This window comes from Sinohyriopsis cumingii, chromosome 13 (genome assembly GCF_028554795.1).
Source record: "Sinohyriopsis cumingii isolate HCF-2022 chromosome 13, ASM2855479v2, whole genome shotgun sequence".
In the NCBI taxonomy this organism is placed as follows: domain Eukaryota; kingdom Metazoa; phylum Mollusca; class Bivalvia; order Unionida; family Unionidae; genus Sinohyriopsis; species Sinohyriopsis cumingii.
The window spans coordinates 64,012,246-64,262,343 of record NC_142973.1 but is presented as its reverse complement, the minus strand read 5'-3'; the positions used below and the strand labels follow the sequence as shown (position 1 = coordinate 64,262,343).

Here is a 250,098-nt window from a genome sequence, read left to right as displayed (position 1 = left end):
TTCAGAATGTACACAAAAATATTGCTGTCCATTTTGTAAACTATGGTTACGCTAAATTTGGAATCAGGCCTGTTTATGGCATACCTATAGAGGGCAGAGGAAACATAAGTAGCATACTAACAGTGGAGGGGGGGGGGGGCCCTGGGTGCCAGAGGTCTTCAGGTGCCAAAATCCCATAAGGCCATCAGTATCACCCTGGGTGCCATTTACCCTAGTAAGCCACTGGAAACGTGCATCCACTTCTGAGTTCTCATTTTTCTCTCTTGCAAAGTCCCAAGGGCCTTACTGCAGGATGACTAGCTCTTCAGGTCACACGAGCATTCCCCAGCCACTCTGGCAAGAAGGACTCATTGTTTGAGGATTGTGTTGTTTCCCCGTTCGAAGGAGAATGGAACAGCAGAGTGCTTCTTACGTTCAGAGGGTGTATTGCACCCTCCAGTGACCAGTCATAGACTTGTAACCGATGAATGGTCATTGTTAAGTCATTGGTCAATGTATGGTGACTGGTTATCCAATACCAGTAGCTGATCAATTTTCACCAGTGATCAATGGGGTCCTCTTGCTATAGCAATAGGGTTCAGACTAGCCCCCCACTCTGCAGTCACATTATATGGATGAGAGACTGTCAATGTTTCCCCCTTTTCTATGATTCCCATGAATCCCAAGGGGATGTGTAACCTACAGGTCCATGTATTTACTACAAACCTACTGCAAACCACCTTTAAAATGCATTATAATGCTAATTCATCGGTGAAAAGGTGTTGTAAATAAACAAAATGTGAAAACTTCTCGTAATAATATGTGAAGAAACTTTGAAATTAGAGTGTTATTTTCACAGTGTCCATTTCAGCCGTAAAATGTTGTTACGATATGTGCATTTCATTTTCATAATCATTAAAGCATCCAAGACAGTGATTAGATAATTGAAATAAATAACTTTATTTGACTATATTTAAGTGCACTTTAGTATATATTGACAACTAAGTCATCTTTCTTAAAAAATGACTGGGTAGTTAAATGTTAAAAATTACTGGGTTGTTCATAATCAGCTTGAAATAAGTTCTTTGGATTTTTCTCCATGCAGGTAATTATGAAAAAGTAAAGCATTATTTCCATTGTTGGAGTGGTAACGTTAGTGGCAGTATGGAAGTGTGATTCATATTGTTGTCATTTATCAATAGTAATGCCAAGATTTTTGACATGATAACAATTGTGTAACCATTGGTTGCTTGACATTCATTCACAGCATTGCAGATGCAGAAAGATTTTCATTTCTCAGAAAAATTCAACAAGATCTTCGAGAAAGTATGAACAACAGCTGTCTGTCGTCCCGTTTCCAATGAGTACAAAGGTGAATATAAAACTTATATCACCTTCATACCCTTAACAGTTGAGCCGCAAAGTCTGCCTCAACCAGTACTGTTCTCAACAGTCCAACAAACTGTGACAATTGAAAGTAATTCATAAATGGAAGAAAGTAAACAATAACATAATTATTGTATTATGTGAACTGATTCCAAGAGTAAGTGGTTAGAGTGCCCACCTCGGATGAGGGAGGTTGCAAGTTTGAAACCTGGCCAAGTCATACCAAAGACTTATTCAAATGGTACTAGCTACTGCCTCACTTGGTCAGAATAATGTGACAGGGTGGGGCATGATGCCTCAGTACTAGACATCACTATAAACTGCCGCACTACAGACATCGTAGTGATATGACTGCAGAATAGTTTAAACTACATTAAAATCCAAATCACATACACACACAGATTCTGAGAGAAGACTGCAATGAATGGGAGATAAATGAATCTATCTGCCACTTGGCAAGACAATGGAAGTGCAAGGTTCAACTAAAATGATTACTTCATAGACGATGGTTATCTCGACAAGAAACGTTATGTCCAAAATTCCATGGTCCATTTATCATATGAAGGTACTGAAATACTTGTGAGGGACATTCAGGTAAGTGGTCAGCATTGTCAGAAGTTACAGTGACGTAGAATTTAGAAGAAATGTCCTACTGTTCATAGCAGAAAAAATGGGCAACATGAATATTTGAAGTGACAGGCAAAATACAGCACAGGATGCAATACCGGTGGTGAAATAAATAATAATAATAATAATGACCTTATTTAAAGAGGGTAACACAATTAGCTAAAAACTAATCTACCTTGAGGCCCTCATACAAAGGAATTCATTTATTTAAGCTGCATCTCTGAAGCCACTGGATATATTGGGTTTGGAAGAAGGAAATAGAGTGGGCATTTCTAATCTCGGCTGGAATACTATTCCAGAGCAGAGTTCCAGAGTATTGGAAACTTTTTTTAAATAACTCCTTATTTGGTTTGGGAATTTTATACTGTTTGCTTGACATGGATCGCAGGTGGGGAGTATTACCAGGTAGCCTATACTGGAATAGTGATTGTAAATATTCAGGAGCACTATTCTGAGATATCCTGTACATTAATTTGGCTTTTCTCAAACAGATTCGACCATTCTAGCTGCCGGTGTCACCCTTATGGATAGGTCATAAGGCAAAAATCCATTATACTTGAACTTCAGGATGAATACAAAAGGTATTAATGTAGGAAATATAAATATATAAGGAATTGGGGGCAAAATAGATCAAGTAAGACTTATGCTTACATCATCAGTAAATAATATATATGTTTTTTTTGGAATTTCTGAAATGTTAAAGGAGAATCATTTAGACAACTTTTGCTAGTAAATAATTATTATATTCCTTTCCATAAAGACCGGAAAATAGGAGGCGATGGACTCTTACTTTATGTCAGAAATGGTATTATAGCAAAATGACATGAAGATCTAGAACAGAGTCTGTTTGGATACAGATTAATTTCTCCACACAATTCCAAACCCTTTCTTTTTGACTTCCTATACAGGCCACCTACATCCCCTGTAAATTGGAATACATATTTTGAATTGAAAAAGAAAAAGTTAACATTCTTGGTGATAAAACAAAGATTTATCAAATGAACAGATATGTAAAAACGGGACTGATTTTATGGAACCTTTTTTAGAATGATGGGTCAGAAGGAAGCCACTAGAATAACAGCAAATTCAAAACCCTTATTGATCATATCTATACAAACACTCCAGAAAATGATTGGATTGAGTGACCACTATGCCATTTGTCTTCCATGAAAATGAAGCAAAGAAAAAAAACTGGAAAAGCAATATCTTTCTGATGGATTTGGAACAGATTCCATGGAATAGTGTGGTAATATTTCAAGACAGAGGTGATATCTTAGATATATGGACAGACTTGTTTTCGAATGTATTCAATTAACATGCACCATTAAAAAGGTAAAGAATAAAAGACGATCATCAACCAGGCTGGAATACTCAAAGATATTGAATGCTATTAAAACAAACGTCTGAAAGCTTCATTTAGTAAAGAGTTTGCAATCTGGAGAAATAAAGCAACTGCCATGATTAGGACTGCAAAAAGATACTTTATCAAAAACATATTGATGAAAATAGGAAGAAAAAAAAACATTTTTTAGACCATTTAATGAATTAGGTGTTGGAAAATACAAGAACAAGATAATCCATCTCCGAACATCGACAGTGTATGCAAAAACGACCATTTACAAATTGCAAATTTGTTTAATGACTTTTGTGAATGTGACCTCAAACTTTGATGAACCTAAAGTTTTATCAGATCACTCACATCTCAGAAGATATTGTGCTAGCATACTCTGACCATTTTTGTTTGTTATTATGTGCTAGCATCTATACTCTGACCACTTTTGTTTGTTATTATGTGCTAGCATCTATACTCTGACCACTTTTGTTTTGTTATTATGTGCTAGCATCTATACTCTGACCACTTTTGTTTTGTTATTATGTGCTAGCATCTCTACTCTGACCACTTTTGTTTTGTTATTACGTGCTAGCATCTGTATTCTGACCACTTTTGTTTGTTATTATGTGCTAGCATCTATACTCTGACCACTTTTGTTTGTTATTATGTGCTAGCATCTACACTCTGACCACTTTTGTTATTTTCATCAATGACATTCCTGTGCAGACTGGAAACACAACTGCAAAAATGAATTAGAAAATGATCTTAAAAATGGCAACAAGCTTAAAGGAGCACTACTGCATAATATAAAAAAGATAATACTGCAGGAAAGTCAAAAGGAGTGTTGTCCTTGTAAAAACATAACTTTCTGCCCCCATGAAGTACATATTAAACATTTGGACCGATATAGGTAATCTAAGTCAAACTTCAAGATTTCAAAACCGGTGATGTTGGTTTTAAGGGCTGTAAATAGTGGGCAGGAATAATGTTTGCTTACTTTAACAACTGTGGCTGTTATTGTAGAAGCTCATGATTCTGTGTAGACATCGACATCTTGTATAAGGTAAAAGGTTTCTTATGTCATTAGTATTGCTTAATTTAATGAACTATTGCTGTTAAACCACAATTTATATGCTTTACTCAGCATTTCTACACTTCACTGTATGGATTGCAGATGCATTCAGCAGGATATCTTAATGAATTTGTTTTAGTTTATATTCCTTATTCTCTTTTTCAGGTATCAAATCATAAAAAGGACCTTTAAAACCACTGTTTAACAGAAGTATTCAGGCCAGCATAGCAGAGGCCTAAAAGTGATTCTTCTGTATCAAAATCTAAAACCATTTTGTCTGATTAGATCTGTTGTTGTTGTTGTTGTTGATGTTATAGAGTTTAACACCATTTTTCAGCACAAGATAGGCTATACATGGCAGCCAGTATAAATGGTGGAAGAAGAACCAGGGAAAAGCCCAGAAAGAACCACCGATTCAAAATATGCTACTGGCAAGCTTTCTCACCTACCAACATTGGCTGAGCCCGAGACTCGAACCCATGCAGAAAGAGGTGAGATGGCAGTGGTCAATATGGTGAGTGCTTTAGACAACTCGGCCATTCAGGGCCCCCTGTTTAGATCTGTTGTGCACATAGCTTACATTGATAAAAGTGTAATGGTAAAAGATTCTATGCAAATGTTTATCCTGATCAGTTACCTACAGTGAGTTTAGTTTCTGTTTACAAAATACGTTTGAATTTGTGTTCGTGGAAAGTGATTTTTGTATGAATATTTGCACATAACAATTTTTTGCTGTCCAGTACCATAATATAGATAATTCGGTATGTTAAAATTGACATCTGAACAGAATAAATCAAATTCTTTTGCTCACCTACATCTGTTTAATTTGAATACCTATTAATCCAATGAACTCGGCTATCATAAATACCATGAAATCACCTAGTTTCATACAAAAACCACAAACTTTAAATGTTTTATCTACTTTCTCAATTAAAAAAATGGAGGAAATAATAATAATAATAACAACATCAACAATAATTATAATAATAACAATAATAATATTAAATTTTGACTGCAATGTGCATAAGTTGTTATATATTGTTTACCATTTCCCATTCACTATTTGTATGTATCTCACAGCCATTCCTTCATCAGTCATGACAGTTACATGGAAAATGTGCATTTTATGAACATTTGGAAGAAAATTAGAATATTGTATTAATAGGGTGGATAGAAAATAATTTTAGCTACAGCTTATCTTGTTTTTAGTTGTCATAAGTATACTTAGTGTTGAAATTTTTTAAAAGCCTTGTTGATGTCGTAATATGCTGTGTGCTTTTAGCTATGTCATTATATTCATGCTTTGTGGCTTTTAGCTATGTCATTATATTCATGCTGTGTGCTTTTAGCTATGTCATTATATTCATGCTGTGTGCTTTTAGGTATGTCATTATATTCATGCTGTGTGGCTTTTAGCTATGTCATTATATTCATGCTGTGTGCTTTTAGATACATCATATTCATGCTGTATGCTTTTAGCTATGTCATTATATTCATGCTGTGTGCTTTTAGCTGTCATTATATTCATGCTGTGTGCTTTTAGCTATGTCATTATATTCATGCTTTGTGGCTTTTAGCTATGTCATTATATTCATGCTGTGTGCTTTTAGCTATGTCATTATATTCATGCTGTGTGGTGTTTAGCTATGTCATTATATTCATGCTGTGTGGTTTTTAACTATGTCATTATATTCATGCTGTGTGCTTTTAGCTACATCATATTCATGCTGTGTGCTTTTAGCTATGTCATTATATTCATGCTGTGTGCTTTTAGCTGTCTTTATATTCATGCTGTGTGGCTTTTAGCTATGTCATTATATTCATGCTGTCTGGCTTTTAGCTATGTCATTATATTCATGCTGTGTGGTTTTTAGCTATGTCATTATATTCATGCTGTGTGCTTTTATCTATGTCATTATATTCATGCTGTGTGACTTTTAGCTATGTCATTATATTCATGCTGTGTGCTTTTAACTATGTCATTATATTCATGCTTTGTGGCTTTTAGCTATGTCATTATATTCATGCTGTGTGGCTTTTAGTTTGTTATTATATTCATGCTGTGTGGCTTTTAGCTATGTTATTATATTCATGCTGTGTGGCTTTTAGCTATGTCATTATATTCATGATGTGTGGCTTTTAGCTATGTCATTATATTCATGCTGTCTGGCTTTTAGCTATGTCATTATATTCATGCTGTGTGCTTTTAGCTGTGTCATTATATTCATGCTGTGTGCTTTTAGCTATGTCATTATATTCATGCTGTGTGGCTTTTAACTATGTCATTATATTCATGCTGTGTGGCTTTTAGCTACGTCATTATATTCATGCTGTCTGGCTTTTAGCTATGTCATTATGTTCATGCTGTCTGGCTTTTAGCTATGTCATTATATTCATGCTGTCTGGCTTTTAGCTATGTCATTATGTTCATGCTGTCTGGCTTTTAGCTATGTCATTATATTCATGCTGTCTGGCTTTTAGCTATGTCATTATATTCATGCTCTCTGGCTTTTAGCTATGTCATTATATTCATGCTGTCTGGCTTTTAGCTATGCCATTATATTCATGCTGTCTGGCTTTTAGCTATGCCATTATATTCATATATAAATGTATGTGAATTTTGTTTCGTGTTTCTCATTTCATGCAGTGCTGTTTCCTAAAAGATGTACTTCATCAACCAATGAATTTTTTAAAATAGTTTTGATATTGTTTTAAATCTTTTTATAATTATTATAGAGAATCGTATTTTAGAGTGTTAGAAAGATGAGGATTATGTTGTCCTGCCTGTCTGTCTATATGTCCCTCCTTTAGTAATGTGGTATATCTCCTACAACATTAATGACAGACTTGAAACTTTCGAATATGATTGGGGTCAGTCTTTAGATGTACACTGTGGTTTCAAATGGGTGGTTTATATTTCTACAAAAGTCTAAATATTTGTAGTATTTTAGGTGGAAATCTGAAAGTTGGTTTGTGTCATCTTCAATGCCAGACATATGCTTTGGGCTCTTGGTTTACACTTTCTGATCTTGCCCAGGGATGGTCCCTGTGGGTATGCTTCCCCTGGGTCACAACTTGAAAACTGCTGAGATTCCCAATCAACATCCATAGATGGGTCTGAAGAGCACAAGATGGAACAAGACATACAGCCATATCCAATACAGATCATGGGTCCTGGCACTTAGGTTGTGGATTTGTCCCTGAGTAATAACTTGGAAACAGTTGAGAGTCACACCTTTTAACCATACATTGGTTGAAGGACATGAGAAGAAATCAGACACAGTTCCAGTACAGACCCTGAGGAAGGAGACTTGCTCTTGGGTCATCACCTGGGAATTGTTGAGATCCCCAGCCTATAACTATATATAGGTTTGAAGGGAAAGAGGAAATTAGACATAGCTATGTCCAAGACAGACCCTAGGTTGTGCCTCTGTGGGTGGGAACTTGACCCTAGTTTATAACATGGAAATTGTTAAAGATCTCCATCCTCTGTGTGTGTGTGTCTCTCTCTCTCTCTCTCTCTCTCTCTCTCTCTCTCTCTATATATATATATATAAACTGACCTGCATGACCTTATGAACTGAATTTTTTTAGTTTCCATAGTAATCAGATCAAAAATGCACCGAGACATCTAAAGACATAACAATATTTCGTTAACATTCAAAGAGTATTTTTAGGTAAATAATACTTTTAACAGCTTCCATAGTAACCATTAAAACTCAATAGCAACCAGGTAGAAAATAAAGGTTTTCACATCCCCTCCAACTAGACTAGTAACATTTACAGTAATGGATGAAATATTTATTATTATATAATCTGCAAACCAATGTGCATGTCTTGATACACTTGAGAGACAGGTTACATCTTCAAAACCCACTTCATTTAATGTTGTCAAACTGTCGAGAAATTATCAAATGTGACATGATTTAGTTGATTTTGTTTTGTATGCCTTCATAGCAACCAAGCAATTTAAATCAAACTTTAGAAATAAAATAAATATCGTTTACATTTTCTACAATTGTTGTATGCATTGAGGAAAAAATACTGTGTGCTAAGGGACAAACCAATTATTTTGGCTAAGGGGAAATGGGACCTTGGATTTGTGTGTATGTGTGATTTGGATTTTTAACATAGCTTTAGAAAAATTTCAGTCGCATCACTACGATGTCTGTAGTGTGACAGTTTATAGTGATGCCTAGCACTGGGGCATCATGCTGCAGACATGTAGCATGATGTCCCACCCAGTCACATTATCCTGACACCAGGCTGACCAGTCCTAACACTAACCTCCTAATGCTGAGCACCAAGCAAGGCAGCTGTTAGTACTGTTTTTGTAAGTCTTTGGTATGACTCAGCTGGGGATCGAACCCATGACCTCCTGCATCCAAGGCAGACACTCTAACCACTAGGCCACTGGAGCAGTCCCTTGGATTTGTTTTCAAACTTGAAATATTTTTATTTGATTTTTGGAAAATGAATGCAGTAGAGCCCCTTTAAAATATGGTGTTAGGAAAATGGCATAATTGTAAGTATAGATAAAACAGGTTTCATTAATAACAACTCCGCAAAAACAGAGCAAAATTAAAGACAGATGACTTGAGCCTTTTCTGTAATAATGAAAAACTGAAAGTGGTTTCCAAGGACAACATTTTTTGTATTCTTGTTGACAGTAATGGCCTTAGCAAACATGGGGCCCAATTGGATCATTTTGGCTGGTCACCCTGGATTTATGCATGGGGGTCCCCTGTGAGCATGCCATTTGGAAATCAACTTTTATACCAGTTTTATATGATAATGAACTTAAAATTTTCTTTCATTGCTTTAAAATTACTTTCTCTCAAAAGATATATTTTTAAAAATTACTAACGTGCAGGCCCCCTGTGAGTGTGGAGCCTGAATCATTCCAATCGGCTTAAGGCAGGCCCTGCATGTTGACAATAATTTGCATTTGGTCTAATCATATAACCCTCATTACAATGGGAAAAAAATCCTATCTTTGGCTATTAAAATTATATATATATATATATATATATATATATTTTTATTTCAAAAACAGTACCGTGTCACTTTTTACAAGAGCTTCATTCAGCCTCATTATGACTTTTGTAATGTGATGTGGTGAAATACTTCTGATGTTACTATTAAGAAAATGTTGTGACTGCAAAAATGAACTTGTACAATAATACTAGAGAGGCAAACTGGAGACATGATTAAGACGATGGATAGTTTAAACATTCTATCTTTTCAAGAACAACTTCACCTATGGAAAACCAAACCGATGTATAAAGTTTCTGTTAAGTCTGCCCCAGTTTACTTGAGAAATAATTTTAAATGCAGAAAAACCAGCAGCATCTCCAAACCTTAGATTAATGACTGCCAAAATCTTTCTTATTCCAAAACCAAAGAAAGAATGATTTAAAAACAGTTTTCAATACTCTGGGAACATTATATGGAATATTTCAAAGAAGTCTAAGAATCTTCCAGAATGTCAGCTTTTCACTATGGGTATATTAAATGGATGAAATCTAAATCTTAATTAATACCACATGGCCTATTTACCTCCTCTAGTTATATTTTTGTATATAAGTATATATCGCTATATGTTATGCAAAAGTTTAACTTTGACTGGTGAACACTGATAGTAACTTTAGTCTATTAGTGTGTTTACAGTTTACATGTGTAATTAACTAACCTGGGTCTGTAATTTCAATGCATACGGTTAATGTATGTGAACATGTATGTGTGAGATTGATAGTGATCGATTGCACACTGTATATATCTGTACAAATATATTTGAGGACCTCAAGGTAAATTAGATCTGTTTGTAACTAACTGAGTTACCCTCATTCAATAAAGTCTTCATTATTATCATTACTGACAACTGATTTTAATAACAGAAACTTTGGGTATGTTTTGTAGTTGTTGTTGTTGTAGGGTTTAATGCCATTTTTCAGCACACGATAGGCTATACATGGCAGCCAGTATTAATGGTGGAGGAAGAACCCTGGAAAACCCCGGAAAGAATCACCGACCCATGAGAAGCTACTGGCAAGCTTTCTCACATACCCACGTTAACTGAATCCGAGACTCGAACCCACGCAGGCAGAGGTGATGGAGAGCGCTCAGCCACTCGGGACCCCAGTATGTTTTGTACCCCACCATGACAGTTGAAGGGACATATAGCATTACCCATATCACGGAAGATCTGGTTAAGTTTTGTCTTAAGAGGAGTTTCTTAGCACTGATGAAGCAGGCACTTGTGTTCCCCAAAAATATTTTTGGTTACAAACTATGCTTGATTAACTAATCAATAATCAGCATGAAGTATTAAGTATCATATAAAACTTTTGAAGCTCACAGAGGAAAAGATTTGAAACTACTCAAAATAAATTTTATTTCTGCACTTTTATTTGCAATTGATTTGAAATTTCCCCATAAAATGATGGGCCCAGATTCCAATACTTGTAATTCATTCTTCACTAGACAAATTTATACGTTATGATGTTTAGAGAAGTTCAATCCATTTGAAGAAATGAATAAAATCTGAAGCCAAAATATCAAGACCTCCACTTTAATAAATGAAATGAATATAAAAAGAAAATGAACAACATACACATTAGTATCTATTCATAGATCACATTTCTGTCATCACTTGTTGCTTTGGCAACCATATAAATAAACTCCATAACACAAATTGGGTCCACCTTTCATTCAGCTCAAGACACTCACAATCTCTCATTTTTAAAACACATATTCTTGAAATGAAACATGTACCATAGCATCACGGTAAATATCATCTGTTTCGAAAATCATTTTCACACTTTTTAATCCAACCATACACATCTTTTAGTCTTTGTGAAAAATAAGTTATGAATAGACTATATGTTGAATCCTTTGGTATTTTGTCCAATAATGGTTCATGAAATTTGGCAAAATTTTCTAGCACAGTATGGGGGTTATCGCTGTGATAAAGTTTGCTGATTGATTTCACTAGTCGTTTTTGAAAAATGCACATGGTATGTAGCATTTGGTCATGGAATTTAATAAATCTCACTCCCGACGGGTCATTATATAACAACTCATAGGCATCTAAGAGTCCACTTTCATTGTCGATAAGCCAGAGTTTTCTGGTTGTAACAGTTTTACGCAGATTTCGAATGTTGTCTTGAAGAATATCAGGTTTATTTTGGCTGTCTGCGGCATCCTGCATGCTAGCCATCCTGTAAGAAAATTCAAAATCTGGATATTAGCCTGAGAGACGATGAAACTACATTCAGGTCGGAACCCTTAATCAGGAAACTGAGCAACCAAACGATGCTGAGTTCATAATATTCAGATTCCACAAATCTGGACCATCTATAAGTGTCCTCCGAGCAGGACAGATTGCGAATATTGAAGTATTTTTTTTTATTATTGTATCCCACATACATGGCTAATATCAATGATCATGCTATGGATTCATTTTTTCTGCTGTATTCTGAAAAATTATCAGGTTCAGTGTTCGTTGCAGCTTAAAGCTTTGCCAGATTTCACTAAGAAATCAATGAATTTTCATTAAAGTTTTCATAACTTTGATGGAAATTTCCATCTTGTAGAATTTTTTTTACATATGGATGAACAGAAGGGTTAATTTTTTACAACAGAGAGCAAATTTTTAGCATTTGTGAATCTTGGCATTAAGGGAATTTTATTGATTACAAAATTTTCTAATCCACTTTTAAATATGTCTAGTATTACTAAAACTAGAAAACTTTTATGTGGAATACTCTCGGCAACTGCTTAACAGAATTTGACCAGATTTGTACAGAAATGACATGCGGCTTTTACTGCTGATTCACATCCAAATATGGCATCCATTAATAAAAACAGAAAAACCTTGAAATAATTTCTTTCCCAAAAGCTATTTATCAGAAGAACTTAAACAATACACTGTATTAACATAAATCACACTGGCATGAAGGCCTTTCAAATTGGTATAAATGATGTCAATCCATAACAAAATATATTGTTATTAATATAAAAGGAGAAAGAGTTTCTTGAAGAAGAAAAAAAACAGCCAGGCAGAGTTTGACCCAAATTTGACAGAAAGTATTCTATTATTGAGAACATTTAACTCTCTACCAATGATGTCATTCGACTGCCAGATATGGTTGCCATTATTAGACATAGAACAGTTAAAGAACTGTATATGAACGAAAAAATGCAGAAAAAAATAAAACAAACTTTGTCCACATCCTGGCATAGAAGTATTTCAATACTGGATGAATAATGCAGATGTTTCATTATGGAAGAAAACAAAAACCTTGAAACAATTATTTCCATTACATAACATTCAACAGCATTTATGAAATTTCTACAGAAAACATCCAACTGACCCTTCTAGGCTTTTCTGTAGATGTCAGTCTGGTCAGCAATGTCAGTCCCACATGGGTGTCTTGTTGATTGAGGGGCTTTTTGTTATTTCAAACAAAGGGGTATTTTAGTGACCAGATAACTTACTGACAATGATGACATTTCAAGATGTGATCTTTTGTATGCCACCCAAAAGAAAATTTGTTTTAAATACCATTGGGGGGGACAGTCTTAATTTTCTTGGATGTCTTTGTAATGGGGGAAAGTCATCATTTTTTTAAAGACAATTGAAGTTACTTCAGAGGCACCTAATGGATGAAAAGCAAATTCAGGCTTCAAAAAATATAACCTCTCACATGCCTTGATTTTCCTTATGTCAGTAGCCATAATCATTTTTATTACTTCTCATAAGATATTCATATGATCAAAGAAATGATCATTTTAAGTATAATAATAATTGTTTTATGTTGTTTTGAAATATGCAAGTATTTTCCTTTAACTATGTGCTTTTTGAGTCAGTGCCATTTTGACTGTGTCAAAGTAGTATAGCAACCACCCAACAACCCAGTCTCAGAGAGGGCCCAAAACTCTCATCAAACAACTTTTTTTATTGGATGGGTCCCAGAATTAAGGGGGGGGGGGGGGGCACAATTTCTTGTTGCACTCCTGATGTGTCAATGTCTGTATCAACTGATTTACTTTGAAACCATCAGAAATTTTGTTCACATTTTTTATATAAAGACAAACTATATACTTAAAAGAAGACTACACTCCGGAGTATCGCTTTGAGAAATAAACTTGGAATTTGTAAATTTGTATTAAGGAATTTCACCTTCAGAAAGAAGATAAACAAGAAGCTGTAAGTTTTAAAATATTTCCTTTCAGACGAATCACAGTTTTAATTTTAGTATTTTGAAAATCAGATATATTTGATCAATGTTTACAAAAGCAGATTTGTGAAAATGTTCTTCAATATAGGTAGAGAAATATATTTTAAAAGCTGTTGTCACAAATTTAACAGGGTGAGGGGAGCATTTCATGTGCAGTATTAACAATCAGCCATTTTTATTGGTTAGTATCAGTCTGCCTGGTTGCCTGGCAAACAAAGTTCACTTTATCTTTGCCTTGCAATTTCTCATGCAAGCGAAAGCCATCTTTAGAAATGAAAATGTTCCAAAGTTTGGGGATGTCCCTAAAAATGCACTGAATATGTCTTATATATACATCAAACAAATATAAAGTTTGTAGACAAAAAAGACAAAGTAATTAAGGCTTTATCCAAAGAGGGCACAAGGGGAGATATCTGAGAGAAGAGGGAGGGCCTATTTCTTATCTAGATGGAGCACTGTTACAGTAAGAGATCACTGTAAAGACATAGGATCTCACCTATCATAGTTGGCTGTCAGGTAATCAAAGACTATCATGGTGCCCCACTGTATCAGATCTGGTACGTCTACAGGTCCAGAGATGTGGCGATGACTGAGTGTAGTGCCATTTATGGGAATCTTTTCAATGAATGCATCTAGTAGGACTGGAGGAATTTTCTCCAAGGAACTGAAAAAATAAATAAAAACAATTGTAGATACCGTAACAAATGGGACAAAAATCTTAGTGTGTTTGAGACAGTGCATACTGAATTTTGTTTGGAAACTGTGATAGATGTGAGCATTGTACATTGTTTGGAGAGAAAAAACTTATATTGGAGAATAGGTATCAAATTACTGATACAAACCAGAAATATCGAAATTTATGCAAGGTAAAAAACCCAAGCCATCCAAAGTGGAATACTGAGTAGCTTCCTAATTGCTGTAACAACACCTGACTTTAACTGCAAAACATGTAGACCAAAAAGTGAAACCAACCTTTAAAATTGTGCAGTGATAAATTTTAACCAATTACAGTTAATAAACATTTGAGTCACTAAATTAATATGAACTGCAAAAAAAAGAATTTTATAAAACCCATTATATATATATATATATATATATATATATATATATATATATATATATATATATATATATATATATATATATATATATATATATATGCATCTATGTAAAGTACATTGTTTGGATTGTTTAATTTACCAAATATATGTACATGTGGTGACTGTTTACAGCACTGATAGTGCATGCACATCTAAGTTATAATATTTATGTGCAGCACTGGCAGTATATGCACATTTAAGATACAATATGTATGTGCATGTTCACAGTGTCTGTATACATAAGCTACCATATTGATATAGTGTCTGTGTTCATAAAATACCATATTTTATACAGTGTTTGTGTATGTAACCTACCATGTTTATATACAAAGTATCTGTGTTTGTAAGCTACCATATTTATATGCATGGCTGTCTGTGTTTATAAGCTACCATATTTATATACATGGTTGTCTGTTTCATATTTATATGCATGGCTGTCTGTGTTTATAAGCTACCATATTTATATACATGGTTGTCTGTTTCATATTTATATGCATGGCTGTCTGTGTTCATAAGCTACCATATTTATATGCATGGTTGTCTGTTTCATATTTATATGCATGGTTGTCTGTTTCATATTTATATGCATGGCTGTCTGTGTTTATAAGCTACCATATTTATATACATGGCTGTCTGTGTTTGTAAGCTACCATATTTATATGCATGGCTGTCTGTGTTCATAAGCTACCATATTTATATGCATGGCTGTCTGTGTTCATAAGCTACCATATTTATATGCATGGCTGTCTGTGTTCATAAGCTACCATATTTATATGCATGGCTGTCTGTGTTCATAAGCTACCATATTTATATGCATGGTTGTCTGTTTCATATTTATATGCATGGCTGTCTGTGTTTATAGGCTACCATATTTATATCCATGGTTGTCTGTTTCATATTTATATGCATGGGTGTCTGTGTTCAGAAGCTACCATATTTATATGCATGGTTGTCTGTGTTCATAAGCTACCATATTTATGTGCATGGTTGTCTGTCTTCATAAGCTACCATATTTATATGCATGGTGTCTGTGTTCATAAGGTACCATATTTATATGCATGGTGTCTGTATGTAAGCTACCATATTTATATACACAGTGAGTGTAAATTATTTTGTACTCATTGCAAAATATAGAAATTCTCATATCTGTCTTTTCAGCCATGAAACAATCTTATTAGCACAATGCTGCAGTTTTAACAAATTGCCATGAAATATAAATATTATGGTCATCACCTGCAGGCATGTCCTGTGACAAATAACTCTACTCCTGTGATTTTTATAAGAGTACAGCCCTTTTTCACTTTTACCTGACACGTAGTGTGACAAATCACTTTGCTCCTATGATTTTGTTAAGAGTGACAGCCCTTTTTAACTTACAGTTAAGTGGAAAATCAAGTTAATGCAACTAGCCTAGCACATGCCAGTAGATTAAAATGGTAAATGCTATGAAGATACTCATCTTTAAAAATCACACAACTGCTCCTAAGATTTCTATTAGAGATTTTCCCCATTTTGACTTGCAGATGGATCTAGTGCATGACAAAATCTTGTGAATGCAAATAGTCACACAGATTTCAATGGATAGCCAAAAGAACTTCATATACATTGTAATCATCATTTAAAGATGTGCATATTGTCAACTTGCTGTACTCATGCAATTTGTTTTAGAGTTATTGCCCTTTTGGACTTGGAGCCTGTTTTACTATATGACAGAATCTTGTGAATGCAGCTTGTCATCCAATTTCTTTAATGGATTGATGCTGATATTGTCAAATCTTTTTGTTTCTGTGATTTTTGCAAGAGAATTTACCCTTTTGACCTAACAAATGGTTGTAATATATGAGAGAATTTTAGTGAAAGTTTGTACAGACAGTATTAAATCATCAGAAGATATCCAGTCAAAGTACTCATACTATTTTTTTGAATTATTCGTCTTTTTTTTGTACAAAAGACTCATCTTCATCAGGGAAGTTTGTTTGTAGGATGCAGGAGATGTGGGATATATTTATATGAGCCAATTACTCACAACTCCTCTGGTTTCATCCCATTCTTCCTATCTTTTTCCCATCCATTCTTCCTTCTCGCTTTTCATTTCTTTTTTTCAAACTTTTAAATGTAAAACAACAGAAACTGGAGACCCTTATGTAAAAATCTTAACTTATAAAGTGGTCAACTAAACCCCATACAAACTGGAGTGACTTTCATTTTTGAAAGATTACAGCCTATAATAAATCAATCAGCTTTTATATTAAATAAATTCTTTAAAAATAATTTTTCTGTTGTGTAACATAGAAATGTTTTGAACACTAAATGTCTATTGGACACTACTAAAACAAAGTTGCACACTTGTCTCATAAAACATGGCTACATTTAAAAAATGTATTGTCTTTGTGTCTGTTAGAAAACTGTAAATACTTTTGTATCATCCTTTGCAATGTTTTTATCAAATTTATTTTCATCAACAACAAGTATATAAACAAATAAAATAATTATTAAACACTGATTGACTGAACGTCTAAATTAAATACATGTTAATATCATTTTAAATAAAAGGAGAATGGCACATGTTTATATTAATTATGTCAAATTTCTGGTAGAGTTTATATCTGAAAAGAGATAAATATCATTTTCAGAGATAATACAAAAAATCCTTAACAAATAGTTATTGGCTTTTTTTTAAAGAAATTTACTTCAGAATTTCTGAAAGTGAAAATATTTGTACCAAGGTAGAATTTTTTTTACAAGACACACATCATCAGAAGTACAAATTAAGCTCTGTACTCTCAACCCAAAATTGATTCCCATCATTCAGATATCACAAGAACAGAAGTTGTATATTCTTTAAATGCCCCCAGTGGGGAAAGTAAGGAAAATAACATTTCTTTACAATCTGGACCCTGCCAAAAAATGCAAAAATTATGGAGTGGAACCTCATGCGTATTGGTAGAGTTAGCAATTGTTGTCTCCCTTGCATTACCAGATAACAAGAACATCAACAGTGACTCTTAAAGGAGACCAGAAACCAATGGAAATATAGAATAATAATAAAAGTACTATAGCAGAAAACCTTATTCTGAAGTATCATCTGCGACTGTAATGCCAATATTTAAATATTGGCCTTTCTTCTAGGAGCTGAATTTCCGTGACCTCGTATGCAAAATTTCCGCGCCTATTCGGTTACTTTCGGGATGTGACGTCATAGTAGCGACTCCAGCAACCCAAGTGGGAGTTGCCAGAGTAAAAGACAATACCGTTTTGCGTTGCTTACGGGTGTAATAGAACATTAAGAAAAGCCTCTGAACATATTTTTTTTTCTTTTCCGAAAGATAAAGGCATCATGAAAGAATGGGTACATTATTACAAACGAGTCGATTTCAAAGCAACACCATACAGCACTATGTGCACGTTACATTTCTCAAAGGAATGTTACGAGAGGGATCATGAAAAAATAGCAGCTCAAAGATACGCAAATGCTAGGCCTAGACTAAAAGTTGGCGCTGTTCCAGACATACCTTTGAACATTTTAAATCCTGGGAAAAGCGTTAAACGTGTGAGTTACGAAAATGGGCAGAAGGACGAGTAAGTGACCACAAAATGCAACAATCAATCCACATATCTTTTATCTAAAACAGCAGCGCTAAAAACAAATCTGATAGCCCGACACCCTGGGCCCCTTCTGGTTTTAGTTCCGGCCCATCCTGTATTCAAAGTGAGGTGCCCGTCAGGCTTGTCGAAACAAAAAGTGTTTGCCTGAGGAAACTTTGATCGCGCTGGTGAAATGAGTAAATGTATTTTCAAGATGTTGACATACATGCCTTAACACGGCACAATCTAAATCAAATCACCACTGTCGTAGGTGAAATTTAGATGTGATTTTAATCAAATCGAAGCTTTGCTAAAAATAAGATTCTAAACCTGTCGTGTTTCAAGAAAACACAATTTTCAGTAATCTTATAAAAATTAAATTTAAAAAAAAATGCATTGTATACATGTAGTATGCATAAACGGTAATCTGTATTAATTGGAACTGATATAAAACTATTCCTTGGGCAGTTTAAAAAGGAGCGATTAAAAAAAAAAGATCAAAGTTTCACATTAACTGTCTGACAATAGAACGGGGGAGGGACTATTGACACCCCCCCCCCTTGCCCCAATGTGTGACCGCCCATTTGACGTACCTTTTCTCGCTGTGATACGCCTTATTATTCCCCCATGACAAGCCCCTTTTGCATACTCTGGTCAGTTCTGGCTAAATTGCAAAATAGCTAAAGTTTTGATTTAAGTACGCAAACAATAAAGCCTGTGTGACTAATGAACAGAATCCTTATCCTTACATTGATCTTGTGAAAAGGACTGCCCTTCGGACATACTTCCAAGACACCATGTTCGACAGTGTGTGTACGTATAAGCACCAGCAATTGATTACCAAATAAACGATGCCTATTTTGTTGTTACTTACGATGCCATGGACTTCATTTTAACAGTTCAAATCTGCAGTCACAAGTTACCGTACATCTGGCAACTGTTTTTCTCAAGTTTTATGCCCCACCTTATTTTCTTAGGTTTAAGTCTTAATGCATGTAACACTGTTTGCTGATTAAAATATTTATTCAGAATTAGTTCTTTAGGGCCACATATACTGCATGGTATATTTTGTTTTATTCCTTGTAATTTAATCATGGTAATTAAACTTTTCATATACGGTAGAGGAATGTCAGGTGTTAACTGGCCGAGTTTCTTTGGCGGAAATAGAGATGCGATTTTGTTTGCAGAGAAAATTTCAACGTAATCATTTAAGCTAATTGGTGACAATTTTATTCTTTTAATTATTTTTTTTTACTATAGTACTGTTGTAGTTGTTTAAAAAATCTGAAATTTACTTGAATACTGTTTAATCTTCACGTTCTATTTACTGAAGAAGAAAAAAAAAAGAAAAAAACTGTTGTATGATATTAATTATTTCGTCCAGTGCCGGGTTTAGACGTGCGTGCGTGTGATTTGAATTTTTAACGTAGCTTTAACAATTTTTCAGTCATATCGCTACGATGTCAGCAGTGTGGCAGTTTAGACTGTGGATTGCATACGTTATATTTAAAAATGGTTTGGGGTTGGGTTTTTTCTTCTGACAAATGAAAATTGACAGACATAATATAATAATCGGGACTTCGCTGCGCAAAATTGAGAGATATTACGAGATCGGGATGTAGATGAGGAAATACCCCCAAAATCGGGAGGTTTTTCTCCCGGCTTGAGAGTTGACAGGTATGAACTGTCCGGGCTTGTGGAATTTCATTCAGGACTTTAGTTTATTTAAGTCACCAGCCCGGGGCCTGTGCCTAACACATTTCTTTTAGTACTTATCAGTACAGTACATAAACTATTATATCAGACTGCAGATTCAACTTTTGAATGTGCAACCCAAATGTGGTCTCCTGTCTGCCTCGCTCGCCAATGTTTATGTTTGTATTCGAGGACTCGCTAGTATAGCGTCACGGTACCACGTGATCTTTCGTCTCATTAAAACTCGGAAAAACTCGGCAATTTACGGAATCTTGGTATCTTCCACGTAATATAATCACTACCCGCTTACGATATTTCATTTATAAACATTGCAGTCGAATTAAAATCTGTAGAGAATTACATACGTAAAAGGAAAATTTTGATTTCTAGTCTCCTTTAAGATTGAGTTGAAATTTTTTAACATACTATATTTTCTGTAATTATTTATACATTCTAATTTTGTTAATTCCACCAATCCATTAAATAATAATTGTTATTGTTGTCCTCTAATTTTTTTAAGAATTTTTTAGATAAAAAAACATCAATTTTGTAAGCACTTATTAAGGTCCTAATTCTACAAATAATTAATTATATGTGCCATCATAAAGTATTTATAAAAGGTAAGAAAAACTGCAGATGATACACAGAATAAATAAACAGAATAGCTTGCAGGCAAGATAGGTCCCTATTCTGCAGAACCCTTGGCCCAACAAAGGTGTGCCCACAAATAAAATGGCCATTCCATTAATTTCTAATGTTTAAAGATCATGTGTGTTATGTAATTTCTAAATGAGTTTAATTAAATTTTTAATTTGAAGTAAATGAGTGCAATTTTTAATTTTTGGATCTTGTGTGTACTAACATAGATACTATCAAGACACAACAGTGTACACTATGTTTTGAACATGTCAGTACTAGTTTTCTCTAATGGTAGCAGGTTGTAATAGTCTGTTACAATAATGTGAAATAGCATTTTCCTGACGCAGCTGAAAGAGAATTGAAGTTCATATTAAAATATGCCTTCGTTAATTTGTTTGGCAAAAGAAGTTGTTGGAGGCATTTTATTTTAGGTGGCGCTCTACAGTTTCATATTTTGCATAGGTTAGAATTTTAAAGAAAAAGAATTTCCTGGCTTTCCTCACTGGTTATACTGGCTGTTTAAAAAACACCTTGTATATCTTAGGTATAATTCAAAGAACCTTTAATTCCCTTTATTTTGGTATATGATTGATGGGTGTAATATGGGTTATAGAGTATACAGCTTGGCCTTAATCCAGATGTGCACCTTTCAAAAAAATGCTATCTCCACTTGGTCATTTTCACTACCTGAACTTCAGAGGTAAATTATATAAAAAGGAGTCAATAACTTTTTTAACATTTTATATATTTGGTAATTCATTCATTGCGCTTTCAGAAGCTGGTATTGTCTAGTCTGGCAAAATTCATTTTCCCTATTTTAATAACTGCTACGGATAATGTACTTTAGACTAATTCAGGCTGATTTTTTTAGCACAAGGGAGCAATCATTTTAATTAGCAGTGTGCTTAGATCATGTACAATTTCCAAAAGTACAATATAAAAAAAAATATCATCCACATTATATTACTGTAGCATAGAGTTATGCCAACATTCTCTCCACTGTGCATGTTTTAAAAGCAAACAACTTCACCTTACATACGTCACTCTTTCAAAAGTACATAATAACTGGTGAGTGCCCCCTTAATGTGTGGGACAGTCATTGCAAGGGAAAGAACTCCAGATGGCTTATATGACTATATGAAGGGAACTAACCCTGTGAAGATTGTCTTGCTCCAGGGACTTCATTGGTGAAGGACTGTTCGTAAACGGTGGGTGACATGGATACATGTACTTGCTTGCATGTGATATTTGGAGGGTGTAGATCAAAGATTACTTCATTTGTTATATGTAATATTTAAATTGGACCAAAAACAATTTGCTTTTCCATCATAATATTATTTCCAATATATGTACAGTGAAGCATCTCAAACGTAATGCCTCAGTATACCAGAATCCCCTCATGACCAACATTTTTGTGGAGTCTCAAATTTTTTCTTCATTAATGTCATCAGTTTTTTTCCTCAGGAAACCAAAGCTCGTTATCTCTAAAAGCTTAAATAAACTTCAGTTTTGCTCAAAAAAACTCCATAAACTGAAACTCATTTCAAACTTGGAAATGTATTTCAGCTGCTAAATCCCTAACACAGGATGGAATAGATTAATTATGGTTAGCAATACTGAAGTAGGTTTATCAGTGAGACAAAAACCCATAAAATGTATAAGGGCATGTTAATTTAAAGCAATACCCCCACCCCACCCGATATGCCCACCAATGCAGATTAGGACTGATGAAGCAAAGAGCCAGCTTTAAGGCAAATTATTATTAATTACATGCTTGTGAGGTAAGTTATTTAAGAAAATTTAGGTCTATCTGCTTATTATGTAATTGTGATTGATGCTATCCATTTGTATACTTGATCATTAAAATATTGTTTGCTTGTTTCTTTAATTAAATATCAGGGCTTCATTAACCAGGCATGTGGCATTCATTACTTTTGATGCTTTGCCAATGGAGGCAGACTAAACAGTATTTGGAAAGTTAGATTCACTCAAATGATTTTCGAAAACTTTACAGCTGCTAACCCTGAGCATAATTTGGCTTTGGCTGAAAAAATGGAATAATTAACACAAGCCACATTAGCTAAGGCATGATCTAAGTAAAAGCAGAAAATGCTCCATGTGTTCCTCAAGCCAGGCCCTTGGACTGTTAACATAATAAACTAGACCCAATATTTAAACATTGGTGAGTATCATTCATAATTTCAATGGACTTGCAATTAAGTTTTATAAATGTATTTCAACTGTTTCTTATGATGAGGACTGTATTTCTGCATTGAACAACTGTACTTATTCATGTGACAGTATGTGATTTTAGGAAGAAATGTATGTAATTCAAACAAGTTTTCATTAAATATTTGTAAAACAGAGTTTTCTTAATTTCATCATCTTATACACAGAAAATATCTTTCAAAAATTACATTATCTCTCTTTATATATATTCTTGTTACCACATTTTTAAGTGGATTGTTTTGTGAAAATCTTTAAAAATTGGTTAAAATATTTGTTACATTTTTAATTGGTTTCTGAAATTGTTTTTTTTTTATATGCATACATTTTACAGTAGTCCTTGCTTTTTTGATATCATGTAATTTGACAACTGGCTGGTGTAATACATACTGTCAAAAACTGATTAGTGTAATTCATACTGTCAGAAACTGATTGGTGTATGGTGTAATTCATACTGTCAGAAACTGATTGGTGTAATTCATGTTGTCAGAAACTGATTGGTGTAATTCATACTATTAGCACAAGCATATCAAGTGTAATTTACCAAGAACCACCTTGCATACCAATTAAAAACAATCCACTATTTCTTCTTCAGATATGCTACCCAATTATAATACCTTAGCAGAACTACTACTACCTTGCAATCCAGCCCTCCAAGGCTAAAACTTTCTTGCTAAAAAGCTAAAAGTTACCTGCCTACCTCGGTGGCAGTTAGAATGATCTCAGGGCTAAAATATTGTATGAAATTTATAATGTCATTAGCATAACAAATTTCATTTTTAATCTATCTCTGTCTCCATCTCTGTCTCTCTCTCTCTCTCTCTCTCTCTCTCTATATATATATATATATATATATATATATATATATATATATATATATATTTTTTGGTAAATTTGCATACATAGTTTCCATATTAATGCTTTCTTTTATCTGCAGGCAGAAGGAACTAATACTAAGGGATGAAGACATCTCTTTTTAGTACTGACAGCAAGAAGTTCAGCCACAAGAGAAAGAGTAGTTACACACTGTATTTGCATCTGATCCTAAGAATGGATCAGTTTCACCTTGCAATGTGTATACAAAAATTGTAATATATTTTTTTATGTTTTATACCTTGCAGAATCCATATCTGATATCCACTGTATGAGGGCAACCATCTTTCCATCCTCCCATCCAAGTGAGTGGACATTGGTAGCTCTCCAGTACTTGGAGGTAGAATTGACTACAGAAAGTACCACAGGAGGGACATTGTCCATTCCAAGTAGAAGGGACAGGTAAAATGACAGGATTTCACCTGCATAAAGAAAGTGAAAGGCGAATCATAATTTAATTTTGATGTTGTAACTAGTTTAGCCTCACCATGACAAGTAAGAAGATACAGTGATCCTTGTGTCATCATTTTTGTCATTCGTGTCCTCATATCCTAATACTCAGTTTTGGGGTTAACCTCTTTTAACTAAGTTTTGTTTTCTCAATTTCTAACTCTGGTTTTATCATTTAATAATCTAATTAACTGACCAATATGTTACAAATTACATCATACACAGTATATACTTAAATACTAATTAGAAAAGTATGTCCATTATAGGCAAACTATACAATAAAACACATAAATACAAATTTCTGAAAAATAAAATGCTATCTCAGTGTTCAGCCAAAACATATTCTTCCACTTGCAAAACCCATGGTAGCCATAGAAATACTTTATTTAAAAGGGAAAACAAAACTTAATCTGTGTCCAGACAGTGGAAGTGATCCCAAATTCATACTTATTGAGAGCATGTATCCTAAATCCATTATACATGCAGATTCACTCATTATAACACTCTGTGTGGGACCCATGGCATATATTACCTTATAGTGGGACAGTCTTATAATGAAGTACATTATGCATATAATTTCACTATTATATAATAAAATGGAATCTATGATTATACATGCCTTTTAACAGGGATGGTATTATAACCATTGACTATACCTGCCTTGTAACAGGAATGGTGTTAGAACCATTGACTATACCTGCCTTGTAACAGGAATGGTGTTATAACTATGACCATACCTGCCTTGTAATAGGAATGATGTTAGAACCATTGACTATACCTGCCTTGTAACAGGAATGGTGTTATAACTATGACCATACCTGCCTTGTACCAGGAATGGTGTTAGAACCATTGACTATACCTGCCTTGTAACAGGAATGGTGTTATAATTATGACCATACCTGCCTTGTAACAGGAATGGTGTTATAACCATTGACTATACCTGCCTTGTATCAGGAATGGTGTTATAACCATTGACTATATCTGCCTTGTAACAGGAATGGTGTTATAATTATGACCATACCTGCCTTATAACAGGAATGGTGTTATAATTATGACCATACCTGCCTTGTAACAGGAATGGTGTTAGAACCATTGACTATACCTGCCTTGTATCAGGAATGGTGTTATAACCATTGACTATACCTGCCTTGTATCAGGAATGGTATTATAACCATTGACCATGCCTGCCTTGTAACAGGAATGGTGTTATAATTATGACCATACCTGCCTTGTAACAGGAATGGTGTTATAACCATTGACTATACCTGCCTTGTAACAGGAATGGTGTTAGAACCATTGACTATACCTGCCTTGTAACAGGAATGGTGTTATAATTATGACCATACCTGCCTTATAACAGGAATGGTATTATAACCATTGACTATACCTGTCTTGTAATAGGAATGGTGTTATAACCATTGACTGTACCTGCCTTGTAACAGGAATGGTATTATAACCATTGACTATACCTGCCTTGTAACAGGAATGGTGTTAGAACCATTGACTATACCTGCCTTGTAACAGGAATGGTGTTATAATTATGACCATACCTGCCTTATAACAGGAATGGTATTATAACCATTGACTGTACCTGCCTTGTAACAGGAATGGTATTATAACCATTGACTGTACCTGCCTTGTAACAGGAATGGTATTATAACCATTGACTATACCTGTCTTGTAATAGGAATGGTGTTATAACCATTGACTGTACGTGCCTTGTAACAGGAATGGTATTATAACCATTGACTATACCTGTCTTGTAATAGGAATGGTGTTATAACCATTGACTGTACGTGCCTTGTAACAGGAATGGTATTATAACCATTGACTATACCTGTCTTGTAATAGGAATGGTGTTATAACCATTGACTGTACCTGTCTTGTAACAGGAATGGTATTATAACCATTGACTGTACCTGCCTTGTAACAGGAATGGCATTATAACCATGACCATATCTGCCTTGTAACAGGAATGGTGTTACAACAATGACCAAACCTGACTTGTAACATGAATAGTGTTATAATTATGGATCACTGCCATCTCACCTCTAAGAGTATGCAAATTACTGATGGTCAGGAATTATCCAGAGGAAAGGAATCAACCTTTTCAGCTGGGACCTTTGTTGTTTGCAGTTTGAGATGACTTATAAGTGAGTATATATGGTACATACCAAAGTTTTCACCCAGACATGCCAATATGGGCGGAAAAGGTCTATAATTTAAATGATGATTTCACCCAGTAGCTAGAAGGCTGTAGAGTTACTAACAGATGGGCAGATAGATGACTGGATGGCTGGACAGATGGATGACTGGACATATAAACAGATGGATGATGCATATATGGATGGATGTACATGTGGAGGGTTTCATAATATTCCTTCACTAAAGCATGGTGATTTTTTTAAAACAGAATTGCATACATCATATGGCTACTCACAAGTAAGACTTGTTGTTTTTAGGCTGATTTATTTGGGCATGGAGTGTGTGCACTGACAAGAATAATGGGATTGAAATTTTACCTAAAAAGACAACAAAATAAAAGACTTACCAAAAACTAGTTTGTTGTGTGGATCCCTATACCTGGCACACATGTATGTACCATCTTCAAGAACAACAAATCCATTCTTTGGTCTGCCACAGAAGTTCCAAGATGGAGGACGTAGATACTGTACTCTTTTCTGACATAATGACTTGATGAGTCGTGATGTATTCTCATAGCTTAACCCTAAAAATAAGAAAGAAAAAAAGCTTTATGATTAATAATGCTTGTTGCAAGGTTTTTCTATTTTGCATGATTTTCATATGTGTAATTTAAGGCTATTTTACTTTTTTTCCAAGTACAGAACTCTCACACTTTAAGAATCATCATCAGAACAAAGTTCATATAATATGGACTTACTTCATTTCATTAAGTGGTACTACAATTATATGTCTACTATATTTCATTATAAGGTGATCTCACTATAAGGCAGTATACTCTATAACTCACATGGATAGCATTATAATGAGGGAGCACTGTGTATGTATCATGTACTTCATTATAAGGTGTCTTACTAGAAGGCAGCAAACTGTGTCTCCCACAGAGAGCATTACAGTGAGGGAGTCGTGTATTATAAGTTTCAGGAATTAAGGGCCAAATTTCTTTGAAGCAATCATCTGCCATAGATGGCCTTTATTTGAGGAATTAAAGGCCTAATTTCTATCAGGTAATTATCTGTGGTAGATGGCTTTTATTTGAGGAATTAAAGGCCTGCTTTCTATCAGGCAATCATCTAGCATAGATTGCCTTTATTTGAGAAATTTAAGGCCTGCTTTCTATCAGGCAGTCATCTGCCATATATTGCCTTTATTTGAGGAATTAAAGGCCTGCTTTCTATCAGGCAATCATCTGCCATAGATGGCTTTTATTTGAGGAATTAAAGGCCTAATTTCTATCAGGCAATCATCTGCCATTGATTGCCTTTATTTGAGAAATGTAAGGCCTACTTTCTATCAGGCAATCCTCTGCCATAGATTGCCTTGATCTGAGGAATTAAATGACTACTTCCTACCAGGTAATCATCTATGGTAGGTTACTTTCTTTGACATGTTGGTGAATGCTGATAAATTCACTCAATTTAGAGCATAAAACAATAAAACAACAAAAATAGCTGAAATGGTGTATTAAGTTATCAGTATTCGACTATTTAATAAATGGTTTTCTGATGATATAAACTTTTTAGCATATTACTGTGAACACTGCACTCAGCATGAATCTTTGGTTGTGTTTCAACTATTATATCCAGGATGAATCTCAATAAATAAATTATAGTACACACACACAAGAAATAAATCTGTTGATTTTATGAGAAAACTTATCTGGACAACAGTTTTTCACCCTTCAGCCTGATATATCCAATCATTCTTAGCAGGTGCTTATCACAAGATAACTATGGCATTGGCTGGTACTGGTTTCATGAAATTTACTATGTAATTAGGTTTGCTGTTAGATTGTTTATGTAACCCTAGGTTTCAACTGTGAAGTGCTGAAATCTATGAGGAAGGGCCAAATGCCAGACAACTGTTATAATTTGTTAAAATAAAGTTGGTACTAGACTTGAAACTGATATATGCCAGTCAGGGCCAAGATCTAAACTTCTCAGAGATATAATTACTTTAACACATTTGTGGCATGTGTGAATTAAACCTGTTAGCCAAAGTGTTGAATTCCTATATCCAGACTGCTGTATTTGAAAGTCAAATTCAAAATTGCTGTCTCCACCCTTTTGCTTTGAATGCAACGCTGAAATGATGTATAAAATTACAGTATTTAATCTCTGTAGTGAGAGTCCTGATTCCTGGACCCTGCTTCTGGTCCAGCATTAGGCAGCATTTCCAGTTTTTGAAACATTAACCCTGGTCTTCCATGTTTAAAATCTTGCAGAGGCTCAGAGAATCTACCTATCAATGTCATTAGTTCATAGTTTCATTATAACATACTGTATTTACCATATCCAAAACATGTGGACTTCACAAATTTTACATGGACATATTTCATAGTAATCATAACAAGCCCACACCTATGATGTATGAAGAATTAGCTACATTTGTCTGTATTAGGAACTCTCCACTTTAGAGGTGATTTCTCTGTCCTAGTATGTCAATCAGAAAGATCATCCTTGCCCTTTTTTATTAAGTCAAGATTTGATTGGACTTAACAAACAAAGACCCAGATCTGCAGGCATATTATGTAACAGAAGCTCTGGGTCTATGTTGTTTGTTCTACATTGTTATTCTTAACAAGCAGTAGAGATTGACAGAAGATCAGGGTCCGTATTTTCCCCCTGATGATTAGTCCTAACAATAGGCATGTGACTAGGGCATTAAAAAATTCAGAAATTGGAGGTGGCAGTGGGTTCTTCTCTAGTCCTACCTGTAAGACCTGATGCTGATATTTATGTTGTGGGCACCTAAACAAAATCAAAATGTGCTATGTCTTACATGTAGGACTAGGTTCTTCCCTTGCTGGGGTATGGGGAAGCAGCATCTCCTTCCCCCATTGAGGGGCACAGCCTCCCAGCTGAAAATTATTTCCGAAAATAAAAAAAATAATCTAAATTGGATCTTCTGGCACCTTTTTTGTTCTTTTTTCAGTTAATTTTGTGTGCAAATAGTTAATACTTTGGTCTTGTTTTTCCTTCAGTCCCAACCATGCAAACTGATTAGGAAGACAAATTGAAAAATACAAGGATTTTAACTGGAGTATTATCAAACATACCCTTAATATGAAATTTCTTGTTTAATGCAACTTTGCATTCAACCAGTTCATTTTCTTTTCTCAGTTATATAAACTTTAATTTAGCTCTACTGCTTAAAACAATGATGAATTAAAATAACTGTCAGTGTAATATTGCACCTGGCAGACACATGTCAGCAGTTCAAAGTAAAATATATACTATTAGGAAATACTGTTCTAACATTTGACCATTAATTTCCTGTTCAATCCATTCCTACTTCTACACAACTGTAAAATCCCAGGCAATACCTAGGACATTTTCTTTATCCCCATTTAAGAAAACCGTCTGCCACCATATTGATGATGTTTGTATGTATGAAAGGGAAGAATGTACAGTAGAACTTTGATAATAGAATACGTACAGTAAAAATATTATACAATAGACAGGGTCATCAAACAAATCATAATACCTACGTAAATGTACTGTTTTAATATTTTGACATACAATGTCCTGATGGTTAACAGAGATGGACGGTAAATAGGGTGATGGATAATCAAAGTAACTAATTGTGACTACCTGCAGGTGCAGACTGGTTCTACACTAGATTTAGATGACATCTCAGCCATTTCCAGGCTGTACTCTAATGGTGGCCTGTCACTGCATACTGGCAGATCTCCAAACCCCACCGCCACTACAGATTTTCTCAGCAAATTTATGCAAATTTTGTAATCAGAAAAAATGTAGAAAACCAGCCAAAAATAAAAGTTTTATACCTTTAAAAAACAACACAGACCCAGATCTGCTCACATATACAACATAATATCTGGGTCTATGCTCTGTGTTCTACTGATTAATTCAAGCAAACAACATAAGCCCAGATCTGCCAATGCATTATGTTGCAGCAAATCAGGATCTATCTTATTTGTTCTACTTATTAGGCCTAAACAAACAACACTGACCAAGCTCCGCTGGCATAGCATGTAACAAAAGATCAGGGTCTATGTTCTTTGTTCTACTGATTGGTAGTAACAGACTTCATAGACCTAGATCTGTTAATGCATTATGTGATGGCAGATCTGTGTCCCAATGCTGTTTGCAGGTAGAGCGTATGTACTTATTGAGGGTATATGCTGAATAAACATCCAACTAGAACAGATATACCGAGATCTGCCCTTATGTCATTGTAGATTGGGGTTTACACTATTTGGTTGAAATCTAGTACTTTGCAGTGGCAGATTTCAATATACTGTGCTCAGCTGGATACATGGACATAGATAAGAAAATATTGCTAAAGCACATTGGTGAGGGCTTTTCACAGGATTTAAGTCCTGAAAGTGTTACAAATAGTCCCAGTGCTATTTTAAACAATACTTTTGAAGTGGATGGGGTGCCAGGCCTAATCTGATATTTTGCACATTTGTAAAAGTCAGACACTATCCCCTTTAGGGGTCAAAAGGAAACACTGTTTAGAGTTTGAATGTTGCTTGGACAGATGGTAGTTAGCTACTGTTATAATAAAAGGCCAATTAAACAAACCCATGGGAGACATGGATTTTATCCTTAATTGACAAATCTCCAAACTCCACCAACAATTTACCACCAGCTGCTGACCTTTTTTTTTTTTGTTGCAATTTATTCAAAATTATAATGGACACCTAACCAACCATATTTACTTGCTTATAAGTCTGATCCCACTGCAAACTGTGTAGAACCCAGATTGGCTGTCACATATCATACCAGCAGATATCAGTTAATGTAGTTTGTTAGGATCAATAAGTAGAACAAACAGCTGAGACCCTGATCTGCTCGCACATTATGTGACTGCAGATCAGAGTCATTTTATTGTCAGCTGGATCTGACTTATAATTGAGTATATTCAACATCTTGCCAAGGGGCAGGGTGGGGGTGGTCCTTAGGAATCTCTGCCACAGTTGTATAACCATCTTATTCCAAATTCAACTCACTAAAACGTCTCCATATAAATGAAGAAGCCTGATGTAATACCAGCGACGTCCAGACAGACTCAGACAGACTTTTTCCATCTGGACATAGATTCAAGAACCAATTATTCCATTACAGAGAATCCCGCTGTTTGTTGGCAGAAAACGCTCGATTCAACTGTAAATTGATCTATCGCGCTATGCGGCAATTTTGCCCACAGGTCATTCCATGAAGATGGGTCCAAAGCAAAATTTTCCCAGTGGTATACACTGAAATCCATTCTTGAGGAAAATAATACACAACTGAATGCATTTAACATACTAAGACCTATCACATGTATATACGTTCTACGAATGTAAACAATTTGACTCAACCAAAATAGGAATCTAATGAATATGCAATACTACATAACGTATACATAACAATTAGAAGTACAAAGTACTATGGTACATCAATCAAAACTTAATACATCTCAACTCCCTGTTTGACAAAGGGGAAGGGAGAATTACCCCGAATTAAGATATACTCACTAAAATGTGCCAAGGTTTTGAACTATAAAAAAAACCTCACCCTTTAAAAAATCCAATAATTTACAGTATGCTATGGCATACTATAAAACTCCCTACACCACATACAAACATACAAACATATATACACACTTATTATTCTTATATACTTACTTAAGAAAAGACTGGAACCATTTGATATAGATAAGCCAATATAAAAAATACATACGTGGAAAAAATTTTAAAAAATTTTTTAAAAAATTTTAAAAAAAAAGGAGAAAGGAGAACAAGATAATAAAATAATAATAAATGGGACTAAATGACTCTGGCAAAGTCAACTAAATAAAAAACATAATAAAAGGAAAAAGGGGGAGGAAATTGGCCCTTGACATTAACATGTCGCTGGGACAATAGTACGACCCTAAATCGGAAGTCCAAACTTATAGAACTCGGACCTTTAAAAGTCCTAATGGAGGTCGGAAAGTACATAAGATTTTGGCTTCATGGGATTTAAAAAAACTTACAAATATGATGATAAAAAAGAAATTAACCCTGCAAAATTTATAATTGACATTATTGTTTTATACAATGAACATATACAGATGTATTATGGGAGGACAGGGTCAACCCACACTAAATACACTTTTAGATATAATCAGGGTGTCACTTCTAAGTTCTAACCAGCTCTATGTGCTGGGATGGGGCTAAGATGTGTCAACAATAGGTAATTGAGGGAGTCCTTATGTAAATTGCACCTGTTATTCTCATTTCTTCTGCCTAGGAGGTCATATTTGCTGCCCTGAGGAATTATGTGTTTTAACTGAGATTATTTTTCATCTAATAAATTGATAACATTTTCCAAATAAACTTGGGTTTTACACAGAAAACACTATGCAAATTAGCAAGTGGAGGTTATATGCAATCCAGCACATGGTTGACCCCATAAGTAACTTCAGACAGAATAAATTGTGTCCAGTGGACATTGCAGACTCCATTAGTCTGCAGTTGTATGATCCATAAATCTGGTTAGTGGGCATTTGGATTACCAGTCTTTTACAGTGGTATAAGTTTTGAGAGGCTTAGGGTGATTTGCAAATGTGGTTACCATATTTATCCAATAATAAGACCTTGCTAGATTATAAGCCCATTTGCTACATCTATAAACTTTGTACAAATACTAACTGAAGGTATTGTTGACTAATAATAAGTTCACCCCATATGTTTTCACAATTAGTAGCCCCTGAGCTTATCATGGAAGAAAATACTGTACTAATATCAGAGTGCATGCACTGTATGACAACAGATAACTAAACATATGATTTACTTGTACTAGCATATGTGAGATCAACAGGATTGTTACTTATAAGAGAGGAAGTACTATATTGCTTTAAGAGAATAGCAGGGCCCATGAAATCTATAACATTAAGAGGGTAACAGTATACATGCTAAGACATAACAGTGACTGGAAAATGGGAATTTAAGGTTATCCACCAGTATTGGCTTTCCTAAAAAGCTTGCTTCATTCTTTTATCTAAACCATTTGGGTGCCATTTCCAGATCCACTGATGTATGGGCTAATACCTGGATGTGCTACTGAGGACTGGTTTGAATAATCTACATATTGTCAAGATGGCAGCATGGCAGATGTTCAATGAATAGATATGTTATGGGGAACTACAATGTTGCACATAGGGTTCTAATGAGCAGGGGATATTGTGTGCCCCCCCCCCTCCAAATTTGGTGAACAAACAAAATTTCAAAGGGACAGAGAAAAATACTAGACATAATGTGTTGCATAATGCTCTAGTAGTAATAATTTTTTTTAAATAATCTTACTTGCAGACTATAAAAACTTATTAGTCAAGTCAAACTGCAAACCACAAAGATCCTGATCTGCCATATCATAATGTACCTGCAGATCAGGATCAATGTTTTTTGTTCAAATGATTACTTCTAACAAACTACAGACCCAGATCTGTGGGCACATTATGTGAAGGCAGATCCAGGTCTGTGCAGTTTGCAGTTTGACTCATTTTATAAGTGAGCATATATGGTAAACAGTTTTGCCACTTTGTTATTTGCTGTCTGCAGTACACTATTTCTTTTCCTTGGACACATGTTGTTGTTGCAAGCATATATCAAGTGCTCAAGTAACCCATAAAAACATTTACTTGTTAGAATATATGAGTTACTTGAAAAGAGCCGTACAATGGAATTATCCATTTCAGATCTTACTCTGGTTTAACTTTAGTACTCACTCATTATCCAGCAGCAATAACGATAATAATTTCCATGTTTTCTCAGTTATTTTTCTTTTGAAACTAGTAATTCAGTGAATAAATGACTAACTGCATTTCTGCAAGGTTTTCACCCCAGAAATTGAGCCCCTTTGGTCATAAATTCTTGTTGTGTATGAGTAAAGACATTTACTTCCATTTCATTGGCATATAATGGCCAATATTGTGTTAGGAGACTACTAGTGGATAGGGAATGTTGCTTTTAACGGGAAATTAATTGCCTTCTTAAAGTTATGTTGATTTTAGTGACTTTCTTGGTCACTTTGGTCATTGCTTGAGCCAACATAGATGTGGGCAGACTTGCAATAAAGAAAAACAGTAAGTCTTTTACTTTTCCTTCACAAAAATTTGTGCCAGGGGATGCACAAGAGGCAAACTCTATGGGGACATTGCAGGAAAAATGGAGCCATGGTATAGTGTCTCAAGTATGCATTTAAAAATATTATAGCATTCGATGGATATACACTGCCACCTAGTCCTATAAATAAGACTAACATTTTTCTTATATAATGACAGGGTCAGTGTAAAAAAAAGTGCTCAGTCTTTTTTTAGGACTAATTGCCACCCTTTCAGTGTAGTTGCAAGACACAGCAAGGGTCCCTCGATGGGACTGGTGCACTACTGGGCAAAAAGAATTTCCAGGTATTCAAGATAAGACCATTTCTTCCTTTTAATTTTCAAGTGTTGAGACTATATTTGTTATGCTTCAGTGGTAACAACCTTTTCAAAATTTTCTGCTGTGGTGCAGATATTGGATGTCAATTTGCATTTAGCACAAAGTAGGCATAACCAGAAATGTTTTGGTGAAAACCTCATGTCATACTGATCATTCATTCAGGGAGAGTTATGACTATGGGATTTTTAAGATAGTTATTTGGCAGCCATATTGGATGTACAAGTGGTACCATTTCATTTAGGACCAACTATGTGTCACAAGAAAGCTATTGATGAAAATCCCATGTTGATATAGCTATCTATTTAGGAGGAGAAGAGATAACAATATTTTCAAAATATGACTTTCCATTCAGGAGTATTAATAACAAGGTTATCAAGATGGCTGCTGTGGTGGCCATATTAGGCATCAGATCAGCACTGTTTTCACTTAAGACCAACTAAACATCATAAAAAGTCTTTTAGTGAAAACTCATATTAATACAACCATCCAGTCAGAAAAAAAATGATAATAAGATTTTCAAGATGGCCATTGTGTGATGGCCATGATTGGATGTCAGATTGGCAGCATTTTCATTTATAACCAACTGGACATGATAAGCACTCTTAGATGAAAACCCCATATCAATGACTTTCTATTCAGGTTGTATCGTAGAGTTGTGATATCAAGACTTTTAAGATGGCTGTCATGGTGGCCATATTGAGGTCAGATTGGTGCAATTTTCATTCGGGACCTACCACATATTGTAAGAAGTCTTTTAGTGAAAATCCCATGCTGATATGACCATCCGTGTAGGAGGAACAGCAGTAACAAGATGACTTCCATGGTGGCGATATTGGATCTCACATCAGTACCACTTCCATTAAAAATGAACTAGAAGTCTTTAAGTGATAACTCTATATTGATATAACTCTCCTTTAAGGAGTGTAAACAATAACGATTTTCAAGATGGATGCCATGGTGGTCATCTTGGATGTCAGATTTGATTGATTTTCATTTAGGACCAACTAGACATCATTAGAAAAATATTTTTGTGAAAACACCATGTCAATATGACCATATTGTATGTCTAAGTAGCACTGTTGTCATTTAGGATGAAACAGACCATGGGATGAATGTGTGTGTACAGTTTCATTTCTCTCCTCCAAATAGTTTAGGAGTAGCAATAACAAACTTTGATAACAGACAGACGGACAACAGACAATAGAACATCCCATAATCTGTTCATGTCTATGACCAGAAGTAAAAATGAATAGAAAATTTAAAGCAGCGTAAGTGCAAAAAATGTCACATTAAGTAAATTAACTACTTAAGCATTTTATTCAGTTATTGTGAAAATCTATTATTTCATTTTGATCTTTGAATCTAATTAGCATGAACTTTTGTCTCCTCTTTCAAAACAATTTGCTAACATATGGGAAGACAAACAAGGCTTATTCATCTGTGTCAGCTGTTAGTGATTCACCAATCAAATGTGTCACCTCATATTAATAGACTGGTTATCTAACACCTGTGTCTTTCAGTCTGTGTGGTTGAACTGCCACATAATTAAATGCTAGTCAGTACTGTCTCACACTTCTGGTGATAGAAGGCCTTCATCAACTGCCATCTTTGAACAGAGTACAAAAATTATGTACCTTGTACCTATCATGCACTGGGCTAATGTAAAACTACCAACCAATAACTGCAGATCAGAGGGATGTTTCCACAGAAGCCACTTTACCAGTGTTTGAATGATGACACTGATGTAACCAACTGGGAGAATCCATTTTTACAATTTACTGACCATGATATTGGCTTGCCTGTCTAAGCCAGGTTCCAGCAAATAAATGGACTTCCTTGTTTTAAAGGTCAGGTAGGGGAGGCTGAAATTATTTTGCAAAAGTAATCCAGCTTTCAAATAGGCTAAATAAAAATTTCTTACTCATAATTTATTGGTTAAAAAATATCCAATTCATTGTCAGAATAAACGAATGTATTGAGTTAAAATAAGCCAAAAAATAAAAAATATGTATTCCTTTTCAAAACAAACTCCCAGCCCAAGTCCACCCAAAGATTAAAACATCTCTTGGTTTATGTGATAGATACATTTAGAATGAGTGTATTTTAGGGTGTTGGTGTAACACGGAATATTTTTAATTGTTTATGCATGTAATATCACTGATTATTTGTTCAGTGTAATTTTTGAATGTATACAATGCATTACAGTATGGTAATTACAATAGGAGGAAATATGTCTACATCCTTGGACACTATGCAAAGTATTAGTATGCTGCACACAACAGGGTGGGGGGGGGGTGACAGCTGGCAGTGTTGCTGAAGCTGGTAAACAACAAAGATCCTGGTCTGCCATAACACAGTGCACCTGCAGATCAGGGTCTATCTCATTTGTTTTACTGATTAGTCCTAACAACTGCACAGACCCAGATCTGCTGGCACATTATTCAGTGGCAGGTCTGGGTCTGTGCAGTTTGCAGTTTACTTATTTTATAAGGGGGTATATACAGTAACTCCATTACCAGATAGGCCCACATCAAATGCAAAGGTTCAGGCCATTCATTGGACTTGACAATATCTGCCATGTGTCTTGTATTGCTTTTGATATGTAGGGCCTAGTAAGCAGGTGGTTATAGAATCCCCTTTAGTACAGATTGAAAAGAGAATAATTCTACAAGTACTTCACACATATATATATATATATATATATATATATATATATATATATATATGCTGGTCCATAGCTGTCATGTGTCTATATTTGTTCACAAAATATCTATAAATTTTTTTATATTTAATATACTTTTATATTTATATTTTAATTTCTATTCTATATTTTATGAAAGTGAGAGTTGTGACAGAGGAAGAGTGAGAGTGCTTAGTTTTCAATGTGTATTAGAATATTTTAATTTATAGGCAGCATTGGCATCTGCATGAATTTTCATGGGGGTCAGGGAGGGCACAAAGTCACAATCAAAGGGATATATTTATACATTACTCAATGGAGTTTAAAAAATATTAAACGCTCCCCCAATCCTCATGAAAGACAAGTGTTTGATGAGTGTCAAAATTACCTCATTTCCTCCCACTTTAATAATGCTGACATACTGTAGAATCAGAAAAATAAGTATTTACATTTATTTTTAATTTGGTTATAGTTTATATGTGCTAATTATTTTATATCTGCTAATTATGTTCTATATGTGCTAATTATGTTCTATATATGCTAATTATATTTTATATCTGCTAATTATGTTTTATATGTGCTAATTATGTTATATATGTGCTAATTATATTTTATATGTGCTAATTATGTTTCATATGTGCTAATTGATACTGAAATGGCGACAAGACCACTTGTTTTGTACAGTTTAAATTTCAATGCATATTAACTGGATTAAATGGTTAGGTGTTTTACGGCACATCAAAACATGTTTAGTGGCAAGGTCTTGTCCAATGACACATCATAGTAGCCTTAACCAAGACTGATAGAGTTTGACCAACAACTGGCACACTAACTACTGTACCAAATCTTTTGAAAATTAATTGTATAACATATTAAATAAATATGTTTAATTAACAAAAGGAACAATGACAAGATTGAATAGACTTAACTAGTACATATTTTGTGGAATAGGCATAACTAGTACATATTATTCTGAATAGGCATAAATAGTATATATTATTTTGAATAGGCATAAATAGTACATATTATTTTGAATAGGCATAACTAGTACATATTTTTTGGAATAGGCAAAACTATTACATATTATTCTGAATAGGCATAACTAGTACATATTATTTTGAATAGGCATAACTAGTGCATATTATTTTAAATAGGCATACCTATTACATATTTTTGGAATAGTCATAACTAGTTCATATTATTTTGAATAGGCATGACTAGTACATATTATTCTGAATAGGCATAACTAGTATTATTTTGAATAGGCATAACTAGTACATATTATTTTGAATAGGCATAACTAGTGCATATTATTTTGAATAGGCATAACTAGTGCATATTATTTTCATAAACAGTAGCATTTATTACTTATTAGGAACATAGAGACTGTCAGAAGTGCCAATGTAAGATCTTAGACTTTTTTTCATACCAGTGCCTGTATGTGGTTTATTTTCTTCATAAATACATTGGGGACTCAAGTGGCCGAGTGGTCTAAAGCGCTCTCCATTATGGATCACTGCCATCTCACCTGTCTGTGTAGGTTCAAGTGTCAGATATGGCCAATGTGGGTATGTGAGAAAGCTTGCCAGTAGCTTCTTGAGGGTTGGTGGTTCTTTCTGGGGATTTCCCAGGTTCTTCCTCCACCATTAATACTGGCCGCCATGTATAGCCTATCGTGTGCTGAAAAATGACGTTAAACCCCACAACAACAACAACAACAAAATATAAATACATTAAGGCCTCTTATCACTGTCCACTTATTTTCCCATTTTTTTTTGTACTAAATTGCTACAAGTGGAGTCCAAACCACATACTGCACAGATCCAGATCTACTGTCGCATAATGTGCCAGCTGATCTAGGTCTATGCAGCATTTTAGGAATAATCAGTAGAACAAACAACACTGACCCTGATATGCCAACGCATTGAGCATTGGCAGATCAGTGTTTATGTTATCTGCAGTTGGACTATACCTATTAGCAAGTACACAGAAGATTGCATTCTCTATCCAGATTGCACAATACCTATAGCTGTGTACTTGTTGCTAGAGAGAGATAGAGGTTTGTACTTGATACAAGCCAAATTATGTATGTACATTACCCTGGGAACAGACAAAGGCTCCTAGGACAGAAAGCCACTCAAGGGGAAGGACAAAAGCTCCCTCCTCCCAGTTTACAATAATTGTATCATGGTTGTCATTGTTTAAATTATTTGCTATGAATTACAGCAATTTTTACATTCAATCTCTATGAGTGATTAAAATAAGAAACTATACATTTTTATAAGTAATATAATTGTAAAAAGAGAATCTTTTATTAGATGCTTGATATTTTTAATAACAAAATTCTACACCGAGACATGTTTATACAGTTAACTGTTTACAACTGCAGTTATCCAAGCAGTAGTGGGTAATTGTCTTTGTTTGAGATTAAGTATAATGAACCAGAACTGTGCAATGTACTGCAATTTATTGTTCCAATAACAACTGTAACTACATTTGTTGAAACCAGTAGTTCTTTTTAATAAATGAAATGCACTTCAAAACTGTTTTTATATTAAAGAATGCAATGATCACATCAGTGAGAAGTTATTTCCATATAAAATTACAACGACTCTGTGAAGTAATGATTTGTAGCCTAGTGTGAGATATACAGGTGTGTTTAACAAATTTGATTATTTTGTTTGATATTTATGAAAATATGTCTGTATTGTAGAGGAAAAAATATATAAAATACTTGTATTAAATTGTTTTGTAGTCATTACACAAGATAAACATTACGTAGTAAATATAGTTACAATAAATAAAAATCTCAATTAAATACGTAAATAGTTGTATAAAAATGAAAATTCTGCAAATATCACATATCAAGGGGCTTTTGTCTTACCCCAAGGTGGCATTTATCCTACCCTTGTCAGAAGGCTTCTGTCTTAGGGGGCTTTTGTCCGAGGGGCTTATGTTCTGGAATCGTACCAGCCTGTTCCAGGACTTGTTCAGGGGATAGTACAAGTCTCTGGACAAAATTTTGTCTTAAGACTCCTTACTGTGTAATAAATGTGTGTGTAATATATGCATATAATGAAATTAAACATGTAGAGGGTTAAAAGGTGTAAATGAGTGGCTTTTCAAAATGTTTTTGCTGGCATTTGAACTGTTGCTGAAAACATGGTTGTTGACAGAAAGCTCAGCTTTAAATATATCAGCATGTGATTGACACATGATGGGATAGGAGTAAGGTTATCCCCCTATTATCTCTCTCTCTCTCTGTCTCTCTCTCTCTCTCTCTCTCTCTCTCTCTCTCTCTCTCTCTCTCTCTCTCTCTTTTAGCAAGTCAGAACCAATTATATTCGTAAGTTGATTTTTTATATCTTTAGTTAAAAAACAATCCTTCCCGAGTATCCCAGCTCAGAATAAAATCAGTCCCACCCCCATCCACCCCACCCCTAAAATTAAATAGTCAATCCCTATTATGAGTGAGATTCACTTCACTGTAGAGTTTTAGTATACATGAATTCAGAATTTTACAATTCAGGTGCTATAATTCTGCTCAAAATATTGCCAAGCAGTACTTATTTTCTTTTTTGTATCTAGGCTTTGGTAGTCTCTTTCACTTCCTTTAGCACTTATAAAAAAATTTGTAGCAGTTCTGAACAGCTTTAAATGTGTTAATATTAACCTTGATATAATGTTATCTTTCTCACAGACGGCTTTTAGAGAGCTAATGTTTGAGTGATTGTTGCACCATCATATATAAATTTGTTTTAGATTTATTGTTGGGTGTTTGTATATTTGTACAGGCGGCTTATGAACACTCAGACATTGATAACATTAGGTGCAATAATGGCATTTGGCACTACTGTCTGCTAAATTTCTGTGGTCTGGGCACCAAATTGTAGTTATTACCAGATAAATGATTGTTCTCCACTTAGTGAGTCAAGTATTCTCTCATCTGTACCTTATGCACCTGCTTAGAAACTGACCAGCCTCTATTCTGCCTGCAGTGATTTCTCACATAAGCCATAGCAGTGTACATGCAGGATGTACTTACTCTAGAACTGGAACATTTTTAGGAAAATTGCCTGTTCCATTTGTAAACAAAAGTTTTTTCTAAAGATAGGAGGTATTTAATTTGGGATTCAGTTGGGACATATTGATAGGAATTAAAAACATTATGTGTGCTTTCTACACATTTGGTTGATTTTTGTGTACTAATATTGATAACAATCTGTATATACTCACTTATAAAATGAGTCCTACTGCAAACTGCACAGATCTAGATCTGCCATTGCATTAAGGCCATCAGATCTGGGTTTGTTCATTTTGTTAGGATTATTCAGCAGAACAAACAACATAAACCCTAATATGCATGTATATTATGCTATGAAAGATCAGGATCTTTGTTGTTTGCAATTGGACTCAACTTATAAGGACAGAAAGTCACAGGACAATTGTGCAACAGATTAAACATTAAACTTGGTGCTTTCACAAACGATTTCTTCCTCATCAAAAGTGAAATATGTCCAAGCTATAAAGTTTGTCAGAAAATTCATTTTCAATTATAAATCTCATCTCTCTCACACTCAAACACACACCACACACACACACACACACACACACACACACACACAAACATGGCCATATAGCCTTTGAAGTTCTCGGTTAACATTGAACTGTAGTTTGTAATGTACCTAACCAATCCAGACAACACAAGTTTGGAACTTCATTCCTCACACTCAAGAATTTAATACTGGTAGAGTTTATAGAAATGGCTGATGTCCAAAGAAGCCAAAAGAATCAGTTCATTGTTCATTCTGAAATCTCTGTCAACCTAACCAATTCTGACTGACAGCCCCCCACCCCCAATCTTGAAAACAGCTCTGTCTTTAAAAATGAATGCTTGAATAAAAAGAAATGTTTGATTTATCAGTATAACATATTTTTGCTGAGGCAGCATTGCACCTTTTAAAATCAACACACTTAGGACAGATGAAAGATTCTGCTCAAGATAGATACTGTACCAGTGTATAATGTATATACTGTTCTCACTTATAAGTCAAGTCAAACTGCAAACAACAAAGATCCTGATCTGCCATAGTATAATGCCCCTGCAGATCAGGGTCTGTGTCATTTGTTCTACTGATTACTCCAAACAAACTGCACAGACCCAGATCTGCCAGCGCATTATGCAATGGCAGATCTGGGTCTGTGCAGTTTTTGTAGTTGGACATGTCTTATAAGCGAGTATAGAAAGTAATGTTGCATAACGTCAAGATAGCTATTTCACTGGCAGTTTTCCTGTTAAATCAGGTTTAATGATGAAAATAAGAGGGCATAAAAATGAAGTAAGTATTAAGATTTATGATAAGAAATGTAATGTATCACCATTAGATAAATCCAGCCTGTTATGATGTTTTCAGGTGAGAATAAAAGAAGATAACTCTGCACAGATCCTATCTAGGTTTTATTGCATGCCCTTATTGGTGCATGTATTTGATGCATTAGTAACTGAAAAGAAGATAAATTACTGTCATCCATGTGTGGAGCTGAGTTATGAATGTGATCTTGTTACTGATTTTAATTTAGAAGGCAAAATCAGACATTACTGAGGGAATTTATCTTCCACTTCCACAATTCATGTGTAGTTAGTTTAGCTTGCCTGTAAAAAGTATTTTATTTACAGTCTGCAGTATGGCTAATGCCATAACAAAAATAAATTCTATTATACTTGGCCTGGACATATTGTGCAAGCCATGATCTGCTAGATAATATCGCATTTGTCATGTGTGTTTTTGGTTAATGTTGAATAATATTGATCACATTAGGTTAGCTGGGTCCATAAATCACATAAATGAGTTGTCTCATGAAGGTGTAATATTTTCAATTACTTAGCCAACCTTGATAAAGATGGCAAGAAAATCAATTTCTGGCAGATAGCCTGATGTGAAATTTAGCAGAGATAACATAATCAATACTAAAATGTAATATAGGAACATCACTTCATATAATGTGTTCTTAGAGATAACACAATCAACACTAAGATACAATGCAGGGATATCACTTCATATAATGCATCCTTGGAGATAACACAATCGACACTAAAATGTAATAGTGATATCACTTCATCCTTAGAGGTAACATAATCAAAACTAAAATGGAATTTGTTGATATCATTTAATATATTGCATCCTTGGAGATAACATGATCAGCATTAAAAGTTTAGATACTGATATCACTATCCTAAGTAATAAAATAACCAACAATGTATTTTATTGATATCATCTAATATAATCCAACTAATGATAGAAATTTCAGTTGACAGAGGAATGAGGGGCAAATTTCAATTGACAGAGGAAAGAGAGGCAAATTTCAGTCACAGAGGAAAGCGGAAAATAAAAAACGTAAAAAAAACACGTTTTTTTCTCAATAAATAAAAAAACGATAAAAAATGTTCCAGTAGTTTTTAGGCAACACAAAAATCAATATTTTGCTTATTTACATGCTACATACCAGTTTTAAAGTTCCAAAAAAGGGACTGCAAAAGGTCAAACACAGCGTCATCTTCCAATGTATACATGCCTGGCCTACACTACCAGATATCAGCACTATGTTGTAGCATGTTTACGTAAAGTATCGTAGGCTAGCATCATAGATTCATTATTGATCGATATTTGTCATCTGGAGTATGACAGAGGACCGCCTGTATGGCCGATGATAAAAAAAAATGGAAGTACCAAATATAAAAAACGTAAAAAAACGCATTTTTCGAGGTAAAATAAAAAAAATTTTTTTTTATCATCTATGCAAATTTCCAATGATTGGAAAGAGGACCAAATTTTAGCGACAGATAAATGAGGGCCAATTTTCAATTGACAGAGGAAAGAGGGACAAATTTCAATTGATGGGGAAAAAAATGAGGGGTAAATTTCAGTTGACAGGAAAAAGGGGTCCAAAATACCATTTTTTGATTATCATAAAATATATATGGTGGAAAGATACATATCGGAAGTGAATAACTTGAATAATTTCTTGATTTCAATACCATTAGTCAGATAATTAATACTTATACTTATTCACTCTAAGTCGAGTCAAACTGCAAAACAACAAAGATCTTGATCTGCCATAGCATAATGTGCCTTTAATAGATCAGGGTCTAAGCTGTATATTCAACTGATTACTCCTAACAAACTGCACAGACCCAGATCTGCCAGTGTGTTATGCAAAAATTAGATCTGTATCTATGCAGTTTGCAGTTGGACTGGCAGTCTTATAAATGAGTATATATGGTACTTGGGAGGGTGAACAAAAGTGGAAAGGTATACAAATATGGTATTCAGTATTTGCAATTGATGGTTCAAAATTTGAATTGTTATGTTTATGTGGTTATTTTAGAACCAGCATTCTGGTTGCCCTGTAGTAGCCAAAAACCAGCATTCTGGTAGCCCTGTAGTAGCCAAAAACCAGCATTCTGGTAGCCTCTTGGGTCCAAAACATTAGATATGTCTAACTGTGCCATGATCTGTAAACCAGCATTCTGGTAGCCTTTTGGGTCCAAAACATAGATAAGTCTAACTGTGCCATGATCTGTGAACCAGCATTCTGGCAGTCCCTTGGTAGCCAAGAACCAGCATTTTGGTTGCCCTGTAGTAGCCAAGAACCAGCATTTTGGTGGCCCTTTGGCTGCAGACATTAGATTTGCCTAATTGTGCCATAAGACAAGTATGAATTTCAAAACATGGTGAGATGTTTTCTCTTTATTAAATGATTTAGGCAATTCTGCTGTGCTGATTTAAAATTTTGCAACCAATTTTACATATCATGTCGGGTCTTTTTACAAAAATAAGTCAGATACATTTTCTTGACAAAATGTTTGATCTTTCTGTTTTTGTTTTTGTACCACAAAACTACCACAAATGTAGCAGAATATTTCATGGTTATTTATTGTGGGGGTTGTTATGTTTGGGATGGGGTGCTCACAATATTTTATTTCAGTTATTATAGACGTCCCACCCAGGCACGATTTTGGTTGAAAGTTAAATTAGTGACAGATGTACAGCTCTAGCCCCCAGTCAGCAGTGAGGACAGTTAAATGATAGAATATACAAAAATGAGTGAAATTCAAAGAAATAACAATTTAATAACAATTCATTAGTCAAATGATTCAAATTTCCCAAGTACTCTCATTCCGCTCGACTCTGTAATAGCCCATTGCATCACTTGATTACATGTAGTAGTGTGAGATAGATTTCCACCAGTCCTTGTATTCTTCTCATCTGCATTCTTCATTCTTCTCTCCTATTCCTCTCAATTATTACTCCTCTTCCTCCCAACTTTCTCCAAATCCTTTCTTCTCCTCAACTTCTCTATACTCCTCTTCCTCCTTCTCCACTGTCTCTACCGACTAGACTTTGGTCGACTCTGACTGCTCTGCTAGTCTCACTTCTGTCTCCACCTCTTGGAGACTCAGGACTCAACTGAACCAGACGTTCTGTCCCTTAAAAAGCTTCCTGTGAAAACACAAGGACAGTTCAATATTTTTCCTTAACATCTCATCTCACACTACCCCCAACCTATCATCAGATAACAGCTATTAAATTTCTTTGGTCACATATTCATTCACAATGAAATACACATATGTTCTTGTATGATAAAACAATGCTGTAATAAAAGCACAGTAACAATTACTTCTCATATATACATCAATAAATTGCATCACATCAGTACATATTCCTAATCCCATTATATTAAACAATATCACAATAATCAGACGCATTTCTTTACATTACAACTCATACAAAGTACACAAGTATTCAGATATCCATGCTCTGATATATCCATACATCCATTTTAACTAATCTTACAAACTTCAACCATTTTCCATATTTACAATTCAAGCATGTGTAAATTCTAACATAGCACATGAATAAATGCACTAGTTTACTATGAAGTAACCTAATAGCAAATTACAAACTTAATTTTGACCACAAGCTAACAATCTACATAATTCTCCAAATAATACTCAAGCCATTTCTCAAATATGCATGTAAATGAAATACTATAAAGGTAATTCTACATACTAAATGGTCATAGTAGTTAATTATACATACTCCAATATTATAATTACAATGTCGTAATATTCTGCAAAAGTCAAGCAAATAACTTACTGGCCTTTTTGAAGCTTTGTCTTTCCTTAAAATCTTCTCTCTAAATTTGACTGCCAAATTACGAGTTGCTTCTTCAGAGTAACCCTATATTGCTCAGCAATCTGTCTAGGCATAACAAAAATTTTCCCCAAGTTCTGAAAAATATAATTCGGATCTAATTTGTAATCACACCCTCTCTGTCAATTCCGATTGGATATCCCAGTGTGAACTAATCCAATTTAACTTAGTGGACAATGTCCTTCTCGTTGTCTGTCCATGTGGGGATGGATGAGAACTTGCCCCATTCACCCTGCAGGTTTCCTCTGATCTTTGAACAAACCGTTAACATGTAGGTGTGATACGGCAAGCCTTTGTCCAGTTGGCATGATCATTCGCCTGTGTTGATTCAAGAATACGCTCTTTGGCAGGTCATGGTAACCTTGCATAAGAGATTGACTCTAGCCCGTGGCAATGTTTAGACATCAAACACATGGCCAGGGCAAGTACACGTGTTTTAATACCTGGGCTTAGCAAACGTGACATTTATACAGCTTTCTTGTTGCCATGCTGAACAAGTCTACCAAAAAGATATATGTTTGCATTGCTGATAAAACCACCAGTGTGGCTGTTCAGAAAAGTTAATTATTTAAATATATTCATATACATATATGTCGTATGTAATGAATATACCATTTTATGTATATGTACACATATATTGCATAATTGTGTGCATGTCAATATACCACCCGCACAAAAAGGATGATAGTAGTTTTTTAGAAAACTATACGTGATGAGAAAAACTGGATTTCACTTTTTACTTTTATTCACATGAATTGATTAAAAAAAAGGTTATGTACCATGAAATTCGGATATTTTGCATGCTGGTGTAATTGGTGAAATATGAAAATTTTATTTTTATGGACCAATGGTAAATATGTAAATCATAATATAGTCTGTTTCAATGAATTTTTGTGACTAGCACTATTTTATAATTTTTAAATAGAATTTTCCAGGTAATCAACATTACATTTACTGCATATATGCTTGATTATGAGTCCAACTGAAAAATGCACAGACAAATAATGTAGAATCAGATCTGGGTCAGTGGAGTTTGTTAAGAGTAAAACAAACAAGACAGACTTTGTTTGCAGTTTGAATCGACTTATTAGTGAGTATATATGGTAGGTGAAAAATATTTCTTTGAATGTATGCCTCTAGAAAATGATGTTAAACTATTGTGCTTAATTAAACATTGTTGTTTACAGCATGAAAACTGTAGGCACATATTAGAAAATCAAATTGTATTTGGGTAGCATTTGAAAAATGAACAGTTTCTGGCAGTTGCCATTCTTTTATTGACCATTATATATATATATATATATATATATATATATATATATATATATATATATATATATATATATATATATATATATATATATATATATATATATATATATAGTTGGCATATTCTATGAATCCAAGTAGGCATTTATTTATTTAGATGTGTGTATGTGTTTATAAGGCATCGTTCTACTATGGCAATACAGTTTATGGATTCACATTCTTTTTTTGGAGTTTTGGTTGCTTTACTGAAGTTCTCTTTAATATGAAATAAATTAATAGTTCTCTGTCCCATCCAAATGGGTTGGAATTTTTTTTTGGTTTATGTATTTTGCAGATCACCAGTCATCCATAGAAAGATGAACATACCAGGTATATATATCAGATTGGTCTCTTTCTCATTATTCAATGTTCCTTTTGGACCTGCCATGTATGATAATACAGGACCATATATAATAATACAGGACCATATATAATAATATAGGATGGTGTCTTAAAGTTTGTTTATATAACAGAGTACACATAATCTGGATATATGAATCAAGGCAAATGACACCTAATACTGGAGATAAAATCTAGAATTTTACAAAGTCACTGATCAAATTTAATACCTCAGTTACTTCTTTAGAGCTGTAAAACTCTATGTGTTGGTATCAGTCATTTGATCTTTGAGGGAACACAATGGGGTTCAAAGAAATTGACAATATGGCTTAGGAAAAGGGCACGTTTAACCTTTACCCCCTAGGTCATGACCTTTTCTTAGGTAACATCAGATAAAAACATTCCTCAGGAGTCGGCTACACCATTTTGAATATCAAGATGGAATATCAAACTTTCTGTGATTTCTACCCAGCTATAATCACCAGAAAAATAACTTTATGGGAAAACCATAGCCAGGTGCTCCCCCCTCCCCAAGCATCCATTACAGATGATGTCTCGTTTCATTTACTATATTTGTAAGATGTGGAGCAAAAATTCAGAAGAAACCAAAAATTGATTGATATTTTAGTCACAATTATGACTACATCACAATGATTGATATTTGGTCAGAATTAAGACTAATAATTATTGATATTCTGATCACATTTATAACTATGTAACAATTATTGTTATTTTGGTCACAATTATAACTATGTAACAGTGATTGAAATTTTGGTTACAATTATGACTATGTAATGCTAATTGTTATTTTGGTCACAATTATAACTATGTAACAATAATTGTTATTTTGGTCACAATTATAACTTAGTAACAATGAAATTTTGGTTACAATTATGACAATGTAACAGTGATTGAAATTTTGGTTACAATTAATGACTATGTAACGATAATTGTTATTTTGGTCACAATTATAATTACGTAACAAGAATTGTTATTTTGGTCACAATTATGACCATGTCTGTTTGCAATTTTAATAGTGCATAATGAAATAGCTTTCACTGGGAATGAATTTTACTGATGATAATCATAAGATTGATTATTGGAATTAATAAGAGATGGAATTTCATGACCATTTGGAGTGGAAATGAAAAGTAGCAGCCATAATGTACTGGGATTATGGTCAAATGAGGCAAATTGAAAAGATGGATGTGCCTTTACCCATGATGATGAAAAATAGTAGTATTAGCAGTAGTTAAACAGTCCCTGACTATGAATCCCCTCAGTTTATAGTTGACCTTATAACATGGAAATTAACCATAATAAATTGGGTAAAGTTTTGTCTTGTCATTGTTACTTCATTTATTTCACATAATTTAGTTCATGGCTAATGAAAACTAATTATAATGTGATTATAAATCATTCAGTACACATTTTGTGGTGTTAAGTAAAAATTGTATTAATATATGTAATGGTGCAAAACTTTGTAGATATTTTTGCAGTACATTCTTGGCATGGTCAGCATGACATGTAACCATTAACATTGACATATGGCCTAGGCTCCCAATAAATTGGTATCTGCAAAGGATGGAAGGTGCTCTGTTTTGGGACATGAATGTATTTCAATTAGGACCCACTACCATAATAGTCCAACAGAGTTCTTAACATATAAGGTCAGGCAGTAGAGGATAACAAAGTTGAGACAAGTCGGAGAGAGATTTTGGGAAATCTTGGGCCATTTTAAATAAGTGTCATAAAATGATATTTTCCAGTGTAGTCATTAATAAAGGCAGACCAGAGGGAATTATTCTGACTTCAATGGGCATGTTAAAATTTTGGTGGTGAAAGTTGATCATGGTTAGCTAACTAACTGATGGTGTGTGTTTCTCAAACAAAATTCGAGGTTTTAAGTAATTTCCTTGCAAAATTTGGCACTTTTTCTGTGGAATGGGAAGGTGAAATAGTAAAAAGTACTTTTCTCATTAAATTGTCGAGAGGACAGTTGTCTGGAAGTAGTTGAGCGACATTGAAAGAAAGGTCTGGCTTCATAGAAAAGGAAACAAGTCTTGGAAAAGCACAAGGAAAAAAATAGCTCCATACCTGTGCACCTACTAGCAGGAAAAGACTGCATCCAGGTTAGGGTTGAGGCCTGAAAAGGTTGGGCAGAATGACAGAGAGAAAAAAAAGAAATGCAGCAATACCTGTCACCGACAGTAATTTGAAAAGGACTGGAAGCAATCAGGTTATGCTGACATGCCAGCAATTTGAGTAAAGTCATTCACTCAATTACTGTATATGATGAAATTTGTTTTATCAGTAGAACATGACGGCTAATTGCATTTTGCATAAATTTTGTTATTCTATTCTAAGAGAAAGTGTATCATTCAAATTTTGTCTAAATAATAGATTGTTATATTTTACTTACCGGGGTCGGGGGCATGTTCTATTCTATATCTTTGCTCAGATCTCTGTAACTCCATCCATTAATTTCATGTCTTATTTTATTGTTTGCTCAATCCAGGCAATAATATCATCTAGATAACAATAACCAAAACACCACTGAAGTGGGGGATCATATTACATATCACACCCCTCCCTAACAATATATTACTATATATAATGTAATAATGTTACATTTACCTAAGGCAGTGCTGTCCAGCCTTTTTGACACCATGGGCCACTGAAAAATGTTTTTCTTGAAGCCGAGGGACGCAGCAGAAAGCTGAAAAGCAATGACTATATAGCTGCTCAAACTCTGGCAGGCCATTTAAAATCAGCCCACGTGCCGCATGTGGCCTGCGAGCCATGGGTTGGACAGCACTGACCTAAGGGAATACAGAATGCTACAACTGAGTAAATATATAACTTTTTAGGTAAGGAATTTTTGTTGTGTGGCATGAGGAGTAACCAGACAGAGAAGCAGCACTTTGCAATAATGGGATGCATATATTTCTTCTTCTTTTGTACCCATTATTACAGTGATAAAGTAACATGTGGAGAAAGTTCAATTGCTGTAAGAAGAAAAAAAGTCATCAAACAAATTTAAGTCCTTGAAAAGTTCTTGAAATACAGCTTTCTGATGCTGTTTGAACAATGGTCTAGTTATTTTATGTTGTTGTTGTTGTTGAAGGGTTTAATGCCATTTTTCAGCACAAGATAGGCTATACATGGCGGCCAGTATCAATGGTGGAGGAAGAACCCAAGAAAACCCCAGAAAGAACCACCAATCCATGAGAAGCTACTGGCAAGCTTTCTCACATAACCACTTTGGCTGAATCCAAGTTTCGGACACATTTTGTCCAGGTTAATGCCAGCATAATCTATGCTGATTTTTGGACATGTTGTGTCCAGGTTAATGCCAACATAATCTATGCTGAGTTTTGGACATGTTGTGTCCAGGTTAATGCCAACATAATCAATGCTGATTTTTGGACATGTGTCCAGGTTAATGCCGACACAACATATGCTGATTTTTGGACATATGTCCAGGTTAATTTCTAACATAAGTAAAATGGTTTTGGTGCATCTGAACTTATTGCTAATGCAATTGACTTCATTAGAAATGTTGAAAAAATTATGGAAATAAATAAGAAATGTAATTAGCATTTGGATACTTTTGTGTTTTGTTATGACATAATTTGGCTCTCATACTTGCCAGTTTTGTGGCTACCATAAACATCATTACAAAGAGGGAACACTGTAGTGGAGGTTGTGGTACTAGAGGTGGGTATGGACAGGGTGTTTCAATGATAGAAGCAGTGCTTGGCATGGACAGGGTGTTTCAGTGATAGAAGTAATACTGGGCATGGGCAGGGTGTTTCACTGATAGAATACTGGGCATGGGCAGGGTGCTTCACTGATGGAAGTAATGCTTTTGATAATTTATTTGTGAACCATTCAAATGTCCAAACTCAATTGAATGAGCAGATTAGCCATAAACTGTATGCTAATCTCTAGTTTAACTAATTAGCAATCAGATTAAAATCAATATCACCTACATAATGGAGATTTGGTAGGTGCTTTGATGTTCTGGTGACCATTGGAATTCCTTGGTCACATATTTGAGTAGCCTTTCTGATAAAAGCGTTGCTGTTCATGTTAGGTACAGTTATGGTAGTAAGGACAAGTTATTCCTAACTACCATATATTTTCACTTATAAGTTGAGTCAAACTGCAAGCATCAAAGATCCTGTTCTGCTGTAGCATAATACACCTGCAGATCAGGGTCTATTTTGTTTGCTCTACTGATTACTCCTTGCACACTACTCAGACCCAGATATGACTGAAAAATTGTTAAAGCTATGTTAAAAAACCAAATCACACACACACCCATAAGGATGTATGTATGTGTGTGTGTGTATATATATATATATATATATATATATATATATATATATATATATATATATATATATATATATATATATATATATACATATATATATATATATACATACATACATATATACATATATATATATATATATATATATATATATATATATATATATATATATATATATATATATATATATATATATATATATATATATATATATATATAAAATGGTATTCAAGATGAGAGGTGTTTGGAATTGGTGGCTTGGATAAGTCATTCAAGACACTCCATGAAAGGGGACTATGTTTTAATCAAGACTGCCATGGATACTGAAATCTGCTTACACCATCTGTGACACTCTTATACAAGACCAGAATCTTTAATCTTCACAGCTGGATGTGCTACCATGTCAGTTCAAGTGTTTATTATTTTCAGAGTTTCTTGAAACTTGATGGGATGAACAATAAAGATTGACACTCACTTGAAGGCAGGAAGACAGCAAGGGACAGGGCGTATTGTGTAAGAAGATGAATGATTAACATTTATTCCAGAAGATTTAGAGTCTCAGATCACCAGGTAAATAAACCTGCAAGGTCTTGTTATGTATTTCCAGGATTTCAAAGTCTGCAGTATTAAAAGGACTTGAATCTTCCAAATAATTATGATAACATGGCTCAGTGATTAGAATGTGAGATTCATGTCTCAGATGGTGCTGGATTCAAATCCTACCATCAGAATAGACTAGGTCCCTTACCATGAAATGTCCTTGGGGAATTCAGTCTACTGCAATTGCCTTGGCACTAAATAGCCTTCATGTGTCCCTGTACTGATAAACACATAACACAATGATCAGAACGTTTGAAATTTCTTTGGAAAGCAATAAGTGCCTTGTTAGAAGTGTCAGATACAATTTCCTTTGATTTGAATGAATATCTTTCATTTATAATTGATTTTTATATTTCAGAAAGTCATTTTTGTATAGAATCAGATACAGGAAAACTATCGATAGAAAACTGATGTATTTTAATATACTTAGGAGATCAGAAAACTACAGGGGATGAATATTCTTTTCTTATTTCATCAGATCAAGACACAAGTCATAAATTATCTCAGGTCCAGCGAAAATAGCATGGACACCCATTGTTAACAAGTGAATAAGAAATTTAAAAAATAATTAGTAAAGCATAATTTAAATTAATTTTCACTAGTCTTTGATAGGTTGAATTCCCAATTACATTTCATTGCTTCAGTGACAATTTTAAACCTGTGTAGACTTTTTGGACCTTTTGAAATACTCTGATTTCATTTATTTTTGTGGGTCTCATTATTGTGGGGGGTTTTTTTCTTTCAAAAAGAAGATATTTTCCTGGGTACTTAAGGTCTTTGATTTGCTTGTCAAAGTTTGCACATTTTAAGGCATCTAATTTCAAGAATGAACCTTTTCAAAATACATGTGCCTCATAAAAAAAACTCTGCTGACAACAAATGGTAGTCATTAGAGTTGTTAAAACAATACTACTCTCTGGTAGTCGCTAGAGTTGTTAAAACAATACTATTCTCTGACTGAGCCCAAATCAAACATCAAGATCAGTCACTTACAAAGTGGTTTCATCCAAATGCACGGTTGCTGATGTATCCCACAACCTTTAGCCAATCGGTTATTTAAGAACATACATTTTACTTAAATCACTGCCCATAAAGTTGCAAGATCCTTACTTTCTGATGATGACATTGGTTTAAGAGTGGTACAATTCAACTTGGGTCACCTTTATTTTTGGACTATGTCATTATTCCACATGTGAATCAAACATCTGACAAGCTGCCCCTTGCTGAATACATTTAGTAGTCAGTGGCAATATTTAATGTGTTCAGAGCCCACTAGATGCAAAATAGATTTTGATGTTTCCATTTACCCTCATTAGTCCATCAGAGATCCCAATTTTTTTTAATTTGATCCCCATTTTTCTCACCAAGGTTTGTTTTTTTATTCAGTATGACCCTTAGTTCTGACCTGGATGGGATGGGTGGGGTTGATTCTTGATCTTGCACCCAAGGGGATACACTGATAGATGTTAGCACTAGACGCTAACTAAATTAAAAAAATAGTGGAATCACTCCTTTGTGCTTGCCTTGTGTATGTACTTCAACCACTAGACTTGAAAATAAATAAAGACTACAATGAAGAATTTAAACCACACTTCCACAGCAGGCCAGACAGATCATAAAGGAGAAGAAAGATGTCTCTCACGAAGATCAGTGTACAGCACTGGTGGACTTGAAAACATAATCAATCAAGCCCATTTATGCAGAATGGATACTTCAGGCTGACAAAGAAATGTGTGGAAGATCAGACCTAATTATCCATGGCTTTGAGAGAGCTGGACTTGTTAATTCCACAATTTCAAGTTTATTTGCTTCACAATCATTTAGGTTACCAGCACCTTATTTGCATGATGTTGATTCAGTGATTTTGTCTGAAAATCAGTGAAATGTGAGCTTCAGTACTTAGCTGTAATTAGTGAATGTGCACAGTGTTTCATTAGTAATCTACCATATATACTTGCCCGTAAGATCATTCCAACTGCAAACTGGCAGATCTGGATGTTTGTCATCTGCAATTTGACTCACCTTATAAGTGAGTATATATGGTATTCCAGGCAATTGTTTAGTGTTGTTCAGTCTCCTTCAGTTTAATTAAATTGTCATGTATATAGTGAGACATGCTTTTATGGGGATTGACATTTTAAAGGACAGTTGCACCTGAATGAAGGGTTAATTTGAATAAGTGTTGTAGCTGTCCTGGGTGGGTTACTTTGGGAATTAGCAGGTAGATCAAAGAAACAACTTTTTCAGGCTACATATTTAATGGTTTCTTGTGCTACATGAATTCAAATTCAAAAGCTCTCTTGATTAGCTATTCCTGCCTCTCTGTATATATATATATATATATATATATATATATATATATATATATATATATATATATATATATATATATATATACACACACAGTAGAGCCTCATTTATCCGGACACATTCGTTCCCAGCAAATATGTCCGGATTAACGAGTTTTCCGGATAATTGAATCATGCACATTTTTTATTTTACGATATCATCACACCTTATATATGTACATGTATATGCTAGCTTTAAATGTAATGTACTGTATATTCAATAATGGTTGAAATAAATTAATGAATACATCTATTGTGTTTATTTCACATTATTATAACATGTGCTTGTACGTACATATACAGTAAATAGAAGTTTAGACAATTAACACATTGAACACATCACACTATGTTCATGTACATGTATGTACTGTACATACATTTATTATGTCAATTTCCTGAAGAAGTCTGTAACCTTTGTTTGCGTGGATTCTTTGAAGCCCTATACTGTCCACAGCTTAAAAATGTCAACTGTATTTGCACAGCAAACAATAAACTGTGATTGTTACATACAATTGGTAAACAACAAAGAGGCTTAATGACACTTTTAATTTATTTACCGTATGTTATGTCAAAAAGCATGAACGATTTGATCCCAGTGTGTTTATTTAATTATTAACACCCCCGTCAGCGACTAGCTAAAACAGACATTGTTTATACAATCGCTGGTTACAATATGGTCACACTACTTAGTTATTGATAGTGGCGATAGATTCACAAAGGCTTCACTACTGTGTTTTATGTATTATTCTTCTGATTGTATTTTCACATACGATTTTTCGAATTTTCTTATTTTTGGACAGATTATTTCCGGATTATCGAGACAAGTTTTAATGTAATTTTACACTTTGGTCCCCGATTTTGATTTCCGGATCCAGAACGCGGATTTCTTGATTAACGGAGCAAATTAACGTTTAGGAATTCCGTTCCCGTTGAATTATGTCCGGATAGCGAGGTTTCTGGATAAACGGAGTCCGGATTAACGAGGCTCCACTGTATATATATATATATATATATATATATATATATATATATATATATATATATATATATATATATATATATATATATATTATATCATCCTATCGGACTTCAATGGAGACATCCTGATATCATATTTCTCTAACTGGCTTGATTGTTTCTATAAACAACTCAGTGTTTCTTATGTAAAAGTAAACTTCTGATATCTTAATAATGAGTTGTCCAGAAGTTGATTTGAAAACATGTAAATGATTACTACATATCTGATCAGACTCACACTGACTTTCAACCTCTGCCACAAAAGATAAAATGTTAAATAAAGGTGTAAGGGCTGGCAAAAGTTTTCAGAGTTCAAGTGTAAAAAATCTTTTAAACTATATACAAGTTACTATTGTGAATTTCAGTTCAGGTTTTGCCTGTCACTCCTGCCAGGGTATAGACTGCACACAAAAGATCACCAGAGGCTTCTGTCCTGTGCCATCCCCTTGAGCTGACTCCAGGTGTGACCTATCTTGGTGATGTCCGCCTCAAGGTCGCATCGCCAGGTGTTTCTTGGTTATCCCCTTCTCCGCTTGCCTTGAGGGTTCCACCTCAATGCCTGTCTGGTAATGTTGGTTGGTGACTTACATAGGGTGTGTCCTATCCAACTTCTTTTCTTGATCTCATCCACTACCAGAAGCTGGGAGGTTCTCTGCCACAGATTGGTGTTGCTGATGGTGTCTGGCCAGCAGATCTGGAGAATTCTTCATAGGCAGCTGTTTATGAAGGTCTGAACTCTCTTTACGGTTGACTTGGTGGTTCTCCAGGTCTCTGCCCCATACAGTAGGACTGACTTCATGTTGGAGTTTAACAGTCTGATCTTGGTAGTCATGGAAATTTCTTGGAGCTCCAGATGTTCCTGAGCTGTATTAGAGCTGCTCTCCCTGTTCCGATCCTTGCCTTGACGTCTGCATCTGTGCCACCCTGCTGGTTGATAATGCTGCCCAGGTATGTGAAGGACTCCACCGCTTCCATGGGACTTCCATGCAGTGTGACTGGGTTGTTACTGACATAACTGATCTTGAGGATCTTGGTCTTGTCTTTGTGGATGTTGTGGCCAACCTATGCTGATGTGGCTGCCAGTATGTTGGTCTTGTCATGCATTTGCTGCTGACTGTGGGACAAGAGCACTAGGTCATCAAGTTGACTCCACAATATCCACTGGATTCCATTTTCTCAGCCCATTGGTGGACATCTTCATAATCCAGTTGATGGCAAGAAGGAAGAGAAATGGCAACATCAGGTAGCCTTGCCTCATGCCAGTCCACACTAGGAAACTGTCTATGTGCTGCCCTGCATGAATGACTCTGCAGGACATTCCATTGAAAGTGTTCTTGATCATGTTCACTAGCTTGGTTGGGATGTCGTAGTGGCAAAGAAATTTCCAGAGTGTCTTTTGGTCCACGCTGTCGAATGCCTTCTCATGATCAACAAAGTTGATGTAGAGTGAAGATTTCCACTCCAACAATTGCATGACTATGATGCAAAGAGTAGCTATTTGGTCCGTACATGATCTGTTATGCTGGAAGCCTGCTTACTCATCTCGTAACTGTGGAACGATGGCCTCCTTCATCCTCTCCAAGAGGACCTGGTTGAAGACTTTCCCTGGTACTGACAAGAGTGTTATTCCTCTGTAGTTGGAGCAGTTGCTGAGGTTGCCTTTTTTGGGATCTTGATGAGGTGTCCCTCCTTCCAGTCCGTCGGTATTTCTTCTTCCTCCCTGATCTTCTCAAAGAGGGGGTATAGCATTTCCACTGAAGCCTCTGGGTCTGCTCTGAGGGCTTCTGCTGTGATGTCATCAGGTCCAGCTGCCTTGCAGTTCTTCAGCTGGGTGATGGCTTTCCTGATGGTCTCTGGTGGGATTCTCACAGCTTATGGGGATATTTGCGTAGGGTGGTGGATTTCTGGACGATTTAGTCGTGCTGGCCTGTTCAACATTTCTTCAAAATGTTCTGCCCATCTATTCATTTGGTGTTCTGTACTTGCTGATTGCAAATTTGGACCACTTAATCAACTATTTTGTCTCTAGTATTTTAAAAATCTAAAACTAATTACAGGTCCTGTAGATAATTATTTAATTAATTTACACAAACACGAATGCCTGTTCTCACTTACTGCATAGACCATAGAGCTAGACCTCTTAAACCAAATGATTAATGTCCATAAGGTTTTGGGTGAGTACTGTAAAGACTCTGCTTGTATTTTATTTTTAGACTGCAAAATCAGAACACTTAATTGAAGTGTGGATTCTTTCAACATGACTTATGTACAAAACTAGTAAATCTGAAACAGTCAAATCATATCAACTGTCCCTACTACATAAGTATTAAATCTAATCTTCAAATACTTGTATCATGTGTTATTCTTTCTTTCATTTCAGTTATACTGTTCTTCATGCTTTTTTCGCTCCTCTCCATCCCTACTGATCTCACAGTATGTAGATTTAAGGCACTGAGTGGAACAGTGACCATATGCTGCATGAATGCATAAGCATTAAAACAAATGTTCTTGTTGTTGTAGCATTTAACACCATTTTGCAGCACAAGATAGGCTATACATGGCGGCAAGTATAATTGGTGGAGGAAGAACCCTGGAAAACCCTGGGAAGAAACACTGACCCACGAGAAGTTACTTGCAGGCTAAATTCTCACATACCAACATTAAAACAATGTAAAATGCTCTATAATTCTTTTTGTTTTTTCAAAGGGGTCATATTAAACAAGCATCTGTCAAAGCTAATATTTTATCACAAGATTGTCCTCATGAAGATGAATTAATAGATAGTTTTGTTGAATGCTAGGAATGTTGTCAAAAAGAAAACTGGGTGAGTATCAATTTCATCATATGTGGCAAATTTATTGTTGGGTGTTTAAATTCATCGTTCAGGGCGACAATGAAATTCACACAACAAATTTTACCCAACAAAAATTTGTGAAAATAAAGTAGTTTCACTCTTTTTCTGCTTTTTTCTTGTCTTGCGTAAATGTTAATTTATGAGCAGGGCTCGTTGAACATGTAAAATAAGTCATCTTGTAGATTTAATGGGTTGGGGACCAAGGGGATGATGAATTTTCATCTATTTGAAAATAATTTGTTAATTTTCTCCTGCTTTTCACAAAATTATGCAGAAAGACAAATCCTCCCAAAATTGACAAAACCAATAAAATTTTAATCACTTGTGGAAACAAGATCTGCATATGTCAGATCACCAGCAACATTTTAATCCACAGAAACGTGTGTAGAGTAGAAATCCTGACTTTTTTATGCAGGTCATACAATAATAAGAGTTATGTGGAATGCCTCACCATTTTAGAGTTATGCTCTTGGACAGAAACTATAACCCTGTGTTCACGTTGCTACCATTGCCATGCGGTGCAGTTTTCTCTAACAGATAAGAAACAATGATTTAAACCATGATATTGTAGTAGTCATTCAAAAAGGTCATGTCAGTCTCCTAATGGTACTTTAGTAAAGTATGTTATTCCCTACAGTTAATACACATTTTGTAACTGACCAACATTTCAAACCCCAATCAATTTCCACTAATTACCATATGAACTTGTTTATAAGTCAGGTTCAGTTGCAAACTGCATACACCCAGATGTGCTGGCAAATCTGGGTCTATGCAGTTTGGAAGGACTTATCAGTAGAACAAACAACATAAACCCAGATTGACTGGTGCATTATGCAACAACAGATCAGGGTCTATGTTTGCAGTTGGGTATGACTTATAAGCAAGCACAGATGGTAACATGTTCTAACTTTCCTTTGTCATAGTTACTGCATTATGTCAGTGTTCAGTTAGCTCTGCAGTCAGTGTCAAAGTGCATTAAGTCACTGTACAGTTAGCTAGCTCTGCAGTCTGTGCTTTGTCAAAACCTGTTAAGCCAGTATACAGTGACCTCTACATTCTCTGCTTTGTCAAAGTGCATTAAGTCACTATGGTGAGATCAGCAGTGGTGCTTTATCATAATTCATTTAGTCAGTACACTACACTCTACAGTCAGTGCTTTGTCATAGTGCACTTATTCAGTATACAGTAAACTCCACAGTGAGTGCTTTGTCATAATTCATTTAGTACACAGTGAGCTCTGCAGCGAGTGCTTTGTCATAATTCATAGAGTCAGTACACAGTGAGCTCTGCTGTCAGTGCTTTGTCATAATTCATAGAGTTAGTACACAGTGAGCTCTGCTGTCAGTGCTTTGTCATAATGCTTATTTATTTGGTTGATTTCTTCATTCAATTGGAATATGTGGCCTTGGCAAGTTTGCCGTAATGTGCAGTAACAGATGCTTCACCCACATTTCTATTATACTTACTTTAAGTTTGCAATCATCTGGCCCCAATTTCCCCGTCGTTTTCAAACATGATTACGATTATAATGAGTTCAGATCACTACTTAAACAACTGTATTACTTAATTGAGTTTTTCCCTAAATGCTTCTACCATTTTAGAAATTAGTAGGCTAGTTTGATATGCATGTAAATTGTAAACACATTAAGAGAGTAAATTAAAATCAAGTATTCAACAGTCAAAGTTAAATGACACTGAATATCAAATAGAAACAGGTCAAGGAAATTCAGTCACTGACAATCTGCAGGATTGGTGTGGAAAACTCCTTTCAAGAAAGTTAATACAAGAAGCCTACTTTTAGTTGCTCGGAGTTAATTTTTAGGCCTTTTTGAATGGCACCTCCTCATTGATTACATAAATGTATACTGGTTTTGGCATAATTTCCAATCTGTACATCCTGATGGAGACAGAGAGGGTGAAAAAAGAAGAACAAGAAAAAGAAGGCAGGGAGAGAGAATAAATGAAAGAAGAAAAGAAAGAAATAGCCCAAATTATGGAAATACAAGTTTGAATAACATACATAAAGGCACATATGGCAGATATATTTGCTAAATGGAAATGATGGTAGTTCAAAGTGTGACATCATCACTGTGGCAATATCAATGGTCTCCCACCAGTATATTTCAATATCTCATTATGAAATATATAATAAATCAAATATTTCTGCTACATAATAAAATGGGATCCATGACCATACATATATGTGTTATAATGAGGGACAATATAGTGAGTGAGTGCTATATATGGATCCAGTAACCTTTTACCATAGATTTAAATTTTAAGTATTTCTTAATTAAAACTGCTCTAAATGATGAGATTAAAATAGACTTTTCTATTAATTTTTTCAGTTCAGAAAATATGACAAGCCACCCTGATAAATTTCTTAATTAACTTCTTATTTTCTCTGTTTGAAAGACCTATCTAAATGGGTAGATCTTTCACATGTATATGCTTCAGGTGGACTTCATATTGAATTAATCTCATTCAATCCAAAATAAAACTAATTTTCTGGAGAGATGACCCCTAGGTATAGTTACTAGGGTCAATATTCCACTTTTTATTACCTCTGATACCTTTGATGCTGCCCTCTTAGTGGTTTTCACAAGTCTTTGATACCTCTCCATTCTTTAATTGCAGTCATTATATACCAATATAATAGCATTTTCGTACCAAATTAGATCTACATGAAAAGCTAGAAAATAGGGTTTATTTAAATTATTTACTTTCTTGACTTCAGATACTTGGTGAATATTGGTGCTCAGACTCCATTGTTCTTTTAAGTCACCCTTGTTGCATTTAATTGTTGTTGTGGTGGTGGTGGTGGTGGAGTTTTTTCTTAACTAAAACAGTGGAGCACTGTTTTCATAGTTGGTATTGTTCAGGTTTAGAACTTCATAACTGGCATTATTTAAGGTTAGCTCATTTTTGTTGTGGTGAGGTACTTCACGGATCCTATTACCAGGGTTTAACACTTCAAAGCTGGAGAAGCTTATTTAGTGAACTAACAAGCAGCATAAACAAATAAACAAAATTCTCAAAGCTATGAATTAAATCTTATTCCTGATCATATTACTGTGATATATATAATTGTGCATAATAAATTAAATAATTTCATGCTGTAACCAAAAGATTTATGTCTTTTATTAATTTGTTTTAAAGAATCGACAGATAACCAGAACCCTGTAAGCACATACAGCAATCCTTCATATGCTTGACTTTGACTCTTAAGTGTTCAAGGAATGTTAATCTTCAATAACTTTTCCATAACCAGTTAATTTTCAATAACCAGTCCAGAACCCTCAGTTTTCAGTAACTAGTCCACGACCTTCAGTTTTCAATAACTAGTCCAGAACCCTCAAATTTCAATAACTAGCTGAACACCCATTGTTTTCTGAAACTGAATTATGTGGATTGTACATTTCCTCAAAGGATTTGGGAAAAAAATGGAAACAAACTATTTGACAAGAAATTACATGGACAAAAGTGAACACATTTAATATGAGAAGAACAAAAATATAGAAGATTAATTAAGTGAAATTTTGAATGTTTTTGGCTGTTTTTGAATGGCAGGTTCAGCATTTATTTAACCATGGCATGACAAGGATATGGGGGGGGGGGCTAAGTGCCTTTCCCTGTGAGATACAGAGGCTCATGTTGCCCTATGTTGACATTGAACCTGCCATGCTTGGATTATGAGTTGGACTCCTTACCCACTGAGCTACCATGGCTCCTACAAATTTAAATGAGGTAGTATTGTATATTTAAGCTTAGATTTGTAATTTTACTTCCAATATGCAAATTTGATGGTGGGGGAAGCGATTAACTAATTTATGGATATCTTGTTAAGTTTCTTTTGATAACATTTAATACCGTGTCCAGGTCTAAATACATTTTATTAAACCCAATCAATTACACCTTTTAAACTTCGATTTAGTTCTTGATGAAGATGGTGGCAAGTGTTTAAAATTCCTTTTACTCACAGTGCATCCAACATTACACTAATTGGTGTTTCATACTGTTAGCAGGTTTAAATTTTTAAAAAAAACACAATGTATGGTTCATATAGAAAGTGTTGAATTTGTCATGGTAAAATACTTTTTTATGTTGTCTGTCCCCATTTAAGTGTATGACTACCATATATACTTCCTTATAAGTCGAGTCCAACTGCAAACTGCACAGACCCAGATCTGCTGTTGAAAGATATGCAAGCAGATCTGGGTCTGTGCAGTTTGTCAGGAGTAACGTAATCAGTATTATAAACAATATAGACCCTGATCTGCAGGTATGTTATGCCTCGGCAGATCAGGATCTTTGTTGTTTATAGCTTGGCTCTACTTGTAAGCGAGTCAAAATGGTGTCTCATGCTATGAGAATTTCAGAACACCATACCATAAAATCAGGAGAAAATTCAGTTACATGTAACAGTCTCTGAGATTTTTTTCCCTCTTTATTTAAGTGTGTTTATCTGCATATGTATGACTTATTTAAAAATAAAATTACGTCCTTGTAAGTACATGTAACCATGGTAATGCCTATAAGGCAACCATCCCTGTTTTTCATTGCCGACCCTAGCACTTTTTTCCCCTGGGGTAAAAAAAAATTTCCCCCAAAAATCCTGAAATCGATTTGTGCTGGTGTAACCCAGTACTTGAGGTGCTTAGGTTATTTTTATATTCTAATAATCATTACAATATCTATAATGATTTTTAAAAAATGTAAATTTATAAAAAATGTTTAAAAAATGTAAAATACCCAAAATTGATTTGTGTATCTGAGCTAATTTAGTCCAGTACTTGAAGTGCTTAGTGTATTAGATGTACTAATCATTATAATATATATAATGTTTAAAAAGAAAACTACTTACCCTAATTTTAAAACCAGTGCAATTGGAAATACACCTTTTGTTTGGCTTAAAAATTCAAACATTTAAAAATAATTCTTCTCTTTGTTTGAAATTTTTAGAAATTGTCTTAATTGAATAATGGGTATCCTCACGTTTTTAAATTTTTCGCCCAATAACCACATCATGATTACCAAAGTTCTCAAACGTCTAAACACAAGCATAGAAAGATGGAAGGATATCTATGGTTTTACCTCTCAGTGGCTGGGGCTAACCAGGTATGTGTGTATATAGCTGTAAATGATTACCAAATGTACATGGTTTACAATAATGAAAACAATTCAGTTTAATCTGAATGATTGGAAACCCACCCCTTCCCTCTGTCTTCTCAATTGGCTTACTGAACAGCTGACAGCTATTATAATGTGCATGCCATACCTTGCTCAACTGTTTCGTTTCATTTACACCATTTGCCTCTTTTTATCACAGGATTTAGTTTGCAAGACATTTCTTTCTTTATTATATCTGACAATTTCAGTAAAACATTTCTAGAATCACTGTAATATTCTTTCTTTCTTTGCTTATATGTGTATGATGAACAAGTCAATAATGCAACTGGACATCGGGTCTGGACATGTGCAACGGGGGATGTTTTTAAAGGCTCTACAATGACTAAGTAACTGTGTAGTGCCTTACACACCTGAAATGCTGTTTCTTCCAAATAAAATTTTACTAATCAAAGGTTCTGTTAAGAAACAAAAAATGTAGTTTTTAAAGATGATACATTGGCATTATCAGTAAATCAACCTCATTATAACGTAGTCTTCTGTAATATGCACTAAAACGAGTTTTTAAAACAAAATGAACATTTCCCAATTAATATTCATCTTAAGAAGACAAGTGAAAATCAAAAATTGAATTCAATTTAATTGGAACATGTAGTTCCTTAATTAGTGAAAGTTACATGCATGTTCATTTACATGTTTAATGATTTGTAAATATTTACAGTCAGTACAGTACTAAACAAAGCCATTTACAGATGTAACCATTACAGTCACGTGTTAGTCCTACTCCCTGGTAAATCTCAAACAAATAAATGAATGAATGAATAAATAATTGCTCCTTGTAATTTGAGTAACAAGTTGCTATAACAGTACCAATTTGTTATTTTTATTGGCTCACATTTTCTTAGATGTTCCTACTTTTTCAATGACATAGTCATCACTCAAGCAATGGATTATCCCAGCTTAATCTGAAGGTTAATTTAGAATCTTTTGTTTGCCAAGGAATGCTCAAGCTTTTATATATATATATATATATATATATATATATATATATATATATATATATATATATATATATATATATATATATATGTGTGTGTGTGTGTGTGTGTGTGTATATATATGTGTGTGTGTATGTCTATATATGTGTGTGTGTGTATGTATATATATATGTGTGTGTTTGTGTATATATATATATATATATATATATATATATATATATATATATATATATATATATATATATATATATATATATATATATATATTGGACATAGGTAGAAATTTAGAAATTTCTCAGATTAAATAAAGTTTAGGACTAGCATGCTTACAATGTTTGATGCAATATACATGGCTGGCCCAAGCAAGTTCCCCATCCCACCTTTTTAAAATTTATTTATATCTTGATCGACCACTTTAATGATCTATCTATCATTCAAAAATTCTGGTGAAAAACCTGTTTTATGGCTAAATTATTCAAGAGTATGATCAATTATCGAATTTGAAATTTTGTTTAGAATTAAGTTTACAGTATTCAGGGCTAAAATATGGAATTCACTTCCTGCTCACATTCGATCTGCAGATTCAGTTAATCCCTTTAACAACTTGTTTCAAACCTGCGGATTGACAAACTATGAAGAAAAATTTAACTTTTAGATTGGGTACTGGTACGTATCATCGTGAGAGTCATTTCACTTCAATCCCAGCTGACAATGATTTCCAGAAATGAAAGTTTGTCATTTCCTGTGTATTTTTTCAAATAATAAATATCAATAGCTGCTTGAAACCTATTTTTTCTCTGTCTGTCTCTGGCATGTATATAACTCTATTACTACCCGTTACACATATTATACAATAAATAATGTTTTCATAAGGCATCTTTCCAAGTGAAGCCATGTTCAATATGACAGCTATATATTTATAATCCAATTCACTCATTTTTGACCTGACAAAATTAACATTTAAAGTAATTGGAACAATTGTTTAAAAAATTTTAGATTGAGAAATAGTGGATGTTAAAATTTGTCAAATGTTTCTATATTTTGAATTTTCACAGGACTCTAATTTTTACTAGTTTTGCTATATTGATCTACTAGACCAAACAAAATACAAAATGTTCTCCACACAAATCAATATATTAACGACTATCACTGTATCAGTATGTATTTCATTCATTACTAAGTCGTATACTTACCTTTTGGTAGCAAGGACTCGGCTTCTTCAGACCAGTATATTCCATCGGTAAGCCTATACTGCCCATAATAGTGCCTACTTTTGTTCACTTTAGATAAATATCTAACACTTGGCTTGGGTTTTGTTTTTCCAACCTCTTCATATCTAAGAGGTGGCTTTTTAAAATAGGCAAAACCACTTATTTCTCCAAAATTTCCAGGTTTGAATGGTGGATTAGTCAGAAATATATTTTCCCTTTTGTGGTCATCACTGTATTCATTTTCTGCTTCAGAGCCATCATTATTTTCATTCTCTTCATCATTATCAAATATTTCTACTTTGTCATTATCTTCAAAATAATTTATCTCATCAACAGCCCTTTCATTTTTTTTATTTTCATGATATAAATGATCATCCTGCCCATCAGTTTCCTCAATATTTTTTAAATTTTGTTTCATGCGTACCATTTGTTCTGGAACCTTTGGGATTTCTTGTAGATTGTTTTCCATATTTGTTGCTTTCGGTTTTCTGCGGCCTTGGGCAATGTATCCATCCACTTCTGCATATTGCTCATCATTATCTCCAATATTTATAAATTCAGCTTCCTTCCGATGAAATTTGGCTTTAGAGTTTACCAGATGTAACTGGTCAGCTGTGAGATTTATCAAAATAAACAGTCCAAAACCAATTGCTGAGATGGTGAGAAAGACTGTGTGAGGACGATGTACTTTCATGTACATTTTGCTTTGAATTTACGCCACCACTTTGAACACAAAACTGACTAGATTATAAAAACAGAATATATGAAGCACTTCTTTCACACAAATCATGCTCCGTTATTGATTCAATATTCTTGTTTTTCCTTAAGTTGAAGGCTTTGTACTGAGAAACAGCAATATGAAAATGCATTGCCATGATTGATTGATCAGTACTGTAGCATGCATTTAAATGATGTTTTAAAGATTTTTAAAACCTATGGTAATTTTACACATTGCCAGAAATAATGATCCAAGCAACCACTGTAGAATGCATTATCATTGAAGAGGACTTTTCTTTCTCCTTGAAACTATAACATTCCATGGAATATTGTTCCACATAACAAGCACTACACCATATTGATATTAAAAGTTGTCATCACATATGCTGTTTAGTATATTTCTTGAACAGTATTGCAAAAATCCAATAAACAGGAACTTCTCAGAGTTCACATAAGTCTGTTTTTGTAAATGGAAACTTCCTTCCTCTAAAGCTCAAATGGTCTATCTAACTTCTTCCTTTAATCCCATCAGAACAATATTAATACGTTTTTTCACAGCTTAGGTAGACATGTATCCAAGCCAGATAAAACGGGGCTGAATTGATTTCCAATATTATCTGCTGCATGGTCTGACACTGTCCTTCTTGCAGGGGGAGATTTTATTTTCACACTTCACCAATGAGGTCTTGGCACCTAATGAATAATGCAAAGACTTGAGCTCAGTGCAGTCTACTTAGAAACAGCTAGATCACTAAGGAGCTGAAAATGATCTCTTTCATCCAGTTTCACTTTGCCCAGAAGCCTGGATATATTTAGCCTTTGTGCTTTGATAGGCTTCTTTTATATTGCCTGATTTTCCATCATCACCTTTAGTTCTGGTTGGTTAGAGTATAGAGAATGAGATAATTTCTGTATGATTAGAAACCAGTCTGCCCCTAGAAATAATATATCCCATGGGAGAAAAGAATACTGGAGGCTATTCTGCAGTTTTCACATCTGTGAATCACTAGAAAGGAAAAAAGAAAATGTGATCAAACAATTAGACTCAAGTCAGATGGCAAAGTACTTTGTTCAGCCTCACTTTATGTAGTTTTCAGTATTACTATCACATTATAAAGGCTTACTGCACTGATTTCTGAATTTAAAAAAAAAAGTTATTATTTAAACCATTTCAAGTCATTTATAATTATTGAATTATAAATCAGATAAACATAAAAGTTTGTAATGAAAAAAGCTTTGTCACTTTCAAGTGAAATGAAAATTCCCTTCAATTTGGTTTTAGATTTAATTATACTTATTCATTTGCTGTTAAAATAACTGCCCATGTAAGCACGGTCACAAGTAGAATAATATTAACTGGTAGTCTTTAGTCCTTGAGTTAATGTGTGCTACTATTTGTAGACTGATTTTCCATATGTTAGTCCTAACCATGGACCTTCGACAGAATGTAAAGTATGACCTTCGACAGAATGTAAAGTATGACCTTCGACAGAATGTAAAGGAATGATTAAAGTGGTAATCTTGAATGTATTGTTTAAATATCATTAAGAATTTGGACATAGAAAGTTTGATGAAAAATATATATATCAGTCTGATAAAGTTACAAATTTTCAGAATTGCACAATTGTAAATTGCATAATTAACGAAGATTTAATATTCAGAAGATGAAAACATTTATTTATTAAGACTGGATAGTACCAGTACAGGTAACCTACATTTGTCTCAACTGTTGATGAATTTAAATGTTGATGCATGCTTTTAAGCGGGGGGGGGGGAATGGCCGAGTGGTCTAAAGTGCAATCGTTACGGATCACTGCCATCTCATCTCTGTCTGCGTGGGTTCAAGTCTTGGATTCAGCTAATGTGGGTATGTGAGAAAGCTTGCCAGTAGTTTCTCGTGGGTCAGTGGTTCTTTCCGGGGATTTCCCAGGTTCTTCCTCCACCATTAATACTGGCCACCATGTATAGCCTATCGTGTGCTGAAAAATTGCATTAAACTTTACAACAACAACAACAACATTGCTTTTAAACTTAAGGAGCACTTAGAAAGAAATGAACTGGACCAATATGCAGCATATGCAGCCTTGAAAATAATTGGGTTGAGCATGTTGAGCATATACCTGTATAATACAGGTAATCAATATATTATCTTTTGTCAGGTAGGGGAATGCACATACTGATTATGTTTTTTAGACCTGCAGTGTAGTATCCAATCAAAACTACCATATTTACTTGCTTGTAAGTCAAGTCACACATCCAAAAACAAAGATCCTGTGCCTGCTGATCAGGGTCTATCTTGCTTATTCTACTGATTACTCTTAATGAATTGCACAGAACCAGATCTGCCAGTGACTTGTGCAACAGCAGATCTGGGTCTATGCAGTAAATTGCAGTTGTTCTCAACTTACAAACCAGTACATATAGTAAGGTCTCTTTCAGGCAATATAATCTTTTCATGTTTCTGTTTACTGTTAAACATTAATGTCATTTGATTTCAACAGTACTTGTTTGTCTTAGTGATTTCATTGCAACCAGTCTTTAGAAGACAAAAATTTGATACAGTTAACTTTACAGGATAATTAACACATAAACTTACAACTTATCATGATGTAATTTTGTATTGATTTTCTGTGTCAGAATACAGTAAAAACATATAAACAGTACCTCAAACAACGAATTGTTGTCGCTCAACATGGCCACCCTTTGACATCAATTTTGAATCAAACAAGCAGTGCCATCCACTGACACTCTCTAACATTTTTTTTTAATTAAATAGAATATTTTTTATTCCCATGCTGCTGTTTCTGTTGGGTAACAGCTTTAGATCCATAATGCATTTGCATTTATATTGAGTCTTAGATTGAAACTTTGTTTAATTTCTTTACAGCTGCTATCTATAATTTGTACCTACTCAATTCTTGTCAGCTGTCCACAAATACTGTCTATCTATACATGTCTCCAATGTGAAAATTTCCATTGAATTGTTAGTTCTTACTCAGCAGGTTTCTTTGTCCATCTACACACAGGTGCTCTCTTAATTAATAATGGATGAAATTTAGGTAAATATTGGCCCAGGATTCCAATTCAAATTATCAGTCATATAAAGCATGGTTGGCAAGACCTTGTCCTAGTCTAATATTTGCTTTCAAGTGGGTTTGCATATTTGCTGAAATAGGATGACACTTGCATGTTAGATGTAGATATTTGATATAAAATCTTACTCAGATCTTTGTGAGACCATCCTTTAATTTAGAATTGATTCTAGGTTTTATATTTCATTGTTCCATAAATATTGAGATACTTTCGTGTTAATTTAACCCTGATCAGACTCTTGAGCTTTGACAAAGCATCTCCATGAAATTCAAATTCAATATCAGAGAAAACTGGTAATGTGTTTTTTTTTGTTTAAAAAAGGTTTTGTTAAGATAAAGTAAACCCTAATTAAATCATTTTATTGACTGAATAGCTGTATATAATTCTTTTATTATTTTTTTGATTTTCATTTGTTCTTTTTGAAAACCTTTCAATCAACATGACTTTTTGCAAGCAAACAAAAGAAAATCAAATTGTGCAAGAATGGAACATATCTTTTATTATTTTATTTTAAACCCATGCATAATTTTAAGTGAAATGGACATAACTTTTACTGTAAAATTTCCATAAGTTTGATTTTGAAATTAAAAATAACCATATGGCCAGTATTCCAGTTGTATGTCGGTAGTATATGATTCTGTTAAATGAAATTTTAGTATACACCTGTCTTTTGTTGGGAATATTATGTTAATAGCACCATCTGTTGGCACTGCTGGTAGAGTGTTGGATTCGTAAGTGAGTACATGCTCTGTTTTGTTTTAAGGTCTGTTGCTGCAGTGTGCTCACAGGAAAGATACTTTCCTCCATTTCCTCCCCATGATGTAGCCAATAATGTGTTAAAAGTGCTATTAAAAGCAAATAAATAAATGAAGAAAAAAAACAAGTCCATTAAGATTTGCTTGTTTGGCCCATAACTTTGTAATGGTGGATTTTAGAGACTTTCAAGAAATTTATTCGCTGTATATCATAAATATGTAGTTGGTATGTCTTGTGCCACAGCCACACACCCTGACACCAGGTGAAAGCTATAGCAAAGGAAAATGCAGTTATGTGACATGTATCTTTTACTGGAGTATACCTTTTGAACAACTGAAAATATTTTTATGATACCCCATATGAAATGATCATGAACTGTTCTTGAATGGTTCATGAAAGTTCATGAACTATTCTTGAATGTGCATGAACTGAAAATGGTCAGTTCGAGAAATTATGAATTTATGAACTGTTCATGAACCAACACTTCACAAACTGTTCTTGAATTCATGAACAGTTCATAAAAGTTCACAAATTGGGTCATTATCATTCATGATCCAGTGCATGAACTTATTCATGAACTACGATGACCAACGTTTCTCATTAATGATTCATGACTTCATGAACAGTTCCTATACAAAATTTGATTATCTGACAAACTCACAAATACCTATTTTATCCTGAATCATAAAATAACCAGACCACTCGGATGCGAGAGGTCATGGGTTCAAACCCCAGCCGAGTCATACCAACTTATAAAAATGGTACTGACAGCTGCCTCGCTTGGCGCTCAGCATTAAGAGGTTAGTGTTAGGACTGGTCGGCTTGGTGTCAGGATAATGTGTCTGGGTGGGACATAATGCTACATGTGTGCAGCATGATGCCCCGTGCTATACATCACTATAAATCTGTCACACTGCAGACATTGTAGCAGTATGACTGAAAAATTGTTAAAGCTACGTTAAAAATCTAAATCACACACACACACATAAAATAACCTTAGATGTGGGAGTTTTAAAACAGTATAAAATGCAGCATATTACATGTATCTTAAAAATGGTATTTAATGTCAGATAAATGTCTAATATGCAACAAAGAACAAAATGACAACCGATATTCTTTTTATTTACTCTTAGCAACACTTTCTGTATGTTTGTAATTTTTCTTTGAAAATTTCTCAAGAGATATTGGGGCAGTTGTGTTAAATCAACTGTTGAAGCATATTTCATCATCAAGGGCCTGTCTTTCCACTGGGGTTCTCCTGACTTGACCAATCTTTTTCTCAATATCTCTTTTGTGAAGATGTTCACTGACAATAATTTAATGATAGAGAGGGTCCTGTGTCAGAACGGGTCATGGGGGTAATCTAAGGTGTTTTTGTCACTTTGTATGTTTTTTTCCTTCAGATTATTGTTATTTTTTTTCTCAACATCAAGCTCGCATCGAGCACCTGTGGTTTTTACTTGTTACAGAACTGTTTGTGTGTTCTTTCATTGTGGGGAAAAGGAGGCTCAGCTCCTGAAATCTCGCATGTATATTAACCAATCATATCACGTCTTCTTTCAAAATCATCCAATCAGGATAATCGTTGTTTACATATTTAGCTTTTTACGGCAAATTGGCAACCAGTGACTAAGTCAATAGAATATGCAGTTTATGACAGAAATGGACAAAAACATTAGAACAAAGTCATTGAAAGCTTTTATAGCAAATAGATTTTGTTCATGCTGGCCAGAAAATATTTTTCCACATTAATCCAGAACTACTCGGGGCCCTGAGTGGCCGAGTGGTCTAAAGCGCTCACCATTATGGATCACTGCCATCTCACCTCTGTCTGTGTGGGTGTGAGTCTCGGGTTTGGCCAATGTGCTTATGTGAGAAAGCCTGCCAGTAGCTTCTCATGGGTTAGTGGTTCCTTCTGGGGTTTTCCCAGTTTCTTCCTCCACCGTTAATACTGGCTGCCAATAGCCTATCTTGTGCTGAAAAAATGGCATTAAACCCTACAAAAACAAAACAAGCAAAACCAGAACTACTCAGGTTAAGTACACAAGTATTGAATAAAAGATCTCTGTGATCATTTATACTGTATCATGTCACTTAAAGAAAGAAAAATATTCACCTTTATTTATATTCAGAGGTGGCGTTCGGAGTATGCGCGGCCTAGGGCCGACCATGACTGCGTGGGGCCAGAGTATCAGTATCTCAATTGGTATGCTACTGCAAACACTGATTATGTCTAAACTAAATCAACTTTCGCGATTTGGCGCACAAATTTATTTTTTTCATTTTTCATGTTAAAAAAATCCTTTTTTTGTGGACAACAGGTTTTTTAATCGAAATAATAACATGACGACAATGCCTTTGGCCTAATAAACTGATTATTATTGTCATTTTTCAAATAACATGAAGACACAAATTAAGAACAATAATTTGCTTAATTGCAAGTGTACTGCCTGAAGCGTGGGGCCCCCTCAAGAGCTGGGCCTGGGGCAGTTGCCCCACTTGCCACCCCCAATAGCCGTTCATGTTTATATTTCACTAATATTGTGAGAAGTTTGTATGATGAATTTTCATGAACATTTTATGAATATATAATATAGAAATTTCATATTAATTTTTTAGGAAATATCTTGGTGGTACATCAAAGTACTTGAATTGTTCATGACATTTCAGGAACTTCAAAAATATTATAATAGTTCTTAAAAGTTCATCAGTGTGTTCAGAAACTTCCAAGTACATGCTTCATCAAAATTCTTGAAGTGTTCATGAACTTAGTTGAGGAACTTTCATGAATATTTGTTCATGAACTCAAATAATGAACTGATCATGAAAATTTCAAGAATGTTCATGAACATTCATTAGCAGTTCATGACTGTTAGTGAAGTCATGAATTTGTTTTCATAGGGGACTGTAACCAGTTATATATCATCTACAGAGAGTATGTCATAAAGCATAGATACATCTTGCCTCAAGGTGAAGGTCACAAGGGAAGATGTCTGCTTATTGGACATAAATTTTGAACCACTGAAAATATTTTGCCCACATATGTATGATAACTAGATAGTAGGTCCTACACATACTTATGCAACAAAACATTGAGGTCAAGGTCATGGAAAATGTAACTCTGTGGCTTGTATCCTTGTCCAGAGAATGACATTTTAAGCATTAAAGATATTTTAATGAGACAGCCTTGAATCTAACTTGACACTGTCTCGCATATTCATTTGTACACCTTGTATCAGTGTCAAGGTCACAAAAAGGGATAATACAAGTCAGTAGTTAGTTTCAATATCCAGGCTGACACTTTTTAGCCCCTACAGATATATAGATGAATCTTTACTCAGGTCCACACATTGTACAGTTGTCAAGTACCTTGTTTAAGGGGTTGCATTCAGTAGATGGATATGGTCCCAAGATGAGGGTATTTGTACTGTCTGCAGTACTTGTGTTATTGATTATTAGTACAAGTGTACATTTGTCAACATTTGGTGTTCAAATATTTATATGCAAAAATATTACTTATAATTTGGTTACCTAAAAATTTAGTTTAAAAAAAAATAGAAACACATTTGTGTGTATAAATACTTCAAAAAAATAATTGTATGAATAAATGTTGTATGAAAATGAGAAGATATGAAAAATGACAGACATTACAGTGATTGGTTATCAATTATTATAATTATCCCATGGCAAGTCATTGTTTGATGATACACCCATTTCTCTTTTTTGACCAAAGTTTGACATGTTTATAAAATGGCTTTTTAATATACAAGTCCACTGCCACTTTTCAGAATATTGATAAAGCTTATCTCTTTGGTTTATTATGGGTGATATAGCATTAAATGCCTTACCTGAAATCACAAATATTTCTTCTGAGAGTAGGAGCAAATTCCAATACATCCATGAATTCTACAGTATTAAGAATGATCAAAGTACAACCTCTCTCTCTCCAGGTCATGCTTGATTCCTTTGTCAATGGCAACCACAATTATTCACACATTTATCTGTAGATGAACTAAAGTGTGACATCTGACAACAACAAATCAGATAGCATTGTTACTTTAGTTGTTGTCTTGACAAATTGATAGATAATATCTAGGTAGTTTAAATCAAATCTTGGTCATAACATTGGTCATCCTCTTGTTGAACAACAACCAAGTGAGAAATAGCCCCTGGAGATAACTTTATCTACCACACTTATATTACCTGTAATCTGATTTACCTATATGGTTATATCCTTTCTGATTGCTCTGCAAGAGTCTAGTAATGTGGCAGCTTTTTTTTATCACAACTGTCCACTACTACCCAACCTAGCAAGCTATACAACTATTCAGATAATGATCTTTGCAAGTTCTCTGATTACCATAACACAATATTACTGTCAATCTCTCAGTATTCTTCTGTCCTTTGATTGCAGTTATTTCATTCAAAACATGTACAAATAAAGGCAGCAGTTCTGGAAAAACAGTAATTTCCATCAATTCCATTTAATTCTGAACCTGGTTATGAGGAAATCTCATCTAGTTTGGGGCCTAAGCATGGACTGTCCTCTCTAACCCTAGCCTTATCTGTGGCAAAATAAATGGGATTCTAATGTTGGAATGAGGCTTGATACCAGTCTGCTCTTTGAAATATGGCTAATGAGTAAATAATCTGGTGTTAAAATCAGAGAATTACCCATAGGTCCCATTGTCAGTTTCCTTCTAATTTGTGTCTGAGGGAATAAGAATTTGGGGGAAGAATCCAGGAATGTTTCTTTGTTTATTCTCCCTGTGGAGAATGGTTTATCTGCATTTATGGGGAGATATTAATTTGTGATCAAGCCTACTCCTGGTTTTGTAGATGCAACAGTCAGTGATGGTAGCAATGATATCCTTTTTGTGCTTTATGAATTCCAGTTATTTCAGGGTTATATTTTCGCAATGCAAAAAAGGTCAAAAGGCCACTTTTTTGTGCAATTACAGTTTGAAATATTTAATGTTCTATTTTATTCTTTTTGCCATTTTCCTTTATTATTTTATTTGATATCGAAATAAGGAGGAAAATTGGATCTAAAATGTATAGATGCAATTATATGTATTTACACTATAAAAAAGTTCTTCCTCAAATTTTAGAGTATGTGTAGAAAAATTCAAATAATTTTTGAAAGGATTTTATATAGAATTTCCTATTAATCTCATAAGGCATTGACAAAACAACTACCTTTCATCTTTAAAAAAAAAATTTGATATTTTTAAAACAGTTGATTTATAAAACAGATAAACAGATTCTAAGAATGTCTATATATTTTAAAAAATTGTAACTAAAATTTTCAGATGCCTCTGTAGTAATTGTAGCATGTTTTTGTCCATTCTCCAGATAAGCTTTGTTTTGAAAGGGTATAAGAGATAATGCATTTTCCCCTGTAAAAACACATCAATATGGCAATAAATTTGCAATCCTTTTCCCTCTGGGTCTTAATACCAGTCTAGTGGTACAGGATTTTGTGATGGATTGAAAGCTGTGTGTGTTCTAGAAACAATGTTCTGACAACCAAATCTATCTCAGGAGTCTTGAAAAGTGGTGCTTGTGATATGCACTGGAGGATAAGGAATATTTTTAATCTTGGAATATTTGTTGCAGCTGTGTGAGATAAAGACAGGGTGGATGGATACTTTCCTCTGTCAGTATAAGACAAAAACGATTGGTTGAAAGGATCACTGAGGATTATTCCCTCCTTTTTTGTAAATATGCCATGGAGTATGGAAAACCATCACTGCTAAAATTATAAAATTTAAATAAATTAAGGAACTTTCAGATGAATGAAGAAAAACTATAAAAAAAAAACAGATTTGTAAAATAAAAATATTAATGCTCAGATAATACTGTATAATGATAACAAGAATGAAGGCCAGATTTCCTCTTTGCAACTTTGTTAGAACATCTCTTAGTATAACAATGATGCCCCAGTGATGCCTCATTGCTAGACATCACTATAAACTTCCACAGTGCAGACTTCCTTGCAATATGACTGAAACATTGTTAAAGTTACATTAACAAAAAATCACATCACATATATTGTTTCAGCACAATGAATTTTTGTGCAGATTTGTAATGTACATCATCTAACAAATATAATGTTCAAAAAACAAGCCATTGGTATGTCTGTATGTTCATATGTATGTCTGTATGTTCAAATAGTTGCATTGTTCAGATGCAAGATTGTTTTCTGTGGAACCTAAATTATGTTTATTCAGTGATGAAATTGCAGACGTTTTGAGCTTACAGTCTGTAACCATGACAAAAATTCATTAAATATATAGGCTTCCAGAAATCAAATATTGCAGGCAAAAGGTTCCATCTTTGACAAGGTTATTTGGCAAATCACACATCCTGTGTTTTTTGGTGGAAATGGTTTAGGTTATGGGGATTTTTTTTTCTTTCTGCAGAGATTAGTTCCAATGGGCAATTTATACAGTTGATATGGAAAACATATGTCATTACAAATAATAGCACCAAGGAATTATTGCCTGGCAAAACAATGTATGGAATCTTTAATGCCATTCCCTGGTAGAATTCCAAATCTAGAAAGTGGATCTAGGGTTTCTAGAATACTGTTATTGCTGAGAGTTTAGTTTCTTTGCCTAGCATCATTTTTTACCTTATCTTCTTGTAATGTGACTTGGCATTGATAATCATAATAGAGATATCTTCAAAACAATAAAGCTTATTGAAGAAAACAAAATATCCTGGGACATATGAAGTTTGCTTGCTTACAACATGGGAAAAAATAGACATAATAATACATACTGGTTGATATTTAAGATCTGAACTTTTTGAGATTAGAAAGAAAACTTATTCAGACATCAGAAATAAAATGTAGTCTACAGTATGACCAGTTTAAATATTTCAGTTTTGGTAATATTTTAAATCATGAAAAATTTTCAATTTTTTTTTTAGTTTTATGTTTTAGTTTTAATAAAAGAAAGCAGAAAGTATAAGTATTAAAGTTTTCCTCCTGTGTATTTTTAAAAACAAATTTGATTAAAAATAGAATTCTTGTCATTCCTTTTGCTGTTTAAGCAGTGAACAAGGTTACAACTCACCAGAAACAGACATCATTCTTGATGGAATCATACATCATAATAGGCCATAGTCTTGTCAGTGGATATTCCATATACACTTACCAATCCTCTCTTGTTTTTAGTCGAAATTGAAGAATTCAGTAGCTACCACCAGAGTGGTGGTAATAAAAAGTTCTCTGTTGCTGTCTTTGCTTTCTCTTTGTCAGAAGCAGTTATGGTTTCTTGGCTGCTTTATGATCAATCAACATTAGCTTTGACCTCTTTATTAGCATGTACACCATAAAGTTGCATTCTTCTGCAAATAGCAACTGGGGCTTTGGTCAGATCATACAATGAAGTCTTCTTTCCCCTGGAAATCCCAGAATTCAGTGGCAATTTCTTGTGTAGTGATCATAAACTGTTGTCTGCTGTTTGCTTTTTTTTCTCTCTTTGTCAGAAGTGAAGATGTTTTTTTACTGCTTTTATGATCAATAACAATAATGTGGGACCTCTTTCTGCATATCCATTATAAAGTTTTATATTTCTCTATTGGAAATACCACAATTCATTTTCTATACAACCAGTTTTCCTTCCATGGGGGAAATTTCAGGAGTCAGTGGCTATACAGCTAAGGTCATTGTTTAAAAGTCAGTTTAAATATCTTAGCTGCCCAACAATCAATAACAAGAACACACAAGAGTCTCTTTTGCTGATGAACTGTAATGTGGGATATTTCTGCCAATGGTAACTGCCTTCTTTGTCAAATCATGCTGTGAGCCTTCAAGGCTGCAATAGGAACATTTATCATGAACTGGTAAGTTGTTATCCACTTTCTGCTCCAGATCCTACCATAGTCATTTTTCCATAAGCTGGAAAACAAAAGGCATACAAATAATTGGAAAGTCTTCATCACAAAAATTTAATAAATTGATTACCCAAAAGAAATTTATACAATATTTATAAATATAAAGTTAAAGAAAACCTTTACAAATAATGTAAGGGCAATCTATTCCAGCTCGTACTTATGTACAAGGTTACAAGCTTTGAGAGATTTTCATGTGAAAGTGTCACAAGATTATAGTACCAGATATAATTACTTATACCCTTATGATGACACATATGCAGACAAACATATCATGATTCTGCCAGTAAACTGGTACCAGAAATGAAATAAATATGAATTTGAGTTTGAATTTATTTATTTTCCACAGATCAAGGTCTGCAGAGTTCATTTTGCATATGATTTTCAGGAGACAGCAAATATACAAAAACAATTTTTCAGTAGTGGGTAAAAATATTGTACTTGGACTGAAAAATACCAGAATGACAAAAACTCCATCTTAGAATTTATCGTTATCATTGAAGATTGCTTTGTGTGTAGAAATTCAAATTTTCATTGAAATCTAGGATGTATGTAGAAATTCAAATTTTCATTGAAATCTAGGATGTATGCAGGGATTCAAATTTTCATTGAAATCTAGGATGTATGTAGGGATTCAAATTTTCATTCAAATTTGGTATATATGTAGGAGTTCAAAGGATTGAAATTTGGTGCATGAATTAAAATTAGTGAAATGAGTGTGCAGGGATTCAAATTATTGAAATTTGTTTGTGGGGATTAAATATTGACATTTGGTGTGTGTTTGTAAGTGTAGGGATTAAAATGATTTAAATTTGGTGTGTGTGTGTGTTGGAATTCAAATTATTTAAATTTGGTGTGTGTGTGTGTGTGTGTAGGGATTCAAATTATTTAAATTTGGTGTGTGTGTGTGTTGGGATTCAAATTATTTAAATTTGATGTGTGTGTGTGTGTGTGTAGGGATTCAAATTATTTAAATTGGGGGTGTTTGTATAAGGATTCAAATTATTGAAATTTTGACGAGTGCGTGTATGTATGTGTGTAAGGATTAAAATTGTTTAAATTTGGTGTGTGTGTTGGGATTAAAATTATTTAAATTTGATGTGTGTGTGTGTGTGTGTGTGTGTGTGTGTAGGGATTCAAATTATTTAAATTGGGAGTGTTTGTATAAGGATTCAAATTATTGAAATTTGACGAGTGTTTGTGTGTACGTAAGGTTTAAAATTGTTTAAATTTGGTGTGTGTGTGTGTGTGTGCATGTGGATTCAGATTATTAAAATTTGGTGTGTAAATTTAGTGTTTTATAGGGATTCAAAGTAAAATCAGGATTTTAGTTCAAGTTCAGTTTTTATTTATATTTTTGAGACTATAGGGTCTGATGTGTTGACACATTTGAGTCTGAGTCTAATCTGTAGTATCCGTTTTGGGTGGAAACCAACGAATGTTCAGTTTACGTGTTCTCCAGACAATGAAATTTAGTCTTTTAAAAAACATGTCCAGTTTGCATAGGAAAATAAGTCGCAATGTAAGATTGTGAATCACAGATTACTCATTATCTAATACTAGCAGGTCATTCCAAAATGATTTAAATTTCTTAACTATAAAAAATATAATATACTGTAATTAAATGTATTTTAAATTTTGTATGTGGATAAAAATTATTTTGCACAATTTGCAAATAATGTACAAGTAAAAAATAAGATTGTTTTTATATGGTGAATTAAAAAATTTGAAGATATAGAATGTTCAGACAGTTGTGCTAGTTTACATACTGCATCTGCTCTCTTATAAGTTGAGTCCAACTACAAACACCATAAACCTGGCAGATCAAGGTTTTTGTTGTTTGTTATTGCTTATTACTTCCAACATACATCAGAGACCCAGATCTGTTTGTGCAGTATGCATTGGCCGAACTGGGTCTATGCAACTTGCAGTTGGGGTCGAATATGTATGGTAATTTTAAATCCATATACAGATTTCAAGGTATTTATTGAAATAGAATTTTAAAAAGTTGTGATACATATAAAACCTAGTCTTTCAAAGATTTTAAGCATTTTTTTCCCACCTAATTCAACTTCATTAGCAGATTATGATGTAATCCAATGATAAAGATAAATTATCCAAAACATTTGGAAAGGGAGAAAGACTTTGCTATGTATATCCATACAGTAAAGATACAACGCTTTCTCTGTTACAACATTTGATTTGTGTGATCTGCCTGAGACAATTTTATCACCTGACATGCCAAGCAGATAAACAATGGCAGTTGTTTAAATAACAATGGCATAACAGTGAATGTGCTGGGTAATAAAAGCAAAATAAATTGACATCCTTCATAATAAATAACAACGACCTAACACAATGCCAGGTAACAAAGGTGTGATAATCACACCTCATTCATTATTAGTACTTCAGAATCATGTTTTGCAGGTTCACTGCAGTAAAAGCATGATAAGAAATGTTTCTGTTTTGTATTATTTTTGTGACTAACCAATTTAGAAATAATTAGCTATCATTCTTTGTTGACTAACTGACCACAGTTGTAAGTAAATCTCTCATATTCATTTTGAGTTCTCACTGTTGTGAAAATGGCTGAAAAATGAAAATGTCTTGAAAAATAAAGTTGCAAACAAATATAATAATATGAACCATTTTCATACCTCAGAGAAAGTACTGTAGATCTCGAATTCAAACATAACTTGTGAACTTTGATAAAAAGAATTCAGCATGAAAAAATATACTATCCAAGATAAACGATTTATTTTGCATGTGAAATAGCATTCATCATTAAGTAACCGAGTTATTGCATAAAGACAATTTCACATAAAAGTGATTTGTATGATTCACCAGCTGGTATATATAAATATATATAGACACTTTCATTGGATGATAAACATTTTTTCATGATATGTATTTATACAAATGTATGTTGTTTAAAATTACATGAGTTTTGACAGTAATCATGCCATTATAAATTGTTTACTACATGTATTTCCAAAGTCATTGACATGGACAAGTGATAAACATTTTGGAAAACAAACACAACCATAAACCGATAAATCTGGATACTTCTTCATTACAACAAGCCTAGTCCCTGTGTTTCCTTTTTATGAAAAATGTATAAATGTATATTAAAGATACTGTGTACATGCTATAGAATTATTTTATTTATGTCATATACAAAACAATATGCAGGCATATCCAACAGAGTTAAGATGAAACTGTGTATTGATGGAGGGAGCAAACTCTTTACATCTTAGTGTGTCTGCAAAAAAATATAGTTCTGAACCTGTTGCAGCTTTCTACAGTCCTCTTTGTGAAATTCATAATTTTGCTTCTGTAATCACTTTGTGAGATTCTGTTTTCATTCGTATTGATTAAATATACAAAAAAGACTGGTTTATGATTTAACATGAAAGTTGGTTTAAAGGAAGAAAGTAGTGCACTACAAACATTGCATGGTAAGCTTCTTGAATGCATTTTGAAGTCCTTCAGACACCATCAAGTATATTGAAATGGGTGGGGAATAATAGACTAGATGAAATGATAAACCAACAGAGCTATGCTGTATTTACTATTAAGAATGCTTTGGTCCTCCATCTCTCTCTTTCCCTTTTCTATTTTTCTGTTTGTCTGTAAATTTCACAATCACTCAAAGGGCAAACGACATTGTTGAATGCCACCAGCAAAAAATCCACTACCCTTGTTGTTTTTTCATGGATTTTTGCATGTAGCTTGCATTGATGATGGTCCAGAATAAGAGATAGGTACACCGAGGTAAAACACATTTTGATAGACCGACCAACAGAGAGAGAGATTGAGACAGATGGGGTTAGGTTTTGGGAAGACAAACCGAAAAGATTATTGTTCATTATCCATTCCTATTTCATATGTTTCTCTATTGGTTGATTAAGTATGCTGTGTACTGGTAATCAACAAGCACTGTGAGAGAAAAGAGGAAGAGAGAGATGGGGAGATTGGCCATTGGACATTTTAATATTTGAGAATGGTGAGTTTCTTGAGAAAAAAACAAAAAAACAAAGCATTAAATAGATTTCAGTATATGTGTGCCTCATAACCAAGAAATATACAGTATAGTCTCAGCATTGTATCATTGGTAATGTGAACACTGTAGATAAATACCATGGAATGTATACATATATGACAACCCAGAATCTTGCAGGTTACCCAATGTTAAGTTCATGTTCAAGGGTTTCATCTAGCACAATTTTCTTTTTCTCTCACTACAAATTTCTAAGTACATGTATTATTTTGGGGGGTTGGGGGTCCCTTATGCACAAGAAAGAGAGATAAGAAATAATTTAAAGGGAAATCCGAGGGGATTTTGATGATACTGTTTACAATGTTTTCACTTAGAAAAAAGGGATTATTAAATTCCTTTTTTAAGTAATGATTAATAAGTGAAAATTCATCACTATGTGGAGAGTACTGCGATAACAGCCAACTGTTTAAACCATATTTGCATATTCATGTGCCATCCATGCATAGGCCAATCTTTCATCACAGATATTTCAAATGGATGTGATCCAGATAATGTCTGTAACGGTTATGGCCAACTTTATGATATGTGTGGGGGGGGGGGGGTGAAAGAAAAAGTTTTCAGTTTTCAATCATGGATATTGGTGTACACATTGCTCTGTGTGCTCAGTCCATAGTTATTTGCTACTATGTACCCTAATCCATTACTTGTATGATGTTTGCTTCCCAGCTGTAGTTTATATATTTGTATACATGTAGATAATTGAGGGTAACAGGGGAGATTAGCTTGTGACTAATAATGTCACCCTCATAAAATAAAGGCTATATTATTATTATTATTATTATTATTATTATTATTATTATTTATGACAATTTTATATAACATCAGTACTTATATATGAAATTGTTTTATACCAACATATATATATATATATATATATATATATATATATATATATATATATATATATATATATATATATATATATATATATATATATATTTACACAGATTAGAGAAAGAGAGGGTCCTGGTAACATGACCTCAGGGCTCAGACATATTTGTTATCAGTTAAACTCCCCCATGGTACATATAACAAGTGCCTAAAGTGAGAAGGAGGACTTTAGAATATACTGTCATGCTGAAGATCATAAATGTATCAATTCACATAGGCAATATACACTGACATCAAAGAATGGTGGTAATTCTGTTGAGGCTGTAATCTTTATCATCCTGTATCAAACTGGACATAAATCTCTCCAATTCACTGCCCATCACCCATTATGGCTATGTTCTGAGCCTTGATGTGAAAGATAGTAGAATATATATTAGATTAATAGTCCTCTGGGGTCAGAGATTAAAAGGAATTCCTAAAGAATAAAATGATATAGTACCTTGTTTTGTTTTTTTTTAAATTTTATTTCTCAAATCTTATAAACAAGCATCCCTCCTCCTTAATCTTTGACACTAATGTTCAGTCCTTAAGTAAAGGATCAGTTTCATAAATAAGCACAGGTCATTTATCCCCTGGGAGGGGAAAGTGACTAAGATTTGTTCCCAGGAATGAGAGAGTGACTTAAATGTGTTCCTAGGGAGGCAAGGGTGACTGAGATTTATTTTTATAAATCATATTCTTCGTTTGAAGGACCAAAAAGTTTGCTTACATGTCTGCCTATATTGTCTGCATTATTTGGTTATCAAAACGTTTCTGTCTTTGAATATACAAAACAAGAATATTCTGGCTTTAAAATGTCTTAGCCCCACAACTATCTCAAAGATAAAATGGTCAGTCAATTAACCATTTATAGACGTTAGCAAGACAAATTTAAAACAAAAATGGTCTTTTTATCCCATAAAAGTACCCAGTGAAAATCTTTGCAATCTCATATGTACTTTAATTATTTTGATTATTATTTCAGTTTTAAATTGATGAAATGGTCCCCTCACTTTTTATACAAACCTCACTGTTATAATCTTTAAAATGTCTTCTATTTCTACCCAGGAGACATTTTAAAAAATGCACATAATTAAAGATTTGGTTGAAAACTTTCTTACATATCTACCATTTGGTAGGGAAAACAATTTTTCTGGTAAAGTACTGCTACATTTTAAAATAACTTTAAAAAAGCAACTTAAATCTTATTCCATTTTCCAGAGATTGATACAAGTTTAAATCTTTTTTATGACAGCTTGATTTTGAGCAGTGGGTGTTTTGTTTTGCTTAAAAATTGGCAATTTTTCATTTTTTTTTCCTCAAGAAAAAATGTATTACCTGGATTTGAATTAAATATTCTCACCCCTTCTTGATTCACTACTGTGATGGTATTAACAGAGACTGTTAAATGAATATATCATATTCAAAGAAAAGTATAAACTAGTAATGAAAAAAAAACTTTAAGTAAAGAATTCATTCAAATTTAGATTCTTTTGAAAGAAATTCTTTAAAATCTTACCACATCTAAAAGATCCTTGGTTAAAGAATATTTGGATGTTAACTTGCAGTTTCAATTCATCTTGGGCTGCCAATGTGGAAACTATTTATTAAAACACATTTCATCCATACACAGTACTTTGATTCCTCATGTAGTAACTCTGCCACATATGCCACACCTGGTCTGAATGATATCAAACTCTCTTTACACCTGCAACACCTAAGAATGATTTCCACAGGTATTTTTCTCAGATCTTAATGTACCTAGATACAGGTATGGAGTTTATACCTGTTAGTTGGAGCAACATAAATAATTGCATACCTGTAGTCTGCATAGTTGTGTGCTCAATTTGTATCCTAGAGTACCAGTGGTCAAGTCGCCCTGAAAACGGTAGCATAAAAGGATTATTTCAGATAAATGATTTTGCCCCTGGGTACCAGGTATATAGGGCTTATCAATTTGAGCAAGTCAAGTGGCAAACTTTAAGAGCTTTTGTCACAAATATTACCTGAGATGTACAGGTGGAAATAAATTACAATGAATGATCTCTTTTTTTTCAAGCAAGAGACCCCATCGTGCTTTTGTTCATCTCCAGCCAGAATGTGAATAGAGGTTGTTGCATGACAATCCCCAGTAGTTTCTGCTCAGAATTAAAATTGGGTTGTGTAGAGTTGGACAAAGTTCTCTTTGATAACGTGAATTTTGGGCTGAGTCAATGACAAGTGACGCTAATGTTGTGGGAGTTTATTGACTGTTTTCCTGCATACAACTCAACGGTAAAGATTTGTTAAAAATATAAATACATGCCTCACTTATAAGCTGCATCCAACTGCAAATCGCACAGACCCAGATCTGGTGGCATATAATATGCTGGCAGATCTGGGTTTGTACAGTTTTTTAGGAGCAATCAGTAGAGCAAATAGCATAGACTCTAATATGCAGGCACATTATGCAGATCAGGATCTTTGTTGTTTGCAGCTTGATTCAACTTATAAGCAGGTAAAGATGGTAATGGATTTTATTATTTTTTTTATTAGAATAGAGCAACACCAGCCCCCGTATGTAAAATATCACAATTTAATCAATTACATAAACAAAATGAAATTTAACATGATATTTGAATGATTCACTTTCTCTTAGCAATAGAGTTACAGAATTTAAGTGAAATTCAATTAGTCATTCTGTTATACCTATAGAACAAATTTCATCATATGATCAAGTGACTAATCAAACTCAAATTGCCTGCATGTCAGCATCATTAGGTTGCTTCTGGTCTTTTTCAAAACACAGTTGGTGATAGGTCGACCTAGCAAAGCAGGTTTACTTTCTCTAACTGCCAAAAATTTAACACTCCCACTGAAGTCAGAATAATCCTTAATAGTCCACCTTTATTAATAACTATTCTGGAAAATATCATTGTATTACAAATGGCCCAAGATTTCCCAAAATTTTTGCTCTGGCTTGTCTCAACCCTGTCATTCCCTACACTTAACCCTTTCATTGACATATCTATCAGATCATTTTCGAATGAACTCTAATTAAAATCCACCCATGCTTCTAAACAGAGCATATCTCATCCTTCACAGTCAGTAATTTATTGCAAGTCTAGCCCATAAGTCAGTCTTATGACAGAATGTGCTGTGAAATTATCTCTACAAAATTTTGCCCCATTACAAAGGGCATTAGGGGTATTTGCCTCCATCAGACATGTTTTATTTTGTAAAATGCACCTAGTTTTAATATTGTGAATGTTCTCGTTTTTCTTTAGCCATGAGTAGGTCGACTGTTATTTGCCTAAAAGCTAGAAACACCTATTAATACTAATATACCTTGAAGTTTAAGTTATTGTTCTTGTTGTGGGTTTAATGCTACTTTTCATTACATGTTATATGGCAGCCAGTATACCTGGTGGGGGAAGAATCCAGAATAATCCTACCCATGTTGGCTGAGAATGAGACTCAAATCAATGCAGACAGAAGTGAGATGTCCGTGATTTGCAAGGGCATGTACCTTGGAGCACTTGGCCACATGAGACACCAGAAAATTTAAGTAAATGTATCAATACAACTTCAATGGCAATCCTATTCCTAATGTTGCAGTACAGGCACCAATTATGGCTTAGGCCTTGGGGCTCAATTAGCCCATAAGAACATATAGGAACAGTAGCACTGAAGCTATTTCAGAAAATTATGCTGATGTAAACACTTTTAACTTTAATAATTGGCACATTGCATTTCCATCTGCAGTTTTTTTTAAAACAGTAATCAGACAATGGATTTGTCAGAAGAAACAAAAAGCTGAAGAAACAAAATGAATTTTGCAAAATTATTCAAGGTGTTTTCATTTTTTTCAGTCAGTCAACAACTGTCAAGGCTAGTATTACTTCTACTCAAGATACTTCAGGGCAAAATGAATGAGAAAGCAACATTGCTCAGTCTAGTACAATTCAAGGTAAAGCAGGACTAGTTTTTGAATGACATTAGTTTGGGTTTCAGATAAAGACAATATCAGTGTCATGCCTTTATTTGAACATCAAGAACAGCAAGTTGGAATCCACATTCCCTCACACTGAAGTTGGTTTGCAAACTCATTTTGTCTATGATGGTAACAAACTAGGCTGGTTTGCAAAATCATTTTGTCTATGATGGTAACAAACTAGGCTGGTTTGCAAAATTATTTTGTCTATGATGGTAACAAAATAGGTTGGTTTGCAAACTCATTTTGTCTAAGATGGTAACAAACTAGGGTGGTGAAAAATCATTTTGTCTATGATGGTAACAAACTAGGTTGGTTTGCAAACTCATTTTGTCTATGATGGTAACAAACTAGGCTGGTTTGCAAAATCATTTTGTCTATGATGGTAACAAACTAGGTTGGTTTGCAAACTCATTTTGTCTATGATGGTAACAAACTAGGTTGGTGAAAAATCATTTTGTCTATGATGGTAACAAACTAGGTTGGTGAAAAATCATTTTCAAGATTGAAGTAGATAAACAATGAGCTGCTGGACACTTGTATGCTGAGATTGAATTTTCCATCTTTGATAAGTACCGAATCTGATGTACTTAAAAAAATTGAATTCTCGTCAATAATCCACCACTTTGCTGTCCACAAAATAAGAAAGCAACGCTTGTAAATGTCAATACATATCAATTATATTTACATAATTGTACTGTCAAGTTTTGATCTTGAGGAGAATTTAATTGCAAAATTCATTGTTTATTTTTGTCTCACAATTAACCAATATGGAGTCTTAACTTCAACATGAAAAGGCCTCCACTTACACCATGCCAGGGCTTCCAAAATCATTAGAATGGCTCTGAATGAAAAGGGCTCTCACTTACACCATGCCCAAGGACTCCAAAAATCAATAGAATGGCTCTGTATGAAAAAGGCACTCTTGTACATTGCCCAGGGCCACCAAAATTATTAAGACAGCTCCAGATGAAAAGGGCACTCACTTACACAGTGCCCTGGGCTTCAAAAATCATTAAGATAGCTCCAGATGAAAAGGGCACTCATTTACACAGTGCCCTGGGCTTCAAAAATCATTAAGACAGCTCCAGATGAAAAGGGCACTCACTTACACAGTGCCCTGGGCTTCAAAAATCATTAAGATAGCTCCAGATGAAAAGGGCACTCACTTACACAGTGCCCTGGGCTTAAAAATCATTAAGATAGCTCCAGATGAAAAGGGCACTCACTTACACAGTGCCCTGGGCTTCAAAAATCATTAAGATAGCTCCAGATGAAAAGGGCACTCATTTACACAGTGCCCTGGGCTTCAAAAATCATTAAGACAGCTCCAGATGAAAAGGGCACTCACTTACACAGTGCCCTGGGCTTCAAAAATCATTAAGATAGCTCCAGATGAAAAGGGCACTCACTTACACAGTGCCCTGGGCTTAAAAATCATTAAGATAGCTCCAGATGAAAAGGGCACTCACTTACACAGTGCCCTGGGCTTCAAAAATCATTAAGACAGCTCCAGATGAATTGTTAGTTTTAGTTTTCTGTTCTCCACTCCTGACTGCTATCAAAATTGTTATTGCCAAATCTGACCTAAAAAGATCACCTCTGTTAAGTACTCACCTGTCTTAAATAGCCAAGTCTTCAAGGTACCATACAGATCACCTCTGTTAAGTACTCACCTGTCTTAAATAGCCACATCTTCAAGGTACCATACAGATCAACTCTGTTAAGTACTCACCTGTCTTAAATAGCCACTTCTTCAAGGTATGATACAGATCACCTCTGTTAAGTACTCACCTGTCTTAAATAGCCACTTCTTCAAGGTACCATACAGATCACCTCTGTTAAGTACTCACCTGTCTTAAATAGCCACGTCTTCAAGGTACCATACAATAAACAGCCGTGGACCAAACATCTGTAAAGCAAAATATTCTGCATCATAAAACCATTCTTCTCACTCCCAGGATTGGCTGCTTTAAACATGTTTTCTGTGCTTGGAAAAGTACATTTAAATATGCTTCAACTAGACTCATAGCCATGTAGTTTAATATGGTTTCTAAGACTCCCTCGCTCTGTTTCACATAAATGATGAGAATTTTATTCAAGCGGATACCTTGAATTATATTTCCTTAGGCAGTGGTGTAATTTTATCTTTTTGTATTGCCAGATAGTAATCAAATCCACACCAGTAAGGATGGAAATCACTTACATAATTCTATGTATATGTTTTCTACTAATACACAGTGTTGCATTATTCTTTGCTCTGCATCTTCTGTGTGTGTTTGTGTCTGTCGATCTGTGTATAGGATGTTAATTCTTGGTTGCAAGCTTACAAAGGGCAATATTTCTTTCTACATTTGTTTTGTAAATTCCATGTGAATCATTCTTTGTACATGCTTGTAATCATTACACATGTCAGCATTCTACACTGCATTATTCCATTTCTAAATATCCTCTCTGCAATTCTGATAAATGTTTTGTCACATATATATTAATTGTCGTTATGGTAAAAAATACGTACCATCCTGGAAATTACACTATAGTATGTTGATAATTGCAATTAAGATGTTACCATAATGCAATTTTTAATAATGTGATTAGTGCCATCTGTTGTCATTATGGGACATTACTGTAATGACTCATTAATTATGATGACAGATGTTACTGTTACATCTGGCGCCAAAAAGGATAACTGTACTGAGTTTGATACATTAAGAATTCTAAGCATGAAATATATACATACATGGATCACCAGTTCCACCCACAAGTTCAAGCTAAGAAAATGAAAAAGACCCCATATTTATTACCTTGGTGATCAAAGCCTAACTATATTAGCAAAATAGCATACACTTTCTTTCAAAATTGATTATACACTGTAATTTTTTTAATTAATTTTTTATTACAGTTCATCACAGATTGATCAGAGATCATGGATTGTTCATTTGATATAAATACACAAACAAGGATACACATGTAAAATTATTGAAAACATGCTTCATTGTCAATAGATTAAATCATGCCTTCTTTTGTTTGGTCTTGCTTCATCAAACATTTTTCATACCTTTTCATGAAACAAGAAATGTGTTTATGATTGTAATTTATAATGATCCAATTTAACTTTAACACCATTAACAAGGATGCTGATAGGTGACAATTGACCATCTGCCATGTAAGCTGTACCATCAGTATTGGTACAGTAAAACCTGTTATGAGAGACCACCCATTCTGACAACAAAAAATGATCTCTCAAGACAGGTGGTCTCTCATAACAGGTTTGTTCAAAAAGACTAGTTTCCAAGGTCCAGTTTCAGAATAAGTTAATGAAAAATAACCACAATCACTTTACATATATTCTATTCTTTATTAATAGTTCTTGCTAAACTATTGTATGCATTCAACTGAAAACAAAATTATATAGCAATAAAGATGTACTTATACCATTCAACATGAAATCACATTTACATTTGAAGATCATATGTACATGTATTAACATATGAAATTGTTTCTGATTTAGTCCTTTCCTTTATAACATTAAATTTGTTTTACAGACATTTAAACCATCTTTTGCAATTGGTCTGCACTTTTTCACTTCTTTCAGTTACAATAATTATTTTCTCCAGCCTTAAAATTTGTCTCTTTATAGTTGGAGGTTCATCCATTGTTACATGTATTAAGGTTCTAGGTGTTAACACTGTTAGTGCTCAGTTGTAATATCAAACTAAAGACAGTTTTGACTGGGCTTTGGGAAAATATGAAAAATCTATACATGTGCATTGCATATCTAACAATTAATGAAATAAAAAGAAAGTTATCTCATCCGGAGAGAATGGCCTAATTCAAAGAAGACATGTAGGGATCAACTCAATACACAAAGTGTGTAACTGGTCGCACCAACTTTAATAGATGACAGCTTAGTGATTAGGGATGTAATCACTGTACCATTGGGGGAAAAAACAACAAATGTCACAAGTCTTTAACACTATCATTCAAATACCCCAGATGATTCTCTCTCTCTTGCTGGTTAAATGACTGCTCCAGTGGCCTAGTGGTTAGAGCATCCACCTCGGATGCAGGAGGTCATGGGTTCGATCCCCAGCTGAGTCATACCAAAGACTTACAAAAATGGTACTAACAGCTGCCTCGCTTGGCACTCAGCATTAAGAGGTTAGTGTTAGAACTGGTTGGCCCAGCGTCAGGATAATGTGACTGAGTGGGACATCATGCTACATGTCTGCGGCATGATGCTCCAGTGCTTGACATCACTATAAACTGCCACACTGCAGACATCGTGGCGATATGATGGAAAAATTGTTAAAGCTACATTAAAAATCCAAATCACACACAAATCACACACTTGCTGGTTAATAAACAAAGGTCTTATTCACCCCCAGGCAATATGGATTAACTCTAAAGACAAACGATATACACATCCACTGCGTCAATTTTGGGACTACAATGGCAATTCATTGTAAAGGCTGTCTTGAAATATCACTGCATTGTATTGAGGGATAATGCTTGGAAATAATAATAAAAAATTGGTCCTTTAGCTTAAAATTTTGTTTTGACCAATCACATATATGTTACAGTTGAAATGTCATTTCTGATTGGCTGATAGTGGAAACTCACTCTCAGACTCGGTTTCAGGGTTTTGATTTCTTACATTGGGTTCTTACTGCACAGATTTATTGATCATATAATGTTATGACCTGTCTTGAGAAACCATCCCATTTTTGGCAGAAGACATGGTCTTTCAAGAGAGGTTGTACTGTATTATGCAGATTTGCAATGGTCTGCTGATTCGTCTCAAACCAGGCTCAGTACAAATCATGTTATATATATGCCAGTTATATATATGCTAGTTTGTACTGGAGGTCTTATATCTATGCCACTTTGTACTGGAGGTCTTATATCTATGCCACTTTGTACTGGAGGTCTTACATCTATGCCACTTTGTACTGGATGTCTTACATCTATGCCAGTTTGTAATGGAGGTCTTATATCTATGCCACTTTGTACTGGAGGTCTTACATCTATGCCACTTTGTACTGGAGGTCTTATATCTATGCCAGTTTGTAATGGAGGTCTTATATCTATGCCACTTTGTACTTGAGGTCTTACATCTATGCCAGTTTGTAATGGAGGTCTTATATCTATGCCAGTTTGTATTGGATGTCTTATATTAATGCCACTTTGTACTGGAGGTCTTACATCTATGCCACTTTGTAATGGAGGTCTTATATCTATGCCAGTTTGTATTGGATGTCTTATATTAATGCCACTTTGTACTGGAGGTCTTACATCTATGCCAGTTTTTAATGGAGGTCTTATATCTATGCCAGTTTGTATTGGATGTCTTATATTAATGCCACTTTGTACTGGAGGTCTTATATCTATGCCAGTTTGTACTGTATGTAAGTCAAATGTCAAGGCCACTGTGACTTATAAAAGAAAAATGGTTTCTGCACAGTAACCACAGTTACCAAGCATTGTGGCTGGCTTGCTCATGGCCTAAGGAAAACATTATTGATTTTGGGATCAAATGTGACCGAAAACACTTACATCTCGAGTTCTCCACCATCTACATTCACCATACTTTTGGATGGCTTGTATTTACTGTAAGAAAGCCCTATCAATTTCAGGGTCAAAGGTCAAGGTCACTGTGACAAATAATACAAATTGTTTCAGCAAAATAATTTGAGTTCTTCATCATCTATGGTTATAAAACTTGGTGGATGGCTTGAATTTAGGGTAAGGAAGAACTCTGTCGATTTCAGGGTTGGTGAAGGTCACTGTGACCAACAGAATAAAATGGTTTTCACATAACAGCATTAGTTTTAAATCATATACCTGGACTAAACTTTGTGGATGGCTTGCATTTCTGGTAAGGTAGAATCCTATTGATTTTAGGGGCAACAGGTTAGAGGTCAAGGTACCATGACTGAAAGAAGAAAAGTATTTTCTGTACAAAATTTTTTTTTTTTTTCATGGATGTGTGCTAAACATGTGGCAGGTGTATCATATGAAACTCGTGGTACACTTATTTAAAATGAATTTGACCACACCTTTGGCAACTCACTCTATATCACCCCGAGTGGCGGAGTGGTCTAAAGCGCTGTCTGTTATGGATCACTGCCATCTCGTCTCTGTCTGCGTGGGTTTGAGTCTCAGATTCGGCTAATGTGGGTATGTGAGAAAGCTTGCCAGTAGCTTCTCGTGGGTCGGTGGTTCTTTCCGGGGTTTTCCTGGGTTTTTCCTCCACCATTAATACTAGCCGCCATGAATAGCCTATCGTGTGCTGAAAAATGGCGTTAAACCCTACAACAACAACAACAGCAACAACTATATCACTTATTTTCCAAAATTCTATAATAAAAGTAAACTTATTTTGATAGAGGTATAGTAATTTCTTGGTACCTGTATATTTCAGTTTATTTATTTAAAGCATCAAGACATACATTTTATTACAGATATAATCTTTTATACCCTTAAGAGATCAAGAAAAAAAATGATGTACATTTGACAAGTTACATGTAATACACTTCATATATGTTTCTGTTTGTCATAAAGGACACTGATGAGAATAATGGTATATTGATTATATATTGATTATAGGAAGATAAAATAGACTTTACCCATCTTTATAGGTGCTACCAGATTTTTCTTTGGTTTTCTTTTGTAAAGATAATATGGAAGATAAAATAATTATTTGTCAAAAATGATATTTTAAGGAGAGACCTAAATGCTAACCTGAATTTTTTTATAAAAATATTTATGTAAAATGAGTCATTGAATTAAAACATGAATCATTGCTGTTTAACTTTGAGACAATAGTATTAGGTATTTTGAATAAAACAGGCAGCACTTAATATAATGTTTTAAAGTGTCATTCACGGGTAATTAATTCGTATTGATTTTTACTTGTTTTTCCTCACTACTCGTTATTATTGTATGTTCCTATACAAGTCAAACCAAGCTGCAAACTACACAGATGCATATTTGCATATTTGTCATTGCATAAATGAATCACCATATCCAGGTCTATTCAGTTTGTTAGGAGTAATCAGTAGAACAACCAACACAGACCCTGATCTGCTGGTGCATTATGTGATGGCAGATCAGGGTCTGTGTTGTTTGCAGTTGGACTTGTCTTATGCATGAATATATACAGTGTGTATATTTTGTCATTACAAGCTTATAAAGATAGGTACAGTAAAAATATTTTGTGTAGTTCATATATAGATACAAATATTATTGTGTATTTTCTATTTAGCTACAATATTATTGTGTGGTTCATATATAGGTGAAAAATAAAGCCCTCTAGGACAGAAGCCCCCCTGACAGGGCTAGAACAGAAGCCCCCTAGGGTAAAAGCCACCTTAAGGTAGGACAAAAACCCTTTGATATTTGATATTTACAGCATTTAAATTTTTATAGAACTGATTGTGTATCTCAATGAGATTTTATTTATTTATTTATTGTAAATATATATACTCTGTTCTACAGTGGTCTCCCTTGAGTAAATATTTATTGTGTGTAAGGCAATGTTTATCTTGTGTAATGCCTACAAAACAATTAATAACAGTATTTAATATACTTTTTCCATACAATGCAGACATATTTTCTTAAGTATCAAACATACTATTCAAATTTATTAATGTGTGGGTTCAAGTCTCAGATTCGGCCAATGTGAGAAAGCTTGCTAGTAGCTTCTCGTGGGTCGGTGGCTCTTTCCTGGGTTTTCCCGGGTTCTTCCCCCACCATTAATACTGGCTGCCATGTATAGCCTATCGTGTGCTGAGAAATGGCATTAATCCCCACAACAACAACAAATTTATTCAACACAATGGTGTATCTCACACTAAGCTAAAAATCATTACTACACAGAATTCCTGTAATTTTTTATGGCAATGACTACTCGTTGATGTCACTGTAGCATTTCTTGATATAAGAGCTTTTGAAGTGCATGTTATTAAATAAAAAACCATATGGTCTGTGAGCAGATTCCCCATCATCTTCTTTAAATGATATAACATCTTGTTGCTTTGATTGTTGCATTCTTTGATATAAAAACAGCTGGTTTCAACCAATGTAGGTGATAGGTGACAGGTGTTCATTGTGCAGTTCTGGTTCATTACCCCTTTATCTCAAACAAAGACAATTACCCTACAGCTTGGATAACTGCAGTTGTAAACAGTTAGCTGTTTAAACATGTCTTGGTGTAGAATTTTGTTATTAAAAATATCAAGCATATAATAACAGATTCTCTTTAACAAATTATATTTCTTAGAAAAGAATGTATCAATATTTTCTTATTTTAATCAAATACACAAAGTGATTGCATGTTAAAATTGCTGTGATTTATAACAAATATATAAAACAACAGTTTCAAAAAATGTCATGATTTATTTCAAGAAATGTCCACTGGGATGTGAGGCTTTTGCCCTCCCTCTGAGTGATTTTTGTTTTAGGGGCTTTCATTCCATCCCTTTCCTGGGGCTTCTGTTTCAGGGGACTTTTGTCTGTCCCCTATAATTCATATATAGGTAAAATATAATTGTGTAGTTCATATATAGGTAAAATATTGTGTACTTTAAGCAAGATTATTGAGTGAACTGATCATGTTATGGTTTATATATTCAATTTATTTATATATTTCAGTCTAATATATGTCTGTCCAAAGCTGATTTGATTTGATTTCTTCCAAGCAGAGAATAAAAAAAACATGGATATTGGCTCATAGAACAATTCTGATTCAACAGGTAAGCAATTTTAGTAGCCAAATATCTCAATTAAACAGTAGATCAAAGACTATATAAAACAGAAGATTGAAAATTTGTGTCGATATGAATTGTCAGATGAAAGAAAAAAATTGCTGTTTAAACATATGCATCAGTTGATATCATGGCATATAACAACAAGAAAATAACAACAATGAATTTATGCCGTTTAATTATCGTTTGTGAAGTGAATGTTTTTTCATGGAACAGATTACAGGTTACTATAAGGGAATGATATGACAAATTCTTGAATGCAGTGAAATTATTGTCATCTGCTGGAGTGTTTTGTAACTATAGTATTAAGCATTATGGTAACAGACAGAAGGAATTTTCAAACTTGATTGGTAGCAGAACTTTTAAGCAGGCTCAAGTATCAACGCAATAAATAAATGTAAAAATCTTAGATCTCCTACAGGTTTATGTTTTATCTGCAGTCTGTAGAAAGGGTTCTAAAATGTATTTTCAGCACCAGTCAGGCATTATTTACTGTAATTGTACATAGACATTTATTTCAATTTTCTGTTGCACATGTGTTTTTAAATCACAAATTGTAGTAACTGGTCAAGGTTAAGCAGACTAGTCCTTTCATAATGACACTAAACAGAATTACTTTTTATTAACTCTGAATAATATTTAAGAAATGGAATAGATATGGGTGCACTTGATTGACATTGAGCATAGGTGTACTTGATTAACATTATATGGCATGGAGAGAGACCAGAATCAGAGCTCACATGTCACTCCAAGAGAATGTGCATGTGGAGAAACTGTGGTATCAAGTGATACTTGAGTAAATTACTGCCATTTTACAATCTTTATACTTTATCCTAATGCATCCAAAGCACTTTATAGCCAGATTCCTGTTAGTTTTATGATCACTGTAAATACAGAGTAGATAGATAAGACATTTGACCCCCCCCCCATCAGATATTTTCCTGATATCTCCATTAGGTAGTTTCCAAGAGTCAGCAAGACAAACGCTTTCAGTTAAGTAACTCAACATTCTAGCACTCATGCTCCCACATCTTAGTTAGCAATTCTTTTGTATAAGATTTTGTGTCAAACTTCAGAATCCAAAACATAGAGATCTCTTAAATTGACCTTGTTTTACTTCAGGCTTGTCCTGCATTGTTAGTTTTGTTTCTGCTCAGTAACTTTTGAAGTGCTTAAAGAATTCTAATAAACTTTGGTTGGAGTTTTAATTGACCAAAAACAAAACGGACAGGATTTTCACTTGATTCATCAATATTTGATTAAGTTATGGCCCTTGTTTCACTCTACAGTTAGTCTCTGCATATTGAATTAAATCAAGGTTTGTTCAGTCATTGCCATTTGGGGGTGGGTGGGGGTGGAGGCATCTGTGTTTATATAGAAACTTGTCTAGCCTGTTCCAAGTTCATGATGATGCAGATAATCTTGATTTTTACCGTATATAATCTCTTAAAAAGATGAGTCCATCTGCAAACTGCACAGACCCAGATCTGCCTTTGCATAATGCACTGGCAGATTTGGGTCTGCACAGTTTGTTAGGTCTAATCAGTAGAATAAACAATATAGAGCCTGATCTGCAGGTGCATTATACTACAGCAGATCAGGATCTTTTGATGTTTGCAGTTGGACTTGACTTATAAGTGAGTATGATCGGTACTTATGATTCCTGAATTGTTGTAAAATAGTAACAGTCCTTACATTTGCAAAATAAAGTTATGGTATTGTATCGATTTGATATCATGCCAAGGAAATAGGAACTAAGTGACTAAGTGTTGTCCCTTAGGACTCATCAGGCCGTGGACCCAGACCAGCCTGGATTTTCATGTAACTAATTATGTACTAAATTGTATACACTGTAATAATGTACACATGGGAAGACTAGTGTATCTGGTGCATGATTCTATCAGAGGTATCAAATTGTCTGCAGGTGCATAGGTAGTGCAAATTGACACAGACATACAGGTTCTAATATATGCTTCCCAATAAGGTCACTAGCAGGCGATATTCTGTCCATTTACCTGGACGATGGTCAACCTGGTAATTTCTCCTATATGTACCACCAACACTGACCATTTTGAACAAGGCACACTGAAGCAAAATCAAATTATAAATAACAAATATAGATGCTCCTAAATTGCAAAACTGAAGTGCATGTATTTGAAATTGTCATATATGTTCTCAGACTATAATTTGAACAGCATATTGTATTTCAGAATGTTATAATATACACATGTATACAAATGGAAATTCCTTTTTCAGATTGTATATTGAATTCACATTGATTACATATTTCAAGTACTGAGTTCTGTTGGCTGTATATGTCATGCTAGACAGTATTACCTAACGGGTATGCAATGAAAATTGACTAAATGACTGTCTCTTAGATTAGTCACTCCTCACAAAAAAAAGGTATGGATAAGTTTGTAAGCATTACATATTATTGAATGTCTGATGAAGTCATGCACCCATATCATGTCATAAGTGATTAAATGATTTTTTATTATTATCAAGGTCATGTTTCTAAAGAACAGTGCAATTTTAGGATACATTTTTCTGTATCTCTTTTACTTTTAAGTACAAAGAGTTCACAACTGAGTCTCTGATAAATGAAGACACTTCTGTGTATAATGTATACAAGATAACAGCACCAACTTTATTTTATTACCAATCCATTTCTGCTTGATTTTTTATCTTTCAGATACCCTGACAAATATTTTTTTCCTTTATTTTTGCATATATTTCTGAGATCTTATCTTATCATTGAAACTGCATGGATTGCATTACCAACACAATTTTCCATATAAATAGTTGCCCATTACTAATACCTAACTTTGCCATTTGAGGCCTGCATATGTTTTTATAAAAGATATGATATAACATTCTCTTACTGTAAGCCCCTTCATTATATCACAATTCCTTTTATAAGGCCTATCATTATAGCAAAGTTTCTGTAAAAAGACCTTTCATTAAAACACAGCTCCTTTTATACATCCTTTCATTATAGCACAGTTCCTGTTATAAAGCCCTTCATTATAGCACAGTTCCTATTATTAGGCCCTTCATTATAGCACAGTTCCTGTTATAAAGCCCTTCATTATAGCACAGTTCCTGTTATAAGGCCCTTCATTATATCACAGTTCCTGTTATAAGGCTCTTCATTATAGCACAGTTCCTTTTATAAGGCCCTTCATTACAGCACAGTTCCTGTTATAAAACCCTTCATTGCAACACAGTTCCTATTACATGGCAAATATGGTAATGGATCTCATTTCATTAAGCGGTAGTAAACAATTACATGTACAGTGAACTCATTTTAAGGTGATATACTCTGGTTCCAATGATCAATGTTGTGATGAATGGAGTACTGTAGTATGCTCTTACTAATTTAATTACTTAAAGGCTTAGTGATTATGTAGAACAACTTGAGTAATTGAGCAAAACATGAGATGCCTGAACCGTGAACTTATTTTGTAAATTGCATGTTGTTATGAATACATGCCTTTTTTAATTTTCAGAATGGGTGGCTGGTCATGAAAAACAGGTGGTTATGCAGGTGAATAAATGCAACTACCATTTATACTAGGAGGGTCCATAGTCATGCTCCCCCCCAAAATATGTTGAATTCAATAGATGCAATAATGGTGTATTCCATTTTTTTTCTTCAGTAAATTTTAAGTCATTTTTTCAGCCTATGTCACCAACATTAATCGAGTCAATTGAAATCAGTGCAAAAATGGTATGTAAACATATAAAGATATACTACTGTGTTCTGCCACCTCCTATCACCACCACCACCACTACCATCACCAATCTGAATCCAAGTGATAAATGACAAACCAAAATGATATCAGCTATGCAGCTTAGGTTTTGCTCTTGCAGATTCATATTTTGCAGAGGGTTTAATTCTAAAGAGATAGTTATCATGGTTATTTAAAAGAAATAGTTATCATGGTTATTTTAAAGAGATAGTTATCATGGTTATTTAAGAGAGATAGTTATCATGGTTATTTAAGAAAGATAGTTATCATGGTTATTTAAAAGAGATAGTTATCATGTTTATTTATCAGAGATAGTTATCATGGTTATTTAAAGGAGATAGTTATCATGGTTATTTAAAAGAGATAGTTATCATGGTTATTTAAAAGAGATAGTTATCATGGTTGTTTAAAAGAGATAGTTATCATGGTTATTTAAAAGAGATAGTTTTCATGGTTATTTAAAGGAGATAGTTATCATGTTTATTTAAAAGAGATAGTTATCATGGTTATTTAAAAGAGATAGTTATCATGGTTATTTAAAAGAGATAGTTATCATGATTATTTACAAAAGACCATGTATATCTTAGGTATTGTCAATATAACTCTGAATTCCCTTTATTTTTGGTGTATGATTGATGAGTGTAATTTGTGTCATAGAGTATGCCAGCTTGATCTTACATCAGATGTGTACCTTTTCAAAAACTGCCATCACTGCTATTCTTTCTCGCTTCCTGGATTTCAGATAACCTCTTTCTAGGTTTTTTGTGTGTATGTTTTATCATTCATTCATCTTTTTATATATTTTATCATTGATTGAACTTTTTGTATATTTTTCATTCATTCATTTCTCTTTCATAAGTAAGTATTGTTTACTCTTGCAAAATTCATTTCCCTATTTAAACATCAGTCCCACAAAGGGGCTGATGCTCTACAGGGGGAAAAAAATTTCCAAGAATTCAAACATTTCTTCCTTTTAACTGTTGAGTATTGAAATGACCTCTTTAGCTGCTGTGGTACACATAATAGATGTCAACCTGGCACCGTTTTCATCTAGGGCAAAGTGTTTTGGTGGAATGATCATCCACTGTCATGGTGCCCCAGACCTAAGCTAATTATGAAGCTACTTGTGATAAGGTGCCCCAGACCGAAGCTAATTATGAAGCTACTTGTGATAGGGTGCCCCAGACCCAAGCTAATTATGAAGCTACTGGTGATAGGGTGCCCCAGACCCAAGCTAATTATGAAACTACTGGTGATAGGGTGCCCCAAACCCAAGCTAATTATGAAGCTACTGGTGATCATGGTGCCCCAGACCCAAGCTAATTATGAAGCTACTGGAGCAGCAGAGGGGCGAATCGGACATTTTGTCCAATCGTTATTTTGCTTAATTATTACTTCTGCACTCAGCGGATCCGGTGTAGTCAGCGCCTGGTAAAAAAAAAACGACGACGTCGTTGGGGGATCGTCGCGTCGTCATTTGGTTTAATTAACACCTTCTGCGCGCCGATCCCCAGCGTCGTCAGCGTCCGGTAAGCACATCGACGACCGCGTCGATGTCATCGCCCCCCCTGCTGCTAAGTGGTTATTTACAATGAAAATTATTTACAACTAACCGAATATTTGGTCAAGTCCGATACGATATCGTGTCCGAGGATCATGTAAATTTATCGTTACGAATCCATGTGGGGTCGACTGAGCATGACTAAAAAAGTTTCGAAAAACATTAAAGTCCATGTCACCGCCGCACCATGTCTGCCAAATATTTCGTAGCGTGTGTGTATCAACGCCGTTGAATACAGCAAGAATATTACAGTTGTCTCTAATTACTTTTGGAATCTGAGTGTATCGTTGAGTGACATATATCACGTCAGTGTTTTTATGCCTGCCTCTGGAAAATATCCTAGCTGGGTTTTTTTGATTGTCTAACATAACATCATCGTACACGACTAGATTGTTAACGTCGCCATCAATATCATCAATACCCGGTGCATCATTGATATCTGTAATAAACTCGATGACATTTTTTTTAGCGATCGCTGATGCATTCTCGTTGAAATCTTTCAACACCTCGTAGCATCGTTGATCATCTACGCTAGGAGCAACCAAATACAACTTATCCCACTTCATCCATCTCATTATTAAATTGAGTAACAATTGCGTCTTGCCGGATCCAGATGGTCCGATGATAATCATCCGGATCGAGTTTGGTAACGCTGCAACATGCTTAACTGGTTCTCTTGTTTTAGTCGCCGAAAAATCAATTATATTCATATTTCTATACATAAATTATGGATCTATATTGTGTAAAGTGTAGAGTGCGTACTGGCACAAATGATATGACAACCGTTACAACAAGAAATAATAGATCGGCGCTTACTGGTAAGTGTGTACAATGCGGTACAAAGAAATTTAGATTTATTTCTGCTAGACCCGTAGATGTTTTAAAAAAAAGCGAGGAGGTGACATCGCAGCCAAATTGGCAAAACTCCCCGGAACACCGTGGGCAAAGTATCCAGGAGAAAAACACCTCCCAGGATATAACTACTGTGGCCCCGGAACACGATTAGATATCAGACTCGATGATCAAAATCAGCCCAAACCCGGTGAGTATCCAATAAACGCTATCGATAAGGCGTGTCATGCTCATGATGTTGCTTACAAAAGTAGCGATCTGCAACAGCGTCATATCGCGGATGTAAAATTAATTCACGCATTAAATGCTATTCCTGATAAATCCGTCAAAGAAAAATTGGCCTCATGGTTGGTAAAATCGGCTATGAAAGGTAAATTAATGATGGGCGCTGGTAATTAATAACAACATGGAATCCATCTATTATTCTCCGAGAGGATACTGGAAGGGGAAGGCCGCAATTGGTAAACTCGCAAGCGCTGCAAAGGTAACAAAGGCCGTTGCGGCTAATTGGTTATCCAAACAGGCTATATGGCAAATTTATCTACCACCGCCTAAACAAATAAACTTCTCGCACTTTGATGTCAGCGTACCTAATGAAGTTCATCAGGCTGATATATTATTTCTGCCGCATGACAACGGTTACAAATACGCGCTAACTGTAGTTGATGTTGCGAGTCGATACAAACAAGCGGAGCCCTTGAAAACAAAGTCAGCAACTGAAGTAGCCGATGCGTTTGAGCGGATTTACCGAAGGGGTCCTCTGCGCTGGCCAAATCTATTACAAGTTGATCCTGGCAATGAATTTCGCGGCGCTGTTTTATCAACGCTGAAACATCATAGCGTCGCGATACGACGAGGTCATACTGCGCTACATCGTGATCAGGCAATTGTTGAACGATTCAATCGGACTCTCGCTGAACGGTTATTTGGATATCAATACGCGAAGGAATTCATCCAAGAAAAACGATCTCGTGAATGGGTTAAAAGGTTGCCAGGTGTAATTGGAGCGTTAAATAACGAGATTACCCGAGCAATCAACATGAAGCCCAGCGACGCGATTAAATACGAGTATATACCCGGAAAATCAAAAATAAATAGCGTTTCCAAGCCGATTCTTGGCGATGTCACTGTTAGATATCTGTATGAACCAGGAGAGCTTGAAGGCGGTAAAAAAAGAGCTACTGATCCTATTTGGAGTGTTACCACACATAACATATCAACGATAACACGATCAACTGGTAGACCACCGATCTACAGACTGGATTCAACTGCTCCTCAGCGCGGATTTGCACGCGAGCAACTACAAGTGATACCTGACGATACTCAATTGCCCCCGCGTGGTCTTAACTAGCGCCGTTGCGTCTATTACACCCAAGACAAGTTAACCTCACATTGTTTTTAACATGACCGAGACTGTTATCGATTCTGTCCACGGTAAATTGGCGAGCGTCTTTATCCGAATAACGCCAGCGCATTACACAATTACAACTCGCGCAGTGATTATTCTGTTGTTGTCGTAGCGAGATTATTAATTCGGCATCAATATCAAAACGCCGCTGTTTTTTTTTATCCTGTTGGCGGTAACCCGAGAGTTTTCTATCAATGACGCTTGCATCGATGGTGACTTTGTCGCCGGCTTCGTCAGTGACTCCGTCACCGGCTCCGTCAATAACAATTCTTCGAAGCTGATTTATCCTTCGTACTCGGGACACTGCAAGATAGACTAGATTCGACCATTCGATGCGATTATCAACCATCCAAACAATTGTGTCCGTGATGGTTAGTCCCTGCGAGGAATGTATTGTTGTTGCGTATCCTAGCGTCCACGGGGATTTATCAGCACGTAGCGCGTCCTCGACGACACCGATATCAACGAGCACGATATCATTCAGCACGAGAATTTGTTTTTTTGTCCCTGACGCTGTCGGGCCCGGGATTTCAACTTCAATGTTCTGCCGCCGTGTGTCAGCGGGTCTATAACATAACGGCACTGGACGCGTTGGAAACTTTTCCTTATGCAACGCAAACAACCTCCGCTGAAGTGTGTCTCTGACTATCTTTCTACTCGCTACAATCAAATCGTTTGGTCTCCATGTTTCCCAGAATTCATTTAACGGCGTTTCCGGAATCACCTCGCGGATTATTTCACATTGAACTCTATCCGGCTGTAATCTGATTAATTTTTTAACCTCGCGCAGTTGTTCATCAAGTGCTCGGTAATCAGTATCGGTTTCTTCATAATAGTCTACGAACCCGCTCAACCAATCATGTGGACCCTCGCCGACAAATGGTGGTGGTTGGCCATGGTCCCCACACATGATTACCGCTGTATTCGCGCGCAGCAACCACTCAAGAAACATTTGTAAAGTATCTAACGAAACAGTACATATCTCATCCCAGATGATAATGTCGGGAATAAATTTTTCACCCATTCGATCAGGAGTCCACTCACCGCCGCTGTATCGAAAAAAGCTGTGATAAGTAACGGCGTCAACATTTCGTTGTTTTATCTCTCGCGCTAGTCTATGGGTCGGTGTAAGCACGATTATACTTGCCCGCGTTCGAAATAATTCAATTGCCCGAGTCGTCTTTCCTGACCCGCCACAGCCGCTTAAATAAACCGTCTTGTGTCTACAAATTGGATCAGAACACGGTGGTGCATTAGACCATTCTGACAATTTATCACCGCGTAGGTAATTGTTCTCAACGATGACATTTGCTGACGGGGAATAATCGCGTCGTATTTCTTCTTTAATTCTCCATGTACCCCAACTCTCGTCCGGACTAGTAAACTCGGTTACGTTTTTCTTATACTTCGCGTCTATATAAAATGAATCAACGGCTACTCTAACCGCGGTATCGGGGAATCTATTTATCATCGAGAATAAATTAATAGCGGCATAACCCAGCATAGACGCCCTCAAATGCGGGTATGCCGGGCTGTCTCCATCGCCGTAGGTAACAACTGTACCCAACTTTGTTCCATTGGACAAGAAAGCTGTTTTGCAGTTCACGTATCTATTTTTTGCCACTGCGTCCTTGATTACGAAATCATATTCTGCGTCATCTATAATCAGCCGTGAGCAATATCGTTTGTAATCGCAGTTTTTTCCACCTTGTGTAAACTTACCAATTATTCTTCTACCGAGATCTTTTGCCTCTCTGTTTCGTTGGTTAAATATCCTCCTGGACCATTCGATGATATATTCCTCGTCGGCATCAATGTTTTTTCTGGACTCGTCAATTATGCTATCTAGACGCTCCGGTTCTGGTAACCAGACTTCAGTCTGTGCCCGGTATGATATAATCGCGTCACTGACAATCAACGAAACTAGCATGCTACAATCAATCATATACCGTAGCAGCGCTATTGGCAGCCACTTCTTTTCAGCCATGTGTCTACCGATCCAAATATAGCAACAGCGATGGAGTCCTGCCGCGAATTCAAATGATACTATGCGAGCGAATCCCGTTAAATCAAAATCAGGCAGTGGTCCATTAATAGCAACACGAGTCATTTCATGTCTGGGGTGTCCAAATCGTTTGAAATACTCAGCGGCGGATCCATACCCGAGAAAACTCGCTGGATAACAGGCAACCATATCAACCGAGATCATAGCGTCGCGGTTGTATTCAGTGTTCCATAATCCACCGTGATAGTATTCCAAACAACTGGATTGTACATCTGGTAAAAATTCCTTGCGCGTTGGTCTCCACGCATTTTTCCTTGCTGCAACATGAGCTACAACCGATGGAATCGTAAAACAATTTGTTAGCAGTTGTTCATCATGCTCCTCAAATTCTATGGCAGTTTTTTTCATCTTGTTGTGAAACGCTTCAGTGCGGTATAATTCACCGTTTGGTCTTACAAACTGATCAAAGGTATCCGCATCGTTTTCAGCACTGCGAAGTAACCACACTGATACAGGGTCGTTTTTACACAAACAAGCAATAGCATCAAATAGTTTCCTCTCCGCGAGAAAACCGTCCTTGGAGAATTGTTCTCCCAGGAATTCTTCGGGTATATACTTTACTGTTCTATCCCGTGGAAATATTGTGATCGCGGGCGTCCATGCGTGTTCGTTATGATCAATAATTTTGATTGGGGTTCCCTTCGATTTATACTTTGATTCGTATAATACTTCACCGGTTATCGTTGTAACGGTTATTGGAAATCTCAGCGATGTTTCTAATCTCGCTATGTCGCTGATGGTCGCTCCACGCTCTTTTACGGTTAGTTCCCACTGGTTGATTTTGCTACGTCGTAAATCAGTCAATTTGTTTCCTCGACACGCATTTGTAAAATGCTCTATTATTCGTTCTGCTACACAATTTATCCCGGTTGACTGTTTCATCGGTTTCAGTTTTCCGATATCAGGTTTCTTATTTAACGGGTATATTCCATAAACAACTGCTGTTTCAGGATACGCTCGTTCATAGTATGGTCTGTCAATTCCGGTTAACAACCCCGGCTTGGAGTCGCGGCTGACAATGACTGTTTTCTTGTCGCTGAGAACCGGTTCAAATTTATCACGTATGATCCAATCGCCTGATTTCACCCGGACAATGAATTTTACTCTGAAGAAATATCTTTTACCGTCAAGTTGTGATACTATCGTTGCTGCGCGGTTGTCGTTCATGGTAGCATCAACAACACCATCAATTCGAAATGTTGACCAACTGTGAGATGCGCCATCACGCTTGAATTCATTGATACAATCGCGTATTTTATTCAACAGGGTTTTATCGTTTATTAACGCTTTTGGTGTGTCCTTGAGGACTCTATCGAGATTGAATTTAATATTTTTCCGGGGCTTAATTGCTGCTAATCTCTCGAACTCATCCATATAATTAAAACAAGTATTTAAATGAAAGAATATAGTATAATGAATAAATGCAAATGGTTGATGATTGGGTCGACAACCCCGTGCAATAAATCATGTAGAGGTGAATTCTGCGGGTATCATTTACAAAGCGTTCGTAATGGTTCTCTTGGCCCCCTCCCGTGCTTGGTTTGTCACGTCGGTGTAAGAGGAAAATCGCAGTTGTGTATCAATTGTGGCGGAAAGCGATACAGGGAACTAAAACGCTATTATGACAAGCGAATTAAAAACGCCGTCATTGACCCCACCGCAGACTTCGTCATCAAAACCCCCCAAGACTACGTTGAAAGATTCATAATTAAACCAAATAATAAATTAGACAAGTAGTATTATTATACAAATGGACCAAGAATTTCAGCCGCATCCCCTGGTCGTCAATTACGAGGCATCTCGCGACGGCATTGTTAGAAATCGTAGACTGAAGAAACCAGTTGGCACCGTAAATAATCACGGGTATTTGATGTTTACTGCTGGAGGGAAAAAATATCTCTGTCACAGAATCATCTATGAATGTTTCCACGGATTAATCGAGAATGGACTTGTGATTGATCATATTAATAGTAATAAGACTGATAATTCTCTTACAAACCTGCAAACTGTCTCTCAGAGTGAAAATAGTAAAAAAGGCCAAACCGGTAAATACCCAAAGAAAGCAAAACCCGTAAGGTCATTTGATACAACAACTCACGAGGAAAAAATATTTCAGTCGATGAATGAAGCAGGAAAATATTTTGACATTTGTATCACCTCAATACGATTTGTTGCAGAACGAGTATATCAAACAGCAATCTCAAAAAAGACCGGGTATAGAATTCGATTTTCATATGTAGATACGAAGTCACCAGCGCCATAGGCGCTGACAAGGCCACCGGCGCTGACAATAAATTGTCCATTCCGGAAGAAAACAAAGTATGAACACCTTCGGAATTGATACACGGGGTTTCATTTTTTTTATTTAAAAACAAGATGTTTTATAAGAATAATGAATATCGAAGACATCAATAATATATTAACTGAGATTTCAAAATTAAAAAATCAAGGAATTGAATTATCTGATGGTCTCGACAGTGAAAAAATATTATCCGATTATGAGATTATTAACGAACAGTCGAAACGGGGGCGTTTTACCCTGGCCCGCGAGTACTTTTTTATAAAACGATTACAACATACGATCAATGAAAACTTGTACCACAATGACGCAAATGCATTCATTGGACTATTCACTGCCGTTGAAATAATACGAAAAAAACTTGGACGTGTTTATGAACGACGCAGGGAGATTTCTAGTAAAATCAAAAACATTAGAAGAATTATAGACGGAGCCTCCGGCGAGAAATTAGAAATTGCTTCGCAATTGCAATAATGGTAGGTGAATCACTTACTACTCGGCTAGCCAGAGAGCGGCTAGCAGCGCTTAAAAAGTTCATACCGTTACGAGACAGGGTCCGAGAACAACTTCAAACGCGGCAGCAAATGCAAACTGATTTTACTGTTGGAAGCGAACAACTCTTTGCCCCGGTAACTAAAGCGACCAAAGATGTTACGGCGGCAACTGTACCCGTTCTTGGTGCGCTTGAAAAGATAGCGGCAGAGACAAAACAAACAAAAAGGTCTTTAGAAACACTTCCTGCAAAAATAGCGGCTGCTACAACACGGAGGCCACCACCACTCGCTATAACCGAACCACAAGAACCTTATGTTACAATGGCCGATGAAGAAGAACTAGGTGCTACTGCGAAAGAACCAGAAGAAGAAATACCCGAAGAAACACCAGAAGAAGAAATACCGGAAGAAAAAGAGGGGAATATACCCCGTATTGTACTCAAGAAGAGCACAATAGATGAAATTAGAGGCTTCAACAGCAGGGAAGAATTAATTAATTTTACTGCCAACAATTTTGCTAAGAGCATACGAGATAAGAAGCATATCAATAGCGGTTACGAGAAAAATATAAAGTCGTTAAAGGACTGGGCAAGAATAGTGTATTTAGCAAGTAAACATAAAGATGCATTACCACATCGTAGTAAATCCGATTACGACGCATTCCACAAGGAAGTTAAGAGTATAACACCAAAAAAAGGAAAAGGATACTCTGTTGGTAAAGAATCCTACGGCGTTACCTGTCCTGGTAGTGTTCTCAGTGATATATCACGGCTGGAAGTACTAATCGGAGGAAAACGAGCCGGAAATAACTCTCCGGAAATAATCAATGAAGCCGCTGATATTTGCAAGCGGTTATTTGCAGGCGGTATTATGGACATTAATGCATATCGAACGCTCATAGACGAACTCGTGGATGATTAATTGGAAAACTGGTGTTTTTAATAAGGATGATCATACACTACAACCATGATAAACCAGTACTCGTCTACGTGGTAAACTCGCGATTGCCTGTTTACCGCGCGTACTATGGAGATGGTCTCGGTAGCACCATTGCGGGGTTATTTACAAGAATGGCTCCAAAAGTAGCGCCGTTAGCCAAACAATTAGGGATGAAGGCTATTGATGTTATTCGTGATAAGGGAATTAGTGCTATTGGAGATGTTGCCGGAAGGGCGTTTTCTGCCGCACGAGACAAACTAATGTCGTTGGTGAAATCCAGGAGAAAAAAACAGAAACCACCGGTAATGCCATCAACGACAGTGATGCCTGCAAATGTCAGTAAAGTAATAAATAACGCCGTGGAAGAAAAACTAGAGTCGTTGGCGGCGACTCAGTCGTTGGCGACGACTCCGTCGTTGGCGACTTCGCCATCCGCCGATGCGGCAACCAACGCACTCATGAACGCGATAGCGGGGAGTGGTTTAAATTCAAAGAATTTACGACGAAAAAATCGCAATTGAAAACATCAACATGATAAATAATAAAATGTTTGCGCGTACCGCTGATCCCGCGTTTGATATGGACGCCCCAGTGCACAGGGATGATTCTGTCCGCGATTATCAATATTATTCTTATTATGCAGCGCAACCTGACCTACGATCGCGAATTGAACTTCAGGTCCAAGATACCAGTAAATACTTTTTGCCGTGTGAAGCGTTTATCGAAATCGAGGGAGAACTCGTGACAAATGCCGCCGATAATGCACCATACGCAGATGACCATCGTGTTCGAGTTGGCTTCGTCAACAACGGTATCATGGCGTTATTTGAGAGCGCCAGATATCTTATTGACGGGCGAGAAATTGAATCAATAGAACGCGAGGTTGATGTTGCAACGACGATAATTGGGTTGGCGAGATACTCGGATGATTATACAAGATCGGCGGGCCCATCTATAATGTTCGCAAAGGACACCACTAATAACGCTGATCATATTCAGTATATCAACGTGCTAGCGAAGGAAAATATCGCAGGTGATCAGGCTGAAGCAGCCAATCCAGATCGCAGAGCAAAACCAGGCGCTGATTTCAATATTATAAAAAGTCTTAACGGTAATTACAATATGGGATTCGCAGCACGAGTAGGAATGTTGCAAGGACCACGCCGACAGTTTTCATGCGCGATTCCACTCCATCACATATTTGGATTCTGCAGAAATGTCAGAAAAGTTGTCTATGGGGCTAAGCATACAATCGCGCTGACGCGAAGGGGCGATGATAACAATGCAATATGGCGTGCTGCTGGCGTCACTGCCGGTAAAGTCGTTTTAACTAAAATGGCATTGTGGATGCCGGTGCTGACTCCATCAGTTACCACGGAAGCACGATTGTTAGCATTTATGGAACAGGGAGGGAAATCGTTGTTGAGTTGGCTAGCGGTAACAACTGATGCTAAAGAGGATAACGTCGCCGATACGTTTACATGGCACCTGGCGTCAAAACAGGGTGTTTCAGCCCCGCGTCATATATTCATAGCGCTGCAGAATAGGGAACGATTGGGTAGTCAAGAACGCAGCCATATGATATTTGATCAATTAGGAGTCAGGGATGTTTCGCTGAGAATAAACGGACAACAGGAACCATCCGAGGATATACAGCTTAATTACGGTGACAACCATGTCGCACGTGTGTATCATCGATTGCTGTCATATATGGGTCGTGATCAAAACGTCGACACTGGTTTGCAAATATCACAACTTGATTTTAAAAACCTGTATCCGATTTATTACTTTTCGTTGGAACATCTTGATTTAACGAGACAATCCGTCGTTGATATACACTTCCGAGCTCGTATAGCCCCGGCTGGTGCCAATTATAGAGCGGTTGCTGTCATTCTCAGCGATAAATCAATGCTGCTAGAAGGTGTTGGTGGACGAATGAGAATCGTTGATGCGCCAGTGGAAAACATGTAATTGAAAGCACAAAACGCGTTTACAATAAAATGTCGTATAGTGTCGTCAGTGTAGAGTTGACTGATGGTCAAGTCAAGAAATTACGATCAAAGTCGGCTAAACAATGCGGGACCACAATAACGCTGAAGCCGTCGCAGATGGCAGGTGGTAATCATAAGATATCGTTGACGGCGCGTCAAATAAAACATTTCAATGATGCGATGAAGAATAAAAAGGGAGTTCAAATAGATTTTTCAGCCGCAGCGATTAAAAACATGGAAAAGACCGGTGGGATATTTCCGCTGTTAGCTGCGATTCCAGCGTTGATTGCCGCGGCCGCACCAGCAGTGGCTAAGGCGGCGGCGTTAGGAGCCGTTGGTACCGCGGCGGGGATGGCATTGAAGAAGGCAACCGGGAAAGGCTACAAAAAAAAACGACCCGTGGCCGGAAAGGGTCTAAGACTACCGGGAACCCCGTATTCATGGTACTCGGGAAAGGGTCTAAGACTACCGGGAACCGTTTATTAACGCAAGAGTCTATGACTCCTGAGTCTATGATTCCAATGTCTAATTTTGATTTAATAGACGCCGCAAACGCGTTAGCGATAAAAAACTTCAGAGGTGTTTTTATGAGGGATCAATTACCGGCGGCCCCAAGGAATACTGAAACAGGCATAATTAACCTCGATGGGTCCTCCGGAGCGGGAACTCATTGGGTTGCATACGCGATTGATCCGCGTGCGATCGTCTATTTTGATTCATACGGGTTAGCCCCACCAAACGAATTCATGCGGTATATCCGGGAGTGTTCAGCCCGGGCGTGTTCAGCCCGGGTTTTTTATTCCACGCTGCCAACACAGCGATTAAGTGACCCACCGATATGTGGCCGTGAGGTATTGAACGTACTCGCGGCGATTTCATCATCGCGGAAACCACCTCATATGGTTGTAAACGAATACACTAGTGGGGTTGTAGAAGCTCAACGGATTTTAGAGAATAACATTTACAATAATAATGATTGATATTTGGGGACGACCGGTTTCGGCACTGAAAGAATCCACGGAAACGGCCGCCGCCGACATAAAAAAACTAATTGAGGATGAAATCGCTGATATGTTGAATCTAACAAGTGTTGACCCGGGCGAAATAGTTGTATTTCAAGACCGCCAGGGTAAATTGAAATCCGGTAATGTGTCACTGAATGACGTTTTAATACGACAGCGTAATGCCGCCGAGGACACTATCGCGCTGTATACCAGCGACGGACGACTCAAACCGGGTGAAGATATATCGATAATAAATGGAAAAATAAGTACACTTGGCGACAATTATATAACCATGTCGGATTCGTTAAAAAATTTGTATAATAAATTTAACATACAAGCAATTCAGTTCGAGGGGGTACAAGTATCTGTCGCCGGTATGCAATTCATTATCAATAGTTTTTTTGGAACCGCGATGATAGCCGAACCAAATCTTAAAACAATAAGAGATGCTATTTTGGAGTTTACGGCGATGTCGGCCAATTTACCCCCGTTGCGAAAAAATGTTAACAGGATCGATGACAACTTTGATAAATTCTTTGGTAAAAAAAATACCAAGCCGGATGAGATTACAATAACTATAAATGATATCACTGCGTATGGACAGGAAATAAAAACAATCAAAACTGATGTTGCAACAAACAAAAAGAGTGTAGACGCGCATGAACGGGAAATAGAAATAATCGGCGCTAATGTTGCAACGATCATAAATAATGTAGACTCGCATGGACGGGAAATAGAAATAATCAAAACTGATGTTACAACGATCATAAATAATATGGACACGCATACACAGGAAATAGGAACAATCAAAACTGATATTGAAGCGAATAAAAAAAATATAGACGCGTATTGGCGGGGAATAGGATTAATCAAAACTGATGTTGCAGCGAACAAAAAAGGTATAGACGTTCATACATATGAAATAGGAACAATCAAACTTGATGTTGCAGCAAACAAAAAAAGTATGACCGAGAATACACGGGAAATAGAAACAATCAAAACTAATGTTGTAACGATCATAAATAATGTAGACGCGCATTGGCGGGAAGTAGGAATAATCAGAACTGATGTTGAAACGATTAAAGACGGACTACCGAGAGTAGCAGAGCAATTCGAAAAAATAAAAACCCCTCATGAGAACATCATCAACACAGTATACACAATTCGGCATGGATCATTCGATTGGACTCCTACACAGAATACAGTAAATATCACCGCAACTGTTAAGGGTATTTATCGACTGACACTGGTTTCAATGATGCAGTTTAATATATTATCGTCGAGTTCATCCGGGTTTAACAATACAATATCAACAATTATAGACAAGAACGCAACTGAACAGTTTACAATTTATGCCGTTGATGGAAATCTAGCCCGGGCAAACATTACATGGTATGTGGAATTTGTAGCGAATCTAAGTAATTAAAAACACTAGCTCTTTTAAAATAAAAATGACCACCAAGGAAATTGAATCAGAGGTATCACCGACGTCACATCAATATCGATTCGATACCGCAAAAGAATTTTCCGCGAACTTGAAAACGCTTTCCGAACAATACCGTGTAAAAATAAAAAAATACCGTCGTAAAATAACCGCCATCGACGCGGTCGTGTACTCGGTGTCGGGTATAGTAGCTGGCGCCGGTGTTATTTTATCCACGGTGACCACGATAACCCCGATCGCTGTTCCAATCGCTGTCTCCGCAATGACAACAGTTGCTGGAGTTGCCAACGCAATCACTAGGAAGATATCATCGTGTTTTCAGAAAAAACTCAACGAGTATACAGTAAAACATCAAATAGTATCCGACGCATACTCGAAATTATCCGGGTTGATCTCGCTATCGATTGATAATTTGTTCGTATCCGATGTTGAATTCTCCACGATGGTCCAGTTATATAGCTCCGCGATGTCAAAAATCGAGGATTTTCAACTGGAAGCCGAAACCACCTGGTTGTTAAAATTAGACACTAAAAACAACGAATAATAATAATGTCGCTGAACCCCGAAGGGTCTCAATTACTTCAGCGGATCGCGGAGAATACCACTCCGGTACAAACAAATATGATATCGATAACATCAACGAAACCCGAATTCAGTGTAAACTTTCCATCACCGGTTCCAGTAAAGGAAATAGCGCTGGCAAAATTGCGAGTATATCACAGTTGGCCTAATATCCGAGCGGACGCATTTAACGGACAACAACCTAATAACTCGCTGGTTTTTGCACGGAAAAATAAACCCGATGGAACCCCAGACTGGGAGGAGGTTACAATACCAACTGGGTCATACCAAATAGAGCAAATCAATAAAGAATTTCAACGCAGAATAAAATCGATCACAGGAAAGGAATCAAAAATCGCTATTACGGTTCATGAACCGACGTTATCGTCGACGATTGAAATAAGCACACCGGGGTATATGGTTGATATTTATAACAGTTCAATAAGAACCATACTAGGATGGCCTAAGAATCCACCCGCGGATGCCCCCCCATCAACTAATATCCTCAGACACGATAACGGAGATGATGGTAGGCATATTGCCCCGTACAACGTAAATATCGCATCGGTGATAGCGATTAATCTAGTGTGTGATGCTATCGAAGGAAGTTACCAGGTGGATACCAAGCAATCAAATCAGGCTCAACAGGGATATATCCTTTATTCATTTTCACCAACAGCCCCTCCGGGATTTTTAATCGTTGAGAGTCCGATTAATCCGGTCTATATGCGATGCCATGATCGGTTTTTAACGAGAATTAATTTTAGAATTACCGATCAGTCAAATAACCTAATTGATCTGCAAGAGGAGGAGTTAGTGATCACTCTGTTTGTAAGATCATTGTAAATAACCACTTAGCAGCAGAGGGGGCGATGACATCGACGCGGTCGTCGATGTGCTTACCGGACGCTGACGACGCTGGGGATCGGCGCGCAGAAGGTGTTAATTAAACCAAATGACGACGCGACGATCCCCCAACGACGTCGTCGTTTTTTTTTTACCAGGCGCTGACTACACCGGATCCGCTGAGTGCAGAAGTAATAATTAAGCAAAATAACGATTGGACAAAATGTCCGATTCGCCCCCTCTGCTGCTACTGGTGATAGGGTGCCCAAGACCCAAGCTAATTATGAAGCTACTGGTGATCAGGGTGCCCCAGACCCAAGCTAATTATGAAGCTACTGGTGATCAGGGTGCCCCAGACCCAAGCTAATTATGAAGCTACTGGTGATCAGGGTGCCCCAGACCCAAGCTAATTATGAAACTACTGGTAATCATGGTGCCCCAGACCCAAACTGATTACGCAGCTAATGGTTGGCATTATCTGAGATGAGAAGGTATGGACACAAAGAGAGGGCAAGTAAAGAAAGAAAAGAGCAAGGGTTAAGTTCAGTTTTGATGTAGAAGATAGGAATGTATTTGTTCATGGCTAGATACAAAGCTGTGTGATATTAAATATAGGAATAAGAAGAACATACTTGGTGAGTTACTAATAACCTTGGGGAATAATATATGTGAATAATAATGCCTCCTTGACAACATTAGTGTCAACAAGATTGTAAGTCAATCAACATGGCAGCCACTATGGCAGCCATATTGGATGTACAACTGGTACCAGTTTCACTTTGAACCAACTTAGTGTCGTAAGAAGACTATTGATGAAAACCCCATTTTGATACAGCCATCCATTTGGAGAGGGGTAGGCATACTATTTTCAGGATATGACTTTCCATTCATGAGTAGCAAAATATTTTCAAGATGGGTGCTATGGCAGCCATACTGTATGAGAAATTTACACCATTTTCATTTTAGACCAACTGGATATCATAAGAAGTCTTCTGGTGAAAACCCTACATCAGTATGACTTTCCATTCAAATGCAGCTTTTTTGATAACAAGATTTGTAAGATGACTGCCATGGTGACCGTGTTTGACTTCAGATTGGCACCATTTTCATTTAGAACCAACTAGTGAGCATGAAAAGTCATACAGTGAAAATCCCATGCTGAGATGACCATCCATTCAGGAGGAATAGTGATTACAAGATTTTCAAGATGGCAGCCAAGGTGGCCAAATTGGACATTGGATCCAGAGATAAATGATTTAACCCTATGCCAACATTTGAGATAGGTTATACTGCTATCATCAGCTAGCCATGTGTTCATAATAACAGCTGAGAGGCAGATGATGATAGATTGACATTATTTGTACTGGGAATGCCTTGTGTGGGGGAAAGGGAATGGCTTGTATTTCATATACAGATCCATGTACACAGACAAGCCACTTTGCACATATTCATAATATTCAAAATCGATTATCAGCATGACCAGCTTACCTTAATTGGCATTTACAGTTTTAATTGGCTATAGACTTTAAATGTTTTTACAAAAAATATAATAGACTAAAACTATCCTGTGCTACATTGTACTTAATTTACCATGAATCATTTTGCCAATTCATTTTCCATGGTTAATTTTCGAAAATGTTATGTTCATCAAAAGTTTTTAAAAAATATTTTCCAGCACTGAAGGAAACTTTTTTCACAATTCTATTTGATTTTATAAATGAGTACGCTATTAAAGTAGACACACATGACATATGTTTGGGTCAGGAAACATGTTTATTGTTCCTGAATTGGAAATGAACACCTGTCAGGTAAATTTCTTATGCTCCTTGAATGCTTTGCCATTAATCAGCACTTATCGGTGGAGTCAAATTACAAGGCAGCAGTGCATATAAGACCTTTGCCCTGGTGACAAGTTGGATACTTGCTTCTAGTTGTGCCATAGGTTCATGTAGCCGTAAAGAACCTTGTGTGTGTTTCAGTACAATTGAAAATTTAAAATACACATGCATAAAAGCTTGGTAACAATATAGGCATACAAAAGATAATAGTTTCATCTTTTGTAACCAAAAAATGATTAATAATTTCTATAAAAACAGACATTTGGTCCTTGCATTCCCATCACTAACATTGGCATGGCAAGAACGTTTAAAGAAACAGTGGAAAAACCAAGTGAACCTATTATAGTATGGCAAAACCAAGTGAACTTAGTACAGTATGGCAAAACCAAGTGAACTTATTACAGAATGGCAAAACCAAGTGAGGTTATTATGGTATGGTCCCACATCTACTGGTGTGTGTTGTCCATTAACAATTGCCATTTAATGTTCTCTCAAGACAGAAAATTAATGCCTTTCAAGTCTGCATAAGATAATCAGGGTTCCCACAGGTCAAGGAAAAGTTAGTGGATTTTCAGTTGTCAGAAAAGTCAGGGAATTGTACAAAAAGTCAGGTAAATTTGCATTTGTTTCAAAAGTCAAAGAAAAAAGGTAACTTAAATAACCAGGTACTTCTGAGCAGTGAGGGAAATTTTAATATGGGCAAACATGTGATGAAATGTCCTGTGCAATATCAAATTTGCTTCAGTTCACAATCTTTTGAATAACTGTAGACTTTTTAATACTTGCACTTAATTTAAAATCATCCATTCTTAATTCATTCAGCCCCAATCCCGCCTGTAGGCATGATGAGGCTGTACTCTACTTCTGAGCTCTGCAGCATCAAGGGCAATTAAGATGCACCATATTTGGTGGTATTACAAAAAAGCAGACAGATATAGCTCTACAATGATACCAAATAATCTGGACATTCTAGTTGCACTACAAAATACAGAGACAAAAACCTACATTTTTGGACACGTTTTTTTCTTCACCCAAAATTTGACTGTAGTCGGAATCCAATTTTGTGTTTGGATTTTAGACTTTTTGGCCTCAGATCTAAAGCAGACCAGTCCAAACTGCACACAGATAGGTGAACCTTTGCAAAAAGTAGGATAAGGTGGGCATTTGGAATAAAGAGTGGTCTCAGTACGAAAATGATGGGTCTGTTAAGCAACAAAAAAAGTCAAGAACTTTTACCCTTCTGCTCATGCACGAACAAAATAACCAATGGAAAATGATGTTTCTAACAACTAATAACTAGGCATTAGGCAAATGAAAAATCTCTTGGAAGTCGATTTATTAGGATGTATTCAGAAATAGCCCCTAAAATATGTTGCCTACTCGCATTTCAGGCGAAAACGACAAAAACCTCCTGGGTTTAATGAGTTAAAAAACTAAGAATCCTCAAATACCATGCTTAATAATGAAGACTGACACAGACTGCAGTAGCTGATTATTAAAATAGTTACATAAACAATATGTACTTGCTTATAAGTCGAGTCCAACTGGAAAATGCATAAACCAAAATCTGCTATCTCATCATGTGCTGGCAAATCGGAGTCTGAACAGTTTTTTTTTAGTAATCAGTAGAACAAACAATGTACACCCTGATATGCAGGTGCATTTTGCTATGGCAGATCAAGATCTTTATTGTTTGAAGTTTGAGTTGTCTTTATAGGCAAGTACATATGGTAGGTTGTTCATGTATTTTGTAATTAAGGTTGTCATTAATATCAGCTAGGCATGTAGTAGTATTTTGTAACTTTAAAAATTCCTGTTAAATATTTGGTGCTAAATTATTACAGTTCAATTGCAAGTAGTTGTACTTGTTAAAAAGGTGGCTTTGCCTGAAGAAATGCACTTAAATTATAAACAAAATGCTGCTTGTTGTTTTCTGCCTTTTTTCAGAAAGCAGGGATCATATTATTTATGTTTCTATCTGTCAGTTTTTCATCAGTCACACTTTGGTTTTAACATGTTTATGTCTGTCAGTCCATCTGTCACACTTTGGTTTACACCCTGTTTCTGTCTGTCAGTCCATCTGTCACACCCATTTAAAGCCATTAAAGCAGAAGACACAGTATTTATGTTTCTCTCTGTCAGCCCATAATTGTTAGCATACTTATAAGCAATTTAGTGGGGCAAAACTTCACTGAATTTACTAGATTTCTAGAAATCCAACATAAGACCATTTCTTGTTTTTAACTGCTGAGTGTTTAAACTGATTTTGATATTCTGGAAAAATAACAAGATTTTCAAGATAGCCATGCTAGTCCTATTGGATGCAAGATCAACACCATGAACATTTAGGACTAACTAGTCATCAAAATAAGTCTTTTTGGTGTAAATCCTATGTTGATATTGATTTTATGTTGATATTGTCATCCATTTAGATGGAAGGAATATACAATTTTCAAGAATGTAATTGTGTTGGTCATATTGGATGTAATATCAGCAACATTTTTATTTAGGACCAATTATACCTTGTGGTGAATATGTGTGTGCAAGTTTTTTCTCCAAGTAGTTTAGGAGGATTAGTAATAACAGACTTAAGCTAATGGATGGATGGACAATGGACCACAGGCTTCCATGATGTCTTCTGTGTATCTGATAATAAATTGTTTGTTTTAAAATGACTTCTGCTATAGAAGCATTGAACAAATTTTGACCAAATATAATAAAAAGTATCCTGACTTCAAGTAATTAAAAAAATTTAAAATGATGTTAATCCATTATTCAGTATGTGTGCTATTTCTAAAATTAGAAAAATATTTAAGTGTCAGCTAGTATGATGCAAACAAACCCAGAGTCTGGCCAACTGCCCATGCATGGGGCATTTAGGTAGATGTCATTCAGGTGAGTGATCTAAGCTCCACAAGGGCCTCTTGATCAATATACAATTTTTATATTTTATAACTTTTAATGTGCAAATGCCACCAAAGTTGTATTTTATTTTTTTTAAATACTGTTAGTGCCATCATTTTGATACTTTACTGCTGTTGCAATAATTATGATGTCAGAAGTGTTATGGATATCTATATCATGTATCAATTTATAATATAATTGTTATTTAAGTCATTTGGGTTAATGACATTTATTTTTTAATTCTTTAATTCAGTGGCTGGCCTGTACTATAGGAAGAATACATGTTTGTACTTTCTCCATTCATAAATCAAGGTTATTGTCAAATTCATGTCAACAACTAAGTCAGTCCAATTATGCCATGAATTAGTTGAATGGAGGTCATATCAGCATCACATACTCTGGGAAGAACATGTGTCCTGCAGAGATTTCATGCATGCCCCAGTTGTTGATTGGCCCAATAATTAAAAAAAAAGTAAGACCATAGCTGTTTTAAGATATTTCACTATACAGAATAATTTAAATACCTGGAATGCATATGTAGTGGCAATATAAAGGAATTAAGAACACAGCGTTTCATTCATCAGCTGTATTAAGTCTTGTAAGAGTGTTATGAAAGGAATTCTGATTTATTTATAATTTGTGGAAATTGTGGAGTAGAAAATATTTATTCTAAACAGAGTGTACCTTGAAGGATTATTGTGAAAATATTCAAGGACTTGGATATTTAATAATTTCATTGGATTACTTGAAATGTTCAAGGATATTTTTGACATACAATTTTCATTGGAATAACCTTGAAGTAAAACTTTTGGATATTTGAACAGTTATTCTCTGTGGTGCTAGCACATAAGCACATTAGAACCTTCATTTTGGAATACCTCCATATCATTTCTGGATTACTGTGAAATTGATTGCACATTTAGAAAAATTATAGAAATTCACATAATACTGTTAGTTAATTTTAATTCTTTCACTTTATATGATTTTATATTTTAGGGAAATAAATGTATATTTTGGCAAATTTAATGATTCTTGGGTTTTATCTTGTCTTTTTGCACAGTTTAAGTCCCCAGGACATAACAGAGTGCCAAGTATACTCACTTATAAGTTTAGTCAAACTGCAAATAACAAAGAGCCTGATCTGACATAGCATAATGTACCTGCAGATTAGGGTCTATACTATTTGTTCTGCTGATTACTCCTAACAGACTGCATAGACCCAGATCTGCCAGTGCATTATGTGCAGTTTTGCAGTTGGACTTGTCTTATAAGCGAGTATATATGGTAGCAGATGTTTGATGATAAGCCCATTACTATTGTTACAGATGTCTCTTACTCTCTTCACCCTGTCTTTTATATGAAGCATTTCCAAAGGGCATTGTGGGATGATCCTACGCTGTTGTTTTGACCCAATTCTTAAAGGATTTTACATTTTTTCCACCTTTATATTTATTTTGTAAAATGTTTAATCGTTACCTTGTATCCAATTAAGATGAAGTATCTTAATTTTAGCACAGTATGTGTTTATGTTTATTTTGATGTGTTTATCTTCCTGAAGTTTCATTTGCAATTCTTTATACTTTCCCATTTAGGACATTTCTTCTAATTGATACCATATATAGCCAGTATTGTGCTGACATGCCTTTAAACCCTAACACACATGCCTTTAAACCCTAACACATTCACCATCGTAAAATGTACATAATAATACAGATGAGCATGAAGGACAATACAGTACCAGTAGACAATAAACTGTCCAATCTCTCTCAAATCCTAATAGACACTATTCCAATAAAGATATACTGGCCCAGATACATTTCACTTGACGATCTCAACACCTTGTTTAGGGATCTAATTAGCTAAAAAAAAATCAATATACACTAGGTCTGAGCAAAAATCCATGCAAACATTAAGTCACAAAAAGCAATATTAAAACCCATAGTTGTTTCCAGTAAAGTATGAAAATGTGTCTGCTAGGTGGGAGAATGTAAATAATTGACTTCATGCACAATTTGAGTCTGCCAAAGTTAATATGTCGCCTAGTCTAGAGATTTTGTTGGTCTATGGGGGCAGTAGTACATAACAAAATATGGAAAGTGTTTTCATCTGAATGTGGTATTGAAACAAGTAATTAATTTCTAATATTGGCCATTCTTTCTGTTTTTCACAATGTTACAAGGATTGGTCATGATTAACTTCTTGTTGCTTTTTTTAAAGATAAATTACATATATATATATATATATATATATATATATATATATATATATATATATATATATATATATATATATATATATATATATATATATATATATATATATATATTGTCTTCACATATATGAGGGGTATTTGAACAGAACTGAATATTTTGATATTTCTTTTTGTTTCTTTTTACTTGTCAATAAATGTAATGCTACAGATCCTGGTCCTTATTGTTTGTTCTTTTGATTACCATATGCATTCATTTGTAAGTCGAGTCCACCTGCAAACTGCATAGACCCAGATCAGCTGTTGCATAATACAATGGCTGATCTGGGTCTGTGCAATTTAATTGGAGTGATCAGTGAAACAAAAAACATAGACCTGGATCTGCATGTGCATTATGCTATGACAGATCAGGATCTTTGTTGTTTGCAGTTTGACTCAACTTATAAACAAGTATATACATTAAATTGTACCTGGTAACTAATACTATGATAGTGCTGTCAAATAGCAATATATATTGTTGTTAAGGAGTCTATCCTATTGATTACTATATGAGGGCTTTTTATTGTCACATACATAGAACTGCGGATTTCCCAAGAGAGATTATCTTGGCAACTTAATTTTAAATTTATTCCTTATAACATAATCCCTGCTGAAGTCTCCCACACTTCTAAAACCTTGTTAAGTTTATCATAGTCAATGCCAAGAAATGTCTGAAAAATGTACAGTAAAATTTAAAAGCAAATTTACATATTTACAAACTATGAAGACAGAATGGGACTACTGAAAAATATTTATAAACTTGTGATTTTGTACAATCATTAGCAAAATATTAAAAACCGTCTTCTGAGGATGTGCCACTGTCTGTATTCACTTATAAGTTGATTTAAACTACAAACAACAAAATTCTAATCTGCCATTGCATAATGCACCTGCAGATCAGGGTTTATTTTTTTTACTGTACTGATTACTCCTAACAAACCCACACAGTATATATCATACATTTAAGTTGTTTTGACATTTTTTTAATTAGTAATTGGCACTTTTACAAGTCTAGACCCTGTTGTCACCAAACTGCCATATCAGAAAAACTGAATTTAGGCACAAGGTTCCAAAATTAGAAACTGCTTGTGGCCTAAGTGGTTAGAGCATCCACCTCTGATGCAGGAGGTCATGGGTTCGAACCCAGCTGAGTCATACCAGAGACTAATAAAAATGGTACAAGCATCTTTGCACTCAGCGTAAGAGGTTATTGTTAGGACTGGTCAGTCTGTTGTCAGGGTAATGTGACTGGGTAGAACATGATGCTACATTTCTGTGGCATGATGTACCAGCGCTAGACATCTCTGTAAACTACCACACTGCAGACATTACAGTGATGTGACTACCAAAATTTTAAAGCTATATTAAAAATCATAATCAGACTCACACGCTAAAAATTAGAAAACCTACTGAGTTTTTAAACAGATATGCACAGATGGTACATGAAATAAATTTAACCAATTCATATATTTATTTATTTTACCTTTTCTTCAGAGTAAAGTTATTCAAAAAAGAAAATGTTTGAATTTTGACTAAGAATTAAGATTTTATGATTAAGATGTATGATGACTACGAGCACATATTTTAGCATTTAAACAGTGTTGCTAATAAAGACATGGGGGGTCCAGTTTTATGCATTTTAACCATGAGAGTCTTATGTTGGGGAGGGGAAATTAAAGCATTTTACAAAGTGTAGCAAATAAAGTTGGGGGTGGGGTGGGGTGTGCATTTATGCCAAGGGATGGGGGTGTTGGGCAGATTTCAGCACCATATAACAGTGTACAAATAACCTTGTATAAAAAATTGTTTCAAATTTCTTCATAAATTTTATTAACTGAGAATGGAAATTAATTAATTTGAAAATTTGATACTTTTGAATCTTAAATGAATTTGAAAATTTGATACCTTTGAATCTTAATATTATTTGTTTTTCTAAGATGGGACATGTCACGTTAAAAATAATTTCTGCACTTCTGAGATTTCTCAGTTCTTTTTTTCTTCATATTTTTTCTTGTTTTGATTTCTTTACTGTTTTTGACATTGAACAGCAGAACTTAAAAAGTTAGTGTGTGCTAAAATAATATTTTTTATGAGTTTGTAGGGAAGAAGGTTTATGCTGAAACTTACCAGGTCATGTGAGTACTGAGTGATTAGTGTTTCATTGGTTTTGATCTGGTTTGGTGTTTTATGCTACAGCAAAACAAGTATATACTCACAAGTCAAGACCAAATGCAAACTGCACAGACCCAGATCTGCCATTACATAATACACTGGCAGATCTGGGTCTGTGCGGTTTGATAGGGGTAAACAGTAAAACAACATAGACCCTGATATGCAGCCCCATTATGGTATGACAGATCATGATCTTTCTTGTTTGCAGTCTAACTTGACTTACATGGATATATATGGGGGTGCTGAGTGCCTCGCTCAAGAACACACCATGGTAGTCAACCTGGGCAGATCTGCAGGTAGGAGTCAAACCTGGACCCTTTCAGTCTTGAGTCGGGCATGCAACCTACCAAGCCACCATGACTCCTTATTGGTGTTTGAGTTGTCTTTGTTTTATTGCATATATGTTTTATTGATATAACACATTGGATAAATTGTTGATAACATTAATTTGGAAAAAATTTAAAGTATCCCCCCTTTTTTGTAAATTTGATCTCCAGTGGTATTTTTGAGCTTATAAAGGACTGACCCAATTAATTTTGTTGTGGGGGCCTTGGCTTTTGTTTGCAACAAAATTCAGGCTCTCAGAAATTTGTTCGAGCTAGATTATAGCCAAAAAACATCTATTATATCCATTATATTAGTTTAACAAATAATGATCTTTAGGTACAAAAAACATAAATCCAAGCTTTATAGAAAATCCAAGACTCCTCACCAAGCTTTATAGAAAATCCAAGCCCCTCATCCCACACAATTAATTGGTATGTCCTTAAAACAAATGCTTTCTGTTCTTAAGCATCTGTTGTTCCAGGGTTGGTTACATATATTCTTCAAAGCAATGGTTTAAAATGCATATTGAAGCATCATCTTCAGAAATTCATTTAAATAATTAACTAAACAGCAAAATTAACTTTTTTTTCATTTACACATAACATACTTATATATAAATCACTAAAAAAGACATTTCTTGAACAGTTTGCTTATATAGTTCCAATGTGGAGCATTCTTACACTTTTCACAGCGTCCTTGAAAACTTGAAGCAAATTAATTGAAAACCAACCAACATTTTGGGCTCAGCATTACTTTTTGCTGTACTGTACTTTTCACTCAGACGCTCATTGACAGATGTGAAATTTGTTAAGTTTATAATTTTTATCAAAAGCATCTTGTTTCTGAATTGGATTATCAAAGCTTTGCTCAGCAATTGTAACATTGCCAATTGAATCAAGTTGTGATACATTTGTCTTTGATAGATGAAATTAAGTTATTTAGGCTTAGATGTTGGTCTGGAACACTTTCAACTCATAAAATTAATTCATTTATCTCACTTGAGAGGATCAAAGAAATATTTCAGAAGGAGTTTCAACACCAGCATGTCGCTACTCACACTGATTTATAATTTTCATTTGATGAATTTTATTAATTTTTTTTTTTAAAAAAAAAACATCCCAGGTTAAAATATACCTTTTTAACAGCTATTTCTATGTTTTTGAAGAAAAGGAAAAGCCCAGAAATGTTATATGTGAATGAAATATTTTGATTTAGAGAACATGTAAGAACACGAAGATAGCAAGTATGAATCCAAGAAAAAATGTTCCTGGCTAAAATATTTATTTTCACATATACCAAAACAACCAATTTTTACACTATTAAAAGATATGGACTTAACAATAATTATAGCTTGAAAGGCAAGGTTCTTTTAAACATTGTCTCACTTAACATGACTACAATAAAGTGGTCAGATCGCTCTGGTGGCCTAGTGGTTAGAGCATCCACCTTGGATGTAGGAGGTCACGGGTTCGAACCCCGGCTGAGTCAGACCAAAGACTTTTTTAAAAAATGGTACTAACAGCTGCCTCGCTAGGTGCTTAGCATTATAATGTGACTTGGTGGGCGGGATATCATGCTACATGTCTGTGGCATGATGCCCCAGTGCTAGACACCACTATAAACTGTCACACTGTGGACATCATCGCGATATGACTGAAAAATTGTTAAAGTTACATTCAAAATCTAAATCACACACACACACTTAAGTGGTCAGAACTTTTGTCTTTTGGTCATCGTTCACTTGACAGTCCATTTAAAGTTATCCTGCTGCTTGTAGGAACATTTTCATGGCAGTATTTTGCCTTGTTTGATAAAAACATTTTTATGGCAGTATTTTGCCTTGTTTGATAGAAACACTTTCATGGCACTATTCACCTTGTTTTGATCAGAATCTTTTCATGGCACTATTTCACCCTGTTTTGATAGAAACATTTTCATGGCAATATTCACCTTGTTTTGATGGGAACCTTTTTCATGGCGCTATTCACCTTGTTTTGATGGGAACCATTTCATGGCACTATTTTACCTTGTTTTGATAGGAACCTTTTTCATGGCACTATTCACCTTGTTTTGATGGGAACCATTTCATGGCACTATTTCACCTTGTTTTGATAGGAACCTTTTTCATGGCACTATTCACCTTGTTTTGATGGGAACCTTTTTCATGGCACTATTTCACCTCGTTTTGATAGGAACCTTTTCATGGTACTATTCACCTTGTTTTGAAAGGAAATTTATGTTAATGCAAGTATGAATGGCTATAGTTACAGTATTTACTCGCTTGTAAGTCAGGTCCAGTTGCAAAGAACATAGTCCCAGACATGTTGTTACATACCATAATGTTGTGTTGGCAGATCAGGGTCTGTGTTGTTGGTTCTAATGATTACTCTTAACAAATTGCATAGACCCAGACCTGCCAGTGTATTACATGAAAGCAGTTCTGGATCTATACAGTTTGCTTTTGGATCCGACTTGTAAGAGTGTATACACATAATACAAGACCAATGCTGTGTTTCTTTTGGAATAATAATATGCTTGTAATATGTGATTACTTGCTATTATTAGCTTTAACTTTATACGGAGTTTGTATTGTATGTTTTTAGCAGAATATTCATTCCAAATTTTTCAGGAGATGTGAAATGATCTAGGGTGAACACTGTATCCAAGTTCAAAGATCATGGTCAAAACTGATGAGCATTTTCAAAAAATCTTAGAGTGGTCAAAATTCCTGTACTAAAACTAAAACAAATATTACAGAGGCTAACATTTTTTGGTTTTTGTTTTCTTTCATGTACAAAATATTTATGAAGCATTCTATGAGTGCAATAGTGAAAATTATATAATGAACAATTTAGGGTCTAATCACATTTTCTTTTTCTGTTTTCAGCAATTAAGGATTTATTTCAGCAAAATGTTCAATGGATACTTAGTCTTGGGGTACCTAAAAAGAATGTTCCTTAAGACTGGAAATTCACAATGGCAAATTTCTTTCTATGTGGTGTCTGTAATGTTTTGTACACTATCATTAATTATTTTTAGGGGTATGCAAATAATTACAGGGACAAAAGTTAATTATAGTTGTCAGCTGATTCATAAGTATAAATGGTTGCCGAATGTTGAATGGAAAAATCCAGGCTTAGATTTAACATGCTCTTAATCAATGGGCATCCTTTTTGTCAGGTTTGTCTTGATGTAGTCTTAATATCATGATGACTTTAGCATCTGTGTACATGTTCAGCTTTAAGCCCATACTTGCCATTTATACTCACCTACAAGTCGAGTCCAATTGCAAACTTCACAGACTCAGATCTGCCATCACATAACGCAATGGCAGCTCTGGGTCTGTGCAGTTTGTGAGGAGGTATCAGTAGAATAAACAGCATAGACCCTGATCTGCAGATGCATTATGCTATGGCAGATCAGGATCTCTATTGTTTGAAGTTTGACTTGACTTATAAGCAAGTATAATGGATATCCATCCACTCTCAATATTACCTTTTCTGCATCTGTAAAATCAATCAGAGTTCATGATGAATCATCCCTCACTTTAAAAGTGTTTCCAATGCAGGAAGGTCCCCATTTTTAGCTCCACTAGTAGTCATTGACCAGAAGACCTTATCAGATGAATTTTCATCCATTGTCTGTTGCTTATCATCCATGTCGAATGACACATTCTGTCCACACATCAAAGTTAAAAAACTTTTGTGTGATCTCAATTAAAGTTTAACACAGAGTTGTGTTACTTTGTCTATCGATATATCTAAGATAATAGTTATACAATACTAACTTTTCAAAAGTTTTGCTGGTGGGATGAGGGGGGAGTGGGACAGATGGGGAGGGGAGGGAACTAGAAATCAGTCCTCGGTTTCTAATTTTTTTTCAGTACAGGAGGTTTCCCACTTTTGGTTCTACTGGTTATAGACCAAGAGAGCATATTGGATGACCTGTTGTCCAATGCCTGTTGTTCCTCAATCATGTCAGGCAACATATTCTGTCCTTAACTGGGGCCCCGAGTGGCCGAGTGGTCTAAAGTGTTCTCCGTTATGGATCACTGCCATCTCACCTCTGTCTGCGTGGGTTCGAGTCTCGGATTCAGCCAATGTGGGTATGTGAGAAAGCTTGCCAGTAGCTTCTCGTGGGTCGGTGGTTCTTTCTGGGCTTTTCCCGGGTTCTTCCTCCACCATTAATACTGGCCGCCATGTATAGCCTATCGTGTGCTGAAAAATGGCGTTAAACCCTACAACAACAACAACAACAACAACAACTGTCCTTAACTTGTGGTAGGCCAATGGTGGCTGAGGTGTCAAAGGCACTTTCCCTTGCAGATCATTCACATCTCACTTCTGTCCATGTTTTTTCAAGTCTTGGCTCAAACAAAGTGGGTATGTGAGAAAGCTTGCCAATAGCTTCGTGTAGGTCAGTGATTCTTCCCAGATTCTTCCTCCATCAAACAGACTGGTTCCTATATACTCTATATCTGTTATGTGCTAAAAATGGCATTAAACCTGCAAAACACAACTAAACCATAATCTGTGACAGGATTTGTTGAATGTGATTCAAAATGACAGGTTGTAGGCCCACTCACATTTACAAATAAAATGTACATAGAAATAATGTGCTGAATGCATCCGTACCTTGTTTTGTTTATAAATAAGCTTATAAAATTTTCAGTTTCAGTTACCAACATTTATGGCGTCTTGATCAGGGAAAAGTGGACATTTCTTTGCACAAACTGGTTTACCACTCAAAATTCATATGCATAAATATTTCTTGTAATATCCATCATCATGAATATACTTGTGCAAAAAGTTAGATGACACAAAAGTATAGAACCAACCAGAGGAATTTAGATATGTTTGAAAATGTGTACATCTTAATTATTATTGACAGCCAGATGTATTTGTGTTATGTTCATTCCTATTGGAGTGCCTAGACAGAACCAATATACATGTAGCATGGTGATGAGATAATTAAATTTTGAGTATATATTTAGCATAACCATATGAAAATTTGTTTGCAAGCTTAGAATTTAATACAGGATACTATAATGATAACAGGTTTTAAGGCTTGATATTTCCTTTAAAGAGAATTCGATATTTTCCAGCTGAAACTTAGTAGAAAAAAATTTATTTGACAATTTTATGCATTTATGGTATACACAAAATCAGAAAGGGATGAAAATAAAGAGACAATACTGCATCTGTACGAATGCAGGTGATGTTCTGGTTCTCCATCTGGAATGTACAAGGTACTTGGCACTGTATATACTTGCTTACAAGGTGAGTCAAACTGCAAACAACAATGGCTGTGATCTATCATAGCATAATACACCTGCAGATGAGAGTCAATGTTGTTTGTTCTACTTATTATTCCTAACAAACTGCACAGACTAAGATCTGCTGGTACATTATGTGATAGCTGGTCTGGGTCTGTGCAAGTTGCAGTTGGACTCATCTTATAAGTGAGTACATATGGTAGTAATTCCTCCAAGTTAAATAAATTCAGGCAATACGTTTCTAAGCCTGCATGTATTTGATACACCATCTGATGTAATCCCAGAAATGGTGGATGGGCGGGCAAGCAGCATACTTACTGTTAGGACCACTTAAGTATAGAACATTTGTCAGTAATAAAGCTTAACAAATTTACTTGAGAACCAGATAAAAATGTTTTTGAAGGGCTGAACCTCTACTTGTGAGAGTAATTTGCATTCACAAATAGCCTTTTGTTTAACATTTTCATAGAGTGCCTCAGAAGAGAGTTGCAGGGCACAATTGTTCATGCTTTTGCACTTAACAATAATGCTGAATAATCCAAGGGATCAAAAGAAATATTTTCATGCTAAAAGAGGATATTAATCTATGTCATTTATAGTTGTAAATTGCAAATCAATAATGTTCTGAGATTATGCTTTCTCTTTGTTTTACATTATATAATTGCTTTTAACATGCATGTTTTTTATGATAATTGAAGAAAAACAATAAATGTATATTTCTTATTAAAATTTCATTTATTGTCTCGTTGTCTAAATTTCTTTGTGGACAAGTGTCAGAATAACTTTAACACACACAACATTTTTAGATACTGACTGCCTTACCCCCCAATCTCTTAGAAAAATCAATATTTTATTTTTAAAAATTTAAATTCCATCTATTGGTAGTTTTGAAATTTGGAAAAGCCTGAAACAAAATATTATAAATCTAAGTTTTTTTAATATTGGTAGTTTTGAAATTTGGAAAAGCCTGAAACAAAATATTATAAATCTAAGTTTTTTTAATCCCTGTATAAAATATTTACAATGAAATGGAGATGGGAGCCTACATTTTTTTATTATATGTGAATTTTGATACGTACAAAATATTTAAATTTTTCACCAAGAACTCTACTATACATGTACTGGATTTAAATAATTATGCAGTGATTCGATGGGTTTGTGAGTAGTCTCAGATATAAATGTTTAGATAATTAGTACATTTGGATAATTAGTCTCAGAAATTTTTCAGTAATTAGCACATTTTGATGATGAATGAAAGGTTAAAAACAACCAGTGTGACAAATTTTAGTTGCTAATTCATTTTAGGGTTCCACAATGAAATGCGTGAGGAATAAAGTAATCTCAGTTTAAATCTTTTGGTTGTTTTATCTGTCTGTCTGCCAAGTTTCACTCTTCTTGTAACCACCATAGCTCTGCAGCTTTTATGCATAATTGGATGTCATTTGGTACTTCAGTTGCCTATTACATGTAATCAACTTCACAATGCAGTGTGTAAATTGTCTCATATACCTAGAAGTGCCTTTATGGGTTTTTGTCTCACTGACCTCATTTTGGATTGCGTTATGACCTTCCACAATTTACTTCCTATTGTCACATGGAATGCTGCCTGTAATTGGCATAGCACATGAACCATTTAAAATATTCTGGCACAGTTTAGCATGAACATTGGCTGGTGATTTCTGTATATACTCTCTTATAAATCAAGTCAAACTACAACCAACAAAAATCATGATCTGCCATAGCATAATGTGCATGAAGATCATGGTCTATGCTGTTTGTTTTACTGATTACTCCAAATAGACTGCACAGATCCAGATCTGCCAGTGTATTATGCAATAGCAGATCTGGGTCTGGATTCTACTTATATGCGATTATATGTGGTAAGCAGAAGTGTAGTCATGTATTGGTTTTGTCTTATTAACCAAGGCTTTGGACAGAGTTATGGCCTTATTAGCCAAGGCTTTGGACCGAGTTATGGCCTTATTAGTCAAGGCTTTGGACAGAGTTATGGTCTTATTAATCAAGGCTTTGGACAGAGTTATGGCCTTATTAGTCAAGGCTTTGGACAGAGTTATGGCCTTATTATTCAAGGCTTTGAGTTATGGCCTTATTAGCCAAGGCTTTGGACAGAGTTATGGTCTTATTAGTCAAGGCTTTGGACAGAGTTATGGCCTTATTAGCCAAGGCTTTGGACAGAGTTATGGCCTTATTAGTCAAGGCTTTAGACAGAGTTATGGCCTTATTAGCCAAGGCTTTGGACAGAGTTATGGCCTTATTAGTCAAGGCTTTGGACAGAGTTATGGCCTTATTAGTCAAGGCTTTGGACAGAGTTATGGCCTTATTAGCCAAGGCTTTGGACAGAGTTATGGCCTTATTTGTCAAGGCTTTGGACAGAGTTATGGCCTTATTAGTCAAGGCTTTGGACAGAGTTATGGCCTTATTTGTCAAGGCTTTGGACAGAGTTATGGCCTTATTAGTCAAGGCTTTGGACAGAGTTATGGCCTTATTTGTCAAGGCTTTGGACAGAGTTATGGCCTTATTAGTCAAGGCTTTGAGTTATGGCCTTATTAGCCAAGGCTTTGGACAGAGTTATGGTCTTATTAGTCAAGGCTTTGGACAGAGTTATGGCCTTATTAGCCAAGGCTTTGGACAGAGTTATGGCCTTATTAGTCAAGGCTTTGGACAGAGTTATGGCCTTATTAGCCAAGGCTTTGGACAGAGTTATGACCTTATTAGTCAAGGCTTTGGACAGAGTTATGGCCTTATTAGTCAAGGCTTTGGACAGAGTTATGGCCTTATTTGTCAAGGCTTTGGACAGAGTTATGGCCTTATTAGTCAAGGCTTTGAGTTATGGCCTTATTAGCCAAGGCTTTGGACAGAGTTATGGCCTTATTTGTCAAGGCTTTGGACAGAGTTATGGCCTTATTAGCCAAGGCTTTGGACAGAGTTATGGCCTTATTAGCCAAGGCTTTGGACAGAGTTTTGGCCTTATTAGCCAAGGCTTTGGTCTTGTCAATCCACACTTTATACTTTACATGAGCTGTTGCTTGTATTGATGAAACCTTCAATGAGTTCAACTGCAACCATTTCATGTCATCTTTTAAAGGAGTTATGGCCCCTGAATGCCCATTTTTACCTGACTTTGGTTTCCCAATACAGGTTGATCTGTTTAAGACCATTTACAGCAAATATTATAGGATGTGTGGCTACAACCATCACTAATAAATCCAGTTTGAATGGTAGATGAATATTGACTCTCCATTGCTAATATTACTATAGTTTGAATGGTAGATAAATATTGACTCTTCATTACTAATAATATAAGTTTGAATGGTAGATGAATATTGTCTCTCCATGGTGAACAGTTCTAGCATGAATGATTGATGAATATTGACTCTCCATTGCTAATATTACTCTAGTCTGAATGGTAGATAAATATTGACTCTCCATTACTAATAATATAAGTTTGAATGGTAGATGAATATTGTCTCTCCATGGTGAACAGTTCTAGCATGAATGATTGATGAATATTGACTCTCCATTGTTAATAACTCAAGTTTGAATGGTATATAAATATCAACTCTCCATTGCTAATACTATAAGTTTGAATGGTAGGTGAATATTGTCTGTCCATGGTGAACAGTTCTAGTTTGAATGGTAGATGAATATTGACTCTCCATTGCTAATAACATAAGTTTGAATATAGATGAATATTGACTCTCCCCTGCTAAAAGTTAAGTTGCCAACAGTTCTAGTTTGTTGAATGTAATTGAAGACACTGGTAAAAGGCATGAGGCATTGAAGTTGGTAAGTTATAATGATATTTAAATTTTAATCTCAAGTTTACAAATGAAAATATTTTTTTCCAAAGGTTTTCTTCTGTTTTGTTCTGTACATTGTAAAAATTTAAAAAATGTGGATCCTTTCTTTAATTATCATGCTCTCTATGCTGTAATGTAATTCTCAAATTATGTTAAGCCATTTCAAGCACTTTCTATTGTTTGTGTCATTACAGAACCATGAGAAAGTCATATGCAGATATCCAAAATACATACAGAGAAATAAAAAAGGCCATTTTAGGCAAATTACCTTAAAAAAGAGACCAAAAAGATGTATCATGTTCCCACAACAGAAATTTGCACAATAGATCTATAAAGGCACAGAGAGAAAATGAAGCTTAGTGATTGTAGAGAAAGAGGTGAAAGACTGAAATGAAAAAACAAACCATTTCCAGCAACAACAGTCAGGGTCCCTGCGATTCTATGACCGAACAGTCTTGGGTTAGTATAAACCAGTCACCATTACCCATGTATCAAAATAAAATTCTAGTGAAGAGGACAGAGTGTTAAAGCTTCAGAGTTTAAAATAAGTTGTTTTTACATGGAAATAATTTATATGGAAAAAACAAAACAACAAAAACAAATGACAAGTTGAAAAGAAATGCATAGGAAGAAAGACTCTGGTGAAAAGAATTAAATTTTGGAAAGTCCAGCTCAGGAAGAGATTAAAACATTGCTGACACCCAGGAGGAAATCTGACACCAAAATAAGAGAAGCCAGAATGTCACCTTCCAAATATCATCCCATGGTAAGACAATAATTTTAAAAAATGTTAGAATTTCATACTTGCTTAGCAAAGGAAGCAAAACATGTATAAAGGAAACTAGAAAAAAGTCAAGTCAAGCATCATCCTTGAAAGCGTTTTTAAGGGAAATATTGAAAAAGTACAGATTACAGAACAAGTTGTGCAAAGCTACAAGTAAATCAAAAGCAGGCTGGAAAAGCTAGGTACAAGATGATATCAAGAGCTTGCGATTCAAAAGTAAGAAGTTCATTAAAACAAAGAGCCATCAAATTCATGGAAGAAGAGGATAATAGATAGTATCATGTTTACCAGGAAAGAAAGATGCAGTGAAGATAGATAAAAAAGAAGCATGCAAGATTTCTAGATGACTATCTTTACAACTTGCACCAAATTTTTCTGTCTGAAAACAAAGATGTGAAAGTCGGTCTGTGATTGTTCGGTCGTTGTCGACCAAAATACATCAGCCTGGTCAAGTTCACTTTTTGAAGAACTTGCATTTGACAGAGGTACAAATACATGGCACTTATGATGAAAGCCCAAAAGTCAGCTGGTATTACAACCATGGGTAATCCAGATATGCTGATCAATCAATTAGCTCTGATGAGGAAGTAGTCACTAAAATCCACACAATGAGAAACACAAATTCTATACTCATAGGATACAGGGCTTAAACACAAGACCATCACACACATACAGATTGTGAAAATTGAAGCTAGCAGGGAGCATTTCTGTGATGTTATGTAGATGGAACATGATGAGTTCTGACAGTATAATGAGCTAGTCAAATGTCAGTACCAAGAGATTAGAATGCAGTGAGTGCCAGTGGAAAGTTTCCAAAAGCTCCCTGTCAATAAGAGAATGTCAGAGGAAACTCTTTCTGAAAACTGCATGTCTTTATGACAATAATGATAATACTGAACCCAGACAAGATCTTGATCTTGTAAAAAGTAACTTGTAATGTAATGAAATGAGGGCTTTGATTTTGTTTAGGAGCCAAAGATAAGAGTTTATTTTTTAATAATATAATTTATATGATGAGACCATTGCAAGTTATTATCTACAAATATTCCAAGAATTCTGTCTAAACACCTCATTTTTAGATCCGTGTTATCATGGAGAACATGCAGCATATCAGTTTGCAATGCTGCTCTTTTCTGTCATGAAATTATCAACAAGAATAGTTTTGTCCATATTGAGGATCATACCATTTTCCTTGCACCATATTTGAGGTCTTTTGAGAGCAGTTTGAAGGCTTTTTTTCAACTTTGGCTTTGAGCATCAAACAAAGTGATGTCATCAGCATATATGTCAGTTGATGAGACTGCATCTCCTATTTTTATGGATAGGTCATTTATGAACAAAACAAATAACAAGGGCCCAAAGATAGAACCTTGTGGCACTCCACAACTTCTCATTTTAGTTTCAGAGAAGTGTCCATTTAATGTTACCTGCTGAGACCTAATGCTCAGGTAGGATGTGAACAACTTAAGGGTACCTTACTTTATTGATAGATTTTGAACTTTTCATGAAGAATCACATGATCCAGTAGGTTGAAAGCCTTTTGAAAATCAATCGTTACATAATCTACTAGGTCCAAAGTCTACAGGAAATCAATCATTACATTATCAACTTTCCTTCATTTAAGGCTTTCAGCCACTTGCATTCACAACATAGGAATTTAAGATGTTGAATTTGTTGTTCTTGTTGTTGTAGGGTTTAACGCCATTTTTCAGCACATGATAGGCTATACATGGCGGCCAGTATTAATGGTGGAGGAAGAACCCGGGAAAACCCCGGAAAGAACCACCGACCCATGAGAAGCTACTGGCAAGCTTTATCACATACCCACATTAGCCGAATCCGAGACTCGAACCCACGCAGACAGAGGTGAGATGGCAGTGATCCGTAATGGAGAGCACTTTAGACCAATCAGCCCCCTTGTTGAATTTGTCTATATAAGTGGGATCTGGATTTACAACATCCTTTGCGATTCATCAGTTGACAATAGTCTGAGATAAAGCTATTTTTGCCACTGAGGGATACGTCACTAATGATGACAGTCTTATTTTGAAGAAAAAATTGCTAAATTAGTATTAATCATGTGTGAATTATGTCACTGCATGTATGTTTTGCAAAAAGTGATACTGCCATTAATAAACTGTAGTAAATCTGAGTAAATGTTTGATATGATGGTATTAGTTTTGCATAGAAACTCAAGTTGATTTAACCAGTGACTAAAGAAGTTTGTACATTCCAGGACATTTGAATAAATAGGATTTTCTTTTTTTTTCAGTTGGATGAGTACAAAGAAATACCATAATTTTTCAAACAATTCCAGTGAATTTCAGTTTATCACACCTGCTTCATACATTCTTTTTAAATGTATTTGACATTTACTTTCAAATCAACACTAAATACCTTAAGGAAAGCATGCCAGAAAATAAAAATCTGTATCATCTGAATTTGTCTGTACCTGAACACACTTGTAATTTCTGTAAAGTGTCATAATTTTTTTCTATACTTGAACACACCTGTCAATGCCCTTAAGTTTCTGAATAAATCAATCCTTTGAAATTATAGGACATTCACTATCCTGCACAAATTTCACTTGAGTTTGGGATGTTTACCAGCAACTGATTTTCAATGACATAGCATGGCTTCATTAGTGAGTAAATTGAGATCTGATAAAGCTGTGCAGAATTTTAATGCTCGCTTCATTTTTTTTTTGGATACTTTAAGGATTATGAGATTTGTATTGATAGATTGAGAAAAGTTACCAGGTCATATTTACACATGATGGTATAACCTCTGAACACATTACAGTACTAAAGTACCGTATATACTCACTTACAAGTTTAGTCAAACTGTAAACAACAAAGATCCTGATCTGCCATCACATGATGCACCTGCAGGTCAGGGTCTATTTTCTTTGTTCTACTGATTACTCCTAACAAAATGTACAGACCCAGATCTGCTGGCACATTATGTACTGGCAGATCAGGGTCTGTGCCATTTGTAGTTTAGACCATCTTATAAGTGAGTATATATGTTATATTTTTGTTAATAAACCATCGAAGGCAGGTTTGCATTTTGGAAGTCTTTTACACAGATGTTTGGCACAAGTTTGCTCAAAGTGGTGCAGAGGCTTATTATCAAACATGGGATGAACATTAATGGGAGAATTATGATAAAATTTAAACTTTGGAACTTGATTTGGTTGCACTAGCCAGTGATTAATGATACTTTCATGTTGAAATGGGAATATCTCTCTTTGATTATAGGAATGTTATACTGCTTTCTACAGTATCTGTAAAAGCAATTGCCCCATTGTAATTAGCATCATAAACTAAAGGCCCTTCAAGAAGCAAGGGAAATGATTACTGCAGATCTAATGAACCTTTAATGAAAGAGAAGTACATTTTAGTGCTGAGCTAAAAATCTCCCATCTCACATTGGTTCCCACAGTGGGACTTAAAAAACACAGGCTGTGACAAAAATCTGTTTTATAAATAGGAATCTTATTCATGCCTTCTTGTTTCAACAGAAATGTATGCAATGAACCTAATAATTGTTAAGTTTTGCAAGTATTCCAGACTCGTAAAACAACCATTATTTAATGAGTTGTGTTTTTTATGTAGAAACACTGATCAAAGGTTCTCCTTATCATAGCAATAAATCAGAATCTCATAGTTCAAGAAAATAATATAAATCTTAGATAATAATATTAATATAAAATAATGACATTGCAGTGTTCATATTGGACTTCTAAAATTTGGCATCATTTTCATTTAGGACAAACTTAACATCACAAGTCTTTCAGTGAAACCCCCATATTGATATGACCATCCATTCAAGAGAAGTAGCAATAACCCCATATTGATATGACCATCCATTCAAGAGAAATAGCAACAACCCCATATTGATATGACCATTCATTCAGGAGAAATAGCAATAACCCCATATTGATATGACCATCCATTCAGGAGAAATAGCAATAACCCTATATTGATATGACCATCTATTCAAGAGAAATAGCAATAACCCCATATTGATATGACCATTCATTCGGGAGAAAAAGCAATAACCCCATACTGATATGACCATCCATTCAGGAGAAATAGCAATAGCAAGATTTTCATGATTGTGCCTATATTGGATGTCAGATCTGCATTATTTTCTTGATCTTTTATCACTGACTAGACATCATAAAAATTCTTTCAGTGAAATCCCCATTTTGATATGGCTATCCTTTCTGGAGAAATAACAATAACAAGATTTTCAACATGGCTTTCATGATGGCCACATTGGATGTCACTGTCTGATCAGCACCATTTTTATTTAGGACAAACTTGACATCATATTAAGTATTTCAATGAAAATCCCATATTCATGCGATCTTGCATTCAGGAGGAGTTGTGATAAAATTTCCAAGATAGCCATTGTTTTGGCCATATTGGATGTTTGAGCAGTGCTAATTTTATTTAGGACCAACTGGACCATTGGATGAATGCATGTGTGTAAATTTTCAAGGCAAGCAGTTTATGAGGATTAGCAATAACAAAAAATAACAAAATTATGCTAAACAAACAATAGATCTTCTTGTAGGCTCTCTTGTTCTATGGCCAGGGTAGCTCAAAATTACATCATAGAGGCAAAGAAGGATTCTATTGTTAGCATGATGCAATCCACAGCTTTGAATGACATGCAAATTATTTTATTTCATTAACCTGCATTTTGATAATGAAGTTTATACATTTTTAAAGAAAAGATGTGAGCAGAGATGTGTAACACATGTCACTGATGTTAGTATGATATGGTTAGATGTGTATTTTGGTGCATGAAGTGATAATTGCCTGTAGGATGATGAGGTAGTTTTCACCTCTCCCAATAATGAGGTAATTTTCACCTCTCCCAATGATGAGGTAGATTTCACCTCTCCCAAATGAGTCATTGCCTCAATATGCTTGGGCGTAAAACTGCTAGCAGAGAATTTTCATACATCAGATGGATTCCAACTAAATGACTTCCTAAGTGACCTTTGTCAGTTGTGCTGAATGGCACATCATTGTTGTAGCTAAGTGGTTGTTGGTATATATATATATATATATATATATATATATATATATATATATATATATATATATATATATATATATATATATGTATGTATGTATGTATGTATGTATATATATATATATATATATATATATATATATATATATATATATATATATATATATATATATATATATATATATATTAGGTATAGATGTATTAGGAGTTAACAGCACATCATGACAATAATGGCTGTATGTTGCCAGGTGAAAGAGTGGAAGCTGAAATGTCAACATATTTTAACCATTTTGTAATAGGTCATGTTAACCTGTCCATCAGTCCAGTTTTTGGGCAATTCATCCATCCATGCACCTGTCCATCAGTCCCACTAACGTGTCCATTCACTCATCCATGCACCTGTCCATCAGTCCCACTAATGTGTCCATTCACTCATCCATGCACCTGTCCATCAGTCCCACTAATGTGTCCATTTACCCATCCGTGCACTTGTCCATCAGTCCCTCTAATGTGTCCATTTACCCATCCATGCACCTGTCCATCAGTCCCACTAATGTGTCCATTTACCCATCCATGCACCTGTCCATCAGTCCCACTAATGTGTCCATTCACTCATCCATGCACCTACCCATCCATCGTTATATCATCCTTGTAACTGGAACTCCATTTACACCAAATGAGGGAGAGTTATCATATTTGGTGTAATGTTTGAGGAGACTAAGTTAGATGACAACAATGGGGGGGGGGGGGTTAAAGGTCACATTTCATTCATAAATATGGACTGGTAAACTTAACTCCATCTACAAACAAGCAAGGAAGTGTGATAATGTTTGGTTTGATGTTCAAGAACAATCAGTGGATGAAAACATCAGATCCTGAATGCAGTCAGAGAAAGGGTGAAGGGAGTGGTAAAATGGGACATTTAAATGCAAAAGACCCCAAGGTTTTTGTAAAGAAAACTTGCATACTAATATCATATTGTCTGTAATGTTTTGTATTTTCTACGTTTTAGGTACTTTTTTAACCTGTAAAATTATAATAATGTGTTGGTTCTTTAATGTTTTGTGTAGAAATTTATTTTCTTAAGTAAATTTGCAAAATTTAGAGACCTAGTTAATAATTATAATTTTGTTTGCCTTGAATTATTTGTAAAACCCAAAAAACAATAAAAATACATTTCAGGCAAAACAGGCTATTTTTCTTGCCTCTACTTTGCTTAACAGGAAAATGTTCAAACATATAATGAAATATAATATAAACCATTGTGAGCTCTTCCAGTCTTCCAACACCATACTGAACTATACCTTGTTTTCTTGGTTGAGAAGAGCAAACTTGTATGTTCATGCTATAATTTGTCTTCATGGCAGTCAGTGTGGTGATAATAATACCTTTGATATAGCTGCACCCAGACATAACACCCAGACATAAATCTTGGTATTTATGGATAAGCATGTGGATGATAGGTTACCATGCATGCAGTAGTAATCTTATCCTAAATGTGTTCTCTCAGATACACTGTTTCTCTCTGTATAGTTGGTCAAATATGGCCACTGTTACTAAAATACTAAAATCTTGGAATGATTTCTCACCAATTACTGGACAGAACTGAACAAAATTTGACACAAAACATTCTGGCATTATGGAATTTCAGATGTGTACTGATGATGCAGATCCACCATTAACTATGGCAACTGTTACTAAAAATAGAAAAACATTTTAATGACTTATTCTCAAAAAATGCTGAGACACAATTTGACAAATTTTGATAGTAAGCACCTCAGCATAAAAGTTTGTACCAATGCTGACTCACAATCAAGTAAAGCCACCATAACCAAAACTAGATAATCTTTAAACAACAGCTTGTATTAGTTACTCAGCAGAATTTAACCAAATTTGACAGCATCATCATGATTTAACCAAATTTGACAGCATCATCATGATTTAACCAAATTTGACAGCAAGATCATGGTATAAAAGAATTTCAAATTTATATCTGCTATCAATCATGGCTGTTGCTACAACAGATAGAAAAACATTTTAAAAAAGTTTACGTCACAAAGTCACTAAACAGAATTTAACAAAATTGGATGGAAAGCATCCTAGCATGAGAGCCTTTCAGTACTAGATGAATGATGCTAACAATAATGCCATCAAATATGGATAAAGAAAAAAATACAATTGCTTTCATAACATATGCAATCAAGAACATCGGAATAAATTTCTACAAAAGTATTCTGCTGAACCAAATTTATTGGTCATCTGCTCTTGCATTTAGCTACAGTATATACTTGCTTATAAACCAAATCAAACTTCAAACAACAAAGATCCCAATCTGCCATAGCATAATGCATCTGCAGATAAGGGTGTTGTGTATGTTTTTGTTCTATTGATCGCTCCTAACAAACTGAAAAGATCCAGATCTGCCAGCGCATTATGCAACAACTTATCTGGGTCTGTGCAGTTTGCAGAAGGACTTGACTTATAAGGGAGTATAGATGGTATTACATATTAGAAGATTAGTCCAGATGATACTGTTGACCATAATCTGTCATCTGTCATCCATTCATCATTACACTGCTGCACATCAAAAAGAGACAGCATTGCCAGGAAACTTTGAAAGATTCATCCCAAGGTCTAGTTGGTCCTAAATGAAATCTATGTAGAACATCCAGTATGACCACCAGAGAAGCCATCTTGAAAAGTTTGTTGTTGGGTCTCCTCTGGAACAGATGACCATATCACTATGAGGTTGTTATTGTTCCAATAATGCCTAGTTGGTTCCAATAAAAATTGTGCCCAATCTATTTTAAAAATGATGTCATCACTACCTCTTCTGAACACATAAAAATGGGGCTTCCACAAAACATTTCTTGAAATACCATGTTGGTCCTAAATGAAAACAGTGTGCCTGTCATACCTTAATATGACATCCACTGTGGCCATCTTAAAAATCTTGTAAACACTAATTTTCTTGAATAAAAAAAATGAATATAATAAAATAGGGTTTTCACTTACCATATGTACTTCATTATAAGATGAGACCAACTGCAAACTGTACAGTACCAGATCTGCCATCACATAATGTGCTGGCAGATCTGGGTCTGTGCAATTTGTTAGGAGTAATCAAAAGAAGGAAAAAAAAACAAAGACCCTGATCTACATTTGCATTGTGCTATGGCAGATCAGTATCTTTGTTGTTTGCAGTTTGACTCAACTTATAAGCCAGTATATATGGTAAACAATTTTAATAATATGTAATTGGTCCTAGCTGAAAATGATACAGACATGACCTCCCAAAGTGTTGACCAGTGTGGCCATTCTCCAGCTATATGTACTTCTCAAAAATGGATGATCCTGTAATGTGTAATTGTTCCTTTATTACAATTATGCTGATCAAATGTCCATATGGCTGCCCTTGGCAGATATCTTGAATATCTTTCTATGTCTGCATTTCAGGAAAGAATGATTGTCATCTTCACTGAAATACTGTTGCAATATGTACCATATATACTTGCTTATAAAAGTCTAACTGCAAACTGCAGAGACCCGGATCTGCCTTTGCATAATGCACCAGCAAATCTGGGTCTGTGCAATTTTGTTAGGAGTAATCAGTAGAACAAATAATATTGACCCTGATTGGCTGGTGCATTATGCTACTGCAGATCATGATCTTTTTTATTTGCAGTTTGACTTGACACTTAAGCAAGTATGTACAGTAGCTGGTTCTGATTGAAAATGGTACTCATTTGTCTTATGCAGATACCTGTAACACAAGTAAGAGTGTTTTTTTAAAAATAAATAAAACCTATTTTGTGGATATATCCAAACAATACCATATATTGTGCTAATTCAGTAACTAGGTTGTTTTTTAAAAGACCAGTAATTATAGATTTAACGAAACTTAACAAGTGGGTACATCTTAGGTACCAGTATGCCAGTATCTGAGACAAGTTTATTAAACTTTGAACATTGATATCACGTTCAGGGTTAAAAACCATGTGAATAATTTTGTACTACATTTACAGGTATCTTTTTAACATGTTAATCCAAACATTAACAGATTATTTTACGACTTCAAATTCGATATGTATAAGTTTCTGAAAAGTGCCTAAAATGGTTTCAATGCTCAGTATTTAAAATTAATTAAAGGATGAAAGAAATAGACCTTTCATATTTTTGGGGAAATTCTTTTTGGCAAGTATATAGCATAGGTCCCTTGGAATTCTTCTGTTCTCTCTCTTCAGTCTGAGGAACACTAAACATCTATAAGAACTTTAATGGAATTTTGTGGATGAAAATGGTTTTGAAGCAAGAAAAAGAGCATATATGTGATATGATAAATGATGTGCCCAGTTGCTTCTTGAGTCATTTAAGTGAAGCCAGCAGTGAGTTAATTGGAACATTGGATTACTGTGCCATATTTATATCTACTTGCACATTGCAGTAAATTCAAGAAAATCAATTTTATTATGAAATTTGGTTTGTGTAATGGCTGAGGAGAGGAGAAATGTGTTTCTTGGTGTTTTTCAAAAAAAAAAGATAATAAATGGGATAAACTTAAATTAGATCTGTCATTGCATAATTAAACTGACTTTATCTCTGAGTATAAATCTTGTCGTTTAAGTTCCCTACTATATGCAAGTTAAATGCATAAGGAATTTAAGTGTACTTAAAATGTTTCATTACTACTGTATACATTATCAGTATCTTGGTTTGATTGACAAATTATTTTCATATCTCCTGTGGTATCAGAAAATTGTAAATTGGATTATTGTTCCAGAGGAGCCCTTTACAGTTTAAAAAACAAACCCAACTTTCACTGACATAACCTTAACTTTATAATTAATGGACAATGATAAATGGACATACTGTTTTACTTAGTTGGTTCTCTGCAGATATTACCTACTTCTAAGAGAGTGACAGATGTAAGGTGAAAATGTTTGCATTTGCAGCATGCACAATGGGGAGAATAGTTGGCTTACCTCTGTGTTACTTTCATGTACTGTGGCTGAAATTTTGTACGTATATATACTTGTGGAAATTGTACAAGATCTAAGCACACAGTTGGCTAAACTGGCTGCTTCAATGTGTGCATAAAATCAGCCTGAATTAGTCCAAGGTTTGCTACTATTTGCAGTTATTAAAATAAGGGATAAGGAATTTGAATGACCTAAATTAAATCCATAAATAATTATACACCGAGCTAAAGAGAATTTAAAGTTCTTTTAACAATATCAAAGATACTTATTTAAATTATCTTCGTGTGCAACCAAATGGCGATTTATGAGTAATTTATGTGCGTACAGATTTGTCAGGTGGTTTACCGGGCTCCACTTGCACTTTAATGCATGTATGGCATGCTTGTTAATTAGTCAGTGTGGGGGTGCATAGCACCCACATGCAGTTTTTAATGAGTGTCCAGCACACAGTTGGTAGTTCATGTCAGGCAGTGGAAAAGGAAGAGTTGGTACCAGTGTGGGTGGTGCCTTGGCTTTTTCTTGTGGCTCCTATGGTCCAGAGTACGAAAATTTTGAAATTTTGAAGAAATTTTATTATTTCCAAAAGCAAAGTGTTCATTTCACACTTGATTTTTAAATAGATAACTCTGTACATTTTGTTGGCTTTTGTTAGTATCCTAATTAAATTGGTTTATGTCCAAGGAGCAGTACCCTATGTTTTTGTCCTGTACTTAACATGGAGTCGTTTTACTTATTGTTGCCACTTTGTGAAGCTAGGTCTGATGGCTTTGGATTTGTAGCCATGTTATATTGTCTAAAGGTTAAGGGTCGGGTTATTAGCTGCTGCGCATTGTACGACCCTGATAGTCAGGACTTATGACCACCTTATGCTCTCAGGTTCGTATTAGGGCGACGTGTAAATTTGGATCTGTGTTCGAGTGTGAGAATTAATCAGTTACTGCATTGTGCAGTGGGACCCTGATGGTTTGGACTTATGACCACCTTATACTGTTTGGTTCTTTTTGTGCCATATGTGTGGGTCTTGGATTGTTCGATTGAAGAGAGTTGATCTGACACTCCTTGGACTTTAAACCAAATCAAAGATACACAAGGCCTTTTTAAATATCTGGGATAACCAGTGAAGAAAAACTGCAAAATGAGTTTTCTTTAAAAATCTTACAATATGCAAATTATGAAACTGTAGAGATCCACCTTACCTGTACCAGAAGGTATGTATTTTTTTTTGAAAATAAAAAAGACAATAGATAAATAAATAATTGTTATGGAATCTATTATTACATTAGAAATACCTCATATATCCTACAAAATTTTTACACTGCAGGTTTCTCCATCCTACCACTAGCTGGTCACACAAAATCCTTTATTTCAATAACACATCATGTATCTTGGAATATTTGTTTCCATGATTGGTAGGTCAAAGAATCTGTTGTACAAAATATGTATTAATACTGAACAATTTTCCAATGAATTTCTAAAAGAATTTAAATATTAAATTTATGTACTAGACTGATAAATAGTACAGTCTGTAATGTGGTATATTGTTCTTCACTGACAAAATAATGTGTGCATATGATTTGGATTTTTAACATAGCTGTAACAATTTTGCAGTCATATTGCTATGATATCTGCTGTGGCACAGTTTATAATGATGTCTAGCACTGGGGCATCATGCTGCAGACATGTTGTATGATGTCTCACCCAGTCATATTATCCTAACACTTGGCCGACCAGCCCTAACACTAACCTCTTAATGCTGAGCACCTAGCGAGGCAGCTGTTAGTACCATTTTTTATAAGTCTTTGGTATGACTCAGCTGGGGTTCAAACCCATGACCTCCTGCATCCAAGGCAGATTCTCTAACCACTAGGCCACTGGATTGGTCACAAAAAAATCAGTCAGTATATAAAACTGAGTTTTAACACCATTATGTGTAGCTAAAAAGTACAAATTTTCCTGTTCAATATAGAGGTTTATGACCATTGTAAATTGAAATGTTCAGTAAAAGTGAATGCAGTTTTGGTACAGTGCTGGTGAGACAATAATACAATAAAATGTAAATTTTCCTGACCCATTGGGAGACATGGAGTTGTACAGATAATTAATTTTCAGAATAAGTGATCAATTTATTTGCAGAATAAACAGTGGTATAGTGAAGAAACGCAATAGATAAGTGAGGGAACATTTTATTCAGATGCTGAGGGGACAATGGTATGTGCATAAAAAGTGAGGGAATGTGCAAAACAAGTAAGGGAACAGTGTCAGTTCCTACAGCACTACACCCCTGAGAATAAGTGTTGTATTCAGGGTACACTTTGTTGCTTCATATGATCGAAATGTAAGGATATGCGAGGTAATAATAATAATAATAATAAAATAAAACTACTCCTACTACTAATAATAATATTACTTGTAATAATAATGACTTTATTTATACAATTAGTTTTGTCAAATTACCAGTAATCTACCTTAAAATGAATGCCCATAGACTTGTTCAACCTCTATCTATATGCCATGCATTGTCTCTGGCTAAGGGGCCCCGAGTGGCTGAGTGGTCTAAAGCGCTCACCGTTCTGGATCACTGCCATCTCACCTCTGTTTGTGTGGGTTCGAGTCCAAGGATCGGCTAGCGTGTGTACGTGGGAAAGCCTGCCAGTAGCTTCTCGTGGGTCGGTAGTTCTTCCCTGGGTTTTCCAGGGTTCTTCCTCCACCAGTTATACTGGCCGCCATGTATAGCCTGTCTTGTGCTGAAAAATGGCGTTAAACCCTAGAACAACAACAACAAGTCTCTGGCTAAAGTGAAAGCATACTGTATGTACTCACTTCTAAGATGAGTCAAACTTCAAAAACAAAGATCCAGGTCTTTGTTGTTTGTTCTACTGATTACTCCTAACAGGCTGCACAGTTCCAGATTGTCAGCACATTATCTGATGGCAGATCTGGGTCTGTGCAGTTTGCAGTTGGGCTCAACTTTTAAGCGAGTACAGTATTCCTTGTAACATTCAATCCATGTGGTGTATTTGGTGTACATGGTGTTTAGTCAGGGGCGTATTAACCATTAAGCAGACTAAGCATGTGCTTAGGGCACCAGGACCAAAGGGGGCACCACAAAGTTGAGAAAAGGGTGAAAAGTAAAAAACGAATGAAGATTTGTAAAGAAAAATTGATAAAACTAGTGCAAATTGATCATAATGTTCTGTTTCTCGATTATGGTGCACCCTAGGGTTATCTTTCCATGTGTACATGGAAAGGAGGGGGGCACCAAGATTTGTCAGTGCTTAGGGCACCAGTGAGCCTTAATCTGCCCCTGTGTTTAGTGAAACCAAATCATGCTCATTTCATTTGTTTTTGACCACATTATTTTACAAATTATACTAGTATAAAAGACAATGTTAAATTGTTGATATTTACAGCATTATTTATAGAATATAGTTATGTAACAGCAATGAAGGTGGATGTGTGCATATTTAGCAAGTCATGACAAAGCAAGAGTTTAGACTTTTCAATCAGTTTATCAGATGACAGTGAAATTAATTTATTGTTGGACTTTCCCTTATTTACTTTGGAATACTGTTTTGAATTAGTGAACTGAAGTAGTGGAAACTTTTGGGGTTTGGAACAAGAAAATGCTTTGCTGTAAAAGACCTGAAATTTGTCATCTCTATGATCTCCATATAATTATGATGGTGCCTGTAATAATGCTTGACGCTACACCATTAGTAGTTTATATATATATATGTATATATATATATGAATATGCATATAATTATGATGGTGCCTGTAATAATGCTTGACCCTACACCATTAGTAGTTTATATATATGAATATACATATTATTATGATGGTGTTTGTGTTAATGCCTACACTAGTGGTAGTTTGTGCAGCAGAATTTGGAAAGTTCAAACTTGCTAGGATATATGGTCTTTAGAAAGAAAATATTTATTGGAGTTATCCAGTTCTTAATTAGCAAACAGGTGCTTTATGTTAACTAATATATCATACTTCACCCCTCTGGTCAAAGACCAGTTAAAAACTGCCTTGTTTCTTGCAAATATTGTATATTGTTACAAGACATTTGTTGATGATAGTCTGGCATTAGTAAAGATATCAAATACTGCTTGATCAGCAGACCCTTTAAAGGGAGATAAAACTGAGATTAATTTAATTGCTCATGGCATAACAGCTTCCTGTTTTTCAGTTTCTTGAGCTATTCAATATAGTGTACAGGCTCCTGACTGATAATTAGTATAGATACATTTATCTTTGCAAAACACACATGTAAGCTTCATGCATACATACAGCAATAAAAAGTTTAGATTTAAAGAAAAAAGGAGAATATGAATAAGTGAATTTTCTAAATCAAAATTGACCATGCAATGCATAAGAAAGCCTGGAATATCATGGAGGTTTAAGATTTAGAATATCAAGGAGATTAAAGGTTTGGAATATTGAGGTTAAAGGTTTGGAATACCATGGAGGTTTTGAATATCATGGAGCTTGAAGGTTTGGAATACCATGGAGGTTGAAGGATTGGATTATCATGAAAGTTGAAGGTTTTGAATATGATGAAGATTGACGGTTTGAAATATTATGGCCATATGACAAGTTGATACAAAGAAATATGTAGCATTGAAGATGTACTGTAATGCAATCATGTGAACACATCAAAATCTGTCTGTAACTAACCGTCAAGGGACATGGCAAATTTGTCCTTTATAGACAAATGTCCTTTATATGAAGGATGTTTTAGATGCACATTTGACTTTATGCACATAGTTTAACCAATGTTTTATTGTCTCTGACAAAACTTGTTTAATTCACACATTCAGATTTAATGGCATAAATACATAATTAATTACATCGTTCAGGTTCCAAGATGATATTGGGTTTTTGTTGTGTTTTTTTCATGGCACTTTTGACATGTTAAATGGGAGGTAAGTACCTTTTCCAAGGACACACAGAGTCACCTGACCTGGGTTCCAGGCCTGGGATGGGAGTAACAAACCTGAAACCCATTGATTAAGAGTCCATCACTCTACCAATTATGTTACATTGACTGCTTAAGTTTCACGATGAAATTTGTACAATAAGATGAACAGGCGCTCAGTTAAAAACCATCTTGTTTTGATAGTTCACTCATTTTATTTTATGACAGAGTCCTTTGTACACAGTACAAATGGATAAATGTTTAACAAAAATGTGTCATGTGCTAATGTCAGGCAGGTGTCAATTATATACAGTGCAAATATATACATTTTAAAAAATTTGTCATATGTCCATATTTGACAGGTGTATTTTATATCAATGCAAATATATAACATATTTACAAAATATATATGTATCCATGTTAGACAAGTGTCCTTTATATACAATGTAAATATATAAATTTTGAACTAATATGTGTCATGTGTCCATGTTAGGCAGGTGTGCTTTATGGATGTGTTCTTTACAGAGGTGTCTTTTAAGGCAGGTTTCACTGTAATTGCTACATTACTAAAAACAAGGTTAAAGGAAACTAAGAAGGATGACTTAAAAGTGATTTTTAAAATAAACAAATCATTTTGTTTTAAATTTGAGGCAAACATAACTTGAATACTGGAAGAGAAAAATTGCAGCTGTTTGACAAGCAGTACCATCAAATTCTTTATGGTTTTTGCAACGAAGAAGTTCATTGTAACCTTCAAATTTCAGATGAAACAAATACTTCTGAAACAGTTCCTGCTGCAAACTGTATAGCAGCTAGGATCTGATTAAAGTTTATCCAGCAAGAATCAAAGATGAAAAAAGTCTGGAACTAATTAAAAAAATTTTGGCACTTAAAATTGCAAATACTTCTTGCCCAGAATTTGTTAAAAAATGAAAAGTGAACAAGTAATTTGAATATTTTTTTGCTATAAGTCATGAATATCTTAACTGGCACAGTGTTCAGTTTTCAAGCCCTGATAATCTTTGGTCTGTTTTCTTCATCACATACTGACATCTCTCAAGATGAAATGGTTTACATTCATCATTTTTCAAGTATCCTGCCAGACTGGGACTTTGATTACACTTTAATGACACCAGTCAATCTAGTAGATTTCATCAGGGTAGAGTAGTAGTCTGGAAAATAGATTCCAGACCCAAAAAATCACAGACATTTAAAATTTTTCACTATCATGCTACTTTTTACATTTTTTTTATAGATAAGTAGTGCTTTCTTTCCTATTATTATTATTAATGTTCTCACAGAAAAAGGGAGAATTTATGTGCCAGCCCTTATCATGTAAATCATACAATTTTAACTTAAGCTGAAATTTGGCATATTATTAGTCCTTTTTGAGAGTGCAGAAGCATAATTACGTATTATCATTCATGTTTGAGTGCACTAGTATTCTGGTACCCACTTTAAAAGAATAAGAACAAAAAAAGGTATATTAGTTTAATTTCTGTCAGCACATCCATCTATCCATGATGTTTCTTGGAAATGTTCCCAATGTTTCTTTTTTTATGGTTCATTATACAGTGGTCAAACTTGGCAAGTGACTTTGCTATGGGATGTATATTTGAGGAAAAGTGTTCAAATTTCTTTGTGACCAGGTAGATACTATTAACATTAAGAACACACCAGCTGCTCATTCTTCTCTGTTGATTATACTTTTCATGTTCATTTTTGGTACAGTAATTAAATTACTCAGGATATATACCACTCATGTTGACCCAAGGGTCAGTGGAGGGGGAGGGGTCAGAGGCTTCACTGGGGTCAAAAATAGGACATCATGAGTGCACTTGGGTATAGAATAGATTTTAATCTTCTCACTGATCCCTTGGGCCCAAGAGCACAGGTCAATTGGTCAAAAAAAGGCTGTCACTAAATCATGACATCCCATTTCCTACACCATATATACTAGCTTATAAGATGTATCCAACTGCAAACTGCACAAAATCAGATCTGCTATCACATGATGTACTGGCAGATCTAGATCTGGGCAATTTTTTGGGAGTAATCAGTCGAACAAACAACATAGACCCTGATCTGCAGGCACATTATGCTATGGCAGATGAGAATCTTTGTTGTTTGCAGTTTGACTCATTTTGTAAGCAAGTGTGTACAGTAACTGCTGTTCTACGCTGGTTTTTGAACCAAGCTTTGCAATGCCTTATGTTGCGTATACTGAAGAACATTTTGAATCTAAGTGAACAGATTTGAGTTTGTATATCCTATAACAAACTTTAAATCATCCAGGAGAAATTGGTATGCATGCAGACATGAAATAATATTTTCCTTGTTCAAAATATCAGTGTATGGTTTATTCTTCCCATACCTAGAAAATATAAGAATTGCATTACATGTAGTTTGGGAATATTTTGAAGACCTCAGATTTTCTGACATGTTGTAATGAATGTAACTATTTGATACATGGTACGTGTATAAACATAACTGTAAATAGCAAATTTTGTCTTAAACACTTGTTTGATTGGTTTGGATTGGCGTTTTATGGCACAGCAATACAATTAGGCTATTTGGTGCCAAGGCAACAGGAAACACATCCAGATTCAAAAAGTTGTAAAAATTTGGTTTGAGTGAAACAGAAGCAAAATATATTTGTATTCTGATGGAAGCAAGGAAATATGAGATTTGTTGTCTCAGTGGTAAGACTTGCACCAGGCTTTAGACCAAGACACATTGGAGTGCAAAGCTAGTCTGGGCTGAACTGTTGGTAGGATTCAAACTCATTCCCTTTCCAGCACATTAACTACAGTCACAGCAGCACCAGTTATGTAATCTTCACAGGAAGAAAATCCAATACATTTTTTAAATAGAGCATTTGAGAAACAAGACATGAAATGGAATCCTAATAGCAGAAAAATATTTAACCATAATACTAAAATTTTGCCAGATGTATCCTTTCGTTTTTCTTCAAGAGACCTGTGACTAGTTCAGATCTAGTCATAGACAGGATGAAGAGTATGGCATTTACATCAGATGCATCCAATGTCTTTTTCTCTACATCTTAAGTGGTGGCTTTTACATCCGAGGAAGCTATTCATATTTCCCCCAACACACAAAAATTCCATTCCTTAAATTTTTTATCAACTCTTTTTCTTAGAATAGATTAAAGTGCATGAAATACAGGTTATGCAAATGAAATTCCTTTTCTTAAGATAAATTTAGGATGGCATGAAATCCAGATATGGTCAATGTTTTCTTCTTTCCCAAAAAATATTAAAAATTTATTCATGCATCCTGTGTCAGAGTGTCAGAGTCAGAGTGACCTTATTGCCAGAAATTACACATGGAGTTTATACCTCTTGGGAAGATTTTTTTATCTTTTACAACTTTTTTTCCATTATTTAGGAAAGAAATTAGTTGTTATCATTGCTTGTGATAAAAACAACAAACAAAAAACTATGGAAAATGGTAGCAAAATCTTTGTATATGTGTTCATTGGTTAGGAATGAGTACTGAATATGCTCTCTTAAAAAAAAAGAAAAGCACAACTGCAAACTGCAAAGACCCCAGGTCTGCCATCACATAATGCATTGGCAGATCTGGGTTTGTGGAGTTTGTTGGGAGTAATCAGTAGAACAAACAACATACACCTGATCTGCAGGTGCATTAGGCTACAGCAGATCAGGATCTTTGTTGTTAGCAGTTTGACTCGACTTACAAGCAAGTCTAGATGATAATTAAAGAAATCAGGCATGGCGAATGTCAGAGGTGAGCTACAAGGATAATTTAGGATAATAGGCAGGAACAAGATAGTATAATTATTCATAATGTCATGTAGTCACTTTATCTTCTTTAAAACTGTCTAATCAGCAAATTCCAATGATAGCTGGACAAAGCAGTCATATTTTTTTTCAGCCACTGTATCTTTGGTATCCATATGAAAGCCAGCTGAACTTAAATAATCGTATACCTTGATTTGTACAGGGAAAAATCTCACAGAAGTGAGGGCTATGTCACAGTCTCCTTTCCTGAGTTTCATTGCTCATAGAATTATTTCTTGCAGTCTTTTTTTTTTTACTCTTTCCCCCAGCGATGTTTTGAAGCAGGTATGAGAATTTATTCTTTAAGTTGTCATTTATTTGTCAAATCAAACAGGTTCCACTTTTTATCCAATGAATTAGATTATGGTATAATTAAACTATTCACAATCAAATTTCCTTTGGGACTCTATTCCAAATTAGTTACCATGACTTTCAGAAATGTTTCTTAAAATATTTCTTTTTTTGTTTTTGGAATGGAAAGATGGTAGGCTGAAATGGTAGGCTGAAATGATCATAAATTAGGAGTGTTGGTTTTGTTTTCTAGCATGAGATATTTCCTTGAGATATAATGGGGCCATATTGTTTGAAACTGTGCATAAGTGTAGCCTTCCTGAAAAATATTTGTTCACTTAGCATGAACACGCTAATATCATTCATTGCATTTGGGATGTTTTCAGCATTATCTAGAAAGAGACTGCAAGCTCTCTTTTGGTAATTGGAATAATTAACAAATATTCTTGTCAGTATTGTTCCCCAAATAACATTACAGTAGTCTGGGTATGGTTGTACATAGCTTTTGTAATATATTAGCCTCTGTTTGGTTGATGGATATGTTGCTAATAATAGCCACATATGTAAAATGAACACATGACTTGAATATGTTCATTCTGTTGCGAATTGATGATTGTCACCCCAAGGATTTTGCCTTGAGTAACCATCTGTGGATTTATTTCATTTAGCTTGAGATTATAATTTTTATTTTCCAATTTTGCTGTTTTTTATTGGTTATTAATCTTTAGTACTTTTGTTTTGTCTGTGTTTGCATCAATCACATTTTCCTTACAGCAAAAATCTAATCTAAGCTGCAAATTGTTGTCAACCATCACCCCAGGGATTTTATCATAGGTGACCATTTTTACACAGATTTTTATTAATTAAAAATTCAGATAGTTATTTTCCAATGTTCTTATTGTATTTTTTAGTGGTAATCATTAATACTTTAGTTCTGTCTGTTTTCACTTTCATGCCATTTTCCTTACACTAGGAATCAAATCTAAGGCAGCCTGAAGGGAGACCTCAGGTAGAATGGTGTCATCTGCATATAGGTCAGTAGATGGAATACAGTTGCATATTTTCAGCTGTAGATCATGTAAGAAAATGAAAAAGAGGAGAGGACCCAGGACTGATCCCTGTGATACTCCACATGCAACTGGTTCTTTAAAAAAATGGGTATTTATAAGAACATCATGATCAACAAGGTCAAAGTTTTCCCAAGATCAATTATTATGAATCCAACTAATTTCCCTTGATCTAAGGCATCTATCTATGATGGAGACCAAGGCTGTCTCCTGGAAGTTGTTTCCTCTAAACCCTGCTTGGTTTTGGTGAATTAAGTTATAGGTTGATAAGCACAGATTGTCATGAGTATTTTGTCAAGTAGTTAGCACAGAGTTAGGTAAGATAGATATATTTCTATAGTTATTGACTTCTTTTCTGGTTGACTTTTCTAGGCCTGATGCTTTCATTGTCTCTATAGTTTGCAAGAATTTTAGAACATTTTCATTTGATGTTGCAGTCTCAGGTTTCAAATTTTGTATTGGCTGGAATTTACTTTGAAAAGGAATTTATTAGATTGACATAATTGGAGTTTATTATGCTTCTTAATTTTGGAAGGTTATGCCAACAAAAAATTCATTAAATGTGTCTGCTATTTTTAGCATCCTGATCAACCTTGTTGATTGTTTACTTGCACCTATTTTGTTAAAAACTTTCCACATAGAATTATTAATAACATACTCGGAACAACTGGACAGTGGTCTTGGGATTCTCAAATAGCATCACATCAACCTGTCCTTTAGTTTATTTTTTTATTAAACTGCTAAATAAGCATTTAAAAAAAGTAAAATTCAAAGAAAACTAGGTAAAGTTTACAGATTATTTCTTTGTTGGACAATCAATAATGATGTTGCTAACAAAGCTTAATTCAGAGGTGACTAGGTCTACTTTAGACATTTTTGTTGTTGTTTGAAAATCAATAGAAGAGTCTTCAGTTAAGCTTGTTAAATCATTATGTTTTCCAAATTGTTTAAACTCTCTATAGCCACACAAGACAAGACCAAAGAGGTGTGAAAGGTTATCTCATACCTGATTAATTGCCCCAGGGTCTTTACTACAGAGATTTCATCAGTCACTCACATCATGTGGCTTGTATCATGATGTGTCAGTACATGAAGCCTGGCCCAAGATTTAATTGGGGACCTTATCAAACAAATATCACCATCCTGTTAATTGCTTCATAATTTGCAAGGGAGTAAGTTGGCTTGATGACAATTAATAATTAATTTAAAAAAAAATTAGAATGAAATACTGTTAAATGAAATCCTATAAATGCATTTTTCTTAACGAAAAATTTATTGTTTAAGAGGATATCAGTTAATCATTTAAAGATCTTACAAACACTGAAACAGCAGCATATCCAGAACTGAAAATTACACATTTTCTGGAAAATATAATAATTAGGCATATAAATATTTTCTATTTTGTCGCAACTTATTATATCTCCTTTGAAAGTTTGCGTATTAAAATTCACAAATATACGGTGCTACATTCTTTTCCAAGAAAAAATGTCCAGCAAGTTCCATTAGAATTTCAGTCTTTGGCATTAGTCCACAAAGATGAAAACGGGAGCTCTGGGTGGCAAAGTGGTCAAAGAGTGGTCAAAGTGGTCAAAGAGTGGTTCACCAAGACTAATACTGGAGCTCTGGGTGTCAAAGTGGTCAAAGAATGGTTCACCAAGACTAATATGGGAGCTCTGGGTGGCAAAGTGGTCAAAGAGTGGTCAGAGGTGCTGGCCTTTACAGATCACTGACATGTCACATATGTCTGTGTGGATTTAAGTCCTGGCTTGGCCAACATGGGTATGTAAGTAAGTTTACTAGTAGCTTCCTGTGGATTGGTAGATCTTCTTGGGATTTTTCTGGGTTCTTCCTCCACCAGATATACTAATGCCATGTACAGATTATTATATTCTGAAAATTGGTATTAAACCCACAAAACATAGAAACAAGCAAAGATGACCTTGACAACAAAATCTCACAGAAGTTGCTAAGATCTCACATAAAGTTTTGTCAGATCTCACAGTCTGGCACTTTGAAAGTATCATACAAGTATATTAGTCAGACCTTCTGTTGAATAGCATACTGTCAAGAACTTACACTGACCATACTGTATTAGTCTTAGCATATAAAATCCAGACCTTTAGTTGACTGGTGTACTGTTAAGAACTTACACTGACCATACTGTATTAGTCTTAGCATATAAAATCCAGACCTTTAGTTGACTGGTGTACTGTTAAGAACTTACACTGACCATACTGTATTAGTCTTAGCATATAAAATCCAGACCTTTAGTTGACTGGTGTACTGTTAAGAACTTACAATGAACATATTGTATTGTCCACTGTATAAGACCCAGAGCAACCAAGTGTTGAATGGTGCACTGGCAAGAATTTACATTGACCACATTTTCTATTCTCAGTTTTAATCTGATTAAAATCAAAATCTGCTTAGAACCAGACAATCTGACAGGCACTAATAAAAGTTCAGGTTCAGCAAACCTTTGAAATTCCCAGTCCACTTGTTTTGTGTAATCTTTGAGATTCAGAATAAACATTTCATTTTGGGTGGGTAGAGTTACTTATGAATATGAAAGGAGTAATTTGATTGGTCAGAAAGTGTACACCTTGGTAATATTCGGACCTTTACTCGATCCATCTGTTGAATGGTTATTTGCAACATCTTATACTTACTATACTTTATCATCTCAGTGTTTCATACCCAGATCTTGTGTTGAATTCTGTACTGGCAAGAAACTTACGCTGACAACTGCATATGGTATGTCACAATGCATAATACCCAGACCTTGCACTGAATGGTGTACTTCCAGCAAGAACCTACACTGACAATACTGTACAGTCTCAATGTATCATATCCAGTCCTTGCATTGAATAGAGAACTGGGAAGAAACTACACCAGTGGTTCCCAAAATGGGCGGTACTGCCACCTTGGGGCAGTGGGATTACCAAGGGGGGCGCTCATGCTGATTAATGCTTGTTATGGGGTAAGGTATGGGGGCATTGCAGATAACCATGGGGTGGCGGCACCAAAAAGTTTGGGAACCACTGAACTACACTGACTATAACGCACAGTCTCTTTATATCATACCCAGCCCTTGCATTGAATAGTGAAATGGCAAGAAACTACACTGACAATACTGTACAGTCTCTAATTGTATCATACCCAGCCCTTGCATTGAAATGTGAAATGACAAGAAACTACACTAACAATACTGTACAGTCTCTAATTGTATCATACCCAGCCCTTGCATTGAATAGTGAAATGGCAAGAAACTACACTGACAATACTGTACAGTCTCTAATTGTATCATACCCAGCCCTTGCATTGAAATGTGAAATGACAAGAAACTACACTAACAATACTGTACAGTCTCTAATTGTATCATACCCAGCCCTTGCATTGAATAGTGAAATGACAAGAAACTACACTGACAATACTGTACAGTCTCTAATTGTATCATACCCAGCCCTTGCATTGAAATGTGAAATGACAAGAAACTACACTAACAATACTGTACAGTCTCTAATTGTATCATACCCAGCCCTTGCATTGAAATGTGAAATGACAAGAAACTACACTGACAATACTGTACAGTCTCTAATTGTATCATACCCAGCCCTTGCATTGAATAGTGAAATGACAAGAAACTACACTGACAATACTGTACAGTCTCTAATTGTATCATACCCAGCCCTTGCATTGAATAGTGAAATGGCAAGAAACTACACTGACAATACTGTACAGTCTCTAATTGTATCATACCCAGCCCTTGCATTGAAATGTGAAATGACAAGAAACTACACTGACAATACTGTACAGTCTCTAATTGTATCATACCCAGCCCTTGCATTGAATAGTGAAATGACAAGAAACTACACTGACAATACTGTACAGTCTCTAATTGTATCATACCCAGCCCTTGCATTGAAATGTGAAATGACAAGAAACTACACTGACAATACTGTACAGTCTCTAATTGTATCATACCCAGCCCTTGCATTGAAATGTGAAATGACAAGAAACTACACTAACAATACTGTACAGTCTCTAATTGTATCATACCCAGCCCTTGCATTGAAATGTGAAATGACAAGAAACTACACTGACAATACTGTACAGTCTCTAATTGTATCATACCCAGCCCTTGCATTGAATAGTGAAATGACAAGAAACTACACTGACAATACTGTACAGTCTCTAATTGTATCATACCCAGCCCTTGCATTGAAATGTGAAATGACAAGAAACTACACTGACAATACTGTACAGTCTCTAATTGTATCATACCCAGCCCTTGCATTGAAATGTGAAATGACAAGAAACTACACTAACAATACTGTACAGTCTCTAATTGTATCATACCCAGCCCTTGCATTGAATAGTGAAATGACAAGAAACTACACTGACAATACTGTACAGTCTCAATGTATCAAACTCAGACCTCTTGTTTGATGGTACACCTACACTGACCATACTGTACTGTCCCAATAATCTGAATTCAGCTGCAGATCCCTCGTTATAACAGTGTCTATAAGAGTCATTATAGTAACCTACAGTGAACACTTTATATTGGTTTGTTTCAGCATGGATTTCTTATATTAGTACACATACACAGAAATAAGGTAATTAATGATGACAAACCAAATAATACCATATATGCTCGATTATAAGTGTCCAACTGCAAACTGCATAGTACCCAAACCAACAGCTCAATCTTATAAGCACTTTTAACCAATGACCAGTAGAACTAAAAATGAATCAATCTGTCCAATAAACTGGTTATGTTTTGAATTAACCAGCAATATACTATGGCCACCTCAACAATACAAATTCCCTCAGTATACCACTGCAATTGTTACAATGTACATGTATATAGGATCATACTGAATTCGATCAGGGTTGTTTTTTGCTGCTACTTAATTTACATCACTTATGATATTATGTATTCTCTTATGAACCAAGTCTGATCAGCTGTTACATGATATGCCTGCAGATCAGAGTCTATGTTGTTTGTTCTACTGATTACTCCTAACAAGCTACACAGACCCAGATCTGCCAGTGCACTTACAGATCTGGGTCTGTACAGTTAGACTCATCTTATAATCAAGTATATATAGTATATCATCATCATTGTAAATCAGCATTCCCTCACTATAGCACCATTCATTATAACACAGTTCCTTTTATAAGGACATTCATTGTAACATGGTTCCTTTTAAAAGGCCATTCATTATAACACAGATCCTTTTATAAGGCCATCATTGTAACACGGTTCCTTTTATAAAGCCATTAATTGTAACACGGTTCCTTTTATAAAGCCATTCATTATAAGAAGGTTCCTTTTATAAAGCCATTCATTGTAACACAATTCCTTTTATAAAGCCATTCATTGTAACACAGTTCCTTTTATAAAGCCATTCATTATAAGACGGTTCCTTTTATAAAGCCATTCATTGTAACACGGTTCCATTTATAAAGCCATTCATTATAACATGGTTCCTTTTATAAGGCCATCATTGTAATACGGTTCCTTTTATAAGGCCATTCATTGTAACACGGTTCCTTTTATAAGACCATTCATTATAACATGGTTTCTTTTAAAAGGCCATTCATTATAACACAGATCCTTTTATAAGGCCATCATTGTAACACGGTTCCTTTTATAAAGCCATTAATTGTAACACGGTTCCTTTTATAAAGCCATTCATTATAAGACAGTTCCTTTTATAAAGCTATTCATTGTAACACGGTTCCATTTATAAAGCCATTCATTGTAACATGGTTCCTTTTATAAAGCCATTCATTATAAGATGGTTCCTTTTATGAAGCAGGTATGGTCATGGATCCCACTTTATATGCATAATATATTCGTTTATAATAGTCAAACTGCAAACAATAAAGATCCTCATCTGCCTTAGTATAATACACATGCAGATCAGGGTCTATGCTGTTTGTTATACTGATTACTCCTAACAAACCGTACAGACCCAGATCTGCCAGTGCATTTTGCAATGGCAGATCTGGGTGTTTGCAGTTTGCAGTTGCAATCAACTTAAAAGTGAGTGTATATGGTATGTTATGTACATCATTATAAGGTGGTTTCACTTTAAATTGGAATACTCCATCACTCTTATGGACAGCAATTTAATGAGAGAGAGAGAGAGAGCATATGGTACAATGACTGCAGTTTTAAAGACCTCTGATTATTTCATGTTACAACATGACATACAGTATATGAATGTTTAGTTTTTGCAATTTGGATCCATTTCGTGAAACGTAATTGTAGAGTGGGATTATTGATTGGACCAGGCAAAAAAAACAACAACACAGAAAACAACTGGGGATCATTTATGTTTTACCTTCAGATACTAAAACATTTTAAACAAATTCTGATTGCCACACAGTTTGCACTTGTTTCTATAGAGCAGACACAGTAGAGTACATGAGGCAACCTTAGCACTGAAAGGGTTTCTTATGTGTTTCAGTTGGGAAAGGGTCAAAATTGCTTTGCTTCCTTTTCTATAAAATTAGCAAAATCCAGTTGAAGACTTGATGCATTCTCAAACAATTACTAAGTAACTTCTTTGTCCAAAGTATATACAGGTGTTTTTTGTTGTCATGTAGCTACCCTATTTGTCACTGCAAAAGCAAAACCAGTGCCAAGTAAAATCAACAGGAATACAGTTTTGTATGCTTCATATCGTAGTATTGAAGTGGGTAAATTGCTGTATCACTGGAAGAGACTGAAATAAAACTAATACAATTAAGACTACTTGTAGTAGCAGTCAGATCTGAAAAATATGGTTTCATTTGTATATGTTGGAAAACAAATGCATGGAAATTCTTCATTTTGATCTATTTGCAGAATTCCTTTCTTTGTTATGTTGGTTCTTCTATAAAATTAATTTCATTTGCTGATGTAATTTCTGCCATTAATTTAAATTGTTTTCAAGCTAATCCAAATACATTTATACGTAGGCCTATCTATATATCTGGCAATATTTTGGAAGCTTAGGAAAGGTACCCTATGTACTCGCTTATAAGGTGAGCCCATCTGCAAACTGCACAGATCCAGATCTGTCATGGCATAATGTGCCAGCAGGTCTGGGTCTGTGTAGTTTGTTAAGAGTGGTCAGTAGAACAGACATCATAGACCATGATTTGCAGGTGCATTAAGCTATGGCAGATCAGGATCTTTGTTGTTTTCAGTTTAACTTGACATATAAACAAGTACATACGGTACATCAAATTCAAATCTATTTACCCATATATCTTTCTTTCTATTTATCTCTCTGACAATACTTTTGAAATTGGTCTTAAAATAAATTTTTAAAACAATCCTTGGCTCTTTGTGCAAATTAGTTTTACATGCAAAATAATTTCAAGTGCCTCTCTGTTTTTCCTTTTCTCTATCTCTCTGTGTGCTACGATTGAAAGGTGCTCCTGTGTGAAGTCAACACTTAAATTTGCAGGAGCTTAATTCTTGAGAAGCAATGTTTATCTATTAGGTTAGTGTGCATGGAGTAAGTTTGCCACACCAGTATCGCACTGAGGGCCAGATTTCTTTTAGTGTCATTTTGTCTCAGGAATGTGTACAGTGAGTACATATTGCCCATGTATGAGAAAATGGTGCTCTTCTATTTAGATCTTATCACACAGTATGGGGGATGAGATAACTTTATCTTTGTAAAGATTTCAATTTCAAATTTTAAATTGATTTTCACTATGTGGTAAAAAGTGAAACCCGTTTTCAATCTGATGTAAATGAGGGAGCTATGATGTTAAATCATACAAGTTACATTGTATAGATGGAAATATTATTGCCTAGGGCCATGATTTATGCTTCCTTAAAGTGTTTATTGCAAGATGGGGCCCGAATCATAAATTTGAAATTTGAAATTCAGGCAAGCTTTTCAGCTTGATTTATTGATTTCAGCAGGGGGTGTGGAATTAACACTGTGTGAATGAGATATGTTGTACCATAAAGTGAAAACTCAATTGACAATTGAAACAGCAAATGTGCCAATGAATAAACTATGGAAAATCCATTTTGTATAAGATAAAGGCAGATCAGATATATACTTGAACATTTCCCTTAAAATATTGTATGGACTAATAATATTCAGTTTAATAATATTCAGGGAACTCATTTAATCCTGTTTTGGTTTATTATTTTGGTTCTTGTCTAATTAGGGGCCATATTTGTTTTAATTAAAAATAACTTAATATTTAATTATGGTTTACTATGAACTTTGTCTTGATAAAGTTTACATACATAAAGTTTGCATACATTTGTGTATGCTTTTTAACAAAATATATTTATCATCCTTAATGTAAATCCACTTTCACAACTGTCTTTATTTTGGGTCTGACAAATAATTTGCCAAAAGTCATTGGGTTATAGGAGTAATGAGACTTAGCCACCATATGTATCATTCTGGTAGTCCAGGTGGCTGATTGATATTATGACTTGTTCTTCATTTTTTTTTTTTTTTAAATTATCAGAGCTGAAATAAAGGTATTTTTAAAACACTCAAATTACACAAAAACATTTACATTTTAAATAAATTTCTCAATGATGGACAATTCTGACCTGTCAATCAAACTAGGCACACTGACCAATCAAAAGTAGGTATCAATTTCACTGCATAGTTATGCGTTGCTATCCACCATATTTGCTCACAAACATGAGACCATGAATGATTACTCGTATTACATTGCAGAGGAGTTTGAAAGCTTACACAAAAAATCACTGAAAATTTATCATGAAAATGATTCGTCGTGTTGAGTTTGGTTCACATGAAATGCAGTTTGTCATTATTATGAATGGATTCAAGAGGGAGTTTTTAAAAAATTCTCAATCAAACACCAACATAGAAAAAGTCTATGTTGGAAGAGATGAATTATTTATATTCATATTTCATATATAAATACACACAACTGTTTTAAAATAATGATAGTATTTATTGTGTTTGTGAAAGTGTTGAATACAATTTTATGCTAATTGTATGCTTATGTTCAAATTCAATCTTATTGGAGCCATTATATTACATGCATTAGAAAAACTTTGTGTATATGTGTTGTTTGTTTTTGTACTTTTATTACTTTGGTTTGTTCTTCTTTTAAAAGTTACATTTCGAATATTGGAATCCTGCATCATGCTTCATTAGTGCTGATTTTATTCAAGTTTTCAAACATGAGCATTGAATTGTAACAGGCGTCAAGTTGACAGAACACCACCCTAAACTTTAAATTCTAGATTGTCCCTAATCCTATTTACATATATAATTATAAAGTTAGATTTTGACATCAATTATTTCAAAATTTTAAATTTAGTTATTTTCAATACAGTTTTTATTATGGAAGGTTTTCCAAAAATATTTTAAATTTATGAAGAGGTGAAATAAAATATTTATTTTGTCTTTTATTAGGCTTGAGACTGTAAATCAGCTATATCCAGCCATTGCTATTTAGTTTTGTCCTTTTGACTTGAAATAAAACTAATCTATTACAAATTACTGAATTTAAAACACCTCCAAAATCTTACAACATCAATATAGTAAAATAAAATGAGTCACACTAATTAGCGTACAAAGGTCACAGTGGATGCAATTATATCCCGTCACTGTGCAGGATGTTTGTTTATTTTGATGTGCCATTGTTATTTCCTTCTTATTTAAGAGATTATGATGAAAGATAGTTTTACATGGATCTGATATAATTCAAATTTACTGGTTTATCAATGATACCCTTATGAAATGTTTCATCCGTCCAACTGCAGAGACATGTTACCATGGCATAAAGAACGTAAAACATTTCCTGTTTATTTATTTAACTTTAATATTTGTTTTCCTAAACATAATGAAATTATTAATTGTAGATATAGAAATACTTGTTTTATTCTTATATGACAATTATGCATAATATAAATATTGTTGTTGTTGTTGTTGTTGTGGAGTTTAACGCCATTTTTCAGCACACAATAGGCTATACATGGCAGCCAGTATTAATGGTGGAGGAAGAACCCTGGAAAACCCCGAAAAGAACCACTGACCCTTGGGAAGCTACTGGCAAGCTTTCGCACATACCCACATTGGCTGATATAAATGTAACAGGTACATAAGGAAAGCTTTACTTTCAATTTTTTTTAAAGTACTGAAGCCATACATGAAAATCTGATAATTGATAAGTATGCATAATTTTGCAAGAACAGAGAGATTTTGTAATTTTGTCCTTTTGTAGAAAAATGTTATCTTCTAGTTTGTCAGGATGTTTGTTCTTTCACATAGGTCATCAGCAATATAAGTAACTTTGACCTGATTTTCGCCATTGAAAATACTAATTTCATGAATATATTATTTTATATAGTAATTTAAGCTTTCCTTTAATGCACAATCTGAAAGAATCTTGCAATCAGGTAAGAATTTTTCAGAAATATTGTAAAAAATATTTTCCAATGAATTTGCTGTTGATGCTGCTGGATCTGCCATTTTCAAGATAGCTTGTGAGCTGCAGCAACAGTAACTAAGTGGGCGGAGCATATCGTTCAAAATCAGAATTGTCCATTGCTCAACAGACTATGAGAAAATTTGACAGAGAGCAACGTCACATGTAGGGTTTGTCAGATTGGTGTAAATGATGCAGATCCACCATCAAATCTGGCAGCCATTGACAAAATTTGAACATTCAACAACTTCTTTCCCAAATTTCACTCAACAGAATTTGAATTCATGAAGGGAATTGAAATTTGCAAGAACGACGCCAATCAGCCAATACAGAAAGTAATAAAAGTTTAAAATAAATTCTCAAAAACCACTAGAAGAATAATTTGACAGAAACCATTATGGCATGAAGGAATTTCAGATTTGTACAAATGATGCTTAGCCACCATAAATGACCAGCATTACTGAAAAAAAGAAAAACATTTAATTAACTCCTTCACAAATGTTCAAAAGAATGTTAAAATTTTTTACAAAAAAGTGTACTGGCATAAAGGGTTTTTACGTTTATACAATAATGGAAGGTGTAAACATGACTCGGCATAAATTAGTGCATGCTGCCAGTTCCTCCTGTCCTAATGAAGATGAGTGTATGCACATTAGAAATGCTGAAAAGAATTGCACATGTTTAGGACATGGTCCTTGTAAGGCCTGTATGCCTGAAAACCAGGCATATCGCTATGTTGTCTGCATAGTATCTATTAGCTGACAGTATTGGTCACTGGTCTACTAGATATTGCAGGCTTGCCTACAGGAAGTTTGTGAATCTCACATGTAATAAAGTCTGAGTCAGAACTGAACTTCATCGTTCCAATCTTTTTACAAAATAAAAATTAAAATCATTGTTCTTGGAACACATAAATGCATTTTAAACTTTCAGTGGAAATATTCTTTTCATATTTTTACTTTAATGGGTTATTTAGTAGTTTTTTAATGTCCTAGCAACCTCTTTCAATGGCAGCTTTGGTTTTGTAAACACTAAGGTCCAGAGAAATTTAACCAAGTGCAAATATCCCTGCTGCATAATGACATGGCCTGTGCAAATGGGAATTGGTGCAGGTGGGAAGGCTGACAGTGATGACATGGCCTGTGCAAATGGGAATTGGTGCAGGTGGGAAGGCTGACAGTAATGACATGGCCTGTGCTAATGGGAATGGTGCAGGTGGGAAGACTGACAGTAATGACATGGCCTGTGCAAATGGGAATTGGTGCAGGTGGGAAGGCTGACAGTAATGACATGGCCTGTGCAAATGGGAATTGGTGCAGGTGGGAAGGCTGGCAGTAATGACAATTCACAACAGTGGTCTGAATGCATTGCTTAATGTAGATCAGAGAATGTCCACTATCCTGATTTTTGTTTGGATGCCTTGGACTCATGCAATGAAATAAAAACTTGCTAAAATGGTTCCCTGCTGCAAATAAAGTCACCATAAAAATATAAACTGTCAGTAAAAAATAAAGTGCAGGGTACTGACAGTGTCTGTGTGTGTAAGTCTCTGTGTGTGTGTCTGTGTGTTTGTCTGTGTGTAATTTGGATTTTTAATGTAACTTTAGAAAAAATTCAGTCATATCACTATGATGTCTGCAGTGTGGCAGTTTATAGTGATGTCTAGCACTGGGGCATCACTGGGACTTCATGTCTGCAGCATGATGTCCCACCCAGTCACATTATTCTGACACCAGGCTGACCAGTCCTAACACTAACCTCTTAATGCTGAGTGCCTAGCAAGGAGGCTATTAGTACCAATTTTATAAGTCTTTGGTATGACTTGGCCAGGGTTCGAAACCATGACCTTCCACATCCGAGGCAGATGCACTAACCACTAGAGTTTATTTGGCAGAAATATGATAGAAGTTTGGAACTGGACTTTTGCTTTTCATTGCTTGACTGTGTTAGTACACTGTAATACAAAATCAGATAGAAGGCACTTTATTTTACATCAGAACATACAATTTTTAATATCAACTGGTGAATTGACAGAAAGACACTGGTGAAGTCTACCCCCATTCAGTCCTGTCTGCATTGCATTATAGAGGTGAGACCCTTGCTGAATGTACTTGCTTACAAGTTGAATCCATTTTCAAACTCTACAGACCCTGATTTTGCAAATAATACTTGCTGCTGAATGATATCAGAGTTCTATTAGAGATTTTAATAAACTGGGTATTTTTCACCCTTGTTTGGAACTAATTGCATTTTTTGTTTTTCTGAAGGGCATTTTGTGAAAGCTGTAAAACAAAATTTATACTGCAAGACTGAGTCTTAATCACCAAGATGTTACAGGGTGAACAATACTTTAAAACTTTTGACCAAAATTCTTAAAATTAAATTTTTTTGCATAATTTTCATAGTTTTAATGTGTTTATATATTTCTTTGTGCAGCTTTAGTTTAACTTGTCTGCATAAGTACCATATATACTCACTTATAAGATGAGCAAAACTGCAAACAAGAAAGATCCTAATCTGCCTTAGTATAATGCACCTTCAGATCAGGGTCAATGTTTATGTTCTACTGGTTATTCCTAACAAACTGCATAGATCCAGATGTATCACTGCATTATGTGATGGCAGATCTGGGTATATGCAGTTTGCAGTTGGACTCAGCGTATAAGCACATACAGATGGTATGAAAATATGTTGCCCTAAATAACATCTCTGGTCTAATATTGGTCAGTAACACCCATCAGAGATTGAAATTATGCTTCAGGGCAATTTAAAAGGCAATTTGAAAGTGCAGATTAGATGATGAAGAAAATACAATATGAAAAAATCATGTAGTTCTATATTGTAGCAACAACATCTATTGCTGCCTTTAATATTCATATGAGAGTAGGTTAGATTTTGAATAATAAATGGAAAACTCGGGTCCTCTTCTGAATCAAACAATATTATACCCAGTGAAAGTATACACTGTTTTTCTTCTCTTACCTGGTGGTATTTTCTTAGTTGTGCAGGAAGATTCCCCAGGTTAAAACATGTTAAGCCAAGGTGTTAATCCAATAGCAAGCTGTTGCAGAAAATGAGAACTAAAGACCAGCCTCCTTGCAAATGTGCGAGTCAAAAGTATCTACAGAGAGAGGTAGCCTATCCAGGTATGAGTGTTAGTGAAGAACACACAACACTTCACACTTGAGGTGTAGCACAGTTTTTGTGGAGTGTGTAAGGAATGAGTTAAGGGGGGTATCCCTAGATCACTGCTTGGTTAATCTCAAGTCTTCCATTGACTGGGCAAGGTAACAGTGTCAGATTTCTCCCCTGATAAAGCTACACTACCATACATACCTGACTTTGAGATGGGGGAGTTCAGTTGCAGATAGGGTACATAATAATTCTGGTAAATAAGAAATGATTGTTTGTATTTAGTTAATAACTGTTTTTAAGAAGCACTGTTGGATCTTGTACCATGCCTTGATTGAACTTTTAATTTACTGTATATACTCACTTATAAGTCGAGTCCAACTGCAAATCGCACAGACCCAGATTTGCCATTGCATAATGCACCAGAAGATCTGGGTCTGAGCAGTGTGATAGAAGTAATCGGTAGAACAACATAGACTCTGATGTGCAGGCATATTATGCTGCAGCAGGTCAGGATCTTTATTGTTTGCAGTTTGGCTCAACTTGTAAGCAAGTATATATGGTATCACTTCTCATGCTGTGATTCTGTAATACATTTTTATTATCATCCAGGTGAATTACATACAACTACCACATGGTCCATCTGATTGTCCATGACCATTTTCATTTTTGAAAATGTCTGATATATCTCTATGAAACTTGGTCCACATATTAGACTAGTGGTCCACATATTAAACTAGTGGTCCACATATTAGACTAGTGGTCCACATATTAGACTAGTGGTCCACATGTTCCTTTTGCTCAGTATTTTTTTAGTTTTTTTGACCTGTGTGTCTACCATGTCTATCAGTCTGTAAACATATTTGTTTCCAAAGCATAATTTTCAAACTGTTCAAGGTATCTCTTCTCTCTGAATTTTATAGACATATTAGACTAATGATTGTGATGTATTTATTATATTCAGTTCTTTAATTTGAATATTTTTATGCTTTTATCCAGCTGTCTGTCCCTCCCTCCGTCCCTCCATCCACACTTTTGTTTCATGGGCAAACTCCAAAAGCACTCTCAATATCTCATTGAAACTTGGCATACTGTATATATTAGACTGGTAATCCAGATGTCTGTATGGAACTTGGTATACTCTGAATATTATTAGACTGGTAATCTAGATATCTCTATGAAGCTTGGTAGATTGCATATATTAGACTGGTAATATAGATGCGTGTATGAAACTTGGTATATTGTATGTATTAGACTGGTAATCCAGATGTCTATATGAAACTTGGTATATTGTATGTATTAGACTGGTAATCTAGATATCTATATGAAACTTGGTATACTGTATGTATTAGACTGGTAATCCAGATGTCTGTATGAAACTTGGTATTTTACATGTATTAGATGTGTAATCCAGATGTCTATGTGAAACTTGGTTTAATGTATGTATTTGACTGGTAATCTAGATGTCTATATGAAACTTGGTATATTGTATGTGTTAGACTGGTAATCCAGATGTGTATTTTACTATTCACAGTTCTTTAGTTTTAACATGTTACGAAATTTTCATCCATTTCATCAATCTAACCAAACATTAATAGTTGTTTCCAGGGCATAACTCCATAACTAATGAAGATATCTCCATGAAGTTTGCTACACCTTTAAACTAATAGGCCAGATTTGCTTTTACTATTCACAATTCTTCAGTTTCACTATTTTAAATGTTTTTGTCAATTTGTCAGTTAATGCATCCATTTCCAACACTAGTTTCTGGGGCCAAACTCCAAAATCATGTAAGAAATTTTGGTATAATTACTGGACTAATGGTGCAGATAAAAATGGTGCCAAGCTAACCTCCATCTTGAAAATCTTTTTATTGCTACTCCTTCTGAAATAATGGTCATATTGAAAAGTGGTGTTCACTACAACACTTTTTACTTTAGGTCCAAATGAGAACTAAAGAATATAGATAAATATGGTTAACAGTCTTATTATAAAGATAATACATGTTTACTGCAAAAATCTGCTTGAGTCTGGTAATGGAAATCCGGATAAAATTTGGAAACTTTTGAAGAACTTTGTGACAAAGCTAAAAAACAATGTAATTCCACAGTACTTACAGAATATGCTTGGCCAGTTTTGAGTAATGAGTTTTGCCCCTGGAAACTGGTGTTGAAAATGGATGCATAAACTGACATGAGTTTTGCCCTGGAAACTAGTGTTGAAATTGGATGCATAAACTGACATGAGTTTTGACCTGGAAACTAGTGTTGAAAATGGATGCATAAATTGACATGAGTTTTGCCCTGGAAACTAGTGTTGAAAATGGATGCATAAACTGACATGAGTTTTACCCTGGAAACTAGTGCTGAAAATGGATGCATAAACTGACATATGAGTTTTGACCTGGAAACTAGTGTTGAAATTGGATGCATAAACTGACATGAGTTTTGCCCTGGAAACTAGTGTTGAAAATGGATGCATAAACTGACAAATTGACAAAAATATTTCAAATAGTGAAATTGTGTAAAAACAGTTTTGATTCATATGACTGAGGAATGGTTACATGCAGCAGGTGAAAGTTTGTGGATAGACCTCTGGAAATCTTTTGATCTATCAGTATGTAACTGTATATAAGGTTTCATAAAGTTGTACCGGGGTATGTTTCAAAGGCCTTGTACATAGATCAGTATATAAGGTTTTATAAAGTCGTATGTCTCAAAGGCCTTGTCTGTAGATCAGTACATAAGGTTTTATAAAGTTGTATGTTTCAAAGGCCTTGTCTGTAGATCAGTATATAAGGTTTTATAAAGTCGTATGTCTCAAAGGCCTTGTCTGTAGATCAGTACATAAGGTTTTATAAAGTTGTATGTTTCAAAGGCCTTGTCTGTAGATCAATATATAAGGTTTTATACAGTTTTATTATCAAAGGCCTTGTCTGTAGATCAATATATAAGGTTTTATACAGTTTCATTATCAAAGACCTTCTGTCTGTAGATCAATATATAAGGTTTTATACAGTTTCATTCTTAAGGGCCTAATGTCTGTAGATCAATATGTAAGGTTTTATACAGTTTCATTATTAAAGGCCTTCTGTCTGTAGATCAATATATAAGGTTTTATACAGTTTTATTATCAAAGACCTTCTGTCTGTAGATCAATATATAAGGTTTTATACAGTTTCATTCTTAAGGGCCTAATGTCTGTAGATCAATATGTAAGGTTTTATACAGTTTCATTATTAAAGGCCTTCTGTCTGTAGATCAATATATAAGGTTTTATACAGTTTTATTATCAAAGGCCTTCTGTCTGTAGATCAATATATAAGGTTTTATACAGTTTCATTCTTAAGGGCCTAATGTCTGTAGATCAATATGTAAGGTTTTATACAGTTTCATTATTAAAGGCCTTCTGTCTGTAGATCAATATGTAAGGTTTTATACAGTTTCATTATTAAAGGCCTTCTGTCTGTAGATCAATATATAAGGTTTTATACAGTTTTATTATCAAAGGCCTTGTCTGTAGATTAATATATATGGTTTTATAAAGTTTCTTTATTAAAGGCCTTCTGTCTGTAGATCAATATGTAAGGTTTTATACAGTTTCATTATTAAATGCCTTGTCTGTATATCAATATATAAGTTTTTATACAGTCTCATGTATTAAACACCTGTTGTCTGTGGGGAGCAGCTGTGACTCATTGGTTAGCTGCTGGACTCACGACCAAAAGGGTACGGGTTTGAATCCTACCATTGACTAACCTGGGTCATCTACCATGGTTTGTCCTTGGGCAAAGCTCTTTACACCAATTACCTAAGCATTTAATAACCTACTTGTGTTGCTGTGCCATAAAGCACCAAACCAAGCAACCAAGCAACCTTCTGTCTATAAATCATTATATATGGTTTCATAAAGTTTCATTATTAAAGCCCTTTAGTCTATAAATAATTATATATGGTTTTATAAAGTTTTTATTCAACCACATATAGACTATTATAATATTATGGTATGGAGTGGTTGTTGAAACATGTTTGGATAAGGTACTCAGAATTCAGAAAAGGATATGCAGGGAAACTTTTGAAATCGGACACACTCTGCACATGATGAAAGTGGACCCGCACCCAAGCATACTTAGATGTGATTGATTTAAGGGGGGAGGCCAGAGGAAGAGCATTATAAAGTAGAATTTTCTCCCAGGCACTTGCTTGAGAGGTGCTCTTTAAAGAAAAATGGAATCACATGAACAGGTCATATTAGACCAGCTGTTTACCCTCCACATGTGCTATTTCAACCCCATTTTTGTTGGCTATAACATATCATAATTGAGTGGTTTCAGTGAGAGTGCTAAGTGGGTGTTCATGGTACACCTTGTTGTAGTATTCTATAAGCATGCATAGCACAAATTGCCATTGTCATGGACTGGGTTTTTTAATTCTCAGAGTTTTCCACACTATATATTTCACAGCACTGGCATAGTTTTTGTTACACGGGGGGAGTGAATGTCCCTCCGTATTTGGTTTTCGTTATCTAGGGATTAACCGCCCTCGATGTTATTGCCCGGTTCGAGTAAATGTAAATATAAGTGGTGAAACTTATAGGTGGAATAGATAGAGATCTGAGCAGGTATATAGAACAAACCAACACGAGCCCCCGTACATGTAAACAAACAATTTAATCAATTACATACAAACACTGTGAAAATTCATTACATCAGGAATGTACTCTGCTTTTAGAAATGTAACTTTCACCGAAATACAAAGAAAACGCAAATAGATCTAAATAAGATAGCCGATCTGTTACTGATAGATTTAGTTCATCATAGGATCGAGTGAACAATCGAAGTCAACGTCTTGTATGATTTCATAACCTGCTCGTCCTCAGTCTGTTTTTGCTTCCTCTGTCGCTGTTCAGACCCCTTGGATCTCGGGATGATACTTTCTACCACCCGTCTCAGGACACTCTCAAAATACTTCTTCAGAGATTAATACGTCGCAGGGTTGCGTCACAGGATTATATGTCTCACTGCACTCTTCTCTATGCTTCTCTGTATAGGTCTCAGAATAACATCCCTCATTCGTTCTATATGTCTCTGGAACTATTTTCTCCCTTTTAAATAAATATAAATAGAGACAACCTAAATTTCCCGTTATTTATGAAACAGTTAATTCTTCATTATTCTCCCTCGTTATCAGATTTCACTATCAGTGCTAAACAGATGCTAAGGCTATCAATCGACTCCACATGTCCTATAATGACCCTAGTTAGTCAAATGGCTAATTCGTTACGCCTTGACCTTACACATTACCACATACACAGCGAATAAATAGGATACATCACGTCAATCAATTACTAGATCATTTCCGTCAATACACACTTATTCTTAATCATACGTGAAATCTTCTAAATTCGGCAAATTCACACGGATTCTTGAAATCATATTAACTAATGTAATGCATTAAATTCTTAGAACATAATTCTTATGCAAACAAGACGACAAATTCAAACAATTCGTCAAACTTATCTAAAGAAGATTAATGTACAACTTCCTATGCATAAACTCAACACAGTTATACTTCATAAAGCAAATTATTACACAAATGTAGAAAAAAGATTCATGCAGATACAAATAAATAACTTCAGCAAAGCATTATATATGGCATCAACAAATTACATGGAATTGTCACACTACCTTTGCTGTCAACATTTTCTCCCTCTAATCGGTAAATTAGTTCATCGGTTCCTTTCGACAATCGTCCCCTTTTTGGACAACAGTTCCTTTTAACGAGAATTTCTTGCAAATTCTCGAAGTCATAACCTTTGGGTCTCCTCTTGTAGGAAAAGCTTAGACTGATTAAAATTCGATGCGGGCGATATTAAAACCTATGAAATTTTGTGTTGGAACATGCCCTCTCATTTAAAGTACCAATTAGAATCAAATATCTCTGCCGCCTTTTTCCAGAGGCGCCAAAGTCAGGGTCAACTTGACCCTGGTAGTTTGAGTAACGGAGTTTCTGCATTCTCTCAATTGTGACAACTTTACCATGAAAATGAAGTTTTCCTTGTCCTAAAGTGTCCACAAGGCTGCTGTATAAACAAATGTTTAATTTGGAACAGAATTCTCCCTCTAAAGGACATTACCGTACACGGTAGTATGGCGATATGATACGCGCTTGTCTCCATAAATCTAACTAATGGTTGTCTGGTCTCAGCTAATGTATTCTTGTTAGATCGACATAAAATTTGCCACTTCACAGTTTTCAGCCTTTTTTGAACTGCACAAGGTTTCCTCTATTCCTAGCCCAGAATAGTGCTCTGCAATTTCATTTGTCTCTTCATCCTCAGATTTAGCACTCTCATTGTACTCTTCTTCTTCTGTGTCTTGTGGTGACTTAATTTGAGTTTCCGAAATGGTGATATTCGTTTGAGCTTCCATGTATTTCTGCCAAGTAATGGTCTGGGTCTGGGTCTGGATAGATGTTTTCAACATTTGGGGGGTCTGTATCTGGTCTGACTTTCTTGGTATACTGCTGGAATCACTAGCGGACATATCAGAATGGTTTGCCACCCTCGCTTGAGCAGCTTTCCTCCTGTCCCTACATTTCCTACTGCTATTGTTCTGAACTAAACCATAGTCTCCCAGTTTCTCAATATTCAAGTCCTCCTTCTCATGCATATTCATAAAATGCTCCACAGGTACTTCTTCCTGACATCATTTTCTCCCATAAAGAAGCGTTGAACATTCTGCATTGGTGCTCTACACGGCCAACCATGCAAAACAACTGGGTCTTTCTCAAAGGGTGTGAATCCCATCTCCTCATGTGGGACTTTGCAGTATGCAGTCAGCAAAATGGTAACATCTCATCCCATTCATTCATGTTGTCTGTACAGAACTTCTGCGTCATTGACTTAAACGTCCCGTTCAAACGTTCTACCGTTTGATTTACTTGTCGGTGACAAGGTGTTGTTGTAACTCCACAGATACCCACTAGCTCATACAAATGTTTCAGTAAGGTGCTAGTGAAGATGGTCCCTTTGTCTGTTAATATGAACCTTGGAAAACCAACATGGCTAAACAGCTCAATCAGTAGTCTAGCTACACTCGTTGCCTCCATATCCTTCAAAGGAAAAGCTTCAGGAAACCTCATTGCATCATCAACCACCATCAGGATGTATTTGTGTCCAGACTTCATTCTGGATAATGGTCCTACAATATCCATTGCAATTTTTGAGAACGGTTCTGTTATCACTTGTGGGCAAACCATTGGTGCTTTCTCACCTGCAGTCTGTTTTGCTGTCATCTGGCATTCATGACACAATGTACAATAGCTTTTTTACATCAGAAAACATTCCAGGCCGAAAGAACAGTTGGAGAATCCTCTTTTGTTTTCTCCAAACCCAAGTGACCTGCAAGGGGTCCATCATGTGCCAGCTCCATTACCATTTTTCAGTCTTGCTGGTACAACTATTTGCTCCCCTCCATGTGAACCATCACCAGATTGCCATTTCCGTCACAAATTATCATTCTCCCAGAAGAATGCCATTGGTTCCTCCTCAGCCTCTTCACTAGTAGCAAAGGATTTCTCTCTAATGCTTTGCAGTTATATCCACAATCTGTAGTTTTGACAACATGTCCACATTTATTGCTGAAAGTTGGTCAACTTCAATGTCATCACGCTGATCAGTATCTTCTGTCTCAATGCTGTTGCTGACAACTTCATTCTTATCCTCATCCTCACATTGGTCAGTATTTTCCAGTCATCGTCGAGTCCTCTTACTATTGACCTCTTAACAACAAATGACCCTTTCTTGCTAAGTATATCCATCCCCAATAGGGCTTCAGCAGCTAAATTTGAAACAAGATCCACTTGTGCTGGTCTCTTATAATACATAGTGTTGATATCTACCACCACCAACTGTGCAGTTAATGGCTGACCCACTGATGTGTATAACGTAACTTTGTGCCGCTCCGGCTTGCAACTCTCGTCAATGAGATCTTCAGTTGTCAAGGTCATATCTGAGTCAGTGTCCTTCACAAACAAGATCTTGTGCCCATTTACACATCCTGTTTTTGAAATCAGCCTTTCACCTATTGTTGGCTTAACAAAACAAGTTGCTGGGTTGCCATGATGTTTCATGTCATCTGTTGGACAATACCTTTCAATATGTCCCCATTGTTTGCATCAATAACAGTCTGCCTATTCTTATGCTTGGAAAAGTCATACATCGATGTTAGTTTTGCTTGCTGCTGTAAGTTCTGAATATTTGTCTTGTTACTATTTACATTTATATTTTGACAAAACTTATTCTTCTGCCATTAGTGTTGTACATTGGTGGGAATATAATCTTCTGCAGCCTCTACAACTGGAATAGAGCCCACTGTGCTTGATCTTGTGAAAAGGCTTTCAAGAAAAATTCCTCACGAAGACAAATAATTGGGCCATGATCCTCCAAGAAACGCTTAATGTGTTGATTAATCCTGGCCATCAGACCATGATACGTCTCAATGCTTTCCTTCTTCAAGCTTACCAACACAGTAAAATGTTCATGCAGTCTCTTTCCAAAGTGATCAATCATTCATTTCCTAAGTTCCAGGCAATCGCCACAAGCTTGAGTTGCAATATATCTATCCTCACCTGTCAAAAGAGTTCTTAGCTGTAATACTTTCTACTCATCAGACCACTTAGCCTGTTTTGCAATTGTTTCAAACTTTGCTAGGAAAGTTGCAATATCGTCTCCTCATTCATGGTCATATGCCTGAAGCTTTACCTTAAATGAGATTGAAAATGTTTTTTCATTTGCGGTTTCCTGATGTTTTACTCTTTCTAACTCAATTTCCAAATACTTCATTTCTTATCTTAATTTCTCTCTTTCCATTTCCCATTCAAACTCTTTCTGTCTTAAGTCCAGTTCTCTTTCATTCTTCTTTACGCTGGGTTTTCGCTTTGCTTCCTTGGGTGGTTGCATGTGCTCAAGGTTAAGTTCCTCTTCATACTCCAGAATCTCAGTATCTGTAAATTCCATCAAATTCTGTGCTGCCGCTTTTCTTCATTGTCATCCTGAAGCAACTTTTGTTCCCTCAACTTCAACGTGACACTCTGACTCATCAGCAGCCGACATGCTGACAAACTATATGTACGTGCTGTAAGTTCTATCACTGCATTCACAGCCACTGGACTAGCTTTTCTTTTCTATGAATTTCTGGACTTATACACTTATACACTGTACCACTTGTTACAGTGATACACACTTTGCACTTAGCAGTCAACAACTGTATGTTATACATACAGTACAACCAGTCACTGTTAATATCACACACAGATTTGCTGAACTCAGAATTGTCAAACACAATTCCAATGTATTGAAAAATTCCAAATAATTCACACAGAATTATTGGAATCTCTACTGCTGCCACAAAAATGTTACATTTGGGTTCAAAGGACACACAAACACCAAGTATTAGGGTCCTACAACTTTATGTAAAATAAAGCTAAAATCTTCACAAAAACTAAAAACCAGTGTTGCTTACAGCACCAAGCCCATAACTGCCCCTACTACCACTTTGCTTTGTTTTAGTAAGGGTTAGAGATAAGGGATCTTATTTAATTTAACATTTGTGCCTTGCCAGTAGGACTGGACTGGTCCTGGCCCAATTAGCCATAGGAAGATAAACAACAAAATGGAACCTGTTGACAGTTCTGGTATCAAATACCCAGAATGCTGGGATTAATGTTCTGGCCAATTGTCTCTGCTAACAGCTAGAATCTGATGCAGCACTTAGGTTGAAATCATACTTATAACACACCCCTTCATCCTATGCCATCAATATCAATGCTTGAACTTTGAACACTGGCACATGGACATTCTTGGACCTCTCACTAAAACTCCAGAAAAGTTTCAGTATAGTCTACTGTGTGTGGACAGCTTCAGTCGCTTTGTTGAAGCATTCCCTTTAAGGTCCCAGGAAGCTACTGAAATTGCAGATATCCTGTACAGAGACATTATATTTTGTTATGGTGCACCTATATCACTTGTCTCAGATCGAGGTCAGAATTTTATGTCTAAAATTATCTCTGAGTTGTGCAAATGGATGGAAATAAAACATTATAATACATCACCGTACCACCCTGAAACCAATAGCACCTGCAAATGCTTCAATAGAACACTTGCTCAATCTATAAGAACTTACATTGATGAAAAACAGCAAAACGGGGCTGACATGTTGCCAGGCATTCTCATAGCTTATTGGAAAACAAAGAGCACAAACTCTACTAGATTTTCTTCATATGAAAAGCAGAACATTTCTTCAGATCTATAACCTGGTCTGATCTGCCCATCAGATTTATGTACTATGAACAAATTTGAAATAAATTCTCCCTTCTCATGAAAACAATGCTTTCCTCAACATTTTGTGTGCTTAATTTCGTACCACCATCTTCTGTTTATCAGAAAATTTTATGTCATGCAGTAGTCTGCTTTGACACAGAATTTTGTCGAATTCAATCTTGTAACCATCAGCCATTTGTAAAGTCCAGTTGTTAGATGTCCACAACTTCTTACTTGCATTTATAACACATGAGACATCTGCATTTCTCCCTGCCAAGGACTGCATTCATGTGGCCATATTGCTTTTAGTTATTATATGGCTGTTATAAAATAATAACACCTTTATTACTTGATGACAACAATTTTTAATTGCATGATGAAAATACTTTTTTTATTCATGATGATAACACTTTTTATTACATGATGTTAAAACTTAAATGACATGAGGATAACTTGACTTACATGATGTAAAAAGTTAAATGACATGAGGATAACTTTACTTACATGATGTAAAAAGTTAAATGACATGAGGATAACTTTACTTACATGATTAAACTTTATATGATGAAACAAACTTTTTATTTGCATGATGATAATACTTTGTATCATGATAAGAACACTTTTTTATGTGATAATACTTTTTGGCATAATGATAATATATTTTTATTGCATGATGATAATATATTTTACTGCATGATGATACATATTTATTACATGATGATAAAAATATTTATTACATGATGATAACACTTTTAATTACATGATGATAACACATTTTTGTTACATGAGAACACTTTTTATTACATGATAATACCTTTAATTGCATAATGATAATACATTTTTATTGCATGATAACACTTTATATAGCATGATGATATTTCTTTTTATTGCATGATGATATTTCTTTTTTATTGCATGATGATAACACTTTTTATTGCATGATGATTATACTTTTTATTGCATGATGATAACACATTTTATTGTATGATGATAACACCTTTATTGCATAATGATAATACTTTTTTATTGCATGATGATAACACTTTTTATTGCATGATAACTTTTTTATTGCATGATGATAATACTTTTTATTGCATGATGATAACACTTTTTATTGCATGATGATTATACTTTTTATTGCATGATGATAACACATTTTATTGTATGATAACACCTTTATTGCATAATGATAATACTTTTTTATTGCATGACGATAACACGTTTTATTGCATGATAACTTTTTTATTGCATGATGATAATACTTTTTATTGCATGATGATAATACTTTTTTATTGCATGATGATAACACTTTTTATTGCATGATAACTTTTTTATTGCATGATGATAATACTTTTTATTGCAAGATGATAGCACTTTTTATTGCATGATAACTTTTTTATTGCATGATGATAATACTTTTTATTGCATGATGATAATACTTTTTTATTGCATGATGATAACACTTTTTATTGCATGATAACTTTTTGATTGCATGATGATAATACTTTTTATTGCATGATGATAACACTTTTTATTGCATGATAATAATACTTTTTATTGCATGATGATAACACTTTTTATTGCATGATGACTTTTTTATTGCATGATCATAACACTTTTTATTGCATGATAACTTTTTTATTGCATGATGATAATACTTTTTATTGCATGGTGATAATACTTTTTATTGCATGATGATAATTTTTATTGCATGATGATGATAATTTTTATTGAATGATGCTAATACTTTTTATTGCATGATGATAACACTTTATTGCATGATGATAACACATTTTATTACATGATGCTAATACTTTTGTATTAGATGATGCTAATACTTTTGTATTAGATGATGCTAATACTTTTGTATTAGATGATGATACACTTATTGAATATCATTTAGGATCTCAGCAGTCTATCAAACTATCTTGACTATAGTCAGAATATTTCAAAATATGTCATCCAAAATGTATTTAAAAAAAAATATTTCAATATTTGGTACCATTTTATTTATTTTTAATTAAAAATGTGTTACAGTTAACCATATGTTTTACTCCTAGTTAATTTATTCAGTTTAGAAGCTTACATCCTGCATTGATAAATGTTTAAAGTGTATTCAGACTGTTTATTGCAAAGAAATATAATATTATATCTCACAGAACAATTAGAAACAGCATGTATCTTAGTAGTTCAGTAAAAAATATGCTGAACAAAATATAGTAGCATCATTATTAATGGATAATCCCTTGCAATCCCTTGAGGTCAAGGAGGAGATTTTTAAGGTCATCCAGAAGTACATAAAGCAGCTAAGAGATTTTTTTATCACTATTTATATACCATATATACTTGCTTATGAGTCCAACTGCAATCTTGCACAAGCCCAGATCTGCCACTGCATAATGCACTGGCAGATCTGGGTCTGTGCAGTTTGTTAGGAGTAAACAGTAAAACAAACAACATAGGCCCTGATCTGTTGGCATGTTTTGTTACAGCATATCTGGATCTTTGTTGTTTGCAGTTTGACTTTATTTATGAGTATATATGGTTTTCACACTAAATAGATATACACTGTATCTCTGGTATATATTTAGTTACCACTGGATTGAAGTTAGTAGTCCTTTATCTAACCACGCACCGAAAGTACTGTTATTTTACATTTATATTTTTGATGCAGAGGTTGAAAGTGAGTGTAAATGTGATAAGAGATGTAGTAATAATGTATGTGTTAGCATATAAACTTTTAGACAAATCATTATTAAGAATTTAAAGGTTTAGTTTAACATAGGATACAAACTGTTCTATATCAGAAACACTCTAGACTGAAAAATGATATCAGGATGTCTTCTGTGAGGTCTGCTCATTAAGAATGTGACAATGATTATTGGTGGGAAATTTTTAATTTGAACTTGGTGTGGTAAAATGTTTGTTTGCCTTACCTGATTATTTCCCCTACACACCGCAACAGCTACCATATAACCCCATTTATTTTCTATTAAAGTTCCTGCTCCTGATTTTCTGTCTTCATTGCATTTATTTTTTATAAAATTTTCTTGCAATTTTCTTCCATTATAATCTTAATTCAATTGTCATGTAATGTGTTTCTTTGAGAAATCAATTTTTATGTAAATGGTTAACTTCATCAACTTTTTCTTTCTTTTGTACCAATAATAGTCATAGAAACTAAGTCATGTCCTTCTATTTTACACTGACCAAGCATGGAAATATTCATGTCATATGACTAGATAAAGTTTATATTTATGTTCAGAATAAATAATTTCCTATTCTATATTTGATGTTAATATTTCTGACATGAAACAAGTCTGTCTTGCTTGTTTTGTTCTGAGTCCTCTTTTACTTTCTCTGGGTTGTCTCTACGTAATATATATACTTGCTTATAAGTCAAGTCAAACTGCAACCAACAAAGATCCTGATCTGCTATAGGATAATGGACCTGTAGATTAGGGTCTATCTTGTTTGTTTTACTGATTACTCCTAACAAACTGCCTCCTCTATATAGCTTTATTTTCCAAAGGGAATTGTTTTTCTTTTGCTCATTTCTCTTAAGATATATTCTACACTTGGACTGCTTTCTTCCAATCCCCTCCCTGAAAGCATGAGAATTAAGGGCTGTTTCCCTAATAGTTCCCTCATCTCCAGTTCTTTTTCTGCAGCTGATGAGGTGAGTTTATCTGGATATCTTTCTTTTTTATTTTCCCTTATACATTTTCTTTAATCTGTTCCTTTCTCTTCTTTTAACTTGTTGGACTTACCTTTTATTTTCGACTTTTTTCTGAAGAGAAGATGAGAGAAAGACAGTGGTGTTTGATTCCTGCACATGATATCCATCAAATTGATCTTTTCAGTGAAATATTTTATCAGAGTAGATCCTTCCCCATCTTCCTCCTCCTCATTCTCAGAGATCTTCCTATGATGTCATTTTCATCACCACTTCTACTTAACTAGATCTCACTGGTGTCTTGCAGAGCTCTGTGGTGCAGTCTCTCTGGCATTTCTTTTGGCACTGTCTGCAAGGCCTTTGCTGAATGCAGCCATATTGTTATTGTGTGATGTTTTAAAGTGGAAGCCCATAAGGTAGAAAAAGGTAGGTATAATTTGTGCATCCTCCTTTGCAATCTGGCAAATATGTACCCTTGTAGTGATCTTACAAAAATCCATATGTGTCATCGTCCTTTGCCTTCTAACATTTATCTGGTGACTCCCATGTTATTATTTAGGTATTTCCACACTAGGATCTCTCTCTCTGGACAGTTCTGTTCTATGAATATCCAAAAATTTCATCTTGACTTCAATTTCATTGGGGGTGGGTGCTTGTCTATTCCAACTTCTTTTCCCTCCAGTTTCTATCAGCCTTGAAAGAGAAGTTCTCATTTTGCATAAAGGACAGTGTGTCACTTACAGATGTTTTGCATGGCTTTTATTTAGTTAATAGTGACCCATCATGCAGTTAAAGTTGAAAGTATTTCTGCTAGTCTCAGTCTGTTACTGTACTTAGAGAGTTCATGTGGGTGCCCTCCCATATCGGTTTGCAGGTAACGATAAAGCAGACCAAGTAGCTAAACAATATCTCCATGAACCCGACTCCATAGCATTATACTACAGCATCCAAGAATTGTATAGCATCATCAGAATTAAAATCGACAAAAAGTGGCAACAACAATAGGATGACAGCAAAAAGGGATGCAAGTTATACTCCATACTAAATAAGATCGCAAGGCACACCAACCCAACACATTAGAAGTCAGGATCAAAAACTTATCAATAGGTCACTAATAGGCAAAACTAAATTAGCCAGCAGCTTTGGGAAATATTTGACAATCAACATAAACTCAAATGGTAAATGCCCACATTGTCCACTCCAAGAAGATTTAGAACATGTTTTTAACACCTGCCATAAGTATGGAACCCAAAGAACTAGGTTTAGGACTAATCAACATAAAATAGGGTCCCCACCCACCTATCCATATTTCCTCAAATAACAAAACTTAAATAAGGACATTACTTACAAAAATATTATAAACTTCCTCAACGACATTGCGAAAAAGGGGGGATTTGAACAAACGTGTATGACCCGCTAAACAATAAATAAATGCCATTCAATTAATTACAACTAGGGGACAGGCTAACAAACTAAATGTAAGGAACAACAAGACCAGATGTCTTTGACATGTCTTAGTGACCCAAGTATTCGGCAAGGATATATGTCGTATCAAAATAGATTCAGCCTGAAAATAACATCACATAAATAACTCTATCCACAAGCTAGGATAATAATCAAAACAAAATAAGTCCAAACCTACCATAACTAGTAGACAGACTAACAAACTTAAAATTAGGGCATAAATCAGAACAGATGTCTTTGACAAGTCTTAGCGACCCTAGCATTTGGTAAAGATATCTGTCTTATCAAAATAGATTTAGCCTGAAAATAAAATAACATCACATAAATAAAGCAAAATAGGAACAATTATCATAACTAGTAGACAGGCTAATAAACTTAAAATTAGGGAATAAATAAGATCAGATATCTTTGACATGTCTTAGCGACCCAAGTATTCGGCAAAGATATGTCTTAATCAAATAGACTTAGCCTGAAAATAAAATAACAACATACTAATAGCTTCATCCAAAAAACTATAAAAAAAAATCAAACATAGAGATTGATTAGCAAGTACTTAGCCCAATCCTAAACCCACACATATAGAAACAAATAAACTGCAATAACCCTTAATCTAATTTTTTTATATTTTTTATATAAAAAAATTATTTTTTCAAAAAATAAAAATAAAAAAATATTTTTTTTTCTAGGGCATCACAATCCTACAACATGAAATTAAGGACACTAACGTCTTTTCCTACCGCAATGTGGCAGTACAACAAATGCAACTGCACTAAGGCACAGCCTCTCCTCGAGGCACTAAAAACAATTAGAACATCTAGATAAGACCAATAAAACTAGAATATATAAGGTGGTCTAAAAAGCCCATGACCATCAGGCCCTGCTGCACAAGGTGGCAAAGTCTATCAAGATAGGAAAACTTACTATAACCCCAAAATTAATACCTATAAGGTGGTCCAAACCCCAAGGACCTTCAGGCCCAGCTGCACAATCTGGCAACCAAATACCTAGCAAAACTAGCTAGGACCCTAAGTTTAAGAATATATGAGGTGATCCAAACCCTAAGGATCATCAGGCCCAGCTGCACAAAGCAGCGCACCATTAAGACTAGGAAAGTTTAAATAACCATACACAAAAGGGTGAATGCAAACCAAGAACCACCCCACCCAAATCAGACTCGATACATAAAGTTTAAATAAACCTACAGACTATCACTAAGTGGTCACTGGTGCGGTACTATCTTTATTAAAAACGGCACAGAATATATCTCCAAAAATCCATCAAGATAACAATTCATTAATCTTTTGGCAAGGGAGTCAAAAAATTTAAGCAGGTTCCTCCCTGAACGAACCTTCCTCCTCGCCACTGCTGGACATTAAATTAATAAACATGCATAGGACATATTAAATACATGAAGGGAGAGGCACTTTTTTCTCTCTTCATGAACAATTAATTAACCCTCCACATGGGAATAAAAGCCTAGGTGTCCTGATGTGATGCCATAGTGGTGACCAATTGCTACTGGCATCACATACTGCTTGGTTGACACCTAGTGCAGTTAATGCAGACTGAATTGCTACCTTTAACTCGAGTGTGTGCTGGGTCTATCCCCACTCAAGTATAGCCTTACATTCAGGTCACTAGGGTCTATGAAGCCAGTCATATTGACCCAAGATTTGACAGCTCCATTAAATAGTACCTTTTGTGCACAGTAATGCCTAGGGGATGAGGCTCTAATTCCTTCCCCCGGGATCAATTAAATAGTCACCCTTATGGACATTGACCAGACCATATGGGTGAAAACGTTTATAATTTAAATGATGATGATGATGTTGCTGTACTCAGTCTCAGACTGACTGAGCACCTATGAGTCAAATTCTTTGTCTGCTTGCAGACTCCCCCCCCCATATTTTGACACTAGCTCTGTGTGGAAGTAGGCTTTCAGCTTACTTCTTTTCATGTTGGTTTTATTTACAATAATAAAGGGAGATTTATTTATTTGGATGTACAGTACTATGTCAAAATGCTAAATCCACTGTTATATTACTAATGAAAGCTTACACTACTAATTTTCCCACAGTACTGATTCAAGATGTGAAAATGCTCTATTAGTATTGAGAAATGAGAAAACTTCTCAAAAATAATATTAAAAACTCTGTCAGAAACAAAAATAGTTCTCATTGAGTATTGGAATTTTGCACAGTCTATGGAAAAAATAAAACAGACAAAAGCACAAACAAATGTTCTGGTAATGAAAAGACATTTCATGAATAGTATTTCATAGAATTATATTTAAGTCTAATCTGTGAAAGTGTTCTAAAAGGAAATCTCGCAAAGTAGTATTGCAAAAGCTATCAGTGATGAGAAAAATGTCTTCTCATGAATAGTGTTGTATACAAATCTGCTAGTACAAGATGTCAAATAGTGTTACATACAAATTTGCAAGTTCAAGATGTGAAATGGTGTTGTATATAAATCTGCTAGTACAAGATGTCAAACAGTGTTGCATACAAATCATCTGGTTCAAGAGTCAAAATAGTGTTGCATGCTAGTGCAAGATGTGAATAGTTTTGCATGCAAATCTGTTAGTTCAAGATGTGAAATATTGTTTCAAAAAGTTATTTTAAGACAAAGTCTGCACTATCAGCAGGTTGCATTACAAAATCTAAGAAAAAATAACACACGTAAAAACATAATATCAGGTAGTGAAAATGTTCTCTCATAATAATTAAAATAGGAGAAATCCTCACATCGTAATGTAATTTGTTCAAATTCACTCACATTTCTCCACTCATCAAGGTGCAAAAGCACTATTTTCCAGTCAAACTGCATGCAGCTGTGGTTTGCTTTGCTATCAAAATCAATAGTGTACAAGAATTGTAAGAGTTTCAGAAGAAAATATGGAATGCATGTAGATGAACGTTATTTTGCAATCATTTTATATCCCAGTATCCTGTGTATGTATGAGACTGACACTCCAATAAATTTGGATCCATCAAGTCAGTAATGTTAACATTAACCCATAACTTGCCTTGCTCAGTCATAATTAATACCATGGTTATTAATTAGGTTGAAATTCCATTAGGTGAACATTAAAACATAGCTTAATTTGCTCAGTGGCAATTAATGCTAGGTTTATCATTGAGGTTGACTTTACAGTAAGTGAACATATTAATTGAAATTCAAGCGGTAACTTGCTTTGCTCATTGACAATAAATGTCATTCTTATTACTGGTAATGAGACTGGCACTTCCAGCATTAAGTGTACATTAAGTCATAGCTTAATTTGCTAATGGGAAATTAAAGTCTGGCTTTTAACTTAGGTTGATTTTCCATTCGGGTGGCTTATTTTTTGATAAAAAATGTTTTCAAATGTTTTGATGTTGAGTCTTAGGGTGGGCATGTCTATCCAGTGGTTTAGGCTGCTGGTACAGGAGAGCTAGTCATTATGTTCTTGTGGCATGCATAGAATAAATTATGTTTGATTATACAGTAAAACCTGTCTTGAAAGACCACTGATATGTAAGACCACCTGTCTTGAAAGACCACATTCTCAGTGCACAGATTTATTGATTATATAGTGGTAACACCTGTTATGAGAGACCACCTGTCTTGAGAGACCATACTTTTTTGGCAGAATAGGTGATCTTTCAATAGAGATTTTACTGCATTGGCATCATTCTATATAAGTTTATTTATTAGTTGCATATTAATATGTAAGGTGTGTTTATAGATTTCTTCATCAATAAAAACAATTGTTTTTGTTATAATGGTCAAAATCTAAATTTCACATAAAAGAAATGAACCATTTTATGACACGGAAATTAAATGATGTGGGTCCAAAATTCTTAATATGGAAATTAAATGTGCAAAATTTATTTGCTGTGCGTCCTAATTTGTTTGTATGAAAATTAAATGTTTATTGCTATATCTCAACCTTGGAAGTTCATTATCTCTCCAAATATGTCACAGTGAATAAAACATATTTAAGATTTGTAAGTATTTGAAACAAGTAGTGTGATAAGTTCCAACACATTCATAATGTCCCAGGCAGCTTCTTTGTAGCAGCCATTTCCTTTGTGAATGGTTATTTTATATTTCTATTACAGCATTTAAATCATTATGTAAGGTTTATGAACTGAAGGGATAACAAAGTTTTACCTGAACAACTAAAGGGAACCCTATAAACTGAAGGAAACACAATATTTTCCTTTGCTGCTAAGGGGAACCCTACTGTTACCACCTGTACCCATCCAACAATACATGCCAAAGAAGCATGTAAACCCTCAACCATACAACATGTTTGTAATGTAATTCTATATCTAAGCCTCAAACTGGAAAAAATTACAAAGTCCCCCGTGGAAAAAGAATTGAGGAACCCAAACAAACAGCATGAAAACAAGTAGACAGAGCAAAACAGTCAATGAAAGCAACATCCCCCAGTCACCCACCATAAAGTAGACAGGAGATATTTGTTAACAAGGGGACTCTCTTGTGAAAGGCATAAATGAAAATGGTCTTAGAGGAAGTATCCACTGTCATGGTATCTCTGGAGCAACAAATGAAACCATCAATCAACTTATCAAGTTCTTTAACCTGTTAAACTTTTCATCTGTTATTATCTTTGTTAGAGGCAATCATGCCTGTAGTGGAAGGAAGAGTATTTTCAGAAGAAGCTGGATCAACTTATCTCGCACATCAGAAATGTTAATTCACAATGTGAGATAATTGCCTGAGGTGTATGCCCCTGCAGAGACTGTCTGTGTTGTATCAGAATACATTCACATCATCCATAATCTTATCCAAGACTTTGGCCTGACTTATGTGAAGCTGACAACCATTTTTACAAGAAAAAGGGCAAATCAATACTCTGCTTCTTTGGAAGGGACAGAATCACCTTCTGGAGCAAAACAGTTCCTGGATCCTATAGAGCAGGGATGCACAACACCCAGCCTGTGGGTCAGATCTGGCTCATGAACATGTTATGTCCAGCCCTCAGGGCAAATTAAAACAACACAGAAATCTGGCCCATGAACAGTAATTATATTCAAGAAATTAGTGTTTGTGGCCTTGAGTGATCTTAGAAAATGCAATCTGGCCCATGGCTGAAAAAGGTTGTGCACCCTTGCTATAGAGAAAAGCTGCCCAAATGTGAAGTTGGTTGACATTTTCTACTTATGTGTTTTTACTAGACAGATGGACTGAGGATAAGTTCAATATACTACACAAAGCAAGATTTCTTGTGGGCAAAAACGTTGGAGTGGGAAAACAACATGAGCTGTACCTGAAGTGTGGTGAAACAAAACACTACCTTTGACTGCCAACGTAAGAAACAACTTAAATGTCATTCATGAGGACTTTTTGGCCACAAGCAGTCCAGGTGTCAAGGACATAATAGGTTTATAGCCAAGAAGCCATATCCTTTACTGCATTCAATAAATATTCAGTCCTGCTGAATATATGTGAAAATTGCAATTCCATCATGAATAACAGTGCATGTCTAAAGACAGAGGCCAGAAACCCTCTTGCAAACAGGACATTGTTAGATTCTCATTGCAAAAGATGTAATTGATCTAACTGACAATGTAAGCAGTAGTGTCAATGTAAGCAGTAGTGCCAATGTAAGCGGTAGTGCCAATGTAAGCAGTAGTGTCAATATAAGCAGTAGTGCCAATGTAAACAGTAGTGCCAATGTAAGTGGTAGTGTCAATGTAAGCAGTAGTGCCAATGTAAGCGGTAGCGTCAATGTAAGCAGTAGTGTCAATGTAAGCAGTAGTGTCAATGTAAGCAGTAGTGCCAATGTAAGCAGTAGTGTCAATGTAAGCGGTAGTGCCAATGTAAGTGGTAGTGTCAATGTAAGCAGTAGTGTCAATGTAAGCAGTAGTGCCAATGTAAGCGGTAGTGCCAATGTAAGCAGTAGTGTCAATGTAAGCAGTAGTATCAATGCAAGCAGTAGTGCCAATGTAAGCAGTAGTGTCAATGTAAGCAGTAGTGTCAATGTAAGCAGTAGTGTCAATGTAAGCAGTAGTGCCAATGTAAGCGGTAGTGCCAATGTAAGCAGTAGTGTCAATATAAGCAGTAGTGCCAATGTAAACAGTAGTGCCAATGTAAACAGTAGTGTCAATGTAAGCAGTAGTGCCAATGTAAGCGGTAGCATCAATGTAAGCAGTAGTGTCAATGTAAGCAGTAGTGTCAATGTAAGCAGTAGTGCCAATGTAAGCAGTAGTGTCAATGTAAGCGGTAGTGCCAATGTAAGTGGTAGTGTCAATGTAAGCAGTAGTGTCAATGTAAGCGGTAGTGCCAATGTAAGTGGTAGTGTCAATGTAAGCAGTAGTGTCAATGTAAGCAGTAGTGCCAATGTAAGCGGTAGTGCCAATGTAAGCAGTAGTGTCAATGTAAGCAGTAGTATCAATGCAAGCAGTAGTGCCAATGTAAGCGGTAGTGCCAGTGTAAGTGGTAGTGTCAATGTAAGCAGTAGTGCCAATGTAAGCAGTAGTGCCAAAGTAAGCGGTAGTGCCAATGTAAGCGGTAGTGTCAATGTAAGCAGTAGTGTCAATGTAAGCGGTAGTGCCAATGTAAGTGGTAGTGTCAATGTAAGCAGTAGTGTCAATGTAAGCAGTAGTGCCAATGTAAGCAGTAGTGCCAATGTAAGCAGTAGTGTCAATGTAAGCAGCAGTATCAATGCAAGCAGTAGTGCCAATGTAAGCGGTAGTGCCAGTGTAAGTGGTAGTGTCAATGTAAGCAGTAGTGCCAATGTAAGCAGTAGTGCCAAAGTAAGCGGTAGTGCCAATGTAAGTGGTAGTGTCAATGTAAGCAGTAGTGCCAATGTAAGCGGTAGTGTCAATGTAAGCAGTAGTACCAATGTAAGCGGTAGCGTCAATGTGAAAAAAGCTTATTAAAATAGTAATCTACTAAATGATGATTTACTTGACCTGCATTTATCTGATTCATATTTATCTCCCTTGCTGACCGAAAATGCATGTAATGTGTTACACCTAGGATTGATTGGCAAATGTATGCGTACTGTTCACTGTAACATTAAAACATGTGATCAGTACAAAGCACTAAGAAACACTGACCGATACAAAACAATTAAATACTGAGTTTGTAACGCTCTTAAAGTTCTCAAAAAAGTCTTTTTACCAACAAATGATTGATGAATCAAAATGAAAACCAGGAAACATTTGTAACATGTTTCAAGAACATGGAGGTGGTAAAGGTCACATTCCAAGAATAGTTGGACTTTAGGAAAAGATGGTACACTTACGAACATCAATAACAACGAAGAGGTTAACAGTGAGTTCAATAACGATGTTACTGTGCTGATAATGTCAGCGAACCAATTAGCATATGTACTCTCTTCTTGGTCCAGTCAAACTGCAAACAAGAAAGATCTTGTTTGCCCATGCATACTGTGCCTGCAGATCAGGAAGTATGCTGTTTGTTCCACTAAGTACTCCTATCAACTGCACAGACCTAGATCAACCAGCACATAATGCACTGGCAGATCTGGGTCTGTGCAGTTTGCAGTTGGACTCATGAGTACATATGGTACTCCTTATAGTTATGACAAACTTTCACACCTTTGTAATGAAAAAAATTCCTGACTACTTTTTTATGAAATATCCTTCATAAAGGATGATAAAATAATTAAATATGTGCAAATTTTGGAAGTAATAAAAGTCCACAGGTACTGACTTAATTGGACCAAGATTATAACAGACAGCAGCACCTTTCATTTCTGAAAGCATAACATATATATATGCACTCTTAGTGTTAAAACAAATACATTTCATAAATATGATTCTCTTGATGAAATAAATAATTGTAGGCCCATCCCAATCCTTCCTTTCTTATAAAAAATTTGTGGAAAACATTCTCCTGACTCCTTAAAGATTTTTCTTGACAAACACAATTTTGTTGTATGATAGACAATCAGGCTTTCACCCAAATCATTCATGTGAAACTGCTCTTGCTAGCATAGTTGAAAAATGGCTCAGAGCTTTAGATAATGAAGAACTAGTGGGAGTTGTGCTGGTTGATTTTGAGAAACATTTGATCTAGTTATTCATAATATTTTATCTGAAACATTAAAACTTTACAAGCTCAACAACAACTCTTTAAATTGGTTTAAGTTTTATTTGAAGGAAGAGAAAAAAATTGTTGACATAAATAATATCATGTCAAACAAAAATCTTGTGACATGCGGAGTACCTCAAAGACCTATTTTAGGGTCACTACTATTTATTATATTTATAATTGATCTGTATCTGCATACAGTAAATATTGAATATGATCTCTACATTGATAAAACCACCATATATGATATTTACTCATCTAAAACAACAGTTGAAGGAACTTACATAATGCTCTCCTAAAATTCTGATTGGTGTAAATATAATGGAATGGCATTAATTTAGACAAAACCAAAGTGATGCTGATAACCACTAATCAGACATGTAACAGAATTAAAAATAATATTCTCCACATCCATTTTAATAGCATGGAACTGAAAACTGTTATGCAAGATAAACTTTTAGGACTCCAAGTTGATAACAATATGTTATTGTCAGAGCATATCAGATATGTTACCAAAACGATGGCTAAGAATATCTGGTTACAATGAAATATTACAGAATTTCTCACCTTAAAACTTGGGATAATGTTTTATGAAAGTTATATTCAACCTCATCTCGACTACTGCATCATCATATGGAGTAATGATTATCAAACAAATTTGTTACAAGTGGTAAGACTTCAAAAACGAGCCATCTGAATTACCAGTGACTACAGAGTTGATAATGTCTATGAATGTTTGGAGGATTTGAAGATCATGAATATCTGTGAAAGTATATGTTTAAGAAAAACTACATTTTTGTGTAATGTTTCCAATGGTTCTGTGACCAAGTATATAAATGATAATATGTTTAGCAAAAGGACAAATAATATCAATACAGTTTCTTGTCTAACAATGGTATGCTCTATGTCATCTAATAACTTGCTTCTTCCTAAGTACAAAACTGAATTGTTTAAGAATAGTTTGGCTTTCTCAGGTCCAATCATTTGAAACTTTCCACCTAATGATGTTAGAGAAGCATTATCAGTGCCTTCTTTTCAGAGGTCTGAAATGGATGATTTGTTCTTGGTGTAAGGAAGACATCTATTGATTTGGAAGGTCAAAGGTCAAATGTCAAGGTTGCTTTTACAGAAAGAAAAAAATTACTTCCACACAATAACATTAGTTTTATGTCACAGGCCTGGACCAATGGTTATGGAAGGGTTGTACTGGGGGGGGGGGGTAGAAATCAGCTAATTGATTTTTGGGCTCCAAAGTGCAAGGTCACTGTGACTCAAAATAGTAAAGTGATTTCCAGATAGTGATTTTAGTTTGACACTGCAGATGTGGACTAAACTTTGAGGATGACTTCTAATTGAAGTTAGATAGAAGGCTATTGGTTTTCGGGTCGAAGGTCCAGGTCATCATTGTCAAGAAAAGAAAAATGGTTTCTATCAGTTTTTGGACACATCCTTATTCAAAGTTTGTGGAGGGCATGGATGAGGCCTATATTAATTTGAGTACGTAAAGGTCGAAAGTTAGGGTCATTGTAACTCAGTGAAAAATGGCTTTTGCAGAATAACTTTTGTATCTAGAGTAAGTTCCTTTATTAGACTTTGTGGATGACTTGGGGTTATAATAATAAAGATAATTATTGATTTTGGGGTCTAAAGGTTTAAGGTCACTGTCAAGGTAAGTCTAATAAGAAACTAATTGCTTTTGCACAGTAGGTTTAGTTAAAGACTGTATATCTTTAATAAAGGTTCAGGTCATTGTGACCTTATTGGTCAGTAATCCCCTGATAGGACTATTTAACACTGGGCCATTGTAGAACTTGTAAGTGGTATAGTTCAGGAACCTTTTATCATGCAAGTGTTCTGATACAACTTTGTGTATACACTGCCTTATAAGCCATGACTAATAAACTTAGACATCTTATAAACCTAGATGTCATATAAACCTAGATGTCTCATAAACCTTAATGTCTCATAAACCTTGACATCTTATAAACCTAGATGTCATATAAACCTAGATGTCTTATAAACCTAGATGTCTCATAAACCTAGACATCTTATAAACCTAGATGTCTCATAAACCTAAATGTCTCATAAACCTAGACATCTTATAAACCTAGATGCCTCATAAACCTAAATGTCTTATAAACCTAAATGTCTCATAAACCTAGACATCTTATAAACCTAGATGTCTCATAAACATAGATGTCTTATAAACCTAGATGTCTTGTAAACCTAAATGTCTCATAAACCTAGAGCATATAAACCTATATGTCTCATTATAAACCTAGATGTCATATAAACCTAGATGTCTCATAAACCTAAATGTCATATAAACCTAGATGTCTCATAACCTAAATGTCTCATAAACCTAATGTCTCATAAACCTAGATGTCTCAGAAACCTGCATGTATCATAAACCTAGATGTCTCATAAACCCAAATGTCTTATAAACCTAGATGTCTCATAAACCTTTAGATGTCTCATAAACCTAAATGTCTCATAAACCTAGATGTCTTATAAACCTAAATGTCTCATAAACTTAGATGTCTCATAACCTAAATGTCTCATAAACCTAGATGTCTCATAAACTTAGATATCTCATTATAAACCTAAATGTCATATAAACCTAGATGTCTTATCAACTTAGATGTCTCATAAACCTAAATGTCTCATAACTTAGATGTCTCATTATAAACCAAGATGTCATATAAACCTAGATGTCTGATAAACCTAAATGTCTCATAAACCTAGATGTCTTATTATAAAACCTAGATGTCTTATAAACTAAATGTCTCATAAACATAGATGTCTCATAAACCTAAATGTCTCATAAACCTAGAGGTCTCATAAACCTAAATGTCTCATAAACATAGATGTCTCATAAACCTAAATGTCTCATAAACCTAGAGGTCTCATTATAAAACCTAGATGTCTTATTAACCTAGATGTCTTACAAACCTAAATGTCTCATAAACCTAGATGTCTGATAAAACTAGATGTCTCATAAACATAGATGTCTCATAAACCTAAATGTCTCATAAACCTAAAAGTCTCATAAACCTAGAGGTCTCATTATAAAACCTAGATGTCTTATTAACCTAGATGTCTTACAAACCTAAATGTCTCATAAACCTAGATGTCTGATAAAACTAGATGTCTCATAAACTTAGATGTCTCATAAACCTAGATGTCTTATACACCTAGATATCTCATAAACCTAGATGTCTCATAAATAGAGGATCTCAAATGGGTAATGATTTTGAAATTTGTAATTTTTAAATGAATTTATGAAACGAGTTAAATAATGTCCAGCTTTTGTGAGCCAAGGCTCACAAAAGCTGGACATTATTTAACAAGTTTCATAAATTTAATATTAAATCGTTACCCATTTGAGATTCTATTTATCATATAGTTTTATTTCAGTAGAAATTATTTAGATAGATAGAAGAATGAATAATTTAATTCATTCTGTCACAGAAGCTGTACCTTTCATTTGCTGTGTGTAAAAAATAGTGCCAAACAAAGTTGAAATAGTACAAGTATATTATACATTTTTGATAACTATAAATCAAAGAATAAGTGCCCATCCTAATAAACAGAACATTTTACAAAAGACAAAACATTTGTCAACACAAAATATCAAATGCGTGTGATGTCATATTTTTGTATAGGTGCACAGTACCGATTTGAGTTGGCCAACACAACACAGTGACAGTGTTTACATTGAAATTCCACATCACAACAAAGCATTACATTGTTGCGATATTTTTGTGAAAAGAAGATTACTGGATGCAGAAATACATGTATTTACTGTAGTGTAATTGTGACTGGGTATTTGCAGTATTTGATTTGGAACATTAGATTGTACAGAAGACGTAAACAAATCTCTTTTTGAGTCGGACTTGCATCACATATTTACCACGTAAATATGTTGTGGTTGGGTAGTTCTGTTAGTTGGGGTAACCAGTTTATGTCTACATTCTTCTGTGAACAAAGGTGAATTTATTTACTTCACTAAGTTCACATTTAAACCAAGCTTGTGTTGTTGTTGTTGTTGTTATAGGGTTTAACGCCATTTTTCAGCACAAGATAGGCTATACATGGCGGCCAGTATTAATGGTGGAGGAAGAACCCGGGAAAACCCCGGAAAGAACCACCGACCCGCGAGAAGCTACCGGCAAGCTTTCTCACATATCCACATTGGCAGAGCCCGAGACTCGAACCCACGCAGACAGAGGTGAGATGGCAGTGATCCGTGACGGAGAGCGCTTTAGACCACTCGGCCACCCAAGCTTGTGTACATGGTGGATTCCATGCTACAAGATATACCGCCCATCCATCCCCACCCCCACCATTGTTATCATCTAAGCAATACCGGTAGTTTTACTTGTGGTTATTGTTCTTGTCTTGCGGGTTTTGCAATTTTTCATGTTATGTGTTATACATGACATAACAAATCCCTGTGGGGGTACATTGGCAATATTTATACAAATGAGACCATTTTTTCCCAGTTCCTTTTCTCGAGTCAAATACAAAAATGGCACCCAAAAATGTTCAATGAAAACAAAGAATTCCAGAAGGTGGGATTAAAAAGTTTTTCCCACAATCACGGCCAATCAGTAAAGAGAATACAGTAGAACCTGTTGTCTTTTGTTTGTCTACCTGTTAGGACAAGATTGTTACTGCTACTCCTCTTGAACTACTTGCCATAAACTCTACACATCCAGTTGGTACTAAATGAAAATGGTTCCGCTCAGACATCCAATATGACCCACAGTAGCCAAATTTAAAATCTTGTTATCCCAACACTTTTCAAATGGATTGTCATATCAGCACAGGATTTTCAGGAAAATCTTGTTATCTCAACATTTTTCAAATGGATTTCATATCAGCACAGGGTTTTCAGGAAAATCTTGTTATCCCAACACTTTTCAAATGGATTGTCATATCAGCACAGGGTTTTCAGGAAAATCTTTTATCCCAACACTTTTCAAATGGATTGTCATATCAGCACAGGATTTTCAGCAAAGTCTTGTTATCCCAACACTTCTCAAATGAATTGTCATATCAGCACAGGGTTTTCAGGAAAATCTTGTTTTCCCAACACATTTCAAATGGATGGTCATATCAGCATGGTTTTCAGGAAACAACTTCATATCTAGTTAATTCTAAATTAAAATAGTGCCAATATGACTTTCATTATATCTGCAATTTTAAATTGCTACTCCAGAATGGAAAGCCACATTGACATGGAGTTTTCACCAGACGATGTCTTATAATGTCTAGTTGGTATTAAGTAAAAATGGCACTGGTCTGACAACAAATATGGCCACCATGGGGACCATCTTGAAATTCTGTTATTGCTACTTCTAAAAAGAAAGTCATTCTGTTTACACCAGAAAGATATTTTATGGTGTCTAGTTGGTCCAAAATAAAAGTAGTGGCAATCTGGTCTCAAAATTGGCGGCCATGGCAACCAACTTGAAAATCTCATTACCTAAATGTGAACCTCCCAAACCAAGGGTTTCCTCCAGAAATGTGGGGTGTTTCCCATCCATAATGTCCCTTACTGAAATCTCTTGTATACTCAAAATTATTATGAAAATGTTCCAGACATTTTTTCAAAGCCTTTTTTTTATGCCTTGCTTTCTGTGTAGTATTTTCCTGGTAAAGACTTCCTGTGATCATTTGACAGACAGCATGGCACTTTAATTCAACAGGCAATGACCTAAAATAACAAACTGGATGTGTGATCAGTAGTAATTTGGAAAGGATTGAAGACATTAATGGATTATGGTTAGATTAGACCCTGGGTGACATGATACAGGTCAGTTTGGTGTTGCTATTTAATATTTGTCAATATCCAAGCATGCTTTATCTCCCATTGCTAAAACTCCTAAATCTAGGCAATAAAATATCACACAATATTCAATAATGGAAACAGAATTTCATTGGTTTGATTCAAGTTCCCAAATTTGACCCAGACAGCACCAATCTTGAGAAGTTCTGTCAGGCACTCAGAAACCTGACTTCTGACATCCAATATGGCCACCACAGGCACCACTTTGGAAATCTAAGCATGCAAAAGAACATCAGACATGGTTTAAGCACTCAGATGTTCGAATGAAGGAACAGTCTTATCTTGAATTCCTGGAAATAATTTTTTGGACAGTAGAACGTAAATCCCTTTTGCTATTAGCTGTATTGGTCATAGACCAGAACAGCTTGCGGGATGACCTATTGTCTGTCATCTGTTGTCTAATGTCCTTCCATTAGCATAAGTTATTGCTACTCTTGTAAGGACTGCCATGAAACTTTACACACACATTCATCACACAGTCTAGTTGGTTCTAAATTAAATAGTGCTGCTCAGACATCCAGCATGGCTACCACAGCAGCCATCTTAAAAATCTTGTTATTACTACTAATTCTAAATGGATGGTCATATCTACATTGGATTTTTAATAAAAGATTTACACAGTTCAGTTGATCACAAAGAAAACTGGTGTCAGTCTGATATCAAATATGGCAACCATCTTGAAAATCTTGTTATTGCTACTTCTCTTGAATGGAAAGTCATATCAGCATGATATTTTCACTGGAAGATAGTGATTGGTTGGTCTTAAACAAAAACTGTGCTGATCTGAGATGACAACAGATTGTTGGCAACCATGAAAACTATTATCACTCTCCTCCTTGATGGAAATTCATATCACTAGAAGACTGTTTAGTTTGTACTAAATGAACTCTGTGCTTATCTGACATCCAGTGTGGCCTCAGTGGCAGCTATCTTCCAAATCTTGTTATTGATACTCCTTCTAAATGGAATGTTGAACCATTCAACATATTCCAACACAATCTCTGCAAGTAATTTATATAAAAACTTACATTTGCCTTTTATTGGTTTTATCTCATCAACTCTCTTTTGGATAGGGTTATAGCCTTTGACATTTAACTTCATATCTTTTCATGGGACCTTGTCTGGAACCAGTGTATGTGATTGGATTTTTAACGTAGCTTTGCAAAATTTTCAGTCATATTGCTTTGATGTCTGCAGCATGGCAGTTTATAGTGATGTCTAGCACTGGGGCATCACGCCACAGACATGTAGCATCATGTCCCACCCAATCACACTATCCTGACACAAGGCCGACCAGTCCTAACACTAACCTCTTAATGCTGAGTACTGGTACCAAGCAAGGGGAGCTGCAATTACCATTTTGTTTAAGTCTTTTGTACAACTTGGCTAGGGTTAGAACCCACAACCTCCCACATCTGAGGCAAACACTCTAACCACTTAGGCCACCAGAGTGGTCTCTGTAACTAGCATAGCTCAAGAAGCATCCAGCTTATTTGGTACAGTTTTGTATAAAAACTGTCTCATAAAATTGCATGTTTTATATGGGTTAAGTCTTATTTAGAAGAGCAGCTTGCCCAATGATTATTGATACTCATAAATGTGGTTTTCATGTGATGACCACCAATATTTGTTCGATTTCAATCTCACCTGGTATGTTGCTTCTGATTGTCAAGATTCTGAGCAAGTTTGCATTCCGTTATATGATTTACATGGCCCATGATCATAAGTCCTTCTGGTTTATACAGCATAAATGTACTAAATTTTGTTGCAATTTAGTTAAATTTGGCATGTCTCTTGATACTGATGAGACCTAAATTAATTTATTTGCAAATATTCCATATTATCATTTAGAGGAGTTATGGCCCCTGATAGCCGATCTTCCTAACTTTGTTTAATGCAACATAAATATAAAGTGTTAAAGAATAAAGCATTTCAGTGAAAGTTCTTATGATTTTGAGTGAGATGTATATTTAGAATGTCATGTGATCAGGTCCCTGGGTGACAGCATCTCAAACACTCACCTTTACCTATCACAGCTATCTTGCATCTATCAGCTTGGGTTTTAAGCCTCGAGCTTGGCCTGTTTGGGTACGTCAGAATGCTTGCCAGTTGCTTCCCATGGGTTGTTGGGTTTTTATTGGGTTTTCCTAGGTTCTTCTTCCACCAGATAGTACTGGCTGCCATGTATAGTTTATCATGTGCTGAAAAAAACATTGTTAGGCTCACAAAAACAACAACAACAACAACTACCTATATGATCATTTAGAAGAGTTATGTCTCCTGATTGCTGATCTTCTATGGAATACCAACATTTCCTCTGTTTAAGGCCCTGTCAAACAAACTGTAGTGAGTAGGGGCCCTGTGATGCACAATTAACTACAACTGCTAACATCATCATTGCTACCAAACTGTAGCGAGTAGGGGCCCTGTGATGCACATATAACTACAACTGCTAACATCATCATTGCTACCAAACTGTAGCGAGTAGGGGCCCTGTGATGCACATATAACTACAACTGCTAACATCATCATTGCTACCAAACTGTAGCGAGTGGGGGCCCTGTGATGCACATATAACTACAACTGCTAACATCATCATTGCTACCAAACTGTAGCGAGTGGGGTCCCTGTGATGCACATATAACTACAACTGCTAACATCATCATTGCTACCAAACTGTAGTGAGTAGGGGCCCTGTGATGGACATATAACTACAACTGCTAACATCATCATTGCTACCAAACTGTAGTGAGTGGGGTCCCTGTGATGCACATATAACTACAACTGCTAACATCATCATTGCTACCATTGCTGTATTCAGTAGTCCTAATATATTCAATGCCATTGCCTTTGATCCGTATGCATTATACAATCAAACTACCAACATGTGACATCATCAGTGTAGAAAGGTAAGTTGCTTAATTTCATCTTTTAATGATTTAGACATATTTTCTTGCATATAAAACACATGGTTCATAAAAGTGACTTTCAGCAAGTTCCAATGCTTGCCTAGATATTAGTCATTTTTGAGAGCAAAAGGTCTTGGACAGCACTTATCAAACATAAAGTATAATGTCACTGACAACTTAAATTACTATTACTGGTTTCCTCCATTTTGATGGATAAAATAATCCAAAATGAGTGGCATAAATATTCAATACAAAAGGATAATTAACTTAATTAGCAAGAGTTGAAAGTATACTATATTCATTCTGGGCAATTGATGCAATCTTTTTTTGCAATTTAAGGAATTATTTGTGGGTTTTTTTAACTTCATATTATAACGCCTATTTTATCTTGTTGAAAGGAAACAAACCACCAGATATCTGAGACAAAATTTCCATGATATATTTAAGAGAACCTCTCACATGGGTTAATAGAATTGATCAAAGAAAGAATTTAAAATGCTTTTTTGAAGTTCTGATATATAAAGTAACCAGTGGATATATGGTGTCAGGAAATTTCTCCAGATAAAATAACTTGTAAAGGGCTAATTGCATTTCACAACTATCTCAATTTATTCAGTGCATAAAGACAAGAGATAAGGAAGGGTGGTTCCCCATGAACAGATATTGATAAATGTAATCATCTTAAGTAAAAGTGTTGCTTTTCTTCTGAGGTTACCATGAATACCAACATATAGGTATTATCATACATGTATATAGTTTACACCAAAAATATTATTAGCATTGTGTGGTGATCACATTGTTTTCAGGATAAATTGGCAAATGAAAAGCATCATGGGTTATATAGTAAATGTCTAATGAAAGGGTATAAAAAAGATTTTTTACAAGTTTTATTACAATGTCTTTTAGTGAGAGAGTTCAACTAACAGACCTGTGACCACTGTTGTGCCAAGGTGCTGAAAATGTGACTAAATGTCAGTTCATAGACATGTAGCCATTATTGTGCCAAAGTGCTGTAAAATGTGGCTTAATGCCAGTTCATAGACATGTAGCCACTATTGTGCCAAGGTGCCATAAAATGTGACTAAATGTTAGTTCATAGACATACAGCCACTATGGTGAGGAGGTGTTGCAAAAATGTGACTAAATGTCAGTCAGTAGACATGCAGCCACTATTACAATGAGGTGCTGTACAATGTTACTGCATATCAGTTAACATGCATGTAGCCACTATTGTGCAGAGTTGTTTGTACAATACTACTACATGTCAGTTAGCAAGCATGTAGCCACTATTGTGCTGAGGTGTTGTACAGTGCTACTACATGTCAGTTAGCAAGCATGTAGCCACTATTGTGCTGAGGTGTTGTACAATGCTACTACATGTAAATTAACAGGCATGTAGCCACTATTGTGCTGAGGTGCTGTACAATGCTACCACATGTCAATTAACAGACATGTTGCCCACTATTGTGTTGAGGTGTTGTACAATGCTACTACATGTCAATTAACAGGCATGTAGCCACCATTGTGCTGAGGTGTTGTACAATGCTACTACATGTAAATTAACAGGCATGTAGCCACTATTTTGCTGAGGTACTGTACAATTCTATTACATGTCAATTAACAGATATATAGCCATATTATGCCAAGATGCTGCACACTGCTACAATGCTACTACATGTCAATTAACATGCATGTATCCACTATTGTGCCAAGGTGCTGTACACTGCTACTACATGTACATATCAACCAACAGACCTTTAGGTCCTAATGAGCTTGAGGTGCTGTACAATGCTACAAAATATCAACTAACAGAATTGCATCCTTCTTTAAGTATATTCATTATTTATTGATTGAATTTGCATTTTTTTAAAACTCAACAAGAAATAAATTAAATATATCTGTGTTAGCCTCTGAAGTCATGATAAAATATACCTTTGATCATTTGCAGTATAATATTCTGAAATATTCACAATAGTGATGTTTATATCAAAACTTAAATATCAATGCACTAAAAGCATGATGGTTCACTTTGCAAAAAGTCCTTACATAAAACTGCACCTATTTGAGATTCTAAGTTATATCACACATGTTGCAAGAGAGAGAGAGAGAGAGAGAGAGAGAGAGAGAGAGAGAGAGAGAGAGAGAGAGAGAGAGAGAGAGAGAGAGAGAGAGAGAGAGAGAGAGAGAGAGAGAGAGAGAGAGAGAGAGAGAGAGAGAGAGAGAGAGAGAGAGAGAGAGAGAGAGAGAGAGAGAGAGAGAGATCAGGCACATTGTCTGAAAGATTTAAGTCATACATTTAAAAGATAACTGATATTTTTGAATGTAAATGACCCCACACTTAACATCACCTTATCCAGTATAGTCAGTAGGGGGCTATCAGATGATATCTAGCTGGCAATTCAAATTACAGTGAAACTTCCATAAACCAACCACTATGTAACCTGAATTCTTCTGTAGATTGGCACAGGAGCTGCAGTGACTAAGTCGTTAGTGTGCTGAATTCACAATCAAAGAGGTGCAGGTTCAATGCTACCATCAAATCAGCCAATCAGCTGCCATGTGGTATGTCCTTGGGCAAGGCACTTTACTTCAATTCTAAATAACCTACTTGTGTTGCTATACCCAACAGAACAAACCATATAGAGTGGCTGTGTACATTGTCACAATAGGGTTTTACCATCACCAATACAATTTATGGATGCTGGTCAGCAATAAAAAGCTGCCAAAACACTTGGTCCCAACATGTTAGGGAAATTTTGACTGTACATTGTATTACATAACAATGTAGTTTTCTTCTAAAAAGTATTGGAAGAATTAAGGAAACATTTATGATCTACTAGTCCTGACAATTAGTGAGTGATATTATTGTGGGCATGTATGGTATCATGAGTTGATTTGTAGCATCCTGTAATCAAAGATGGGGAGGTTTCAGCAGGTGGTCTGTAGAACAGGTGTGGTTATGTATGGTTATTGAAAAGATAGGGTATCAATACCACATTTTACCTGATTAAAAGAACATGCTGCCTTTTATGTAGGAGATAGCTAGTAGGAATGGAGAAGGTTTGCTACATTTAGCTAACATTAGCAGAGCTCTGATTTTATGTTGAGGTCATCCTTGCCAAATACAGATAGAGCCCTGGATATAAGTACAGCAGAGTGCTGATCATCAGTACGCCAGTTATCCACATTATTTGCATTTTACGTACTCCCACCATACCTCAACAAATTTAAATCTTGTATTGATTAAAATGTATTATACAGACACCTTTGTTTTCTGGACAAATATTTTTTCTTCTGATTGGTCCAGAGAATTGGCTGAGTGCCAAGCAAGGCAGCTGCTAGTACCATTTTTTATATCTTTTGTATGACTCAGCCTAGGTTCGAACCTGCGACATCTGAGGCAGACACTCTAACCATTTAGGCCACCAGAGCAGTCTCTCTGCATTGATGTGGTTCCTAAAATAAAAGTTAAAGAACCCATTAAGATCTGAATGGATAGTATGGCCTACACTAAATCATTCCACATGCAGGAATACCAAAATAATCAAAGAAGTAATGGCTTGGCTGAGTTACATTTATTTTGATAATAATCCACTACAAAATACATGCCTAGGTTTTTCCCTCATTCTCTCAGACTTGCAAGTATAAAGCATGAAGGTGATTAGAAAGCCATAATTTTCTTTCATAATTATAGGGCAATTGATCATAAAAAACAGTGTTCAGATAGACATATTGCTCGAAGAATGATCATTGACCAAGTTTTCAGGCTTCAGTTTTAGTATTATCAGCATTATTATTCTTATGGTTAAAAAAAAAGAAAACACAGACAAATTATATAAGATTCTTTCCTGCACTTGACCATTATTAATTAAATTATGAAATTAATATGATGTTTGATTGAGACAATTGTTATTGGTGCAAGAACTCATACCTGTACTTGCTCACCTGTACCCATTTCTGACACTTTGATTTTCCCCTTCTTATTGCATAAATCTAAGCATCTCATACCTTTTTTTTTCTCCATGGTAGTATGTAATCCCCTTGTTTGCTACATCCAGGGAACCTCATAAATAGTTTCAGACATTATAAATCTAACTGTGAATTATCTTTTGTTCTAATGTAAAATGTTTTGCTGAATAACGAGAAATGTTGGCAATATGGTTTAAAGCTATCTGATTATAGGGACCCAGTTGAGCACAAAATCCAGTAGTATTAGTTTGGGCAAGACAATTTATTAATATCCCTCAATGAAGTATAAGGCACAATCAATCAATTACTGCTTATTAGTAATGTATCCCAGTTGACTGCCAGCAAGTCACATCACTGACTACAAGTGATTTTATGGCAGATACCCTGAAAATGTTTTGAAGCATTCAGGTCTGGTCCATTTACACTTACCGTAGGTGAAGGTGCCATGTGACATATACAAATTCAGATGGGTGTAACTTCCACCGTATATTCATGAAATTTACACATTAGTCCTTTGTAATGCATTTTAAAGCCCAAAAGTATACCACATTATAAGTGAGGTGGTTGAATATACAGTACTATATTTATTCCTCAAAACAGGCTCCATGACTGTGTTTGATGAGTGACCATGCTGGATGAGTGACTGTGCTACACTGATATGCTATATTGGTTTTTATGCAGTAATTGTCACCATTCCAGTGACCTAGTAGTTAGAGTGTCCGCCTCGCATGTGGGAGGTCATGGGTTCGATCCCTGGCCGAGTCATACCAAATACTTACAAAAATGGTACTAACAGCTGCCTCGCTTGGTGCCCAGCATTTAGAGGTTAGTGTTAGGACTGGTCAGCCTAGTGTCAGGATAATGTGACTGGGTGGGACATTATGCTACATGTCTGCGGCATGATGCCCCAGTGCTAGACATCACTATAAACTGTCACACTGCAGACATCATAGCAATATGACTGTATTTTTTTAAAGCTATGGTAAAAATCTAAATCACACGCATGCGCACACACACACACATATACACATACACACACACAAACACATACACACAGAGTAATTGTCTGGAGAAAATACTGCATATGCTCACTTATAAGACAAGTCAAACTGCAAACACAAAGATCCTGATCTGCCATAGCATAATGCACCTGCAGACCAGGGTCTATGTTGCTTGTTCTACTGATTACTCCTAAGAAACTGCACAGACCCAGATCTGCCAGTGCATTGTGCACCAGCAGATCTGGGTCTTTTTAGTTTGCAGCTGGGCTCATCTTATAAGCGAGTACATACGGTATAGAATTATGTTGCATTATGCAACAGCAGATCTCCCTAACAATGGAACAGGTACAAGATTAGACCCCATCAAAGGTGCACTATCAGCAATCGACCGCACCACAGTCACTCCTAAATTGGCCCAAATCTCAGATTGTGAAGTTGATCAAAGCAGCACCCTTGGAAGCGATCACTTCCCTATCCTACTCAACCTCAATATAATGACTCAAATACACTCAACTAACAACATACCAAGGTGGACGTGTGACAAAGCTGATTGGGATAAATTTAAAATCACCCTCTCTACAATAACTCTAGCAGATATTTACAATGATAACATCGATCAATATAGTCTAAATGTAATGAACGCCCTAACTGAGATAGCTAAAATAAGTATACCACGAGCAGGAGGACAACAACTTAAACCCACTGTCCAATGGTGAAATGAAGAATGTAAAGTAGCTCAAAAAACTTTTAAAAAAGGGCCCTTAATTGATTTAAACACACAGGGAACTCCAATGACTTTAGGATTTGCAAAAATAGGGAAAATGAAATGAAAACAATAATCCAAAATGCAAAAGAAAATTCCTGGCAAGCCTTCTGCTCTAACATAAACTTCAAAACCAACGTAAAACAGGACTGGGACAAGATAAAAGCAATAAAGGGAAAAGCAAGCAACCAACTCCCAAGTCGACTGGAAATCTAACCAACAAAGAAAAGGTAAACTGCTTGGCATCATACTTTGCAAGCATGAGCAGCAACTCCAACCATATCCAAAAATTCCAGAAACACCGCCAAAATATAGAACAAAAGTATCCAAACTTCATGTCCGACCTAGGATCCAAACAATCTAAATTAAATGAGGACTTCAAAATAGCAAAATGGATAGCTGCACTTGCTAAGAAAAAGGCAACCTCACCTGGAGAAGACCAACTTGGCTATGAATTATACAAACACATCCCAGAAAACATAACTGAAATCATACTAGATCTACTTAATAATAGCTGGGGGAAAAAAGTTGGGGAAAAAAGCTATCGTTATTCCAATACCATAAACCTGGCAAAAACCCAAATGATATCAATGCATATTGACCCATATCTCTGATACCATATGCAAAATAATGGAAACAGTGATTAATGACAGACTAAAATACCATCTAGAAAGCAACAACTACATTGCAGAAACACAAAGCGACTTTTGCAACAAAAGATCCACCCCGAACCAATTGTTCTGACTCGAAGCAAGCATCAATCTAACATTTAATGCAAAATGCAAATGTAATAGACATCTAATTGCAGTATTTCTCGATCTGGAAAAAGCTTTCGATTTGGTCTGGACAAAAGGTCTTATTGTGAAACTTAATCTATACAAAATAACTGGCCACATACATAACTGGATAGCAGACTTCCTAACAGATTGGAATATACTGACAAAAGATGGGGATCAATATTCAGATATATATATAACCTAGAAAACGGTATGCCACAAGGTAGAGTGTTTAGCCTCACTTCATTCAACATCATAGTAAACGACCTTGACACTATAATTAACAAAAATAACATAGATCTATCCCAATTCGCTGATGATAGTGGGATTCGGAAAGCAGGCAATCCAAACAGCAAAACATTCATAGGGAAAAATGCAAGATAGTCTTAACCAAATAGGTCGGTGGGCAGATAAATGGGGTTTTAAAATATCCAACACTAAAACAGAAGCCATTATGTTCTTGCCACACAATAGAAATACCATAGGATACCCTAAACTGCACATACAAGGGAAAATAATAAAATTTGTCAAAATAGCCAAATTCCTTGGAATGTTCCTTGACGAAAACCTCACATGGAAACAACACATTTAAAAGAGCTCACCCAAAAATGTAAGGCTGATCTAAGTCTATTAAGAAACCTCAAGGGAACTTCATGGGGGGCCAACCAAGAAACGCTTCTAACACTATATAAGGCACTTATAAGAGCAAAAAAAGATTACGGATGCCACGTCTATGCATCAGCTAACCAAACATTAGTAAACTAGATTCCATACAACATAAGGCACTAATCATTTGCACTGGGGCACTAAACTCAACCTCTCTAGAAGAGCTCCAAATACTGACAGGAGAACTACCACTGCAACTAAGAACAAACAAAAGCATATTAAGATATGCCGCACGAGTTTCGATCCACAAAACAAGCCACCCCACCAGGAAAATTATACAACAAAGTAATATAATATCCCTTTCATTAAAAAACTGAAACCACAACCACCTGGTGCAAAAATAATTCATGAACTAACTAAAGATCTTATCCTACCCACTCTGCAAGCTGAACAAGGCAGTTACCCCAACCCAACACTTTTAAAGGATGGGAGGTAACCCTAATTGTAACACAATAGACCTTACTTATGGCAACAAACAAGACCAGGTACATGGTATAAGGACAAAAATATTAGCCGAGCTGGAAGAAAAATACATGGGGTACACCAAGATAGACACCGATGGCTCAAAAATTACAAAACTTTACAAAACTGCTGGGGCAATAGTAATCCCTGAAACCAACACAGAATTCAGATTACCCAACACCCGCTGCATTTACACAGCTGAATTCTGGGCCATTAATGAAGCTCTAAAATGGATCCAACGAACAAACACCAGACAAGCAGTTATCATTAGCGACTCCCTTAGCATCATCAACTCGATTAAATCAAACCACCCTATCACAAGAAGCAACTTCCTGAAGGAAACCAACCACTTAGTTAAACAACTGCTAAATAACAAACATATGATAGAATTCATGTGGGTGTCCTCCCATATAGGACTAGCAGGTAACGATAAAGCAGACCAAGTAGCTAAACAATATCTCCATGAACCTGACTCCATAGCATTATACTACAGCGTAAAAGAATTGTATAGCATCATCAGAATTAAAATCGACTATAAGTGGCAACAACAATAGGATAGCAGCAAAAAGAGATGCAAGCTTTATTCCGTACTAAATAAGGTCACAAGACATACAAACCCATCACAACTTGTTAGAAGTCAGAATCAAAAACTTACCAATAGGATACTAATAGGTAAAACTAAATTAGCCAGCAGCTTTGGGAAATATTTGACAATCAACATAAACTCAAATGGCAAATGCCCACAGGGTCCACTCCAAGAAGATTTAGAACATGTTTTTAACACCTGCCATAAGTATGGAACCCAAAGAACTAGGTTTAGGACTAAACAACATAAAATAGGGTCCCCACCTACCTATCCAGATTTCCTCAAAGAACAAAACTTAAATAAGGGCATTACTTACAAAAATATTATAAACTTCCTCACCGACATTGGGAAAAAAGGGGAGATTTAAACAAAAGTGTATGACCCGCTAAACAATAAATAAATACCATTCAATTAATTACAACTAGGGGACAGGCTAACAAACCAAATGTAAGGAACAACAAAACCAGATGTCTTTGACATGTCTTAGCGACCCAAGTATTTGGCAAGGATATATGTCTTATCAAATAAATAACATGAATAACTCTATCCACAAGCGAGGATAATAATCAAAACAAAATAAGTCCAAACCTATCATAACTAGTAGACAGGCTAACAAACTTAAAATTAGGGAATAAGAACAGATGTCTTTGACAAGTCTTAGCGACCTGAGTATTTGGCAAAGATATCTGTCTAATCAAAAAAGATTTAGCCTGAAAATAAAATAACATCACATAAATAAAACAAAATAGGAACAATTACCATAACTAGTAGACAGGCTAATACACTTAAAATTAGGGAATAAATAAGATCATTATTCGGCAAAGATATCTGTCTTAATCAAATAGACTTAGCCTGAAAATAAAATAACAACATACTAATAGCTTCATCCAAAAAACTAAAAAAATAAATCAAACATAAAGATTGATTAGCAAGTACTTAGCCCAACCCTAAACCCACACATATAGAAACAAATAAACTGCAATAACCCTTAATCTAAATTTAAAAACAAAAAATTCTTTTTTTTTTCTTAAAAAATAAATAAATAAATAAATTAATTAATTATTTTTCTTGGGCACCAAAATCCTTCAACATGAAATTAAGGAAACTAACATCTTTTCCTACCACAAGGTGACCGCAGATCATCTGTAGTACAACAAACGTAACTGCACTAAGGCACTACTCGAGGCACTAAAAACAATTAGAACACCTAGATAAGACCCACAAAACTAGAATATATAAAGTGGTCTAAAAAGCCCAAGACCATCAGGCCTTGCTGCACAAGGTGGCAAAGTCTATCAAGATAGGAAAACTTACAATAACCCTAGAATTAATACCAATAAGGTGGTCCAAACCCCAAGGACCATCAGGCCCGGCTGCACAATGTGGTAACGAAATACCTAGCGAAACTAGATAGGACCCTAAACTTAAGAATATATGAGGTGGTCCAAACCCCAATGACCATCAGGCCCAGCTGCACAAAGCAGCGCACCATTAAGCCTAGGAAAGTTTAAATAAACGTACGCAAAAGGGTGAACCCAAACCAAGAACCACCCCACCCAAATCAGACTCGATACATAAAGTTTAAATAACCCTACAGACTATCACTAAGTGGTCACTGGTGCGGTACTATCTTTATTAAAAATGGCACAGAATATATCTCCAAAAATCCATCAAGGTGACAATTCATTAACCTTTTGGCGAGAGAGTCAAAAAATTTATACCCTGGATAAACCAAGGTGCCTTTCTAGTGAGCAGGCTCCTCCCTAACCAAACCTTCCTCCTCGCCACTGCCAGACATTAAATTAATAAATGTGCATAGTACATATTACATATATGAAGGGAGAGGCACTTTTTCCTCTCCATGAACAATTGATGAACACTCCACATGGAAATAAAAACCTAGTTGTCCTGATGTGATGCCATAGTGGTGACCAATTGCAACTGGCATCACATACTGCTTGGTTGACACCTAGCGCAGCTAATGCAGACTGAATTGCTACCTTGTGTGTGCTGGGTCTATCCCCACTCGAGTATAGCCTTACATTCAGGTCGCTAGGGTCTATGAAGCCAGTCATATTGACCCAAGACCTGATGGCTCAGATAAATTGTGCCTTTTATGCACAGTAATTCCTGGGGGATGAGGCTCTAATTCCTTCCCACGGGATCAGTTAAATAGTCCACTTATGGACATTAACCAGGCCCACATGCCCCTATTGGTGAAAATGCCTATAATTTAAATGATGATGATGCTGATCCCAAGGAGGAAGTTTACTTGATGCGGTCTTGCTTATTCTACCTCAGATGGCAATACCCGTTACACCTGATATGAATGAAGTTGACACTGAAATATCAGTTGATATGAATAAAATTGTCATTGCAATACCATCTGACATTAATAAGACCACCCTATAATAAGATCTGTGCAACTGTGATAACAGTAGACATGAATAAAATTTAAAAAGCCAGGTTTGTTTTGAATTGTTTTGTTGCTTTGCTGTATATACTTGCTTATAAGTCAAGTCCAACTGCAAGCTGTACAGACCCAGATCTGCCATTACATAACATGCCAGCAGATCTGAGTCTGTGCAGTTTGTGAGGAGTAATTAGTAGAACAAACAACATACACCCTGATCTGCAGGCACATTATGTTATGGGAGATCAGGATCTTTGTTGTTTGCAGTTTGACTCAACTCATAAGCAAGTACATACAGTAATTTTGTCAGTTCAGTTAAAGAATCTTTGGTTTCAGCAGGTGGTGAGGTCAGGGTGAAGTTTTGATGGGTTGTTAAAGAAATCAATACCACATTATAAATGATTCATTAGAAAATAAACAGCACAAACATTGTAGCTTATACACATTACTTAGTGAAACAGTGTTAACAATCTTTTTTAACCACTACAACTGTAATGGCCACATTTCAAAAGACAAATTAAAAATTACAAGATTCAAATTTTCAAAAAATCATTTTTACCCCCATGGTATACTAAAGGACTGTCCATATATGATATTATGCACACAGAGGGGTCTGACATGTGTGACAATAGAGGGTAGGGGGGTTGAAAAATGTTGAAAAATGTAACATCACAAAACCAACACCAGTGCCATCTACTTGAGAAAATGTAAACTATGTAGCATCACATTATCGCCATGGGAGGAAGAGAACATTGAAAAATAAACTCGAGAGATGAGATTTCTACAATTTTTTCTGTTGATTTTAAGTTTATTTTTCTATTAACAATTTTTCTGTTTAATTGATGTTTCCAGAGGACTAAACCCAGATTGATCTAGCTGTTTTTTTTAAAGTATTAAATAATTCAGAACACAGTCTTGTATTATTGTTTATTTTCTATAAAAAAAACTGACAAACCAATTTTATGTTTGAAAAAAAAAATTGGGGAGGGCAAAGCTTTATGATCTCATATATGTCATATATGGGGGGGGGGTCTGAGTTTTTGTGACAAAATGTGATGAGAGGGACAGGGGGTAAAAAATCTACCAAACTTGCATGACATTATATATGGGTGGCCCTCAAGCCCCTTGTTCATCAAACAGCCCATATATTCAAAACATTTACATTGTTGTTCATGCTAACAACAGGTCCTTTATTCATCCGGGTCTGCTTAAAACCTTTTTCCAGTGTCTATCAATTCTAAAAGATAGAACTTAAGATATAACTTGTCAAGTAGAAGATTTAATTAGCACTTGTTTACCTATTTCAACTCATTAATTGGCACTTCTTTGCCTATTTCACCTCAAGGTAATTGTATGTGTCCTTTCATGAAATCTGACATTGACTTTTTGTTGAATGTGAAAAGAAAGAAACAATTTGAGTCAGTCAGATGAAGCCATATATTCATTATTTGATCCTCTCATATTTCAAATGTTTTTTAAAAAGAACTAGTTTTCTTGTTGGCATCAATGTCCACACATATAAAAGCATCTACATATCATGTAGGGCCACTCTGCTTCTCAACCATCCCCCCCAGGTCCTAGGCAACAGTTTGCAGTGGGTTTTATTGCACCAACCTCATGGGGAGCGGAATATGGGGGCTAGCATTTGTAAACGTATATTGTACATTCTTGGCTGAGCTTTTGCATTTAGCTCAGGTGTTTTGGATGCTGTATACTTATTTTTATACATACGATTATGAGTGGGGGCCCTGAGTGGCTGTGTGGTCTAAAACACTCACTGTTACGGATCACTGCCATCTCATCTCTGTCTGCATTGGTTTGAGTCATGGATTCGGCTAATGTGGTTATGTGAGAAAGCTTGCCAGTAGCTTCTCGTGGGTCGTTGTTTCTTTCCGGGTTCTTCCTCCACCATTAATACTGGCCGCCATGTATAGCCTATCTTGTACAGAAAAATGGCGTTAAACCCCATAACAACAACAACGATTAAGAGTAGATGCATCTTCACATGTACTACATATACCTCATCAAAAAAGTTGGTCACTGTGACCAATATTTCATGCTTCACTGACTTTGGTGACATTTTTTGTGCTCTGTTCTTGCTGGGATAATCAAACTAGATAAATATATGTATTATTAATTATCACACCCATACAACCAAAGAAGGTCACAGTAACCTTCATATCAAATTTTACTGGCTTAGGTTAAGGTTTTGCATTTAACTCCTTCTCAGATAGGGCATTGGCACATAATATTCATATTGTTACACTTAGAATCATGAAACTAAGTGAGGGGAATTGCACAGGCATAATAAAAGTTGGTCACCATGGCCCACATTCTACACTTCACTAACTTTGGTTAAATTTTGTGTTGCAAGTTTTTTTCTAATGCTCTGTTCATATTAAAATCAAAGAATGTATGAATCTTTACCAATAAAAGAAGACCACTGTGACCTACATTTCATGTTTTACTGGCTTAGGTTGATTTTTTTATATTTAATTCAGGTCCAAATAGGTTTTTGAACCCTGTATACAAACTGTTTAACATAAAATCATGAAACTTGATGTGCACTATATCCTTGTCACAAAATAGGTTCCTGTGACCCATATTTCATGCTCCACTGATTTGGGTTAATTTTCATTCATGTTTGAATCATTAAACTAGATGACTGTAAACATATCTATTGGTACCAAACCATATAACAAATATGGCTGCTGTGACCTACATTTCACATTTTGCTGGCTTAGGTTAAGATTTTGCATTTAGCTTATAACCAAATATATTTTTGGCATACTGTTTACACACTTTTCTATTTAGAATTATGAAACTGGGTGAGAGAATACATTTTTGATGAGCACTACCTGCTTTTATTAATTGCCCATTATGGCTCAAATTGTATGCTTAACCTATTTGGGTTCAGTCATGTCTTTGACATTCACTTCTCAGGTACTGTTCATGATAGATTCATGAAATTTATGATGATACATATCTCTGTTAGCACCATACCCTTACAATAAAAAGCTTACTGTGACCTATATTTAATCTTTTACTGGCTTCAGCTCATGACCTCAGGGATTGTGGCAGACTATATTCATACCATACTACCTACAATCATTAGATGAGAAGATTCATCTTGAGAAGTACTACATCCTTATTGCAAAAAAGGTCTCTTTGGCCATTATTTCATGTTTCATTGACTCTTGAAATTTTGTTTAAATTAATTTCTTGGGTGCTGTTTATGTCTGAATCTTGAAACTTATTCAGTGGGTGCATCTCTCTTCATGCTTTTAAAACCAAAGAATGTCAGTGTGACCTATATTTTGTGTCATACTAACATGATTTAAATATTTGTATTTATTGCACAACTACATAGATTTTGTCATGCTTAATGCATTATAGCCTACACTGAAAGCCCATTCTAGTCAGTGTAGTTGGAAGCTTGAATAACTGTTTTTGTTCTGTGGTAAAATTTCCCTAGTATTGACAATACATTTTTGGTACATTATGATATGTTATGATAAGGACAGGTTTTAAACGTGTATTGAACATGGGAATGAGAATAGAAATTAGATCAGTAGATTGCACGCTGTGTGCATTTCATATGAGGACTCAACTATAATGGTAATCAGAGCAATAGCTAATGCATCAACCACCTTGCAACACTAACTTAATGGAAACCAGAAATTTTATATGTGACCTTGACTTATGGAAAATCTGGACAATGATAATAGTTTCTAATGCAGATGTAGAGATCAATGAATTTGAAAAAAAGAAGAAAAACATTATAGTACCTGCACTTTAATATCGTAGAAAGGAATTTTCTTTTTCATTTATTACTATGGTCTTTTATGCAGTCCCACACCTCACTCCTCTCTCTCTCTCTTTACATACAAACACACACACACACACACACACATACACATACACATACATACATGTGTAGTTTAACAACATAATAGTATAATATTGGCTACAGATTATATAATGCCATTTAAAGTTCAATTTTAAATATGTAAAGTTAAAAAAAGCAACAAAAGGAAGAATAACTTTAGCTTGAACAGGTGCCATCCTTTCATTGTCACAGTCACTTTACTCTGAATTTATTTTCTGCATGATAATTAATGTTTACAATGACTACTAGATACTACATGATAATTAATGTTTACAATGACTACTGGATAATATGTGATAATTAATGTTACAATGAGTACTGGGTAATACATGATAATTAATGTTTACAATGACTACTGGATAATACATGATAATTAATGTTTGCAATGACTACTATATAATAGATGATAATTAATGTTACAATGACTACTGGGTAATACATGATAATTAATGTTTACAATGACTACTGGGTAATACATGATAATTAATGTTACAATGACTACTGGGTAATACATGATAATTAATGTTTACAATGACTACTGGGTAATACATGATAATTAATGTTACAATGACTACTGGGTAATACATGATAATTAATGTTACAATGACTACTGGATAATACATGATAATTAATGTTACAATGACTACTAGATAATACATGTAATTAATGTTTACAATGACTACTGGGTAATACATGATAATTAATGTTTACAGTGACTACTGGGTAATACATGATAATTAATGTTTACAATGACTACTGGATAATACATGATAATTAATGTTTGCAATGACTACTAGATAATAGATGATAATTAATGTTACAATGACTACTGGGTAATACATGATAATTAATGTTTACAATGACTACTGGGTAATACATGATAATTAATGTTACAATGACTACCAGGTAATACATAATACATGTAATTAATGTTTACAATGACTACTGGGTAATACATGATAATTAATGTTACAATGACTATTGGGTAATATTTGATAATTAATGTTTACAGTGACTACTGGGTAATACATGATAATTAATGTTTACAGTGACTACTGGGTAATACATGATAATTAATGTTTACAATGACTACTGGGTAATGCATGATAATTAATGTTTACAATGACTACTGGGTAATACATGATAATTAATGTTTACAATGACTACTGGGTAATACATAATACATGATAATTAATGTTACAATGACTACTGGGTAATACATAATAATTAATGTTTACAATGACTACTGGGTAATACATGATAATTAATGTTACAATGACTACTGGGTAATATTTTATAATTAATGTTTACAGTGACTACTGGGTAATACATGATAATTAATGTTTACAATGACTACTAGGTAATACATAATACATGATAATTAATGTTACAATGACTACTGGGTAATATTTCATAATTAATGTTTACAGTGACTACTGGGTAATACATGATAATTAATGTTTACAATGACTACTGGGTAATACATAATACATGATAATTAATGTTACAATGACTACTGGGTAATACATAATAATTAATGTTTACAATGACTCCTGGGTAATACATGATAATTAATGTTACAATGACTACTGGGTAATATTTGATAATTAATGTTTACAGTGACTACTGGGTAATACATGATAATTAATGTTACAATGACTACTGGATAATACATGATAATTAATGTTACAATGAATACTGGGTAATGCATGATAATTAATGTTTACAATGACTACTGGGGACTATTTAAAGACTGATTATACTCTAGATGCACTTCCTTTGTTAGGGATAGTTTTCCATGCTCATATTTGTTTCTTTTATATCTACAATCGCATGCCATTTGTCCTTCACTAGGGATGGGTTTCTGCATTAATGAATGCACATCTGATCCTTTTCCATGTACATATACAATTGCTAGCCAGTTCAGCAGTAACATTTACTGATTTATTTTGGTTACTACTGATATTTCATCTAAGGGAAGCAAACTGTTCATTCCCGATTTAATTTCAACATAAAGCTAAATTAACTGGAAGGAACAAAAAAACTTGCATAGGCTGAAATTTTACTTCTCTATGACAAGTTGATCTCCTGTAATTTCATCTTCATCTTAAACATCACTTCTGCTTCGTGAAATTTAAGCAGGATTGTTCTGGAAACAAAAATGTAAAGCATCCTACTGGCAAAATAAGTGTTGGAGTTTATTCTTTAATGCAGTATCACAAGTGGCTCCTGCAAACTTGTCAGTAACATATCATTTACTGGATATTTGTTGTGCTTTAAGGGTTGATCCTCATGCCACACACTAGTAGTCTACTACTGATCCTCATACCACAAACTAGTAGTCTACTATTGATCCCCATGCCACACACTAGTAGTTTATCATTGATCCTCATGCCACACACTAGTAGTCTACTATTGATCCTCATGCCACACACTAGTAGTCTACTACTGATCCTCATGCCACACACTAGTAGTCTATTATTGCTCCTCATGCCACACACTAGTAGTCTACTATTATTGATCCTCATGCCACACGCTAGTAGTCTACTATTTGTCAGGAAGAAATTAACATTTGTCATGTGGAAGTCATGCGTTTGGTCACTTCTGTATATTTATATCTTTTTATGTGATGTTGCTTGCACTCAGTTGACCTTGAAGGAGTTAGATTTCTAACATTTCACAGCATTTAAATGAGTTATAGCCCCTGAATACACCATTTAGAGTTATGGATACTGTATGCCCACCTTCTAACTTTGGTTTCCCAACACAAGTTCCTCTGCTGTGTTTAAGGCCCTGAAGAATGAACTGTGGTGAATATGGACCCTTTGCAATGCAGTATCTATTACTAATAGATATGTTTTCCCAACACAAGTTCCTCTGCCGTGTTTAAGGCTCTGAAGAATGAATTGTAGTGAATATGGGCCCTTTGCAATGTGGGTATCCATCACTAATAGACATGGTTTTCCAACATATAAGTCTGCTTTACTTAAATATTACAGCATTACCGGGAGATTACCTACAGTTAATATTAGCTGGAAGCTTTGTGTGAGTTTAATTTGCAAATGTCACATGATATAGCTTTTAAATACACAAAATTAACTAAAATGTAGGAAATGCCTAGTACCGTTGTTATGAAATAGCCTGGAAAATAGTTAATTATTGTTTTTATTTTGCTCAAATTTAAAGTTTTTCTACTTCTGATTTAAATAATAAGTCAGTAAATTTCATAATTTTTTAGATGTTAGAAATGATTTCTTATACTAATGAGAATGGGCATGACTTAGGGCAAATAATGAAAAGGTAAGCAATGTTTATTGTTCATAATCACCTGATTAGTCATCAGCCACTGGCACCAAAACTTTGATAATTTTCTTCTACACAATAGACATCTTTGATATCCAAATCCATCTGACTAGGGGGTCATGTCTTTTCAGCCTCTTGCCTGATGTTTCAGTGATTTTTGTAAGCTGTCAGATAAAGACTTCACTGAGGAATTTCTTTTCTGATGTACCTTGAAAATTTATTGCCAATAAACTTGAGGCTTTCACCCATTGCTGTCTTTTCTGATTATTTCCTGATAATTTGTTGTCTGCTTGCCATTATTCCTCAACATGCCAAACCCTGATAGTGCTGAGAGCCTGCTTTATTTTAGTTGCACACAACTTTCATTGATACTACTACTACTACTACTACTAATATGACAATAATAATAATAATAATAATAATAATAATAATAATAATAATAATAATAATAATAATAACATAATAATAATAATAATAATAATAATAATAATAATACTAGTACTGTATAATATTAGCCTTAACCTGGGCAATACTGAAAACATTTGAACCACAAAATTACTTCTAGAAAGAAAACAAAACAAATTTCAGGAATACTTGATCTAAATAAAATAAAGTTAAAAGTGGGAATATTAATATTTTTCTTCACATTTATAATTATCATATGCTTCAGTTTAGCAACATCACAAATTTATTTGTCCATTCATTTGTCTTTCTATTACCATATATCCCCTATAAACTCCTGTAATGAAAGTTATGAAACTTACCTTGTATTTAGTTTGTGGAGGTTAACACCATTTTGTGGAGGTTAACATTTTATGAGAAGCTACTGGCAAGCTCTTTCACATACCCATTTTGTCCCAGCTAAGATTTATGAACAGAGGTGAGATGTCAGTGATCTGCAAAGGTGAGTACTTTAGACTACTTGCACACCTGGGATCTCTGGTTGGTATTTTGTTTATAATTATGGTAATCATGTACAAGAAGGATATTATTCTTCACACAACCCCATGACATCAGATTTATTAACACAGAAATAACAATCAAGGATACATGTAGCTTCAAATAATTTTGAGACCCATCTTTGTGTTCTGATCACAGAAGTCACATGTTATATGCAGTGCATGGGTTGCCAGTTTCTGATCACTGGATAATATTCGGAAATGACGATTTGGAGAGGGGTTATGGGGTAGATAATTTTAATAAAGAACATGGAGATTTGCCATAGTAATTCATTGATGTAGCTCTGGTGAAGTTTTGGTTTATTAGCAAGTTTTGATAAGATATTGCAGAGGTCGGCAACCTACAGCATGCATGCCAGAAGGTAGCACGTCAAGAGGTTTTGTGTGGCAGGCAAAGGGCAGTGGAAAATCTCAATTTTAACAGTATACCTCCCTTACTGGTTGCATGTGCTCATTCATTTTGTAATTAATCCAGAAAATGTGGCACACTATGTAAAATAGATTGCTGACACCTGAGATAATTTCTGGCAAAATGGATTTATAAATCAGTAAGTTTCATTATTATATTTAGTCCTAAATTTGTACAGAAAATGAAGAGCGAAATATATATATTCACTTGACAATTTTATATATATATATATATATATATATATATATATATATATATATATATATATATCACTTGACAATAATTTCAAACTCATAGTAATGGTACTGACCACTTTTTGGCAAGTCAGCAACATGAAAAGGCTGAAAAGAATTAGGATAATGAAGTCATTAGTGATGCATCATTTTCATAATATGAAACCTCCATTGTTATTTGCACTAGAAGATACACAAAATGTCATCTCTCCAGGTTCATATTTCATATGTTAGTTACAGCTTCAAAATATATACCATATAAACTTGCATATCAGAGATCAGCTGTAAACTGCATAGATCCAGACCTGCTGTTGCATAATGCACAAGCAGATCTGGGTCTGTGCAATTTGTTAGGAGTAATCAGCACAACAAACAAAAACAGACCCTGATCTGCAGTTGCATTTTGCTAAGGAAGATCTGGATATTTGTTGTTTGCAGTTTGACTCAACTTATAAGCTAGTGTATATGGTAATTTATTAACTAATAGTAAATTCTGTTCATGTTACTTGTGTAATATCAGTACATTAGTGATTGACACTTTTACCTGTGGCCACCAGGTAAAAATGAGAATCAAGGATACTGATTGCTTTCATCATGGCACTCAATTTTTAGTGAACATCTCACCCCCACCCCCACTACCACATTTCTGCCATGTCAGCTCATACCCATAAATTCTGAAATATACCTCCTAGACCAACTATCTCACTGGAGTGTCCTTGCACCTCACATGGCAAACATTATGTACAGCAAAGATTGCCCTGGTGCTACACAGAATTTGTGCAATTTATAGTTGCTCTACTGTATGGGTAAAACAGTTTAAACAGTTTAAACAAAAATTTAGAAGTTATATATATATTTTAATGTAAATTGATTGTGCATATCCAAATTTTTCCTTATGTGTGACCATATGACACAGGTAGTCAAGGAATAAATTATTTCATCATTTGCTGTAATCAAATCCTACAACTATCATAGATTTGATTGCACTCAAAAATTGCTAATGGAAGGGAACTGAAAGGAATTTTCATCTGAATGGCTATGTGACCCCATCAGTGATGAGAGAATTAAAGAGTAATAAAAAAGAGTAATAACTGGCAGAAAAAAAAATTTATCAGGAAAATGTTTCATGATGGCATGACATTTATGTGGGAGGAAAATGTGTAAAAAAACTGCTACCAGCTGGTCCCTATTGATTTAAGCTCCTAAGCCACCTTGATTGCCTTATCAAGGATATCCAGCTGGTCCATGCTAATGTAAGCTCCTAAGCCACCTGGACTGCCTTATCAAGGGGATGGCTTGAATGCTGCAGTAAAGAGGCTGAGGTGTTAGTTATGGATAATGTAAGCTTTATGTCAGGAGTGAGATGCTTGTCAATCAAATAATTGTTGGTCTTTTCAATATGAGTTCTCTACATTAACTACATTAAGTATTACTTAATTTGAAACACTTGAGGGGAATATTTCAATTAACTCTTGATCCAACTGTTGTACCATATTAAAGCTATATAGTATGCTTCCAACTGCAGAAAGGGTAGAGCAATTACATCTATCCCATCATTCACTAGAAAGGTAGAGCTATTACTGCCGTCCCATCATGCACTAGAAAGAGTAGAGCTATTACTGCTGTCCCATCATGCACTAGAAAGGGTAGAGCAATTACTTCTGTCCCATCATGCACTAGAAAGGGTAGAGCCATTACTTATGTCCCATCATGCACTAGAAAGGGTAGAGCTATTACTGCTGTCCCATCATGCACTAGCAAACTCTTTGTGTTCAATTAGAAGTGTACTAAACAACATCGACCCTGATCTGCCAGTGCATTATGCAAACTTAGATCTGGATCAACATATTTTTGCCATGGATATAAATTATGTATTGGCCAATATCGTCATAATCCATCTTTGACTAAATCATTTTGAATCTTATCAGACAATGAGGATCCTGATAGTTCATTATTCCTGATGTAAAATCAGAGAGAACTATCTTACCAGGTTGCAGCAAATTTTCAAATGAGTTCAGTTTCAGATGACATTGGCTTTTACTGACTGCCATTGATGAAAGACTGGACAACTAGACAACGTTATCTACAGCAAACATTGATCAAGGACTGTACCACCAGACCGCCTTATTTACAAGAAACATTGATTAAGAAATGTTCCTCCAGACAGCCTTATCTACAGCAACCATTGATCAAGGACTGTACCACCAGACAGCCTTGTTGTTGTTGTTCTTGTAGGGTTTAATGCCATTTTTCAGCACATAATGGGCTATACATGGTGGCCAGTATTAATGGTGGAGGAAGAACCTGGGAAAACCCCGGAAAGAACCACCGACCCAGGAGAAGCTACTGGCAAGCTTTCTCACATACCCACATTAGCCGAATCCAAGACTCGAACCCACGCAGACAGAGGTGAACTAAACAGCCTTATCTACAGCAAACATTGATCAAGAACTGGACCACTAGACAGCCTTATCTACAGTAAACATAGATCAAGGAATTTGCTACTAGACAGTCTTATCTACAGCACACATAGATCAAGAATTGTACCACTAGAGAGCCTTATCTACAGCAAGCATTGATCAAGGACTGTACCACTAGACAGCCTTATCTACAGCAAACATTGATCAAGGACTGTACCACCAAACAGCCTTATCTACAGCAAAAACATTGATCAAGAACTGTACCACTAGACAGCCTTATCTACAGTTAACATAGATCAAGGACTGTACTACTAGACCAGTCTTATCTACAGCAAACGTGTAAGGCGGGGTGGGTGTTGGTGACTTTTGCTGGGTGTCCCGCTTAATTTTGGTTTTCATTATCTAGGGGTTGACTGCCCTCAATGATATTGCCTGGTTTGAGTAAATATAAATATAAGTGGTGAAACTTGCAGGTGAAATAGATAGAGATCTGAGCAGATATATAGAACAAACCAACACGAGCCCCCGTACATGTAAACAAACAATTTAACCAATTACATAAAACAACTGTGAGAATTCATTACATCAGGAATATACTCTGCTTTTAGAAATAAAACTTTCACCGAATTACAAAGAAAAATCACAAAATAGATTTAAATAAAATGGCTGATCTGTTTACTGATAGATTTAGTTCATCATAGGATCGAGTGAACAATCGAAGTCAACGTCTTGTACGACTGCATAACCTGTTCATCCCCATTTGCTCTGCTTCCACTGTAGCTGTTCAGACCCTTGGATCTCAGGATGACATTTTCCACCATCCATCTCAGGATACTCTCAGAATACGTTTCAGAAATTAATATGTCGCTGGATTATGTCACAGGATTGTACATCCCACTGCACTTCTCTCTATACTTCTCAGTATACGTCTCAGGATAACGTCACAGTATATGTCTCGGGAGCTATTTTCTCCCTTTGCTTTCAATGCTCCTCCCTCTAATCGCCAAATTAGTTCATCGCTTTCTTTCGACAACAGTCCCCTTTGGACAACAGTTCTTTTATAAGGAAATTTCTTGCAAATCCCTCAGAGCCTACTCTGGTTTATCTTGCAGAAAAGCTTAGACTGATTAAAAATTTTGATGTGATATTAAAACCTAGGAAATTTAGTGCGGGAAACACACCTCTTATTTAACGTAACCAATCAGAATCAAATTCTCTCTTCTGCCTTTTTCAGAGGCACCAAAGTCGGGGTCAGCTTGACCTGGTAGTTTGAGTAACAGAGTTTCTGCGATTTTTCAATTGTGACAACTTCACCATGAAAATAAAGTTTACCGTGTCCCTAATAGTCCATCTGGCTGCTGTATAAACAAATGCTTAATTAAGAATAAAATTCTCCCTCTAAAGGACTTTACCTAGCATGGTAGTATGGCGATATGATACACGCCTGTCTCCATAAATCTAATTAATGGTTCTCTGGTCTCAACTAAAGTATTCTTGTTAGAACGCCAGAAATTTGCCCCTTCACAAAACGTATATCAAGAACTGTACCACTAGACAGCCTTATCTACAGCAAGCATTGATCAAGGACTGTACCACTAGACAGCCTTATCTACAACAAGCATTGATCAAGGACTGTACCACTAGACAGCCTTATCTACAGCAAACATTGATCAAGGAATGTACCTCTAGACAGCCTTATTTACAGAAAACATTGATCAAGGACTGTATTTATAGACAGCCTTATCTACATCAAACATAAATCAAGGACTGTACCACTAGACATCCTTATTTACAGCGAACATTGATCAAGGACTGTACCACCAGACAGCCTTATCTACAGCAAACATTGATCAAGAACTGTACCACTAGACAGCCTTATCTACAGTAAACAGAGATCAAGGACTGTACTACTAGACAGTCTTATCTACAGCAAACAAAGATCAAGAACTGTACCATTAGACAGCCTTATCTATAGCAAGCATTGATCAAGGACTGTAGCTCTAGACAGCCTTATCTACAGCAAACATTGATCAAGGACTGTACCACTGGACAGCCTTATATACAGCAAACATTGATCAAGGACTGTACCACTAGACAGTTTTATCTACAGCAAGCATTGATCAAGGACTGTACCTCTAGACAGCCTTATCTACAGCAAACATTAAGGACTGTACTACTAGACAGACTCATAAGCAGCAAGTGGAAGATGGTATTCAGTGTGAAATCATGAAAATACATTAATCGAATATATGTTTCATCAAAAGACCAAGCTTGCTTAAGAATGGACAAATTATTCTTGCCTGCATGAGAGAGTTAGTCAGATTGTTTTAATAGATTAGATATATCTAATGCATATACTGGTGTCCTAAAAGTTCTTATTATGGGTCTCAAAAAGCATAAATATTGAAATTTGTATGACGTTGTTATAACTGCCTGTATCATATTCTAGCAGAATCTAATTGTTAGTAGTGACAGCAGAACATTATTCCCAGCATTCTGGATATTTGATACCAGAGACTGTCAACAGGTTCAGTGCTGTTGTTTATCTTCCCATGGCTATCTGAGCCTGGATAAGGCACAAATGTTAATTTAATTAGAATCCCATGTGTCTAACCCTTACTAAAACAAGAGCAGAGTGATAGAGCAGGCAGTTTTTAGCTGGGCTTGTTACTGTAATGAACACTGGTTTTTCTAGTTTATTTTTTAAGATTTTAGCTTTATTTTACATAAAGTTGTAGGACCCTTACTTGGTGTTTGTGTGTCCTTTGAACCCGAATGTAACATTTTGGTGGCAGCGGTGGGATTCCAAAAATCCTGTGTGAATTATTTGGAATTTTTTCAATACGTTGGAATTGTGTTTGACAATTCTGAAAGCTGTGAATTCAGTGAATCTGTGATATTAGCAGTGACTGGTTGTACTGTGTGTATAACGTACAGTTGTTAATTGCTAAGTGCAAAGTGTGTATCACTGTAACGAGTGTACACGTGTAAGCCCAGAAACTCGTAGATAATTAAAGCTAGTCCAGTGGCTGTGAATACAGTGATAGGACTTACAGTACGTACATATTGTTGGTCATTATGTCGGTTGCTGATGATGTCGAAGTTGAGGGAGCCACGGTTGCTTCAGGACGACCACGAAGAAAAGCGGCAGCACAGAATTTGATGGAATTTACAGATAATGAAGTTATGGAGTATGAAGAGGAACTTAACCTTGAGCACATGCAACCACCCAAGGAAACAAAGCGAAAAACTAGCGCAAAGAAAAATGAAAGAGAATTTGAATTAAGACAGAAGGAGTTTGAATGGGAAATGGAAAGAGAGAAATTAAGATTAGAAATTAAGCGTTTGGAAATTGAGTTAGAAAAAATAAAACGTCAAGAAAACACGACTGAAAAAAAACATCTTCAATGCCATTAAAAGTAAAGCTACATGCATATGACCATGAACGAGGAGAGGATATTGTGACTTTCCTAGCAGAGTTTGAATCAATTGCAAAACATGCCAAGCGGTCTGACGAGTTGAAAGTATTACAGCTAAGAACTCTGTTGACAGGGGAGGCTAGATATGTTGCAACTCAAGCTTGTGGTGATTACCTGGAACTCAGGAAAGGACTGATTGATCGTTTTGGAAAGAGACCGCATTAACATTTCACGGCACTGTTGAACATGAAGAAGGAAAGCACTGAGACGTATCGTGGTCTGATGGCCAGGATTGATCAGCACATAAAGCGTTTCTTGGAAGATCATGACCCAGTTATTTGTCTTCGTGAGGAATTTTTCTTGAAAGCCTTGCCACAAGATCAAGCACAGTGGATTAGGAGGAACAAGGGCTCTAGTCCAGTCATAGAGGCTGCGGAAGATTATATTCCCACAAATTTACAACAGCAAGGGCAGCGGATTAAGTTTCATCAAAATATAAATGTAAATAGTAACAAGATGAATAGTCAGAACTTACAGCAGCAAGCAAAACTAACATCGATAAAAGACCAGTCCAAGCAGTGTTATCGATGCAGACAATGGGGACATATTGCAAGGTATTGTCCAACAGATGACATGAAACATCGTGGCAATCCGGCAACTTGTTTTTTTAAGCCAACAATTGGTGAAAGGCTTATTTCAGAAACAGGATGTGTGAATGGGTGCGAGATCATGTTTGTGAAGGACACTGGATCAGATATGACCTTGATAAGAGAAGATCTTGTTGATAAGAGTAGCAAGCTGGAGGGGCACAAGGTTACGTTATACACAGCAGTGGGTCAGCCATTTACCGCACAGTTGGCTGTGGTAAATATCGACACTACATATTATAAGGGACCAGCGCAAGTGGGTCTTGTTTCAAATCTAGCCGCTGAAGCCCTATTGGGAATGGATATACTTAGCAAGAAAGGGTCATTTGTTGTTACGAGGTCGATGTTAAAAGGACTCGACGATGAGAGGACTGTGCAAAATACTGATCAATGTGAGCATGAGGGTAAGAATGACTTTGTCAACAACAGCATCGAGACAGAAGATCCTGATCAGCGTGATGACATTGAAGTTGACGAATTTTCAGCAATGAATGCGGACATGTTGTCGAAACTACAGATTGCGGATATTTCACTGCAAAGTATTAGAGAGAAGTCCTTTGCTACTCGTGAAGAGGCTGAGGAGGAGCCAATGGCATTCTTCTGGGAGAATGATATTTTGCGACGGAAATGGCAATCTGGTGATGGTTCACACGGAGGGGAGCAAATAGTTGTACCAGCAGGATTACGGAAAATGGTAATGGAGCTGGCACATGATCGACCCCTTGCAGGTCACCTGGGTTTGGAGAAAACAAAAGAGAGGATTCTCCAATTGTTCTTTTGGCCTGGAATGTTTTCCGATGTAAAAAGATATTGTACATCGTGTCATGAATGCCAGATAACAGCAAAACGGACTGCAGGTGAGAAAGCACCACTGGTATGCCCACCGGTGATAACAGAACCGTTCTCAAAAATTGCAATGGATATTGTTGGACCGTTATCTAGAACGAAGTCTGGACACAAATACATTCTGACGGTTGTTGATGATGCAACGAGGTATCCCGAAGCTTTTCCTTTGAAGGATATGGAGGCAACTAGTGTAGCTAGAGCACTGATTGAGCTGTTTAGCCGTGTTGGTTTTCCAAGGGTCATATTAACAGACAAAGGGACCAACTTCACTAGCACCTTATTGAAACAGCTGTATGAACTAGTGGGTATTCGTGGAGTTACAACAACGCCGTATCACCCGCAAGTGAATGGAAAAGTAGAACGTTTCAACGGGACCTTGAAGTCAATGTTGCGGAAGTTCTGTACAGACAACAAGAATGAATGGGATGAGATGTTGCCATTTTTGTTGTTTGCATACCGCGAAGTCCCACATGAGGAAACTGGATTTGCACCCTTTGAGATGTTGTATGGTTGGCCAGTTAGGGGGCCAATGCAGATTTTACAAGGCTTGTTTACAGGAGAGGAAGATGTAAGGAAGTCAGCTGTGGAGCATGTTGTGAAAATGCGTGAGAAGTTGGCTGACATCGGGGCTCTTGTCAAAGATAATCTGTTGGATCGCCAAAAGAAAATCAAGGCACTGTATGATCGTCACACAAAAACATGAGAATTCAGTCCTGGAGATGAAGGGGGTAAACTTGACAAAAGACCAACGAGAGGATATTAGAAATCTTTGCAATGAATTTCAGGATGTTCTAACAACTAGGCCTGGTCGAACAAACATCTTAACTCACAGTATAAAGACAACTTCGGAGACACCAATTAAACAACGGCCATATAGAATACCTTTCGCGCAACGGAAAGAGGTAAAAGCAATATTGGATGAAATGCTAGAGCAAGGCCTCATTCGGCCCTCAATCAGTCCATGGAGTTCGCCTTGTGTATTAGTTGACAAAAAGGATTGAACTCTTCGGCTATGTGTAGATTACCGCAAGCTTAATAATATCACCGTATTCGACGCGTATCCAGTCCCACGAATGGACGATCTATTTGAGAAGATTGGTTATGGAAGTTACTTGAGTCAGATAGATCTAACTAAGGGTTACTGGCAAGTTCCTCTAGCTGAAGAATCGAGGCAAAAGTCTGCATTTGTGACTCCGTTTGGGCTCTATGAATTTAACGTTATGCCCTTTGGCATGAAAACTGCACCCGCTAGTTTCGCCCGACTCATCGACTTACTGGTGTCCGGACTTCATAATGTCGCAGCATATTTTGACAATATCATTGTGTCAAGCAAAACTTGGTCAGAACATATAGATAATCTGCGTGCCTTGCTGAAACGTATACGGGAAGATGGCCTTACAATAAAACCGTCAAAGTGCGAGTTTGGAGCAGCTGAGATCGAATGCCTCGGGCATATCATTGGAGGAGGAAAAATTAAGACAGACGGCAATAAAATTAAAGCAATGCGTGAGTTTCCATTACCCACCACGAAAAAGGGGATACATTCATTTCTTGGAATGGTTGGATACTACAGAAAATTCCTTAAGAACTTTGCTGAAGTAGCAGTACCATTAACCTCCATGACACAGAAAGGAAGACCAAATATAGTTGTATGGACGGAAGAAGCCGTCCGATCATTTAAAATGTTGAAGGATGCTCTTACTAAGACCCCAGTCCTTATTGCCCCGGATTTCAGCAGGGAATTCATCGTGCAGACAGATGCTAGTGACACAGCAATTGGTGCTGTGCTAAGCCAGACAATGGATGGTGAAGAACATGCGGTGGCCTATCTAAGCCGGAAGCTTCTTCCGCGAGAGCAGAAATATGCAGCTATCGAGAAGGAATGTCTTGCGATCGTGTGGGTGGTTGATTCTTTAAAGTATTACCTGTCAGGGACAACATTTGAAATCGTAACTGACCACAACCCATTGACATGGTTAAATCATATACAAAGCAAAAATCAGCGTCTACTTAGATGGTGTTTGGCACTCCAGCCTTAAAACTTCATTATCAAGCACAGGAGCGGAAAACAACATGGGAATGCAGACGGACTATCGCGCATGTAACAGAAGTATGTAGGAATAAAATGACAAGAGATACTGGTGATTAGTACACTCCAAGGGCGCTGAAAAACCTGGAATAGCTCAGGAATTCCTGGACTTTTGGAACTTCATTGTGTTCTGTTTAAAATCATAAGAAATTTATGTGAATATAGACCAATTTGTTGGATTTTAATAGTGACTGTAAGCTTTATGCATTCTGATAATAATGTAAGCTTTATACAAGTTTCATCAATTTTACTGATGTACCAAGCCAGCAAGTATTTTAAAAATATTATATCGAAAACATAAAGTTTCCTCTTAAGAAGGGAGGTGTTATAAGTGCCTGTATCATATTCTAGCAGAATCTAATTGTTAGTAGTGACAGCAGAACATTATTCCCAGCATTCTGGATGTTTGATACCAGAGACTGTCAACAGGTTCAGTGCTGTTGTTTATCTTCCCATGGCTATCTGAGCCTGGATAAAGCACAAATGTTAATTTAATTAGAATCCCATGTGTCTAACCCTTACTAAAACAAGAGCAGAGTGATAGAGCAGGCAGTTTTTAGCTGGGCTTGGTACTGTAATGAACACTGGTTTTTCTAATTTATTTTTTAAGATTTTAGCTTTATTTTACATAAAGTTGTAGGACCCTTACTTGGTGTTTGTGTGTCCTTTGAACCCGAATGTAACAAACGTGTTGTCTCAGCCCTTAGTTTCTTTCATTTTAAGCTTGAGGAGACAAAATCTACATTGACTTGCAAAAGTGTTTATTAAAAAAGCAGACCTGAATCACATTGAATCCATCTTGTTTACATTACTTTGCAGGGAGAAGAAATTTCAGTGAGAAAGAAAAACATTCACTAGATACTAACTTATTTTTGGGACAGATTTCTGCAAGTGCAACTAAACAGTGTTCTATCAAGTCCTTATCAAATACAATCTGGCATGCTTCAGGGTTCAGTTCTAGGATCGACCTTATTTATGATGTACATTAATGATCTTCCATAGAGCACAGTGAAAACTGAAACTGATAAGAATCCAGATGATGTGATTTTTACACACTGGGTTAAAACAGCAACACAATCCAAAGACAGTTGCAACAGGATCTTAATCATATCAGGAAATGGTGTTGTTGTTGTTCTAGGGTTTAATGCCATTTTTCAGCACAAGATAGGTTATACATGGCAGCCAGTATAATTGGTGGAGGAAGAACCCTGGAAAACCCAGGGAAGAACCACCGACCCACGAGAGGCTACTGGCAGGCTTTCCCACATACCCACGCTAGCCGAGCCTTGGACTCGAACCCATGTGGACAGAGGTGAGATGGCAGTAATCCAGAATGTTGAGCGCTTTAGACCACTCGGCCACTTGGGGCCCCATAAATGGTGTTAAGACAATGGAATGTATATAAACACCAAATGAACACCACAGCAGTATTACTAGGAACATCAAACTGATTATTTACCATACATACGTGCTTGTAAGTCAAGTCAAAACTGCAATAAAAAATATCCTGATCCGCTATAGCATAAAGCACTTGCAGATCAGGGTCATTGCTGTTTGTTATACTAATTGCTCTTAACAAACTGCACAAACCCAGATCTGCCAGTGCATTATGTGGCAACAGATCTGGGGCTGTGCAGTTTGCATTTGGACTCACCTTTTAAGCAAGTATATATGGTATCTAAAACTCCATTTAGGTGTCTGTAAATGAGGATTATACATGTATACCCAGTGTTGAAAGACATAAGCTTCATGGAGTATATGTTCATGATAAACTAATCTGAAATTATCACTTACATCATCATGTAACAGTATAACTTCCAAACTAACAGTATTGTAAAGACTAAGAAATATCTACCAACATCTGCAAGAAACTATTCAACATGTACCTATTAGTTGGGTTAGCTAAATGCTGCCTCACATACTTTAGGGGACCAGAGATGGTCTCTATGGGGGAAGGAGAAGTATCTCCCTCCACCTCATGCCTTTCCTCCATAGGTTTTATGATCAGATACATATTTGAAGAATAAACAAAGTTTGTCAAGTAAAATATATTTCTTCGATAATACTTCCCTGATCATAATACACATTCATCCTCCCAACCCCAACCCTTCCGTAGTGATTGTAGAATTCACAGGATTTGGGACCAACTGCAGTATCAAGGGAAGATCACTCTAACTGCCACCTAGGTGGGCAGATATCTTGCAGCTTTTTAGCAAAAACATTTAAACCTGGGAGTGCTGGATTTGTGAGGTAGTAATAGTTCTCTTAAAGTTATATTACTGGGTATTACTGAAGAAACATATTTTACTAGAAGAAAAAAACTGGTTGCTTGTTTGTCCTTATGTGTATGCATAAATCATTTGTACCATGATGTACATATATGTACATTACTGGGTATGCAAGTTTATAAACTGAAATATTTGTGTAGCATTAGCATTAGTGCATTCATCTTCTTTTTAAAAACAAAAAACAATACATCTATTGTGTACATGTACAGAATATTGTATATCCCTGGAGGCCTTGTGTGAGATAGATAAAAGTTACCTAAATAAGTTGCACTGTCTGAAAATAAATTATTATTATTATTATTATTATTATTATTATTATTATTATTATTTCTTTACAGATCATCAACAGCCCAAGAGCATCTAAAAATGATATGAGCAATACGGCAGTTGCATTTACTTCATGGATAACGTTGACTTATGTTATTTTGAAATTCGCGTGTATGGAAAAATTTGGCCAGCCATGGATGCAAGTTGCGATGTTATTTCTAGACCAATAGTGCAGCTTGACATCAAAATCACAACCAAAATACTGGGTATGAAAATGTAAAAGGAAACACACTTACTGAAATAAAACAAATCATTCAGATATAAATACAAATACACAACACCATAAAGAGATGGACAATGAGCACTGGTTTAGCAAGATGATGACTTGTCCTATAGGTTGTTTATAGAAATGACCCAGCAAGGTGAGGACTTGCCATATCAGGTTGTTTATAGAAATGGCCCAGCAAGGTGAGGACTTGTCCTTTCAGGTAGTTTATAGAAATGGACCAGCAAGGTGAGGACTTGTTCTATTAGGTTGTTTATAGAAATGGCCCATCAAGGTGAGGACTTGCCCTATCAGGTTATTTATAGAAATGGCCCAGCTTCAGAGGACTTGTCCCATCAGGTTGTTTATTGAAATGGCCCAGCATGATGAGGACTTGTCCTATAGGTTGTTTATAGAAATGGCCCAGCAATCTGAGGACTTGTCCTATCAGGTTGTTTATTGAAATGGCCCAGCATGATGAGGACTTGTCCTATCAGGTTGTTTATAGAAATGGCCCAGCATGATGAGGACTTGTCCTATCAGGTTGTTTATATGAATGACCTACATATCAAGCTACAGTATTTGTGACAGAAACATTTAAGCAGTAGTTCATTTATAGATAAAATGTAAACCAATATTAAACCAATGTTAATGTAAGGTATTGAAAATAAATATTCTAAAAAACTGTTTTACAAAGTCAAATGATGTTTATTATATTGAGTAAAACTGGTTGGACAATAGTACAGATATTGTGGTGTATATATATTGACTGCTCATATTCTGTAGTTTTCACTAGAAAAATGGAATGTGCTAGAAAGAAAAATAATCTTTCCCACATGTGTGGACAGGATAGGTAAATCTGAACCCTTTGAGAGTAATATTTGTATTCAAGTGTCCTTAACACAATTCTATCACATCAGCAGGTTGGTATTTTATAAGATGCTGACATCCATGGGAAAAAAATTGTAGAAATATATTGCTACCTGCCATTACTATTATCTCCCCAACAGAAACCTCATATCCAGCTAGGCTAAGATTTTTTATATTTTTTATTTCATCTACTGTATGTACTTGCTTATAAATCAAGTCAACTGCAAAGAAACAGGACCTGATCTGCCATCGCATGATGTGCCACCAGATGAGGGTCTATGCAGTTTGTTCTACTAATTATTCATAAGGAATTGCATTGACCAAGATCTTCTGATGCATTGTGTGATGACACTTCAAGGTCTGCTTACTTTGCAGTTGGAACTGACTTATGAGCAAGTATAGATGGTTGACAGCTCCTCCACCAAAACCACCTACCCTGCCCAGCTAAGACTTAACTCTCCAATCAGGGTCTATGTGAAAGAGAGGCTGCATTATATGGTAAAAAATATTGATGAGCTTAATAAAATCATGATCCTAAATAATTCTGAGAATTATGGCTTTGGACATGTAGCAATTTACAAACAATAACTTAAGTGCAGCTGTAAAATTCTTTACTTTTCATTTAATTAATTTTACTGATATTCTGTCCTCTTGGATTCTTGACATATGGCAGCATTAAATAAACACTTAAAGGCTGCTGCAAATCTTAATTTTACAATTAATTAATACAATTTAATCAATAGCACCATTAATTAAGCCAATTTAATCAGTAGAACAATTAATTAAGCCAATTTAATCAGTAGAACAATTAATTAAGCCAATTTAATCAGTAGAACAATTAAGCCAATTTAATCAGTAATACAGTACAGAATATACAAAATTGGATGTAAGTGTTATTTTTAGTTAACTTTAATTAATTTTAAAATTAAACATTTTACAGCATGTCTGCCATATGCCCAGGTTCCAAACAGCACCATTTCCTAAAGCCTATGAACCAGACAATATTCAAAAGTTCCAGGATAGTTGTTGCAATATTTAAGTTGTCCATGTGCACTTAGTTGTTTTGAGAAAAAAAATCAAGATGGCTTGTAAAAAGAATTTTATATTAATCAATTTTTAAAAATATGCCACATCTGTAAATATTTCATTTGTTTTGAAATTGATCAATAATATGAATTCCTAAACAATTTTAATTTTTTTTAGAACACTTCATTTCCAAAATTTAGTTTACTTTGTATGCAAATTTAGATGTCATGAAACTAAATTTTAAAATTTGAAAGTACCCAAGCAAAAAACAGAAGCTATTCAAAAATAGCTTTCAGTTTTCAGGTGTGCTTGTTTTGAATAACATTCCACGTGATAATAAATCAGCTCCAAGCATCTCCTCCTTCAATAATAGGTGTATTATATGGATGAAATCATAAATAAATGGAGGACTGATTAAAGTACATGTTATACCATTCGTCTCCTGTGCTTCATTTTCTTTTCTGCAGCAATGTAGCATTTATGTGACTAGTTGTTCATATACTGTATTTGTTGTGTGTGTGTGTGTGTGTGTGTCTGTCTGTCTGTCTCTGTGTGTGTGTGTGTACATATAATTATTATGTTGTACCTTATATATACATAACAGAGGGCCTCAAGCTAGATTACTCATTTGTAACTAACTGAATCACCCTCTGAAAATAGTCTTTATTCTTGTTTTTCTTCTTCTTCTTCTTCTTGTTTTTCTTCTTCTTCTTCTTCTTCTTCTTCTTATTATTATTATTATTATTATTATCTGTACTGATGTTTCTTTGAAAGGATCAGAAGAGGAACACAAAAGACACAGATAATGTGTTGCATACAAATAATGTGTTACATACAGTCAGCTGACATTTGTACGTTAATACATAATCCAACCATTCCTGTAGGTATCATTTGACTTTTAAAAAAAACAACTTTGAGTCAAAAGAGAAAAGGTTTTAATGAGATGGAATACCTCTTAGAGAAAACCTTGGAACTCCCCACTCCCCCTTGAGGCCTGAATTGAAAACCTTGGAACTCCCCAATCCCCCTTGAGGCCTGTATTATATGGTCCTGAAGCAGAAGGATGTACATGTAATGTGTAGTCACTTTATTGCCTGCACCTGGAGTGATGGGGCAAATAGACAAAGACTGGAATGGAAAAAAAGAAAAGAATAAGCAATAAAGCTAATCCATTTATTGCTGGAAACTTATGTAAAACATTGTTACATAATATTCTGTCAGTGAAACTTACACTTTTAGAAGATGATGGGGAGGGGGAAATGCAATGAATGCCAGGAAGTCATTCTTTACATATTTATTGCTTAGGTACACTGACAGTTTATTTCTCCAAAAAAAATCTTGAAGTAATAAAAGGTGTCTTTTTTTCCTCCACTAGTTCTGCTGATTTTAACTAGCTGAGTTTTTATAATGGCCTTTGTCCATCATCTGCCATCTACCCATCCATATATTATCTGTCTTTTGTCCATTTGCAACACCATGGCTTGAACCAATAGGAACTGATTTTGAACAGACTTTGGTAGGTATTTCTTGACAATATTTTGGATGTTTGATTACCAGCCACACACACCACCCATCCCTCACAATGTGTTGATTTTGGATGTTTAATTACCAGCCACACACACCACCCAACCCTCACAATGTGTTGATTTTGGATGTTTGATTACCAGACACACACACCACCCAACCCTGATAATGTATTGATTTTGGATGTTTGATACCAGCCACACACACCACCCAACCCTCACAATGTGTTGATTTTGGATGTTTGATTACCAGCCACACACACCACCCAACCCTCACAATGCATTGATTTTGGATATTTGATTACCAGCTGCACACACCACCCAACCCTCACAATGTGTTGATTTTGGATGTTTGATACCAGCCACACACACCACCCAACCCTCACAATGCATTGATTTTGGATGTTTGATTACCAGCCACACACACCACCCCTCACAATGCATTGATTTTGGATGTTTGATTACCAGACACATACCACCCAACCCTGATAATGTGTTGATTTTGGATGTTTGATTACCAGCCACACACACCACCCAACCCTCACAATGCATTGATTTTGGATGTTTGATTACCAGCCATACACACCAAACAACCCTCACAATGTGTTGATTTTGGATGTTTGATTACCAGCCACACACACCACCCAACCCTCACAATGTGTTGATTTTGTATGTTTGATTACCAGCCACACACACCACACAACCCTCACAATGTGTTGATTTGGGATGTTTGATACCAGCCACACACACCACCCAACCCTCACAATGTGTTGATTTTGTATGTTTGATTACCAGCCACACACACTGTCCAACCCTCACAATGTGTTGATTTTGGATGTTTCATTACCAGCCACACACTACCAGCCACACACACCACCCAACCCTCACAATGCATTGATTTTGCAGGTCAAAGCATAAAGTCTCTGGAGTTACTTGTTAGTTGGAAGGATCAGCCATGGTTTCTCTTTATTCATTCCTCAGAGTTTGACAATTACCATGGGAATGATTTTATATTCATAAATGCAGTAGCTCAATAACCAGTGTCCAATGTTTAATCAAGGATTGTTGGTTTTATACACACACCTAGTCCAGGATGGTTGTGTTGGTGTGTCCTTGGGAAAATCGCTTATCTTCCATTTCCTCAGCACAATGTAGTCAAATAAACTGCTGAATGTGCCATTTCAACAAAACCATTTCTATAACCAGTATCCAGAAACAATTGCGGCATTTAACTTTAAAACCAAAATTTTAAACTCCATTTTAAAAACTTAAGGATCGGTGGCACCTTGTTACATTTCTTTCCGCTTCTTTTTGTGATACACTATATATTTAAACTAAACACACTTTTCTCCTAGAGAACGTCTTAATCAGGTTATTGTGTCTTAATTTGTTCTTCCATAAACACTTCTAAACTTTTATCCATTTTAAATTTTGTAAATATTTGCAACTGTAATGTTGACTACACACACACACACACACACACACACACACACACACATATACATATATATATATATATATATATATATATATATATATATATATATATATATATATATATATATATATATATATATATATATATATATATAGATAGATAGATACATACATACATATATATATATATATATATATATATATATACATATATATATATATATATATATATATATATATATATATATATATATATATATATATATATATATGTATGTATGTATGTATGTATGTATGTATATATATATATATATATATATATATATATATATATATATATATATATATATATATATATATATATATATATATATATATATGTATGACATTGTCTGTGTAATTACCTTTTCTCATTACTGATGTCAATATTATGGTCTTTAGTGTTATATTTGTTAATCTCTCCCCAGTCCTTGCTTTATTTTCATGTATTTCTATCCATTTTTATTGATTATCAGGGATCTTTCATCATGTAGTTTAAGGCCCATGAAGTTGGAGCCATTGCCCATGGGGTCATGGTGCTAGCTAACTCCCTTGCCTCTGGGGGATGTGATAGAGCTGCATTTTGGTAATCTAGCATGCCTTTTCCTCAGAGGACACATTTTCTTTTGTGGCTGACAGTCACTGTTTAAAAAAGTGGCATATATATATATATATATATATATATATATATATATATATATATATATATATATATATATATATATAGATATATATATATATATATATATATATATATATATATATATATATATATATATATATATATATATACACACACACCATTATTTCAAATGAAAGCATGTACTTTCACACAGTGTATTTTTTACCTTGGTTTTTATTAGAGACATTTTTTAATTACTGTATTCAGTCAAAGTTCATTTATTGTTTGGTAACACCTGTGCCAACAGTAATATGAATGGATAATTTTCTGCTATTACTTGTTAAATTAAATCCTGGTGTGGGTATTATAATGAACAATAGAGAAAAACTACCACCACCAGTGACTGACTTGATTGTCTTGCACGAGGGGCACCCACAAAATCATTTTTGGGGTAGGTGGCAAACATGTAGTGGCCAGCTATTAAGTTTTACAGATGTAGGCCAAAACAGGTTTAGAGCTGAAAGTGCAAGTGCCCCGCCCTTTTGTGCAGGCATCACTGTCTTGCTTGCATGGCACTCTATTGTGCACACATTATGGAACAATCACCTGGAGGGGCTAATGCTTCTGCAATCCTGTCTTGAAAGATACTGATTGTAAAACTAATAATTAGTCATTAATTAGGAGTGGATATCATTACTGATTAGCAGAACAAAGTGTACCAGTATGCTAAGGTAAGTGTTCTATTACATATCAAGTGTAAATTTTTAAACAAAATTATCAATTATTTTTTCATTTTACCATTTTGTTCAAGTACAGACTGGACATGTTACACGTTATGTATATATGCAATATTATATAAATACAAATAAGTTTCTACACAAGTTTTTGGGGCACTCTGGTGATTTACTATCCAATTTTGAATTTTACCCATATGCCGCACAGCTCAACAGACATGTTATGCATTAAGGGTCTTAGAAAATAGTTCCAAAGACTTGACTTTTTACTTTGTAATGTTATGATGACTTTCTAAGGTCAATCTAATATGTTTTGATTATGAATGAAGTAAGTAAAATTCTTCATTAAAGTATGTTAATGTTATTTTGCAAAACGTAATATGCTCATTGGAGCTTTCCCATTAAAATTCTTCAGTTTCAGAGCATTGATGCCCGCACATTATGACAAGCAGAGGCACTTGCCCCCCCCCCCCAATTTCACCTCTAAAATGTCTATTCTACAAAACTTAATAGCTGACCAGTACTTGCTTGCCCCCTCCCCAATTCTACGGACACCCTTGTTTCAAAGATGTGCAACTTTTGTATATAGTCAAGCTCTTCAATTTCAGAGGTAAGTAGAGCTTACATATAGTGTGCAATCCCATAATACCTTAATAGAAGTAATCAGTTTTGAAAAAGACCTGAAGTTGCAATGCTTGTCTTCCAGTAAAAGGCAGTAAAGGACCGTAACTGTGCTGACTGAAATGAACAAATAATCTCCCTTAAGTTTTGGGTCTCATGAAGTCTTTCTACCACTCTGCGCCATAGTTGCTAAATAAGTGACTATGCTATCTAGTGATTTACTATCCAATTTTGGATATTATTCCTACACCAAACATCTCTGAGGTCACGTCTGTATGCTAAGATAAATTAGTTTCAAACACCCAGCCACATTACTTTGTTTAATTTAAATTTTGAATTTTATGACTTGCTAAGGTCACTCTAACATATATCTTGATTTTTGTTTAAACTGAACACAATTTCTTACTAAACTTTTTGCAAAGTGTATAATTGCTCTTGTTGATTGGATCACTTGTGTTGTAAGATCTTCAATTTCTGAGGTGCATGATTTTCCACACTGTTAAACTCTTCAGTATCGGAGGTAAATAAATCTTGCATTTAGTCCAAAATTGCATATTGTAAAGTTTCTATTGTCATCTCTTTTCTTATGACTGGTAGTAGGGGATCCCACAAACGTGCATGTGTGTTTGTGTTGATCATCTATCGGTTTTATTCTTACTGAACATGTATGTACAAATTAATTGGTTAATGATTGTTCATATCTTGTAACTAAGGAAACACTCAAACCACAAAACAAAATAGTACTTCAATTTTTTTTCAATTTTTGGGTTGGAAAACAGGGGTGCTATAAAGCTGCAACTAAGAATAAGTGTAATCCTTTTCTTTGAAATGCCAACATTGGAATTTATCATGCCTTAAGCTTGAATATGTACATTTAGAATGATTGTTGAGTAGCTTCAAGAGGCCTTTTGTAGCTGCTTTTTATATTAATTATAATTTTGTCTTGCTATTAATCGAGGTGAACCCAATTGTTCCAAAAAAGCATCTCTGCCAATAAACCCACCAGGATAGGGAGAACATTGTAAGGGAAATAACTCTCTGAGGTCTATTGATAGAAACAAAAATAATAATGATACTTGAAGACTAAGTAGATCATGGTTGCATCCCTTATAACGTAGACGATAAGCTTATTTAACTCTAGAAATTCAGTACATATTGAAATAATTACAAAATGGAAAATATTAAATCAATTGAAATTAAAAAAGGGAGGTGTGTTATTTTGTACATTCTGGGGATTACTTTATTAGGATCCTCATGATTGGATATTACATAGGATTCAACAGGGTTTGTTCCAGATTTAGATGAGTTTACAAAATTTTATCTGGGTCTTAAAGCCCAATTTCCCAATACTTCTCCCATATATTACGAATGTAGACAGGTTTTTAAAAAATGAAATACAGATTTCATATGTTACCTTGCTTTATATAGATCTAAATGAATATTGTTCTGTTCAAGATGAATAAGCATGGCCAGTTTGCAGCATTTCATTGCCATGAAGTTGAAAACACATACAAAGTATAGCAAAAATCACACATTGCACAGGTTACTTGAGCTGAATTATACACAGTGAGTAAAAGCTAGGTATCTGCATTTTACATTTTCTCACTTAGTTTTTTTTTAAAAAAAAACAACTTTATTTTCATGATTTTTATATGTATCACATACAACTGGTTATCGACCGTTCCTGTGGCCTAGTGGTTAGAGCGTCCGCCTCGGATGCAGGAGGTCGCGGGTTTGAACCCAGGCCGAGTCATACCAAAACTTTAAAAAATGGTACTAATAGCTGCCTCGCTAGGCGCTCGGCATTAAGAGATTAGTGTTATGACTGGTCTGTCTGGTGTCAGGATAATGTGACTAGATGGGACATCATGCTACATGTCTGCGGCATAATGCCCCAAATGCTAGACATCACTATAAACTGCCACACTGTAGACATCGTAGCAATATGACTGAAATTTTTTTAAAGCTACGTTAAAAATCCAAATCACATCACATCACAACATCAACTGGTTATCCATACAAAAAGAACAGCCAATGAAAGGAATTTCCCAGTCTATTTTTAGTAACCTTTGTGGGTTTTGTTTGCTTACTTTTGTTGGTTGAACAGGTGCAGTAGGTAGGGCAAGCGCTGCAATCACATGCAGGTCATGACAGCTTCACCTTGGCTGACAGCTAAAGCTAGTCCCTTTGATGGGAAATCTCTTGAGTTACACATGTGTGCTAGTTCCTCTAAAGATTTTGGTTGTGGCGTGTAAGGAAATACTTTGCACAGCTAGTTACGTAATTATCGAAAAATAATAAAGGTATACATCCAATAACATAATACATGCTCACTTACGAGTCAAGACCAACTGCAAACAACGTAGACCTTGATATATCCTTGTGTTATTTGTCCGACTGCATTTATCAGATCTGCCTTATGTCACAACTGATCTTTGTGCAGTTGCAGCTTGATGCGATTATATACGGTAGTCTTAAAAAATGTAATCAGCTCCTGATTCTATGTAGATTAATAATTTGGAGAAGACTGAATTGTATGGTAAGTCAATGGACATAATGTGTGTGTGTGTGTGTGTGTGTGTGTGTGATTTGGATTTTAACGTAGCTTTAAAAAAAATTCAGTCATATCGCTGCAGTGTGGCAGTTTATAGTGATGTCTAGAACTGGCGCGTTATGCCGCAGACATTGTAGCATCATATTCCAACCAGTCACATTATCCTGACACCAGGCCGACCAGTCCTAACACTAACCTCTCAGTGCTGAGCTTCATTACAAATAGAAAATTCCTTAAAATGCCTTCTTACAAATGCTGAACAGAATTTAACCAAATTTTACAAAAAGCATTCTCACAGGAAGGCCTTTTTTGTTATAACTAAATAAAACCTATTAGTCGTCAAATATGGCTGCATTACCAAAAAGAGGGAATATCTTTCAACAAACTCTTCAATAAAACAGAATTTGACAAATTTTAAACAGCGACCTGTCATGCATTGACCAATCGAATTCGTCGAGAATGCTCTGGTGATTAGTTAGCATAGCATTTGCAGAATACATTTTAGTTGTGAATAGTTAGCATAGCATTTGCAGAATAGATTTTAGTTGTGAATAGTTAGCATAGCATTTGCAGAATACATTTTAGTTGTGAAAATTTCTTGAATGCTGAACAATAAATATCAAGAGTTAATAAAAGTTAACAAATAATTTGTTTCTGTAGAATACCAAGTGAAAATTTAAAAAGAACATACAGGATTGTGAATCAGTAATACAAGTTATATCAAGTCCAAAAATACAGAGTGCTCTGAATAAATTCCAGTGGTGTTGAATGTGCTGATGTACAGTCTTAAGTGTCCTGATGTAAACAAGGTCAAGGCTCTTACTAAAACTTAGCAAACAACAATACAAACAACGGGAATTTCAAAGGGGAAAATCAATGTCCTGAACTCAAATCCAAATCAGTATGTTTACTTACAAGTTATAATTATCTTAAACTATGATTTGCAATCATAGACAAATACTAGCTATGTAATATGTTGTTTACAAGATGACCCTAACAATCTACGATCATGGACAAACAAATTAAACACACACACACACACACATACACACTATATATATATATATATATATATATATATATATATATATATATATATATATATATATATATATATATATATATATATGTATATACCCATAAAGATGAAGAAAGAACTATCCAATAAAGCTTTCTTTTTCATAGTCAAATTTGCTTATGTTACTGTACTTTAATAATACAAAATACATAGGTACATGTCTTATGAATGACACGTAATATACATAAAACAATATTACTTCAGTTCACGTGAAATGGCATAAGTAATGAGAGTATCATTTCCCATGATGTGTCAGTGTTGTTATTCCTGCAATATCACACTCAACCTCAACAATCTCTCATTTGTCTTTTTAATTTTATTAATGACAATGAAGAGATTGTGATCATGGAATACGATATTTAAAGAAGAGGCTGAACTAATATATGCTTCAAAGTGTTTTAAGGCCAAACATTCATTCTCGATTGTGGAATAATTCTCTGCGTGCTTGTTTATTTTTTTATAGTAAAAATAGCAAATCGGATGATCCACACCATTGTTGTCGTTTTGAATCAATAATCCACAACCCCTACATCACTTGCATCAACAACCATTTTAAATGATTATTTGAAATCTGGAGCTGTAAGAACTGGTGCGCCCTTAAGTATGGCCTTTAATATATCGAATGCCTCTGGATATATGTCAAACCAATAAAACTTGGATTTCTTACTCAACAAATTTGTCAGGAGTTTAGTAATTATGAAATACTTGAGCAAAATTTATGATAATATCTAGCTCTTCCCAAAAATCGCATCAGTTGCTTTTTACTGATATGCACTGGGAATTCAGGGATAACTTTGAACTTAACTTCTGTAAGTTTAACTTGTGAGTCTCACACAGTATGTCCTAACAATGTAACAGAAGCACGGCAAAAACACACTTTTGCCTAAAATAATGATTCAATTTGCGTCACCGAGTCGATCAAAAAATTTCGAATGGTTTACAAGTGGTTTTTTCCAGGTGTCATTGTAGATTTTGTTGTTGTTGTTGCTGCTGTAGAGTTTAACGCCATTTTTTCAGCACAAGATGGGCTATACATGGCGGCCAGTATAAATGGTCGAGGAAGAACCCGGAAAATGCTCCGGGAAGAACCACCGACCCACGAGAAGCTACTGGCAAGCTTTCTCACGTACTCCCGTTAGCCGGGCCTAAGACTCGAACCCACGCAGACAGAGATGAGATGGCAGTGATTCAGAATGGTGAGCGCTTTAGAACACTCGGCCACTCGGGGTCCCCTCGTTGAAGATGATCACGTTATCAATGTAAGCAGCACAATTATCACGACCAAATGTTATCATGTTCATTAAACGCTTGAATATTGAAAGAGAACCTTTCGTGCCAAACGGCATCACTTTATATTGACAAAAGTCCATATGGAGTTACAAATACCCAAATTTTCTTTGTCCTTTCTGTGAGTGAAATTTAGCAGAATTCTTTCAAAAGGTCAAATAAGGTGACACATGTTGCATTTTGAATTTTGTCAAATCATTCATTGATTCTAGCCATTGGAAATCAATCTGTTTTGGTGACGCTGTTCATTTTTCTATAGTCCGTATACATCCAGAAAGTATTATCTGGTTTTGGCACAAGAAAACATGGTAAGCTCCAATTATTTTTACTTGGGTCTATAAAATAATTCTGCCACAGATATTGAACTTCATTTCAAGCATTCCTGTTTGAGAGGCATCATCCTGTAAGGTGTAGAATCTACAATCCCAACGTCATGGTAGATTTCACTTGTTTGTGTAGGAATATCTGGAACCAAGTGTTCATATTCACAGATCAGCTGTTTTAGTTCGTCCCTTTATTGTGGCCGAAGATGTGGAATTTTCTAATACAGTTTATTTAATATTTCTGAATTAGGAAGATCGGTTACACCAGAACACTACAGACAAATTGCATGTCATCGTTCAATTTGTCGATGTGTTTGACACATGCAAATAAATCGATACAATAATTAACAGAGTTATCTCTATCAACCTACTCTTTTAACATATTTATATGGCAAAGTTGTTTTTGTTTTCGCCTCCCAGGAGTGTTAATGATACAATTATAAGGACCATAATTTAACTTTTTGACTGAGTAGAGTGAATATTAGTTCTTCCTACTACACAAGCTTTGAGAGCTTTTATCTGACATCAGATACGTAGTCAGAAAGATAATTGCTGAATCTTCGGTTGAAACAAGTTTCTCTTTTATTTAACTTTAATGGTCCACTGACAGCATGTCCAAACACTAGTTCAAAAGGACTAAAGCCTAATGATTCTTTAACTTATGCCCAAACAGCAAACAACAACAAGTGAACACCCTCGTCCCAAACTTTTGAATGCAATATAACCATATCATATTTCAGTTTGAAAATAAATCTTTCCAAAGCCCATTGACTTCCAGGGCGATAAGCAAAACATTTAAACCGTTGGATGTCTAATTCATGCGTAACTTGCTGGAAAATCCCAGATATAACAGTTTACCCTTCATCAGATTGGACAGATTTGGCAGATTGGACAAAAAGAGATCCTTATCAAAATCTTTACTATGACTTTAGTTTTAATATTCATCGAAGGAATTTCCTCTGGAAATCTTGTCGACGCACACATTATTGTCAAGAAGTATTTGTTGCCTGACTTGGTCTTAGGTAAGGTTGTGAGACAGTCTACCATTACTTTGTTAAATGGTTCGTCAAATGCAGGAATAAATTGCACATAAGCCTCAGGTATCTTCTGACTAGGTTTTCCTACCATTTGACAAGCGTGACAAGATTTATAGTATTTGGAAAGATCACTTTTAATTTTTGGCCAATAAATAGTATTCAAAATCTTGTGATATGTCTTATTGACCCCTAAATGACGAGACAAGGGAACATCATGGACTTGACTAAGGCTTTCCTGTCGTCGTCGTTGTTGTTGTTGTTGTAGGGTTTAATGCCATTTTTCAGCAGAAGAGAGATTATACATGGCGGCCAGTATAAATGGTGGAGGAAAAACCAGGGAAAATCCTGGAAAGAACCACCGACCCACGAGTAGCTACTGGCAAGCTTTCTCACATACCCACATTGGCCGATTTTGAGACGAGAACCCATGTATACAGAGGTGAGATGGCAGCGATCAGTAACAGTGAGTGCTTTAGACCACTCGGTCACTCGGGGCTCCGGTTTTCCTGCCAATATGAACAATAATTTGATAGATCACTGACCACTCGTCACCAGCGGGTACCTCAGGTGGTCTTCATTTTCTCATAAGGATCCCATTTCGTTCAAAATATTAGGTTAGTACTTGTGTGGGTTTAGTTTCTCTAATAACCCTCTGAAACAAATAGATCTCAGGATCTTGTTTCGTTTGGACGATGAGTATTAAAAAGTGGATCACTTGTATCAATACCTCTTGACTGGTCAATACCAAAAGCAAAAGACTGTCCAATATATGTCAGCTGAAGAAATAATTTTCTGTACAACATCATTCTCAAGAGCTCTTTTTGCCCCAGTTCTAGTATCTGCCTAAGCAGGGTATAAATCAACCTTCTGATACATACAAGGCTTGTCAATTACAAGTGGATTGATCACAACCTTATCTCCAGTTTGACCATTAATGATAAATGAATACCCGCAATGGTTAAAGAAGTCACTGTTCCGACTGTCAGTGGTCCTAAGACTACTAAGTCTGATAACAGATTTACACAATGAAGAGGAGAATTAACAAAGCTGCACTCAGTAAGAGCACTTTCACTAGAAGAAGACTTCTCGGACAAGGTCAAAGGACCTGATAATAAACGTCAGTGAGAGGTTCCGGTGTCCCTGAATATTTTAATAGGGATAGGCTTGGCAGAGTCACCTATAAGTTATATGGAACATTTGGACGTGAACGGTTCATAATTCTTCATAATAATATCAGACTGGGATGTGTTTGACCGAACAAATGTATTGCTTTCAATTCATGACCGTAACATTGACTTTTTTTTAAATAAGAACGTTTGGAATAGCTGTCTTTATTCTGTTGCTTTATTTTTCAATCTGTATTTCTTTCAATAAATGACCGTGATCTTGACTTTTTAGTAATAATAACAAATGGGATATCTCTGTCTTTTTTAGTAACAATCTATTACAATCCGAAGTGACGTACCCTTTCCTTTTACAATAAGTGGACCTAGGAAGAGAGATACGGGTTACTGATCAGTCTTATCAGAAATTTTATTCCTAAAAGCTGTGCTACACTGAAATCTGAAATTGTTTGTATGAGACTGAGATATTTAAATTTACAAAAAAATAATGAGAGGAAGACTTACTGACAAGTGAAATCGACCTTCTTGACTGAGCACCAACTATTGAATAATTGTTCTTTTTCCCTCGCAAATTTGACTTGGGTCGGGCCAGTTTCTTTTCTACAGTTCCTAAACATTTGTCGACATGCTTCATGTACCAAGTCATGACCATTCATGATACAAACCTCATCAACATTATAATCAACGGTTTATTTTATTGACGGTGAAGTATAGACTTTACGAACTTTGTCATTTAACTACACGTTGTAGTAGTAGAGTCTAATGCTCTCTTTTCCATTTCAGATTTTCAGCATTTTTTTCTCAAAATGATGAAAATATTTATCTATTTATTTTTCTCTAAAAGGGGGTACTGACCTAATATTTCTGGGAACATCAAAACCTGAATTTTGTGTATAACGTGGGAGTTTGCTTTCCACTTGGCAGCTCTAATTATTTTAATCTAAATAAAAATCCCCTTTCTTCCTTTCCTCGTTCTCTCTGCATTTGTATTTCTCTCTCTTACTTTTGTCTTTGCATTAGCATGCCTTCTCTTTCCCTCACTCTTTCCTCTTTCTGCAGTTGCATTTGCCTTTCTTAGTAGCTTACCAAAATACTATTTTTGTGTTTTACAAAACGGTTGACATAGAATTTATCAACCAATAAAAACCCACCAAACTACAATTAAATAAATTAAAATATGCTAGAAGTTTGAAGGGGTCTTAGTATCAACCTAGGCTTTCTGTGCACTTCGTTGTATCGGTACACACACGCATATATATATATATATATATATATATATATATATATATATATATATATATATATATATATATATATATATATATATATATATATATATATATATATATAAAGGGGGGGGGCAGGCTAAAGAACGTCCAACTTCCTTTGCGACACCATGGATGGAAAGCCGAAAACTAAAAATAAATAATTTAAAGAAAACAAACAATACCAACAAACAAACAAACAAACAAACATCAACTCTACCCTTCTTATATATATTTGAAATACCAAATAACGTATTAACTCAGTTTCGTGAATTTCCAGCAGTAATTTACAATGAGCTGTATTTACAGACATTACATTCGGGAATACAGAAAGAGCGAGTCCCGACCCTGAAGCGTGTTCTATATCATGTTATAAATGAGTATCTATCAATTACCTGAATTTTGTGAGATTGTAATGAACAATCCCTGATTCCCGACCAGCCTGATCAGAGACAGTGGCGTCACTAGGGTTGGTGTCACCCAGTACGGTAACTCATGGTGTCACCACCCATGGACCTCCTTCCTGCATACAAGTTCAAAAATGCTTTAGACAGTCGTGTGCGGTAACTCACTGTGTCACCCCCACGGACCTCCTTCCTGAACAAAAATTCAAAAAATGTATAGACTCATTTTGGGGTCACCCCCTCTCATGGTGTCACCCGGTGCGGTCCGCACCCCCTCCCCTGCACCTACCTAGTGACGCCACTGCTCAGAGAATAAATAAATAAATAATAAAATAAATACATAAATACATAAATAAATTTTAAAGAAATTGTATGACACTTTGCCAGTATAGTTGGACTGAAATTGCTAGAACGATAAATAATAAATATGAGTGCTCTCTCTCTCTCTCTCTCTCTCTCTATATATATATATACCAATGATTGTTGGTAGAATAGATGGGTCTGTGGCTATGTCTAACTTGCTTAGAATCTGTAATAAAGTGGACTCAGGACAGTTCTGACTCATCAGTGCCTTACAGCGCCATCGGTTGTCATAATGAGTCATTACATTAATATTCCATCATGACAACAGATGGCGTTGATTACAATATTCCAATTTACTACATTATATTATACTAGCATATTAGTTGTAACTTTCACTGTGCTACATTGTAACTTCTGTTATGTTATGTAATTTAAGGTGAAGAACATCATGTGTACGCACAAAGTCGCCCGGATAATTTATTTTGTTGTTTTTTGGGTGGGGATATGTAGTGGTCAGCTATTAAATTTTACGGATGTAGGCTAAAACATCTTTAGGGG

The 250,098-nt window shown here is 35.3% G+C and overlaps 1 protein-coding gene and 1 long non-coding RNA gene across 6 annotated transcripts; one reads left to right on the top strand and one right to left on the bottom strand.

Moving 5' to 3' along the window:
* Window positions 1–10,952: 10,952 nt before the first annotated feature.
* On the bottom strand, window positions 10,953–169,359 carry LOC149785722 (four-jointed box protein 1-like). Of its 5 annotated transcripts, none has more exons than XM_089979592.1 (9): window positions 169,175–169,316; window positions 90,110–90,168; window positions 86,103–86,162; window positions 78,534–79,360; window positions 66,868–68,608; window positions 26,759–26,935; window positions 23,999–24,179; window positions 14,136–14,303; window positions 10,953–11,617 (listed from the first exon to the last, which is right to left on the bottom strand). In XM_089979592.1, exons 5-9 carry the CDS (start codon window positions 67,583–67,585, stop codon window positions 11,191–11,193), a joined length of 1,671 nt encoding a protein of 556 aa, XP_089835718.1. In that variant the 5' UTR covers window positions 67,586–68,608; window positions 78,534–79,360; window positions 86,103–86,162; window positions 90,110–90,168; window positions 169,175–169,316; the 3' UTR covers window positions 10,953–11,190. The 5 variants fall into 5 exon arrangements, with proteins under 5 accessions (XP_089835718.1, XP_089835721.1, XP_089835719.1 ...); XM_089979595.1 differs by having other exon boundaries at window positions 78,615–79,360; XM_089979593.1 differs by lacking the exon at window positions 86,103–86,162.
* Window positions 169,360–169,460: 101 nt separating this feature from the next.
* On the top strand, window positions 169,461–235,623 carry LOC149785721 (uncharacterized). The gene is made up of 3 exons (XR_016425444.1): window positions 169,461–169,580; window positions 183,628–183,746; window positions 233,100–235,623. It is a non-coding gene; the product is annotated as an uncharacterized LOC149785721 (long non-coding RNA).
* The last annotated feature ends 14,475 nt before the right edge of the window (window positions 235,624–250,098 follow it).

Coding starts and splice junctions, on each gene's coding strand:
- LOC149785722 (XM_089979596.1), bottom strand. CDS start 67,585: ATGTACATGAAAGTACATCGTCCTCACACAGTCTTTCTCACCATCTCA. Junction 14,304..23,998: donor TCAGATATGGATTCTGCAAG/GTATAAAACATA, acceptor TTATTTTTTCAG/TTCCTTGGAGAAAATTCCTC. Junction 11,618..14,135: donor CTGACAGCCAACTATGATAG/GTGAGATCCTAT, acceptor ATTTTCTTACAG/GATGGCTAGCATGCAGGATG.